The sequence below is a fragment of the Thamnophis sirtalis genome, unplaced genomic scaffold (genome assembly GCF_051295495.1).
Source record: "Thamnophis sirtalis isolate CommonGarterSnake01/CBP01778 unplaced genomic scaffold, rThaSir2_p1.2 scaffold_4, whole genome shotgun sequence".
NCBI classification, from domain to species: Eukaryota; Metazoa; Chordata; class Lepidosauria; order Squamata; family Natricidae; genus Thamnophis; species Thamnophis sirtalis.
This window is the reverse complement of record NW_028261384.1, coordinates 105,634,313-105,844,149: the sequence shown is the minus strand read 5'-3', so window position 1 is coordinate 105,844,149 and position 209,837 is coordinate 105,634,313. Positions and strand designations below refer to the sequence as shown.

At 40.3% G+C, this 209,837-nt stretch overlaps 5 protein-coding genes across 8 annotated transcripts; 2 read left to right on the top strand and 3 right to left on the bottom strand.

Annotated features, from left to right (window-relative positions):
• Nucleotides 1–11,738: 11,738 nt before the first annotated feature.
• On the bottom strand, nucleotides 11,739–22,059 carry CUNH19orf81 (chromosome unknown C19orf81 homolog). Its single transcript, XM_087713686.1, has 5 exons — nucleotides 21,996–22,059; nucleotides 18,772–18,850; nucleotides 17,460–17,580; nucleotides 14,202–14,341; nucleotides 11,739–12,001 (listed from the first exon to the last, which is right to left on the bottom strand). The coding sequence occupies exons 1-5, from the start codon at nucleotides 22,057–22,059 to the stop codon at nucleotides 11,794–11,796; spliced, it is 612 nt and encodes a 203-aa protein (XP_087569812.1). The 3' UTR covers nucleotides 11,739–11,793.
• Nucleotides 22,060–45,709: 23,650 nt separating this feature from the next.
• On the top strand, nucleotides 45,710–100,989 carry SYT3 (synaptotagmin 3). Of its 2 annotated transcripts, XM_087713684.1 has the most exons (11): nucleotides 45,711–45,953; nucleotides 73,272–73,726; nucleotides 76,123–76,302; nucleotides 78,022–78,162; nucleotides 79,317–79,698; nucleotides 81,162–81,717; nucleotides 92,543–92,663; nucleotides 95,092–95,263; nucleotides 97,034–97,163; nucleotides 98,115–98,235; nucleotides 98,936–100,989. In XM_087713684.1, exons 4-10 carry the CDS (start codon nucleotides 78,027–78,029, stop codon nucleotides 98,199–98,201), a joined length of 1,584 nt encoding a protein of 527 aa, XP_087569810.1. In that variant the 5' UTR covers nucleotides 45,711–45,953; nucleotides 73,272–73,726; nucleotides 76,123–76,302; nucleotides 78,022–78,026; the 3' UTR covers nucleotides 98,202–98,235; nucleotides 98,936–100,989. The 2 variants fall into 2 exon arrangements, with proteins under 2 accessions (XP_087569811.1, XP_087569810.1); XM_087713685.1 differs by lacking the exon at nucleotides 76,123–76,302 and having other exon boundaries at nucleotides 45,710–45,953.
• Nucleotides 100,990–108,237: 7,248 nt separating this feature from the next.
• On the bottom strand, nucleotides 108,238–115,814 carry EMC10 (ER membrane protein complex subunit 10). 2 transcript variants are annotated; one of them, XM_087713682.1, is made up of 7 exons: nucleotides 115,652–115,814; nucleotides 113,771–113,852; nucleotides 112,977–113,089; nucleotides 112,258–112,362; nucleotides 110,665–110,846; nucleotides 109,466–109,559; nucleotides 108,238–108,367 (listed from the first exon to the last, which is right to left on the bottom strand). In XM_087713682.1, exons 1-7 carry the CDS (start codon nucleotides 115,772–115,774, stop codon nucleotides 108,260–108,262), a joined length of 807 nt encoding a protein of 268 aa, XP_087569808.1. In that variant the 5' UTR covers nucleotides 115,775–115,814; the 3' UTR covers nucleotides 108,238–108,259. The 2 variants fall into 2 exon arrangements, with proteins under 2 accessions (XP_087569808.1, XP_013912340.2); XM_014056865.2 differs by having other exon boundaries at nucleotides 113,771–113,837; nucleotides 115,652–115,813.
• Nucleotides 115,815–118,538: 2,724 nt separating this feature from the next.
• GARIN5A (golgi associated RAB2 interactor 5A) lies at nucleotides 118,539–123,955 on the top strand. The gene is made up of 3 exons (XM_087714447.1): nucleotides 118,539–118,622; nucleotides 123,075–123,253; nucleotides 123,721–123,955. Exons 1-3 carry the CDS (start codon nucleotides 118,539–118,541, stop codon nucleotides 123,953–123,955), a joined length of 498 nt encoding a protein of 165 aa, XP_087570573.1.
• Nucleotides 123,956–125,152: 1,197 nt separating this feature from the next.
• MYBPC2 (myosin binding protein C2) lies at nucleotides 125,153–194,961 on the bottom strand. Of its 2 annotated transcripts, XM_087713681.1 has the most exons (30): nucleotides 194,854–194,961; nucleotides 169,554–169,616; nucleotides 166,051–166,080; nucleotides 164,276–164,353; nucleotides 162,557–162,705; nucleotides 161,210–161,327; nucleotides 160,101–160,149; nucleotides 159,714–159,773; nucleotides 158,845–159,056; nucleotides 158,544–158,676; nucleotides 158,268–158,392; nucleotides 158,024–158,129; nucleotides 157,307–157,473; nucleotides 157,044–157,209; nucleotides 155,310–155,416; nucleotides 154,347–154,376; nucleotides 152,112–152,254; nucleotides 148,348–148,507; nucleotides 147,610–147,714; nucleotides 144,726–144,914; nucleotides 143,820–143,954; nucleotides 142,935–143,102; nucleotides 142,033–142,121; nucleotides 140,200–140,395; nucleotides 137,185–137,324; nucleotides 135,521–135,680; nucleotides 134,235–134,371; nucleotides 132,400–132,586; nucleotides 125,962–126,005; nucleotides 125,153–125,373 (listed from the first exon to the last, which is right to left on the bottom strand). In XM_087713681.1, exons 1-29 carry the CDS (start codon nucleotides 194,873–194,875, stop codon nucleotides 125,995–125,997), a joined length of 3,435 nt encoding a protein of 1,144 aa, XP_087569807.1. In that variant the 5' UTR covers nucleotides 194,876–194,961; the 3' UTR covers nucleotides 125,153–125,373; nucleotides 125,962–125,994. The 2 variants fall into 2 exon arrangements, with proteins under 2 accessions (XP_087569807.1, XP_013920550.2); XM_014065075.2 differs by lacking the exons at nucleotides 125,153–125,373; nucleotides 125,962–126,005 and adding an exon at nucleotides 131,341–131,394.
• Between the last annotated feature and the right edge of the window lie 14,876 nt (nucleotides 194,962–209,837).

Here is a 209,837-nt window from a genome sequence, read left to right as displayed (position 1 = left end):
GTGCACTTTTCTCTGTTGCGTTGCCATGTAGCAATTTATCCATTTCATATATCCAGCCCAACAGCACTGACATGAGTGTATGAACCCTTAACCTGTGTATCATCACTTCCCAGGTGTGTATGTATGTGTTTATAGTTGTACACATAGACCTGCTCTTCATTCTCCATTAGCATATCCTCCACTTTGCCAATCAGATGGCTGGTACTAGCCATCCAGTAGTGCAACAGCTTCTACCTGCGCCCATTCCTCATCCTTTCTGTTGTTGCTGATGGCCCTTACGTAGCAACTGCTATTTGCACATCTATTCATTCAGCCATGTAACAGCTTGCTCTGTACATCTCCACAATTACCAGGATTGTTAAGTACTCTGCCCTTAAAAAGGGGGGGGGGGATACTTACGAGAAAATGAAATTTGCATATATTTCCTTACTTTGCAAAACATTCTCTGGGGAGGACCTCAGATCATTCAAGTGCCATACTTACTTGGTAGGAAGATTGGGTTCCTCCTCCTCCCAATAATTACCTGTGAATTGGAATGGGCTTTTCATATTAGCTAAAAAGAATTTCTAGAAATAGCTACTGAAAAGCATGGGTGCCTTGGAAGATAAGCCATCACTTGTGTTCATCGGGTGAGCTTCAACCTTATTAGTGATGCCTAAACTGGGCTTTTCTCTCTTTTCACCTTTGTTCAGTTATCTCATTGCCTTATTTTCATTTGCTTTTGTTCCTACTTTTCTCTTTTCCTACTTTTTTCTGGTTCAGTTATCTCTTCCTCTTTTGCCTTCTCCATCGAATTTATTCTTATCATCTTCTGTGTTACTTTTACTTTTGTTTTGGCTGTTTCGGCTGGAAGAAGGAAAAGGAATCTGTGTTTCTGTGTGAGAATAGTTGGTTTATGCAAATTGAGTGTAAGTTAAGAGACAGTGTTGTGTCCTGTGCTAGCCATTTTGGGGGTGTGGCTTCTGTAGATATTTATGTAAGCTCTACCTTCATACATGCATATGCAAATTTGTCATATGCAAACATTTATTGGTGGATAGGGAGAACAGCCTAGATTGACAAGAAGGGGAAGGTGGGCATTACACAGGATTTTCTCTCTCTCCCTCTCCCTTCCTGTCTACCTAACTACCTTTTGTCCAGAAAGAATGTCTTAAATTTAATGGCTTCTTTTTTTTGATAAATACTATAATTATTAACTGCTAGAAACTTGTTTTCTGAATTTTCAGTGGAAATAGAGAATGGATGCAGGATTGTAAGCTTTAATAGCAACACCTAGCTGACTTTGGAGTAGGAAGATAAGTCACATTAGTATATAGATAGGGCTCCTTCAGGAGATATCAAGATAGTAGGCTGCACTGGGATATCACCCATCCCAGAAAAAAGCCATTTCACAATGCTACTCTTGCCAAGAAAATGGCATAGACATGTCCATAAAGTCACCAAAAATCAAGCTTGATTTTTTTAAAAAATGATACACTTGTTCAAAGTGGCCCCACTGCTGTGACTCTAATCCAGGCCTGTTAAACTGATGGCCCACGGACTGTATCTGGCCTGCACAGGCCACCCCAGCCTTGTTCCTCAAAGGCAAAAAATATGATATGGCCCACAACGCGGTCAGGTTTTGACATCCATGCGTCTGACCCATGGCATGTCTTGCACTCCACGGTCACACAATTCTGACTCCCATTGCATATGACGTTTTTAGGAAGACAGGAGACATTTTTGATAGTACTAAACCCAGGCATAACTGCTGGGGATGCATTGTCTATAAATTAAGGCTATCACTGTGTTGACAAAAGAATCTGGGTTTTTTGTTTTTTTTTGAGAGGCTGCACCCTAGGTCAGTACTGATGAAATTCTATAGCTAGAATTGTTTAAAATTGACAGCATTGCAGGGACTGATGCCAGCATTATTGTGAAGGAAGGATCCAAGCAACACTAGTGCATGGGGTAATCCCTATGATCCACCTGATCTGTTCCAAGTTATTTCAGTAGGATAAGAAAATCAATCAGGAAACAGCACATGTTAATATTCCACAAACACAGCAATTTGCAAGGCACTTAAAATGGGTGTTGTGGTCCTTTATGTTCTGATGGGAAGAGATTGAATGTGATGATCCTACGAAAAAGTTTGTGGGTAAAAGCTACACAAAAGGAAATGGCACATGGCTCTGCTAATGTGGCCAAAACCTTGTGAAATTATATTTTTACTGTAGTAATTGATTTTGATTAGACAACCAACTTAAGGAATGGATTGTGCATAGCTTAATCCTATAGTTGGACCGAAGAAAGTGGGCTGGTTCCCATAAAATGTTGTGTATTTAAATGGCCTTGCTCAATAGTAGTAACTGTGAGAGGGATCTTGGAATCCTAGTGGACAGCCATTTAAATATGAGCCAGCAGTGTGCAGCAGCTGCCAAAAAAGCCAACACAGTTCTAGGCTGCATAAACAGAGGGATAGAATCAAGATCACGTGAAGTGTTAATACCACTTTAAAATGCCTTGGTAAGGCCACACTTGGAACACGGCATCCAGTTTTGGTCACCACAATGTAGAAAAGATGTGGAGACTCCCGAAAGAGTGCAGAGAGTGAGCAACAAAGATGATTAGGGAACTGGAGACTAAAACATGAAGAACAGTTGCAGGAACTGGGTATGTCTAGATTAATGAAAAGAAGGACTAGGGGAGACATGATAGCATGAAAGGCTGCCACAAAGAAGAGGGAGTCAAACTATTCTCCAAGGCACCTGAAAGAAGAACAAGAAGCAATGGGTGGAAACTAATGAAGGAGAGAAGCAACTTAGCACTAAGGAGAAATTTCCTGACAGAACTAAGATGATGTTGGATATCCATTTGTCTGAAGTGTTGTGAGTTTCCTGCCTAAGCAGGGGCTTGGACTAGAAGACCTTCAAGGTCCCTTCCAACTCTGTTATTCTATATTCTACATGTAGATCAAGCTATGTTTCAGCTGAAGGACAATATCCTAGATCTTCACTACAGTAGAAAGATTGAGTATAGTCTGCCTTTCAAGCCATTCTTGATATTTGGTGTGGTGATGACTATTGAGAGGCGCTGGCTTTCCTATAATAATCTCAGACACTACCAATCACTTCCTGTTAATATGACTAATACTTTTCACAAAGACCACTTGAATCTCAAGTCTTTATCCTTAGGCAAGTTGATTGTATTTGATGCTTGTGTGTTGTAGGGCTCTTACTGGACAAATCTAGGACACTCAGTACATAATATTGAACTAAGTAAATGGCTCTTCCTTGCCCCATCTCTTTCTATCACAGAGTACACACAATCCTGACCATAGCAGTGTGCAAATACTGTTCCTTCATATATCTTGTGGCTTGGTCCATGCATGTTGTACTTCCATGCTCTTGTGCTCCTGCTTCACTCCTTGCATTCTCAGGTTCAGCAACAGGCTTCATATTACTTTCATTTCAGAATCGCTTCCATTTGCACATGACTCATGTTTCTCTACTTCCAAATACGGAGATGTGCATTTGAGTATTTCCCCAGCAAAGTTTGAAGGGGAACATCTCTTATGCTCTTCTACCTATGGAGTATCTGTGGCAACATTCTAGCTCCAGATTGTAGCAAAGACAAAAGAAGCTGGAAAGGGACAGAATGTAGGATAGGGATAAATTCTCCCACTCTGGTCTCCTTCCGTATTATCATGTTTTTCCTACTACCAGCCCAAACTTGGAGTGGGAGTGGGGCGGGAATCTTAGATATTGACCACGTATGTGCTGTGGTAGGAATATCCCTTCCCCCTCCCATATGCTGAGCTGCCAAAGAAAAAGACTCCAATGTGTGGGGGGAGGGGAGCTGCTCCATAATTGTCATCCCCCTCTCCATGCACAGAGGGCCAATGCCAGGACCCAGCAATGGGCAGCTTTTTTGAAATGTATGGTTCAGATAAGGGGAGCTCCTGCTCTTTGCTGGGATCCTTAGTAGGTTGCTTAGTGGGAGCAGGTGTACCTCTTCACTTGCTTATCTTCCCAATCTTTATACCAGATATTGTGAGCTATGGAGAAGTCTGCAGGACTCATCCCATGGCTATAGGCCTTGTGGTGGCCCCATTTCAGCACCTCAATAATGCTATGACTCTTATCACTAGTTGCCACCACCACTCTCACATCTGGGCCATGTAGCTGGCCTATTCTTGCTCCTTAAAAACTATTTTTGTGTCAGACAGCAAAGTCCTCTTTCCACAATCATTAAGATCATGGCGTAGCCACGCCATATTTGTGTAACGTGGATCTTGGCACATACATACCCATTTCCATCATGTTGGGTAACTTGCACATCTGACACCTGTTGAGACCAGCAGTGTACCCTTTTCTGTTCATGATCACACAATTAACCCAGGCATGCAAAAAAAAAAAAAATCAACTGGTGGTAGGCCCCCTCTGCAAATAAACTTTTACATGGGCAGCCAGGATATTCACCAAACCTTAAAAGTTTCAGCTTTGCTTTTATTAAACAAGGGGAACCTGTGGCCCTTGTTGGAAAATGCAGGGCAAGGATGATACTCAAAAGGTGCGGCCAAGTTTTCAAGTGCTTGTATCTCCAGGAGGAAGTGCCTGTTTTCAGCAAGCACTCTTGCCCTGTGCCTAGCTTGGAGAAAATACAAGATCACGAAATCTTATATGAGCAATTTTTCTGAGATACTGTGTGGCTCCCTGCGGCCTAAAAAGGAGAAGGAGGCTGGGCCTGGACTCTGAAAGCCTCAAATGTATTTGGGGGAGGGGGGGCAGAAATCCCTAGAAAGACTAGAAATCGCCAATAGGAATAGCTAGACCATGGAATGAGGTGGGAAGGAGCCAGCCACCATGTTGATATGAGAGACAAGATGAAAGGGGTGAAACTCATACCGACAAAATAATGGCTTTGTCTATTTAGGCAAAGATATACAACAATACTGAGTGATGTTGGATTGGTCTGCAGGATATTTTGAATGGAGGCATCAACCAATTTGCATGGCTGGGTTAACCCTTCTGATGCCAGGGCACTGCCCTGTAGCTCTTTGTGCCTCCTTCTCAGGATGCCTCTTGCCACATCACTGTCCCACCCACATGCACCTCCTGTGGGTCACCCTTTTGCTGCCACATTTTGAACATGCCATGTGGCTATTTCTATTGTGCCTCCAAAAGCCACAGCTCCATATCTTGTGGCCTCATCGCTTGGGTCCAGGCATGTGGTTGCCTGCCCCTTCACAGTCCAGCAGCCACTGATGCCACACTTTAGTGCCACGTGGTGATAGCTCCCTCTCCCCTCCCTCACTGTGTGGCTAATGACGTGCTGCCGGCATTGCACCTTTATGCGGCCATCTTTTCTTCTTACTCTTCTCAAAAGTAAAGGGCTCTTGTCTTGTCGGACTGGTCGCACCGGCCCTTCTCATCCACAGGCCCCAGCGAGGGAGCAAAATGAAACAAACCTTAGAATGTCTTCCATAAATGATGCTATTGAGAGGCAGGAAAGCACTGGTCTCTTCAACTTCAGGCGAGGAGTCTTATGCTGCGTTTCTCAGCTTCTTGCATGGGCAGCCCTCATGGGCTCACAGTCCAGCTCTGTGAAGGGGAGGAGTTAGACTTTGGAAGGGGTGGAATTATGGGGAGGTGGTTTAGGGACAAGGTTCTGGGGTTTGCTAAGAGTGGGAAAGGGATGAGGAATCTGAGGAAGGGTCAAACTTCTCAGATCCTTGGAAAAGAGCTGGTAACAAAATGTGGAGCAGGTGGTTTGGTAGAAAAATGAATGCTGGGTGATATGGGGGAATAGATGTCTAGTGAACAAGAATTCTCAAGATGGGGAGAAGCCAGAGAAAGGCATCTACTCTGGAGTATTTGAATGGGCTAAACTTGGGATCAGAGGACTCCTGTTTCAGAAGGATGAAGTAGCCAGCCTTGTCTTCTTGGGAAATGAGGAATTTTCTGCATTGCCTAAAAAGGGCAAAAAGAATTGCAGGCCCAGCTTATTTGTAACTTCCACAGGGGCATCTTTGGCCAAAGTTTAAGAATGTTCACCACAAATTCCTGGGTTTATTTTCCCTCTAGAATCACTGGAACTTCATAAAAGATGCCTCTCATCTACCATACTATGTTCTTATGGAGGCAGTAGCTTAAAACAAGAAATATTCCATAAAGTGGGAGATGGGGTTCCTTTAAGAGCACAGATCAAGCTTCCCCAGATTTTGAAAAGTCTGGCTATTTCATTAAGATAAAATACTAGTCAAGATTCTAGTCCTCATATGAATACCAAGTGAGGCCTCACACCTTTGAAAAACTTGGTTGAGGAACTGCCTAGAGAAATTTTATTTCCTCCGAATGTTACTTGGATTTGGCTGTGGGGTGTGTGGGGGCAGCAGGACTTCTGGTTCTTTGAGATGGAGGGAAGAAGGGGCTGGTGGACTGATCCTAGAAGCATTGAGAACTACAGCATTGAGTCCTTTTGCCTTAATGTATTGAAATGAAGTATGTGATGTTGACTTTGTGATTCAGGGATCCATTCCCTGGGATGATTATTGGGAATGGGGGTGGGGGTGGGAGTGGTGGTAATGCCTGCATTTGACAGGGTTGTGTTTTGAATTTTATTGTGATTGCTGGGTGGAGATAGATGCTGTGGAGAAGAGAGTCGGTACGTTCCCCTCCATCTCTTTTAATCTTCTCCTGTAAATCTCCAAGGTGATCATTCTGTCCTCCCCACAAACCAACACCTGGCCCTGTAGCATCCAGGTGTAATGTATAATAGATTCCACCAACATACAGTCCATCCCCCCCCCCCCACATGCAAATATATATAAATATATATACATATACATAATACATCTTCATTTTTTGTTATTGCTGGAGAGAGGCCACATAATCCAGAGTCAATGATTCAACTTCAGCCTACAAGAACATTGGTGAGAACCAGTTTTGGCTCCTGAGTGCAGAGGGGTGGCTTCCAATTCTACTAGAATTCTACTGCATACTTGAGATTCCTGCTGGATTCTACTTTGCAAGGTTCAGCTCGGTTCCCAAGTCTCGAGGCTATAGAAGTGGTTGTGAGCGGGGGCACCCATGGCCAACATCTATTCTAAAGGTTCCTCATCTCCATTGAACCTGTTCACTACTCTTCCAATGCTGGGAGGATGAGTTCCTATCCTGCTAGATGCTTCTCTTGGCTCCTCCATCACCATCGTATTAGATTCATACTTATAGAATCTAGCTTGGGTTGACATTTGATGTTTGTTTTGACTTAATTCCACCCATTCTGAGAAAACTGGCATTTTGTGCCATCTTCGTTCTATCTCCAGATGTTTTTTTAACCCAGGATTCCTAGACTTTCTTCCTCTTTGGTACCTTCCTCCCCCAAAGGAACTGTACCTCATGTGAGCAGAATCTTTTGAAATGAATGTATTAAATCCTGTGTTGCCTAAGATTACCTTATGGCATTCAGGCAGATCTGCCCCACATGTTCTCTCTCTGTCGCTCTCTTTCTCTGTCTCTCTCTCTCTCTCTCACACACACACAACACAACACACTTCCTTTACACCTTCCTCTACCAAATCTGTTACCCTGGGCTGGAGGTCTTGACTCTGCCTTCAATGCCTGTGCAGAGTAACTAATGTAATTTACTGGTTTTATTTGCAAATATAAACTTTATGGGATACAGAGGTTCTCTGTAGGTGTCTTTGCATCCATTAATGTGTTTTAAGACAACAGGAAGACCCTTGGCTATAACCAAGTATTTGCAATGTTCTTCACTATCGATACTTGGAACAGTAACACAGAAAACCAGGCAGAGATCAAAAGCAATGCCCTGAATTGGGAATTTGGGAAGGCAATGGCAGAGTTTTGCCAACTGGTTCTCCTGGTAGTTTGGTTACAGCTTCTGAATGCTGCAGTGAAGAAGAGGAGCAGTGGGGTTAGTTTTGCTCACGCTTTGAACTGTATTTCACTTTTAGTGCTGGCAACTCATTTATCAGTTTAGTTCAGTAGCAGCACTAATACGGGCCTTGAAAGCAAAACTCACCTTATTTAACAAAGCCACATTGTAAACTTTCTCAAAACCTAAGTATCTTGATAGAATTCCTCTTGTTCAAAGATGGGTCTTCTCTCACTCATGAAAAAAGAGGTAGAAGACTTTCTCTCTGTCTAAAAGAGTAGAGTTATTCTCTTTGTGTCTTTTTTCAACCTTTCAGGCCTGTTTGCAGGGGAGTAAAAAGAAAAGTCAAAATGCCATAATCATGTGATCAATGCCCTGACCTTTTTAAACACATCTGTAAAAAATGGGGAGGGGTTCTGATTGCATGGATATTGCCACTATTTTGATTTTTTTTTTAAATAATACCACCCCAGCCATTGCCCATAGACAACCCTGCCTAAAACACAACTTAAAATTTAGTGCTAACCAAATGGTGGAAACAAATTAGCGTGCAATTTGAGAAAATAAAATAACTTCATTAAAACCCAGGATCCCCAGATTCTGGCAATGCTGCCTTGAGTGGAGGGGAAGGGGATAGAGTAGGCAGACCAGGTCCCTGGGGATAAGTAAATGGTTTGCTGTATGGTGAGCTTTAATACTACATTCTCTTTAGTGATTCACAGTGTTCATTGCCTTGATGTTTGACTCTTATTTCTGGCTTGCAGTCATAATTTTCTATTTCCCTCCATTCTCCAACTTTTCTGAGTTGGGGATCACTACAGACCGTTGCAGAAAACTGGAAAAAGCACCTTACAGGTTTTTTGCCACTGCTAAGTCAGTGTAGGGGAAAAGAAACCAGTGGCCAATTTGGTCAGGCTATTTTTAAATATGAACCCACCCATAAGTCTTTGATGCCCCGGGTTATTTGCAGCAGATTGACAACAACATCTAGTTTAGAATATTAGACCAAGCAAAGAGAGAGTGGGGTGGTCTCCCCCTCCCCCCAATTAAGTGGTTCTGCACAATTGAGATGAAGCTTTCAATTGTGTACACACAAATTATTCTAGTTTATTTAGTGAAGTTGTTAATTGGTTTTGTTGCCATGCCAGTATTTTACACTAAGTTACTGAACCTCTGGGTTGTACTAGTAACAAATAAGCTCCTTTCTGCCAGAAATTTGGTTATGCTTGATTTAAGGTACTCATAAGATGTCCTCCCAATGGCCTGCTTAGGCACCAGGCAGAAGAGATGATTAGAACATTATTCAAAGAACACTTGTTAAGGAATTAGATTGCAGAGCTTAGAGTTTCTTCCCCAAATGTTTTGACTCGGATAGGCCAGTTCTATCAAAGCCTCTATCAATCCTTGCCATATCTTCCTGTTCAAAGTCTCCACCACCCCCATTAGTAATGTCCCTTATTAACACTGGAAGTCATTAGATGTGCAGGTAGTCCTTGACTTACAACCACAATTGAGCCCAAAATTTCCATTGCTAATCAAGATAGTTGTTAAGTGACACTTGCCACATTTTATTATCTTTCTTGCCACAGTTGTTAAAGAGAATCATTGCAATTGGTAAGTAGTAATACGGTTGTTAAGTGAATCTGACTTCCCTATTGACTTTGCTTTCAGAAGGTTGCAAAATGTGATCTAATGACTCCAGGATACTGCAACCATCATAAATACATATCGGGTCCCAAGGGTCCAATTTTGATCACATGACTATGGGGTTGCTACAGCAGTTGTATGTGTGAAAAACAGTCCTACGTCTCTCTTTTAGTGCTACTGCAACTTTGGTCACTAAACAAATGTTTGTAAGTCGAAGACTACCTGTAGTAACCTGTTCACATTAAGCATTAGGAACTGTCTAGTGTTCTGAATGAGAATTACTGAAATACAATATAGACTGAATTTGAATACAGAAGAAAAGATTGGGTGGAACAGTGAATGAAATATCTTTTATAACAAATCCCATGCAGATAATATCACTGCAGAAGAGTTCATGGCTGGGGATTACTGTTCTTCAGACTCTCAGAAATTTAGCCCAGGAGCAAGAAGACAAGCCACAAGAATCACCTAGCTTGGTAAGATGGACAACATGCCTACAATAGGTGAGCTAGTAGTTCTGAGCAGTGCGGCCCTGTGGTAATTTTTGTATGATCCTTGGACTATTTTTGCCTAATACAAAGCTAATAAAATAGGGCATTTGGAAGAATCCCAAGAGCAGAAGTATCCCACTGTCCTGTTACACTAATTACTTGATTACTTTGGGGGTGCTATTTCCCATTGCCAAAATAGTAGGCTTGGAGGCACCCAGAGAGGACTCTATTTCCATTGTCCAGTTCTAGGTTAGAGACTACCTTATAGCTCACCCCCTTTCAATTAACCAGAACATAACTATTCTGATATAGAAGGAACATGCAATCATGACTCCAGTGGGAAAGCATTATTTTTAATAACATTTTGGAAAAGAAGCAGCAGAATACAGGGCCAAGTATTTCAGCTCAGTCTGATTTCCCCAGTTACAACTCTGTAGAAGGTATAAATGTGTTGGACTATTGCTCCCATAGCCGTTAATTATATTATGCTGAATGTAGCTCTGGGAACTCTGAAGCAGGTGAACATCAAGGTTGAAGTTGTTGGCTCCATTGCCAACGGCAAGGGTGGGGGGCATTCAGAATATAGCAGATGACCAGGATGCCAGAGGCCAATACAACATCCATATCATTATTGACTATAGTTTATTATAGCATTTTAAATTTATTATACATAGTACACAGTTGTACAGTTAAGACACTTGTGTTGTAATTTTTACTTTAAAATGTAATTTATTACTTTCTGGAACCAAATGGTGCTTATTCTGAAGTAAGATATATGATTGCCTAAAGCAATCTACTATTAACATTATAATTACATTTGTGTCTAAAATTATTTAGCTGCCTGTGTTGCAGCCATGAACTTCTTGCCCAGTAATAGCTGAACCATACAACTGGATAAGGAGAGTTGGGGGGAGGGGGCACACACTACTTGGGGAAGCTATATGCAAATTGTAAATCAGAACATTCAGCAATATAACTTTCTATGAAGATTCTAAAATTAAGGATCCTCTGATAAATTTCAGATGTTAACATTTACTCAGAATAGGTCAGGCACCAGGGGGTGGATGGGAGGGAGAAAACATAACCTGTTTCAATTTTTCCAGCAATTTGCATGCATGAAAGGATTGGGTGGTTTTTTTTTTAAATTAAAAATAAATAAAAACTATATCAAACAAGCAGAAATGAAGCAATGATGTTTCAATCTATACAAATTCGCCATTACAGAAAAGAAAGGGGACTAACACAAACTTGGCAACAATTGGAAATTTAAGCTGCAAGAAATCAATTACCACAACTGTATGGTCTTTCTAGAGCAGTATTTCTTAACCTTGATGACTCTTAAGATACATAGATTTCCAACTCCCAGCTGAAATCCAAACATCTTAAATTGGCAAAGTTGAGAAACATTGTCCTAAACTTTTCTGCTTTTCACACAATTAAAAAGACTGTCTTGTTCCACAGTTTCATTGTGAAATAGTAACAGCATTTTGGAAAATAAATCTTCCCACAGACTCACCCACAAAGGTGTGACAGTTCCTTCCAAGGTTGTGTACTTTGGAGACAGGCAGGCAAAGCAGAAAATATATATTTCAGAGGTCCTCTAGGGGGCACTCTCTTTCCAAATGTGTGATTAGAAAGACCAAGAATAAAAGCCAGGAATGTAAGCTTTCAGGGGAAACATTCTCCTAACTTAAAAAAAAGAAAAAGTAGATAAATCCAAAAGCAGGACATCATCATCATGTTTTGCTTGGCTTTGGATTCATATCCTTCCTAGGAGTCAGATGCCATCCAAGTGACTGGCTTCCCAGGAATCACTGAGTGTGTCCAGCAGACGCTGGCGGGCTAAGGACCTTCGAAGGTGCATGCGATAGTCCTCCATTACCAGGTTATCCCAGCGTCGCAGCACAAAATGGTTTTCACCCAAGGTTAATCCAGAACATAACAGCTGATTCCGAGTTCGGAAATCTGATACCGTGATCAGCCACCTGCATAGGAAGACAAGAAAAGGGAGATGGCTGACGGACATGGTTTCATCAAGCTTCATTAAGATGGGGGGAGTTCCGCTGCTTCTTCCCCAGGACCCCATGGCTCAACAAGTTTAGAACAATCCATTTAAAAGTTCAGAATGACCCCTTTCACTGGGCCAGTGCAATAAGCAAAAATGGCATAGATGGCACAGAGACAAACAATTGAGTGTGTCTGAAGCAGAGCTGGCTATTCTCAAAAGCAGGGCCGAACAAAACTCCCCAATTATCGAAGGCTAACTTCCCCAGTTAAGCAAAAGCATTCAGGTCTGTTTTCAGAAACTTGGTATGCTACTAGGTTGAATATTCAGTTTTTATAGTATACAATTTTACACCCCCTCCCAAGGGTTGCCTGTTGGAGACAAAGGCTGTATATCCAGGAGGCCTCCTGTATCCTTTGTCTAGATTAGAATTTCTCTTCTTTTATGACAAGGCTGAATAATTTATACCAACCTGCCAAAAGTTGCCACTCAACTGATATGTTTAATGCAAAAGAAAAGAGAAACTCTTAAATACATCGAGAAAAATGGTGCCTGGCCTGGCCTAGATTATGCATTATTCATCTGCTAGATCAGTATTTTTTAAAATTTGGCAACATTAATGGGTGTGGGCTTCAACTCTCAGAAATCCCCAGTGCTGGCTAGGGAATTCTGGGAGTTGAAGTCCACACCTCTGAAAGTTGTAAAGTTTGCAGAATACTGAGCTAGATTGTGTCCTCAACTTTCATGCCTTTAATTGAATGCATAATTGTAAAGAGCATAAATGAACATATATTAACATTTACTCAACTAAAATAACTCCGTTCAAGAACCCAAGGCTGGGTTGGTATAACATATTTAGTTTTGTTACTGAATTAACTTGTTTTTCCAATTTGCACAATATATTGGGTTATAACCAAACAGTATGGGTTCATCAATGCAGTATTTTTTTTAAAAAAGGACTAAAGCTAAGCAAGCTTACTATGTTTTCTAAATGCATTCACCCAAGCTTTTGCTGGTCTGCCCAGACAGGTTGTGCAAACACAGATAAAATGGAGCTCTAAACGTTAGTGCAGTGATGGCGAACCTTTTTTGGCTCACATGCCATAAGTGGGGGAGTGCAGGGGGGGTCGTGTGCAGGTGTGCCACACCCATAATGCAATGCGCGACCCCCCCAGTGCTCATGCGTGCATTACAGGCGCTCCCTCCATTTTTTGCATGCTTTTTTCGCCCTCCCCAGGCTCCAGAGGCTTTATAGGATCCTGGGGAGGGTGAAAACAGCCTCCCCCACCCCCAGAAGCCCCCTGGAGGCTTCAGGGACCTTCAGGAGGCTTCCCTGAAGCCTCCGGAGCAGTCAAAACGAACCTCCGAGCAAACTGGAAGTCATTTCCGGTTTGCTCGGAGGGTCATTTTGAGTGCTCCGGAGGCTTCAGGGACCTCCAGGAGGCTTCCCTGAAGCCTCAGGAGCAGTCAAAATGAACCTCTGAGCAAACCGGAAGTCTATTCCGGAACTTCTGGTTTGCCCATATGGCTGGTTTTTTTTTGCTCTCTGGAAGCTTCAGGGAACCTCATAAAGCTTCTGGAGCCTGGGGAGGGCGAAAAATGGCTTTTAAAAAGGGTGAACTCAGCTGGCCAGTGTGTGCTGGCCAGCTGGCAAGGCAGCACCTCGCGTGCCCTGACAAATGGCTCTGCGTGCCACTTGTGGCACGTGTGCCATAGGTTCGCCATCACTGCGTTAGTGTGTCTCATAAGAGTCAGGACTAAAGTAGATCAAATGATCAATCCCAAATTTTATGCAGTTAGCTGTTCAGAATCACTAGACTAGAGATGGATGACCATATGACTGACTGATTGGTTGATTGACTGACAGTCTGTGACTGACTGACTGATTGATTAGATAGGTGATAGGTTAGATTAGGTGATTAGATTAGATTAGATTGAAGAGAGAAAGGGGAAGAGGAAAGAGGAGAATTCTGAGAGTTGAAGTCTATACATCTTAACGTTATCAAAAATGAGAAACACTGATCAGACTGCTTAGTCAGTGAAGGAAATTACACATTGTCTCAACTAAGCATTTTTTAATGATGCCATGAGCCAAGCAAGCCAAGTAAATCTGGGTGACCAAACTGATTTCCCTTAGTCCAGAGGATTAGAGGATAGAGTAGTTGAATATCTATACCAACCTGTTCTTCCGCCCAGCAGTTCCACAGATTACATTGATGTTTTCAAATTGGATGCTGTGTAGCAGACCTGCTTCAAAGGCATTGGGGATGACAGCTTCTATGGCTGCCAGGATTTCAGCATGCGTCATCTCCTTTTCAGGCTAAAAGTCAGAAGGGATGCTCAACCATTGAAACCCATCTCCTCTCCCCCATCAGACACACCTGCTAAGAGCCTTTTAAGTTGTTATGGCTTGTGTATTATAGTTCTACCCTATCTTTGTTCTTGGACCTCTGATTTTCTGCTATTCCCTTATTTTTCCTTCACAACATCTTATCAGGTAGGTCAAGCTGAGAGATTGGGATCACTCAAGATCACAGAGTCAGAATCATGGCTAGTGTTTTTCAATCATGTGAAACTATAATACCGCTCAGGATTCCCAGAAAACATGGCTAACTGCTTTGCCATCCTCTATTTCATACTACAGGTAGTCCTTGACTTACAACCATTCATTTAACAATGGTTAGAAGTTACAACAACCTAAAAAAAATCTTACAATGTGTCCTCAAAGTTATGACTGTCACACAACTTCCACTGTCAATTAGATGGTTGGCAACTGGCTAGCATATATGATTGGGCAGCATCTTGCAGTCACATGATCATGATTTATGGATCGTCCTAACTTGCTTCTGACAAGCAAAACCAATTGGGGAAGTCAGATTTACTTAACCATAGTAAAACCGGTTATAAGATTGGGTCCAGTCAATTTTACAAACGCAGTAATTTATTATTCAGTTTTGGGACAGAAACAGCATTGGTCACACTTTATGATCTCTGGTGAGAGAAGGATAGAAGGATAGTGCAACCATCTTTGCTCTTCTTGATCTCTCAGCAGCCTTCAATACCATCAACCATGGTATCCTTTTGTGCCAGCTGCAGGGTTTGAGGCTGGGTGGCACAGTTTTGTGTTGCTTTGGCTCCATTCTCTGAGGGTGATCCTAATCAGTGTTTATAGGGAGTGAGAAGTTCAGCCCACAACCACTCCTGTGGCATACCATAGGGCTCTGCACTCTGTCAACTCTTTTTTAACATCTATATGAAGAGCTGGTTGAGATCATTTGCAAACAAGTTGAGGTGTCATCAATATGCTAATGATACTCAACTTTATATATCTACCCCTGGTGATCCAAGTGATGCCATTGCCACTCTCTTGCAGTTCCTGGAGGCTGGATGGGGAATAATAGACTACAACTGAACCCTAGCAAAACTGAATGGCTTTGGGTGCATAGATTCCGGGCTTTACCCAATTTAGTTCTGGATGTGGTTGCACTACTCCAGACAGACTCAGTTCACAACTTGACAGCTCTCCTGGTCTGCGACTCCTGCTCGAAGAGCATTTGGCAGTCGTGGCTAGGACAGCCTTTCCACAACTTTGGTTGGTGCGCCAGTAGTGGCCTTTCCTGAATCAGGAGTCTCTGAGATCAATCAATCAAGCCCTGGTCATCTCATGTCTGGATTACTGCAATGCATTCTATATGGGACTACTCTTGGAAGAATATTTGGAGGCTTCAACTAGTGCAGAGTGCGGCAACATAAGCAGTTCCTGAGGTCCCTAGGATGACCTATGTTACACCACTTGCTCTGCAAACTGCACTGGCTGCCAGTCTTCTTCCGGATGCAATTTAAAGTGTTGGTTATTATCTTTAAAGCCCTGCATGGCATGGGTCCAGGTTACTTGAGGAACAGCCTCACCCCACTGGGACTGCTCTGCCCCACCTGCATCAGCAGAGGAGGCAAGTTGCAGGCTCCATTGCTCAAAGAATTCCAGCTGGCGGGATGCAGGGGAAAAGCCTTCTTTGCCATGGCTCCTGCCGTATGGAACATCTTATCTCCTGAGGTGAGATTGGCTCCCACCCTTCTGTACATCCGCAAGAGCCTGAGGACCTGGTTATGGCAGATGGTTTGGGGCCCTAATGGGGGAACATCACATGGAGGTGGTTGTTGAATTAAGAGCCAATCCCACCTCCCACCACTCCACCATACATTCTATTCTCTCCTCGTTGTCCTTTGCCAATATCTTGATTGGGATATCTATTTTTACTCTTTTAAATATATTTATTTGTTAGATTTTTAATATTTGAATGCTGGAAGCCACCCAGAGTTGTTTGCTATGAGATGGGCGATGAATAAATACAATAAATAAAATAAAAATGGAAACAATAAAATAAATAAAAATGATGGAAACTGGAAATGTAAGTGGAGGACTACCTGTTTGTTTGAATATGGAAATTTCATTAATTTCTCCATTGGGTTGTTCAGACTTCTTCCCACAAAGTCTACTTCCTCCTTTCCCACCCTATCTCCTTTTTCTTTTCTAAGCCAGCCAAGCTCTCAACATCATAGTGAATATCTCAATATGAGCCATAGTGGCACAGTGGTTAGAATGCAGTATTGCAGACTGACTCGGCCCAAAGTCAGGAGTTCAATCCTGACTGGCTCATGGTTGATTCAGCCTTCCAAGGTCAATAAAATTGTTATTTTTATTGTTAGGGGCAATAGGCTGACATTTTAAAACCCCTTAGTGCTGTATAAAAGTGCTACTGCTACTGCTATTTTTATTTTTTATTGTTATTATTTGTTTATTATTTTGAAAAATATCCAAAGTTAAGCTTAAATTGTCCACAAGTGAATTATGGACAGCTAATAAATTCCATTCACTCCGAAGAAATGCATTTTCTGGGCGTACAACTCTGATATCCACAAATATTGTCCTTTGTAAAATCTTTTAGTTGGTATAGCTGAGCCATAACATAGTTTTGCCCAGATAGGTTATCACTTAAACTGCCAAAGTTTCTAATGTACCTTCAGACAGTATTGACTGACATGGTTGTTGTGATCACAATTATACTTTCACAAACACATGTTATGGATGTGAATAGTTGTCGTGAATTAAGTATACAAGTGAATGGGAGGAAATTGATCATTTTTTAAATTACAGCATTTCTAGGTGGGCCTATGTGTTCCTCTCAGGCCTCATGCACAGCTGTGCACAACAATGACATCTGCCTGGGCTTTCTCTTATTTTTTAAAAAATAAATTAATCTGCCTCAGCAAGCCCACAAAAGATAAATTCCCTACAATGCCACCATATTTAACTTCTCTCTGGGACATGGGGGGGGGGGGGGATTAAATAGCAACTGGTTTTGCCTCTCAGAGCTCAGCTCTTCTCAGACAACTTAAAAGGGCCCTGACTCCGTTTCCCCCACTAAATTTAGACTAACCGGGTTCTCCAAACAAAGGCAAAGGGGTCGGGCAGCAGGCGGCCGAGGAAACTTGCGGATGCAAGGCATTTCCATATCCAAGGCTTCATATTCGGCAATGATCTTCTTCAGATACTGGCGCCTAAGTGGAGAGAAAGAAAGCTGAAGGCCCCGTTTTTAGTACAGAGTGTTAGGCTGCAGAGTCATCTGTTTTGATCCGGCTTCTCTCACCAGGAGAAGCTGAGAAAGTACTTCCTGACCAAGCAGAAGGACTCATTCCTATGTCATAGGCAGTTTGGCATAGAAATGCAGCTCTTGTTCTCACTGTCCGCTTGTGCTCTTTCCAGAAGCCTCCGGTTGGCCATTGCAGAGCCAAGATGGTGGTCTGGATAGGACTTGGCCTGCCCCATCAGACTTCCTAAATCTAGGATAATGGACAATATTATATAGTGAACAAGTACGGATATTGTTTTTTTCATGCTCACCTACAGCCTCTCTTTTGATTAAGAGGCATATTGGAGGCCTCAATCCAATAACTGTGGCCACTGCCAAAATGGCCCCCGCTTCCAGAATAGAACCATAAGGCCCCTCCCTAAAGGAAAGCCATGTGGTGGATCAGTTACTTCTTTTTCCCAAAGGCAATCTTTAGAAAAGATATGGGAGAGTAAAAGCCCAAGACTGTGGGGTCCAGTGGGATGGGAAATGGGGCATGGGATGCCCCAGACTGGGGGAGACCTTCAGGAGTCAGCAGCAGACCAGTTGTGAACTGGAGAGGTGCTGCCATATGGCCTTGGACCTGCACCAGGCCTCCCAGGGTCTCCCCACCCCAAGGCACTCACTCCATCTTGCACTTAACAACTGGAACTGGGAGGAGTTGTGGTTGTTAAGCGAGGCAATCACTCATGTGATTGCCTCACTTAACAACCACCACTATTTATGACTGTAATGGGCAGCCTTTATTGCAGTCATAGATGACCTGTATTTAATTTTTTTCCCCTGTCCCATTAAAGATTAGAATTTAGTGGCAACTTTCAGAAATACTCCCTCTGAAGACTTTGGAGGAAATATGAGATCCTACTCCAATATCTTAGTATCACTACTAATATCCTGTCATACTGAGACATTGCTCTCTTGATAATGCCGTTGCTCAGGAAATTACATTCTAATTTACAGACCAATGATAAATCTTCAGGGGCTCTGAAGGACTGCGGCAGGATAAAGAATATTCCCTTCCTAGCAGAAGGAACAAGGGATATTGTGCTGCAATTCTGCCTCTGATAATCTCCTGTTTCTCCCTAATGTTGACTCCTTATCATTTCAAAGTCATACTCACGAAGTTTTTCGTGGAGGTGGGCAAGGTTGTTCCAACTCAAGAAAAAGGGATGAAACCCCTTCACTCTCAGTTTCTGGAACTGAAAGCAAAATGGTTAGTGTTTACAATGTAATCTATAGTTGTTCTTCCACACATACAAAAAATTCAAAACATGAGAAGTATCTCCTGAACCCAGTCAAAAGCTCTCCATGTCCAGCATGCTTTTTTTCATACTGGTGAACCAGATACCCTGGGAAACACAGAAAATAAAGACCATTCAGGAGTTCTTATGGTTCACACTTTCATTTTACACACACACAGACACAAATGCTGGGCCACTTTCAGAGTTACATTTTGGGGGGTAAGTGGAAGTAGAAATCACTAAATATACAGTATTACCTAAGTTCTTGGACAAAAAGTGGGATATAAATCTAATAAATAAAACATAACATGCTACAGTATTTCTGGATAGAATTATCTAAACAGTTGCACAAATATTCCTGAAAAGGTTCTGAATTTGAATCAAAGTTTTGTCTCTTGTGTGAGACTTCTAGCTTAGTTGACCTAATCAAAAAATTGCAGTAAAGTAATAAACTTCAGATCTTGAACCACAAGGATAGGATTCATCTAACATGCTAAGCCAAATCACATTCAGGTTTGACAACATGTACAAACCCCACATATATTTATTTGCCCATATTTAACCGGTTATAGGATGGGGTAGAAAGATCCAGTCAGTTGTAAGATTAGAAAGAGTTTAATTTAATTTTTCACAACCCTGAATTGACTAGGCCAGCTGATTATTTTATATATTTATATCCCTCCTTTATTATTTTTTATAAATAACTCGGCAGCAAACAAATCTAACACTCCTTTCTCATATTTTCCTCCATAACATCAACCTTGTGAGAGAATTTGGACTGAGAGAGAGTGACTGGCCCAAGTCGGCCAGACAGCTTTCATGAGCAAGGCAGGACTAGAAATGACAGTTTCCTGATTTCTAGCCTGGTATCTTAACCACTGAACCAAACTGGCTTTGGGGAAGAGTTTGGGATTAACCCTTTCATATGAATCTCGGGACAGAAATGAAGTCCTTAGCAAACCTACAAAAACAGGCTTGCATTAGGAACTCCCATTGTTTAAAATGTCACCCCTTTTCTTCCCAAGCAGTAGTAAGCCTATCCCAGCTCCATGTGCATCAATCAGAGTCAGGTAGATTTTAAATAAAAAAAACTGATTTGAAAAATAAAGATATAGGAAATGACAGCTACACAGCTGCCCTGCAGGGACTGGCAATTTAGAGTTTAGAAAGTGGATTCCTTGTCTCCCTGGTGGGAATCTGTCATGTTATGCTCCTGGTATACAAGGATAAATATTTTCCGTGGGCACTATGTTACAACATAGAGTTGGAAGGGTATTCAGAAGTGTCAAGCTCAATCCTAAATTCTGTATCTTATCTTCAATACTTAATACTCTACAACTACAGCAATCCTGACAGGCAGAATGTATAAGTAATTCCAATAAGAAATAGCCTATTGCTTCTGTGACCAATTTGATTTGTTATGAATCTTACTTCGAAGACCTATTTCATAATAAATAACTTACCCTGTAATTTCTACCCCTTTGGATTTGCTCCAGTCTCCTTGAGCAATAGAGAATTCATCTTTTCCATCGCAGAAGATGGGTCAACTCCAATTTCTACATGGGAGCCCTTCTTATATCTGTTTTCTCCCTTTAATGCAAGGCTGAATAACCTGCCACTTTTTAATAGTCCCAGAACCCTTTCTAACAAACTGCTGAACATTAGGCAAATGAAAAATATAGTTAAATGGAAATGTCAGTCTTAGAGGGAAAAAAGCAACCTTTTAACCTTTTTAAAAAAGGCTCCGTTTTTAACCATTTTGAATGCAAAACAGCTACACATATATTTAGCTTAGTTATTAAATTTACCCATTTTAAAAGTTATATAATATGTACTAACTACGTGATCTGGCAGCTAATTAAAAATTTAAACAAGTTTAAAGTACAATTAGGGCTGCTGGTCAACTGAATCTTGTCAAGCAGAGTGTGGCAGAGAAAGGGGTAAATCAAGTCAGCCTGACATCAGTCCCTCGGTTTCCCAGCCTATTTAGCATACTTCGTTCCAAATAAATGGCTACAATATTCTTGGTTACTAAATGAAACCATTTGAGGGATACAGTTTATGAAACATTCACAAGAAAAGTAAGCCATAAAACATAGTAAAAATCAACTATAATTATACTTCACATCTTGCATGAATATGTCTATTAGGTCACTATCAATCCTGGTTTAAATGTATGATGTTAACATAGCCAATGAGTTGTCTATCATGATGGAAGTATGATTAAACTGAATCTAAATAATAATAACAGCATGTGCATTGGTTTATTTATTTTGTGCAATCCCTTGTGAGTTCCTCATTGGTTGATTCCAGTTATTAAAAACTATAAGCACCAATGACAGGGTTGTCCTCAGGACACATAAAAAGTAGCAGTACTTCCATTCCATCGAGACACATCTGAACTGTTCGTACACCTTGTAGATATCCCTGACCTTTAGAAAGGTGATTAGAGAACAAGAACACCATTCACCTGCCTTCATTTGGGGTCCAGCATACCAAGACATGAATCTAGAACCACATTTGGCTATCATTAGAGAATCAGGTAACTTGGCATTTTCAAGGGGGAGCTCTAGAAGGCTCTTTAGCCATAACCTTAATGATCTAGCAACACCATCTGTAAGCATCAGCTTGATGTGCCTCCTGCCTTCTTGGTTAGGCCTTAGTTCCCTGCTTTCGAGTCATGGTTTTCCTCCACCTAATTCTTTGATTGCCTTTCTCCTATTCTAAGTTTAAGAGCAGTGGTGAAATTCAATTTTTTTTACTACCGGTTCTGTGGGCGTGGCTTTGTAGGTGTGGCAGGGGAAGGATATTGCAAAATCCCCATTCTCTCCCCACTCCTGGTGGAAGGATATTGCAAAATCTCCATTCCCATCCCACTCTGGGGCCAGACAGAGTGGTATTTGCCGGTTCTCCGAACTACTCAAAATTTCCGCTATTGGTTCTCCAGAAACTGCTGAATTTCACCCCTGTTTAAGAGGGAATAAATCATTATGTTATTAGCTGTTCTAGCACAATAAAAGATGGAGTTGGAAGTGAGGAGGAGCTGGCCAGCTGCAGCTCCTTCCAGGTCCTCAAGAATCAGAGAGCTATTTTATATTCTCACCACATTCTCCTTGGCTGCTAGAACGGGATTGGCACCTGGGTCCTTCATTCTCTTCTTCCTGCATTCTTGAATAGAAAAAAGAAGAACAGTAAAAATGAACCTTGACTTCTGTCTACTCCTTTCCCCTTGCAACATGATGCATTGTTGCCTGGCACCCCTCCTGATCCAAACTTCAGATATCTCCCCCAAGTGGGAAGACTCAGAGGAATAATACTTTTCAGATTCTATCAGAAGTAAAGCTGCTCATTTCTTCTAACGAACTATATTCATTTCATGAGAGTAATAGTTATTCATGAACTTCCCTGCCAACAAGGGTCATTAGACGAATTCAGGAAGGAGGTGAAGATCCCTTCAAGGGTCATTAGACGAATTCAGGAAGGAGGTGGTGGTAGCTGATAGCTACCATACCTGATAGAAATATTGCATTTTCATGATCAAAAGACCCCAAATAAAAAATGCTATTGAACAATAGCAGGAGAATGCTAGTGCCCTCAATATCTTGTGAGTTTCCCCTGGAATTTGGTTAATCCTCTTGAAACAGGTGACTAGGTAGGACCTTTCCATGTTCTTCATATTCCTTGAGATGGGAATTAATTTCCCTCAACTACCACTGAGGAAGGGAGATAAAAGGCAGTTATCTGAAGTCTTCCTTGAAAGTCATTTTAGTTGCAGATCAGCCCCACATCAGTTGGCAATTGACAGAATCAACTCTCATATGAAATGAATACATACCACCATATATTGTCCTTGCCATGAAAATATTTTCCCACTTCCTAATAATGTAATTTTCACATCATTTTTCCCCCAAGATCTGGATCCAAAGTCATCACACTGTACATACAGTGTAGCGACTTGCAAGGGGACAGCCCTGATTCACTTAATTAATACTTCCAACAACTACAACTGATTGTCCAGAAAAGCCATTTATGGCACAGAAAGAAAACAGATGCATAAAATATTCTTTATTCTAGACACATTTCCATTTGACTGGAAAGAAAACAAAAGACACCTTTTTCAGCAGGAATAATGTTGGACATACTATTTCTATTCATTCCTAAAACAAAGTATTCAGAAATCCTTCATAGTTGCAGCTTACCAACACAGTCACTTTCAGCCCCTTGTCTCTTTCTTGAAAATATATTTCTAGCCTGAACCTTCCATTGAGAAGAGCAATCACACCACAGTGTTGAGCACATGATTTGCACACAGATAGTGCCAGATTCAATCCCCGACAGCCCCAGTTAAAGTAACTTTGGACAGCAGATTGTAGAGAAGAAAATAAGTCCCTGCCTGATAAGCCAGAAATCCATTCTGAGCCAGTCTGAGTGTCTGGGCAGGCAGACACTTGCTCTCTTGCTCCTGTTCTTTATTTTTGGCACTGACTCTCTTTCACTCCCACAGCTCTTTCTCTTATTCAATATTCCCGTTTCCAAAAGCAACTCAGATTTGATGGCACACATTTTAATCTGGTAAAAAACATTCTTATGGAATGAGGTATAAATTCCTGGGAAATAAAATAATCAGGAAACTGTATACATTAATATATCATTTTCACCCAATTTCATCTCCAAGATCTCCGAAATCTATTAGTTTGGACATCACAGTGTATCAATCATTCAGCACAGTTACTATAAATACTGATCTCTGTTCCTGATCTCTTCCCTCTGATTCCAATCCAAAGTTTACCCAAAACTAATGATGTTTTGCCAGCTGATCTTACCTAATGCCGGTTTCAAGAGATTCAGCTTCTAAAGAAGACAACTGTGGATATTCAAATTCCAGGATTCCAGAATTCTGAACCACCTTCTTGGGAGAAGTTTCATTTTGATGGACTTTGGTGGCCATGACTCCTACCTTATAAATGATAGTCCTCCGGGGTGTAAGTTACAATGGTACACATGCCATGCTGTCAAGTAGCAATAACACACATTGTATAATCATTTACATAATGATGTCATGATACCTGTGACATTTGTTGTGCATACTTGACAAATGGGTGATAAGAAGGAAGTGCCCCAACACATGGCACCACATAGCCTATCTTGAAAACAAGGTCAAAGCTGGTTAGTATTTGAATGAGAAATCTTCAAGAAATCCTAGTTCTAGGAAACTTGAAAATGCAGAGAATGGTCAACTACATCTGTCTGACCATCAAGAAAACTACATGTAAGTATCCATGAATTCAGCAAGAACTGATTAAAAAAAAAGACCTTTTAAGGAGGAAAATAACCTTGTGGTCCACCAATAGGTAAGCACAAATCAACAGACAGAATAGACCACAGACTGCCTTCCCATAATTTTTAACATCAGAGTAAGACATCTTATGTGCCTCTTTTGACCAGATACCGTGTTTTCCCGAAAATACAACCTGTCCTGAAACTAACGCCTTGCCACATTTTTGTGTGGGCAAAAACATAAGCCCACCCCTGAAAATAAGCCCCCTGGATAACTCCCCCCTCCGGCCAGGCAGAGCACCGCTCACCGACCTAGCAGTATCTCGAAGGCACAAAGCCGCGGGAGCCGGGGGGGGGGAAGGCACTCACGTTGCTTGCTGCCTTCGGGATAATACTAGGTTGTGAGTGGCGTTCTGCCTAGCTGGAGGGGGGAGTTAGGGTACAGGATGATGGAATGAAATGTCACAATAAAATTTGGTTAAATGTAGTTAAACTTTGAGTACTATGTATAAGATAAAGTAATAATAGCTATAGTCAAATAAATGATCAATAATGATAATAAAGCATTTATATATACTAGATTGATAATATAAAATTTTATATAAACTGTAAGTGAGGATGATGTTGAAAATCCTTTTTATAAAAAGATAAATAATTCTATATAGAATAAAATATAAAGATGTAATATCATTGGATGATTTCAGGATGATGCAATGAAACACCAAAATATAAATTTACTTCAAATTTAATATGCCATGTAAAAAGGATGTAATAATAGTTATGCTTAATGGATGTTTAACAATTATAATAATTTATATAAATGTATATTATATTGATGATACTAATAATGGAAAAAACATGGAATTGAAAAGTATAAGAGAATGTTATTAATGCTAAAATATTAGAATGATTTAGAATAGGATACCAAAAAATGCTTTATTATTGGATATATTGAAGATGATATAATGAATCATTATAATATAAATGGATACATATTTAGAATACCTTGTTTAAAATGGTGAAACAATAGTGATAATTAAACAAATGAAGTACAATAATAATGTATACAAAGATATTTGATTGACAATATGTGATTTTTTATAAAGCTCAAATGATGACTATGGAAAGGACGCAGAAAGATCTTATAACCAATTGACACACTGTATGTAGTTGAAGAGGTTTTTATGTTATATGTTTTGTGTGTTTGTGTTTGTTTGAAAATAAAAATTTTATTAAAAAAATAAAAATAAAATGTGTTGTCTGAGAGTGGCTTAACATAGTTTATAAATAATTAGCATATGTGTGAACATAACTTAATAATTTTCAAATTGCTATAAATTTTAAATCAGCTACAGTAGAGATTTAAGATTTTTTTCAGAATTGGACAGCCAAATTCAAGCCCATTTTCCTCCATTAAAACATGCACGTAAGAAATAAAACTGTAGGGACATTGTGAGCTTCTGGAAAAAAGAAGGGATATAAAGGTAGCACATAAAAATATTACTTGATTTGCTGTCACTGTTTATGGTTGCATAAATCACCATCCCATTCATTTTGAAAACATGAAGATCAAATAAATTCCAGGCAGCACCACAGCCAAGACAATAACTGCTCCCCTGCCCCACTATGAACTAAGACTGCAGATGTTTTAATTAAGTCGGCTTAAAAAAAAAAAGCTCTGGCTTAGCAACACCTTTCATTGCTGAGTTATTAAATACTTAGAGATTCATTTGGAGATCCCTTTAACATTTATGTCTGGGTTTGCCAGTCATTCTCACTTATCTGGGCTCAAAAAATTAGTAGTGCCAAAACCTGCTAAAAATGACCACATCAAAAAGGCATTAAAACATTACAGATTTCAAAATGGCACTTGGAACAACTCATTAATTAAACTGAGATGAAAAACTTTATGGTAGCTGGAAGTGACAATTCCCTTTTATTGTTGTTATTACTGTGAAAGTTGCTGAAGACCACAGTATGACGATACTATAAGGAAATATTTTCTCTGTTCTTCCTGCAACTAGCGATAAATGCATAACTATTTGAGTTGAATGGAGATGTCTATTCAGACGTAATAGATTGGTTTTCTTTAAATGCTTACTAAAATCTACCAGTTTGCACCTGAAATTAAAGTTACAATACAGGCTTGAGTTGAGAATAACAGCCTTTGAAACCTACAGAATCGGAGGAAGCCTATACAGTGCAGATTGGCTATCTCTGGTTTAAAATAAAAGTGACTGATAATTTATACCACATCAAAATATAGGGATCAAAATGCCAACCAACCAACAAAAATGAGTCCTTCAAAATGGCTTCTGAATTGCACTGAGGTGGCTGCGAAACAGAATGATTACCTGGGTGAGACACCAGCAGCCTATCAATCAAACCCAGCCATCCGTAAGTAGTGAGCCCATCCTAAATATATTTGCTCTGACATAAACTCTATTGATCTTGGATTAAACTTTCGGTCAAGGATATCTCAGACTGCAGGCTCGTTTTCATTTCATGTCTGTGATTTAGTTATTAGATCTTCAAGGAGACAGAACCGGCTCTTGTCTAGCCTCACTTCTGATTTCACCTTTAACTAAGCAAGCATTCTATTTTGAACTATAAAAAAATTGAAATTCAGTATAAACTTTCCTTTTGGACAAAACTCAGCAGCACTCTTTTATGCGGCTATTGACAAAAATGGGATTGCCAACATGATTGCCAACGTCTAATGATGGACTTGGCACAAGAAGAAAGAAGAAGAAGAAGAAGAAGAAGAAGAAGAAGAAGAAGAAGAAGAAGAAGAAGAAGAAGAAGAAGAAGAAGAAGAAGAAGAAGAAGAAGAAGAAGAAGAAACTATCCTCAGTTTAAAATCATTTGTTTTCTAATCATTCAAAGTTACATTGGCACTAAAAAAAATAGTATATGACTGGTCCTCATATTTAAGATTGTTGCAAATGTCTTCCTCAAGGCCATATGATCAAAATTTGGGCACTTGACAACTTGCATATATTTACAACAATTGCAGGATCTCAGGGGCATGTAACTTCCATGTGCAATCTTCCCACCCAATGCTTGACAAACAAAGTCAACAGAAGCCAAATTAACAACCACGTGATTCACTTAACAATTGCAAAGATTCGCTTAACAACCATGGGGAAAAAGTCATTAAATCAGACATAATTCACTTAACAACTATCTTGTGTAATGGAAATTCTGTTTCCATTTATGGTTGTAAGTTGAGGACTACCTTATAATAGATCACATATTTAATCTGAGTAAAATCTTGATTTGAACATCTGGCACTAGTAGGAGGCTACTACACTTAATGGCAAATGGGGGGGGGGGCACTGAGAAGAAACAGAATGAAAGGATTCTGGATCTATTCAGCACTGGACTTTTATAGCCTGATACAGTAGCCCTGCTCAAGGTATACCAAAGACATGGACTAGAATCAGGCAGGACAGACAGCTCCTGGGCTATAACAGCCTCCACACTCGCTTGCACCCCCAAATGGGATGGGATCAATCTGCTCAATCCAAGAGTCAAAATGTTTTAAGCTTTGTTTAGTGGATTTCCAGGAATTTTCAAACCTGAAAACTCCAAAGCTGCCCCTAGCAAGAAAAGCCCAATAGAGGGGTGAAAAGTTCGCCCCTGCCTATTTTAACCATATCATGGCATCAGTAGTTATGGCATATGCTGCACTTGGAAAAAAATTAATTTTAATGTTATGGTTGTTGAATTTTTTTAGTTTAATTCAAAAGAGTGCAGCTGCTAGCCAAAAATAGCTTTTTCCTTATGGTATAAAGCAACCAGTTATAGCTCATTAGGTATTTTTATTAATTCATATGTAGGGTTTAAAAATCATGCCTTCTCCCTGTTATTATTCATCTCCAGCATCTGATATTTGCAAGGGAGTTGCTGCACAGAGCAAGCCTACTCTCTCAACCAGGCGTGTCTTCTTTTAGGATACTCCATCCCATTCCTTCTCTCAACAAACAGCATTTAATAACCACAGAACATGCTTATTTCTCTCTGGGCTATTTTTTAAGCTTTTCCTACTTGAAATTCTTCACACACCAGTCCAATAATTTTTTCCTGAAAAAAATAGGATGGATATATAATGATTGACACCGGAAAGTTTAGTTTGCTTTTACTATTGCAGAAGTGGAAGGGTCTATTAAGCGAGCTTATCTAACGGACTGATCCCATTCCTCCACAAATCCTTTTGAAAATCCATCAAAGCAAATGACTTCCTTCACATCTCATCCCAGTTTATCCCCTGTGGGAAACATCTAACTAAGTCAGTCTTGGATGTTTACGATCGTTGGCTTTTTTAGAAAGTATTATGAGACAGGAAAATTAGAAGATCTTCTCTCTCTGATGTTTGGGTGGGAACTAACTAAAGTTCTTGCTATTTCCTCAAGTTGAGTGGAAAGTATTTAGGAATTCAGCCTTGAGCAGACCTAACTATACATTGAAACACAAGAATACTGATAGGGAATGTGGTAGCAAAAAGAGCCCATTTCAGTCAGAGAGATCTGAGTTGAAAAAATATTTTTCTGGATCGATGAGATATACCACTACTATTCTTCCTTCCATAAAACTGTTTCTTTCATCCTCCAAAAAGCAATAGTTTGTCTGTTGGAGGAGCATTATTTCCTGTAATTGAATGTTTTTCCTGCTGCCAAGTTTTGTCTCTCACCCTTCTATTTCTGAGCCAACTCACATATCCAGCCTGCGCTCCTGTGGATTTCTAGAGCTGTACAGTAGATCACATGAGATTGAAATCAATGGTGTACCATGCTTTCTTCTTGTCCAGCTACAGCTCAGCTTGCCTGGCATAATAAGTGGTAGCTTTGCTGCAATGCAAGAGAAACCAGAAGCATTCTCAGAATGACAATGGTGTGTGAATAATCCATTCTCCTGTTTCTTGCCATTTATTATCAGGTTAGATCAAGGGCCAGCCTTAATAAATAAGCAACTTTAAACTGGTTTCGGGGGACCACATCATAGGAATAGTTGCCTCAATCTTTTGCAGCGAAGACCTCTAAGAGTCTTTCTTAGGACATCTAAGAAAACTAATGGATAAGCTTTGCATTTCATTTCTGAGTACACTGGTTCATGATTACCAGCTGCCAGGTTTACAGACTATCCTACCCCTGAACAAATAAATCATATTACAGATTAACAAGATGGCCTGGTTCATATCAGATGCAAGAAAGGAAGTGAGAATATAACATTTCCTCAACAAAGACCCCCTGATCATTCTGCTTTGCAGATTACTTCTGCTTCAATATTCAGTAATCTTGGATTGAGTTAGCGATACAAAACATGTATTACTTCTATACCTTGCAACTTTAAAATGTGTGGACTTCAACTCCCAAGATTCCCCAGCCAGCATGAGGGAATTAAGCTTGGCAGCTTTAAGAAATATAGGCTTCTGGGAGTTGAAGTTCTCACATCTTGAAGTTGCTAAATTTAGAAACACTGCTCTACAGCCTCAATTCATTCCAGCTGTCACTAGGGTACCTTTTATGGCATAAAAGAATTATCTAGGCCTAGGAGTGGAGCAATTAAAAGTTACCATTGCCCTCTTCCACTACCCATCTCTCACTTAGAGGGAGAGCAAACACTTCTATCTTAGTCACTTCTAGTCCAAAATCATTCACCAAAATCTACTTAGTCATTTCTCTTCCACAACCAATATCTTTGATGCAGTAGATGGAAATCATTGCCAATAGCTAGCACACATGGCATGTTCTCCTTTTTTCTGAGTTCTACTTCCATATCTAGGAGACAAAATGGTTGCTGCCTAGAGCAGTGGGCTCTGTGATAATTGCACAAAATCCGTGTGGATATTTGATTGCAAAAACCTTGCCTTATTATTATTTTTTGAAGGATACCCTGTAGGTAAGAAAACTGCTTTAAACAATTAAAGCATGCTTTGTTTCTGAAGTCCTGGATTTTTTGAGCAATTCAGAAATTATCTAGTAGTAAAATCTACATTCCTAACAATGCTTGGTGGAATAGCATTTGGCAGAGTCTAGTTTTCATCACCTGATATTTTCTTGAAACAAGGTTGAAGAAAAGCTCATTTTCAGAAACCAAGGTTCAATTCAATTCGTGGTTACTTGAGAGAATACAGAGGTATCTGCCAGGGCTAACACTTTTGTCAAAAAATAGGTTTAACATTGCCATCACTTCCGGCTTCTCATATGTACAGGCAATGTCATCGAACATTGTTGTGCCAAAACTAAGGTGTTGTCACACACCCAAACATGTGTGGGAAGAAATATCCATCTGGTGCAGTTCCAAGCTGGGAGGAAGACACTGGAAACATGATGACTGATTGGAAAGATAGTTTATTGATGAAGCAGAACCACATGGGTTTGTGGTTTGGGGCAGCTGACCAAATGGAGTTGAAAGGGGGTGGTTTCTATACTTTCTTTGGGCTTTGTATTTGTGCTTCCTGTTCCTATGCAAGAACATGTGTTCTATTGGCTGTTGTCAGATTCCTATGGGGTCATGTAGGGATCATATAGGCAAAAGTGAAAATGCAAATCCTAGATGCTTGTCTGAGCTAATTTTGTCAACCTTTTGTTTCTTGCTTAGCTGAGTTTCTGTCTTCGCCCAGCCTTTCTGAATGGATTACCCAATCTGCATTTCCAAAAGTTAGCCTCCTTAATTTCTGCTTGAGGCAGGGAAGCTGGGACTAGTTTCTGAATAGGCTGGCCCAATCTTTCTTAATGGGCACAAAATATCCGCTGGGGGTCATTAAGAAAGACTGAGTCTACTTTCTGTCTTTAAAAACATGTTTCTCTATTAGGAAAATATAATATTCTGCCTTTTTAATATTTTCCAAAACATTTCATTCTTCGTGTGGGGAGGCAGTGTTGCTGACTTTATATACATGCATACCTGCACTCACACATGCATCCTTTCATGGTCCTTTTCCTCTACCAGACAGATGAACATGTTTCTGAAAGTTCTGAGAAGTATCAGGTAACTATGATGATAGATCACATAATTTCCAGACACCATAATATTATAGGATAAGTACTGGACAAAGTTTACCTTACTAACCTTAGCTAGGCCAGGCAAGTGTCTCCTTGGTATCAGGTAAGACAGAATCTATATGTTACCATGGAAACTAAGTAGACTGGTGGGTTGCTGCTAAGAGCCAGTGGTGGCTTACAAATCATTATAATAAAAGGCTGAAGTCTCAAGTGCTGAATCAGGAAGAACTAAAAACTGGGTCGTTGGATTCTGATGAGCCCATTACATTTTTTGGGGTGTTCTCTGTCCCCATGAAGAAGTGGGAACTGGGGATTTTGATTTATTGTTGAAGCAGTCATGTCAATGCTCCACCCCTCTTAACCTATGTCATTGTTTATAAAATGTATATGTAAGCAAAATGCATTTCTATACATGTATGCAAGGGAAATCAAACCTGCCTAAGTGCTGCTGTGTTGGGATGTTTTCATGCTCAGAGAACTGAGAAAAGGACATGCAGGTGAAACTGCGCTCCATAGTCAACTTTGTCAGTACCCAACTTTATTTGGCTGCGAAGCAAATCCTCTGATCCCAGTTATGCTTTAAGCATTGTTTACTGTCTGGCCTGACTATCTAAGGAAAAGCTTCCTTCTCCATTGCAAATCGGAGACCTATATATTGGTAGCCAGCTTCCCTTTTCTTTTCTGTTTCCATCCAAAGAGCTACCCAAAGTGGAGGGGAAGTGACTGATTGGCTGGCCTGTTGCCATGGTTATGGTTGCTGTGGAAATAAGGGTTGTACTCCTGCCCTTCTTCTTAATTCTGAATTCTTCCAAGCAAGGACTTGGTCTCCCAAGGGTGGGAGATGGGCAAATGAGAGATTGTGTGTCGAGAGGACTAAGAAAGTACTTCCTGTTCCTAATGGTGCCTTGGGTCATTAGAAGAATGGAAAAAATAAGCCACCCTAAGTTTTCTCTTGAGAAAGGCAGGTACCCTTGGGACATGAAACTAGATAAGTGGATTGGAGGATGGAGGAAGGCAGACAGATGATGAAAACTACAAGAAAAAGAGCCAGTTTGGTCTAGTGGTTAAAGTACCAAGCTAGAAACCTAGAAATGATGAGTTCTAGTCTGCCTTAGGCATGAAAGCTGATTGGGCCAGTCACTCTCAGCCCAACGTTCTTTTTTTGGAGGGGGGGAATAGAAGGAGAAAAAATATGTTTGCCATGTTGAATTATTTATAATAATAAATGGGATATCTATATATATATATAAAAGCCAACTACCACTCACTCATCACGAAATCTCCAGAACGGCAAAGCTTACATAGTTGAAATATGGCACTTATGTTCCTTCTAGGTGCTCATTAAGAAAGGATTTTTTCGAAATGACCATCAGAACATCAGTATTCCTTATACAGTATTATATTAACAAACGTCAATGCTAAGGAGTTAGACGTTCTACTCCCCTCCCCCTGTGTGCGTGGCTAGCACGTGACTCATCCGGCTTTACCTGTCAATTTATTAAGCCCGATCACATAGTTTCATAGCAAAGCATTTGTTATCCAGCTAGTAAATAAATAAATATAAAAGGGGGTCAGAATTCCTACAGTGGGATAGATAGCCCAGATATGGCCCCCATATTCCATTTATGTAGCTCTCAACAGGATTAAAAATTGCCAGACCTCAACAGCATTACTTCCCACTGAATGGGACGTACAATTGTTTTTCTGCCCAATTCCAATCTTTCCTCAAGAGTTAAATCAGGGATGGGGGGAACCTATAGCTTCCTTTTCTGAAAACAACCAGTTTGGTTCAACTGTCCTCCTTATGCCTCTCCTGGATTTCCCCTCCATGCCCTGAATAATTGCCCTTTCTGATGGCAGCCTCACCTTCAGGCCTGACTGTCAGTCTGGATTAGCCTATTACGTACTGATGCCATGTCAGACAGCAGCATATCAGAGGAATGACAGAGAAGTGCCTCTAGAAAGAAAAAAAAACCCAACCTCTCCTCTTGTGCTTCTATTGAAAAAAGTACAACTAAACATTTGGAAGGAAGCATCCATATGCTCTTTATGGACTGAATTATCTGCACCCAGTTTGCATATTAAAATGGATTGTCTTTACTATGTACACAGGGAAGTGAGCCCCGTGTCCTTCAAGAGTTACAATCTTTAGCATTTGATTGCATTTTGGAAGGTTCAAAGCATTTTACTGAGTTCTGCAGAAATTCTCAAACTTTTTTGATATCGTTATCCACTAAATGATAAGTACACTTGGTGGCCCCCATTTAGATATAAAATTAAACAAATAATGGAGTCATAAATAACGGAACGGCTATGTTTGGCAAATGGTTTTGACAAATAACTATACTTGGGGGCTTACCCACTTTTCAATTTTTGCTGGGACTCTTTGCCTGAGGAAGTTCCCTGAAAGCTTGGCCAGACAAACCTATGACAAGTTTTAACAATGTTCCTGTTTTGTTGTGTATGTATGTCTGTAAAGTAGTAATACACAATAGTCAAATCTCCTTTGTAGAGATTAATCAATTTGCTTCACTACTTACTTCACTACTTATTTTATCATGGGCAAGTTTAACCTTCCCTTAATGGGGCTTTGCTTACCATTTTGCTTGGGTGAACCAGTTATCAATTTATCCAGGTAAATCAGGGAGCAAGGTGGCTTTGACTTCTGGCAGCCCTTCAGTTTTATGTAGACAGCCTTGTACCAGTTTCTCTAAAACCTTTTTAAGCATGATGTGCAAGATTAAAGGTGATTTCATCTTATTTTGCTTAACCAGTGGCTGTAAATAAACAATTTGACAATGAAATCATTGAGATTTAACAATAATGCCAAAACCTTTGAGACCCAGGAAAAAGTATCTGACTTCCTTATCTCCTTAACCCCAACTCCTCTCTCCTCTCTCTCTCTCTCTCTTTCTCTCTCTCCCTCTCTCTCTCTCTCTCTCTTTCCTGATGCTATTTTTCGATACCAATTGCACACAAGAAATTTGCTGCTCTTTATGCTGTAGAAGGTCCTCTGGATCAGTGTGTACACCAGCATGCTGACTGGGAATTCTGGGTATTGAAGTCCACACATCTTAGAGTGGCCAAGGTAGAGAAAAACACTACTTTAGATCTTGACTTGTAGCTACACAGAGGAGTTCCCAACATACTGATGGGGCATAAATGGGGGGGGGGGGAGTTGCCTGACCTTACAATTGTCTGTTCCAGGAGGCAAAGATGAATTACCAGGAAAAAACAGATACTGGCCTATCAGCTCTCTTCACCAGTGGCTCTCCTGACAGGTTGGGGCAATTCATCTTCCCTAACAAAAGCCTCCCTTAAGAAGTGAGGTGATGTCAGTGATCCAGAGGGTGACTTACAAATCACAGGAGCAGAACGGCTGCTGCAAAGGGGAGCTGGAGGTCCCCTTGGTTAATATTCCTCTGACATCAACGGCATTTCCAGGGCTGCTTCTGGTCAAATAAAATACCAGGCTGTGCACATTTTTACTACCTCTACCAAGAGCTCACTGGTAGACATGGTGCTCACACTGTCCTGGGCTCTAAAAGAAATGGCACTGACAGAATTTACTTTGGACATTATTTCCCATTTAGTCTGGACATGCTGAACTTCCCAGGCAAAGCTGGAATAAGTTTTGCCAATGCTCCAGCTCTGAATGCACAAGCTCCAAAACACACAAAGATGTTTACAACTCCCCAGGGGCATGACCCAGTTTGAAAGCCTTTGCTATAAAGTAGCTCAAACCATTATCAGTTCTTCCATACTACAGATGGTATAATGAGGCCAAAAGAGAATGGCTTGCCTATCATTGGCCAGAGAAAGCCTAGCAGGAGTTAAGGAATTATTGGTTGTAGCCTAGTCCCTTTGTTACTATTGTATAATTGGTTAGGAATATAAACATTTTCATGCATTTGCTATAAGCTGACTGTTTCCAAATTTGTGTCCTTGTTAGTATTATGATTGTGCAAGTTAGAAGTTTTGCAAGTTGTAATTCTAGCAGAATCCCACCTCCCATATGAGAAGTTCACCTAGGCCAGGGCTGTCAAACCTCCAGCCCATGGGCAGGATATGCATCACACCCTGGCCGGTTTACCGAAGGGGGAAAAAGTCCTGATAGAGAATGTGACGCCGACGTGATGACATGAGTTTGATACCCCTGATCTAGGCAATGAACTTCAAGACATTGCAGAAGTCACATCTTTACTCAGCTAAGAAATTTACAAGGGGCCCTTCAAGCAGTCACTTACTGGGTTTGTCCAACTTGTTTAACCAGGTTTTGCTTTAATCAGGTTTATTGAATACTGTAAATTTACTGAGTTTACTAAATTTACACATTATGTTCAACCAGACATCATGCTTTACAAATCATGATAGCTGATTATATTTGATAAATGTAAAGTAAAAGATATCAAGCCATGCTTAATACCGGTAATAATAAAGTATAAAGCCTGGAACATTGCATAATGCAATGTGCAAAATCAGCCAATAGGTGATTTCATTAATCAGTGCTTTGATAAAATAGCCATAATAAGCGTCTCTCTCTCTCTCTCTCTCTCTCTCTCTCTCTCTCTCTCTCTCTCTCTCTCTCTCTCTCTCTCTCTCTCTCACACACACACACACACACACACACACACACACGCACGTATACAAAGTGGTTGCCCTATGGGGATGTAACTGATCACAGTGCCGCCTTTCCCAGTCACCCTGCTTTCTATTAATTGCTGTCCTCTGGGTGTCATAAAGCACAGGGCTTTGGGAAATGGTGAAATAAAAGTAAGACCTTATGCTGTAAATCAGCAGAAAGCTCAAGGGCAGTTGCTGTACTCAGCAAATCACACAAAAAGGGACAGCAAAATGGGAATCAGGATAAATATCTCTGATGAGGCCCAACATGCTGACAAATGATGGAATGCATGCCTGTGTCTTTAACGTCTGATTCTCCACAAAAGTATATTGTGTTGTGTATACTGAAAAGACCCAAAAAGTTGAAAACCCATTCAGGTCAGGCAGGATGGGATTGCTGCAGGTTCTATCAGTCAAGGATGGCAGGAAGCAGAAGACATGCTTTCTCTGTCGTAGCCCCTGCCCTCTGGAATAGCCTCCCTTCAGATATCATGATGACCTCAAGCCTCTCAACCATTAGTAAGCCTGTGAAGACTTGGTTGTATGCCCAGGTCTTAGTCTCTGTGTGCGTTAAGTGCCCCTTTTCCTGGCTTTATGAACACCCACAGTAACAGCTTTACTTGGTGCCATATATATTTACTTTTTACTCTATGAATTGTTTTAATAATTGTAATTGTTTTTATGTCTTGTTCAAGAAACCAACCAACAACTGAAATCAACTATTTTTTCTAAAATACCACCAATCCAGGTGGGATTCTACAAAAGAATCCCACCCCAAAGCGTGATTTCTTTTTTTTTGATGATTTCTTTAAAAGGATAATTCTCACCCCAATGAACACAGGGCATAGATCAGATGTTACTGGGATCCAAGGACAAGAGAGGCTGGAGTTGCAGTTCAATACACTGAATGTCTGTCTGTTCCCAGTTTTGTGGAATAAGAAAGCAGGGAAGAAGAAATAACTAAAGAGGGCAACAAGATATGATGCCAATGAATGCAAAATAAGTAACGTGTAAAACAAGCACAGGCTCTGGCTTCTTGAGTTCATTAAAAAAAAGGATGTTTCTTTCAAAAGTCACTTTGGGTATCATCAAGTATATATTTAATATTTATTTTGTCTGTGACAACTGCTTGCCTGAAAACTATAGAGAAGGCTGATTACAATCTGGTTGCAAAGATTGTGTGCAAAGCCATAAAGGGATTTGCCTGATTTTTAACCTATTTAACCTGGTTTTTAACAATAGGTTAAATAATCCACTAATAATCCAAGGTCTTTATAGCTTATTATGATGTGTGAGCTTATCTTTTCTCATGGATGGATGGATGGATGGATGGATGGATGGATGGATGGATGGATGGATGGATGGACGGAGACAGACAGACAGACAGACAGACGGTAGATAGATTGACTATAGGTATATGAACATTCACATGACTGTTTATGCACTTATGTATGATGGTGAGCCATTTTGCATCAAATTCAGATATGTGAATTAATAGCATGCTCTTCTGAATTGGGATTTTTTTACCGCATCATGGGAATGGGGGGACTTAACATTATGAATATTAAAGAAGTATATATTTTCTGGAAGTTTGGAAATAATACAATTTATTAAACAACATTGCAGTCCAATGGTATATAGAATAATCAAATAATAGTTTAAAAGTTCAGGATTGCAGCACAAAGAGAAGTTGAGGTTAGCTGCAAGGCAATCAAATAAGCAGCATTTAATCAATAGTGAATTTAATTATCTAATTCAAGGAGAAAAAGTCAAGGTGTATAGAGAATAATGCATTCAGCTCAATAAGATAACAATGAAGCAAGACTTTTTCAAAAGATTCATTTTACACAGGGTTCACTACAGAAGCTGAAAGTAATATAGAGACTCTTACTGAAAGACAGAAGGTCACAATTTTGCCTGCCATAGTGAAGAGGCAGAGAAATTTACATGAGGTAGCATTCACATAGGTTCACACTTGTATAAACGTTAACACATGGCATAGACATTGCTTTACTTGTAAATGGTGATTAAAATAGAAGATATAAGGGATTCCTATCAACCACTACTTTTCTGGTACAGTTGTCCTCAACTTACAACCACGATTAGAACTGAAACTTCTATCACTAAACATTGCAGTCATTAAGTGAGTAGATCCCGATTTTATGATGTTTTTGACTGGGTCTGTCCGTAATAGTTCACCTAGACTGGCAAGTCAGATAATCTAGATTCTAGAAGATGAGTATTGATAAGTACATTGCTCTTTTGTCTGATTCTGAATCCAGCTAGTCAGATCAAGCTGGCTGATCCCTCCAGTTTGTGATACTCCTATTTAGCAGGGTTGAGTGGGGGACCTAGAAATATTGTTTTCAAAGTCTAAGTAGCCAACTGGAACCCATATTGGAAGGTTTAAGTTAAACTCCGGTAAGCACTCAAATTTTAATTCCATGCCTATCATTCATGAATCTAGTTTGCATCCAAGGCATGCCAATCACCTCTATAGGGTTTGGTTCCTTGGCCCTGATTTTTTTCCCATCCAATACCACAGTGGCTTCCTCCACCTTTCCAGTTTCAGTTTCAGTTACTGTTTTTTTCTTCCTCATCCAATACCACAGTGGCTTCTTCCACCTTTTCAGTTTCACCTACGAATCTATTTTCCAAAGCTTTCAGTAATGATAGCATTGGACCTGCCACTGGAGGAACGCAACGGGGCCTACATTTAACCAGCCCATATACTCTAAAAATCATTACCAGATTCAGATAGTTGAAGAGATTCAGTTGCTAGTGGAGACAGCCCTTCCCTACAGCCAAAGGTTGTGGGCTATACACCTTATGGTGATCGGGTAAAGGAGGCACACAAAGGCTTTAGTAACAACAATTCTTTATTGCACGCCAAGTAAACATCCGGCTGAGGAATGGTCGGGCAGCATCCCCTTTTAAAGGGATCTGTCAAGCCTCTTGACCAATGGGATTCAACCTCTGTTCCTGCTGGAACAGAGTACCTTGGTGGAAACCTCTGTCAGTCTGTCAGTGGGGGAGGGATATCTAACACCTCTCCCCTCTAGGATGGAACAATCTAACTGGTGACGTAGTCACGCAGGTAGGCGAGCTTTTGCGTAGCTCTGTCTGACCTGCGCAATTCAGTCTTGGTGTTTCCTTCGAACAAGTCGGACGGACCTGTTGCTTCTGCAGACCCGCCTGATGGAATCTCCTGGAACTTTTCACAGGCCGTGGCTGGAGCTTCTGGCATTGACTCACTCAGAGCTCACTGCGGGCCTGCATCGAAGTCAGATAAATCTTCCAATAAATCTTTCGATATTCTCGGGCTTGATTTGGTCTTGGAGGGACTGTTATTTTTTGTGAAGTCTCTTTCGGTTTGTGCAGGAGTTACATTTGGTTGTCTAAACCCCGAGTTGGACATGCAGCTTTGGAGTTGGTCTATATGCCTTCTCCAGTTTCTACTGTCCTCAAGTTTTACTGTGTTCGATCGAGGGCCGGTAATTTCAATTACAGTTGCAGGAATCCACAACGTTCCCCCGGTCTTGTTGTGTGCATATACTGAGTCTCCTATGGTGAAAGACCTAACTTTGCTCGTGGAGTCAGGGGGTGTTGAGGTGGAATAATCTGGATGTAGCCGGTCTAGGTGAGACCTTAGGTGGCGGCCCATGAGGAGTTCAGCGGGGCTTCTTCCAGTGGTGGCACTGAGTATGATGTGTTGTATGAGTAAGTAGTGATCAATTTGTGTCCGCCAATCATCGGGGCCCATCCTATTGAGGACCTCCTTTGTGGATCTTACCATTTGTTCCGCCTGGCCATTGGAGACTGGGTGCAATGGCGCGACCAGGGCATGTCTGATTCCCTAAGCTGCCAGGAAGGTTTCGAATGGCATGGCCATGAATTGAGGCCTGTGGTCAGAGACTAGGACATCGGGGAGACCATGCGTGGAGAATAGTCTCCATAGTACCTTGATGACCGATTCCACTGTAGTGGAACTCATCAGTACTACTTCTAACCATTTTGAATAAGCATCCACAACTATGAAGAACGTTTGGCCATGGACTGGTCCAGCGAAATCAATGTGTATTCTGGACCATGGTGCTTGTGGGTGCTCCCACTCCTTGGCGGGCACTTCCGTGGGAGCCGGTCTGGTCTCCTGACAGGGCGTGCATGTAGCCACCCATTCTTGTATCTCCATGTCCATGTAGGGCCACCACACATAACTCCTAGCTAGAGACAATGCTTCAAGGACTGGGCCTGAGCCCGAGGAACTCCTACAGTTCGGTCTGATTGTGAGGTGTGGGGGCTTTCTTAATGGCTTTAATTTTTTGTGAGGTCGGGTGGATCCCAGACCCATCGATCATGTACCCTAGGAATTTGACTTTTGGTACATTAATTTGACATTTTTCTTTTTTGAGGTGGAGGCCCTTGTCTCTGATTCTAGACAAAACTGTTCGTACGTGTTTTAAAAGTTGTGCTTCATTTGCAGCTGATACCAAGATGTTGTCAAAATAGGGGATGACTCCTGGAATCCTCTGCAAAAGTCGTTCCATGATGCTTTGGAACAGTCCGGGGGTGATACTAACACCGAATTGCAGGAGGTTGTATAGGGTAAGCACTTTGTTGTGGCGCTTTATTAATTGTACATTTATAGTCCATGCAGCGTGCATGATCAACTGGCTCTAAGATGCCCTGGCTCATGAGCTTATCGATTTCTTTGTCAATTTTTGGGCAGAGAGCGAATGGCACTCTCCTGGGTTTTAGCCTAATTGGGGCTATTGTGGGGTCTAAACTAAAGGAAATGGGGGTTCCTTTGTACTCACCCAGACCGGTGCTGAAGACGTCCTTGAACTCTTTAAAGATGGCTTCAGCGGCATCCTCCCCCACGGAGTTGACTCCGGTCACTTCTATCCCTAGAGCTTGGAACCAATCAAGCACCAGCAGGCTCTGAAGGTCCTCTCTGACCACCATCATGGGGAATTTTTTGCAGAATGGCTTGTAGTTTACCTGGAAGGTGCCTTGGCCCACAATGCGGACCTTGTTCCCCTGGTAGTTGCGTAGGCAAACGTCAGGGCCTCTGAGGTGTCTCTTTTGTAGCTTGGGATTGCTTGCTTCAGGACTGACCATGGGATTATGGTCAGTGACGACCCAGTGTTGATCTCCATTTCGCATGGAGAGTCCTCGAATAGGACAGTGGCTTTCAGCTTTTTGGGGTGAATGGTACGGATTTGTCTAATCAGAACAGTGACATTTAGCTTTTTTGGGTGCCCTGGGCGGCTTCGTGTGGCAGAAGTGAGGTTGGTGATTCTATCGTCCCCCTCTGACTCCCGTGGGTACTTCTGCCAAGCCCCTGATTTGGGTTGTTGTTTGCAGTTTTGGCCTCCCTTGGCCTCCCTTACGGCCGTAGGGAAATCACTACGGCATACCTTGGTGATGTGCCCTTTCCGCTCGCATCACTGGAAAATTGCTTTGCAGAAACAGCAGGATGATTGGACATGGTCTCCTCTGCAGCTGGCGCAGGGCAGAACTTGTGAGTTGAATTTTCACGCCGGCTTTGTGCCGTTACTGCGCATGCGGTAGCTGTCTTCCTCCACGCTTTCAAATCTCTCGGGCTCTGTGGTCTTGCGGTGGACACGGGTGCTTTTCCATGCATCCGGAGGTGCACTGTGGCACTGGAGGGTTTCCATCGATTGGGCGGCTGATTCGGATGCTCTAACTTTGTCTAGTGTGATCTGCAGAGAGAGATTGGATTTGGCCAGAAGCCTCCTCTGCAGAGTGATGTCCGGCACACCACAAATTATGTGATCCAGAATCAGCTCGCCCAGTTCACGGAACTCACAGTAGCCTGCGGCTTTTCGGAGCGCTGCCATGTACTCGTTGATCGATTCTCCCGCCTTCTGGTTCTGAATGTTGAACTGGTACCGGCGAACGCACTTGGATGGCTTCAGCGCATAATGGGTCTTCAGCGTTTGTTGTAGTGCAGACCAGGACACTGCTTGTAGAGGGGTCGGTTCCGAGAGGTTTTTCGCCATCTCGAACACTTCCCGGCCACAGTAACCGGGGAACAAGTTCTTTTGGGGGGCTTCTGGAACGCCCGTGAGATCATTGTATGCTTAGTCTTCCAGCTTGACTGGGAAAAAGCACATCATCTTTTCATCACCAAAAAATGCACATAGGGCTACACAAATGTCACAAGGATTAGATGAGCCAACAATGCCTCTCACAGGAGGAGAGATCTATTCGCTTAGAGGCTTTGCAGGAGTCAGGAAGATTACACAGAAATCAGGCCTTCCACAAAAAAATTGCAAATTCCCAGATTCTTTTCCCAGTTCTTAAATATGCCCTAAGTAATCAAATCTGCTCAAATGATTTTGACCTCCAAGCCTATTTTATACCTTTCCTCTCTTTCTGAAAGTTACGAGGACAGTTTTGTTATTCAGGACTTACCTATTAGGAAATAAGTACATTTCTTCAGATGTAGCTTTCTGAAAGTGGGAGTGTAATAAGACTTCATGAGGGGATACCATTTCCTCTCAGTTCCATTTCTTCAAGTCCATCATTAGAGGATGGACCCAACAATCCTTTCCCTTTGCTATGTGGGCTGGTTGAGAAAACAGAGGTCAAATGTATGTAACCAAACATGCCATATCCAGCTTAATCTATTGAGTGTTTCTCAACCATTTGTGTGGGCTTCAATTCCCAGAATTTTCCAGCAAGAATTCATGTATCGTAAAATCGCCAAGGTTCAGAAACATTGGTTTAGTAGATTAACCCAATCACACTATATACCCATGATGGCAAGCCTATGGCACGTGTGCCACAGGTGGCATGCAGTGCCCTCTCTATGGACATGCAGGCCGTCAGCCCAGTTAAGCTCCACTATGCATGTGCGCATGCTTCCCACCAGTCAGCTGATTTTGTGCCTCTGTCACACATGCAGGGGGCAGGGTACATGCACGGGAGATGCTCATGCATGTGTGGGGGGCACAAGTGCAGGGGGAGGGGCAGTGCGGTGTGGCACTCCCGTGAGCTGTTTTTGCTCCCAGGAGGCTGCAGGGAGGCCTACTAAGCCCAAAATGGGTCATGGGGTTGCGCATGCATGTGCGGGGTAGCATAGGGGAACATGTGCACATGTGCGGGAGGTAGGTGCAGGGGTGTCACACTACATGCGCAGGAGGCAGAGAGTGCAGGGGTGTCACACACACATTGCATTATGGGTGCTGGCATGCGGGCACTTCTGCCACATGATGACAAAAAGGTCAGCCATCACTGCTATGTACTATAGAATGTATAGAACCAAGAGAAGATACCTCACTTAATCTATGCAATCTGTGTGCAAAGGCACAATAGATTTCTCCCATGATCAGTGCTATGAATTCTCGGAGTCTGTGTGTAGAGATACTGCATTTCCAGTTGTTGCTATTTTTCTCCTCCAATGTTTTCATCAGATAAATGAGAATACCTTCCATAGTGTGGTGTTAGCAATAGCTTGTTTCATAGAGCAAAGATACCCAGGTGGTATCCCAATGCACCATCAAACTGCAGCATGTGGTGCCAGCACAGATGGTTCTCTTTAGTGCAACAGACACACACACACACATTTACACGCACACACACACACACACAAACACCAATCAGAACTGTTATAGTAATTCTGGCCAATCTATTAGCAGGGAGTGTTTATTTTTCAGCAGGGGGAGGAAGGTGGAATACCAAATGCCATACTGAACATTTAATTCAGATCGCCGAGGATCCCAACGTCCTTTCTTTCAGAAATTGTCTAGCGTTACTTGACAGACAAGTGCATAAGTGCAGTTTATTGAAACTTCAAGTTTTAAACACCTGAATGAACAAAATATTACTATTAAGCAAAACCGCAATATTCTGCAGTGATCCACAATTTAATTCTTTATGCAATAAAATGAGGATTTTTAAATGCAGTATTTAAAAAATAACTTAAAGTATTTTAATTTGGTAAAGGGATTTACCAGCTTCTGGTAACCAGCTTCTCTTGATGTTTATTTGGATTTCCTAGTAAGCTTAGCTTTGGTTTTAGTAGAAGGGATTAGATTGACACAATGGCAAGTTATATACTACAGTTTACAAATAGTTAGGGTCAAAGCCTAAATCAAGGAAACAATGTTATAGATACTAGTGTGTATAAGCTTGATCCTCCTATACATATTAGCATGGGATATATTTCCTCTTGACTATAATAGGGCAACAAAGGAAACATGGTGAAATGTCGCAAACCTCACATCTTACACATATTGTGCTGATTTCTCTGGGTTGCAATAGTTTAGTCACCACTAGATGGCAACAAAGAGATATAGAAACTCAATTGCATATCTAGTGGAGGTCCAAATTTTTCTTCATATTGCAATTCTACCTCTGACCCAAGATGTGTAAAAAAAAAAAAATCCAGACAACCAGGAGATGGCAGCAAAAAGATACAGTTATGTGTCTTTTGCTGCCACTTGAATTTTTGCAGCCTCAATCCAGTATCCTAGAAAACCAGAATTTTTGTGAAAAAGGTAGTTTCAATAGGCAATAACTGCAGAACCAGAATCCTGATCACATAACTAAATACACTTCAAATGATTTAATTCTAATAAAAATAAATGGCATTTAATAACATTTTTTGTAAAAACAGCAATTGAGTGTTAAGCATCCCATTACAATTGGTCAGAATGCTAAATGATGTTTTATTACTTAGTTTGAGTTGTTAGTCATTGATAAGCCAGAATATAATTTATTTAGTTTGATTTAGCTATTAAATCATCCACTATCATTTGTAAGTCATGGGAAATAGATGATTACATGTGATCATCCCATTTATTAATTTTATTTTAAGCAAGCAGAGAGGGGGGGAGAGGCAAAATGAATTTCAGAAGAGTAAGCTATGCCTCATATAGAGAAGAACAATATATTTCCTCTTGAAAAATAGAGAATACTATACTGTATTTCATTTGTAACCATGCTGCCACGAGGCATACACTCCCAAAACCTAGTCCTTTTGATTTTTGTGGCAGTAAGTTTTAAGAAAAGGGTTTAAGAATTTTGATGCCTGTTTTAAACTCCCAACTTATGATTCTGTATAATTATAATTTGGGTTCAGACGATACAGCTTCTTTAAGAAATCATAGAGATCCACCAATAGGGATCAAGCCCAAGAGGGACATTGGCACAGCCAGTTCTTTTCAGACAATGCTAACCATTCCCATTTTGGCATCTCCATTATTCAACCACTCTTCCCACTGCCCAGTCAGTGGGAGCACTGGCAGGGGATTATGGGAGTTACCCCTCTAGATGGTGCCAAGTCGAGGAAGGCTGAGCTGGGTCTGACAAACTAGTTTTCCTACCATCACCTGATAGCAGAAAGAAGCAAGCTGCTGGGCTGCTCAAAGGCCGCCATTGGGGCATCGGGTAAGGGGTGCCTAGGGGCAAGGAAAGAGATCCCTTCTTCCCCAGGCCGAGGGGGCGGAAGATGCTCCATGTTCTTTTTGGGGTTGTGCTTTCCAGCAGAAGGAAGGTTGGGATGAAATACGGTCATTTTTGCTAAATCCTGCCCATGAAAGGACGCCGCCTTCCAGACAAGTTCGAAAGTTCGCCATCTGAACACATCGCGACAATACTGCACCCTTCTGGCTCCCGTCCTTCCGCCTGCGAGCCTCCCAGAATAGCCTTGGGCGAACGAGAGGTGCCCTTCTCCCCACCCCCCCAACCTGAAAGCCACGAAACTGCACGGGAGCCGCTGGGTGTGCCGGTGCACGCATCCTTTTATCCCTCTGCACACGGATTGTGCAGGGACCATATACTCTGCTGCCGCCGCCGCCGCCTTGCTGCTTTGCCTGGCTACCCTGGCTCTCTCTCTCTCCCCCATCCTTCCCTCCCTCCCTCCGCCAGCCCTTGCGGTGCCGCCCCCCGACCCACCGCATCTAGTCCGGCGAAGGGGCTGCCGCAGCTCCCTCGCTCGAGTCTCCACCGCCCCCTCCGCCCCTCCTCCATCCCTTCTTTCTGCGGGCGCCCTCTAGTGACCTGACTTCAGCTTCCAGCACCAGCTCCCGCGGCCAGCCGGCAAGGGAGGCAACAGTCGCGGAGCGCAACCAGCCGCTTGTCCTTCTCCCAGAGTCGGCTTCTTCGGCGTCTCTCTTCTTCAGGTAAGGAACGGGCAATATGGGCAGACAGAAGAGCGACCGCTGCTGCTGCGCCTTCCGGCTGAGCAGGGAGGCTGCTGCTGGATATGATCGGGGGCTGGAGGGGAAAAGGGAGGAAAAGTGGGGGCTTGGTTGCATATGGGTGGCGGGGTGACGGAGGGGGCTTCTCCGCCATGGAAAGAAAGGAGAAAAGGTGCAGGAGCAGACAAGCTATACGGGTTAGGTGGGTGGAAAGAGGAGATCCTGGGGGTGGCGGAGGAAAGAAGAATGGAGTTGGTGAAGGGGGCTGTTATGGCATGCAGGTGGACCGGGGAAGGAGGAGCTGAGGCATGCGATGGGGTGCAGCTGGAAGATCAGGGTAGAGGTCTGGATCCAGGCCGGGGAGGCAGGCACCGGTGGGGCCCTAATATGGATCCAGAGTGAGGTGGGGAAAATGAGAGGGGAAGGTCCCTGGGATAGAGAAGCAAAAGAAATCAAGGCGGAATAGAGAGATCGAGGACATGCATGGGATGCAGTAGGAGGAAGGGACCAAGTTTGGGGGGCAGCAGGTGTTTTAATTTGCATTTTGGAGGGAGAGGGTCATGCACAGCAGCTGCACTGGACTGGGGCCCTTCTGCTGGCAGGGGAAAAAAGGAGAGGCCAGGTATGGGGGCAGCACGTTTTTGACTCTATGGGGGTTCCCTCATCCACACACCCTTGCCTGGCGGAGGGTGTAATTAGGAGGCGGCTGGCAGGGCTCAGCACGTCAGGGCGCAGACAATGGGCCAGCCTCCCGGGGCGGCTGTTGTGCCAACACGCTGCTAATGTGATTAGGGGCACATATCGCAGCCAGCACCGGCCTCCTGTGTGCCAGTGAGCGTGCAAGAGGAGGGGAGGCAACAGCTTGGAAAGAGAGATGGCGGTGGGGAGGGGGAGCAACGCCAGAGAAGGCCGTGCCTCCTTTCTCAAACGAGAGCCTTGAGTACTTTGGAAAGAATGAGGTATCTTCCAAGGGGAATGAGTGAACCCCAAAGGGAAAGAGCTAGCTGTGTGCGCGCAGACTTGCCGATATGCCTCAGCATGGCATAAGCAGATGGGCTGATTCTGTAACAGACATAGAACAGTACAATACATATTAATATACTACACTTACCAGGAGATCACATTTCCTTCTGACATTGGGCATGAAATGTGTCTATCAACAGCCTTTCCAGTGGAAGGTTTGTAACACCATTGTGCTTCACATTTGGTTTGTGTACACATTAAAAGTGCAAGTGTGATAGAACAGCTGTTTGTCTGTGTGAAATAAATAGAATTCTAGTAGCACCCTTTGTGCTTGTATGTGTGTGAGGGTTACAGTGCCTCAGCTCAGCTCTGTCCCGCCTCAGCTTAAAGATATGCAAAAATTACATGTATGCAGATAAGTGAGTGCATTCCCGGTACTGTGTATTTGGGTACAGGCAGCAAAAAATAAAGTTTATTCCATAATAATTTTTTTATTCAACTTCAGTGAAAAAAATGGGCTGCGAATATGACAGTGATGCACCTACAGAACATAATTTATCATGCATTTCTCCTGCTGAGGAAATATAAGTTTCTTTACCAAACAATATCTTGTTGGAAATTTATCACATATTAATATAATATTACCATTATGTGTGGACTACTATCCTTTTTAGGTTGGTATGCAAATACTTTTTTTTCTCACTTTCAATTACGATGATTCTTAGAATAAGAATGCCTGGGTAAGTCTCTACAGTTTTCTCAGCAAGGTATTCAGAAATCGTTTGCCATTGTCTCCTTCCTAAAGCTGAGAGAAAGTGACTTGGCCCAAGGTGATCCAGCTGACTTCCTGTGCAAGGCGGTGTAGAACTCAGGCTCTCACAATTTTTAGCATGCCTTAGCCACTAAACCAAGTTAACTCTCTCAGACTATGCAAATATATCTTTGTATATGTTTGTGGATGAGTTGCGTGATGTGCCAGCCTGAGGAAAATAAGGCATGCCTTCTACTAACATTTCTTGATAGTGTATCTCATCTATACAAATGTGTGGAAGAGGATCAGGCCTAACTTGGGATAGATATTTTTGTTTAAAGGTAAAGGTAAAAGTTCCCCTCACACATATGTGCTAGTCGTTCCCGACTCTAGGGGGCGGTGCTCATCTCCGTTTCAAAGCCGAAGAGACAGTGCTGCCCTAAGATGTCTCTGTGGTGATGTGGCCACCAGGACTAAACGCCGAAGGCACACCGAACACTGTTATCTTCCCACCAAAGGTGGTTCCTGTTTTTCTACTTGCATTTTTATGTGCTTTTGAACTGCTAGGTTGGCAGCAGCTGGGACAAGTAACAGGAGCTCACTCCATTACGCGGTGCTAGGGATTCGAACCGCCGAACTGCCAACCTTTCTGATCAACAAGCTCAGCATCTTAGCCGCTGAGCCACCGTGTCCCATATTTTCCCATATTTCCCTCTTAAAAAACAAGGCTTTCTAAAGAAGTCAAGAAATGTTTTTCAGTCAAAAAAAATCTGTAATTACTTTCCCCCCATAATTTAATTTTTAATCTTAGCCACTTTAAGGAAGCCGCCTGCCAGGTTGAAGCCCATTGATGACACTCTGAAACCCAGTCAAATCCAATCCTATATTTGCTTACACCTAATAGACAAAATCTTGACAAAAACTAAAGCTATAGTCTTCTAATCTACTAGATATATCCTGAGAAATTCTAAACCAGTGGTCCCCAGCCTTTCCACTCTACAGACTACGGGCAGTGGTGGGTGGGTGTGCTTTGCATGTGCAGCATAATCCTGAACATGTGCAAATGAACCTTCGCATACTTGCCCACTGCTTGCACAGCCCGGTTCCACAAAGGGCCATGGCCCAGGAGTTTGGGACTCCTTTTCTAGAGCCCTCATCCAATTTGGGACTGCACAGTCCCTTAATTTAGGCCTCTCTCTGGGAGAGCATTGTGTTGCAAAAACGTCCCCGCTGATCCTGCAGGTGCCGATTCCCTCACACTTTCTGCAGTTTGGCCTCTGCAGTTGTTGAACTACTATTATCCTCATACCATGCGCCTTGCTGATTATGAGAGGTTAGGATCATCAGCTTCTCCCATCTTTAAACACTGAGCGTTTGTTTTACTTACTATTAAGCCTTGCTTCCACTTTCCCTTCTTTCTAAAAATTCTGAGATTCCTGGTTGAAATCTATTCATCTCTGAAAGTATTTAGTGTCTTAAAAATCTGCTCCCTCTCTCTCGGGCCCCCTGCAATTTTTATTAAATGATTTGAATGAGCACTCTGCAGAAATTAGAAGGACAGTTACAATGGTCCCATCATTTATCTCAAACTCTGCCCTAACTTTCAATTTGGTCTAGTGATTAAGGCCCCAGGCTAGAACATAGAAGCCTCTGAGTGCAAGTCTTGCCTTAGTCATAAAAGCCTCCTGGGTGATTTTGGGTCAGTAACTCATCTCAGCCCAACCCCCCCTAACAGAATTGTTTTGGGGAAAATAGGTAGAAATGTTGGATATATTCACTTCCTTATTTGTAAAAATAAACAATAAAGGAGAGATATAAAGACATAAAATAAAAACAAAGAGGCCAGTTAATAATTTTATTTTTTTTAAAAACCTTCCTTTAAGGTTATAGAAAAACTTTGCAGGATAGTATTCTTCATATTGGCAGCAACAAGACATCTTATCGACCCGACATGGCTGTGGATACAACAGGGCTGGGTCATGTTACTTGCAGATGGCAGCGCAGAAAGACAAGCAGGCAACTGCAAGTTGGGAGGGAAAAAGGCAGGAATTCCTAGTTACCTAGGTAGGATTGGGACCATGTGAGTTATTTATGGATTTATCAAACAGATTTATATGACTGCCTGTCTATCTAAAGGAACTCTGGGTAATGAACAAAAATAAGAACACAATACAATTGGTTTTTTTTTATTAAAAAAAAAAGAAAAAGAAAAATAGCATTGAGGCCTGATACAACTCATATTTGTAAATCAACTACCCCACGCCAGTTAGTTTTTGGCCTTGAGGAATGCAATATCCAGTTCAGTCACTGTGGTACCTACTCAGTTAAGACAGGGTATAACCATCATGGAGGAAATCTACACTTTGTACCCCAATGAGAGCCCATGATGTGACTGTGGTGCACTGGAACAAACTATAACATGTATAGTTCAAGAACGTCTCCTCAGGAAATTTCAAGGTACCTGGAATGATCTCCTCGCAGCCACACCAGAAGCAGTCAGATGGTTAGCTTCCTTAGATAACAAATGACAACATCGATCCCATTGCAATTGTATGGCTCCATATTATGGGGATTTTGTTATGGTTTTATCTTAATTTAATATTTCATCTCCTGCATTATATTGTCCACATATTATTCACATGTGTGTGTTTGCTGATGGTTTGTTTAAATAGTAATATGATAAACAAACAAACAAACAAACAAACATGACAGCTCTGTCAACATCATGGCCCTAGGGCCTCTAGGGGGGAGGGGGCACTGCCACAGAGTTATAGTGCAGGCTGTTCAGTGATGGAATTGCTGGTACTGAAAGAACAGCCAACAGGCCAGATGTTGGTCAATTTATGCCTGACATAACTTTGTAAAAAGAAGATGGTGCATGTGACATGCTGCAAAATTTGGCAATGGGGAGGTGGCTATTCAGCCCATCTTGCTGAATCAGACCCTGCATTTCTGCTTGAATTGCACCTTTAATGACAAGAATGATGGACCCCTGAGGCCTCAACATATGATTTTAGGTCTACATCAGGCTGCCCAAACCATTTTTTGTGGCTGGCAGAGATTTATGATCTCAGTTGTTGAAAGTGGATGGTGTTTTTTGCTGCCATTTTCAAATTAAAAACAAAATGTATCATACATTTAAAAATATACTTTAGTTAATTGTTAATTAACAAAAACCCCTCCCAAAGCAAGACCCTTGCAAAAATCCTGGTTAAACACACTTTGTGTTACTTTCCTACTCAATTCTACCATTACCCATTCCCTAATGTGCAAGTCTTAGCCATCCAAAAGTTTCCTGGTCTTGATCTACAATAGTGAAGGCTGGGTATCCAGGCCCACAGTGGAGAGTACAGCTCATTAAATATTAGAAATAGTGGTTGATTAATATATAGGCGAATCAAACTGGTCAGTCCTGAAGGAGATCAACCCTGACTGCTCTTTAGAAGACCAGATCCTGAAGATGAAACTCAAATACTTTGGCCACCTAATGAGAAGGAAGGACTCACTGGGGAAGAACCTAATGCTAGGAAAGATTGAGGGCAAAAGAAGAAGGAGACAACAGAGAATGAGGTGGCTGGATGGAGTCACCGAAGCAATAGGTACGAGCTTAAATGGACTCTGGGGGATGACAGAGGACAGGAAGGCCTGGAGGAACATTGTTCATAGGGTCATGATGGGTCGGACATGACTTGCCGACTAACAACAACAATAATATCTAGGAATAGGATTCAGCCATAGTATTTGGGTGGCACACATAGTTATAAAAGGTAGCCATCCTATTCCTCATCAGTGAAAGTAGGAGTGAAAGTGAAGGTCAAAGCTCTCCTTTCCACCCCCTATCTTCCTGCAATGCATATTTTACATGATGGGTTAGCAGGAAGAGGACGGAAGCGTTTTTTAGATCAGCCTTCCCCAATCAAGTGCTTTCCCAGATGTGTTGATTTGTAAGTCCCATCACTGCAGCCACAGATCATGCTTGCTGAAGAAGATGGGATGAGACAATTTATCTGAAGATTTCCCTGGGTGTGTGGTTGCCTTCAGTCAGCAACTTAGTCTAGATTTCCTGTGTGTGCTTTCAGATGTAGAACCTGCTTTATCAAATGTACTAACGGATTAATGGGATTCTCATGGCAGACAGGTAGAGAACAAGACCAATGCGATGTAATTTTTGTATGAATTCCTCTTGTCTGATTCTATTTGTATTTTCTAAACTATGGTTTGGTGCCTGCCTTTGCATTCTAGAAAGATAAAAACGGCCTCTTTCTTTTTTCTTTCTTTCCTTTTAACCTTTATATCCAGCTGATGGGTATCCACATGGCTAGGAGTTGAATTACGAGAGAGATAGTGACAAAACCTAGGGCTTCGCTCAATAAAAAGAGCAAGAGGACCTCCGAATGCACAAGGACTGGTTTATATGTTTCCTTACTGATCTTATTGAAAACCCACAATCAAAAAGAAGTAACCGGGATGACAGTTTGCCCAAAATGCAGTTACTACTGTCCTAGATACAATACAATACAGTGCCTATCAATCAGTAGTATAGAATAAACGGCCTAAGTGGGACACAACTCTGTTGGATAAATTGAACAATAACCCATGAAACAGAGAACAGGAGGAGGGCAGAGCAATCAGTCTCCAGACAATATCCTAAGGCAAAAGATGAGGTGGTGTTTCTGTAGGTCCCTATTGTAATTGGAAGAGCTTCTGGAAGTTTTGGGCTCAGGAACCAAAATATAATGAAATAATGTTTTGCAGTGAGTTCACACACACTCATTATCTTCAAGGTATTTCTTGGAGGGAAAAACTGCTCCAAGTAACAAATACTGCTTCTGCATCATATAGCTTTTAGTCATTAATTTACAGTTCCAGCAGGAAAAAAATATGGTAAATGGCATGATTGAAATTCTTACATCCTGAAAGCTTAAGTATAATGTTTGGGAAAGATTCCTTCAATGAAAAAGTGAGCTTTTTGTTTCTGTCTTGATGGAAGTCAGGTTCTTTGACATTAGTGGGAGGGGGGACTTAAATGTTTTTAAAAAGAAAACAATTTGTTTATTATCTAACTTGATTTATTTGAGGATTACATTTAGCTTTGAGAACTTTAACAAGGGTTAGTACTTGCTGAAAACTGAGTGAAGATATTTCATCGCAGGACATATGATTGGCCACCAGACTTGATGGCTATAAAAAGGAAGAGAGAGAAATCCAAGGGGGATCCATCTCTTGCTTTAAACCTGCAGCTGGGTAAAATTGTCATTTTTAGAGGAAATACATCTTAGTGCACCAATTGCTGGGAACTCTCTCTCTCTCGAGACACCTGGTTGCTTACTTGCAGGAAAATTTGAGAAGTTGGACCAATTTTGGTCTGCTCCAGCAAAACATCTCTTATGTGAGAAGCCATAAATGTTCTGGATTATAATGTACAAACATTATGGCTTGGTGAGAAAAATAAGAGATGAAAAAGAAGCAAGGTGATATCCTATTAATAAGCAGAATTCCTGACTTCTTTATAGTAGAACCCCAATGAGTCATGCTCTTCTCCTCCCCCACCCCCAGTATGCACAGCCAAATGGCCATCATGGTCAATGCAGCAGCAGTATATGGTACCTAGCTTCATTTTCAGTTGTTGCCTTGTGTAAACTACAAGGCCCTCAGACTTACAATATAATACAATACAGAATTGGAAGGGACCTTGGAGGTCTTCTACTCCAACCCCCTGCCTAGGCAGGAAACCCTATACCGTTTCAGACAGATGGCTATCCAACATCTTCTTAAAGACTTGCATAGTGCCTACAATTAGACCTACTGTTCAGTACACATTAAGTCATAGTGTGAGTTATAACTTTTTCTTCATTCTATGTTTGCAATGTTGCTTGCAGTATTGGAGAATATGCTCTTTTCATATAGAAATTGGAAATCGTCTTGATAATGTTTCAGGGTTTTCACATCACCCTCTGCTTTTCCTTCTTCCTTCAGGCATGGAGTTCCAGTGGGGTGGAGATCTCCCCCCCCACACACACACCATATGCTTCTCATCTACATAGGGGTAGCACTAATAGCTCAGATCCATCTTCCTGGAGGTTCCCTTCAAAATCCCTTTTCTCTTGTTCCTCCTCCTCATCTCCCTTACACAGCACAGTGACTCATTCCATGCGGGGGTGACAAATGGCAAGTGATTGAAGAGGCGGTATTGACATGATGCATGAGCCAGAGAACTGAAATCTCCCTTTCACTGACACAGATAAATGCACCTGCACATGCACACTTGGCTTAATGGTAGGGCTTCCTTTTTCATGCATAATATTCAACTGGAATCCTGGGCAGCCTCATCCAAAAGGATAGAGAACATTCCACAGGTGTGTCCAAAGCCAATGGTGGCTAATGCATTTGTAGCATATCCCATTTTAGCTGCACATCACTAGGAAGAAAGAGAGTCTTCTCTAAGAACAATGTGTGTTTCACACTCAATGCAAAAGTGTGTTGCTCCAACTCTGTTATCATGAGAGTTTGCTGAGTGAAGGTCAAAAAGACTACAAAATGAAAATGTTGTTTAGAAACTGAGCATTAAGTGTTTGTGGCAGCTGCTCAGGTTTGTCAAGAAAGCTTTTTATTAAGGTAATCCAAAGATACACTCAAGAGGAGCAGCACATAGCTGTACCCTGCCTATTTGTACTTTATGTACAAATAAAGTACAAACACTTAAGATAATTTGCAGTGCAATAAGCATGTCAAGAAACAGAAGTAAGGAAATATGCAACAGATTGACAAACTGAGCTAACAATTACAGGAGATGAATAAGAGAAAGTAAGCAGGAACAACTCAACTGTGTGTGAATTTGTACTCAACTACCACTGAAAACATACCAGTCTGCTAGATACCCTGATCTGAAAATCATTCTCTGATAGGTTGACTGGATTCTGTAACATGTATGGATACCCAATGCTGCTCTGTGTTTTGTCAAATACTGCATGCTTAGGATAGTGCCATTCTTCCTAATATGAATGCTATTGTTTGAATTATTTATAGCAGGCAGAGATATATATTAGACGTCGTTACCAAGATATTATGGGTAGTCCTCAACTTACAAAAGTTCATTTAGTGGCTGTTCAAAGTTACATTAGCACTGAAAAAGGTGGCCTTTGATTGTTTTCCACACAACCTTTGCAGCATGCCCATGATCATGTGATCAAAATTCAGATGCTTGGCAACTGACGCATACTTATAACCGTTGCTGTGTCATAAGATCAGGTGATCACCTTTTGCAATCTTTTGACAAGCAAAATCAACGGGAATGCTAGATTCACTTAAAACTCATGTCACTAACTTATCAACTGTAATGATTTACTTAACAAGTGTGGCAAGGAAGGTCGTAAAATGGGGGCAAAACTCACTTAACAAATGTCTTACTTAGCAACACAAATATGGAACTCAATTGTGGTCCTGTATATGTGCCAGTGAAAACAGTTCATATTTTCATGGACACAGAAAGTGTTGTGTGTGTGTGTAGGGGTGTGTGTGTCCACCGGACACCATCACTGATGTAATGGATATGGGAGAGACCTGTTTTAAAATTCTCATTCAGCTTTAAGTCTGACCCAGAAGAGTTCTTGCCCTCACTTCCTGTACCCTTGAAATGACAATACTGATGATTTTATTGAGTATTGCTGATAACAACAAGGCAAATCTTGTTGGGAGAAAACTAATACATCAGGTATTAGAAGCAATTTCAAAAGGGATGATTATAATAAAAGAGAACATCAGGATCCAAATGCCAAAAATTGTGCAATAAAAACCAGAACGGATATGGATGTTTGCCAACAACAACAGCTCTTATTATTCTGTCTATCTACCTTTGAAATTATCTTGCATCATTGAAAGAGGCGAATTCCAGGAAAATAGGTACATGCCTGTTTTGGTATAAAGAAGGAGATGGTTAAGTAAATACATTCTGTTCTCAGCAGAAACCTATTGCTTCTTCATTTAAAAAAATATGTTTATGTCATAACCTTTTATTATTTGTTCTGTTTGGTGAAGGTATATCCGTCTGTTGAATAAAAGGAACTCTGGAATTGAATAGGATAGCATTCTAATCATTGTGTGTTAACAACAAGAGAGTTATTTGATGCTGCTATTTGCCACCCATGTGTGTGCTACAATGAAGCTAGAATCTTTCACATAAGCCTCCTCAATGTGTTGCTTCTCTGATGTGATGCTGTACATAGTGCTACTTCAAAATTTAGAATTATTCATTAAATATATTGGTTTTAAGAAGTTTGCAAGTGTCCTTCCAATAGGCAATTTATCTTTTGGTCAGAAGATGAAATATAAAAAAGATTAGAATATTTTTAATTATTTTGTCCACTTTAATGGACAAACACAAATAAAAACATATGTTATCACTGCCATACTTAACCAATGCTATTGTGTACTGAGCAAAAGGCTACCTTGGTCCAAACTATGTATTCTTGCTAAAGCTCAGTAAAATTGGCACATAAACAGAAGAATTTGTAACAGAATGAAGTTGAGTTCTTTGTGTGTAACTTTGGTGCAAGACAACAGGCCAAGGGCCTAAGTCTGATGCACCAACAATTACAGTCGCAAAAATTCATGGAACCAGACCAAATTAAATGTAACTTAAATTAATTTGAATTTAATATTATTTTAATACAAGTGTACCTATATGCTTTTATTTTTCCATTTTGTTACATTAAATACTTAAATACTCATCAATAACTTTTGGTTATCTCAAAGCTTTGGTAGACCATATACAACCTTCAGCTGCGAGTTGGATGCATCTGCTTTCGCTCATGCATGTAATGCTGTTGGCCAACTAATAGGCTATTTGGAGAGCACACGGGCTGAACTCATCTTCTGTTGCATTCAGGAAACATTGCTGAGAAAGAGGAAATTAGAATAAGAGTAAGGTTGAAGAAAAGGAACAAAGGGAAATAGACAACTGCATGTAACTAGCTAATCTTTTCTGCGTTGTGTGGCTGATTTGGAGCTGGGAGGAATTTACTCTTGATTTTAAGGCTCCACAAGTGAGCCCTGCAACAAAATGTTGTCTATGTCCTTTCTAAGAGGCCTGCTCAAATTTTTTGAGAAGGCTGGTTGTGCTCTTCTTCCATATAGCCATTTATGTTTCATTGGTTTTATTGTAATTTCTTTGTTTTGATAATTGTGAGCTACCCAGAGTAATTGAGAGTTGGGCAGCATGCAAGTTTAATAAATTATTATTATGGTTCATTGCATAGTCAGTCAGCTGTTTCAACTGGATTTAGCTTTCTCCGTATTCCTTTTTCAGCAAATATGTAATATACTACTGAACAATCAAGTCTCAAGCTGGACAATTTTTTGTGAGGGGTGTGTGTGTGTGTTGCAGAAAATTAAGGGGCTCAGACTTCGGGATCAGGAGAAGTGGCTTTATTGATTGATATCAAGGTTCAGACCAAGCTATGCAAGACAGCCATTTGAACATATGAACAATAACTTATAGAAAAGACAGATCTTATATATCTTTCAAAAGCAGCAGAACACAGGAATGTAATATGTTTCTGTTACTAAATATCTTGCCTAAGCTTTTCCAGAAACTTTCTGTGGCTAGCTTGTACTCTTGTGGTTAGGCTTTTAACATTTCCTGTTCTTGTACATATCTTAAAAGCAAGTCTCTATTCCTTCTTTCTGTCACGTCTTACTTTTATATCCTGATTCACTTTATGTCCTGCCTCATTCCCCCCTTTAAGACTCTATTTTTAGATACAATTGAGTCTTACCTATTATAGTATCTTAGATTATGACATTTGGCATAACATAATCAGTTCAAGTTAATGATATATAACACCAATAATAAATAAATATATATATATTTATATTTATATTAGATTTTTACAACCCCTGGTAAGCCCCAATTATGGGAGGAAGCTAACTGCTTCCATCATCTGTCAATCGGCTCGTCACAAGAGTCCATCACGACAGAAACCCAATATTTTTACTGTTGCCTTTGTTATATTTGTGTTTTTTATTTATGCTGATAAATAAATAAAGGGAGACTAGTATAGATCTATTTCAAGCCATACCCTGGCTAGCTGATGAGAGCTAAATAGCTTGAAATAGATCTATACTAGTCTCCCTTTATTTATTTATCAGCATAAATAAAAAACATATATATATATATATATATGTTGTATTTGTGCTGATAAATAAATAAAGGGAGACTAGTATAGATCTATTTCAAGCTATTTAGCTCTCATCAGCTAGCCATACCCTTAACTGGGATTCGAACCTGGGCTATATTACATATTAGGCAGTTGTGTTAACCACTAAGCCACAAGGTTCTCCTCCTTTATCAGCTGAGCCAGGGAAATAGGTATGTATTTAGTGTCACAACCCCTGGTATGCCCAAATATAGGAGGAAGGCCACTGCTTCCTATCTGGATGGTCTCTTGTGATGAGCTGATAGACAGAGATAGGAAGCAGTGGCCTTCCTCCCATATTTGGTCATACCAGGGGTTGTGACACTAAATACATACATACATACATACATACATACATACATACATACATACATACATACATACATACATTCTCAGACCTCATCCTACCAGGATACATGTTCCAGTTCAGTTAGAAGGTAAGCATACATACGTATTTTTCCCACATAAGAACACTCCATTTTCTCCTACACACACCTATCTTCATGGAAAAGTCATGGGCCAGGAAGTTCTTTTCATTAGTCCAAACACCCAAGGTCCCTCCCATGAATATGCCAGTAAGCAGTTGTAATGGAGTTTCTTGCTTATGGTCCTTTTGCTTATCCCTTCAAAGTGATAATGGGAACTGGTATTTCCAGGGGAAAATAGATCACATAATCCTGTTGAGGATCGAATTGAGAGCCAAAATGGGAATCGGGCTGGCTGAAATGGCCTTGGGCACTTTTCATATGTCAAATTCCCTCCCAACGGGTAGTTCTTAGAGGGGGCAGAGGCGAGAAGGTGACCTTCTGTTGCAAGAGGTTGTGGGCAGAAGGAGAAATACTGCAGGTTAGTTTTACGTCCATAAGTGTCTGTCTAGGGCTAAGGTATAATTCTGATGGTCATTGCTTTTCTGCCAGTGACCCTACAGAAATGCCAGGTTCCTGATACTGTTTGATGCACAAGGAGGGTAGTCCTAGGATTTCCACACCAATGGCTATAGGGCCAACAATGGGGAGGAGGCTCATCCCCAGCCTTTTTACTGCATTGTAAAAGTCACCTTGTAACCCTGGTTTCTGCCGCTTTGGTTCTCCATCTACCACCCTTCTCAAGGACCACCGTGGCCCTGGTATTTACCCAAAGGCCTGGCTCTACTGGAACTGCATGGTAAGATGATGGAGCAGCAGACAAGCACAACCAGCATTTTTGACCTAGTGCAGGGTCAGATTGATTAATTAGACTGATCTAGTTCAAAGGGTTATGGAGTGCTAATTCTGTACCACTTTTTTGCAAGCAATTTTGTTCAGCCCATCATTTTTATAAGCCTTAATAAAACTCCTTGTATTTATATAGTTCCCTTCTCTTAATTGTCTCAGAGGCCCATTCTCGCTTTGTTCCATTCATGTTTTACCTGGATTGTTGGGCGTTTGTCCTTAGGGTTTGGGATTGGTTTAGGTTCATGGTACCATCCCCACCGAGAGATGAGACACCAGTGGTGGGAGCAAGCTGGCTCCAATCCCTCGTCCGTCGTCTCCAGGAACCCCATACCCCAGGCCCTGATCTTGTCCTGTTCTTTGGGATTCTCAACATCCTGGAGCCTCTCTCAAGGGCAAGAGGGGGTCACTCGGGCATTCTCACAACATTGGGAACTACTGTTCAGGATGTTATCACTCAGTAGGCCCTTTGCCAATAACAGCCAAACTCACAAAAAGTTCATAATTGTCCCTTACACAGAACCTATCCAATCACAATTCCCTTAATATACAAAATCACCATGTCAGGAAGAAGATTGGGATTGTATATGATCTGGGAAAGGGCAATATCAGTCTTAGATGTCCCACAGAACCATCTCTTATTTGTTAAATACAATGTCCACAATCCCAGGATGAGTACTACACTACAGAGAGCCCACTCCCAGATTTCCTCAAACATAAGTGTCTCCAGGAGTTTCGTACTACCCTTTGTCACAGTCAATGATTTTAGCCTCAGAACCTGTCTTTCTTGGGAGGGGACAATTCCAAAAGAATGAATATCCCATACAACAAATGACAATAAGGGCAAGCACACTCACTAAAGCAATAGATAGTGCAGTTATGGCTATGTATGCTTGACTTTCCATGCCCTGACAGGTGGCCAGGTTTCCTAACACATTTTACATCTAACAAATGGAACGTCGTCTTCTTCCTCCAAATCTTCGGCTGTATGTAGAGGATCAGCTTCCAGGGGGTGCCTACCAGTAAGGCCTCTTCTGCCCTGTATGTAGTTTGCCTGTTGCTGGTAGGACAGTTATAGGGGCGCTTCTTCAAGCATACCACTAAAGGACAGGCTTCATCCTGGTCTGCCTCCCAATACTCATCAGTAGCTGGCTTAACTCGAGTCCAGTGAATCCAAGACTTGGATTCCAACATTCTTATTGCAGGTGGAGAACACATGACCACAGTATATGGCCCGGTTCACCCACAAAACCGCGCCCGACTAAACCGCGCCCGACTAAACCGCATCGCTGATGTCATCAACAGGGCGACAACAGCGTGGAGACAGAAGCACGCTGTAAACCCTAAACCTAAAATTAACCCCTAAACCTAACCCCCCTAAACCTAATCCTAAACCTAACCCTTAACCTAACCCTAACCCTAAACCTAACCCTAAACCTAAACCTAAACCTAACCTTAATCCTAACCCTTAACCTAACCCTAAACCTAACCCTAACCCTTAACCTAACCCTAACCCTTAACCTAACCCTAAAGCTAACCCTTACCTTAAGTTGAATCGGCTTGCTTTCAAAGCGCTATTTAAAGCGCCCTTCTTTCTCCGCGCTGGCTGTTGTCGCCCTGTTGATGACGTGAGCGACGCGGTTTAATTGGGCACGGTTTAGTCTAACGCGGTTTTGACGGGTCACGATATAGCCCTTACACCTAAGTTTCCATTTCTCTTCTTTCCAGTGTTTTATCCATACTCTGTCTCCCACCCGGATATTATGACTAGAAGTGCTCAGAAATGGTGGACTGAGGGACACACAGTATTGTTGGATTTCTTGCATTTGCTTATTTAATTCTCCCACCATTTGATTCACCCATGAGGTCTCTATTTGACCTAGGTCCCTTACGTGATTTTTCAAGTTAGTAGTTATGACCGGGAGTCTTCCAAATATCATTTCAAAAGGAGATAACCAAATTCCCTTTCGTGGAGGCATCGCACAGACCAAAGTGCCAACGGCAATGCATTCACACATTTAAGGTGAGTTTCAAGACACACCTTTGTCCTTAAATAGGATTCTAGTCACTTCATGTGCCTGTTTTGTCTTGGTGGGAAACATTCAGGCCACCCAGTATAATTGCACACTATGACTACCATTGCCTTATATAGTCCACACTTGGGCATGTCTGTGAAATCAATAACTAATGAATCCATAGGGGAATATCCCTTGGGCTGACTTCCTAGCGGAAGTCTAAGTCCTTGTCTTGGATTAACTTGAGCACATAGTGAGTGAAGGCGATTAATGTAAGCAATGCGCTGAAGTGCTTCTGCTAATGCACTCTTGCCCATATGTGTTGTTGAGTGAGAGTCTTTTACTACTGGCCAGGTTAAGTTGGCTGGTACAAAAATTCTTCCATCTGGGAGTACATACCATTCTCCCTGTTTATGTCTCTTCAAATCTACAGTTGCCTGGAGTTCTTTTGCTTTAGAATATCTGGGGCTCAGTCCCCTTGGCATTTCCAATGCTACGTAAGCTGTCATGTCAGGGTAGCTCTGATCATCTCGGGTTGCTGACAGCCTTGCTTCTCTGTCAGCTGATTTTCCCTTTTCTGCTGGATCTGAGCATCCAGCTTGGAGATTGTGCAGATCCCCCATATGGAATCTTTAATTCCCTTGGGCAAGCACACTAGTTGCGCTTCTTTTCCTCTGCTGTTAAGAGTCCCCTCTCTCTATAAACTGTGGCATGGACATGTAATGTGAGGAATGCAATTTAGAATCAATCCAAATGTATATACTTTCATTCTGTGCCCTTTCTAGTGCTCGTATTAAAGCCCACAACTCTGCTACTTGAGCACTAGTGCTCTTTATTTCTAGTACTCCACGAATTGCATGACTAGTAAATATAGTAATTGGCTGCAAAAAGGACATGCTTCTAATCTGGATCTCTCTATAATTAGGAATTTGATTTTTCCAATTATATAAATCAGCCATTGAGAATGGAGCATATACCCACACCTTACAACTGGCAATAAAATTTCCGTTAGGGGCAATTGGAGTTATGTCTCAACTGCTCCCTTGGACCGGGTTTGTGGTCCAGTTGATCTGTGCCCTCGGGAACCTTTTTGGTTTTCTTCCTCCTGGCTCCACCTAATGTGACCGTTTGTTCTTTCTAATCAATATCTGATTCCACCTTTTGTCTCCTTGGGTCTCCTATCCCTTCAATATCAACCACTTCATGTCAAAGATACACAGGTGGAGGGCACTGATGCCAGACTCTCTCTGTCTCTCTGTCTCTCTCTCTCTGTCTCTCTCCCTCCCTCCCTCTCTCTCTCTCTCTCTCTCTAAACACTTAAACATATCAACAAAGACAAACGTGCAAGTTAAAACAATACAGGAACTAAATGTTCCATTGAGACTCTCCTTTTTCTTTTTCTTTTCTTCTTCTTTCTTTTCTTTCCTTTCCTCCTGGAGGCTTGTTACCCATCCTGGTAACTGGCTATATCTCAGGGTTTTCCTAAGAGTGTTGTATTCTGTCCTCCCAGGACTACACACCTTACAACTCTTTTTTCCCCCTGTCCTCCTTAAGTACTAGATTGTTAATACTTGTCTCTGCTCTGGGATATTTGGTGTCTTCTCTTTTCTAGTTTGGATCTCCCAGACAATGCTGGCATATTTTTAAAGATCCAAACTCTTCTATATCTATCTTTAGATCTCCCAGCGAGCGCTGGCATATTTTTAAAGATGTATAGAGACGTTTGTTCACACATTGTTTGCATTTGATCAGGTTTCTAGCTTGGATCACCCATTCAGGCTTTAACTTTTTATTACCTGCTCTTAAGCATTTGGTAATATGGTCTTGAATTGCTTGTGCAATGGGGTGAGGACTACACACCTTACAACTTTTTTTCCCTGATGGAGACGAATAGGCACTGCCAAAGACTTTATTTGAATGACTAATGGTGTATGGTGACCTGCAAGTTGTTAAGGATTATCTTCTGCCCATAATCACTCCACTTCAAACTCCTGCCAGGTATAGAGGACTCAAACTTCTTGGACCCCATTTTCACAGAATTGGCCTTAGGGTCTCCATATTATCACTAAAACCTTTCTTAAAATTTCTCAATATGCATTGAAGAGGTGTCTGAGGAACACTTCCTCCACCACTCATGTTCTAAGACAATGCCACTGACCTACGGTGCCGGATCTTCCAACGCTCACCAAGAGGAACTGCAATGGCTTAACCACCCACACAACTCTTGGGTCACGTTAGGATGCACCGATCCTGGACTCAGGGGGGGTTATCAGGCCCCCTCTTCCACTCTCAAACGAGTGGGGCTACAATTCCCACAATACTTGCCTGCAGGCATCTTCTCAGCCGGCATTGTTTATTGACTTGTCCTGATCCCGTTCGAGTTCTTGGATCGGTGTCCACTGAGTACCCCAGGGGGTCATCTGCCTCCTTCCAGAGAAATTCTCTGTGGCGCCTGAAGGTTGGGCAAGACAGCTTCGATTGGACACCGGTTGCTCCGTGCCGTCCTCAGTGAAATATCGCTCCAAGTCCCATCTGGGTCTCCACAAATGTTGCAGAAAATTAAGGGGCTCAGACTTCGGGATTAGGAGAAGTGGCTTTATTGATATCAAGGTTCAGACCAAGCTATGCAAGACAGCAATTTGAACATCTGAACAACTTGTACATGTCTTAAAGGCAAATCTTTATTCCTTCTTTCTGTCACGTCTTACTTTTATATCCTGATTCACTTTATGTCCAGCCTCATGTTAGTTCCACTCCAGGGCCAGATGGCAAGAATTGTCAGGGCCCTGGTCTCAGGCTGTTGTTGCTAAATGCCAGGTCTGTGGTTCATAAAGCTCCCCTCATCCGGGACCTAATAGTAGACGAGGGGGCAGACCTGGCATGTATTACTGAAACCTGGCTGGGCCCAGAGGGAGGGGTCCCCCTCACTGAAATGTGCCCAGAGGGATTTCAGGTGCTCCACCAGCTGCGACCCTAGGAAAGGGGTGGGAGTGGCTGTCATCGTCCGAAGGTCATTAGTTCCTCGTAGGATCCCTGCTCCAGAGCTTGTCGGGTATGAGTCCTTGTTGTTGAAGTTGGACCTTGGGGGTCAAGTGGGCTTGCTGTTAACGTACCTACCTCCCAACAGCATTGCAACAGCCCTCCCTTCGCTCCTCGAGTCAGTAGCCGAGCTGGCGGTAGAGTTCCCCAGGCTTATGGTGCTGGGAGACTTCAACCTGCCTACGCTTGGTGAGCGCTCTGATGGGGCGCAGGAGTTCATAGCTTCCATGACAGCCATGGACTTGACCCAAGTAATCCGGGGTTCGACTCATTCAGCGGGTCGCACACTTGACCTCGTATTCCTCTTGGAGCAGTGGAGGCGTGATCTAGAATTGAGGGGTATTAAGATCCTGCCCTTGTCATGGTCTGATCACTTCCTACTGAGGCTTGACTTTCGGAGACCAATCCCCCACTGTAGGGAGGAGGAACCAATTAGATGGTTCCACCCCAGATGCCTGATGGACCCTAATGGGATTTCAGACGGCGGTTGGAGTGATACCTGACACTCTCGTCCACAGTCCGGTCGAGTCCTTAGTCGCTGTCTGGAATGCAGCGGCTGGATCCAGATGATAATTAACACCTCTCTCCGGGAGGGATCCTTCCCGCTCCTCTTAAAGGATGCGGTGGTGAGACCCCTCCTGAAGAAACCGTCTCTGGACCCAGCCATTTTGAGCAACTATCATCTGGTCTCCAACCTCCCCTTTGTAGGGAAGGTTGTTGAGAAAGTGGTGGCCTCTCAACTCCGACGGTCCTTGGATGAAACCGATTATCTGGATCCCTTTCAGTCCGGTTTCAGGCCTGGCTATAGCACGGAAACTGCTTTGGTCATGCTGATCGATGATCTCTGGCGAGCCAGGGATAGGGGTCAGTCCTCTATCCTAGTGCTCCTTGACCTCTCAGCGGCCTTCGATACCATCGACCATGGTATTCTTCTGCACTGGTTACGAGAGGTGGGAGTGGGAGGCACCGTTCTTCGGTGGTTCTCCTCCTACCTCTCGGACAGGTCGTAGTCGGTGTTGGTCGGAGGACAGAGGTCGACCCCGAGGCCCCTCAATTATGGGGTGCCGCAGGGCTCGGTCCTGTCCCCCCTCCTATTTAACATCTACATGAAGCTGCTGGGTGAGATCATACGGCGGCATGGAATTAAATACCACCAATACGTGGACGGTACACAATTGTATCTGTCCACCCTGTGCCAACTCAGTGAAGCAGTAGAAGTGATGGGCCAGTGCCTGGAGGCTGTCAGGGTCTGGATGGGAACGAACAAGCTTGCACTCAATCCCAACAAGACCGAATGGCTATTGATGTTCCCTCCCAAAGATTGGCTAATTATTCCATCTCTCAGTCTGGGAGGTGAAATTATACGCCCCTCAGAGAGGGTTCGCAATTTGGGAGTCCTCCTGGATCCACAGCTGACTTTAGATCACCAATTATCAGCTGTGACCAGGGGGGTCTTTGCCCAGGTTCGCCTGGTGCACCAATTGCGACCCTATCTGGACCGGGAGGCACTTCAGATAGTCACTCACGCCCTCGTGACCTCAAGACTGGACTACTGTAATGCACTTTACATGGGGCTGCCCTTGAAAAGTGTTCGAAGACTTCAGCTAGTCCAGAATGCAGCCGCGCGAGTGATTGTGGGTGCACCTAGGTACACCTACATTACACCTATCCTCCACGAGCTGCACTGGCTGCCCATTGGTCTCTGGACTCGCTTCAAGGTGCTAGTTGTTACTTATAAAGCCCTACATAGCATTGGACCTGGGTACTGAGAGACCTCCTCCTGCCAATTACCTCCCAAAGACCAATTCAATCGCACAGGCTTGGCCTTCTCTGTTGCTGCTCCGGCCCTCTGGAACGAGCTCCCCGTGGAGATCCGGACCCTTACTACCCTCTCGGCCTTCCGTAAAGCTACTAAGTCCTGGCTGTTCCGGCAGGCTGGGGGCTGTTAAAGCACCCAGCCCCGTCTTAATTGTGACTGTTGTGGATTTTAAAATTGTTTGTATTGTCTTATTTATTCCCTCCCCTGTTTATTGTGAGCCACCCGAAGTCCTTCGGGAGTGGGCGGCATACAAAACCAATAAACTCTAACTCTAAACTCTATGTCTATGTATGTATATGAGGCTACTTCTGATTCTAGATATCCACAAATATAAAGTGATCATGTTTCAACTCTTTCTGTTTTGCTGTGATAAATATAAGTTCATGTGCCATCGTATTGGATACAAATTGGCCTTGCTATGCAAGTGTTATATACGTTTTTGATAGAAACTAAAGACATGTTCTATTAGTAAATGTAAATGAACCATTGTTTTTTACCCAATGCAACGTGACACTTTTATTCTGAAATGTCACAGATTGAATAGCTACAAGAATCATTCAACAACTCATGCATCAAATTGACGTATAATATTCAAGAACTATATAACAAATGCAACACACTAAAAGCTTTTAAATTATAGCTTAAGTATATAACAAAAAATATTTCTAAAACTTCTCTCTCAGCTTGAGAAATTGGGGTTGAAACTAAGATTTAAATTGAATTTTTACATTGCACCATGCCATAATTTCTTCAATCATGGGTGATTAAATAAATCACAATAAGAAAGGCTCAAATAATCTCAGGACACTGTATTGTGAGTGGGAACTTGTACCAATTTTTATGTTGTACATAAAAGCATGTACCGTATGTATACACACAAACACACACGTACACACACACACACACACACACACATGCACAGAGGGAGGGAGGGGGAGGGAAGGGAAGGGAGAGAAGTTTTTGTAGGGTCTAATTCAGGGATGAGCAACTATGACCCCTTTACAGTCGGCTGTCTCAGGAATTCTAGGAATGGAAGTCCACAGGTCATAAAGGGCCATAGTTGCCCATCTTTGGTCTATTTCATCTTTTCTTTTTACTGTACACTGATAACTTGTTGGTATTCCATTATGCCCTTAATAGAATTAGAGATGCATAGTTTTTATTGTTTCTACTTTGTATTTTTCTACATTATAATTTCCTTGATGATTGTTCATTTCCTGTCTACCTTTCTTATGCTACATGAATCTTCAGAGGCAGAATATTTTCTTATGTAAGAGAAAGGCTTTGGGAGGAAAATGTTATAGAATCTTCCTTGAAGCTGAACCTTTGCAACCTCAGGTGGGGGATCAGTTCTCATGATCCTCCAATCATCAAGGCTAATAAGGAGGATGGAAATCTGTTCAGACATACCTGGAGAATATTTGCTGCAAGTGGTACATTTGCTCCAGGATCAGAAAGAGCATTTATTGAGCAGTAATTGCTGTACAACTTCTCATGGCCTTCTTAGTTCCCTTGAGATCACTGATTAACCCCTTTGGGAATCGGGATGTTGGCCTCCAAAGGCGTTTAGTCTAATCAGCAGGGCTTTTATCAAATAGCCTATTAATCCGACCCCACCAGAGAATTCAATTCCTTTTATGTGAGTTTTGCCAGCCCATTTACTGTCTTCTTCAAATGACCGTAGTGTCATCCAGATCGGGGGCGGATCTTTCTTTTCAAAGAACCATGGAAGAGCTCCAGCTGACAACTGCATCATTTCTTTCTTTCGTTCAAGAATCAATGAACTGTCCTTCCACATCAGCTCTCGGGATAGCCTAAAGTGGGAACACACAAAGTTGGCATCACATAGAGGATGTGTGGAATGTGTCCCAAGCAGCACATGTGTGGGACGAGAGAAAAGCAGATGAGTTAAAATCACATTTTTCTTAAACCCCTTCTTTTTGTATAAATTCCATTCCTTTTTATTTTAGCCAAGGTAAAAGAATTATATTTAATTTTTTAACTTATTGAAAATTCCTTAGCAACTGAGGAAGGGGTAGAACGCCAAACTCAAACCTTGAGAGATCTGCCAGTTGTGCACCTGTGGCTTAAAAACTGGAGGTGAAGTGCCCTTGCTTGCTGGTATTGTACTGCAGGATGAAAAGAGCATCCATTGAAATTGGGGGGCACTGCTAATTACCATTGCCTCCATATTTCAAGAGTGTCACCCTCGCTCTTTGAAACAGCCTCCCCCTGAGAGCCTCTTGGCCCTGACTCTGCATGCCTGTTGAAAGGCACTAAGGCAGGGGTGAAATTCAGCAGGTTCTGACAGGTTCTGGAGAACTGGTAACGAAAATTTTCAGGAGTTTGGAGAAAATACTACCTCTGGCTGGCCCCAGAGTGGGTGGGAATGGAGATTTTGCAGTATCCTTGCCCTGCCACACCCACCAAGCCACACACAGAACTGGTAGTAAATATTTTTGAATTTCCCCACTGCGTTAAGGCCATGTTTCTCAACCTCAGCGACTTTAATATGTCTGAATTTAAGAACTGCCTTGCTTGACAATGGAAATTCTGGCCTCAATTGTGATTGTAAGTTGAGTACAAATGTGCAAATCATTAAAATCCCATTGGCTTCAACATGTTAAGACAGTTTTACCATTCAGTGGTTTTTCCCCCCCTTAAAAGTAACTTTCAAAATTATAGTCTTTTTTTTTAAAAAAGATGTTGTTAATTTTATATGCCTTCTTTATATGTTTCTAATATTTTCTCCTGAGAAGTAATTTTTAATCAGACTTACCTTATATATTGGTTTTATTTTTATCACATGAATTTTATGAGAATTAAAAATTCTCATAAAAATTTATACAATAAAATTTATTCCATGCAAATTCTCTTTTTAAATGTAACTGGTGTTGCCTGTGTACGATTTGTTTTAGTCACATTTTTGTGGATTTTTGATGGAGGTGAGAATAAAAGCTAGCAGATTTTATTTGATTTTAACATTTAATGTGAAATAAGATGAGGACAGAATGCTAAGATTCACCTTCAACAATATTTATGATTTTTAAAAAAATACTTAATGCAATACTTAACAAATTACTATTTCAGTTTGTCTATAATTTTAAATCTTATTTAAAATGTACAGCAGCTCAATAAAACATTGAGTGGCAATGTGTCAGGGGTAATTATTTCTGAATCCTTTTTCCTATACCCCTTTTAGCCATCATTTCCTAAGAATTAGCTTGCAAAGTTTAATAGTAACATTTCTGGCTAGGTTTTTTCAGAGTGGATTCTGTAGGTGCTACTCTACCCACTTCTTCACAACAGCCAAGGCAATGGCTATTTTATCACTGCCACAAACAGCCAAATAAGAATTTTCACCCATATCTCCTTAGTTTGCCTATAGTGTAGAACAACCCACAGCCCTTCCTTAGACGACTGTCTTGCATCCAACCCATGGATGTGGCTTATGAGGCAGGAGACACGTTCAACAAACCTCAACATGCTCTCTTTATAAAAATGTGCACTTTGATCCACACAAGCCTGTCAGAATTCATTTTCTCCTGTCAGATGCTTTATGAAGTAGATTTGGTGCTCTTCTGCATGACCTGTTAACTCTGGGCAGGCAGGATTTTTGTGATCTCAAAAAGAGGGCTAGAAAGATAGAGGCATTGATATGTTTTGGCATTTCCCAGTATGATATATTTGTGGCAATCTAGCTTGGTTTAGCAATATCATAGGATGCTGCTTTTAAGCTTATAATACTTGGCGGGGTCCACACATTTGCAAAGCCATAATGAAGTTATCATATACCAGCCTGGTACTCATCTGCCTAACTCAATATTGTTTACTCTAATTGGCAGTTGCTTTTGATAGGCTCATGCAGAGGACTTTCCAATCATGAGTATTATTGCAGTATTGCTTCCAGCAGTGTTAAACAAATTGCTTCTCATAATCGTCCTTTGATTTTGCTGAGTGGGGGAATTGTCCAAGATTGAACCCCAGATACTCAAGGAAAGTTGATATAGCAAGTAAAATAAATTCAGTTCCAGTGAATGATGATCAGTCCTCTGTGATGTTTTTGTTGTCATAAGGGGCCCATGAAGGTTTGAAGAAATATTATGGTTTAAATCTTGAGTTGAATCTTGAGGGTCCATGGCCATAGTCCTTGGTGTTTAAAGGGAATCCATGGTGAAGAAAAGGTTGGGAAACACTGGTTTAATGCTTTGAAAACAGCAGATGCTCAATTTGCTAATATGCACCTATACTTGCTTAAGCACCATGAGTGTGTAAATTAGGCCGCATAGGTTCTATTCTATCCCCCAAAGCAAGAAAGCATACATATTTGATGAGACTTTATTTGAATTTATATCTGCACAAGTACAATGTGACATCCTGAAATCACACATGAGTTTTCTTGGCTATATCAATTGGGAGAGATAGCTGTCTGTTTCACATACATATTTCTGTATTTTCTACCCTTCTGTTAAGCATTGTTCCTGAGCAGGTGAGCTGTTGTATGATTTGTATGATTTAGGCCTTGGACTGACAGCCATCCAATATGATTACAGTAGTGCTTTTTTCAACCTAGCCTGAGCACATGCAATATAATGTAATAGTTAAGGAACTGGAGCGGTACTAGAGACACCCAGGTTCTAATCCATCTTCAAATACAAAAGCTCCCTGAATAGGTTTGGGCCAGTGACCATCTCAGTCTACCTCACAGGGTTTTTATTGTGGAGAGGAGGAGGAGGAGGAGGAGGAAGAGGAAGAGGAAGAGGAGGAAAAGGAAGAAGAAGAAGGAAGAAAGAAGAAGGAAGGAGTGTTGTTTATGCTTCTTTAAGCCAGGATATAATAAATAACTATACCTTTCGCACTTTTCTGGCAGCTTCTTCGGACATATGGGGAATGACAACTGATGTCAATGTGTGTCTGAATGAAGATTTAATTCAGCAAGTAAACAAAAATTGTAAACCTAAACTTATTTCCAGAATACTGAGTCTTCAAGTAAAGAATAATAAATACAGTAGTTGGGATGTCCTAAAGAGCTGGTGAAGCATAAGTAAGTTCAGATAGTGGCAATGTTATGTTACTAGCCAGAATGAGGGGATAGACAGTGTTGTAATTAAAATAATTGTGTAAAGGTTAGCTGCTCTGCAAATTAATTAGCTACTCTATGAGGTCAGGTCCTATGATAACTGTGACATGATTTTGCTGACCAAAGAAAGTGCCTTGTAACCAACACTTCTACCTGATATTTCTCACATTTATTAAACACTACTCTTGAAGTAGTATTTAGCTGTGATGGCTAATCATTGTTGGCTATTATTCAAACAAACTATCAGAGAAGTCATCAGAATGATAACATCAACAAACTGGTCACTGTGGACAGCTTACATCAAGATTATTTTTAAAATAAGGATGAAACTGCTTCATTAGATCAGGAGCAGTTTGTTTCTTTTCATCTATGGATAACAAACGAAATGACATTTAGGCACTGTGAATTATCTCCATATCAGAATGTGATAATATATAATACTTGAATGTTTATTTCTTTAGGTGACAATGATGTAAAAATGGACAAAGAATGATCACTTTAGATGGACGGTATAGAACAATGGCAGTCAGGCATGAAAGATACAATTGATGGGGGGGAGGTGGAGGGAGAGAGAGGAGAGAGAGAGGAGTTACACTACTCAACCCTTAATACTTATTATTCTGAGCAGGAACACTGGTATCTCCAGCAAGGATGCAGCAATAACAGATGGAAGAAGCTGCAGCAGAATTCAGAGGAGGAGAGAATTGAGGAACTAAAGGTCCTCTTTTCTTTTCCCCTTTGGATGACTTGCTATTCTGTTAGGGAACAGGAGAATCCTATTATTAGCCATTCTTAGGCTGACTCCTGCCTTTCTAGAAGAAACTTTGAGGAAAGAGAAAAAGGAAGAAATATCCGTCATAGTCTCCATTCAGTCAGTCTCTAATTTGGTCTGATGCAAAATTAATTAATTAATTAATTAGAATTAAATTGCAAGTACTTTCCTTCTATGATCTGAAATACATGTAAAAGCAGTGTTCTGATGGCTATTCTATTTGAGAAAAGTTCAAGTGATTGCCCCAGATGCTGGGGGGAAAAGTAGGTGCAGAGTTTCATCTCTCCTCAAATTATCCCGATCCTACCCAGAATAATAAATGTTTTTCTTTCTATAGCCTAATCTACTAAAGTGTGTATTGGTTGTAGAGAATCTAAGAATCCTAGCCATAAGTTCCTATAGAAAGCCTTTGGGTTTCCAGAAGAATCTGAATTACAACCCCAAACAGGTTCAGGCTGTTTTCTAGGCCTTTATATTTTCCTCAAGGTTTTTTTTGGATTCTACTGTTTGTCTGTTCATCTTGTCCCTTTGTAAGACAAGTAGTAGAAACTATAAGCTCTGACCTCAAGATGACATGTGGCTCCTGAATTATTTTTGGGTTCCCCAAGAATTTCTCTGACACTACCTAATAAAGATGTATTTAAATTCACAGGAAACAAAACATAAACCTAGAACAGGCCTGATGTAAAAAATGCCATCCCTGCCAACACTACCACTTAGAAACTCCCGGCCCAAAGGCCGGATGGGTCATGTGCTGGCCACGCCCACACATGGTTTAGCGAGGGGAGGAAAGTCCCGATACATCATGTGATGCCGCTATGATGACGTGAGTTTGACACTCATGACCTAGAAAATTCTTGGAGGTCGCCCCCCATTTTATAGAACCTCTGGTATCCTCAACACTTTTAAGAAACAAATTAAATTCATACTATTTTAGCAGGCTTCTGGCTCTTAGGCTTTTTGGGGTAGGGGGGGATGACCAACATAATTAATTGAGTGTTAATTGCTTTAATTGGCAAAGTATTGTATTTTGACTAACACCCACTGCCCAGAGTCTGCATGGATGGGAGTGGATTATAATGATTGCTAAATAAATAATTAACATGCTTGCTTTGCTTAGTCTAATATAGAAACTTTAAGTGACCTAATTGACCCCCTAAAAACCATATTTGCCTTCTTTTGGCAAAGATGAATAACCCAGAGTCCCCGTAATGCTTCTGTCAACTGCAGAGCAAATCCAAAATGAGTAAGGAGAAAATATTCCTCCCTTTAATAGCATTTTGTGACGCTCTGAGGGCATAATAATTTTATTTTAAGTGCAACATGGTCCAGAGTTTAGATTTATATACCTTGTTCCCTCTGTTGGAATTACAGACTGGCTGAACCAGGACGATGAGAAATAGCAGAAGCAGAACAGGAGTCCATATCTGACACTTTTTTTTTTTAAATTCATGCAGCTGGCCACCTAACTGAAGAGACTGGCAGTAGCAGGGATCTAATTCGCAAGCAACCAATTTCATGGAGGATTTAGAAAATAATGAAGAACCCCCCAGAACTCAGTTGGAGATCTGGCATCTCGTTTAGACATTGTAAAGCAAGCCAGACACACTGAAACCTTCTCATAATCACATTTGATCTCAGCAACTGGTTCCATCCAGCATCTTGCACAGGGCACAGTCCACCACCACCACAACAACACATTGCAACTTGTGGACTTAGCAGTGCCCTGGATGGCAGATCCAGTGTCCTACTTCCAGCTTGCAGCCTCTCACATATGGACTCAGTTCACCAGAAACTTTGGATTGCTTTCTTGCTCCTCCACTGCCTGGCATTGACTGGGTCAGTTGGCATCCTGGATCCAGCAATACAGAAGCAACTTGACAGCCATCAACTGAGCCAGTTTGTTCACCAGGTGAGATTTTAAACAGGGGGCAGAGAATGTCAATGGGTTCACAAGATAGTTGACACTTGTCCTCATTACTAATTGTAAAGAAGTGCGGACAAAGTTGTTTATTATAGTTCTAGAAATCAAGGGAGAATTTGGGATAGGGGAGGTTTGGCTTATCAATATTTGTACAGTAATTAGTAGTGGTAATTCTGGAGTTAAAATGCATTTTGAAAATTTCTCCTTATTTGTTTAATAATCCACTCTTTCTAATTATTCTCTTTTCTCTCAAAAGAAATTTACATAGTATTCAGGGATAGGGTGGAGGTTAAATATTATTATTAATATTAATAATATTAATAATATTATTATTAATAATAATAATAATAATGACATTATTATTAGCATTGTTGTACAAACATCCCTTTGTTTATTGACTTTTATATTTTTTTATCTATGGGTCATTTGTGGTTGCTGTTTTATTGTTTCCAATCTGCACCATTTTTTCTTATCATTAAAAGAAAAAAGAAACAAAAGAATAAAAATAGATGCATTGTGGAATAAAATGCTGAAAAAGGCTTTATTCCTAAAATTAGAACTGTCAGGATTGAACAATAAGAATTGGAATGTATGGAGCAGCTCCCAAACCTATAACCTTTATCTTTTATAGCAATTTTGAACAATCCCCTCTCTGCATTTGAGTTATTGTATGTAGGGCAGCTGCCAGCACCGTTGTCCTCTGGGCCCAATCAAGGAGAGACAGTATGAGTAATGGGGGGAGAAAGAGAGGTCAGCATGTCTATGTTTCCCTATCAATCACCACACCTTCTCTTTCAAAAAGCTCAGGGTCCTGCATTTTAAAAACCTTAGCAGGTAGGCGTTAGCCTAGCTCCCTATTTGGCTGAGAAATACCCTGAAGCCTAAATGACCAGTAGCTGCAAGCTCCTTCAAAAAATACTCAACCTCTCTCCAGACACATACAAATCTTGTAGAATTTAAAGCAATGTTCTCAATGCTTGTGACATTCAGGTACATTGGAATTCAGCTCTCATAATGTTCTAGCTAGGAATGAGAGTTATCTATTTGTTTGTTTCCATGTTTCCTCCAACCCCTCAAAACAAGCTTGCTGTGAGATAAGCAAGGCTGAGAGTGACCTGGCCTGAAGTCACCCATTTATTTTTGTTGACCAAGCCTGCATTTATACCCGGTTCACCCTATTAACAACCCCTTAGCTACTGAAATCTAGAACAGGTGGAAGGCCTCTAGTAAACATAGACTGCCTTAGACAGCCTGACTAATGAATTTTTATGGCATAAATGTTCATGGACTCTGGAGCCCTTTTCATCACAGTAATGCTAGTAGTCTTTTGAAATGCTACTGCAGTATTAGCTGCCATGGGTTAATAAATCCCCCTTTCCAAACATAGTTCCTGTATGATGCGTAGAGAATGCTAATTAGATAGCTTCTCATAATGTATTATATAAACCATGTTTGATAGATCACAATAGATCGATATGCCTAGCAGACCAAATCAAACAAATCTCATTATGGTATGTATGAAACCTGCCCCTCTTTTACATTGGGTTGTGCAAGTAGGAAGAGTGAGAAGATCCCCATTTATTATCTTTCCTGTATACTTGATGGCCACATGTTCATTAGCTGGCATACAAACTGGCCATGAATCACTAATGCACCAAACCTATGACAGCCAAGGTCATCAGGTACATTGACATTGAAGATTGGGCCATGGTCTGTATGCTCAATCTCTTGCCCACTCCCATTAGGGAGAGCATTTATTTAACAATTCAAGTTCCATGGCTAATAAGCGGCTGAGGTAACTGGTAATATGGGCTGGGGGTCCTGAGAATCAGTGCTGCATTTAGATAATTTATCTTTCTGGTATTCATGACTGCTATTTCTTGGTGAAATATCTTCCTTCTTTGTGTGAGACAATGAATTTGAGCTGATACGTTGCCAGTCATGTTGCTGGTTCTTTTAGAGCATAGCTGAAACTGAGCCTAGCAACAGATGTTACATCTTTATATATGGGTAATGTTAAAGGAGAGAGTATCTTATCTCTGATAACCTTCCCTCCTATTGGAATTATTTGCATTTTATAAATGTCTATTGCTTTACTAGTAAGTCTGAAGTAATGTCTTGATACTGACATTCGCCAGGCTTATTTTATGATGTGGTCCTTGTGACTGGTCATCAGCCAAGGCTGATGTCTTCTGGTTTTAAGTTATCCAAAGTCCTTCCTTCTTTGGAATGCATCAACATGTATTTGTTGCCTCCAGTGATATTAGTTGGACATTATTTCACCAGGGATTTACTACATTTTACTTCCAGTTTTAATAAGCCAGCACTGATGCACCTGGCATCCCACTTCCTCATGCTCACATTCTCACATTCTGTCCCCAAAGCTCCACCACTTATGTGCTTCCTCTCCACCCTTGCCTGCCTGTTCCACCATTCAAGAACAACATCTGGGATGTTAGGCTGAAAGACCATCACAGACCTAAGCATACTGAGAGTCCCTTTTTAGCCAATTAAATCCGGATCTGCACTTAAACTTTGGTCTGCCTCTGATCAGCTAAGCTAAGGTAACTCCCAGGTAATTATTTTTGGGGGAGACATAATGCAATAGTGTTCGGCCTTGACTCAGTGCCACTATATTTCTCCCTTGCATTTGGTGGTGCTCAGTTGAGATCTGCCTTTGCCTAAATTGATAGATAGACATAGGTTGGTATTCAATCCCGGTTCACCCAAAGCTAGGTAAAGACATACCAAGCCTGCTTTGTAATTTCCATGCATTTTGCACATGCTACTTTAGCCTCTGGCAATATGAATCAGTTTCAACTGATATAAAGTACCATATTTTTTGGAGTATAAGATGCTCCGAAGTATAAGACTCACCTAGCTTTTGGGTAGGAAAATAAGAAAAAAAAAATCTACCTCAGCCTCTGCCTCCCAGCAATTTGCCTTCTTGCAGCAAACAGCAAAGAGCCTGTTTCAGTTTCAGTTTCAGCACAGCCTGATTCGCCAAGAAAAAAAAATCTGCCTCTGCCTCCCAGCAATTTGCTTCCTTGCAGCAAACAGCAAATAGTCTATTTCAGTTTCAGCACAGCTTGATTAGCAGAAGCAGCTGATTGTTACTTGGATCGGCTTCCCAATCAGCTGTTTCAGGCAGAAGGAATTGCCATTGCCTATTGCCGCCTCCGTGCGCTTCATTTTCAGCTTTTCTGCAACCCATTTTCGCCCATTCTGGTTAGAGGCTGATCCAACCAACAATCAGCTGCTTGTGCTAATCAGGCAGTGCTGAAACTGAAACAGTCTGTTGGCTGTTGGCTGCAAGGAAGCAAATTACTGGGAGGCAGAGGCCAAAGGGTGGGAGCCGGTGGGTGGACAGGGCTACATCCTCTTGTTCCTCCAGTTACTCCCTGATATTACTTTTGTGCCTACTTCAACCATCAAAACTCCAGTATTTCCCAGAGTAGACAGGGTTAGAGGATATGGAGGGTGGGTTTGATTTTGGTGTTTTTTTCCCCTAGGTGAGCTGTCCCCTAGATGAGTATTCCAATATATCAGAGGTTGCCACAAAGAAGAGGGAGTCAAACTGTTTTCCAAGGCACCTGAGGGTAAAACAAGAAGCAGTAGCTAGAAACTAATCAAGGAGAGAAGCAACTTAGAACTGAGGAGAAATTTCCTGACAGTCAGAACAATTAATCAGTGGAACAGCTTGCCTCCAGAAGTTGTGAATGCCCCAACTCTGGAAGTCTTTAAGGGATTGGGCGGCCTAGAAATTTAACAAACAAACAAATAAATAAATAAATGTTGGATAGCCATTTTTCTGAAACGGTATAGGGTTTCCTGCCTGGGCAGGGGGTTGGACTAGAAGACCTCCAAGGTCCCTTCCAACTCTGCTATTGTATTATATTGTTTCAGCTTTAGCATCAGTGGCTAAAATAATGCAGAAGATAGCACAATCTAAGTGGCACCCAGACATTTTTGAGCCCCTCAAATAAAGGATGCACTTACGCAACATTTAAAAAAAAATAAGGTTGGCATGTTTGATCATATAATTCAACATAGCCTCCTCTGCCTGACAGTGACTCACTTGGTCATTGAAGAGAGCAGAGACTGAATCTAAATTCTTTGGCATGTAATGTAAGGACACCCCAAAGTTCAGCCAGCAATAAGAATCAGTAGGGGACCTTACTGCTAGGACAGCCTGCATTGCTGATTTCACCATGGCCCAAAGTCATATATAATGACATTTTTAACATGCAATACAATGTCTACAATGTCTACTTGCTGTTTAGGCATCATGTCAGGAGATTATGATGAGGATAGGCATCGCAAGGCAATGGAGCTCCTTCATGTGCTGTGTTCCAACACATGTGCTGCCCAGGAACGTGAAAAGTGTCAGGAACTGACAGGGCATGTGGGTCCCATCAACACAGGTGAGAATCTTGATCTATAATATCCATAGAAGAAATTGGAGTAGAATGATGAAAAATTATGGTCTAATTCATGGATCTTGTTGGTATGTTGCTGGACTGAAGTGGCATAAAAGTCTCTCTTATAAATTATTATTTCATATGAACAAATAACTAAAATATGTCTGTATGTTGTTGTATAGTTCCACGTGACAGAAAGACATTCTAATGAGTGTCGTAGGGTCATTTGAAATCTTGAAATACTTTTGTATTTTAGAAAAATCAGGCTTCTAGTCCTTATCACATTTGCCAGGATGAAAATCCTGAATGCTCTCTGGAGTTTTCTTGGGTAATGCTTTGAATCAAGCAGTTTAAATATTGTGCAGTGGAAAGTACATTCAAATGGAAGAACCATTACATAATTTGATTACATATATATATTTATTGCAATTGTTATGGTATTTATTGAGAAGTCTATGTATGTCTGTGCCATTGGGTTTTAAATGGTCTTTAAATAGGATTTAATGGGAAATGGTTTTTCTATTCTTTTTTGCTGCATCTGTGAAAATTTATTAAAGACTATCAGAGATTTTTCTTATTTACTAACAACACTAGGAAACTTGAGTATAAATAATGAAAATATATATAATAGCAAGATAAGAATGAATGAATGTTGTGCATTTATTGAATGTAGATGGCACTCTTTTGGCGTGAAACTACAATACGACTATGCTTATATTTAGTACTGATCCCAAGGGACTGTGGTGAATTTATGGTGGGGGGATTTATTTCCCTTCAGTATAATGTTTTTTTTATAATTCCACACCTAATCAAGATTGTCCAATTAAATATTTATGGAACCAAATAACGAACGCCTATGGATGCCTCTTCCAGTGCTTGGCAGACCATAACATAGTGAGGTTGGGGCTACCTCTTCTAATGTGGGGCAGGGCTAAATTGGCAGTTATGGACAGTTTGATCGTACTATTCAAAGAAGAGCTGAGCTGTCGTGTGTTCTGCCCTTTGGCAGTTGGTGCTACTAGCCCAGGATTCTATGTTCTCTCTCAACAGCCAGTAAATGAGGACAGTTCAACTAGCCAAGATGACAGACGGCCATAAAAAACAACTTATCCCTGAGTTTTCATTATGGTATTTGCCTCTCCACTTTTCTCCTCTAGAGATCCTGGTTAGTCTTCTGTCAGTGATTGTGACTTTCTGTGGGATTGTGCTGCTGGGCGTCTCCCTTTTCGTCTCTTGGAAACTATGTTGGATCCCCTGGCGGGACAAAGGATCCTCATCACAAACCCAACGCAAGGAGCATCCCCTCCATGCTCATCTCCACCACTCGCCTTTTGGGGATCTCCTGGCTGAGCGGGTGGAACTGGGTCCTGAAATGCCTGAGAGATCATACCTCGATATGGATTCCTATCCCGAGGCCAACCTCAAGGTTAGCCAAACCTCCCCTGACCTCCCCGTGGAAAGTCAGACCGGTACCAAGGAAGGCAGCATTCCCAATGCTCACTCCCACCAGCAAGTAGCAAGCTTGGCACCCACTCCCAGGTGAGTTGTGAGGAGGGAAGGATGCAGAGGGAGAGCCCAAGTATTAAAGCTGAGACTATACAGTTGATGTTTATACGGAGGACATACGTTCAATACTACCTGTCTAACATTAATAATTGGTGTCTAAGAGTATTCTTGTTTTTCTTTCCTTGCCCCGTTTTTTTTCTTTTATGTCACATTTCTTTTTATGTCACATTATAAGAATGAGTGCACAAACTACCTGATCAGTAAGGTAAGAGCCTTTCAATCAATATCTTTTAGCCCAGATTCCCATTCCATAAATCAAAGCATTAAGAATAACTCCCAGAGATGCAGAAGACAATGAAAATAGTGCAAGTTGCCAGATGATAGCCTAGCTCTTCTGACTGCAACACCGACATCATGAGACCCACACATAAATACATAATTGATTCATTATGCCAGTCTTTCTCAACCTGTGCAATTTCAAGGTACCTGGATTCCAACTCCCCCAACCACCTGGCTGGGGATTTTGGGGAGTTGAACTCCATGGATCTTAGAGTTGCCAAGGTGGTGAAAAACACTGTATTATATACTATTCTGAAACACAGTGCTGCTTGAAAAGTTTTGGGTTGATCCTAACAGATGCAGTCCTTTAAAAAATAAGTTTTGGCTTCAGAATATAATCATAGACATGCTTCATGGATAAGTAGGCTGTTCATTTGTTCATTGCATTCAGCTTCCAAGATACTTAGAGTTAGAGGTTTTTAGTGGGTCTTTGGAAAAGGAGAAAGCACTGTAGCATAGGGGGCACACAGCTGTAATATAACAATGTTGCTGGTTCATAAACAAAGGAAGAAGAACTGATTATCTGCCAACTCAATAATCAGTTCTCCTCAACTGAACCTCCATCATATCACAGTTCATGGAGCTTTCTCCACATGTCTCCTGTTTCTTTTTCCATATTCAAAGAAGTGAAAAGTTAGTACTAATTAAAGATCTCACACTGAAACAGTTACAGTCACATTGAAGCAAATTATTAAATCAAGTGAATCTCCAATTTTGTTTCTAAAGAATAAAAGTGCACCTGCTATCTTTTGGGAAGGCTTGTTACGGCAGGTGCCATCAAGCTTTTGTATACTTTTTTCAAGATTTCATCTGTAAAATCTGTAAATCTGTTGCATCTTTTTATACACCTTATATATACAATAGATCCAGATTTAGTTATATTAAGAAAGTACCATCTGAATGCTGCGGCATTTAATGTAAGTTGCGGATAATGTAAATCTCAGTGATTTTAATGAGTTAACTAACTCTGATTCAAATTTTAAATTAATTTAAGTTAATAGACCAAAAGATATTTGTTACCCTTCTGAAAATTTAAAGCCAGGGTGTTGAAAGATGTAATTCTATCCTGGACAGAGGGGTATTGATTTGTAGGGTGAATTTAATGGACATGTGGTTATGTGTGGCTGTATTTTTTTTTTTGTTACTGTTCCATCCAGGTACAACACACTGCCACGTCCTGTGACCCAGCAATTGAGCAGCCCAGACACTGGAGTCCATGTTGGAGGAGAAGACAAGGTGGAACAAGTGACGAGCATTGGGCAGATAAAACCTGAACTGTATAAACAGCGCTCAGGTGAGGCAGACTCCAAGAAAGGGGAGGCTCCAAGCTGTGGACAATTAAGCTTTGCCCTCCGCTATGCCTATAGCACGGAGCAGCTGGTGGTCAGGATACTCCGAGCTTTGGACTTACCTGCCAAAGATGCAAATGGTTTCTCTGACCCCTATGTGAAAATGTACCTTCTGCCTGACCGTAAAAAGAAATTTCAGACAAAGGTGCATCGCAAAACCCTCAATCCTATTTTCAATGAGACCTTTAACTTCAATGTCCCCTTTGCTGAACTGCCCTCACGTAAGCTTCATTTTAGTGTCTATGATTTTGACCGTTTCTCCCGTCATGATCTGATTGGCCAAGTCGTCCTGGACAACCTGCTGGAGATTGCTGAGCGGGACAATGATGCTCCCCTCTGGCGGGACATCATGGAAGCCAGTTCGGTAAGTGGAGCTGTTAGTCCTTGACTTACAACCATTCATTTGGCCACCAATTGAAGTTACAATGGCACTGAAAACAGTGACTTAACAACCATTCCTTATAATTGTCACAATATCCACATGATTGTGTGATCCAAATTCAAGTCTCCATGTGATTATGTTGGTTGTAGTGTCCTGGGTTCATGTGATTGCGACTTTCTCAGTTGTCTTCTAACACAAAAAGTCAATTGGGGGAAAGCTAGATTTGCTTAACAACTGCATGATTCACTTAACAACTGGGGTGATTGCTTAACAACCATAGCAACAAAGATCATAAAAATCAGATGTAACTCTCTTATTTAGCAACAGAAAGCCTGCTTGATTTCGTGAGAAGTGACGTCCCCTTGAATGATGCATTCCAGGCTTTTGAGTTAAAAAGGTAAACTCTAACCAATAATGCAAATCGCTCAAGGGATTAAATTCATTGTAATTGAATTAGTCACAAAATTCAGCAGTCTCATTTGGTTAATCAAGCTCTTCAATACTTGAATGCGGCATTTTAGCTTGGTGCACTTCATCAATTCAGTCAATCAATGCAGCTGCATTGCTCAGCTATTGTATATTCATGAATCAATAACAATAGTTGCCTCAAAAGGAGGGGGGAAGGTTTTTTTATAAACATTTCCACACTATGAAAGTCAATTTTGTTCTTTGACTGAGGAGAGGCCAGATAGATGCACAAGAGAACACAGTAGCACAGCTGTGCTCCATTCGTCAATATCCCTCCTGAGCACCATTCAGGTTGTGGTGGTCCCATTGGAGTGAAAACGAAATGAGGAAGGGAGCATTGCATTCATTTGCTTCATTTCCTCCCAGTGGAGGTTACAATTTTGGTTACAATTCAGTGTTACCACGCTTAAGAAGATACAATTATTTTTTAATTATAATAAAAAAATCAAATGCCACTGAAGCAGCAGCTGATTGGGGCATGAAGACTATTTCAATCCCTGCTAGCTTTTAGGATGACAAGCAGGCAGGGGTGAAGTCTTCTCTGCTTATTTAAAAAAGCAATTGCTGATTAAGTTCACAGAAAATGGCAATCCCCACAAGAGGAGACATTCCCTTTTTTAGCACAACTACTGCTAAATTGAAATTATATTTTTCACCATTCTCAGATTCATTATTGGGTTAAAGTGATTACTAAGCCAAGTCTTCAATTTAAAAAGTCTTATTTTTTCCTATCACCCAGTTTATATTTATTTATATAGCTTCTAATTCTTACCTAACTCAAAAATATGAAGCAAATATTCAGGCACTGTTCTGACCAGCTAAAGTGTTTAATCAACAAGAGCACAATTCTAATCGGCAGATTGTAAGGAGTATGTAATTTACTTAAACCTCTGTGTCGACCTAACCACATCTACTCAGCCACAGCTCCCCTGGCAGAGCTCAGATAGCCACGCCTACCCAGACACGCCCACCTGCCTGCAGTGAGTCGTCCCATTCCGCACAGAAGAGATTTCCCATTAGTTAAATACGAAGTTTGGTTTGTACTCCTGAAATTGTCTGTGGTTAATGCCCATGGAAACATTACTATTTTACTCCTGAGAAAGCACAGAGGATATTTTGAGGCTAAGAAATGTAGTAGAAAGGATTCTGAATTATTGTTTCATATATAAGCACTTAGCTGCGTGTATATTCATAAATATTGAGTTTTGAACAAGATTAGCAGAGCAATATAACCTGCTGGACAAGACTTACAATGTGCTCTCACTGTGAAACACAAATTCTGTAGAAATTTGGTATAACTGCAGTCTTATCATTGTTGCTAGGCACATAAAAGTAGCATTAATGATCATTCGTAGGATGTGCAAGAATAGTTTCTTCTTTAATACATTCCTAATTAAGGTGAGCTTTCACAGCTCATGACCTTCCCTCTTGGCCTGTTCACTGCCAGCTCTGTAGATAATACAAGATTCAGAAAGCTTCTCCACCCAATTCCTTTGCTTTTTGCTTGCAAAAAAAATATGGTGGAAATGCACTCACGTATCTCTTCTGTGCTCTGGCCTCTGTCCTGCTTCCAAAATATAAGTGCAGGGAGGTTGTAAAATGTTTTGGATACTTAAAAATGTGCACAGTGTCTGAAGAATGGATGATATAAAAGGATTTGTGTGGGCAGAGGTGAAAAATGGGAAATGTCATGAACAAGGGAGGAGTTCCCTGGAGAGAATTGGTAAAACCAAAAGAGAATATGGGAGTGGGTGGTTTCAGTAGGTTTCTTACAGACATTCCACCTATTGGGTTCTCCCTCCTCCCATTCTTCCCTCTCCCCATTCCTTCTCCTTCATCTCTCTCAAAGAGCAACTCGTCTTTAATTTTCTTCTTCTCCCTCTCTGTGCGTATTTTTAGCTAGGCTCTTATTCATCAAACTGGTGGCTAATTAGGGCAGTCAGGTGTGCAGCAGCCATTTCTCCTGATCCTATCATCAAATGCCCTTTCCTCACAACTTCAGATTTCTCCTTCTTTCCTATCCTGCCCAACAATTGTCATGATAGTCAGTCAGTTTTCTTAGCTGCCTTCTATCTTTCTGCCTTTCTCCAAAAGCCTGAAATATCTTCCTCGTTGAATGTCATTCTTACTGATTGTATGATTTCCCCCCCCCCCCCCAGCTTTAGCAAATCAGTTGGTTACATGGTGGGGGAGAAAGCACTGGAATAAAGAAAGGGAGTAAAACCAAATAAACATTCCCGGTAGGATTAGAGAACAGATACCTTAGACAACTGAAGGAGGAGAGCAATCTTCACCAGCTTCTGGATGAAGACCAGAGCATGGTTGATAGACTTGTTCAATAGGCTGAGAATGCAAATTGTGGCCCAATGTATCTGGATGGGTTCCAGACTGAGGAAGGCTGTCTTCACATCCAATCTTATTGAAGATTCCTAGGATTCTCATTTGGAAAATTGAATTATGTTGCACCAAGGGTATCTGTTCAAAATACACCATTATTTGTTCTTTCATATAATTTCCAGTGTTGCTTGTTTCCCCTCCTGCAAATCAGAACATCCAATATGTTTAGTGACATGTGTGGCATAAACTATTTCTTAGGGATTCTTTCCGACCTACCCAACCCTTTAAAGTGTTTCCTCCCTGTGCCCACCAGATGCTCCCTCTTGTGTGTGAATGATGGTATTTTAGCTACATATGCAACTGTACTTCCGAATATTGCAGTTAGGGAATATGGCACTGTATTTGAGTTTTCCGGGAATTGGGTGTTTTTAGAAGCTGGATATGAACTGATATATAATAGGCTTCCCCACCCCACCCCACAATGTTTGCATCTCTAATGCCATAAGTGCAGAGCTTGAGGCTATAGGGCCATATGCTATCCAGAGATTTGATTGACTAGATTATAGTTTAAAGAAAAGAAGGACTAGGAGAGATATGATAGCAGAGTTCCAATATCTGAGAGGTTGCCACAAAGAAGATAGAGTCAAACTATTCTCCAAGGCACCTGAGTGTAGAACAAGAAGCAATGGGTGGAAACTAATCAAGGAGAGAAGCAACTTAGAACTGAGGAGAAATTTCATGACAGTTAAAACAATTAATCAGTGGAACAGCTTGACTCCAGAAGTTGTAAGTGCTCCAACACTGGAAGTTTTTAAGAAGAGGTTGGATAACTATTTGTCTGATATGGTGTAGGGTTTTCTGCCTAGGCAGAGGGTTGAACTAGAAGACCTCCAAGGTCCCTTCCAACTCTATTCTGTACTGGAGCTACATCAAAATTTTGAAATCAATGAGATTTGACTGAGAAATTATTTCAGTTTATTCAATATCACTAAATCTGCTTTTGTGAAAGCAGGGGTAAAAGTTGTGAAAGTTAGGCAGGGGTAATAGCAGGAAGAAGCAGTGAAAGCATTTATAAACTATACTTTAGGGATTTCCTCCCCTCTCCTCAAGATATTGTTACTAATGAACATCCAGTGCAGACAATGTTGGACATATCACAGTTTATTCAGCTTCTCAACAACTTTGTCACTTATAATAAATAAGAACCTTCTCCTCCTCACATCCCCAAGGATTTTTAAGCAGTGAATGTTGCGGCATAACAGTATTATGGTATCTATAGCTCCCCTAAGTGGGTTTGGATGAAAGAGCCATAGTTCACTGACAGAGCACTTGCTTTGCATACAAAAAAAATTATTGATCTTTGTCAATTCCTAGTTAGACTGGAAAGATGAAGCTCTCCCTGAAGCCTCAGGAGAGCTGTTGCTTGTCAGTGTAAAGGAAAGATGTAAAATCTGTTCTTTCCCTTTTGATTATTGTTCACCCCAATCAGCAAGCTAATATAGTCAGAAGACTGTAGTATTTATAGAGCTGCCATCCTTGTTGTAAGTATGGTATTATGGAGATAATTCTTCCAATGATGGAAGATTGACTTGTTTCAAGCACCTTTCTATATTTCCGTTTTTAAAAAGTATGTTGCAACTTGCCAATTTTGTGAAATTAGTGAGCAAAACCTGAGTCACTTTGAACAGCTTTTGGTGAATCTTCTTTGCTCTTCTGGGCAAATGTGTTTCCTAGAATGAATTATGGCTGATCTGATGCAATGCATCTGTGCTTCTTAGGAGCGCCTAGACTGCCTGTCAGGAATGGAATAGTGAAAGAAACAAACTATATTTATCAATTTCCTGGCTCTCCACCCACCTGATGCCCTTCATGTGTTAGCCTGCAATTCCTTTACTTGATAATTGTATCACATAACCGCCCCCTCTTGGCAATCCTCTGCTGGTTAGCATTTCCATGAACATATATAAATGTATATTTTATGGAAGTCATCCATCTCCTCCTAGGCTTGCTCAGGTTTGTTATCTTTGGTTTCAAGAAGGTACAGAATATGGTTCCTGAATCCCCATTTTATCTTCATAACTATTCAGTGGCCTAAACTGAGAGATAGCAACAAGTACTGAAACACTATGCAATATTAGTTCATATTCACTTGGGCAGTGAATTCACAGGCTCACACATCAAAAGGCAGCATGCAATGTCTCTTCTACAGCAAAAGAAAAGATGGAACAACCAATGAGAAAACAGGGGGGTTAAAAGTAGAAGGTGTTCACTTGGATTCCCCATAGAAATCTATAAATGAAACAAGGCAATTGCATAATCAGTCTTTTCTGGAAACACCTTAAGTCATGACTTGCATAAATGGAATAAATCATGGATGAATCATCAAAAGCTTTTTATATTAATCATGCCAGCTCACTTTCGTATATCTAAATTTGTCAGATCCAGAGGGTTGCTGTAGGTATGGACAATGGTATACTACTATCACAAGAGTGGAAGGGAGTAACATTTTCAGCTCAGGAGGGGACCAGGTTGTATAAAATTGATGTGTGCATCCAATGACTTAAATACCTGATTATTATCGAAGCTCAGTCAGCTATCTAACAGAGAATAACATTGTAAAGCTATCTACAGCTTCTGCAGCCATAATTTTAGCACATTGTCTGAATCAAATCATCACTCTAAATTTTATGTAGGCCAGTTGTTTAGGCCTAGCATAATAGGCAAATATAGGAATTTTATGCTGTGTTAATTTGGGATTCAGTTTAGTTTGCTCAGAATGACATAGGGGGAGTGGCCTACTAGAATGACAGTCTTCTCCATGACTTAGGTGTCCGAATAGGAAGTCAAAACCCCACCATTCTAATTAGAGCCTCAATGCACATACTTTTACCTGGCTTCAATCTGTGACTCTTTTACCTGTGGTTAGAGAAAGGCTGCTGTTTTCTCATCTTCCTCTCCTTTTCCTCCTCCCAGACACATCTCCCTGCTTTTAAGCCAGCAACGGTCCATCACACTGTGGCCTCCTGCTCTTAGCCTCACATTCCTCTGTAGGTTGGCTTGGATGAGGGCCAGTTGATACCCTTTGGACTCTGATGGTTTAGGAGTGCTGCCGAGGAAAAGGAAGGGGAAGAAAGAAAAGGAGAGAGATTAATTCATATTGATGAGGCTGCAAATGGGACTGAGCTGGTAAAAGATCATAAAATATTGAGAAGGAAGCAATGCCCTACTAGGTCATTGGGGGGAGGAGGGCTAAAATTCCTTTGCCTTCCCTTTCATTCTGAACTTTCATTATGGGTATCCTTTCTGGGCTAAGCTTTCATTATAGGTTCTGGACTGAAATTCCAGTGATTTGTCCATAGTATGACACTGAAATCTTAACTGGTAGAATTCCTTGTCCCATATTTTTTGTTTTGGAATTGGCTGGTTCTTTTATGTCAAAGCTGCTGTGTCTTTAACACTGATACCAGAAGAAGGAATACCACAGGTACATCTTGATATCCCTAAGGGAAGTAGAGTAGATTAATTTCCAACTGTGGGTGATGAATGACATGCAGCATTAAGCACTGTGGCATAATATTTTCCTTCTATACAGATTATATTTTTGATTAATATGTCCCTTTAAAAAAAAACTTTGCTGTCACTGGAATGGTAAACTCATACCATTGTGTTTTTTTTCTTCACCGAGGTGGGCTGTACCACCTCTAATCTCAAATATTTTTCTCCTCTCTCCATGCACCCAAACATCCTTTTTCCTCCCTACCTTCTTCCTCCAGGGGCCAAGAAAGATGTTTAGACAGTATGTATAGTTTTCTTTCAAAGTTTAATCATTTTTTGTTTTGGATTGTGGCTGTATCAAAAAAATTTCTTCCTGATATTTTATGTGTTTATTGTTCTAAAGCAACCCACTTTGGGAAGGATTTGGTCTGAAAGGCAATGTATCAATATTTTAAAAAGATAACAATTCTGTCTGTATTATTTATTAAGTTATCTGTAGATCGGCTATATAAGTGGACCCAGGTTGCCATGCTTAATGGGAGAGCCCAAGAAACAATGTGGATTTTCTCCAATCAAGAGTCTGATATATGCTTTGAATTCTTTGGTTATCTAAAATGGAAGTTGAAATCAAAACATCTGGAGAACACTTAGGGGATAGGCTGCATCTAATTTGGGAGGAAGATCAAAGCCTTGAATGGAGGCATTGGAATCTATTGTTCATTGTCTCCAGCTTCACCCCTTTATACTGCAGTCTTTCTATTCTTCCAAATGCAAGGTTATTTCTGATGTAATCTATTGCCAATTATTGCATGGAGTATATACCAGAAGGGGCTGAATCCCTTCCTCTCTTACATACATATTCACACACTATCCTTTCTCTCAAGAAGTAGGCTTTGGAGGCCAGCAGGATGGAAACAGTAGCTCTTATTAGGGGGCTCGGATTGTTCTCTGGTCAAGGATGTTTCAGATTAAGCAAAGGGCTACAGATGAGCCGCTTCTTATAGTGTCTGGTGTCAATAGACCTGAGTTCAGTGAATCAATAGCTGATTCATCATAAGACAACTTCCTATATTTCTGTAGGATACGACCTGTCTTACTACAATCATTGGGGGCTTTCTCAACTAAGCCCACCTTCACATTAGACTTAGATGTTATGGAGGAAAGTTGTGTACTTGTTAATATTTCAGAACGAGGAATGTGGATTTGTTAAATCAATGCGCTTTGCATAGCACAATGTGCTCTTTTTCTTCTTCAGTCTCTAATGCACATTCTTCTTTGAAACCCTAGAAAGATAATCTTCATGTAACTGCAACTGAACAAGACAAACAGGTCAGGATCATTTTAAATGTATTAAAATTACAAGGAAACACTGCAAGGAAGGGCAGATTGTTCTGACACTCAGTACACCCACCAGACAATCATTTGATTAAGTGCCCACAATGTGCTCCCTAAAGTCCAAACATGTCTATAGATCAGAAATAGCAGGGATAGTTAACCCTTTTCAGCCTAGGTTACAAGTCTTCTTTCTGAATTGCCTGGAGGCCTCAAGAGATGTGTCTGATGGTATTGAGATACCATTGAAAAGGAGGGGGCCAAATGTTTAGAACTTCTTTTATAGGTTTGCAGATTATAAGGTATCATTCCACTATACATGAACCATACTAAGGTAACATAACTGTGCACTGATAATCTAACTTTTATTTTATTAATTTCTATACATAATGGTTATTTCCCCAGTGATGATTATCACCAGCATGCTTTCAAGCCAACGTTTTCTTCCTATTAATACAAATAGCAACTGTGACTATGAAACTTCCAACTTTGAAAAAAAATCAAAATTATTTTGAGATGTTCATACCTTTCTTACCAGTTGTCTTGTTTAGCAACTGTTCAAAGTTGCAAACATTGAATAAAAAAGCAACTTTGTGATTAATACTCGCACTTACAACCGTGACAGAGTCCTGCAGATACATGGTCCCTTTTTGCAAGTTCCATAACCAAATATGCACAAGCAGAATTAATAGAGAATGTGGAAGAGAAATGGAAGACAGTCGCATGGTGTTCTGTTTAACGACACAATTGATTCACTTAATGACAGAAGTGATATCAGTCTGGGATAGTCGCATGGTGGGGTTTGGTTTTGGGGGGGGTTGCTTAGTGACTGTGGCACTTAGCAATGGAATTGCTGGTTCCAATTGTGGTCAGTAAGTAAGGACTACAGCTACATGAAAGATGGAGAAAATTCCTCAACAGGGTAGTCAGTCCTTTGTATTAAACTAACTTTTTTTTTAAAAAAAGTGGGTATAAGTAGTCCTTGACTTACAGCCTTTCATTTAGTAACCATTCAAAGTTATAACAGTACTGAAAAAAGTGATCTATGACCGTTTTTCACACTTGCAACCATTATAATATCTCCATGGTCACATGATCAAAATTTGGATGCTCGGCAACTGGTTCATATTTATGACTGTTGCAATGTCTTGGGGGTCATATGACTGCCTTTTTTGACTTTCTGACAAAACCAATAAGGAAGCCAGATTCATTAACAACCCTGTTACTAAACAATTGCAGTGATTCATTTAACAACTGTGGTAAGAAAGGTCATAGAATGGGACAAAACTCACTTAACTATTTTGCTTAGCAGTGGAAAATTTGGGCTAGATTGTGATTGTATCCTACCTGTGTGTGGACAATCTGTATATGGATTCTCCCTCCTAAATATTTTAACTTTCTGCTTATGACAGGCGGCCTTAATATTTTCCAATGAAGAGGTATGTTGGTGTATATGTGTGTGATCCAAACATGGGAAAATAACTGGTGATAAGCATTTATTATCAGTTAACGGTATTTCTTACTATTTAATGAGTGAATTGCTTTGTTTCTGGTCATGTTTATTTTCTATGGCATGTTTGTCTAGAAGTTGTTTGGTTGTTGTTGGGTTGGGGTTTTTTAGTTATAAAATGCTATACAGATTTTGAAAGCAAAAGAAAATTTTTAAGCATTCAGATCTCTGAAAGATTTGAGACTGCCTTTTTTTCTCAGAATTTTAAAACATGGCAAATCAGTGCATTACAGTCGGATTAAAAAGAGAACTTATGGTTCCCGGATATTTTTAGATTCCTATAAATTCCAGTCAGGAGGTAATATTTATCAAAGGTCGGAATTATAGTTCAACAATGTAGAAGACCATTTTTATGGCAATCACCTATTTTGCCAATCATATAAATATCACTGATTATCCTTTAAAACAGGGTTCTCCAACCTTGGCAACTTTAACACTTGTGGACTTCAGCTCCCAAAATCCTTCAAACTGGGGAATTCTGGGAGTTAATGTCCACAAGTTTTAAAGTTGCCACGGTTGGAGACCCCTGCTTTAAAAGAAAAGGGCTCTAACTGATGAGCCAAATGAAGGGAATACTGCGGACAGTTCCTGAGAATATTTTGGCAGGGAAAAAATGTTCTTAAATCAGACCACCAGCCAAAAATGCTCTTTTCCAGGAGCTTTGCAGAAGTGTCTAACAGAACTCTTGTCACAGATCTCAAATAGAGATATGTAATTTGGTGCTGGCCAGATGTTTTGAACTAAAATTTCCAAACTTTGAGCAACAATGCCTGATATAAAGGATCACAGAAGATATATAGCCAAAATACTGAAAATATGTAGAGAGAAAGAGAGATGACATTGGCAGAGAGAGGCCATATCTGTTACCAAAAAAAATGAAGGGAAATCATGATTTAAACAGGGAGAAGGAATACCTAACCTTCTTAACCCACATGAATATAATAGGAGAGTGGATGGAAAATAAAACACAATCAAACGTGTGAGATTCTGTTATTATAAAGTAGCCTATCTATTTCTTAATCTGGTTACATTGTGGGGTTAGCAAGAATAAAGACGAGGAGGGAGCCACATTCAGAGTTGTAAGATTCTGTTATTGTAACCCTATTAAAAAGTAGCTTTAATGTTCATGACTGCGCTCATGTTTGATCTACCTTGATGGACTGACATTCATCTTGCAACTCCCACCACCACTCACCACCACTTCCCTGCTTTTATTCTAAAGAGAACTAGGTAGGGTCATTGGGGGTCATTGCTTTCTCAAATTCAATCCCTGATTTGGGCTGAGATTTCTCTTACCTGACCATTGCCTTGGCTGTGTCTTTTTCTTCTCTTCTTCAAGGTTCTTCTCATAGTCCATTACACCTACCCTAATATCATACCTGATATAGCTGCTGTCAGAATTGAAAATAATGCAACACGTTGTATTGCCCGAATACAGCAAATCAGTAGCATCTTATCTAGCACTTATCTATGTATACATGTGTGGGTATGCATGAAGTGGGCATCTGTTTCAGGCCACTTCCCAATGTGAGATCTTCAATGCAAGATGTGATCCAGGCACAGCTGGCAGAAGGCTGTCCAGCCTCTAACTCAATCATTTCAGTGAAGGTTTTCTTTTAACTAAGGATCTGAAATCATTCCATTTCTTTTCCCATCTTCTCATAGGAAAAAGCGGACCTTGGCGAATTGAATTTTTCCCTCTGTTACCTACCCACTGCTGGTCGTCTCACGGTTACCATCATTAAGGCTACCAACCTCAAAGCCATGGACCTGACTGGATTTTCTGGTGAGCAGATCTGATGAAGTTTGGATCATGACCAGTAGTTCCTAGACTGTTGGCAGTAGAGCAGTAACTTTGACTTAGAGGGAGGCTACTCAGGGGAAAAGGACAGTAAAATGAAGAAAGCAAGCTAAATATCAGAATTCAAGTGTTGGCGAACTGTCAGGCACGGTGGGCAGGAGAAATCAGAAGAAAAATTAGAATGTACTGATATATGTTTACAGTTTGCTACAGATTAATAAAACATCCTGACTCCAGATTATTTTAAAGTAGTAAAAAAAACCTACAAAAATTTACTTCTCCCTGCTCTTTCCCCTTTTTTCTATCCTAAGTTGGATTGTGCAAAAAAAGGAACAAAAAAAGGTGCAATGGAATAGTCCGCTATGGGATATTATGTGAAAGAATTTGCACAATGGAAGAGTTTTTTTACGTTTAATGTTCTTGGTTTTGAAAAATGCAGACAACATGTATGTGGGGAAGCCTTAAGAGATTAATCTCATAACCAGGAGAGAAACTTTAACTTTTCCTACTACAGTCTGTCTGACTTCCCCTGCTTTGGATCATGTTAAAAGCAAAATCATGTTTTTAACATGACATGTCTTTGGGCCTCTATTCTCTTGCTAAAACAAATTCATGAGTGGAGTGTGTTTCTAAGGTGTGCTGCCCACCTGAAGCCCCTTTTTTTGCACTTAGGCCTGGTTTGTTTATTTTAAAGTTTTGGTAAATTGGAATCCTATTCTTTGTAAATGTGGAGGTAGAATGGCAGCAGGAAATGAAAGGAGGAGCTTCGGTGTGTGTGTGTTGACTTCACAGAAGCCTAGGATTTAACAAGGAGGAGATTCAAATGTAGGTAAGAATTTGAGGTCAGTCACAAATAAGAACATTGCCAGGTGTGGAGGGTGGCAATCTAATTACCTGCAGATCTTTGGGATGTATCTCCTAAAGCCTGATCCTTGCCACACTGTTTAGGGTGGTTGAAAGCTAAAACGTGAGACCTCTAGAGAGCATCAGGCTCCTTATTCCTGCCATCAGCAAAGGAGGCAGCATTTAGAATTAGGGCAGAGAAAGCAGCAAAAGGGGTTGCTGAGAAGGAAACAAGACAAGTGTAAGATGGGTCCTGTTATGCTTCATTGCTATTACAAGGACATAGTTCAGCTTCAGATGAGCAAATCTGTCAATTTTTGTTTTATTCAGCATCTCTTTTTTACCATGTTAATGATGTTTGGCCTGTTTTCACAGCAGTTTGTAAAGGCTGTTGTTTATTGCTCCTAATAAATACTTTCTTATCTGTGATTTTTCTAGAATGTTTTTGCATAGTTTTTTTTTCCCTAATAGGCTTTTTCTAACCTATGCTTTTTTCTATGCACATTGTTCCTCAAGCCGTGTCTTTTGCACATCTTTTTTAAAAAGTTGTAATTTGCATTCTGTGTGAGCTGGGGTTTATTTTTGGTTTGCTTGTACATTTGGGAAAGATGAACTCAATCAGTTTGCATAAACATACAGACAGAATGAATTTTTCTACTGCCTCTAGTTAGGGATATACATCTCAGTGACAGTTGTCATGGTTGTGACTCTGGAGGATGCATCTTAACAGAAAATGCCAAGTCAGTTTTGATAAATTGATCCTTGGTGCTTATGATGACAATCAGAGCTCAATCCTCTATGGAAGAGGGGGGGGGGGAGGAAGGACTTGCAGTTATAAATGACCAGGAGAGAGTGGGACTTTCTCAAAGCAAGTCTGGCTTTTAAGGATGCTTGTAGTGGAAAACTGAAGAGCAGATGATGTTCTATGGTGGTAACTTTCCTATATAATCTGGAATTGCAGATTAGGTTTGGTGGGCACAGCCCCACTTATATCTATGATATACCTTCTGCCAAAGAAAACAGCTTGGGTTTTGTCACAGGTCTATTGTGGGGGCAGGGCCAGCCTGAAACATTTTGCTATCCGGTATTTTGCTGATTACATGGAAAGTTTGTGAAATAGTAGGTCATTAGGGAAAAAAAGGTTATATATAGCCCAGCCTATTCCCTATAATGCTACTTTTCTTCTTGTGAAAATTGCATCCTAAAAAAGGGATTCTGAATTGTGATTAGCCTCCTTGCAAGTTCTGCCATGCCATTCTCCTGCATATGGTTTTGGACCTTATGATACGTTGTAGTGGACAGCATATGTCCTCACTAAGCACTTGCCGTTCTCACAACCATGAAAACCTCGTTCATTTGCCATTGGAAAAGATTCCTGTCAGTGCTCAATCTGGAAGTCTAAACTCCTTGAACTCAAAGGAATAAAAATTACAGATCAGAAATGGGGATGGGGCAAAATGTTAAAGACAGAGAGGCTACAGGTGAAGGCTCTTGGTATTCATTTGGCTTGGCTTCTTTCCCCTGTAAACCTGGACCACTTTTCTCTTATCTTTTGCCTGCATCTTTTCAGATCCCTATGTCAAGGCATCCCTCATGTGTGAAGAGAGACGCTTGAAGAAGCGTAAGACTTCCATCAAGAAAAACACTTTGAACCCCAGTTACAATGAAGCTCTTGTCTTTGACATTCCCCAGGACAGCATGGAGCATGTCAGCATTACCTTGGCAGTCATGGATTATGATTGGTAAGATATATCATATCCACCCAAATTCCGGTAAGTTAAACAGAAGACTTTGGAGAGAAGTCATTTCAGCCAGTGATGGGTCAGCACTTTCCTTGATTCTACTTTCAGCGAAAGAGTCCTGTCTTTAGGACATTGCAGAATTTGGGGCACAACGTGCAAGATGGCGACACAGAATAGGATGTTTTGGGGAGGGATATTGGCAATTCTTACCAGCTATGGATGCTGTTGCACAATTTCATAGAACAGCTTGAATTTATCCCCACCCCCCACCCCCAATCATTGTGACAACACATAAATTAACATTGCAATGTCAGAGCATTCAGGTTATTTTGTTTGGTACATCTTGTTAAGTCAGATGATGTGTTGCTAGTTCACAGGTTAGTGAAGAATAGTGCAAAAAAAGATATCTTCTGGAATTATATTAAAACTACTAAAGAATGATTACAGCCCATTAGGAGTTCATTTTACTTTTTTTAACAAAGATGCAGTAGGTGGAATTTAGAGCCAAGTTTGCTCCACGTTCTCTTACAAATGTAGAGTTATGCAGTGAGGACAGTGCATAGAGAGCCTAGTCTAGTCTAGTCTAGTCTAGTCTAGTCTAGTCTAGTCTAGTCTAGTCTACTCTACTCTACTCTACTCTACTCTACTCTACTCTACTCTATTCTGTCCTGGCAGGTGGGACCTTATGATGCAATACATACAAAGAGAAACAGATTAGCAGGATAGCGGTTCTTTGTTGTTATTAGTTGCGAAGTTGTATTCGATCATTGCGACCCCATGGACAACGTTCCTTCAGAACGTTCCTTCCTGTCCTTTATTATCCTCTGGAATCCATTTAAGCTCACGCCTACTGCTTTGGTGACTCCATCCAGCCACCTCATTCTCTATCGTCCCTTTCTTCTTTTGCCCTCAATCTTTCCCAGCATTAGGCTCTTCTCCAGTGAGATCTTCCTTCTCATTAGGTGGCCAAGTATTTTAGTTTCATCCTCAGGATCTGGCCTTCTAAAGAGCAGTCAAGATTGATCTCGTCTGGGACTGACCTGTTTGATCACCTTCCAGTTCAAGGGATTCACAGGAGTCTTCTCCAGCACCATAATTCAAAGGTCTCAATTCTTTGGCACTCAGCCTTTCTTATGGTCCAACCTTCACAGCTTCACCCTGCCAACAAAAGTGCATATAGTCAAGGCTATGGTTTTTTCCAGGGGTACTTAAATACTAGTATTTAAATATTCAACATATTATTTTGCTGCAGAAATAGAAAAAAAAAACCTGATACACTTTGTTAGAACAAAATCAGCTTTGTTTAAATATCCATTTCAAATCCCGTCCCCAGCTTTTGAAAATTATTTTAGACGCTAAAATGGAATATGACATAAATAAGCTTAAAACATAGCATTTTTAAACGGGGGGGGGGGGACTTAATATTTCAGTGTCTCTGCATCCCTAATATAGCATTTTGAAGTAAAGCATACAAATAATCCAATAGCTCACAGATAGGTTAGCACCTATCAGCCTTTGGCTGATACCAAAAAACTAATCAGACCTGATTAATGTTTGAGTGGGAGAGCTGCATAAAACCTAGGACCATTTGCTAGACTACACATTTTGTAAAAATCTAGAATATGGCAATGAAAGTGTTTTGGATCATGGCATCATAGACAATGAATTTAAGGGAGTCTTTGGTTTTTTTTTAATGCTAATCACATAAGGTTGACATTTTCCTCCATCTCTGTGAGAGGCTGTCTCTGAAATAAGTCTCTTCTTCCACAGCATTGGGCATAATGAAGTCATTGGCATGTGTCGAGTAGGCAATGATGCTGATGCACCCGGGAGAGATCATTGGGCTGAGATGCTGGCAAATCCACGTAAGCCCATTGAACATTGGCACCAGCTAGTAGAGGTGAGTGTGATATTATGAGACCACCAGGTCTGATCTGTGTCCAACCCATTGCTTCACTGGAAACTAAAAACTAAACTTAAGTGCCAGATCAGGAAGAAACAGGGGTAATGAACTAGTCATTCTGCAATTTCTCTGTTAAGCACTAAGCTATTCTAATCTGCTGCCTTGGGCATAGGATAGAGCAGTGTTTCTCAGCCTTAACAACCTGAAAATTTGTGGACTCCCAGAATTCCCCAGCTAGTCGTTTTAAAGTTGCCAAAGTTGAGAAACACTGGGATGGAAAGACAAAGAGAAAAATGGGGGAGCCTATGAAGTGGCAGGATAGAATGAAAAACATGCTTCTCTGTCTTAATTATGACACTATTTCACCCACATATTGCTTAATTCCCACCCACTATTGTCATTTAGCACCTTCCATGATTCCTTCCTTCCAAACAAATGTGGCCCTTGAAACAATAAAAGCTGCCCATTCCTATAACTAAGAATGCAATAAATTACTCAGTGTATTCCTTTTATGATCTGTCTTTCTCTCAGCTTTTACGGTAATGATGTAGCTCTAGACTGTTGGCTAAAATTGTTGTGCCTCTTATGTATTCTGGTATTGCAGCTGCACAGTACCGTTCCAAGAACTTAGTAGTGCGTCCTGAATACAAAGCATGGTTCATGAAGAATGCTGGAAGACTCACTGACACAGTGGAATAACATTCCAGAATAACTGAGAAACAACGGGCTAAAAGTTTTGGGAAACTGTCAGGATTTTATAAATTGGGACAGAATATGGAGTTGGGGTTTCTGGATCCTTTTTTGAGGGGAAGACATAGTTGGGAGGAATGGGGGCCAAGTTTGGGCCATCTCTTCAAATCTGAGTCCATAAGTCACGGTGCTCTGGCAGTGGCTGGAGAATCTTTTGTGTCTCTGACCTTTTTCTCTTTGCTGCCTCTGATTTTTCAGGAGAAGACTTTGAACAGCTATATCAACAAGAATCCTCCAGCTCGAGACAAACCTAGCATCATAGTAGAAAGTGTTCATTCAGACTAAAGCAACCACCAGCAGCCCTTTGCCACCAGGGACTGTAAGTGTCTTAGAGAGATAGAAATGGGATGATAAATGACATATACCTTCTCAATTTTGGTAGAAGCTGTAGCAAATCGGAGACACCTATCCTCCATGGGTGCCCTGGTTACTACATTGCTCTTTTATAAGATGAATGCCAGATAGTTCACCAAATTGATGCTATATGGGGCTTCCTAAATATGACCTTATTTAGGGGGCCTATGGCCAGTAAGTATTGGATCCCTTATGGCAGACCAAATCAAATAATACATGCACACACAAAATACTTTAAGATTGGCTATAACAACACCTTGCAGGTCCGGTTGTGCATTCCCTCCTCCCTCTTTTATATTCATATGAATTAGGGGAGTGTCTGTCTGAGACATTTTCATAATCACACACACACACACACCCCGGTCGTCTGGATTCAAATAAAGTTTCCCTCTTTATTGCTTTGGTAATAAATCTTCTCTTTCCCCATCAGGATCATCCTGTGTACTCTATTTACAGTCATCAACTTAAAACACAAAGAAGGCCCTCCAAAATTAATCAGTGTGCTTGAGTCCTACTAATGGGAGGAGATGTTCCTAAGATATTACGGGTCCAACTCATTTATAGATAAGCACTGTAATTTGAACTGGATCTAGTTCAATTTCTAGTTAATATAAAAGTTGGTTTTGAAAGAAGTGATAAATGGCCTTCATTCTTTTTTCTTTCAGGGTTCCAGTAATGTGCTCTCAGAACTTTCTGGAGTGTTAACGTTTCCTCAGATCCATCTGAGAGGAAGTGCCAATAGGAGATCATCTGAGGGAAGGACTGCAAGTTCCTGCTTCCCTCAATCCCCATCTTCCCCAGAAAGTTTGCTGCCTGATGCATTTTTCTTTTCAAAAGCCATAAGGGCAGCCATCAAAGAGCATTTTTCTTGTGGGAGGGATATATTGTATCCGGAATTAAAAATTAAAAAGACCCCTCCCCCTAGCTTATCTAAATGGGGGTGGGATCTTTTTTGACATGCATGCTATTGGAGTCTTTGTTATGGAAAGAGTCAAAATGGTAAACTAGAAACCTATGCTTTGTTTTTCAAAATTGCTCATTGGACAGGAATTCAAGAGGTTCCCCTTTCCCATGGAGCTACAGTGGGACCTCGGGTCATGACCACAATTTGTTCCACAACCTTGGTTGCAACCCGATTTGGTTGTGGTCTGAGCCGTTCATGACTTGAGGTCCCACTGTATTTAGTAGAGTCCTTCAGACTGTTAAACGTACAGTCTTATTCAGGAGGCATAATAGGGGACAGGCATGGCAGGCAACCATTCTTCCTTCTACATCCTATCCTGTGTACGGGCGTCAAATCTTCTCACGGCTGTGACCTTAGAGCCAGGTGACTGTTAACCCTTCCTCTCTTTCTTGTTTTCTTTTCACAACAGATCTTTTGAAGGCATGAAGGAATGTCTTTGTGGGTGCTTGGTCTGATAGGGGTGGGGGCAGAGTTTCTGCATAGTACCAGAAAGCATGCAGCACCCATTACCTCAGTCTTCATGAACCTCCAGCCCAAGAATAGGAGGGAGGGAGAAGAAAATTGCCATTCTTTCCTCATCACCCAACCTTGATAGACAACTGTGTAAGTGACCCAGGAGGACTCCCTGTGGACATCCCTGCCAATTTGCCCTGCTATGCCTTCTGCATCAAGGACCACCATGGAATTACCTTCCTACAGATTAACATCAGGCTTGTGACATCAAAATGGCTCCATAATGGACTAAATTAAGGCCTACTTTCTAACCTGGAATTAGATTTGGGCTCAGCTTAAGTCCAAATATCAACAGCCAGTTCTGGACTCTTTCATATATATGTGTAAATGTTTGGGGGTGAGATAATAGTGTGACTCCTTTCCTAAGTCTCATTAAGTTTGCTGCTTCTGGCTTTTGCATGGTCACCCTCCACTCAGTTTGAGTGTGTTGAGTGCTTCCCAGATTTAAGCTAGGACAGCCTCTTGGTCAGAGAATCAAGACGTCCTGGTTCTCACCACTCAAGTCTCCACTGTGTTATTTCATTATGTACCCCCCCACACTCCATTTGTTTTTAAATTTGGAATGTCTTTCTTTTTCTTGTTCTCCCCCTAAGTGCATCCATTTGTCATTTTGTCTTGGTCTCTGAAACTCAGTCCTGTTTATGGTTGTTTTTTTGTTCTAATTGTGTGAAATAAAGGGAGGGGGAGGGATAAAACAGGAGAATTAGCCCTGCTTCCTAAACTTCTGTCGCCCTTTTTTTTGGGAAAAGCCATATACTCTCCCAATTGCTTGGCTATAAATTTCTGGCATTAATGGGAGAGGGAGGGGGCCGGAAAGTGATCTCTCTTCACAATAGTTTGGAACTTGAAGTTGCTGCTAAAACCATGACATCAATAAAACTGGAAGAAAAACAAGAAAAAAAGTATCTCTGGAATTCAAGACTCTTTTGAACAAAGGTGGAATATAGCAGTGGAGATAAATGAAGGAGTTGAACCTGTATTCAGCATTCTACCAATATATTCTGATAAAGCGGAGATGTATATGCTCTTATTTCATCAGAAGAGAGAAATACGCTCTTTAGCTGGAGAGACTTGTATTTTCATCTGTTGTAGAGTAAGGCAACTTTATGTATCTCAACCACACCACGCCAGAAAAAGTGAAGCAAGCTGATAAATTCTACTGGCAGCCAAGAATCAAGCTTTTTTGTTACTGTGGTTGTATCCCATCATTCCTCTTGCAGATTAAAATAGCACATACAGGTAGTCCTTGCCTTATAATGTAATTGAACCCAACATTTCTCTGGCCAAGCAAGACACTTCAGTGAGTTTTGCTACATTTTATGATCTTTCTTGCCACAATTGTTAAGTGAATCGTTGCAGTTGTTAAGTTAGTCACATGGTTGTTAAGTGAATCTGGCTTTCCCATTGACTTTGCCTGTCAGAAGATTGCGAAAGGTGATCACAAAAGCCTGGGATACTGCAACTGTCATAAATACAAGTCAGTTGCCAAGCATCTGAATTTTTATCACATGATCATGGGGTTGCTGCATTGGCCCCAAGTGTGAAAAACAGTCGTAAGCCATTATTTTCTGTGCCATTGTAACTTTGAGCAGTCACTAAATGAATTGTAAGTTGAGGACTACTTGTATTTGAGAGTTGAGCGAGGTCACATTCTTAAATCCTCTAAGGAAGGTGCATTAAGAAAGTGACTGCCCTGAAGGCTCCCAGTGATCTCCCGAGTTTAACTAAAGATTGGGACCCCTATTTCCATCCTAGTCTTATTCCATAGTTACCTTCAATTGGCATAATAAGACAGAACAGATAGGTTACCTAATATTTTATATTGGAGATTCTACTTGGGTTGCCCAGATGGATTAGCATGCCTTGCCCATTCCCTCGCCTTGACAAATTTTCTGGGAGCACCAAAAGTCTGCATGCCACTTTGCTTTGGAGTACTCTAGATTCATAGTGCATTCGTATCTTATACAAGAATACAGGCTCAAGGGACAAAAAGTTAAACGAACGATAATATTTGTAGAGCCTCAGAGAATTTGGGAGAGTTGACTGGTTTCTAAATATTCCAGAACCACTTTTGCTTGAATCCTGTGTCAAAAATTTCCCTTGATCCAATCAGTGAGAAGGGTCCTAACTTATCTCCTTCCTGTCATGCTATGTTTCTATATAAGGAGGATGTTATAAAAATTCTATTAAAGATGTTCGCCAGAGTACAGCGTTTTCCCTGGAGATGTATGCCTATAAACAGGAGAGCACAAATATCAATATGGTAGAATAATGATGAGTCAAGTCTACAGGCAATCTTCCTCCTCAGTACAATTCCAGGCCTAAACAATACAACTCCCAAGCAGAGCTGAGATGGGTAACAACTGGGACTCTGCTGTTCAAGAACCCCAAAGCCAATGTTTCTTAAGGCTGCTTGAGGAGAGTGTCTCCAGAATGTAACATTGAGACTAGTTTGGAAATGGTAACTTTGTTTGATTAAAAAAAGTACCTGGGCCTCAAGTGAACAAAACAAGTAGTGTGTGGTTGTTATATAAGGCTTATCTGGGCAAAGTCTCACTTGGGTCTTAGAATTGTTAGGTATAGGTCCCAATATCCAAACCAACCACATGACTAGGCATAGCTGTGCTAAAACTCTTTTTTTTTTTTTACTGCCATAACATTCACCCTTCAGCTGGTTCTACTTATGCATCATTGGACTTCTCCCCCCGCCCCCCATTTTCATTATTTTACCCATAATTCAAAACTTCCTCAATATGATAGCTCAGCATCCTAAAGCAAGTATTTGGATTTTGACCATATAGCCACAAGGTCCACATTTTGCAATTTTCCCCCCACTGTGAGTAGGAACTCTCTCGACTTGATTTGTTTGAGAATCCATGTGTTTGTTTTATTGGCTGTTCATAGTATTCTCAGGAGTATTTCCAACACCCAACTTCAGAAAGGCCGATACCCTATCCTTATTCTTTTTTATTCCAAAATTCATCACCTATCTTAGTTATAATGGAGGCATCATAATCACACTGCCACTGTCAATATAATTCTGCACCTAAATTTGACACCTTGGCTGCAAATTCAACTGGGGAGAGCAGCTCCCTCCCTCTGCACTGCCATTTATTAAGCTTGAAGTTTATTTGTGGAAGAAAATATCCCATTTCTAATTCCTCTGCCAGGGAATAAGAGGTAAATATAAAAATAGTTTTTTCATACGGAAACATGACACTTTGCCAAAACAGGAATTATATATGGCTCATCATGCAGTTGATCCACAGCCAGAGTTACAGAATCTTCTATCATTCCACATCGCCATGCTTGGCTGTGCTCCATTGGATTGACAATGGAAGCTAAGACTAAAATTGAGGACCTTCTCTTCAATGAGGATGGATTGCTTAGCTGTAATACTGATGACACCCTGGACATAGTTCAAAAGGTTTGAAAAAGTTTCCTCAGGAAGAAATTCTTCGTCCTATTCACTTCTCAACCAAATGACACACCAGTGTTTCAAATTTAAAGAGCACACAATACTATATGCAGAAGTCCTAACTAGATGTTGATATTGCTTACATACTAAGTAGAGTCATGGGCTATGACTCTGTTTAGACTATATACAGCTGCTTTGATTTGATGCTCCCCATACATTTCAAAGTACATGGAATTTGAAATCCTATTGATCATTTCACAGATTCTACAGAATCCCAAAATAACCATTCCGACTCTCCCAAGAGAGTCCCAAAACTCTCCCAAGAACTCCAGAGGATGATGGTGATGAGTTGAATCTTTTATGATGGTCACAGACCAGAATAAAAATTAAAACATTAAAATAAAATGAGATGTAATCATGTATTATAATTACTGGTAATATCATTGAAGGGTGATCAAAGTATCCCTAATTTTACAAACAGTATAGCAGAATTTAGATGACTTCAAAGAAATTGTATCATACTGATCTCATAGTAACAGCTGTATCAAAGGGAGATTAGAATTTCTTGACTATTTTGTGAGGTAAGGAGTTATGAGTCTCTGAATCCTTATAAAGGACATGAGGTGTGGTTTCCATGGTCCCTTGTCCTGATCACCTGATACTGATGATAGGTTAGCTGTGTCATTATTAGAGGGAAGAAAAGCTGAAGAAAATAAAAGAGATAGTTTCAAAGTACAGCTTTATGAAAGAGAGCCAAGTCATGCTGTTTTACCTCACTGAAGTAGAGCATGATGTCTTTACAAAGATCTCTCTACCCAAATGGTTCCTTTTTTTTCAAAGTAGATCTTAACCTATTTGAATCAAGACATTGTATTGCCCATCTATTTTTCTCAGCCAATCAACACCATCAGAAACATCACTTCATTCTTTAGATATCCATCATGCTCTCCCATTTTTTACGGTTCCACCACAAAAGCGCGTAGGACAAAATCGCGCTCGACAAAAGCGCGCTGTGACGTCATCACAGCGCGACGAAAAAGATCGAAAAAATGTAAAAATAAAGCTAAAACCTTCCCCTAACCCCCCCAAACCTAACCCTAAACCTAACCCTAAACCTAACTCTTAACCTAACCCTAAACCTAACCCTAAACCTAACCGTTAAAGTAACGAAAAACGTAACGCTAACCCTTATCCTAACCCTAACGCTAACGCTAACGCTCTAAAGCTAACCCTAACCCTTAACCTAACCCTAACCCTAACCCTAACCCTTACCTTTATGTGAATCGGCTTGCTTTAATTTAATTTTTATTAATTTTTATTTGAATTTTTCGATCTTTTTCGTCGCGCTGTGATGACGTCAAAGGCGCGATTTTGTCGATCGCGCTTTTGCCGTCCGCGCTTTTGACGGGTCACGTTTTTTACTTGGATTTTTAAACACCTTTTAACCAAGACCAACAGACCAAAAGAAAGCCTTTCCTCCCAGCATTTCTGCAAATGGATATTGACAATTAAATTTTGATATGAATTGGTTGAACAACCATCCTCTCTTCCAATCTATACTCAGTGCACAAAAGTGGCACCAGCAGTCTTTATCGGAGGTATTTCCCTGATGTGTCCCTACCAGAACTATGCTGGGCAGCCATGTGGACTCACCTTTCCATTTTCATCTAGCACTATAAATTTGGCCTTTACCCCCAAAAAGGCGCAAGCTTGAACTTCTTTTTAGACAGGTTATTTATGCTAAAATGTATCAACTGGTTAATTTTCTAACTGCAGCTGGTTTAGGTGACCACCTGTGGATTCAACTTATCTTCTAATGCCACTTGGCCTTAGATCCAATGTCATCCTTAGCAGTTGAAGTAAATTGGCAAGTTATGAAGAGTCATAGGCAAGAAAATCTGTAAATTCTGGAAGATTTCAAATGTAGTTATATAACTTACATGTGAATTTCAGTGTTTTGCAAAGCATTTTGCGACTGTTCACATATTGTTTTGTTTTTGACCTTGCACCCCCTTCCCCTGTGGTTGTAAGCCGCCCTGAGTCCCCTCGGGGAAAAGGGCGGCATATAAATCCCAATAAACCTTCAAACCTTCAAACCTACCCCCCCCACTTTACCTATTTTCTCATTTTTCACTACAGACAATCCAAGCAACAGGATAGGGCCTTATTTTATTCCAGTTATGCAATTAGAGAAGTGTCTCACATGGAGTCCATCTCACTGAAAATCAGCAAGCAATCGACAGGTTGTTAACTATATAAACTATTTGCACAACAAGCAAAGCTTATAATTGACAGCCATGCAAACACATCTTAAATTGTACCATTTAACTCTCACATAAAATCCTCAGATAATTTACTGGATCGTCCCAGGCCACAATTCTGAATCCATGCAATACCCATCTTCTCCTGGTCTCAATTAAGAAGAAAGTGTTCTTTAATTTTCAAGAATTATCAAGAATATTTGAAGCTAGCATCACAACTAGCCTGATCTTCCTCCAGAAGCCAAAGAGCCTTACAACTCTGTGCCACATTCTAGAATTAAACTTCTCTACGTTCTGCTCCTTTGTGGTTTCTGTGGATACAATTATACGTAGCTACACTGAACCAAGTTGGGTCATAAGTAGGAAGAGTTTTACTCGTGTTCTGTGCATACCGATCAGGATTACCATTGTGGGAAGATTCATACAGCCAGATTCTCAGTTGCATCAGGTAAGTAAAGCCCACTTACCTAAAGGTAATCTTAAGTGCAAAAACTGATGAGAACCAGGAACTGCATGATTCTTTTAGTATTCAAAGGCCTGCTCACCATCCAGCTGCTCTTCAACAAAATGTAGAAATAATTTGCCCCACTATCTCAATATACCCTTCTCTTGCTATTAATGGATAACAGTATGGATGGCTAAATTTTCTTTACTGAAGCTAACTGCAGGAAGTCCCTGTCCACTCACATATAGTTATGGCTATCTTAGCTGCCACAGCCACTTCTTAAAAGCTTTTTCATAGATGTTTGCTACTCCTAGAAGGAACCAGAGCATGAAATGCTCAAATGAGATCTTTCTTATTATCGCCCATCCTTCTAGATTTAACAAGGCCTGAGAAGGGGGGAACAAGCCAGAGGTCCTGACAAGGCAATCAACTACTGTGCCCGATGAAACGTATTTTTCAATCATACCATCCCACCAAGTTCTGCCTTAAACTCAATGTTTACTGGGCTTTTGTGAAGTTGTTTTGTAGCTGGGGGAAAGCAGTTAGGTAGGTAGGTATCTGCATAGCTGGACTGTGGATGTGCGTGGAATCCAGTATCATATCTGCTCTGATATCCAGAAGTGGGAATGTCTTGTAGAGATCAAAACAGTCACAAGAGGCAAGGATTCATGAAGGTCATCAGAATTCTTAACAGCCACTAGTCAAAAACAGGCCGACTGGAACAGACAGGATAGTGCAAACCCCATGACCAAAATGAGGGAGTCAAACCCTAGTCAGGTGGATAGGGAGCCAAGTCCCCAAAGACTGTAAAATGGGTGCAACTCTATTTTGGGCTTATTACACTAGGTTTTGAGGGGGGGGGCAGTTCCAAAGGGGTTCAGGACCATAATCCAAAATGCAGTTATATAGGACACAGTATTAAGAGATACGTGTAAGGCTTAAGGCACCTATTTTGTTCAGATACCCTAATTCTCTCCAAACACTCCCTACAACCCTCTGGGCCTCACCCACTCGGGATTGCAAGTCAGGCACACATAGTCCACAGGCTGCACATTTTCCAACTTTGACCTCTGTACACTCAAAACCAGGAAGTCAGCAACAGGCATTCTTCCCTTGATTAAAGGTAAAAGGTAAGGGTTCCCCTCGCACATTTGTGTTAGTCGTTCCTAACTCTAGGAGACGGTGCTCATCTCCGTTTCTAAACACTGTCCAAAGACGTCTCCATGATCATGTGGCCGACATGACTAAACGCCAAAGGCGCACAAAACGCTGTTACCTTCCCATCAAAGGTGGTTCCTATTTTTCTACTTGCATTTTTTACGTGCTTTCGAACTGCTAGGTTGGCAGGAGCTGGGACAAGTAATGGGAACTCACTCCATTACACAGCACTAGGGATTCAGACCGCTGAACTGCCAATCTTTTTATGATCGACAAGCTCAGTGTGAGCCACCACGTCCTTTTTTCCTTGATTGATTGGTTAGAGCTGGGCATTGATTAGATGGCTGGTAATTCCCTTGATTACCAGCCATCTAACCAATGCCCAGCTCCAACCAACCAACCAGTTATATAAGACAAGATGGGTGGAAAAGAAACTCAAGCTCAAAAGTGATTATTTCCTTAGCCTATAAGAAATGTTTACATTTGTCTTTATACCATGTTCCACACAAAGTAGAAGTTAGATAATGCCTTCTTAGAACAATGTTCAAATGGGATTCTGGGGACTGAAGGGGGGGGGGAGGAGAGGTTTTCCAGATTCCACATACGTTGCCATGAACTTCTGTGGCACAGCAATAGCATTAGTAGGAAAGAGAATGTGCCTCCTGAATTGTTCTGAAGCGGCTCTTGTCTTTGTCTGCAGTGTGCGTGGGGCTAGGCAGCTTAATTGATTCTTATTTGATTTGATCAATGTAATATATTAACCCTTGCTCATTTCTCAAAGCATACCATTTGCATCATCTGTTTTTTAGCTTATAAATCCTCAGTGCTTTCAACCTCTTCCGGGTCAGAAATAGTCAAAGAAAATTTAAAGAAGAAAATTCTTAGTCTTATGTTTGGGGAAATAATACTTTAAATTTTTAGATTTTTTTTTTTAAAAGGATTTGAATATGTGGTTGTATATAATTTCCAATCCTGAAAACAGAATTTGAAATTACCTTATGGAAGACATGTACCTTGTGGAATCAATAGAGATATTTACAGCTTACTATAATCATTTAGGAAGGAAACTACCCTGGATTTAAAGTGAGATTAATGCATTCCCTCCCACATGTCACACAAGCATAAAAAATATTAGCTCTTTCGTTCTATAACCCAAAACTAGCCTTGCTCCCACAAATCAAAGAGAGTCCAATTATTTACTTCAATAATATTTATTTACTTTGTTGTCCTTTATCGCCCCCCTCCCCCAGCACTGCCTCCATTGCCCCCTCCTTGCCCCCCTGCATCAGGGGCTCCAGACATCATAAGGAAAAGCACGATAGGAATAATGTACATCCACTGTAGGAGAGAAAGAAATATATACATGTTATATTAAATATATATTATATTAAAAAACATATGGCTTTGTTGTGGGTAATAATCCATCTCATTCTTTTCCATCTTGGAAGTGGTCACAGCTTCTTACAGTTCCCAATCTTCCCCCTTAGCAGTACTTTCCAGTTTCTATTTTTGCTCTTGTCCCTCCCTGCATCCTGTTGCCACCCCTCTTTCAAATCCAAACACAAGAAACCCTTCACCAGATTTACAGCTGAGCTTATCTGTGTGCAGCCAATGAGGAAGAAGTGTCTGTGTCTACCGTGAAGGAGAAAGGACCTGCCACCAAAAAAGGGTGTCTCAATTCTATCATATCAGGAAATAAAGATCCAGAGAGTAGCAAACTGAAAATTAAGAAGAATGCCCTGAAAGGCACCCTCTTACTTTGAAAGTTCTCAGCCAATTAGCAGCGGAGGAGGTCGGGTCCAAGCTATCTCAGAGCAAGTAATCGCTAAAGTAACTTCAAGAAAGCCAGCTATTGAGCAATGTAATTTGGGAGGTTGCAGTTATTCTCAGAATGCATTGATCAAAAAAAAAAAGTAAAAAAAACGATAAATGCTACCCTCTGGACCAGTGAACACAAAGGTAACACCTGGGTGAATGCTGCAGTCACCTTACACACATACACACATTCTCCCCTCCCCAGTATCAAGGTTTGCTCCAAAAGAAGTGTAGCCTTTTTGTTTTCCAAGGTGACACAGGGAGGCACTGAAAGAGTTCAAGCTAAATGGAGCCAAGCAAAGAAGGTAAAAGTGAGTTGAGCCAGGTGCAGGATTACTTTTGCTCAGGGCCGTCGTCTGAACTTCTTAGGGAACGTTGCATAGATGGTCACTGGGAGAAGTGCAACTCCACCCAGAATTATATGCCACTGCAGGGATTGGGGATAAGAAATATCAAAGCAGGAAGCTGTCATTTCTCAGCAACAGTTGCCTGGCTCGATTCAGAAATGAGACAGCAGGCAGGCTGAGGAACTGAGAACATTGCGCTACAAGGGTGGAAAAAAGAACGGAGCCTGCTCTTTCTATCATCCCTCCCCCCCACCCCCCCAAGTACAACACTTACATATTTCGCAAAGAAGGACTTCTGCTCCTGGGGATTTTTGGCTTTCTGAGCCTGCTCTTGTTCCAAGCGTTCAATAAATGCTGCCGTTTCAGGGCTGGCAGAAGAAGGGGAGAGAAAAAAAAACTATTAGTAACAAAACTAGAAAGTATCCTTCAGTACTCAGGACTCACAGAAGGCTGCAGAAGCCCAGACAGGTATTAAAAAAAGTAAATGGAATATTTGGGCCCCAATGTATTTCAGCAGTGTTTCCAGTGTGAAAAACATTAACACACTACACTCCAAATGTTCTGCTGTTTCCTTCATTAAAACTAATCAATGAAATCATGCTTTGCCAGTAACATATATATTGAAATTCGCTGGATCCATCTTAATAAACTTCCCCATTTTGGAATATGTTCAAAACTCTGCTCCCTTCCTTTCCCCTAACTGGAGATATGATTCTGCCCTACTTCTTCCTGCTCTCAAAATTTACACCCAGTCTTCAAAAAAGGCAGACTGGTGAATATATCTAATGTTCAGTGCAAAGCTAAACCTGTATAGAAATAAACAAATTTAACGGACTTCAATGAAAGCTGCCTTTCTAATTTGCATGTTTAAAATCAGAGACAAGTCTCTAGATTCACACTTCTCTGCAAATAAACCACCTAGAAATCTTTCTGCCTATCCATCCAGAGGAGACCCCTGCCTTTTAGCCAAGCTCCTGCATCCCATTTTGGTGAAGAAGACTGGTCACTTTCTTATATTCCAATTGAGGAATCCTGCTCTTAACTCACAAATCTCTGCTTTCAAAAAAATCTTCCATAATCTAACTTTAGATGCTTTATACAAGGTACCCAGGTTATCTAACATTCTAGTTAGAAACCATCTCCTCCTCCATCTTTCAAATTCTTAAAAGTATATCTGAAATTGAATGAAGGAAACCAAGTCAAACTTCCTATATCCCCAGGGAGCAATCATGAGTCTTTGGGAAATCCAAACAGATCATACCTTGCCCCAAATAAAAGCTATTTAGTAGCATATCTCCCTTCCAAAATCCCTGGTAGGGATTCATGATTAAAAGCCACTCTTATATGTTTTATACATTTGCCTGATCTCATTTTAAACTAGCTGTTGTTAATACATCTTGCAGCAGTGAGTTCCACATATCACATATCAGCAGAGGCCCTGCGTTCTCATGTGATGAGTCAAAAAATACTCACACGGCTGCTGGTATGGGCTGCTGGAGGAGAATGGTAGTATTGAAGAGTTCCAGATCCACATCTTCCACTTCAGCTCCGTGGCAAGAGCTAGGAACAGTGACAGCAGAGAGGCCAATTATGTTGCCAGCGATGTCTGTGTGCACGAACAGCCTATCTGACAGATGAGACTCGACCAGTGAGCACTGCAAGGAAAGGAACACATATCAATATCGTTTCTCTGCCTTTCTTAGCATTTCCAAATCAATGCACGTGAGTTATGGAATAGTGAATGAATGGGACCATAAACACTTCAGGGGTGACTCTTTCTTGAATTTGGCTTCCTACATTCCACCTCAGCCTGTTAACAGCACATATGACATCTTCAGCAAAAAATATCCCAGACCGCAACTTCTCAGGAAAAGAGTTTAGTTTCAGAACCCTGAGATTCTGCAAGGTTGCTTTCCCTCTCAGGAGACACCAGTGTTGGACCAGAGAGAGAGACAGATTTCAAAAGAAGAATGCAATGCTTATTCTTATATTTATATCTTGATGGTCCTTTAAGCAAAGCCAGTAATTTCCTAAGCCTCACTTCTGCAAACCTGCACAGACTGCACTGCCAAAACGTTGGTGTCATATTTTTTTTCATATTTGTGGGGAGGAAAAGGCTTTCTAAAACACCAATGTGGACACATAAGCCCCCGCAATTCTCACAGGAAATGGTCAAACATTTATCTTTGGCCATTCTTGTCTTATCAATGCATTACTATTAATCTCTCCTTTGGCCCTCAAAGCTGGCTTTTCTTTCTGAAAAGTGTACCCTCAGACTGCAAAAAAACTTGATTGCGATCCAAGTACACAAGACATGAGGAAGACACAGTGACTGGCTCAGAACCTGAATCTGCCCAGCCACAATCCACCATAATATTGTCTTCCTATCAATCAGCATATTGTTGACCTTAGCTGGCAAAAAAAACAAGTTCTAGTTTCTATTACTTAGAAATCTCTAGGGACTGGGAAGAAAATAAAACTCAGAAGGCAATGGAATACTATTTCTGCATTGCTGCCAAGTAAAGATGCATGATTTTGCCAATGTATCCCAGAATTAAGCTAAAGTCAATTGGGAGAGGGTTATTCTATTATCTCCCCCTTCAATAATCTCAGAACAGCCTCATCAGGATTAGGAAGATGATCTCCTGATTAATACAGGATATGCCACAAGAGACTACCGTATTTAAGGCTGGGGGGGGGGGGATCATCTCCATGAACCTAAGCCCATATTCCCTTACCCCTCAACAAACCAAGAAAGAAAAAGCAGTTTCCCCCTTCCTACCTTTGCAGATGTTACATCTGGATATTTTACTAAAGAGGCAAGATCGGCTCACAAGAGTGTTTAGGAGTTAATTTTTTTTTAGCTGCTTTCAGTCTAGTGATGTGCAAGTGTCTCAGTAAGACACTGCTCTAACATTTTGTAAAGGTACTTTTAAGATAACATGGGTCCAGAATACTTGGCATATTTGGGGTTTGGCACATTGGATGGAGCACTTTCCATACCTCTGGATCTAGGCAAGTGTCCTTATAGAGGTGCAAGAATTCAAAAGCAATGAAGACACTTACCGCTTTAACAAAAGTGGTGACATATTCAGCAGCATTCTCTTCAATGCTCCCCAGAGGTTGTCGTGGGATTCTTAAGCGGTACAGACCACCCCTTGCAGCTACCTCCTGAGTTTGTGAAAAAAGAGGATACAGTCACTAAGAGACTCACTACCTCATCCTATTAGAAGGAGATAAAAATTACACTCTAGTTACATTGAGTATCTTTTGTAGTGTTTATTTTTGCTTCCGTTGTGAAGCAAATAATTATAATTTTAAAAACTCCAAAGCTTGCTAAATTTCTATGCTTCAATGCCTAATTATGATAGAAAACATCCAAGCATCCACAGCATCATGAATGAGATGCACGGAATTTCAAAATTAAATATATTTTTATATTCTTTAAAAATGGGGAGATTTTTAAATCACTTGACAAGATTTTTGGGATTTAAATTTTGTAAAACTATTTTTTATACCTAGCACCCATAACGTTTGTCAACTCCTAAGCTTACATCAGGGGAAAAGGTGTTGGCTAAGAAAACCTATCTGCCTAAGATCCCTTAGGCTTCCATGCAGGAAAGCAATGAAACACAAGATCTCTATATACTACTCCAACTCTATTAAATAAACTTGTTTCTTCCTTTCAGAAAGAAGCTACTTTTCTTCCAAAGTGCCCCCATTCTAATATGTTTCTCCTTAAAACAAGTAAAACAAAGCTGCTCTCCCTTGGCTTCCCCACTCACCCTAAGTTTGTTGCGCTCATCTTCAGTTAACTGCTTCTGGCTCAGGGAGAGATTAGGCTCAGGACCCACATTCCACAGAATTGTACCCCGTTTTTTGAAATGAATGCTGTCATCTTCAGCAGAAAGAAACACAAGTTAGTCTCAGGAGTCTTACTCTTATTCCTCTTAGATAAATGACCTTTAGCCACTTACAACATACAAAAGTGAGTGTGTCTCCAAAGTCCTCCCCTATTTTTTAGACTGCTGCCAATGCAATTCTTTTCCTGTTTAGCATATGCAGAACACATTAATACAATAAGGACAGAAGTGAGCATCTCATGGGCCCCACCCCGTCCAAAGGTTTTTGGTTTTTTTTGCTGCCTTTCAATAATTACACACAAAGTTAAACTTCAACATGAACTTGCACATGACTGTATAGATTTTTAAGATATTTAAGGCATCTATTTTGCTCCTTAAAGCCATTCTTAGAAGGAAAACCCAGGATCTATTTTCCCAAGTTTAGCATGTGTCTTAATCCTTCCCAATGTAAATAATAATAACCCTCAGTTCAGGAGTAATTTGAAAATAGTGAACCAGGCCTAAAAGAGGCGCTTACTACTCAAATATTGTCTACCTTTGCATATTTGCAATGGAGAACTCAAGGTTTCCGTAGTGTCTTAATATATGTATTTGTATGCATAAAGGGCCTATGAAAAGTAGAAACTAATGTGACTATGAAGTGGGCCTAATTACTGCTACTTAATATGGGCAAATTGTCCAATTCAAGCTTGCCCATGCTCGCTATATACACTCACCCAACTCAAATGAATGTTCCAGCTGCAGATTCAATCCACAAGTTTCAGAATCTCGGGCTTCACCAGACTGAAAGCAACAGAACTAAACATGAGTGTTGCAAAGCTCCTATAATTTGTTCCAAGCTTCAGTGACCCGAATTTTGCCCTATGTGTGCTAATGCTACATCCCTCATAATAGCAAAACTTTTCTGCCCATAATTTAAAACAGTATTTTGAGTTTTTGGTGATTGCACTGGCACCACCTGTAAAAAGAGACCACAGATTTACAGCATTAAATGTGACCCACACTCACTCACTCTCACTCGACGCCTCTTCACCCAACGTGGGTATAGGCGACTTCCATGGAAATTTATGGCGATCCATGGAAGCTGTTTCGGCTGGATATACCCAAGGGGACGCCAGTCCCAAGGTGACCCACAAAACTACGATGCATTCCAGTCTATATTTATTATGGAATAAGCTTTCCTAACTAGAATTTATATAATCAAATAAGATAATTTAAACTAGGCATAGGCAAAATTAGAAATGACTCAAATTCACATGTTCTTTTGACTGAATTTTTACATAAAATACCTTCCAATATTTTGAGAAGCTCCTTTCCATTATCCAAACCTGTAAGATTGTTGCCAGGAAATAGTTTTTCAAGCAGATAAGGAAGTTTCCATTAGCTGACAAATTCTCCAGTTGGAAATCCTGGAGAGTTGCTTCAGACAATTGAATATAACTCCGAGCTAGATAATATGTGCCATCAAGTTCTTTTTTATCCCTAGAAACCACATAGATATTCTCTATGACAGGGGTTTTCTACTTCCAGTCTGTGGCCTATACGGAACCAGGCTGGAGCTGGAGATGAGTGGCAAATGAGTGAGTAAAACAGAAACCATTTCTCCTGCCCATGGAAAAATTCTTTTCCATGAAACCAGTCCCTTGTACCAAAAAAGGTTGGGAACCACTGCTTTATAATGCTCAATCCCTAGCCTGGTCTTTCAAATCTCCCAATGCTGACTTGGATATATCAGCAATGATTTAGAATAAGGCAGCTATCCACCAACTTCTAAATCTCGGGGAAGCTTAACAATTAAAATGTTTTGAGAAAGATCATAGGGGCTCAGGATTCAGTCCATCTATAGTTATGGAAATCCTATGATGATTTTGGGCTAGTCACTCTCTCAGTTCAGCCTGGCTTCACAGAGTGGTAGTTGTGGGGATAAAATGAAGGAGATCCCATGTAATCCATCTTGAGCTCCCAAAGTAGCAGTTATTGTACATACAATTAATACATCTGTTCAATATTTTATGCCAAGATGGCACTTAAGCCCCAACCTCTTTTGCTAAGCTGCTTCCTTCCCCAAATCAGAATACTTTGATGCATTGTGATTTAGTCTTGAGTAATAAGTAGTTATACTCAGTTTATAAATATTAATGGCAGAACTCAGGAAGCTGCATCTCTTTTCTTATTAAATGAAAACACAGCCACAAAGAACGTTTTGTGAAGAATACATATATATATTTGTCACCTCTCATAACTCCAGGTCCCAATCCATTTAATGAAGCTGCATATTAGGAGATTCAAAACAGGCATCACTCGGTACATAGTTAAACTATGGGACTCACTGCCACAAGATGCAAAGGGAGCCACCAGCTGAAATAGTGCTGGTGGAGGGGGGGGGAACCTATCTGCAACCATTAATTATGGCTAAAATGAAGCATCCAGATTCAGAAGCAGCATTCCTGTGGATATTACAATTCCTTAGGCATCTATGAAAACACCAGTTTGGCGTTTGGTCCGGTCTTGCACAGCTTATGTCCTGGAGATAAAGGAGCTTGTCTTTCGACAACCCAGGTCAGCTCTGCACTCACCCATATTATCGTGAGACTTACCTTGACAACTGCCTCTCCCCGGCAGGCTGCAGAAGCCCGGACAAGAACCTGAGGCGAGGGGGAAAGAAGGAGGGCGAGGACAAGTAGGAGGCAGACGCAGAGCGATCGTTCGGCAGCCGCCATAGCTCCCTCCAGGGATCACGTGATCTGAAGAAGACGAAAGCGGGGGAGGACAGGCAGAGCACGCGCAAAGCACTCTGGGGCCGAAGTGCAGCGTTCAAGAGCTGCGCGAAAGCCAATCACCGGCGCTTTGAGTCTCTGTCTTAAGGGCTCGCTCGCCGATCGCGCCGCACGTGGCGCTGGTTCGTCTCGCAGCTGCTAGCGCTGAGAAGGAATGGATGACGTAGGGAACAGCGGACTCGAATGATGGGGAAGAAATTGCACAAGAAAACAATGGTGCCGAATGAATTTTCTTGCGCCTCTTCCTTTAATCTCCTGCAGAACGGTCGACCATTGTCTCCTCTTATTTTTTTGACGGCGGTGAAAGGATAATATAACAACCTGTAGTTTTTCTAGACCCGTCAGAAAAAGGGAAGGTTTAGCTTGGATTTGTATGAACTTAGCATAATGGATACTACAACTGTTTTTAAAGGAAGTAGAATATAATGGATGCCCCCAAGTAGAGCATCGGTTGTATCAAAAGGTGGGGACGGAGCGAACTAGAGTCTCCTGCTGTGCTCCCTTACTTAGTAAACAGAGTAACCATCAAAATTAATCGTGTGTGTTTGCAGGAAAAACCAACAGTTACCTGTAGGAAGTTAGCACTCAGCCCTCTCCTAGAAAAATGAAATATCCTAGTGTAGGAAGTTATCACCCAGCCCTCTCCCAGAAAAACGAAATATCCTAGGAAATATTGAAAAGGCAGAATATTTCTATGGATGTGAAAAGGAAGAAACATGTTTTAAAAGACAGAATAGCTGCCTGCAGCTTCCTGCCCATCCCCCTTTGTCAATGAGCCATTAAAGCCTGAGCTAGTCCACTTTACATAATAAAGAGTTCTCCCCTTCAGCTCCAGAGTAATGGGATTAAGGCATGATAATGAGAACTCGAATGGTATGACTGTTGTGTGTTTTTAAATTATGTATTGTTATGTTTCGTTTTTTATTTTTTGTCTGTACCCCCCCCCCTTCCCTGATTTGATTTGTTAGCCGCCCTGAGTCCCCTTCAGGGGGAAAGGGCGGCATATAAATATAATGAAATGAAATGAAATGAACTCAACCAAACGTGGATTCACGCAGCCTAAAGAGTTGCCCCTGTATGGGCCCATGGAAGTCTGACAACAATCAAAATACAAGATCAAGATCAAAGGCCAGAGAGGGCATAAAACCAGGGACTCAGCTTCTCTTCCTCCCTTTTTTCCCTTCTCTTCTTCTCCACCAACATTGAAGCATGTGATCATCTTTTCTGTTCAGGACTCAAGCCATATCAACCATTAAAACCATCTTTCCAAGCAGCCTCCATGTCTCCAGTGTCTTTTTCCCTACTTGGAGCCGAACCCAGAAGGACATTTCTTACAACACTAGGAAATATTGAAAAGACAGAATATTATATTTCTCTGGGTTAGAAATGGAGAAACATTTTTTAGGCAAAAAACAGACTTAATAGCCCCCAATTTCCTTAATGGCACATACATAATAAAGAGTTCTCCCCTTCAGCTCCAGGGTGATGGGATTAAGGCATGATAATATTAGCCTTCCATAGAAACTCACCACATGGCATCTGGAAACTCAAACTTGGCCCCATGGGAGTCTGACCACCAACCAGAATACATTTTCTTACACAGGAACAGGAAACAGAGGTGGGGCTGAACAGAGGGTATAAAGCCAGCAACTTTCAGCCCTTCCTTCTCTTTCTTCTTCACCCAACATTGAAGCATGTGATCACCTTTTCTGTTCAGGACTCAAGCCATATCAACCATTAAAACCATCTTTCCAAGCAGCCTCCATGTCTCCAGTGTCTTTTCCTCCACTTGGAGCTGAACCCAGAAGGACATTTCTTCCAACATACCTATCCCATTTTTCTTTCTAAGCAATGGTGGCAGCTGCTCTTTGGTTTTGCAGTAAGGTAGCAGAAATAACCCAGAAGGCATGTACAGAAAAATTAATAAACAGGCAGCCAGGAGCCATAGCCAGAGAAAGCCACACACGTAGCCAGGAAAAGGTTACATTCAGTCACAAAAGAAACATGAGATAATAGGATTAAGAAGTTGGGGAAAACCCCGAATCTAGCAATGACCAGTCAGAATAACAAAAACACAAAATCCAATTCCAAGATAACACAAACTTCATGACTATTTACATACAGCAGACACCTTTGTATAAGTGCCCAAACAGGAAAACACCCTCCTCGTGTCTTATGAGAGAATTAGCCCAAGGACAAGACACGGAGGAACGAAATCCAAAGACAAGAGAATCAAGATCAGAGCAATCATCAGGAATAAAAGAACTTTATAAAATCCGAATTTACACAATAGCCTGAAGCAAGAAAACCAAACTGTATATGGAGTGCTGCATACTTAGGAGCGAAGGAGCAGTGTCTCATCCTTCTCATTCATTCTTTCTTCAATAAAAAACTCATAACTTCCAGGCAGCTGTCTTCAGGAAACTTTCTTTTAGCTTCTGTGGTGACTCCCGGCTGGGAATGGACCGGAAACCTTTGCCTTCCAACAGTTTAATACATCATCACAAAAGTGAGTGATTATGTTGAGATATTGGAGATTGGTTGAAAATCTTCAATTTCAGTTTAGCAAGAATCCAAAGTTTTAACTTTATATTGTAGTAAAACCTTTCAGATCTTTCCCTTAAATTTCCTCTTCGTGTCCTCCCCACAGGGCCTCCATCACTGTAGTCCGGATCCTTCTGTGTCTTCTGGATATCTACATTTTGAGATGGGAGACCTGAGAAGATGCCTGGACAGCGGGGAATATGGAGCACTGAAAGATTGTTATCTGTATGAAAGCAATTTTTTACAGGTGAAGCAGAGTGGGAAGGAAATTAGGAAAATATCCCCCTTCTGAAAATTGAACCCTAAAGCCTCCTCCGATGCTCTTGAGGAATGAATAAGGACAAGTACAATCTGTGGATACTGGTATCCTTGAGATTGTTTACTTGGTGCCCTCTTCATACTCTTTTCAGCACCATGTATAGGCTACCTTCATTTACATCCATTCAACTCTTCAAGTTATGTACCGTACCGTACTGAAAAAAGTGGCTTACAGCCATGGCAGCATTCCCATGAATATATGATCAAAATTCTGGTGCTTGGTAACTGGCATGTAATTGCAATAGTCACAGCATCCTGGGATCATGTGATTGTCATTTGTGACCTCAGCCAGCTTTCGGCAAGCAAAACCAATAGGAGAAGCTGTATTTGCTTAACAATGATGCTTGCTTAACAACTGTGCCAAAAGTTATAACATCAGGCACGATTCATTTAACAACCATCTTGCTTAGCCATGGACATTGTGATTGTAAGACGATCCATGACTTCTTTTTCACAGGCATGTTAGATATGTGTGCATCTCTGCAATGTTATTTTATTGTTATAACTATTTTATTTTACTTTCTATATTGGCCATAACATTCTTTGAGAAACTTAAGAATGGAATAAATTAATCATTTCCAGCCAGTCAACCTAGCCCCCTAGCAGTCTTGCATTAGCTGAGGCTGAAGATTTTGAAACTCCACCAAAAAGCAGCAAGTTCTAACTTTCCTTAAGTCAGATAGGGCAAAAAAAAATCAATGTGTTAGGCTTACATTGCCAGATATAAAGCTAAAACAGTGTTTTTGAGTGGTAAGATATATCTAATTTGTTTGGGGGAGGAGTATCATTGCATTCGCTGAACATAATTAGTAGCCTGTACTATTTTTGAAAAGACACTCCAACTGTAAAAAAATCAGTGGGAAGGTATTTTTTTCTAGGATGGTATCTATTTTTCTGTTTTCATTTAAAAAAAAAAAGCAGGGGCACCTCATTTAGTTGTTCTGCTTCATGTGTGTAAATGCCTTCACCATGCCACTATTTATTTATTTATATTATTCTTCTTATTTTTCCCACAACAACAAACCTCTGAGGTGGGTTAGGCTGAGAAGGTGATTTGCTGAAGTCACCTAGTCAGCTTTCTTGCCTAAGATGAGACTAAAACTCACGGACTCTGGTTTCTAGGTCAGCACATTAACCTTATGTTGTCAGTTGTCTATTCTGTCTGATTGCATTTGGAAGTTAGAAGTCTTGTCAGAGATTCGTAATCTAATTTTTTTCCTGGAATTAACTGAACTTGGTCCTAACACACCTGGGGAGAAACATGTTAGAGAAGGCTGTCTTTTTCTTACCCACCTAGAGAAAAGACAGGGATCCTTACTACCAGTTTCTACTGACTAATCTTTTTTTTTAACTAAAGAAGCAAATCAAATGCTGAGTCAATCTGGAATCTGATACAGCATATAGAATTATAAGCAAAGCCATTTTTATATGCCATTAATATGTCTCCAGGGATAAAAAAAAATACTTGAGATATCTAATTAAGAAAAAATAAATAAAGCATAAGAATAAAATCATTTTAACTGATTATACTTCAATTATGCCCCAAGCTTTATTTTTAAATTCGATTTTACTGAAATATATGTGAACAGCTCAGTAGCATCTTAAGTCAGTGAATATGTTACTCGGGATAATGGGCGTTGCAGTACAACAGATCTACAGGGCACCAGGTTGCAAGAGGTTTCACTGTGGGAAGTTCAGCATTAGTGTACATTATTTCCTGCTGTCCCTAAAATGTCTCTCCTCTGTGCAGTGAGAATTGTGATTTTTCTCCTAAGTCAGCCTTATATAACCTGTTCTGCTGCAGGCAGTCTTTGAACTTTCATCAACGTAAGACAGTTATGAAGGAAGTTGTGGCATATACTGTATCTGTCTCCTCTTCATCCTTCTATTTCTTTGAATATTTGGAATGGATTTTTCCCCTGACATAATTTATAACAGGAATCTCAGGTCTGAATCATTTCAAGAGAGTGTTCTTTAGTCCAAGGCTCATAGCCCTGAAGCCCTATTGTATTTCAAATACAAGTCTATAGCAAGATTGGGGGGTGGAGGATCATGTCATTAAATATAAATTTATAAAATAAAAAAACTGTACTGCGAAACAGTATACCTCATTTTACTTTTATCACTTGTTTGGCAGCCTTTTTCATTAACCAGCACACACCAGTGTTTGTTTTAGAGATGGTTGCTTAACAATTAGCAAAACCTTTATGCTAATTAGCATAAGTTATCTATAACAGTAGAATTTTTCTCCTCAGAAGACAAGTATGCCTGAACATTATTTCTATTTTGCAAATAATAAAATATTTAGGTGTATTGCTTTAAGCTTCACCTACATTGTGAGGCTGTCATCTCAAATGGGATGAAAAGACTAACAGGTACTAGGAAGGGAAAAGACTTGAGACCCTTCCATCTGAGGGCAACTTCTGAGTGATTAGCAAGGAGAGCTTTGACGTGAATGAAGCCCTCTTTTTTTTTTTGCCTCAGTCCCTCATGGCAACGTGGCTGGCAAGGGCCTCAACAAGAGTGCATCCTTATTCTGTCACATAAATACTAGGTTCCAACTAGGTTTCCAACAGAAGTGGTATTCAGCAAGTTCTGAGCAGTTCTGGAGAACCAGTAACGGAAATTGTGAGTAGTTCAGAGAACTGGTAAATACCACCTCTGACTGCCCCGGCCGCCATCTTTTCTCTGCCTCCCAAGTCCCAGCTGATCAGGAGGGAATTGGGATTTTGCATTGGGATTTTTCCCCTGCCATGCCCACCAAGCCACTCCACACCCACCAAGTGACGCCCACAGAACCGGTAGTAAAAAAAAAATTGAATCCCACCACTGGTTTCCAAGGTTTGTACAGAGGCATCTTCACCATTATGTTTCCTTTCTCTGTTTTCCTTTCCTCAAATGCCCCACCTGCTGCAGATCCAAACAGATCCTTAGAAAACCACTGGCCCATCCTTTACTTTATTGGCTGGGGTGGGCACAGGCTATCAGCAGGGAGTTCAAAGACAGTTGACAGTAAGCAAGTAGAGATCCCTGCAACTATCCTACCGCAACTCATTACCATCAATGGCCAGCTTAGCCTGAGTTATAACAGGACTAGGAATGTAGCTATCTCTCAGCCAAGTCATGCTTTCTTCTTAAGCAGGGAGAATCTGTAGCACCTGGCAAAGAGCATCTGCTGTCTTAATATTCTCTCCTGCTTTATGTATCAGTAAAATGTGATGGAGAGCTGCATATGGACTGTGGGAGGCAAGTTTGAGATACCCAGTCTACATCAAAAATTCTGAAACTCATGGTCCACCAATTATATGTAAGAAGCATACAGAAACTGAGAAGAAGCCCAATGGTTCTATCAGTTAAATGTGGGATCAGATGTTCAGGGAGTTCATTGAATGACTTGAAGCCAGTTTTTTTTTCAATGTTAGAATTGTTACTGTATGGATATTGTTTTTTCTACACCATCCAAGTCTCCTTGCAAAAAGGTGGGATATTAATGTAATTGATTGATGTACTTAGCCTAATCAGAATAAATGCTAAACCTGATCCAAAGCTAAATCTGACAAAACGTATACCCGTTTCTAAACAAGCATATCCTTTGCACTGGATAGGCAAGACTACCACTGATTTTTAGAACCAAAATTATCTTTCTGCACCAATATACATGTGATCTGGGAAGAAAAATGTTTGAGAATTTCTATTGAATAAAGATGCTGAGCCAAGCTTGGCTTCTGCTGAATTCATGGACAAGTTTTGACAACAATACAGAAAACAATGGTTACCATTGCCTTGGATGACCATGTCATAAATCCTCAGTAGATGAATTCAGTTCATTCCTAAAATTACCATTGCTTGCTTTCATTGCTTGAAAACCTTCAGTTGTCCAGACATTGCTCATCTACATCTTGAAATAATTGTACGAAGCGAAGGCAATGAAAAGGAACACTGGGAGTTATAGTTCTACAATATCTGGAAGAGCAGAATATCTCTATCCCTGACTTAATCTTTTAAAGAGTCTTTAAAACTTGGCAAATTTTAGACAGCACTGGCTCTTCGGCTTTGAAATGGAGATAAGCACCACCCCCTAAAGTCAGGAATGACTAGCACATATGTGCAAGGAGAACCTTTGAATTTACTAAAACTTGGCAAATTTCCAGTGACTTTGATAAAGAGATGCCCTTTTTCTAACTCTATCTTGTTTTCTACAGATTTCTGGCCTGTAGTTAATTTGGCTTATTGTTTATTAATGTATCCCAGTTAGGTTTGTACAGAGCCATAGACTATTATCAATATTTTGATTTTAGCTTAATAGTTGTTATGTGAGGACCATTTCTCTTGTAATAGTGTAAAAGTGCAAAGAACCCTCAAAATGAATTTTCCCTTCCAGGTTACCAAGGCAGGAGATATTGCCACCAGAGTTACTATGGGCATCGCTGCCAGTAGCCCACATCTAGAGATGCCTGATCTTATGCTGCTGGCACGGCCAGTTCCATGCCTAACAGAACGGTGTGAATGTCAGTGTCCTGAGGCACTGCCTTTCCCAGATGAGGAGCTGCAGCTGTTTGCGTGAGTGCCTTTCACCGCACCACCATCGTACAGTGATATACCCCCAAGGCCTTGTCTGTGGTTCACTTCAAGAAATGCATCTAGATGCTAAATTTTAATGTGATAGAAGGGGGGAAATAATGAAATGTATGGGGAGCCCTTATATTACCTCACTTTAGTCTTTAAACAATATTTAACATTAAATTACATTTTGCCCTGGTTCATTGACTCTATCGCTACATGCTACACGCCATTTTGGAGATCAACGCTGATCACATCACCTAGAGGCTGAATAGAAATGTTTGTTTCTCTGGTTTTAAACAGGAGTGTTGGGAGAGGGATTATTCAAAAAGTCCAAGATGGCAGCTTTGATTCTGCTGTTGCAGTCAGCATCTTGATTTTTTTTTTAATCCTCCCATGGACAGATACGGCGTTCTCTCTCCACTTTCCTCCCATTCATGTACATCTTCCATCTCCTCCTTCTCCAGGCTTCTTCCCTTGAAGTTTGTCCGTCTCTATATTCATGATGAGTCACGGTTCCAGCTCAAAGTCCGCCTGGCTAATGGCCGCACTTTTTATCTGCAGCTTCTAACACACCCCCTCAAGCAGGATGAGGTCTTTGGGCACTGGGTACGGCTACTATACCGCTTGCGCTTTTACCGCTGTGATGCCCCCCTTACTTATGAAAAGGAGACTGCACTGCATCATCGTAAACATATTTAGGTGAGCCTCTGCTCCTTTCTCCAGCCCCTGTTCCCACTATAGCTGTGATGGCAAACCTATGGCAGGTGTGCCACAGGTGGCACACAAAGTCCTCTGTAGGCACGGCAGCCCAGCTCCACAGTGCATGCGCATGCACTCCCTCCGGCCAACTGCTCTTCGGGTCTCTGCCACATATGTGCAGGGGTTGGGAAGCATGTGGGAGATGTGCACGGGCATGCACAGAGGTGGGAGGCATGTATGAGTGTTTCTTGCATTGCATTTTGGGGCCTTGCAGGCTCACCGTGCCCCATTTTGGGCCTGGAAAGCCTCCTGCACAAATCTGAAAGCCAAAAATGGGAGGGGGTGGAGGAGCGCAGGGGTGGGGGAGCATGGAGTGGTCACACGTACATGCACGGGGGCGGAGGGCACACAGGGTGGTTGCATGTGAATGCGGGGGGGCATGCACACATTGCATTATAGGTGTGGGCGCATGCATATGCTGTCACACGCTTTTAGCATGCAAAGACCAAAAGGGTAGCCATCACTGCACTTCATTCCTCCAGTTGCCCAGATCTCCATGAAAGGGACTGATTCTTGGGATTCAGATAGAGGTTCAGACCCTGATAGTCAGAACTGGAGAAACAGCGAAAGCCTTATTGGAGAAGCAATGAGAGCCCAAGGCCTGCTGGAAAAAGCAGTTGGCGAAGCAGTTTCTGAAATTACTAGGCAATTGAGTTACGCTAGAAAAATGCTAAGAACATTTGGGATCATTTTGATATTGTGGATGACTGTTTTTTGGGGTCATCTCCCTCTGTGCCTTTGCCTGTCTGTCCCTATCTTTCTTTCTTTTTGCAACAGAAGGAAAAGGAGCATTTTTTCCTGGTAAGGAAGAAGGAGAAGAAGAAGATGACGCTGCTCAGGGGAACCAAGGATTTCTTTATCCCTTATACTCACACACAGTAATACAAAGTAAGGTTCTCCTCCCAGCACAAGCTCACTAGTGTTGGATACTGCCCTCCCCACATGAAGTTACTGCAAATTTCCCCCACCCACTTACCCCATCAATAAATAAATGGACAAAACTGCTTTGTACATAGCTGAATAATTGTAAGACATCTGCTCAGACCTGCCATCTCTAAACAAGAACATCACTTTCTCCACTGTCTTCCACCCCATCTTACATGTGGCTGATCTTTCCAACAGGAAGAGGGATCCAGATTAGTCAATCAATTCACTTTATTGACACAGGAACTGACTGAACAAACAGACAGATTAGGAGAAGATTAGCCGGATTGTTGTAATTCTGCTCCAAATATGATATGTGTGGCTTCTGTAATAGGGTTGGTGGTGAAAGAAGAGAGACTGGTCTTGATGCACTTCTGCCCAGCCTCTGCACAAGGCAGGAAAGGACACTGCAGCAAAAATGAGATGACTACATGCTGAGGAAAAAGCAGAGCAAGAATCACTGTTTGTGGAAATTGGGAGTAAATGGGTCATTTGACTCCCCCCTCAAGGCCCCCTTCAATGCTCCCCAGTCTTTACAATATTTCAGTGATCCCAGATAATTCAGGTACGACAGAGTTCTTCTGCAGGAGTCCAAACAGATCTACAGAATCATCTGGAGTCATCAAACTTTGTGCTACAATAACAGTAATGGATTCAGGCTTTATTTTACCTCAGAAATGGTTGGATGATACAGAAGATGCTCTAAACTTGAGTGTGGAGAATGGACTGATGTTAGAGACTCATCCAGATTTTTTGGCTCACCAGATCTTAAACAGTTTTTAGGATTCACATAGCTCACCTGAGTAAGACAGGCTGAATTTGCCTAAGTTCGTGGTGTAAAACTTACGTAAGCACCACCCTTTTAAAAAAGATGTACTCCTAAACATCAAGCCATTTTCTAACACACCCAAGTCACTGTCCTTTCTAGTGGAATGCACCAATGCTTTGTTGTCCTCTAGATTCCAAGCCTTGACTTATTCCCTCTTTAGATATATTGAAATATATATATTCATGTTACTCACCATTTGCCTGAATTGACAATTGTATCAACAAGGTTACTGAGGTGCTGTTGGGAAGGAAAGAAAGGAAGAAAAAAAAACAAGAATTAATGAGCTTAGGAGTTTTGTGTTAGTTTCATGAAAAGGCACATAAAGCTTTTTCCCTTTTTCACTTATTTGAACAACAAATTCCACATCCTGAGGACTTCCCCTACCTCTGTGGCTTGAGGACTTCCCCTACCTCTATGGCTGGTTGTGTACCATTTTCCATTGATTGCATGATGTTAACTACAAATTAATGCTGATAAATTGCAAGTGCCTAGAATCTCACTGTTACTGTTTGGAAATAAAGTCTGCCTGAAATTTAACTTGGTTCATGAGTGACAGAGGAACATGTCCATAGAATCAGAGTTAGAAAGTCCCCAATAAGAATATCAAATCCAGCCTTTCAGAAATGTACACGAAAGCATCTAAGACTAATAGTTGTTTATTATTTATTTACTAATTAATTTTATTTATTCTATATCACTAATAATATAAAATATTTTTACTATTTTATTTATTATTTATTTACTAATAGCTATCTATTCTGTGGTTTCTTTCCCAAACCCCCAAAATTTTAACATTAGACTGTGTGCTGTCAACCTGATCCCATTCCTAAGAGGTCTGTAGGGGGCATGCATAAGCCTGCCGTCCTTGTCCTAATATTCCTTTTTATTCGTATCTATATCATGTATTCAAAAACATGTTTATACTTATATATGTTATCTAATATATGCTTGACTAAATAAATAAAAAAATATCTTCTACTTGAACTCAGCTAGTCAAAGAAAACTAGTTCTCTGAGTGATCTGTTTTAGTATCCAACTGTCCTCTTGGAAACATTCAATCAGTATTTAGCTTTTAACATTCAATCAGTATTTAGCTTGTTGTAATTTAAATCTGTGTAGTTTTCTTGCCTGTAATATAGAAATAGTTTGCTAGTTACAATCTCTGGATTTTCTTTCAACTTTCTAAGAGTCTATTGCTTTGAAAGGTCTCCCTTAAAAGTATTATGGAGGCTTAACCCTGCCCAGTTTCTGAACACAGAATAAGTCAGCTGCTGCCATCTGCCGTTTTTCTTCTTCCCTTTCTCATTTTAGCAGCAGGTGCAACTTTTGCTCTAGCAAGCTCCTCTTGCGTTTGGAGGCATTGGTTTCAATTTATTTTCAATTCGTTTTTTTGTATTAAATTTCCCAGATAGTCTGAATGCCACACCTTTCAGAGGTGCCATACCAGCATGGAATTCTCACTTGGTTCATTACTACATAACACTTAGGCACTGTTGGGGTTAAAAAGACACACTTTATCTGGCACAAGGGAAACAGTAGGCCTTTTGGGCTTCTCAGTGCATTTGCTAATACTGTAATTTCAAAAATCAATCCTTTTTGCAGCCACCCATTAGCAGCCTTTTAGAAGGAATGTAAACTGCCAGACAAATGAACACAAATACATAGGAACAAATGCACAAACAAGTGAGGACAGCAGGCCAATAACCTAGCCGCTCCTGTTTCTTATGAAAGGAGAGAAGAAGGTTTGTTTAACTCATAAACATTGAAAGCGGAAGGAGAAAACTACAGGTACTCCTCGACTTACAACAATTCATTTAGTGACCGTTCAAAGTTACTATGGCACTGAAAAATGTGACATGACTATTTTTCAGTTATGACACTTGAAAACCCCCATTACTGTGTGATCAAAATTCAGCTGCTTGGGGAGAAGAAAGCTGACATCACGAAAGAACGACATGCAATCTTGGTAGTCCAAGATCGCAGTCGAATTCCTGCCACTGGATGGTCCATTTGGACCTAAACCATCCCGCTAAGACGGTGATTGAGAAGGGCACCTCCTGCTGATCTCAGGGACATCGCAAAGTCCCTGAAAGATTCAGGAATAGCCTTTTTTTCCGGCGACAGAAATGCAGCTAATGAAGCTGCTGTAGTTGGGACAGCTCTGGAACTGGAAGAAAGTGGAAAGAGAAAGTGTGTCAAATTGGTGAGGAAATTTTATTATTAGAGGAAGAGACTACCCAAGGAAAAAAAATTAAGATTAAAGACAAAAGACTGTAGGCGGTGAGATTGATCCGCATTAAACTCAGTGTGTTATCCAGTTTCTAATTATTATTTTTTTCACAGATGGAATTTTTGCAGGGGCTCCGTATTTTTTAAACTAAATTAAATGGATTAATTTTTTCTTCTTTTTTCACTTTTGCTTACACCTATGGATTAGAACAGTGTTTTTCAACCACTGTGCCACGGCACACTAGTGTGCCGTGACATAGTGTAAGGTGTGCCGTGGGAAAATTACTTTATATATAGTCAATATAGGCACAGAGTTAAAAAAAATTAACATTTTCTAATGGTAGTGTGCCTCGTGATTTTTTTCATGAAAAAAGTGTGCCTTTGCACAAAAAAGGTTGAAAAACACTGGATTAGAATTCTTTTTTTATAATGCTTGATTTGATTGATTGGATTGTTTTTTATCTCCATTTAAGGGTTTTTTCTTTCTTTCTTAAGCTTGGAATATAAAGAAGGAAATAAGAAGGATTAAAGAGGGTTGTAAAAACAGGAGGAAAAGCAGTTACGCTGCAACTTAGAGGCTGGAGGCTGGATACATTGTTTTTTCTTCTTTCTCTTTGGTCACTTGAGATTCAAGTTTCTTTCAGCTTGTTTACTGACAGTGATAGTAGAAAGTGCCCAAGTTGCTTATACAGGTGCCTTTTGGAAGTTCTATCACTAGCTTTTGGAGAGAAAACAACATTTTGACTTGAAAGATAATAAATGAACCTGTTTGAAGTTTATTAAATAGCCTCGAACAGCAGGAAAAAAAACCTAACATTGCAAATGATTATGTTTGAAATTCAAAATCTATTAGTTGTGACAGAGAGAATTGATAAGAATTTGGAGAATATGGAATACAAAACAGAAAAATCTGATAGAGAAACTAAGGATGTTTATCAAATGAAGAAAGTAGAGGACAGAGTTCAAAAGATGGAAGGAAAAAATGAGTAAAGAGATAAGAAAACTGTGGATACTGACAACAAAGTGAGCATGGTTGGTAATGGCAAGAGCGGAATATGGAAAGGGGAGATGGATGGATTGGAACTCTACCCCAGACTTCAAAGCACAGAAGAAGAAAAGAGAGAAAAATTGACGGAGATAAGGAGAGAAATCTTGATAGAAGCACTAGTGATAACCAAAGATAAGCTGATGGAAAGAGCAGATATTGGGCTTCAAGCTTTTATGAGATACAAAAGGAACAGCATGTTGCCAAGGAGGTTTATATAAGATTTATTAAGAATGTAACTAGAACATTAATGCTGCAAATGGCAAGATATATAAGATTGTACTATTGCTGGAGGGATACAGGTTGATGCAATGTAAATGTATAATAAAAATTAAGCTAAACTTAGTTTACTACGTTTGTGTATAAAATGAAGCGACAATAGCTATAGGTAAATAATGATTAATAATGATAACAATACATATAGATATATCAGTTTGATAATATGAAATTTTATATAAACAATAAATGGAGATTATGAGAGGAGGTTTAAAAGCTTTATCTAGAATATGTTATAAAGATGTATTGTGATTGGATGATTTTAGGATGATTTAATGGAATGTTATTATATAATCCTATTCTAGATTTTAAATATTATATATAAAAGAACATAAAAACAATTATAGTCAAATTAAGGTTGAGATATAATAATTGTGATATACAGAAGATAGGTGAATTTAAAATATGCACTTTGATATGAAAAGCAGGTAGTGACTATGGAAGAGATCTATAGAAATACTGTAAACAACTGACACACTTTCTACAATTTGTAATGGAAGATGGGTTTATTTTTATTTTTATGTTTGTTTGTCTTTGTTTAAAAACAAATAAAAATTGTTTAAAAAAAATTCAGATGCTTGGCAATGGTTCATACCAGGGGTGGGTTGCAGATTCTTTTACTGCCGGTTCGCTCAGGGATGTGCTTCGGGTACACGCGTGCTTTGCATGCGTGAGTGCATGCGCAGTAGTGAAAAAATTGCTTCGCCACTCATGCGCAGAAGCAAAAAACAAGATGGTGCCACCATAGGCACCGCTGATAGAACCGGTTCAGAGGCGTAGGTGGCCGAGTTACTACCTATTCAGCCAAATGGTCCAAACTGGTAGGAACACACCTCTGGTTCATACTTATAATTGTTGCTGTGTCCCAAGATTATGTGATCATCATTTGTAACCTGACAAAGTCAATGGGAAAGTGAGATTCACTTAACCAAGTTATTAATTATCAACTGAGTGGTTCACTTAACAACTATGGCAAGGAAGGTTGTAAAATTGGACAAAATTGGACAAAATCCAGTTAACAAATGTCTCACTTAACAACAGAAACTGACCACTTTGAAATTCTGTACTCGACTATTAATTAAGTTTTGGTGAAATGGCGATTGGTTGAATAAATTGTCTTTACGTTTTAGTTTTGCAAGTGTACAGATAACATCATGCTGAATGTGCTTTCAATCTAAGGGAGAAAGCACAAAAGTATTTTTAAGCATTGGGAATCACTGCCAATGGAGAAGATAGCAGAGTGGTAGACAGCTTAAATATGAATGCTCTTGCTTTCTGAAGCCTCAATTGAGCTGAAGAAGGCACCATCTTTGTGGCTGGGGTTTTAAATTATACGGTTTAGTTTTAAAATAATAGGATGTGGATTTACATGGGTACAATGTGTGACATAAATGATGATGTTTTCCTTCAGAAGTCCATTTTGTCCAATTCCTTTTACAACAGATCTTGCCGCCTTTACCACCTTTGCCGGCTTCAGTGTTTCATTTTTAGGATACAAACATACCTGCTACTTGTGCAGCATAAGCAGAATCTCAAGAATTTTAATCAGTTTTGGGAGCAGGGGAAGCACTGTGCAATTGGCTAGATTCAATCTGAACAGAGTCCCATTGTGAAATTGCCTAAACAAGGAACCAAAAGGGAGGTAGAGATATCCCTGATTTTTGCTTCCCTCAATAGACAGGTAAGAAAAAAGGGATTTATATCTCTCTTTTTTCCTAACTGTATCAAATGTGCAGGAGCACAAAAAAAACAAAAAACAAATGATCAACTCTTTGCATGTTTACAAGTTGAAAACAGGACTAGAACTAAGAGTATGACAGCAATTGGAATCTACAATTGGTGTGCTATTGATTGCTTAAAATGTCTCTTTGTTCTCTCACAGTTATGAGGTATAGCCAATAACCAAACCAGGAAGCATTGCATTCTTCTATCAGTCACTTATCTTCTTGGACAAAGCATGCCTTCAGAAGCAATGCAGCCATCATGCCTCACAAAAGCAAGGGGTAGTAATGTAGATCCTGCCCAAGTTGTTGACTCCTTGTCCCTATCTGTGGTGCATTGTGTTCCCAGAGGCTCCTTTTAAAAGACATAAAAAAGTGCACAAGGGAGAATACGAGGGAAAAGATTTTTCATTATCTAAAGATTCAAGTCTGTACTGGGGTAATTCTCTCCGTGAGCATGTCTGAAGTTTTACTAATGAATTATTAATCAGCTTCTGTTCTGCGCTTAGCAGCAAGAGCTGGCTATAATGTATTTCCTTGCATTATTTATTTCCTTTCCTTTTTGGTTAAAGAGCTACTTTGCTATAAAAGAAAAACGAGAAGAGAAAGTAAACCTGTAATTAACACACACACACATACAAGCAAAGAAATTGCTTCAAAAGTCTATCCATGACTAATGCCCATAAGGCTTGAATGGGAAGCAAAAGCCACAGAAGCAGCAGTCAAGACTGCCTTAATTAATGGTCCAATCATCTGTAAAAGATGTAATAATGCTCTACTTGCTCATGCTGAACAAAGCTGGGGTTAGTGCAGCAAAAGCTTTTTCTTGTTAAAAAAACATTTTAAAAAAGCAAGTACAAAGAAACGCCAGGAAGCAATTACAAAATCCAGAAATGTGATAAGAAGAGTGACATGCTCAATAAAAATGAGTTAGAAAAGGATGGCAATTCTAGAGAATGGTTAATAACAATGGTGGGATTAATTTTTTTTTACTATCGGTTCTATTGGCATGACTTGGTGGGCATGGCAGGGGAAGGATACTGTAAAATCTCCATTCCCACCCCACTCCAGGGGAGGGTTTCTGCAAAATCCCCAATTCCTCCTGATCAGCTTTGGCTTGGGAGGCAGAGAATAGATGGGGGCAGAGCCAGTCAGAGGTGGTATTTACCGATTTTCTGAACTACTCAAAATTTCCGCTACTGGTTCTCCAGAACTGGTCAGAACGTGCTGAATACCACCTCTGGTTAATATGTGAGCCAACATTGGGAAAAGTTAGAGGCTTAGCTGCAGCCGCTGCTTTGTGTCTTTTATAAGTGTCATTGATGCATTTTCAGACCATGTCATTTTCATTCCAAATCACCTTTAACATCCAGCCTGCACTCTACTATGCTCTCGCCAAGTTCATTGATGGCCTTGCAGGAGTAGATGGCACTGTCAAAAGGACTTGGTTTACGGATATTGAGGGTCAACACTCCTTGGTTGTTTTTCTGCAGAAATTTGGGGTCCCCACTGAGATCCATTTTGTTCTTCATCCAGATTATCTTGGGCTGGAATGCAATCAAGTGGAATAAAATAGAAAACAATCCAAATCAAATATCTTCACCATCACACTCTATTTTAACCCAGGGCCATACATTGCATCATAAAATTTCAGAACAAAAACTATTTTGATTTGAAGACTGTATAAAAGTCAAATCAAAGGTTTTGATATGTTGTGCATTCTAGCAAAGTTCTTAAAGCTGCATTTTAGCTGTCCTTCTAGTACTCAAACCCAGAATCATTCATATTATAATTTAATAGGAGACAATACATGACAATACATAAAAAGAAGAGCCAGGGCAGAAGAAATAATGTATATTGAATTTTAAGGAATCTATTGCCACAATTATGTGGTGCTGCTCATTAAAATTAGATTGGACAAATTCACGAAGAATAAGTCTACAGATACCAGTTAACACATGACCGTTATGCATTTATGAATGATGACAGATAGTGGCATTTCCTGATACCATTTTGAAGTGACCTTCCTGGAAGCATTTGACTGGTCAGTTTGAGAAGAATACTTAAAGAGTATAAGCCTTTGATCCAATGCAGCAGGGCCCCCTTTACTAAAGTTTCACAGAAACTCTTTCATTTCTAGCTGTTTCCTTCTACCTACTCCTTATCCTTCTTCCTTCCCTTTTCTTCATTAATTCTTTGTTCTTTTTCTCAGGCATCTATAGCCAACGGAATTACACATTAGATCAGCAAAATACATTCATGGCAAACAGGCTGGAGAGAAAGTCACTATGGGTTCTCTCACAAAATGGCCTGAATTTCTTTTCTTCAGCCTGGTTAATTTAGTTGGGAGTCTAGCTGTGTATGGGGGTGGGGGTGGGGGGGGAATTGATTGCAAGTACAAAAGGGAAGAATTTTGTTGGGAAGTATCAAGAAAGGGAAGGACTTAACAATCCCCATCTACCAATTCTCCCTAGATACATTTCTCTTTTTTCTTTCCCATAGTAATGACTGAACTTTCTAAAGTGGCCAGACATCTAAATTATGCTGAGCAATGGATTTTGAAACGTTGGCAGCTTTTTCTCACAATCCCAAATGGCTGGGCTGAGCCATTATATGGATATACACATCCCTAAGGCTATTGTACTTTATGTACTCCAATCAGACTCAATAGCAATACATAGCATTATACTAATTATTAAAATCCACCATGGTCATAGAATGGTGATCAGCAAAAGCTGATCTTGGCAGATTGGTCATAGAAAATTATTTCTCTTATAAAACTTTTGACTTTTAATTACTTGCCAAATGTAGCAGTTGTATCACATGAGTTGAAAGTCATTTAATGATTATTTGCAAAACACAAGGAAACAAATAAACATGAATGTATATAAGGGTTATTTTGATTAATTAAACATACCTTGAATTTTAAAAGATATCCTAATATCTTGCCTAATATTGGTTTCAATGTCCATTGTTTATTTATTAGAACAGCTCTTGCTTTCACTACCGATTATAAATTCTTGAATCGTAATATTTTCTCATTATTTATAATTTAATTTTATCTTTAAAATTATCTAATAAAGTAGAAACTATTATTTTTCTACATATCTGCTCTTTCCTATTCCCTTGCATCATTCAGTTGACTCATATGGTTTCTTCCAACAACTGGATGTTTCCTATTTATCTGGTACATACTTTAGGATGTCCCCTCACTGCGCAGTTCAGGGCGGTGGTATAGCCAGCCACAACTGTTCGGTCTACCAGTGGAGTCAAGAATATAGGGGCCATGCTGAAGTCATGCTCCTTATAGTTGTACTTTTTACTGATCAAGCCTAGAAGAATAAAAAGCCAAGATAATCATCAGTGGATTCAAGCTCCAATCTTATCGTCAAATTTCCTTGGTATCCTGTTGAATGGGATTGGACTTCATCAGGTGCACATAAGGACCATTCCTGGATCACTTTTGTGGATTTTGTTCTTTCACATAAACCTGATGCAGCCTATTTTAGCAGTTACATGTGATCTTAAGAAAAATCTACACAAATATTCCTGTAACTGACCCCTTAAAATACATATTAGTTTTTCATCCTCAGGATGAATTATTTTGCCAAGTGTGACTTAATTTTTTTAAAAAAATATTTTTCCTGACCCAAGAATATTAATTTAGTCTGCAAACATCAGGCTGGTATAAAGAAAATTAATTACTTATCTGTTCCATGGGTCAATTTCTCAAGCATCTACAAAAAGTTCTAGATAATCCAGGATTTTTAAACCATCTCTCCTTTGAGTGACTATTTAGCTTCTTCCTCTCTTAAACAAACATTCCCTTTTCTCAAAGTTGGCACTCTACCCCCTTGTACTCATGCTCTTACCATCCTTTGACAGCTGAGCCCATTAATAACTGATTCAAACATGTAGGAAGATTTTCTGTGAAGACAGTTTTGTAGCAGTAGTAATGGAGTTTGCAAGCAGATGGTTCCCCATTGACAGAAACTTTCAGCTTGCCCTGCTCCTTGGCTTTCTCTCATCACCTTGAGGGTTACGGTTGTGACTGCCACTCCTTTTCAATAAGCTACTTATGCTAAGTGAAGGGCAACTTTGCAGCTTTCCTTTCACAGTGACTGATTCATGATCTCTTTTTAAATCACCACAAATCAAGCACAGGATGAGTAAAAGTGGCAGGTGGACTACTGGCTCAATGCCATTTTTCCATGCTCCTGTTTTTCAACTGGAGAAACACCTGGACACCATATCTAGAGACTGTGGTGTGCTGTGATGGACATAATGGATTCATAAGAATTGATTTTTAGGGTGTCTTGGATGCAAAAATATGACTGTGTAAAAATTAACTGAATAATTCAAATGTTTGAAAGAGTGGATATATCTGTTCTTCCTGAGTTTGGAATAAACGACAGTCCCCTCTGCTAGATTTCTTTGGCCTCACTATTTTTTTCAAGCCATCTAGCTATACATGAGCTTACCGCTTTTCTGGATGTTTGCAGTGTTTTTGGAGACCCCAGGTTGCTCACTGAGTCCACAGATATTCTCGCTGTAGACCCGGAAGTAGTATTCATTGCCCATGATGAGATCAGACACTGTGCAACGGGTAAGCCGGTTGTGTTCATATACAGTGAACCATTCCTGAGGATAAAATCAGGGACAGAGAGAAAAAGGATGATAGGGAGGTAAGGATTAGGGTAAGTTTGGAGCTAAACATAGAAATATCTTATTGATCACTGCATTTAGACACCTTAATGTATTTATCATATGAAGTAGTAAAGATTTTACACAGATTTCATACATTTGCAAACTGATGACCTAATCCCAACTGGGTGGTTTTGATATGATGCTATACAACAATTTGCTGTTTAGAGAGGAGGAGGGGAATGGTACCCAGATTTTCCACAGCAGAAATTACAGGATGGCCCTCAAATCCAGCAGCATTGGAGTATCATGTTTTGAATAAGACATCAAATACTCATCCATTTAAATGGAGAGCATCATTGCTGTCCAGGTACTCAATTATGCACAGGACTACAAACTAACAGAGCATGTTGTCCTACATTATCAAAAGCTGTCATATGCAACTACATACACATAATGGACAGAGAAAGAGGTAGTTCTCAAAAAGCTTGTAATCCAGAGCTTCTTTTCATCTGCCCCCACAGACCTAATTTTTTGTCCTCAAAGTAAAATTGATGGAATGATTAATGTATTTGATCTTTCTTTATTCAAAAAAGGAAGGTTCCAAAAGTGAATCTTTTTTTCTGTCCATAGATTATCCCAGCAGAGAAATTTATTGTATCATATCCCCTTACTCAGAACCCTTTCTAGGATCCATAATACAGTGCCTAAAATAAATCAAGGGCATGAGTTGACACACCATGTCTGAAAAAGACACTCTTTCTTAAGATATCATTCTGGGCAGAAAGCAGCAATTACTCTAAATCCCCAAAGCACGTATTTTAGATCTTTTGGTGCTGTTCTCACAGCAGTCTTGGAATTACTGCCTGATCATCTAGCTGTAACTCAATTGGATTTTGACCATAAATTATTCTGGCAAGTGGAACCCCTGCAGTGATAGTGGGTACGTACTTTCTCTGATAATCTCAGCAGTAAACCTGTTGCAGCCCACATATGTTAACCAAGGATGTGCTAAGAATCTGTCTATAGATGCCTCTCTTTTATAATGTGTTCAGGCGACATTATGTCATCATCAGTTGAGGTGTGTGCATGAGAGAGAATGTGAGTGTGAAATGGTCAACAGTCTGGATAGATCTTGTCTTCTATTCATTCACTTCACTTTTGATAGTAAGGAGCTTAAAGGAGATTCTCCACAGAAGCTCTTAATTTATGAGTAGAAACATATGGACTCTGGTTTTAAGTCACAAAAGTCTTTAAAAACCAAAAGTTGCACTTTGATATGGATCTGGAAAGAGACCAGTAGTCAGTGTAGTCAACTAAGCATACACACAATATGATTATTAACACCCAAATCCATTCTAATGACTTCTTTCAAGAAATTGATTGCCTGATTATATGCCATCATGTCAATCACATAGTTAACACTTTCTTAATAAGGGTCAGAAAAAACCCCAAAATGTTAATAGGTTAGGAAAGGGAGCTATAAAGAAATTGACATTACCATGGTCTTCTTGTCAGCTTTTTGGATGGAGTAGCCAGTGATCTCTGAGTTCCCATCATCCTTGGGAGGCTCCCATTCTACTAAGGCATTGAAGCCCCATACTTCCTTCACCAGAACGTTGTGTGCTGGGCCTGGCTTTTCTGCAGAGGAAATGATGGACAAAGAGACACATTATTATAGAATTATTATAGAAACAGAAGAGCCCAGCTGTAAAGTTATTTAGTATACTCAAAATCATTAAGTGAACAGAAATTGAGTGGTTGGTGGCAGTAAAGGGAATATCTTTATTTTTCAAAAACATGTTTAAAATATATATAGTATAGATAGTTTTTTGAAGTCTCATAGTGGTTTACATTTCTAATTGTGCATTAGAGTGTATTAGTCATATGAATAGCTTGAAATTTATTTGCTATTCACCCATATACATTTTTGTTATGCAGGGGAATCTCTGTATATCTGTTGTAAATGAAGCTACCACCACCTCAGTCTCTGTCTGCCTGTCTGTCTGTTGTTGTAATATGGTTCCTTGTGTAGGTGTGTGTCCTCCATGGCCTAGTTCATACTAGGGCCTGCAGAGCCACGCTGAATCACACAGGAGACAACTGGCTCCGAGAAAGCCATAACATCCTGATAGTGAATAACATAACATTCTGAGATGTGCCCTACCAATGACGTCCAGGATTTGACCATATATAGAAAGAACTTTCCTGAAGCAGTAGATTAGAAATTGTACTTTTACAGGCTGTTTTTACTCACATGCTATTGCTCCTCCTGCCTTTGTTCTATCCCAATAAAAGGGGCTACCAGACCCCCAATCTGGGTCGCTCCATCTCGAGAAAGTTTGTCTCCTGTCTTTTCTCAACATTGGCCTCATGGACGACCCACGGGAACATCACATTTGGTAGCAGAGGATGGTAACTTCACAGTCTGTCTTCCTTCTTTTCCCGTCTTCTCCCTCACCCCCACCCCCTTCTCACCAAGCATGTTGCTAGGAAGATCTGAAGTGATTATTTGCAGAGCTTCAGCATTAAGTTGAGGGAGGCCATCCTTGCTCTGTAATGCCTTCACTGTCTGCTAGTCTGCGCCAGTCAATAGTTTAAGAAGTCAAAGTAATATTCAAACTAGATGCAGGAAGAGCTATTTCTTCACACTGTACAAATGCATGCAAAAGTGGCAGATTATAACTGGCAGGGAGGGAGAGCCAGCATAAGGACCGTAACATCTCACATCTATTCTTTGTCCAAAGAACACTCCAGAAAAATCGCTTGGGCGACACTAAATTTCACTTCAAATCTTCCGTGAGGCAAAAAGAGATTTGGATTGTGAAGGAGGGAGAGAGGGAGGTTTTTTTGGACTGTATTGGGAGGAGTGACATTTGGCTTACCCCATGAAGAATGCTTAAATATAGAGCGAAGGAATATGATCTCACCCTCTTGCAAGGGGGCAGGAAAAGAGCTGGTAAGGGAAGGTGACAGACAGGGGGAAGCATTCAGCAAAGGATAAAACATCCAGTGGAGAGTAAGTAGGTACACTGAAGAGATGTGATATGCCTCCAAATGAGATGAAGAAAGCCCAGAAGATCAGAGAGATCCAGACCACTCTGCACCTCTTACGTATTCCCACATGCTTACTGAACAAAGTCATGTAATGCTTTCTGTCTCTTGCAGACCAGAAAGCGCCAAGCATCTGGGTTTCCCACAGAGATAAGGAAACTAATGGAGTGGCCATGGATTAAGCCTTATTAACAGTTTAGCAGAAAGGAAGGGAAGGGGGAAAGAGTCTTCTCTCCTTGATTGCCAAACCCTTTCTGACTCTCCAATTCTTTGGAAGGTAGACGCCTGCAACAGGTTCTAAATGAACATTCCCAACTGCAATTCTCTTTTTTACTGTGGTTATCCTCTATGAACTGTATGCTCAAGAGCAACCACAGCAATAGGAAGGGCCAAGTAATCAATTGCAGAGCCCCTGCTTTACACACTGGTGGTCTCAGATTCCACCTACTGGCATTTCCTATTAAAAGATTAAGTAGCAGGTAATGGGAAAGACATTTTTCTGCCTGAGGTCTTGGAGAACTACTTTTGGTCTGAGTGGACAATCCTCGGCCAAAATAGAAGGCAGGTTCATATATCCCATGTCTGCACAAACTCTCCCCATGCTTCAGAGAGGAAGATACATGTTAGAAAGCAGAGATAATTTTACCTGCAAGGGGACAGGTGGTTTCTGTAAGAAACCGGTTCAAATTACAAGATAGTAAGAAGAAGTTGGAACGCTAAGTTTAGCTTTCTTTAATGACTGTCTTTAAACAGCTATTAAAGGATCTTGCACTGCTTGTGGATTTTAATAAGACAGTCTACTTATCATCTTCCCCATAATTCATGCAGCTCACCAAAAGAGACCCATTTCACTCCTCGAATTTCCTGGCACCCTCCCCAAAGTTGCCCTGGCCAACTCACTTTCAGTAAGCTGTTCACCAGCATACTGAAGTCCTCAAGCCCTCAAGTCAATTGAAGTTGCATATACCTGTTGTTCCCATAGCACTCAATGACAGATAATGCAGGTATTAATTATATGTTGAGAGAACAGATGGGAGTGATTTACATAGAGATAGGAAGGCTACATAGACAGGTATTAAGTACATGAGGATATAATACTAGATGTTCAAAGGGGCTGGATGTGAGAAATAATTAGCATTAAAGAAATTAAAGACAAATGTTTGCACAAAAATATTTGGGCAAACAGCAACTTGTATTCTTCAGCATCTACTGAAACTATGACTGATGTAAATATCTCAGTAATGAAAATTTGAGACTGTCCATCTTAAGCACACTCTTTCTCTTCTGACCCAAAAACAAACAACTTACCTACTTACTTACTTACTCCCTCCTTCCCTCTCTCCCCTTTTCTTTTTTCTTTCTTTCTTTCTTTTTCTTCCTTTCTTTCTTTCTTCTTTCCTCCCTTTCTTCCTTTTTTCTGTTAGTTTGCAGTTTTGTCTATGAAAAGCAAAGTGGTCCTTACCTACAACACGGATCTTGATATCAGCTTTGTCTTCCATGGTCTCAATATGCACTGTGAGGGTATAGATGCCTGAATGATGTCGCTCAGCCTTGCGGATGAAGAGGATGGTATCAAAATCAGAGTCACGGATGTTGATCTCCTTGGGATCAAGAGGATGCCCATCTTTTGACCAGGTGACCTTAGGACGAGGCTTACCCTGGAGTGGATAAAATATTTAGCATTAGCATTGAGGCCTTCCTCTTAGCAGCACTCCTTTCACTTTCCAAGAGAATGTCACTGACCCACAGAAAAAGTAAATTTGTACAACATTGAGAGTGGCTTGCTGATTCAGAATCAATAATAAGGCGGAATTACTGCCCAAAGTGGATGAGGTTTGCATTGCAACTTGGCATACTTCTTTCTGCCTTGCTACATTATTCACAGGTGTACTATGCTATATTTTTTTACCAATATACTCCAAAAGTCCAAAGAAGCAACCTGAAGAGTTCAAGGATAGCTACAGCCATGTTAATTAGAATGAAGGTTATATACTCCTCATTACAGTAACTAAATAATAGTTATAATGGAGATTGTGTATTAGTGAATCAGAGGCTACTTGATACTTTCTAATGGGAGCCAATGGTTGAGAACCTTTAAAAGATTTTTTGAATGTTAACAAACCTCACAGATATTATTAAAGGGAAGAGCTGATGAAAAACTCTACATCTTTTTGAAGGAGAGAAAGAGAATTGAGAAGAGAATTAACAATTTGAAAATGCTACCCAGCTTCTTGATTTTTGCTATTATTCAGCATGTCACACCTATGTTTATCCAAGAATGTCATGGCTAGAGAAGGCCTCCCTGCGAATCTATCTGATAAGGAGAAGGTGAAAATATGAGGCAATTTAGGAATATTTCTCAATAGAGGCAGTGCTGAGTTGACATGGGTGGACTCTAAAAAAAAAATTCTGGAAAGGAGAATGTCGATGGAGGAGAGAGTAGGACAGGCAACTGAAAATCGAGTTAAACAGGGTGAGCTATTGAACCTCTTTTAGAAAAGAAGAATGTTGGTGGGTTATCCCAAGATGGATTTAAAAACTGTGATGTATTCAGGCTTGTTGGGTCAAGAGAACGTTGAACAGTGTTCATCTGCAAGAATGGTCAAAGTCTGCAGAGTTCCAATATAGTATCAGAACTTTTTTAGTATAATATCAGCATCTAAAAGTAGTAGGGACTAAAATGACATGCCCATCCGATTTTCATCCACCCACCCACCCACCTACTCCACACACACACTGGACACTGCTGAACCTCAAGTATGCTGAAGAAAGATTGAGAAACGGGGAGGAAGACTGTATTCTACCAGCCAATACTGCATTTGCAGTAGCCAATCCGAGAGACAAAGAATGCTGGCCAAGACCTTTTAAAGGCTCTAAATAAACATAGTTACCACCTTTAGATATAAAGCAATATATGAGGATAATACACCAACATTATAGATTGCACAGCATGCCATTTGACACTGAATTAATAAAGCGGCAGTTGAGGAGTGAAAAACTTCCTCTGAGCTTTTTCCATTTGAAATCCCATCATGACTCCATTCCTTACTTGCTAATATCAGCGGGAGAAAGCAGGAGGGGCCAGGTTTGGCTTCTGGGCATAATGATTAACCTTGATAACACTTGCTAAGGAATGTTACTGAATCAGATGTAGATACTATTTGACTTAAGAGGATGGGGAAAACATTCTAAAGAATGTGTTAATCCATGTTTCACATCAAATCCAGAGACCTCATGAAAAGTTTACGATACTATGACTTTGTAAATTTCTCTCCTTTCTTAACCAGTTGCCTACCTGGAAGGGGATTACCAGGTTGATTTGCTCCCCAACTTTCTTGATGTATGTCTGTCGGAGATGGCGAGGGAGGCGGATCTTGGGTTGTTCTATATGAAGGCAAAAGAAAGTACATGGGGGAAAGAACTCAAAAAACATGCTGGAAGACACTTGATGGGAAGATTGGGAAAATGGCACTTTGGGGGATGTCTGGTATCATAGCCACACTTTATGAATTACTAACATAGAGCCAGAAGTATGAGTGGAATTCTAGCAACCCAGAATCATCTAGAGAAGGTCCAAAATCATCATGTCCAACTTTCTTCCCAACATGGCTGTGCTGGTTAAAGGAGATGCTAGATATATCTATCTAGAGTACCAGACAGAAATGTTCTGCTACTGTAGGTATTTAATTGATATCAAGCTTATGGAGGTGGGGCTGGAAAGGACCTATTGAGGGGCTTGTCGTGCTTTTTTGTTGTTGCTATATTTGGAAGAACAGAATAGAAAATCTGTGCCCCAATTATCCATTCCAAAATGAAAACAACTAAGATGACTTATAAAATTCCAAAACTATTAATAATTTTTTTTTAAAAAAATCAGTCAGGGGCTAAACTATTTGGAAATACCTGGATGCAATTAATAATTGCATGAAGCCTTAAAAAAAACCAGAATGACTGCTTTTAATCAAGATAGGAATGTACCTTTTGCTTGAAAATTTTAAGAGGAAATCATGGGCAACACTCTCAAATTGATTCAGGATCATAGTGGGGCAAACATTTTGAGAAACCTGATGTGTATTGGGTCACCCCATTGCCCCACAGGAGCTCAAAATCTCTTCTTATAAAATAATTTGATCCAGGAGACAAAACAAGCTACTATGTTTTTTTGGTTAACATCTCCAAATGCTCAAAGTGACTCACCAACAATCTCACGAATGGTGACAGGCTGTGGTAAAACGGCTGGCAGACTCTGGCCTGCAATATTTACTGCAATTACACGAAAGAAAAGCTTCTCGCCTGTTGGAAGTCCTTTGGCAGTAAAGCCACAGCGTTCTACAAGCTCTGTATTAGCAGGTATCCATTCATCACCTGGAAAGAGGGTGGAGTGCAAGATTAGGAGAGAAAGTATAAGTGGGAGGTCAGAAGCCTTTTTTCCCCTGAACTGTTTTGGCCAATGGTATGTTTGGGAGGGGTATTCCCCAGGGAGTTTCCAACCATGGTGTCATAAATATCAAGGGGGCAGAAAATAAAAGAAGAGAAATACTGTATATTCTGCTGAAGTTTGATCTGGTCCTTGATTTCCAATTGGCACTTGTGGATGCTGCTACAGGACTAGTGAAGGTTTGGCCCAGTTCAGACTACATCAGCCTTGTCAGGTAGACCAGGCAGGAGGCACAACCAGATGAGCTAACTCCATTTTATTGTAAAGTTGCATTAAGAGAACCTTGCAAATCATTTCTTTCCCTGCCCCCTTTATAGCCCAAGAAACTAGGAAGGGTCCCTTCTGAGATGTTTGCCACACCCACATTCTCTTTGGGGCTAAGTTGCCTTTTATCTGAATGTTCCTTTGGATGTGTCTCTTCTCCCTAACTTCCAAGGTTACTCCCACTGCCATTACAGACTATCTTGCCAGAGGTAAAAAGAAAAGAAAAGAAAAGGGGGGGGGGGACAAAATAAACTAAGGGAGCAGTTAATCTGGTCTCCATCACTCTGGAGAACTTCTTCAATTGTTTAAACCAGAGAGCTGTAAAAGGGCAATGCATGGCATACAAACTCAGAATTTCTTTTACTGGTAGAGAAACTCACTCCCTTCCTTGCAGTATTCAATGAGGTAGCCATCAATGCCTCCTGCACCGATTCGGTCTGGAGCACGCCATTTCAGGGTAGCTGTCGTATCTGTTACATCCTCCACAGTGAGATGAAGGGGCTCACTGGTGGGAGCTGAAGCAGAATTGAATGGGGAGCGATATTAGTAAAATGATAACGGTAAAAATATAACTACACGTACGCACACATAATTATCATTTCTTGGTGTATAATGAACAATAAGGAACAACCATCTGCCCATACTTTTGCCAGTTTTGTGCCTTTTTTCTAGGGTCATCCTTTTCTTGGTACTTTAGACAGCAAAATGCTTTAAAAAGCAAAACAAAAATATTGTTGAATGTTCATGCACATCTCTTAATCTATTCATTTTAACCCAATTGTCCTTAATGACTGAATCTTTTGCAGATGATTCTATAATACAAGCAATTTGTTGTTTATTTATCTATTAATTTTTTCTGCTGCCCATTTCACTGATAAGGTGACTCTGGGCATATTTCCCGATCATTACATATGTCCTGCTGGATTCAGAAAAATACAAATAATAACAGATTTGCAATTTGGGTGTATGTTCTCAGGAAATGGTTATGGTTATGGTTATTCAAAATGCATTTTCATGGAAACCTATATCATTATTATGAAAATGCAATCTGAATTCATTTCGCACATATCCAGAATTTTTTAAAAAAAAACCTCCAACAGAAATCTCTGGTGTTGACCTGGAATTCTCAACTCTTCTTCATGATCAGCTCTTTGGCTGCTAAGTCTAGCTCCATAGTGGTGTGTAAGGGAAAGGACAAGTCCACCTTTTCTACCTGTTTCAGTGTCTCATTCCGCTCCTGCCTTGCCCTTGCCAGTATTTTATCCCAAGCCAGCCCTTGTACTCACCAATTGGCATGAAAGGTTTGGTATTATGACTGGGTTGAGAGATTCCAATGGCATTGGTTGCAAAGACCCGCATCTCATAGAGACACCCTTCAATCATCTTGGTGGACTCATAAGTCAGCTCAGTGTATACTTCAAAATTCAGTTTCATCCAGCGCATGCTACCCTTCTTCTTGCGCTCCATCAGGTAACCTGGAGTGCAAAGAAGGTGTGGGGAGGGGGGAATGATGTATGGTGAAAGAAATTTCTATAATCAGTATTATCTAATCAATAGTTATCGGATGAATGGATGGGTGGGTGGATGGATGGATAGATAGATAGATAGATAAACAGACAGACAGATAGGCAGATACATATAATACATATACATATAGATAGATATAGATATATGCATGGAACTTATTATAGCCTAAAATTTTAACCACTTGCATTCTGTTGACCATTCAGAAATTTTCTATATTAATTCTTAACTTAGAGTTTAGAGTGATTTTTAGAATGTTAAAAAGATGCACAATGTATTCTGATATAGGTAGTCCTTGACTTACGACCAGTAACTTAAGAACCATTCAAAGCTATGATTGCCTAAAAAGAATCCTTACTTATGACCTGTTCTTGAAGTTATGACTGCCACACCACCCCTATAATCATATGATTGAATTTTAGGTGCTTTGTAACAGGCTCACATTTATGACTAGTTGCAGCATTTTACAGTCAGGTGATCACATTTTGGCATCTTTTTTGCTGTTTTCTGGCCAAAGACACCCATTAGACTTATGACCATGTCATTTGTTTAACAACATTTGATTTGCTTAACAAATACGGTGACCCACTTAACAATAGTTGTGACAATGGTCACAAAATTGAGTTCAGTCATGTGGCAACTTTACTTACAATTGCAATTAGACTCAGTTGTGATCATAAATTGAGGACAACTAGTATTTACTGGTTCTCCAGGAAAATTATGATCTCCAGATTATTTCTGAAAAGTAAGATCCCAATTACAGGTAGTCCTTGACTTACAACTACAATTGAGCCTAGAATTTCAATTGCTAAATGAGACAGATGTTAAGTAAGATTTTCCCCATTTTAGGATCTTTTCTGCCACAATTGTTAAGAGAATCAATGCATAGTTGTTAAGTGAATCTGACTTTCCTATTGAGTTTGCTTTTTTTAAAAAAAAATTTTTATTTTTTTTATTCTCTTGCATACCATTTTAAGTATACATTCACATAATTATTTTTCATATTTACATTTATCATTGTTATACATTTGTTATTCCATTTTATAGGTTATAATATAAATATACAGTTTGGGTTGCTTTGTTTACCATCCCTTCCTCCTGTTGTAACACCACCTTATTTTCCCTTTCTTTGCTCCCTCCCTCCCTTCTCTACTTTCCTCCTTCCTCCTCTCCTTTTCCTTCCTTCTTCCCTTACCTTTCTCCTACTCCTACTCTTCCTCTTCCCCTTCCTACCCTCTCTCCTTCTCTTCCTCTCCCTTCCATCCTCCTCTCCTTACCTCTTTCTTCTTTCCCCCATCTTCCTTTCATTCTCTCCTCCTCTCTCTCTTTCTTTTCTATTATTATAGGTGTCTCTTTTGGGTCTCAGTTTATATTTCCTTGGGATGGTATTTCGGCAAACCCAAATATAATTGGTATCTTTTTTTTGTTCCCTTACCTTCGCTAATCTATCCTATTTATATTTCCTCTCCTATTGGGTTTGCTTTTCAGAGGGTCACAAAAACTAATCATATCATCTTGGGACACTGCAACCATCATAAATATGACTTAAGTGTCTGAATTTTGATCACGGAACCATGGGGATGCTGCAATGGCTGTAAGTTTAAAAAATGGTCATTTTTTGGTCATACACAAAGAAAAGGGTTCCTAATTTTCTCCCACATCCCAATGTTGGATATATCCCACAGGGGGACCAAAACATGAAGCAATGCAGAGGTGGGTTGCCAATTTTTTTACTACTGGTTCGGGTGCACAGAAGCATCTGGGCGGGTGGGCAGAGCCTCCCACCACCATTACTACCGGTTCGGCCAATCCGTGCCGAACCGGCAGCAATCCACCTCTGAAGCAATGTCTGAACCTAGTCAAGACTAGGATTACAAAAGGTGGCAATGCTATTTTAGTTTTAGTTTCAGGGAAGCCAAATAATCAAAATATTATTCAATATGCTAGAATGGTGAAGGGCAGACCCTTTAAAAGAAAAATAACTGTCAGAGAAGAGCAAAGATGTTTTTGCAATTGTGAAGCTTTTTAATTGTGAGGATAGATTTGCATGGCTTTCTCCATGTTATATTAACCTTTAGCATTCAGAGGCATTAGGCCAGGGGATCTGGAACATTGAGTTCAGACTCCCTGGGGATGGCAAGCAATTCTTTTCTTAAACCTATTCAAACTTGCACACACAAAAAAAATCAGGTGCCCTGCTAAGCCTCATTCTGGGCTTTGCTCTTCGTTTAGCTTTGAATGAGCTCACAGCAGGTATCTCTTATACCACAAAATTTGAGACGTATGTATTAACACTAAATGTAAACAGCTGTAAATTTAAATTAATTTAAACTATGTATGTATGTTTAATAAACTACTAGATGAATGTATATCAAAATTGAGTGGAAAATGTATTTCTTGCCCAACATTAGAACAATTAATTTTATTTAGGAGAGACATCACATCAATTCATTTATCTTTTTAGGGTGATCTCCTAGAAAGTTACAGAATCTCTGTGTTAGGCAATGCTATAGGCTTCCTTAAAGACAGAGAGAGTCAAGGAGTAGGATGAGATTATCCTTATTCCATGGCCTAGGAAGACCACCATTCCCTAACTTTAGTTCCCATGTGTCTGAATAGCCACCCACATTAACTTAAAGTACTCACCAGTAATAGGCATACCACCATCATACTTGGGTGGTTCCCATACCAAAATGGCCCAGTCCTCTCCCACAGAAGTGACACGGACAGCTTCAGGAGGATCGGGAACATCTGCCAAAGACAAGGAGCAAGAATGTTCTTCTTGTGTTTTCCCCAAAATACGACCTACCCTGAAAGTTACCCCTAGCTTAATTTTTTACATGTGCACCCAATATAAGTCCTAACACCACCACCCAAATAAGCCTGTTAAGATCCCATCCACTCCGGGGTGCACGGGGTGGGGCAAGGCACACAGGTAAAAATTAAGCTAAGATTGGGATGGGGGAATTGAGTTGACCTACTTACCAGGCCTTGAACATCCCCACACCTTCCCTGCCTTGTTGGGCCACTTCTACAGCCACTTTCCACCACTTGCGTGGTGATCCAGGGACCATTTTTTTGGCTGCAGAGGCCTTTCCTGAAGGCCCCTGACAGCGAAACGGAGGCTGGGATGACGCATGCAAGCGGTGACAAATGGACACAGAAGAAGTGGGCTGGCAGCATGCTCCTGCTGACCAGGGCTGTTGGTGCCGCTGCCCTGAGGTGAGTCAGTGGAAGACGTCCCTCAAAAATAAGTTATGGTGCCTTTTTTGGTGGCAAAAAAATAAAATAAAACTGGATCTTATTTTCAGGACAACACGGGGCAGTGAAGAAATGCCAGGCAGAAAGAAGGCACCCTACATTCGCATTGATCTACTAACTCACCCACAACTTTGATGTTGAGAAAGGCAACGTCTTCGCCCACCGGATTAGTCACCTTGATAGTATATGTGTCTTCATCAGAGCGCTCAGCACTCTCTATCACAAAACTGCTCAGCTCTTGTCTCTCTTCTATACGGACCCGGCCTTCTTTTTCTGCAAAAACCTGAAGCAGAAACAATTAAGGGGATCTAGGAATTTGCAAACTGGAAATAAAATGTATGAAGAAGCCAAGATTTCTGAGAACAATGGAATGTTCAGCATTTCAGAAATATGGGCTGTTGCTTTAAAAACCAAAACAAATCTCAATGCTTCTCACAATAGGCCAAGCAGTTTTCAATAGGGTAAGGTGACCAGACGTCCCAATTTCAGCGGGATAATCACGCTTTATAACAATTTGTCCCGTGTCCCGGCCCGTTTTCAAAAAGTCCTGATTTTCTGGCTTCATGTTGAAAGCCCAGTGGATTGCCCCTAACCGGGGCAAGACAAAAGACACCCTGTCTAATCCCTCTCTGTTTCTGTCTCAGTACTTTCATTGAAGATATTAAAACATTAAAGCAACAAAATGGACCCCCCCGCCCCTTTTACTCACTTTTATAAGAAAAAATGACCAAGTACCATAGAGCTCCAGGAAACACGTGGCTAGAGAGGGAAGCGACTGTTACTTCCTGGATTTTCCAGAAGGGAGGGGCACGGAGGTTGGAGGTCTGCTCCAAAATGGTGGCAAAGTTTCTTTGAAAAATATTTCCCTGACTAATTTCACCATTTCAATTTTTTCAGTTCTTTGTATTAACATCTACATCATTCTGGGTTTACTTGGAGTGCAAGCCTGCTGGTAAGTGAGCTGGTTTTTTTTCTTTTATTTTTTAAATGTATTTTAAAATAATATTTTATTTATTGTGCATAGGATTTTTTAAAATCCTATGTGGATTCTTTTTTTAAATTGTCTTAGACTATTTTAAAAAAGATTCTATCCAAAATAAATTGAAGTGAAACCATGTTTAAAAATTCTATGCACAATACTTTGAAATATATTGTGCATAGAAAGAATAGTTTGAAATGTTTTACTTCAATTTATTCTGTGTGAATTCTTTTTTTAAATTGTCTTAGGCTATTTAAAAAAAGATTCTATTCAAAATACAAAATACCAGCTGCAGTTATTCACTTAAGAACTGTGGCAAGAAAGGTGGTATAATGGGCTTAATGACCAAAGTTACAATGGCATTGAAAAAAGTGACTGATGACCATTTTTCAAACTTAGCGACATTTTCACACTTAGCGACCATTGCAGCATCCTCATGGTCACATGATCAAAATTTTGATGTTTGGCAACAGATTCGTATCTATGATGGTTTCAGTGTCCTGGGGTCATATAATCACCTTTTGACAAAGTCAAATGGGGAAACCGGATTCACTTATGTTACTAACTTATCAGCTGCAGTTATTCACTTAAGAACTGTGGCAAGAAAGGTGGTATAGTGACCAAAGTTACAATGGCATTGAAAAAAGTGACTGATGACCATTTTTCACACTTAGCGACCATTTTCACACTTAGCGACCATTGCAGCATCCTCATGGTCATGTGATCAAAATTTTGATGTTTGGCAACAGTTACAATTTATATTTGTAAATTGTAGTTATGTTGAATATTACAATACTATTTTTGCATTGTATGAAAATTTTTGTTGCTCCCTATAAAATTTTTAATCAAACCCCCTCCCCCCCGGGTCAAAGGTGTCCCTCTTTACCAATCTGAAAATCTGGTCACCTTACAATAGGGTGGACCTGGAGCCTTACAAAATTATTGGTGTAATACATTATCCTTGCTGAGCCTGGAAAAAGGATTGGGTGGTTTGGCATGTTATATGAATCAGCTCAGCAATTTAAAAATATGTACATTTAATTATTTTAAACAAAGTGTATTCTTTTTTCTCTTGGCCTCAGCTATTAACAAGCTGCAATGTTAAAAAAAATATTTAAAATAAACTTTAAACAGAACAGGACTGATATGATTAGATTTGGAATATATATACCAGGGACTATAAGAATTTTTTTTAAATGATTAAAAGCTTTAAAACCACTTCATGGAACAATCAGCTAAATACTAATTATTGGCATTAATTGAATCTGACTTAGGAAGTGATGATTCTCACAGAATCATCAGAATGTTGTCATTGGAAACATTATTTTACTGACAATTTAATTGTGCTTACAATATTTTAAGAAAATGAGGACTTTTATTGTTAAGCTTGATTTACCAGACAGGTTTTAAAAAATAAAAGAAATAAAATCTCCTAAATAATAGTAAGTAATGTCTCTTTAGTCCTTTTCAGTTTAATTAGGATTGTGAAAAGCACTAATGAAGTACTTTGTAACAAATGGAAGCATGAAGAAAACCCTTCCCTATGAATCATTACAGAAATTGGAATAGGAATCATTCAGATATTTCCCGAAAGAGTACTCCACTTGTCTGCTCACAATAGGACACCTTATGCCACCAGGCTTCAAATATGGGGTTTGGACAACCTAGAACTATGCCGCCTATAGTCTGACCTAAGCATAGCGCACAAAATTGTCTGCTACTACATCCTACCTGTCAATGACTACTTCAATTTCAACCGCAATAATACATGGGCAAACAACAGATACAAACTCAAGGTAAACCGCTCCAACTTGATTGGAGAAAATATGACTTCAGCAACAGAGTGGTCAATGCCTGGAATGTACTACCTGACTCTGTTGTTGCATCCTCAAACCCCCATAACTTTAACCTTAAACTGTCTAGCATGGACCTCACTCCTTTCCTAAGAGGTCTGTCAGGGGGCATGAATAAGCGCACCAACGTGCCTACCATCCCTGTCCTTTTGTCCCCATTTATTTGTACCCATTTCCTGTGTTCATGTCCATGTTTATACTTATACCTGTTATCTCATACATGTTTGACAAACTAAATAAAAAATCATTTATTTGCCTAAGGATGCATGCCGGGTTCCAAGGTCACTTCCAGCTGTCTCCAAACTGTGTCCATAGCAGTGGTGGGTTGCAGGTGGTACATCCCCATACAAGCGTACCAGAGCCTGCCCGGAGCACTGGATACCATTCCCGTATGGTGCTCCAGAGGGCTCACCCTCTCACCCAAGCTCCTTACCGGTCTTTTAAGTCTTCAGCACTTCCACACAGGCACGTATAGTGCCTGCGCGATGCTCCACTGAGCAGCTGGAGTGTCACGAAGGTTCTCAGAGGTGCTAAGATGCATGGGCGTGCATGCGTGTGTGTGTGCGGTACATGCATGCTGAGCACGTCCATGTGGACAATGCCGGGCCCGTTCCAACCATATTGGTTGGAACGGGATCCGGAACCCACCACTGGTGCAGAGACAGCCCGAAGAACCTTCCAAAGCAACCTCAGAAGCTTGTTCTAATCTTACAAAAGAGAGATATGGTTTCTGCTCTATAATTATGATCCCCCTCCATTTAAATGCTTTGCATGGCCTTATTAATTTAGATTTAATTTGCTACATAATTTTCTATTGGGAAATTATGACTTAAGACCTGGGATGGGCAAAGCAGGTCCCACCTTGAGCATTTAAAGTTACTAATTGTGATGCTATCATGGACCTGCTATTTCCATCAGTAGCCTCCCAGATTCCATAATCTGGAAGAAGTTAATTTCGAAAAAGGGGCAGTGTTGCAAATTAGTTACCATTCTTTGCTTTACCCAGCCTAAACGGAAGCTTTAATATGTTTTACTTGGAGCCAACAAATACTTACTTCATTACCCTTTATCCAAGTTGCTGTTGGTGCAGGTTCTCCAGTGATGTTCACGTCTAGCCGCAATTTGTTCCCAGCAACAACGACAATTGTGTTTTCATTTGTTTTCCCTGATCCACAGTCTAAATGGATCTTGGGGGGTTCTGGGAAAACCAGAAGGGACAGTGAAACAATTTCTCCTCCACGATAGAAATGCAATTACCTGGTATTTCGAGAAATGATACCAATAGCTACTAACAACTCTTGAGAGAGCAAACATGGAGTGGCTGGTTTGAGTTCCTTCCTTCCTTTCTTTTTTATTTGGAGCCTCTTTGTTGGGGGTTCAGTTCAGTTCAGTTCAGTTTATTGTATTTATATGCTGCCCTTTTCCCCCGAAGGGGGACTCAGGGCGGCTCACAACTCGAACCGGGGAAGGGGGATACAGACAAAAATTTAAAAAACAAGCATAACAATATATAATTTAAAACTCACAACAGTCATACCATTCGAGACGGGGGCAACAGCTCTTTAGCCCCAGGCCTGTCGGAACAGCCAGGTTTTGAGGGCTTTGTGGAAGGCCTGGAGGGTGGTGAGGGTTCGAATCTCCACGGGGAGTTCGTTCCAGAGGGTCGGAGCAGCCACAGAGAAGGCTCTCCTCCGGGTAGTCGCCAGTCGACACTGGCCAGCGGATGGAATTCGGAGGAGGCCTAATCTGTGGGATCTAATCGGTCTAGTGGAGGTAATTGGCAGCAGCTGCGTATCGTCCGCATACTGATGGTATTTTATCCCGTGCCGTCGAATGATCTCACCCAGCGGCTTCATGTAGATATTAAACAGGAGGGGGGACAGGACCGAACCCTGCGGCACCCCATAATTCAGGGGCCTAGGGGTCAATCTCTGCCCTCCGACAAACACCGACTGCAACCTGTCCAAGAGGTAAGAGGAGAACCACCGTAGGACAGTGCCTCCCACCCCCACCTCCCGCAGTCGTCGCAGAAGGATACCATGGTTGATGGTATCGAAGGCCACTGAGAGGTCAAGGAGCACTAGGACGGAGGCATGACCTCCATCCCTGGCTCTCCAGAGATCATCAATCAATGCGACCAAAGCGGTTTCCGTGCTGTAGCCAGGCCTAAATCCCGACTGGAAGGGATCTAGATAATCGGTTTCCTCCAAGGACCACCGGAGCTGAAAGGCTACCACTTTCTCAACAACCTTCCCCACAAAGGGGAGGTTGGAGACTGGACGATAGTTGTTTAGGACGGCTGGATCCAAAGATGGCTTCTTCAGAAGGGGTCTCACCACCGCCGTCTTTAAAGGGGTTGTCATTATAACCTTTCTCTTGACAATTAGTTGCCTACCTATGCTCTCATACAGAGATGACTTTTTAGGGAGAACTGCTTGTAACCCCGGATCTACCTCAGCTGGAGCATTGCTTAGTTTGTGTCAACAGCTCATAGCCAAACAAGAAAAAAGAAGAGCTATTCCTTAATGAAGATAATTATTTCCATTTCATGAATAGGAAATGTACTTATTATCTATTAGAAGAGTAGAAAAGAAATGCATTTAATCCAGCATCCTTGGGCCAATCAGATGCCTCTGGAAGGGCCACAAGGAAGACTTGAAGCTGATAGTTCCCTCCTATTTAGGAGAGGCTCAGTTGTCATGACAAATATGGGTAGACCTCAACTTACAGCAGTTTGTTTAGTGACCAGTCAAAGTTACAACGGCACTGAAAAATCTTACTTATGACCATTTTTCATCGTTACAATCTTTGCAGCACCCCCATGGTCTTCATGATAAAAATTCAGATTTTTAGCAACTGGTTCCCATTTATGATGGTTGCAGGATCCTGGGATCATGTGATTACCTTTTGCAATTTTCCCTTCTGACAAGCAAATTCAATAGGTAACATGTGATTTGCTTAACAACCATGTCAAAAAGGTCATTAAATCAGTCACTATTATGATTAGAAATCAAGGACTATCTGTAATTGTTTGCTATGTGATGAAATATTTTATTCTGACTACCCTGAAGCTTCCACCATTCATGGGATCATGTTCTCCCTTGGTTTCTTTTATTTTCTAAATTAAAACTCCCCAGGCGCTGTAACCTATCCAAATATGGGGGATGCCTCAATCTCTGAATATTTGCTTCCAGCAATTCAGGTGAGATTCTTGGGCTCAGCAAAAACTTTAGGCTGGATTCCCTCTCATGCAGCCACTGAATACCATTGGGTTAAAAGATTCCACCCACCTTGCTTGGGGACATATTCAATCTTGATCTCTAGAAAGGGAAAGAGGAAAAAGAGGAAAAAAAACCAACAGTGAAACCTCTGGGCAATGCTTTGAAGTTATAAATCTATATTGTAACTTTTTGTGCCACTATACAATTAACGCATGGTTTCATCCCCCCAAATAGTGTCCCCTGTGAAATAAGAGCACCATAAATTTCCTTACAAACTGTCAATCATATCCAAAAGATTATATTCATGAGTAAGTCAGAGAATAGGCAATGTGGCTTCTGTAGTTAGCATAAAAGTTTTGCAACTGAAGCATTCATTTAAACACATGGATACACACAAAGTACCCAGGTTGATAGTCCATCGGACCCGAATCAATAGAACCCTGAACCCCTTTTTTAAGCTCCTAAAGTCTACCCCCCCCCCAAAAAAATCACAACAATAGGCATAACTTTCCTTTTTATAAATTGAAAAATGAAGCAGGTACTATAATCTAAAAGTCAAAAGGGAAAAAAATCCTCGAAAAATTAACTCCATACATTTGAGTGACTTCACAATTTAACTGTTAGTGGTCTTTGCTACAACAATAGCAACAAAAATAATTGTTTCCCTTTTATGCAAAAATGCGGTCTCCTCCTAGTTTAGACTAATGAGTTTTGGTGCATTTCTTACAGACTTGGAATAAAATTTGCTTCAGGATTTTAGCGACAGTTCATTTCTCCTTGCAATATTCACGCACTTTGTCATTAGTTGCTTTGGGAAAATCCCTGTTAACAAGATTGGGAGGGAGGGGTTCTGTTTTTTTAGCCCCTCATAAATTTGTGGCACAGGTCATTGTTTTGGCTCATAGCAATTCCAATTTAGTTTGGCAAACTGAGCACCTGGACTATATAACTGTGATGATCATGAGTATCTCAAGGAATTTGCACTTAGTGGAGGATCTTAAGCCTCCTACCCAAGTCCCTCCCTACACTGACCCAAGAAGTTGAGTTTAGCAGAAAGTGAAAGAGCGTATCCATCAGGGACGAAGGTGTAATCTCCCTCATCTTCAGGTCTCACATCATCAATGACCAGCTTGTGGACCCTGCAAAAAAAAATGAAATTATGAAGAAAGGGTCAGAATGGATGGATCATCACCAGCTAATTTGCAGGGTTGGGGTTCTAATTAAGATCACTTCTCACAGATGGCCCAATACCTTGATTTTTCTTCACAGTTAAAACAGATCATTTAAAGTCTATTTCTCATCCAAATGAACAAGCTGGCTGTTTAGAGGTGAAACAGCATACATTGCATCAAATTGCTGTTTTTCATGCAGTATTTAAACTCTAGGCTCCAAAGCAAAGCAAACAACACCAGTATAACCGTCAGTTCATTGAGTGTAATGCATTTAGCACTTAAACGTATAAGAAACTGGTGGATCAGCGTGTATCAATGTGTATGCACATGATTGCATTAAAAAAAAAAATCAGGAACCATTCCTTTAAAATAAATATTGGTTTTGCCTGTATTACCTTGTTTATTCTTCCCTTCCTTCAGAAATTAGATCACCCATATAAATTGAATGAATGAATGAATGAATGTAGTATATTGAATAGAGAGATGATACTCTGCCCGAGCCTTTACAGTGAGATTTATATCCAAGCAAAAATATAAAGCTGAATTTCATATGCTTGAGGCAAATGTTTAATCTGTAATATCAGAACAGATTCAGTTGAACTAAAAAAAAAATGGCAGGCACAAATGGAGTCATAATGAATGGCAAAAATAAGAACTTCACCTACATTCTGGATTGTAGGTGGGTTTATTGTGGCAAGATACGGAAACATCTTCTCTCTGGTTATATCTGCCCATCCCACCATGCCAGGCAGGGGGAGTATGTTACATAGCCCATCAATTAAAGAATTTGGACTGGTGGGGCCCAGGAAGATACCACTGTCTGCTGTCTCCCCCACTCTGTGGAATATCTCCCCTCCCCAGTAGTGAGGTGGACCTCCAGTCTCCTGGCCTTTCTGAAATGTTTGAAGACCTGGCTGTGCCAAACTTTCTTGGGGCATGCAGAAAGCATGCCAGCTTGAAGTTGATTAGCACCCTTGAAGGCCTTCTGCCAGCTTTTTAACTTTAATAATTTTATACTTGTTTTAACTGCCACCAATTGTATTATAATGCTTATCTGGTTGTTATGTTTTAAATATGCACCCCCCCAGAGCCCCCTGGTAAGATGAGATGGGCTATCTCCAAATTTGATAAATGCATAAATAAAAGACTAATATTGCATTATTCGAAAGATAAAATGTATGGTCCCAGTTATTGAAAGGATTGAAAATCTGATTGCACTTGGCATCCATGAGCAGAATACCTATAGACTTTGTATGGACAAATAAAATGAATTACAGAACTCATTTCCACTTAATATGGTAGGGTATAAAAGAATGCTAGTTGTATAAGTGTATTAAAATAAATTTATTAATTAAAATTTACTTTAGATAAGGATATATAAAACTGTAACTACACACACTTGATCTTAGCCAATAGGCCGAGAAGTGATACTGTAACTGTTAATTGTTATAACAATATATGGTACTTTGGACATTTCCTCATTTTATTTTCTTGAGAATACATCTATTTGCATCATAATTTTCTTTTTCTGTTACTAATTAATTTTTTGATAAAACCCACTCTGCCTATTTTCTAGTTTTCTCCAAATGCTCACCTGCCCTTGTGAGTCATTGTGATACGTTTACTGGGCCGGATCTCAACTCCATTCTTGTACCATTTGCCAGTAACTTTTTCATCAGACACTTCACACTTGAAGACGGCTTGTTCGGTGGCTTTGACCGTCAGATCAGCAATACCTTGAATTACCTCGAGCGGTTTGTCTGGATGATAAGATTTGAACACATAAATTTCACTGGCAAAAACTTCCAAATTCCCTACATAGCCTTTCCACTGATGGACCCATTGGCCCACACGGACCTTCAACTGCAAGATATGCTTCTGATTGGCCCCCGTTGGTTACAATCTGGAAGCGGCCAGCATCTTCTTTGTTAGCCTCATTGATGATGAGCATGTGCTTTTTGCCATCCTTTCTGATGCGGTACTTGAAGGTGTCTTCACGAGTCAGTTCCACACCGTCCTTCGACCTGGAGATGAAGAGAGGGAAAAGGGGAAAAGATGGAGAAAGGACATGACTGGAAAGACATGGCAATGTGTATGATGCAAGTAAAACAAGAGGGGAGGGTCTTGCCAGCATCATAATGGGCAGAAAATGTAGCTTTTCCCAAATATTAGCCATATTTTCAAGCAATTTGATTACATTTCCTAAGATTGTTCTTTTTATAATTCTATATATCCAGGCAACATTTCCTTTTTCAACTATGTATTACCTATAAATTTATCATTATTATTCTGCTAATCTAAAACTCTTGCTTCCTAAATTTTAAATCATAAAATTGTATAACATTTGAAAAGAACTGGCATTTTAATTTTTTATCACATTATTATTCTGTTATTGTTTTTTGCTGAGTTAAAGAAAGAAAGATGAAAACAAATCAACATGAAACATATGTTGGTAAATTTAAGAGATAATTCTGTGGTCAACATCAGAGATTGGGATTATTTAGAAGACAGTTGATTGGCTAGAAGAGGAAAAAAAAGAAGAGAAAAATTGGAAAAGTTGAACTGGAAACTTACCACATTACCTGGGCTCCTTCCTCAGATACCTCTACTTCCAGCACTACCTTGTCTCCCACATATACTTGTTGGTCATCCAGACCACTCACGACCAGGACAGGTGGTTCTAGGTACATAAAGATGGAATGTATAATAGGGATATTGCTCACACATGGATACGCCTTTCAACTTTATTTTGCAAATCATCACCATCTTTGTTATTTTCTCCAATTGTATTATATTTGCATGCATCCTCCATCCCCACCTTTTACAAAGACCTCTGTGAAACTCTTCTCATCTCCAGCCACACATTCGTAGGCTGCATCATCCGCCAGCGTTGTCTTGGTGATTGTCATGATACGTTTCTTACCCACATTCTCAAAGATGTATCTATGCGCAAGAAGAAGAAGAAAAAAACCATTCACCTGCACCGAGAGAACCTTAATATGTTTTCCTTGTCACCCAATATATTTTCTCATTTCCTATCCACTAGAACAATAAATCAGCATCCTGGCTTTACCACCTTATTGCTCAGACTTACTTGCCACTGGGCTTGATCACTTGCCCATTTTTCATCCATTTGATAGTTAAGTCAGGGTCACTCAACTCCACCCACATCTTGATCTTGTGGCCTTTGTCAACTTGATAGGCTGGGTCCAGTTTCTTAATAAATGCTACAGAAGAGATTGAGAATAGACACCCTTTTGCACTCTTGGTTAAGAGAAGGCTAATAAGACAATATCATTTATATGTGATGCTAAAATGCTAAAACATGCCACATAATTATTGACATTGAACAGAAGCGATATTTCAGTCTCCACCAGTCTAGTCCCTTCTGATACCTGCACTTTTCTTGATCTCCACCTTGGCTTTCTTGAGCCTTTTCAACATGCCACGTAGATCAGTGATGCCATACTCAAAGGCAATTCGCTCATACTCGCTTTTCTTGGTCACACCCTTAAGCAGTTCCCAAATCTCTGGTGGAATCCCCAAATCATCATCGTCATCCTTCTTTTTCTTCTTTTTCTTCTCTTCTTCTTGAACTTGCACTTCTCTACAAAGAGGGGTAGAGGAAGATGAAGCTTTTGAACCTGTCCTCTAGAATCCCAACCTTTGTGGCTTGGCAGCCTGGCTTGGGGGGGGGGGGATGGAAAGGTGAGAGGGGAACTGGGCTGTACAAGTTGAGCTGCAATTCCATGCATGTACGTGCCTGTCTGCCCCTCATGTGAGTCAAGCTGTGCACACATGCACCGGCCCACAGCCCATTTGCGAATACGCCATGGCCTAGTAGTAGGCCACAGCCTAGGGGTTGGGGACTAGAGCAGCCAATTCTTGTCCTATATTGCATTATACAAAACTCCCAAATTTCTCCAAAAGAAAGCTTGTCCTAAATTTGACCATCGAGGAGCTGAAAAGAAATTACATAAAAGCCCTCTCCCCTCATCTATCTTTGTTATCATATCTTCAGGAAATCTAAGACCTTCCATTTTAAAGGAAAATTACTTGACAAAAAATGCAGGTGAAGGCAATATGCTATATACCTAAATAGGCATTTTTCTGCCTAATGCTGGCTGGGAAATTCTACACCTTAAAATTACCAAACTTCAGAAATATTGCCCTAGACTGATTGCCACTGCTGGTTATCTATTTTCAGGCAAAGAGAAGATTGCTGTTATGCTCCCTTCATTGCTAATATCTTTATTTACTGTACCTTTTCTTAAGCAAGCCAGTGAAATCCAGCTCTCCAGCAACATCGTTTTTGGCATCTCCACTGCAAGAAAAAGAACAGCGAACTTCTCATCCCAAAGTACCATTTAACTTTTTGCTTTCTTTCATCTTCTGATTTTTGCAATATTTTGTCTGAAGAAAGTTCTGAAGATGGCTAAGCATGCACATTCCTTTGTCTCATTGTGGTTTGATTTTGGAATTGTTTTCATGATCCTTACCAGCCACCATCACCCCCATATTTGTCAAGTTCAGCAGCAGAACTATAGACACAGGACTATGGAAGCTGTAGTCCAACAGAACTAGAATGATTAAATGGAGGTGGGCTTTTCCAAGTAAGGGATTCATCTGTGCTGAAACCATGGATACTTACGAACGTTTGAATGTTTCTAAAATATTGCCAGTTTCTTCTGTTCTTGGTGCTGGAGGAGAAGATAACAATGCTTTAATTTTTTTTATATTTATGCTTTTATGCTATTGTAATCTGCAGAGTCTCTCTAGATAGTGAGATAGGCAGCACATAAATTTAATTAATAAATAAATAAAAATAAACAAAGATTTAAAGGATTAAGGGAATTCATGAAGATAAGTATGAGAAAACAAGCAATTAGGAAGGAAATTAGGAAGGAAAAAATTGTCCTCTAAAGCAAAAACATATTTTTGCTCAGAATAACTATGCTTACTAATGTTAGCTAAGGATTAATAACCAAACAAACACATGTTATCCACAGATATAAGTAAAGGAATGATAAAATATCCTGAAGACTAAAATTCTAGACAGGGATATCAGCCACAGAAAAAATTGCCATTATTAATATTAATCTGGCAAATTAATCTTGACCAGTATGAAAACCTATTTGCTGGGATATAGATTCCAAAGTGTGACATTAGATGTGAAGACATTTAGGCTGAATTTGTACAACATGGGTCTTGGCTAAACTTCATTTAGGTAGTCTGAGATTCAGTAAAATCTATGGAGATTCTCAGTTGTCCATGTCATGGTTGTCCCAAAAGTGCTTTTTTTCAAATCTCCATAGACATTTAGCTATACGCTTTGGGATGAACAGCCTTCAAAAGGTGCAGGGGTGACCCTTAGAATCTCTATAGATATTCACCGAGCCACAGACTACCCAACTGAACTTTAGCCAAGATCATGTTGTACAAACTCAACCTAAATGTTTTCACATCAGAAAGAGGACTAATGAGCACTTGAATCCTCCCATTCTCCACCATTCAGTCAGAACGGAATAAGCTTCTTGGATGAGAATGAAGTGTCTTCTAGCAAAGCTAGAAAATCCAGTTGCCTTTTGAAAGAAAATATCTGTGGATCAGTGAGGTTTGGGAAACCCACTTACTGACTTAAAGAGTTGTATGAACAATGTCATTTATCTCAGTGAGCAAAGAATGTTATGCAAACATTGTAGGTTTTTTAAAAAAAAAATTAGGTCTGGAGATTAGCAAACAGTGTAAACATGGTGGTACCTTCTATATCAATATTGAAGACACAGCTGTCAAAAAAGTCCTTGGCTGACACCTCAATGCGATAGTCACCTCGGTCTCCAATTACTACTTTCTCAATTTTCAGCTCATAGGAGTAAATCTTTGAAAATAAACAAAACATAAGCACAAAGTTTATTAGGTAGCTATTTTTATTGCCACTATATGACTGGCACATAATAGTTCTGAACTAGAAACAAGCATCGCTATATTTTCTATATTCCATTGGTGTTAATGGGAGTTATGGAGATTTTATAGGATGTGAAAAATGTAGTTCAAAGAGAAAGAAAATAGCAGCAAAAAATGAAGTACTAGAATTAAGATACCTAATTTGCAATTCTCCAACCAAAGTCCCAGAGGTAGCTTTATTTATTTGTTTTACAATTCAGGGTTTGATTAGTAAAAAAAAAAAGGATGTTCAGTAGGTAGTAAAATAGTTTAGGGGGCAAAATTTGCAACAGACACAAAAGGATTAATCACACCTACATTATCGATATCTTACCCCAATTTTTTTTCCCTTCACTGTGCTAGTTCCTGTTAGTTTGACAAATATTTGAGATTAGATGTTTACCAAGACTGGTCTATTTTTGCTCTCAGTGTCTTTAAACAGTTAAATCTCAAAATAGTTAAATCAGCTTAAAATGTCTTGTTCAGTTTGAAATTAAGGATATTTTCAGATATGTTTAGATTTCTACTTCACCCATTTTAGAAGTCTCAAGCTCAAGATATTCCCAAGCACTTAAGAAGCTGTTTCTGAAGAGCTGATTACTCTTTAATTCAATAAATCTAATTCAATAAATTCAGATAAATCTGTTGTGTGAATACCTTCATAAGGTCAACAAGTGTAATCCAGAAAATTTCTCCAACAGTCACCCAGCAGTATTGTATATGGCAAGTTTCTCCAACCTGATGCTCCCTCCCTCCTCCTAGCTTGTTCTTAAAAGCAGCAGAGTAGCATTTTTCTACTCTGGGAATGCTGTGATGACATTCATAAATGTTATGACCAGTTACAGCTGGTTTCAACAGCTTTGTAACACTGAAATGTCACTAAGCAAATTGTTGTAAGACGTGAACTTAATGTATACAAAACATCAAACTGAAAATTTAGAGAGTGATGAGTTTGGGGAAAGGACACATATTTATGAGCCAAATCAGACTTAGCCTGGGAATTGTGCTTTGGCAGAATTCTTAACTGCTATTGAAAAACATATTTCACAGTATCCTTTTGAAATAAGTCATGGTAGTTAGAGTAAAGTACTTTTAACAGTGCAATATATTTTGAGAGAACAGACATCAGTATCTCTTATAGCCTCCTTTTCTACAGGGGCTCACATTTTTATCCTTGTCAAAGTCCTCTTTGAACTGGAACCGTAGTCCGCTCTTAATGCCCAACTCCAGCCATTTCCCCTTGAACCACTTGATGGAAGGTTTGCAAGGGAGTTGAGCCCCATCCAACTGTACACGGATAGACACATCACTGCCTATAGAAAGGAGATATCAAAGTCAGAATACCTGTTTCCCTATCTAAATAGGCACTTTGTTGTCCTAACAATGGAACTCAGGGGAATTAAACTTCTAGGGAAAGGTGGACTGTCTCTGAAACCCCAAGGAAATGAAATTACCGGTATTCTAAATGTGCTGGACTACAAATCTCAGAATTTTTAGACTTCACAGCTATTAGCTGTGGTGGCTGGGGATGGTGAGGTTCCAGGTCAACCTTGCTGAAGGTCGTTAGCTTCAGGGAGATGTTCTAGTTCAGTGATGGCAAACCTTTTAGGCACCGAGTGCCCAAAGTGCATGTGCGTGCCTTGCGCATGTGCCTATGCCCTGCCCAAACTGCAAGATGTGGGCCATGCACACGCACAAACCACGCATGTGTGCAGAACTCACGCATGCACAGCAGAGACCCAAAGATCAGCTGGTCGGCGGAAGGCACACATGCATGCGCAGCAGAGACCCGAAACAGAGCTGGGGTGATGGCACGCATGTTCACAGGTATGTTCACCACCACTGCTCAAGTTTTTCTTGTTTTTCTAACCTAGAAAAACCAACAGTTGCTTTACACTAATTGAAAGAGAGCCATGTCTCCTCTAAGAGAGGATTCTTAGAAGTGTCCTGATTATTGCTGATATGCAAAATGACCATATAACATTGATCCATAGCTTAAGGCATATGATAGAAGTCTATCTGTAGTTATGCAGCTAGTTGCTTTAATCTGGCAAGATTTCTGTCTGCCGGTGAAGAACAACAAAGGAAACTATTCATATTTAACACCATATGTTGTTCTTAGTTCCTGGACCCTCTCAAGGCAAGGCACACCTAACCCTAAAGCTTTACTGTACTAAATTAGCAAGAATTAGAAAGAAGTTTCTAGGTTCTCTTCTTCTTTAAAAGCAAGCAACTTTTGGCTCTGTAACATCCTATCAGTAATAGTCAGAGGGAGGGAGGGAGGCAGGGAGAGAAGGAGAAAGAGAGAGAGAGAGAGCGCGAAAGGATGAATGAAAAAAAATTAAAAGACCATTCAACCAGGTCTAATAAGAGACAGCTACCTTTTCCTCCTATCCTTTGAAATGCCCTTAGCGGCTTCTTTTGAAACTGTTTGATCTCAACTGAATGCTGGAACTGTAAATTTTCAAACTAATGTCTGACTTAACTGCTTTGGTTTTCCCTCTTCTTCATCCTTACTTTTTAGTAAAGACACTATTTAGTGTCTTAAATTGCAAATGTCTTTTTTATTTATCTGTATCAATGTTTAGATAAGAAAGAAAGAAAGAAAGAAAGGAAGGAAGGAAGGAAGGAAGGAAGGAAGAGGGAGGAAAGAAAAAAGAGAAAGAAAAAAAGAAAGAAAGAGGGAGGGAGGAAAGAAAGAAAGAAAGAAAGAAAGAAAGAAAGAAAGAAAGAAAGAGGGAGAGAGAGAGGAAGGAAGGAAGGAAAGGTCTCCAAGTAAAGTATGATGCACAACAAAATGATAAGATGTTTTTTTAAAGTTCATGTAAATTTCGCTAGAATTGGATATGCATGGATCTTCTGCCTTTCTACTTTGCCATTTACCACAATGTATTAGCACATTTTCTGGCTTCTGGATGAAGACTCCTTCTGACTGTTTAGAGGGATCCCCTTTGTCTTCCACTAGAGAGGAAAAGAGTAGAGTAATTAATGAAGGACAAAAAGTGTTAGAGTGATTAGAAGTTCTAGGATATAGCAAAGCAGGAGAAAGTATTATCATTGCATTTAAGTTCTACAAAGGAAGAACAGATTATCAAGAGCATGATTTAAGAGAGCCCTCAGTATTTCATGTTCTGCTTACAGATAATATGATTTTCTCTCTAAAAGATTTTACTTCAAAATTAGGGGTGGATGAGGGAGCCAAGTTTATTATAGGTAATAAACTTTTAAGATTTAACAAATCTTACCTATAGGTATTATAGGTAAGATTTGATAAAAAATAGAGGTAACAGCAGAATGTTAAGCATCAGTTATTCTTTGACTTCCGTATAGTTTTAATTATGGAATCCTTCTGGACCAACTCAAGGTATAGAAAGTAGGAGGCATGATATTGTGGTTTGCCTTTCTCCAAGTCCTGGTGGTAGCAAAGAAGACATTGAAGTGTCAGACCCTATTTTACAAGGTTCATCAAGACTTCAGTCTCCCCCCACTTATATTTGACATCTATATGGACCTGCTGGATGAAGTCATCCATAAACATCAACTATATGTCTCTGCCATGAATCAGCAAATGATGCCATTGAGGTTCCCCAGTGTGGGGGCTTGTGGAGGCCTGAATGGACAAGAACTGACACTGGTCAACTCTGTCAAAAGCAAATAGCTGTGGGTTCTGAAACCTCTGAATTGATATATTTTTATCTTTATTTCTAAATGTAGTAGCACTTGCAGTAATTCATCCCCTAGTGTAATGGCATGTAGGATAGAATGAATAAAGAGACACTGCCAAGGGGATAAGAAACAGCATAGTCCATAGCTACTTTAGATAGTAGGTAGGACAAGAAACTTGGAACAGACCTTCATTAATTTGCTAAGGGTGTGTAAGAGATGAGGGGAATTTGTACTGTTAGACCTACTGGATTGATATCAACCTTGCAAAGTAGACTAGGTAGGAATCACAACCGGATGAGTTAATTTACTACATTGACAGCCTTGCATGTCTAAAAATACAATTCTCCCCACATTTATCCAGAAACTAAGAAGCCTTCTAAGCCTCTTATTCCATCCTTTCTATAGATATTGGCAATGCTGTCTCTCCCTTGGCAGTGTCTCTTGAAGATTACTTGAAGATTTCCATTATGCCTGTGTACTTAGTTATCTTCCAGTTGAATTACTATAATAGATTCTATATAGTGCTCAACTTAAATAGCATCTAGAAACTGCAACTTGTCCAGAATACATTTTTTTTAAACTTGTGTGGGCATTTTTGAAACTTCACAATGTGCCCATATAACACTCCTTCTATGTGAGGTGCACTGTCTTCTTATGAGCTTCGGGGTGCAATTCGCAGTGTTTGTTATTACCCATAAAGTCCTGCGTGGCTCAAAACTAGATTACAGTACTTGTAAGACTGCCTAATGTCCAATGATTTCTGCTTGGACTGAGTGACCAAGAAATGACAGGTTTGGGCATGGTCCAGTTCTCTCTATTAAGCAGAGTCATCATGTTTTCTCTGTTCCAGCACCTGCCCTGAGGAACAGCATTCATCCAGGTGTCCTTTTGGCTGTTTGCAAAACATTAGAGAATTGGTTGCTCCATAGGATATTTGAACGAGGATGCTAACTGATTTCTTTTGCTATTTTTCTGGAAGGAAATATTCTTACCTTCTGGAACCTGCTCTGCTGGAGCTTCAGCTAGAAAAAATAAAAGAGAGGGGAAATATTAGGTGTGGTCTCATAATCACAGTTTGAGACCTTTTCAACCAGTTTTTGACAAGCAAAATCAATTGGGAAAATCCTGATTTGCTTAACAACCATGCGATTCACTTAATGACCACAGTGATTTGCTTAATGGCTGCAATAAAAAGTGTTGTAAAATTGAGTTCAGTCACAATGTGATTTCCTGCAAGAATGAGAACGGCCTTGCTTAGTAACTGAATTGTGGTTTTAGGTTGAGGACTGGCTGTATAAATTCTTGTTGCAACACAGCTTTTCTCAGGCCTGTAAATATATTTGGATATTTAAATTTTACCCACATTCTTAATGCATATAGGATAGCCTTACAAAAAAAAATGACGAAAAAACAGCTGGGCCTTATGTTTGAATGAAATAAAATTCCTATAACAAAGAAATGTTTGGCGAGGACTAGGACTTAAGTGCAACTTTTCTTGACTAAGTTTGAACGTAACAACTAAATGATTTCTGCTAAGTGAATAATGTTTGGATGTAGGAGTTTATATCCTTATCCCCATCCTTTGTTCCTCCACCATGGCAGCAAAAAGATTCAGTTAAAAAAGTACTGTCTAGTCAGTTGAAAGTTTCAGTTTCTCAAACCATGCCACAGCACTTATTGTATCTGTCAGAGTATGTTCATAGACTGGAATACACATGGCAACGTGTCAGTCAGCGGGGACTGTTTGAATAGACATGTTAACAGGTCAGCCAATGGGGATTGTTTGGAAACTGAAACATAATATTTGTTTGTATGGGGCCATAAGAGACAATCTGAAGTCTGGGTGTGGCTTACACTTGGTTTGGCCTCTTTAACTTCCCAGCTTCTGTACAATGTAGGCCTCTGTATCTCTCTACTCTGTAATGACTTGCTTCTATAAATATTGTATCTGTGTTCCTGATATTGTATGCTGAATTCTGCTATTTAGTATTGTATGTAAAAAAGTTTCTTATATATAATTGAATCCTGCTGAAGTTCATTTGTTTGTGTGCTTGCTGGATGTGCTGCTGCAACGAAAACTCTTGACAATATCATCTCCAGAAGAAACAATGCATGGTTCAATGCAATACTTCAGTGTTCTGCTGTACTATGATTAGACTGAAACTGAAGCAAAAGCTTTCAAGGGATGTGGTGGTGGTGTTTTTTTCTGCCAGAATCTAGAATCCATAAAACCAGCCTAAACATTTTGCTAAGAAGATGACAAGGAATTGAAACTTGTGGCAGCTTAGCTCACCTTGAAAATCTGAGGTTCAAAACTGTTTTCTATGACTGGATGTTTTAAACATGCATACTGTATGTAGACTGTGATTTTTGGCTTTTATATTTTATTAAGCAGAGATGTCCTTTTCAATTAGGTACCAATGCCATACTGAATCCCACAAAGGAAAGATATCAAAGTAAAGGAGTCATTTTTCCCCCCTGGACCAATAAAGATATTATCTTACTTGTTTGTCATTCCTTTAATTAAAATGGTCTGTCAGGGATCAGCAGACTATGAGTTGGGAGCCAGTTTTTCTAGGTCAACATGCCAGCATGTGCAACACTAATGCAGAGGTCAGCAAGCAGCAGGTCTCTGCTTAAATTTTAGATTATGAGATACGGAAAATCTTTCCCCTGTTTCTTTATTTCTGAGAATCCAGGACCAAATAAGATCCAAAGTTTGTTTGTTTGTTTGTCTGTCTGTTTGTTTGTTTGTTTAATTCCATACTTCTCAATGCTCATCTTCCTCATACAGGGGCTCTGGGTGGTGTATAATTTAAATAATTTAATAAATCAAATTAATCATTAAAACATTAAAATTAAATATCTCTACATATAAACGCAAAAACACTCATGCAGGAATCAAGAAATCTCCAGAACCGTAAAACCTACAAACTTGAAATTTGGCACGTATGTTTCTCTTGGCTTCTAGGTGCTCGATAACAAAGGATTTTTAGAAATGACCACTAGAGCATTAGTATTTCGTATATTATTATTAATACTGCTAAGGAGTTCTACTCCCCCTCTCAACCTGAAAACGTGGATGTGGGCATGGCCAACGCTTGACTCATCCAGCTTGCTGGCTGAGAGTGTAGAGAGGAGCCTGAGGGAGAAAAGGTGATAGGATAGGTGGGGTTTCTGTGGGGCAAGGCTGAGGGAGTGAAGGGGAAGGGATAGGTGGGGTTTCTGTGGGGCAAGGCTGAGGGAGTGAAGGGGATAGGATAGGGGAGGCTTCTGTGGGACAAGGGCTGGGGGAAAGAAAGGGATAGGAGAGGGGAGTATTTGGTGGGGCAAGGCTGAGGTGAGAGAAGGGGATAGGATAAGGGAGGCTTCTGTGGGGTAAGCCTGAGGGAGAGGAGAGGTCGATGGTAGCTACTCATTAATTTAAGTGTCGATTTATCAAGCCTGATCACATAGTTTCGTTGCAAAGCAGGGGTATTCAGCTAGTGTGTGTGTGTGTGTGTGTGCGCACATGCAAGTGTGTGTGTGCGTGTGTGTGCATTAGATTTGCTGAATCTGAAGATTTTCTAAATATATATCTCTCTCTCTCTCACACACACACACACACACACACACAGACATACACATATACACACACACAGCTTTCCTGAGCCTTTTCACTGAATTGACATAGAGTAGTATATCTATTATTTCTAGGGAATCTAATGCATGGTTCAATCAAAGTAGACACATTATGCCTGTATTTTTCTGCTATAACTGACATGCAAGAAGCCATAAAGAGAAAATTATTCAAAGCAGCCTAATTAGTCCTAAACATCTTCCGGTTATGGTCCAGTTGTCTACTAAATTTCATGGCATCCAGATAAGCTGTCCTCTCATCTTCCTCCACCCACCCAGACTCATAATTTGACATGGTTTCTTATCAGAAAATGTTTTCTTCAGTAGAAAAAGACAGAATAACTGTATAATGTATTTTGGTTGATAGTGGTAGCAGTATCCTTTGATTCTGGCATCCATTCTGACTCTGCCTTGGATGGATTATTTTTAATTCTTTCTTTTCAACAGGGACATAATCCTACCATCAAGGTATTCTTGGGGAGAACAACTGCCCTAAGCACCATTTGTAGAGGGGCATCAAAGGCTAATACAATATTTGCAAATTGATTAAATTAATTTTATTCAGTTAGCAAATAATCTCAACGTCTTTGACTTTGGGGCTCCTCCACAAATAGAGGTTTATTGGGATACTGACTTCAAAGGGTGATGGGAAAACATTCTCAGATGAATATTCTGCCCTTGGCCTTTCAAGAGTCTTGAAAAGGCTTTGCATACCATTTTATTTCCATTCCCTTGATGAGGCTATTCATAATCACCAGGGAACGGAAAGGCAAACAGTATGTTCTCTACAGCCCTTCATTCTTCCAATCTAAAAAAAAAATGAGCGATTGACTTTCTGTTATGCATGATCAAGTCAATATATGACTCATATTCTTACTTTTGGGCTCTTCTTTCTTCACATCTTTTGGCTCTGCTTTCTTCACTTCTTTCTTCTTTGCTGCTGTAGAGGAATGAAAAGACAGCAGATCAGGAAAAGTGGGCACAGCAAGGCAACCCATGTCCTCCAATCACATGCAACTATGGCAAGCGACTAGTTGGCCTTCAGAGGCTATTCTGTTCCTGTGATCATGCCCAAAATTTGGGACCAAGTACCCATTTTGGATGGCACTTTTTTCCCTCCCCTCCCCTTGACAGTTTAACAAGTTGATCAGTAAAATATCTGAAGTGCTGTAAGCAAAGGGGAGATGAGACATGACTTGGCAAGAAGAAACAGAATTTTCTCTAGCCTCTTTGTAAGCCGCATGAATCAGCTTTAAAATCCAGATTTCTTATGTCTTATACTAGGGGTGTCAAACTCAAGGCTCAGGGGCAGGATGCTTAGACCTGGCCCATGGGGCCATCCTGGAAACAGTGAAGGACCAGCTCGCAGGGCCTTGCCAGTGAAAATGGAGCTCCATTTTTTCACTGGGAGAGCACTCAAGCCACCACAGACACCCCCAACATGAATGATGTTAAACTGAACATGCCCCCCTGGCCACGCCCCCCCCAAGGTCAAACACAACTGTGATGCAAACCCTCAATGAAATCGAGTTTGACATCCCTGTCTTATCCAGATCTTGTACGTAGCTACAAGTTATGAGCAGCTGTATGTGGCCTGGTAAAGTGGAACATTGCAGCATGATGGTCATTGTTCTGGATTTCTACTGAACTCTACACTCTTCATTTTTATTGTTTATGATTGTATTAATTATCATTTTATGGCCACTGCATGCACTCAGTCTTGGATAAGCTATATATAGGAATTATCCTTTCTTCTTTTTTAATAATTCTGCAAATCTAATGCAAAGAGTTGCTCTAAACATACTAATGCATGATTCTCCTCTGTAGGTGATGCATTTTGGCTATATAAATAACAATACTATCTGAAGACTAAAAATGACATGAATTTTATTATCAGAGGATGTTCATTAAAACATTATTTTGAGAAGGAAGATAAAGGAATAATATTCTAGGAAGAAATCTCGCTCATTAAGAGAAAGTTTGGAGAGAATAAGGTAAGGTAAACCTGTGGAAAATCTGCCATCCTGTTTTTTCAATAAACCTGAAATCACACATTTGCATTGTGAATTCAAGACGAGCTCTTCATCATTTATCTTGATGGAGTTATTTGTACAAACTGTCTTTTAAAAATTTTAAATGAAGGATAAAGTACAGCCTCCCAACTCTGTTGTCTTTAAATTAACATTTTAAACATAAACTATTCAATGCAGCAGCAGTAATATTATTAACCATAATAATTAACTAAGAATGAAAACTATCGTAAACCTGTTCATTCGCTTAGTTAAAATAATGAATATTATTCTTTAGTTTATTTTTGTGGATATATTATTCACAAAATAATGATAGGTATTTCTCTGGAAGCTTGGGGAGAGGGATTATTTAGAGATCTCTCTGCATTTTATGCCAATAGCAACCATGTGAAGAGAAAAAGCTTGGCCCAAAATCACTTAGTGTGACTTTCAAGGGCTGAGAGATGTAATGTTGGATCTTTCTGTTCCTATTCCAGCACCATAATCCTTATGTGAGTATTAATATTTAATCAAACTATGCTTTTCTTGGGGCCCAATAATTTATCAGAATGCTACTCTGGATCATATGGTCCTTTGGGGAAAATTGTATTTATCTGAGTATTTTAAAGGATGGACAAGCATAATGGAAGGCAATATTATTAGCTATCTCCATTGATAATGATGAAAATTTTAATGCAATACCAAGTGTAAGATAACCAAATGGAGAAAAATGGGATTAGAACAACCACAACAAAATAGCTATCACCCTGTGCATCCAAGCATACTCCATCTATGTGATAATCAGCCTTTTGATTGCTAATCTAATCTTGAATTGGACAACACAAAGACCTATTCCCACTGCTGATCCTTCCATCCATCTTTGAGCCAATAGAAAAGTATATTTTGCTTTATTGTTATTTATTAGATTTTTGTATCCTGCCTTTATATCATTATGACATTAGCTGTTCCCACTGTTGATTCCTATCCTGCCTCTAATGTTTTAACTGCATTAACTGTGACTGCAGTAATCTCGGTTCTTTCTACTGAAAGGAGGGGAATTTTTTATGTTATTTGAGGGTGTCCTTGGATAGTGTTTGTATAGGACTGAAATAATTACTTAAATACTACTGTGGCTAAGGAGAATTTAAGAGTTTTTCACTCTTGGCCTGGGGACAAGATGAAGGCTTTGTTATGGAAATGTGGTTAAAAAAACATTATTGAGGCTTGTTTGTGCCATGGTTACCTGTAAATGTATAAAGGCTCAAAGACAAATATGAATTTAGAAAGGCAGGAACTTTAGAACAGTGCAAACATTTTAGCTGCCAATAATAGTACAACACACAGAGTAAAGCATGTTTAGATGAATTCAACAATTAAATTTAATAGCATGCCTCAGTACAGTTGCCTTTTATTCTTTTATCTCAGCTGGCGTTTGATTAATCCCTCCTAAGGGAAATATGCTTTTCTTTCTTTCACACATAAGAATTGCTTTTGGCTAGATTATTTCTTTATTTCTGATTCTTTGATGTCTAAAATTAAAGCATATAACATTATAATTTCAAATCATGCTTCTCTGAAGCTTATTGTGTTATCTGGAGAAAATTGCAAATACTCTTTAAGTGGTTTCTTTGCTGCAAAGATCTCTAAAGCAAATGGAACAAAAAATGGCAGATATTTTTCTAAAAAGAGACTTTCACTCATTGTTGTCTTTGGCATAGGACAGTACCATGGGAACCCATGGGGCGGAGTCAAAAAACCTCAAGCTAGTAGTTGTGATTATGCAAACAAACCACAGCTTGTTTTTTTACACACATCAAGTAATGTATTTAAAAACAGACCACGGTTTTAACTGTACTGTTAAACCTATCACCTTGTCTTTTTTTGACCTTGAGTATTGCTAAAATATTTATTCAAATCATTTACTTGTTTATTTTATTTGTTTGTTTATTATTTATTTATAAAATTTATTGTCTGCCCATCTTACCATAGGGTAATTCTGGACAGCTGACACACATATAAACTAAAACATAAAAAGTTTAAATCAAACATTAAAACCAAGGACACATGGGGAGTGTGGAGGCGGAAGGGGGTGCAGGGGGGTCTCTTTTTACCCGATCAATCACTTTTATTGTGCTGCTCCCCTTCTGAGGTCCCAAGCTGACTGGTAAAATCATGTCTTTAGGCCCTTACAAAAAGATAGGGCATTTGGGGCCAACCTCAAATGGGAAACAAGAGAGCAGGGGAAACAGCAGAGGCCTTCCATCTGGACCTTGCCAAGCAGAATAATTAGACTGAGAGGACCCCCATCATGCCTCCTCTGCCAGCACAAGTGGTACGGGCCAATCCCAGTGGACTGAATATCATGCTATTTAAATTGATTAAACCAGTGGTTCCCAACTTGTGGTCTGCAGACCCCTGGGCAATTGCAATGTCATCACAAGGGATCTGTGAAGGCTTGAAGAAATGTTATGATTTAAATCTTAAGTCTTGGTGGTCCAAAACCAAAAGGATATTCAATAGGAGATCGTGGTGAAGAAAAGACTGAGAACCAATGGGTTAAATTTATATTTTTAAAGAACAAAATAAATTATTTTTATTGCGGGTTTTTTCATCCCAGCTATCTCTGGAAGGATGTAAATCTAAGCACAAACTTAACAAGCTCTATATTTCCAAGACAGAAATTTACTATCTTGAACAAAGCAATGATATTAGGAAAAGGGAGAGAAATCTTGCAAGTTATTGTTTTATAGACTTAAAAAGAAAATCCCTGAGCAATGAAATATTGTACCATCTGTTATAACATCATTAATCAATTTTTGTTTAAAATGTATTCTGAATTGTAACATATTTGTTTTTGCAGATAAGATAAATTCCTTTATACAGAAATGTGTTTTGTCACATTTACCAGAGATTCAAGCTACTAATTTTATTTCACCTCTTTTGCTTTAAAAAATGTCACTACAATTAGATCTATTAAACTGAAAATATCCTGCTTCTGATAGTTTTCCAATTGAGTGATATAAAAAGTATATTGGGTTTCAGCCTCTTTTTATTCGAGATCTATACTGAAGCGTTTTCGAATAAATTATTTCTAAAGAGGGAACAATTCCAGATTTTTCTAAATCAGGAAATTATATTACTAATTATATGTTCTAACAACTGAGAAATGCGGATGCTGAGATTTTTAGTTATTTTATCCCTCAAAACAGAGGGTACCTTTCTAACTATGATGATCCAGATCAAGCTCCATTTATAGAGGACTGTCAAGTTTCAGGCTGTATCAGATTTTTATTGTTTTTATTTTAATTCAAAATAAATAAGATCTAACAGCCGTAATTTCTAAGGGTGCTCAGAAAACTTTTGTTATATTCATTTACAGACAGTGCAGTCAGTTTGATTTTTTTTTTGTTTCTATAAAGTTTTATTTTTGGAGTTGATAGATTTATTCAATGTCCAAATCATTGAAGATTTACTAACAGTATATCCTTACTGTAGATAAATTTATGTTGAGGAACACCTCATGGTTGCCCTCCTTTTCTTTTAATTTAGTTTAGGACTTCTTGCTATTCACTCAAATCCACCCAATGGGGCAGCTTTCAACCCACAAAAGATCCACTAACTTTTGAAGGCAAATTCTTCCAATCTCTGTTGGTCAACGTCATACCAGAAATTCTGAATATATCAGTGGAATTATAATAGGCTGAATAGAGTATACATTTTGTTTCACCTTGGTGATATTTTAGATATTTTAAACTAGATTTTTTTGTTCCTAATCTTAATCTCATTATTTAGGAATTTGAGGTCCTTTCTAGTTACTCTGTGTACTGAAGAAAATCAGACTAGATGTCATTGGCTCCCAATAATAAAATATAATGGTTTCAATACAATAGTTGTCCATGATATTGAAGGAAGAAAGCTCCATTTGTGTATGATGATAAAAAAATTGGAGTCTACTAGCACTTTTCCAGCTAATCTTTTTTTAAGACATAAGCTTTCACAAGTTGTATCTCACTTCATGAACGCCCATGACACTCCATAATAAATCTAAAAGTGATTATTTAAGGAAAATAAAACATTAACAGCATTACTCAGTGAAAAATTGTTGAATAGATATGTACTGTATGAGAAGGTTTAAGGAATCTCAGAAAATGCTTACAAACACAATCGGTTTTTAATATAGTACCATGATTAATTCATAAGTTATTGATAATTTTCCATGAAACCTATGTTATCAATTCTTCTTGCCCTCCCGCTGTCCCCAACATTTCCCCTTCACCTTACACCAATTTATATCCAGTCCAGCGAAACTACACATGACAAAGTGAGCCGGAACACAAGAAAGCTTATTCTGTTTAATTAAAATCATTAGTTGGAAAAAAATGCTAGCAGAGTTGTGGTTTATTGTCTATTTATCTTGATATAAGAATACCGAGGAACCCATCTCAATTTATAAAAAAAAATTAACTTCTATTTTGATACAAATGAATAAAAAAACTAGACAAATTATCTAGAATTCTCTGGAGTATTTGGGATAACTAATGGATTCAGCACTGAATGTGGGATATTTGCTATATGTTTATTTCATTGCATATTTACGTGATATTTTACATATATATTCCTTTGGCAAACTTTTACTTTTATAAATTACAATGGTCTATTAAAAGAGATACCTTAAACTTTCCACACTTATACGTTTATAACTGGGCATCTATCCTATCTTTGGTTACTGACTGGAGTAAGCAACTTTAGAATTTAGCTCCTCTTGGACTCAGCTTGAGAGTTATTATCTGACCCCACTGAAACCCTGGCAGGTATTGTGCAGGTATCAATTTCAACACCTCTACTTAATACTGCAAGACATATATAAAAATATTACCGCTCAGCTTTGACCCATTTAGCTGAGAAGGCTGCATTATAAGCCTAGTTTTATTTCTTTATTTTATTTTATTTTTTTATTAACAAACATGTAAAATACACACACACAAAACTTAGATGTACACCATATTTACACAATACAATATGAACAGGAGCTTCCTGTTCTTTCTAATAGCAATTATCAATTGATACCGCTCACCTTATATTATTTCCCCTTCTGTTGTATTTCATTTGGATTTCACTATTCTTAACCTTCTTATTTTACTCATAACTATTATTTTTTTTGAGTTTTGTTATATTCCTTTATTGATTCTTGTTTCTTTCCTCCATCCACCTATACCATTTATCCCATATCTGGTAGAATTCTGATTCTTCTTTTCCCTGGATTTCTTTAGTTAGTTTGTCCATTTCAGCACAATCCATAACCTTTCTTATTATTTCATCTTCGCTTGGAATTAATTTGTTTTTTTCATTTCTGGGCAAAGGCAATCCTTGCCGCCATAATTTTATGTAGTATTAAATACTGGATTTCTTTTTTGTATTTTGCAGACATTATTCCTAATAAAAAAACTAAAGGTTTCCATTCTATTTTAACCCCTGTTATTGCCTCCAGCCTTTTTTTAAAAAAAAGAATAGCCTCCTCACAGGTCCACCATAAATGGTAATATGTTCCGTGTATTGATTCGCATTTCCAACATTTTGGGGAGGTATTTGTTACGATTTTAGCTAACCTTGTTGGTGCCAGGTGCCATCTGTAAAACATATTGTACTGGTTTTCCTTGTCCCATAAGGCTAGTTTTAAAATAGCTTCCAAATCTGTTTTTTCCGATGAACTGGGCCACTAATTATGTTATTACTTTTCATCAACACAACTTTGAATAAGCTGTTTTTAAAACTTCATGGAATTAAAAATGTGTTTGAGTTAAATCTCAGTATATTCAACTTGCTCTGAACTACACTATCTGCTCAAGATATATATATATATTCCTGACTGAGTTACAAGTATTTGGAATCTATCAAGATTTCAAGAACTATGGATAACTTTTGCAGGAATTGGACAAAGGAACTATGCAACCCTGGAAGGTGAATTATATATTGAACTGAGGAATATTGTTGATAGCATAGCTTCCAATGGTCCTTGTGGGGCTGGCCTCAGAAGAAACTCAGAAGCTGCAACTGATCATATCATACCAAATATGCCTGCTATATTAGGAGGGCAAATCTACCACTAAAGAATAACCTCAATATTACAATTAGTTCTAACTGGTTTCTAGGCTTATTGTACAGCTCTACATGGAATTCTCCTGGAGATATCAGGAACAGATATCAGAGCTGACTCTGACTGACTATTTTCACCCGCTCTGAACAACTCTTCAGAAGTGCAGCAGCATAAAAATCAAAGCACTAAAATAAACTGATTAAAACCATCAAAAACCAATGAGACTTTGACCTTGACTCTAGTGCAGCTGACTTTGAATGACAGGAGGTGTTAGCTACTAATATAATTTTATATTTGTCCTTTGTTTGTTACGTGGTTTGCTCTGCTTCATTGAAACCTACCCCAAATCTCAATTACTCAGTGCAATTCACAAGTAAATGAAATTTTTGAAATAGTGATTTTTCAACAAAGGGAGCAAAAAAAAAAAACAAGTTCTTTAAGTAATGCGGGCAACTTCTTTAGAGTTCTGTTTTCAACATTATTTGAAGACCTTTCCCTCCAATTTTTATTGCTTTAGTTATTAATTTCGTGGTTGTGTGCATCTTTTAATGCAGTTGCATGCATTGATGCTTTTCAATACATGTGGATAATAGAATAAAACAGACAATATACAAAGTTTAAATTCTTTAAGCATTCTTGCTTCAAAGGAGTGAATAAAAGCATTAGTATTCCTCACATAACCTATAGTAAAGCTATCTTCCTTCCCCTCCTATTATGTAGCTGAATACTAAGCAAAATTTTAAATGGAGCAATACACAAATGCTAAAAAGGTGTTTTAAGCAAGTCTAGATATTGTAGGGTTTGTTTTTTTTTACAAAGTTTGATGAGTGCTACAACACAGCGCACAAATCCCCAAACTTGACTTAATATCACACAACTGTTGTACTCACATTGCTCTAGTGAAAATACTTATAGATGCTAAAATATAAACAAAGTAAAAATAAATTCCTTGTTGAGTCATTTCCTGGTGACTTGGAGACAAGTCCATATAGTTTTCATGGCAACACTACAAAAATAGTTTTCCATTGCCTTCTTCTGTAAACTACTCAAATCCACTTTTAGCCTGGTCTCACATCATGTGCATGTTGACATGAATCACATAGGCAACAGTATTTAGGATGATCAAAAGACAAGATTTGATCTTGCACCTAAATATTTTCCCACATTAAGATCATCCATGTCCCAGATATGTGAATGCTCTCAAATGCCAAGTGTCTCTTATCTATTGCTCCCTTGCTGAATCCCTTTATTCCCTTGCTGAAATTTTCCACAGTATTCCATGCTCTTCATTCGTAAGGACCTCCCTTCCAAATGATCAAATTTGGAAAAACTCTGTTTGATCTCAAAAATCCCTACTTCAATTGTTCCTTCTAGATTTTGTCCTATCAAGGAACAAAATCTAGAAGGAATAATTGAGATATGAATTTTTGAGACCAAAGAGGATATTTGTAGGACAATAGGGTTTGAATCAGGGGTGGGTTTCAACCGGTTCGCGGCGGTCCCTGCGAACCGGTTGGTCGCCGAACCCGGAAGTAAGTAACTTCTGGGAACGGTGAAGGGCGCGCCCGCCCGCCCGCAGTCCTTACCCGGTTTTGACGAGTTCTGCGCTTCCACGCATGCGCAGGACGCATACAGCGCCTGCGCGATCATCCAGGAGCAGCTGGAGCGTCATGCAGACGCTAGTATGCATGCGTGCATCGCACGCGTGCACGAGGACGCCGCTGGCCCCATTCCAACCAAACCGGTTGGAACGGGGCGAGAAACCCACCCCTGGTTTGAATGATGGTGAGATGAACAGGTGAAACCATTCTTGTCTGGGATTAAGTGTCACATAACAGCCAATGATTGACTAGCTGTAACCTAGGAACCATTTTTTGCTTATTTGTTTATTCAATTTATATGGCCATCCATCTCACACAACCTATGATGAACAATCATAAAATCAGTTAAAACCAATGACTGAACAAAAGCTGTTATTCCAACTCCAAGCGGTTACAAGCAAAAGCAGACAAACAAATGCAAATTAGAGTAATTATAAAACGTAGTTTGCTTATTCCTTAGGAATTACAATGTGATTTTGAGATTCAAGGCAGCTTAAAATATTTTAGCCATATTTGTGTCCAAACAATTTAAACCCAGAAAATTGGATTAAAGTTAACCAAGAATCCATTAATTGCGAGTTTGTACTTCTTGACCTTGTCTTTGGGTCAAGAGGTGTCTACTAAATTCAGTTACTGTAAAATATACTGTAAAATATCTTAAAATAAATGCATCAGCTGAAGTGACAGGATGGGATACTTTTTCTATTAAGACCATAATGCTCCTATATTTTAAACAGGAACCCCAGCTGGTTCCTTTCTTTCCCATGTAAACAAACCCCTTATTATTGCTACTTGTTCTGAGTTATTATATTTTTGAGGATTATACTCAAAGGATAAACTGAGGTTTTTAAACTGCAGATTGTGGTCTTAAATTAGCTAGCAGACACACATATCTTGTTTTAGCTTTATTGCTGCAAACAACACATTGAAATAGCACCTAATTGCATAACAAATTATTTCCCAGGTAGGATCCTTTAAGAAATGTTGAGCTAAAATTCTCATTATTTCAATGGTAACCCTGTTGGATCTAATGTGAGATTTTGTCTAAAACATGTGAATTGGACTACATTGTTTTAATGTCAGTCAAAAACGTTAAAAAACATTGCTTTTCTAATTAACATAAAATAACTTTCTACATATGGAAAATTACTATACAGTCTCCTACTGATCTTAATGCAAAGATATTCATTTTTCCATGTGGTATATGTGGTACATTTTCCTGTGTGATATTTTAAAAAGCTCTGTTCAAAATCAATCTCTTAAGAAAATAAAATATAATGAGCAATTTGCCATTTCCAGGTAATTTATGGAATAAAAAAGATCAACAGCCATTTTTAACAGGTTTATTAAATATGAAGGCTAACTATTAATTGCATGATTTATTTTAGATTTACATATACATACATACATACATACATACATACATACATACATACATACATACATACATACATACTGGAACCAAATTCTCCAGCTCCAATCTCTCTACCAAGAGATTTATTATTCCATCTATAGAGCACCCACATTTTTTTAAAAAATATTTTTTTCTTCACAATGCTTCCCTCCTCAGGCCATTTTGTGCAATATCAACTTAAACTAGTTGGCTAAATTAGGAAAAAATGGATTGTGATGTTTAATCACAAATCACCAAGATCTGTTTTGACTTAAGAACCTGAGATATGAGTAAACGTCATCGTCAGGCAAGTATCTCTCTCTCTCTCTCTCTCTCTCTCTCTCTCCCTCCCTCCCTCCCTCCCTCCCTCCCTCCCTCTCTCTCTCTCTCTCTCTCTCTCTCTCTCACACACACACACACACACACACACGTATATAACTATGATGGTTGCAATTACAAGGATCAGTCATATGTCTCCTTGTTCACCATGACTGTAATTCTGAATGGTCGCTGAATGAGCGGCTGTTAAATGAGGATTACCTGTAAAGATGCCTCCAATTCACCAAGCAACATATTTTTAAAAAAAATAAGCATTACTTTAATATAGGATAATTGTTAATTTTATTAATACTAGTATTTTAATAGAATTTGGAAAAGAAGCAACTGGCTGACAGTCATTTATAATATTGTTGCGCAGATTAATTCATTGATTGAGTGATTGATTCATCAAGCACACTATGGTTTATCTAACAAGGCAGCAACCCTTTCAATGGGAGAACATTTATCTGAACTTCTCTACTGGATTTACTTATTAAATGTATTATAATCCACGCAGAGAAGGTAGAACCTGGAGATTACATAAACCTCTAGAAGTTCATGAACATATATTGCAGCCCGTTTTGGATCATTTTGTTTTAAAACAATGGCTCTTTAATTTCTTATCCTCCTACAAAAAGCAAAGAACTAATCTCTTCCCTCAAGTCAGGATTCATAAGATTTCCCCATGTGCTGTTCTGGTGCATGGACAAAGTGCAGATCATCAAGCAATTGCAAGCCATCTCAACAGATGGGGATTAGGAGATGAAGACCATTCAGAGATGTTTGAGCCCAAGCACCTCTCATTTTAGAAAGCACAGTCTCTTGCATTACCCCGGGGCCCAGTCTACTTCCTTTTAAGCTCTACATCTGCCCTCTATGCCTCCCAATAAAGCTACTAGGATGAGTCCTTTCTCACAGCTTGTCTGACCCCTAATATAGCCTGGTGTCAGAGTGCTGAGCCATCACCCAAAGTGATCACTAATAACACAGCAGGAGCAATGTCCCCGCCTCCACCCCCATCCCACCGGAAGGTTGGTCCAGCTGTCGCATGGGCTTTGCCAGGTCGTGCCTGTTCAGCTCTGACGGAGATGCTTTGCATAGTTCAGGAGGCTGATGAGAGACTTGGAACTCACACAGAAGTCCCTGGGAGAAAGCTTCTCTTCTCTCTACCTATCCACTCATTAAATCCGGTTCGTTCTTTATTTCAATTCACTGCCCTGAATGCCTCTGAGACATTACACAGAGGGGAATGATTTGATAGGACTCAGATCCCCATTTCTTTTGGCCAGAGAAACTAAAACTCAATACGCTACAGCTTTTCCCTCTGAACCTCTAAACTTTGGTTTTTTGGGGCGACATGGCCAGCTGATTTCCTGTAACCAAATCACAGGGGTCCAATTTTATGAAGACAGTAGTCCGTCCTGTCTTAAAGGGCTGTCTATTTCAACTCTTGTTTAAAAATAAAAAATATATATAAGAAGGGAAGGCAGCCATCAGGTCCAGAGTTGCCCATCAGCAGTTAGCATCTGGTCACTGCCTCATGCCATTCATGCCTTTATTTATTTAAATACATTTCAATTACAGTACTTCTGTTCTACACGTACATCTCTGTATATAGAATAGCAGAGCTGCATTTTATGCAACTCTGTAGCCTATTGGGTGGCAATGACCATTCTAATGGACTGCTCTCAATGAGTCACTGCTCTCAAAGCTGTATAAGAATAATGGAAAAAAAATATTTCCATAAAGCCATTAAGTGTATCTGAATGGTACTTGTGTGAGTCAGAATTTGGAAGAGGAGGAAGAAGTGCTTCCAGTGAATTGTCCGTCTATGTAAAACATATTTATTTGGCATGTTTTATGGGGAAAAGAGGCTTATTATCAGTCCAGCCAGAAAAGACATATACTAGGTACTTATACATACTCCAGCCTGACCATTTTCCTTTTAGCTACTCAAAATGATGATTATGTAATTTTTAAAAAAATGTTGTTTGATTGCGGGAAAATAAAACCCTTCTGATTTTTTTTTTTTAAATGGACTTGAATACTCAACAGGCCAATTGTGCTCAGAAAATAAGAAGGTAGTTAGTTTGATAGGTTATTAGTAACCTTGACTATCACTAAGTGTTGTACCTTTTTATTCTCGATGAATGTATTTTTATTCTCCTTATGTACTCTGAGAGCATATGCACCAAAGACAAATCCTTTGTGTGTCCAATCACACTTGGACAATAAAAAATTCTATTCTATTCTAGTCTGGTCTACTTGGATGGGAAATTATCAAAGAAATATTAGGCTTTAACCTAGAATAAGAAATTTTTAAAAAAATGATCCAGAGAAGACAATGACATCAAGAAAGTTTGCAAGGATGTGAGAGTTAAATCACTTGTCTCTCATTTTATTGGGACTGATCCCTTGTGATAGCTCTGGATAGGTAGGCAAAATTCAGAAATGTTACTGTAGAATACAATCATTTGTATTTTGACAAAGGGCAAAGACAATTAGAGAAGGTTGGTGGGTGGGTGGGTTGGTTGGTTGGCTGGCTGGCTTTTTAACAGTTTCTAAAGAGGAAGAAGAAAAGTGTTAAGGTCATGATTTCTAACTGTAAGTTCTCCCAATTTAATCATTTGCTTCCTAATATAAATATCTGTGTCCCCTCACTCCGATTTAAAGGGTTCACTTAACTCAGTGGTTCCCAATGTGGGCCCACACCCCAAAGGTGGCAATTTGATTTTTAATGGGGACAATGTGAACCTTGTTTAAACCAGCTTAATGGTCTTTTAGGTTTCCTCTACATGAGTAGAGTTCACTTTTTAAGTAAAGTAAGAATTATAGGTCATGGGGTGGGGGGGGCATCAGGATTTTAGAGATGCTTAGATGGGGCATGGCCAAAAAAAGGTTGGGAACCACTGCCCTAAACGTACCCTGCAAACATGAAGCAGTAAGCAGAAGTAATATCTATGGCAGTGTTTCTGAATTTTAGCAACTTTAAAATGAATGGACTTCAACTGGCTGGCTGGGGGATTCTGGGAGTCCACACGTCTTAAAGATTCTCAACAACTGCCCATTAATTAGAAAGAAAAAACCCATCACCTTAATGGTAATTTCATTCCTTCATTTGCAATTGGAAGCCTCGGCAGATATAAAATGAGGCTCTTGAATCCTGGAGGAATATAGTGGTTTCTTTTGAACTGTTAATCATCCCCTCTTTTTAGCTTTAAAGGATCACAGTTTAGGATCTTCCATTGAATTTGGAGCTGGAATCATCAATGAAATACTTATGTTCTCGTGGGCTTTTTTGGGAGACCTTAACTTAGAATGGTTCACTAATAGTTGCAGTGATCATATTTTCCCGGGGGAGGGGGGGTAAAGGACAAACCTGAAAAGGGACATATCTCAACATTGTAATTGTAATTACAATAATTACATTGTAATTATTTATATTTATGTCTTTGCTTTACAAAGAATATATATATAAATGTATTGTTAAAAGATAATTCAATTTCCATACTTTTCACATGCATGTGAAATACTGCATTGTAGTACCATTTTTACAGCAAACATTAAATGACCCAATTAAAGGACAAAAGTGAGTGTGAACAATAAATCAATCTAAAGGCAAATTTCCTGAAAGAAATAACTGTTCTTTATAATACTGGACATATCGTCACTGTATCTGTATCTCTTTCTCCTCTTCCCATTAGTGCTTCTTTGACCTTTCGTGAGCTCCATGTCACTTTGCCTTTTGGGGGACCTTCTGCCCTATTAGGGGCACAGAAGGAGTAGGGTTTTCTGCCCAAGAAAGCAGACATGGCCAAGTTTATAATTAGCCCGCCCGGCTTTAGGCTGCTTTCGCTGAGCCCCTAAAGTAATTCAACCCACAAGCTGAAGATGAATCCCTTGGCATCAGCACTCTGATCAAGCTAGGCCTCTCAGTTTACTTTACTTGCTTCTTACCAAGGAGTTCACTTTCACCATTGCAAAATCCAGACATGGTTGCTTCAAATCCAGAAATGCAAATTATCCACTATGCAAGGTTTAAAGGGGAAGGATGCCACTCCAAATGTACAGATAAACCCCAGCAGCAAGTAATAAATTCAATAAAAATATACAAATAACTAAAAATATGCAGTGGTTCTCTATACTCTCTAAGCATGGATTCTCAATGCACACTCTGTCCTTACACAGACATCCAACTATGTGTGAATCCACGGAACTGAGATGAAACATGCAGATTATACACCTTTAGATTCATTTTCTTAGAATCTGAGTCTAATGCACGTTTCAAAATAAAGGTAAAGGTTCCCCTAGGACATATATGCTCATCTCCATTTCAAAGCCAAAGAGCCAGTGCTGTCCAAAGACGCCCTCAGGGTCATGTGTCTGGCATGGTGCATGCTTTCGAACTGCTAGGTTGACAGGAGCTGGGACAAGTAACGGGAGCTCACTACTTTACGCAGTGCTAGGGATTCGAACCGCTGAACTGCTGACCTTTCTGATCGACAAGTTCAGCATCTTAGCACTGAACCACCACATCCCTCATCTTACAATATAGATATTTCAATATGTTTCATTATTAACAGCATTGATCCTAGGCAACATCATTATGTACCTATACCCAGAATGCTTATCATAATAATCTCAAAGAAGTAAAATCAAAAAGTAGGCTCTCCTGTGTTTAAAACATAAAGCTCAAAACAAGAAAATTTGTATTTTCTTGTTTTTGTATTAAAAATCTCATGGTGATATATAATTCAACTAAGAGGTACCGTGTTTTCCCGAAAATAAGACAGGGTCTTATTTTCTTTTTACCCACAAAATATGGCTTGGGCCTTATTATGAGGGGAGGGTTTATTGTTTTGGGATTGCCGGGCGGCTGCTCTCTTGCGAGTGGGCTCCCAAAGAGGCGGGCACAGCCTCATGGGTGCATGGCTGTGTTGCGCTGTCACAGAAGCTCAACACAACAGCCATGAAGCAACCATGCTCATAAGCAGCCAACCCCCTATCCAACCGAGTACAGCACCATTCACTGGCCTAGGGGTATCGCCAAGCTGTGTGAACGCTTGTTCGCCATCGCCCAGCTCCCGCAGCTTGGTGCCTTCGAAATGCCAGTGAATGGTGCTCTGCACAGCTGGAGAGGGAGGTTGTGCGAGCGGCTGTTCCGCTCTCACTGATGCGCCTCCCAGCCTCACAATGCCCTGGCCCAGCTCTCCCTGCAGAGCCTGGGCACCTCCGCTGCCGCCGCCGCTACCACCACCATCCCAGCATGGCTTTTTCGGCAGCTTCCAAACCGAGTCTTCCAGCAGTGGCAGCTCTGGGCGTATGCTCTATGCTTGTGGGCCAGCTGCCGGCAGAGCCAAGCAATGCGATCAACTTTGCCCTCCCCCCTGGTTCCTTCAGCTTGGCACCTTTGGGATACTCCTAGGTTGGTGAGCGGGAGGTGGGGGGTTGTCCAGGGGGCTTATTTATGGGGGGCTTATATTTTTGGCCACCAGAAAAATGTGGCATGGCCTTATTATCAGGACATGTCGTATTTTCCGGGAAATATGGTAGAATGGACTGCTATAGATTCAAATGTGCAAGTATTCCAGTTCTTATTACATTTTAACTCAGAATTGGATTTTGATTTTAAAACTTTATATGATCTTGGTTCCAATAACTATATGAAATAAAATTGGGCATCTACTCCAGCAGTTATCTAAATCACATCAGTCATATAAACACCATTCTTCACACTGTTCCAGTTTGTATTACACAATTAATATGCAGTTACCAACTTGACTTTCTCTCCATATTAAGAATGGGATTATCAAATGTTCCAAGCACACACACTAGCCTCAGCCTACACATCAACAGAGAATTACACTTGAGATTTAGCAATACTTTTATTACTTTATTGTAATATCTAAGTTACTACCTTTGAAAATAGAATGGGAGTATATATAAATATATAAGCAAGTGTAAAGCTCAAATATATTTCCAATTCAGTTTTCCCCAAATAGAATGGGAGTGCCACAATGAACAGGTATTCTAGGAAATAAAATTTTAACACACCAAGTGGGAGATACCATGTGACCCTCGAAATAAGCTCTTGGCCTTATTTTCGGGGAGGTCTTATTATTTTTGAAGTACAGGAGGTGGCGAGTGTGGTCACCTCATGGCTGCTGCTGTGTTGTAATATTTTTGGGGAGGGCTTATTTTCAGGGGAGGCTTATTTTAGCACATGCGCTCAAAAGCCAAATTGGGCTTATTATCTGGGGAGGTCTTATTTTCAGGGAAACATGTTATTAGGGAAAGTGTCTCTGCCATTGCCAAAACTCATTCCCTGTGCATAATGAATACATTGAATAGTAGCAATAGCAATAGCAATAGAAATAGCAGTTAGACTTATATACTGCTTCATAGGGCTTTCAGCCCTCTCTAAGCGGTTTACAGAGTCAGCATATCGCCCCCACAGTCTGGGTCCTCATTTCACCCACCTCGGAAGGATGGAAGGCTGAGTCAACCTTGAGCCGGTGAGATTAGAACCGCTGAACTGCAGATAACAGTCAGCGGAAGTGGCCTGCAGTACTGCACCCCAACCACTGCGCTACCTTGGTATAGCCCAGTATTAAGGTTCTATATAATATTGTTCCATAAATTTCATAAAATAGACACAGAATAGATAGGGTTCCTACCTTAATAACTGAATATATGCTTTATCAACACTGCTTAACTATGATTCATTTATTACTCATGGAATAATTGAATAAACCACAATATATGGGGTCCCCACAACATATTGTAATGAGGATAATTAAGTATCATAGGTGATTTCACATAGCCACCTAAGCTGCCATCAAACAAGGTGGTAATAGTTTAACAAGATTATTAAATGCATTCCAGTCTAATCCAAAAATCTTTATTCATACATAGTGAATACATACATAGACTATAGACATAGTTTATATTTACATAAGATCTACCTCCATACCTCAGGAGCATCCGAGGAGGAATCAGAAAAGGTCAAGGTGGCAGACATGGTCATATAATTTCAGCCTCTTCTCTTTTTATGTATGTGCTATTCATTTCAAAATGGAGATGGTTAACAGGATATAAGCATACCTACATATACCTACATATAATGCTGAGCAGAATCCATTGTGAAGTAGCAGATATGGTGTCCAACTGCAACTAGAGGATGAAATTAGCAGTTCCCCAACCAATTAAAATTCAAGAGGCTCCGTGCAAGCTTCTTTATTGTCAGTAAATAAACCTACTAATTTGTCAATTTCACAAAGTGGCAGGAAAAAAAAGATCTTATACCATCTTTATGTACTCTACTGGTAGTCAAAGGGAAATTATTTACTTGCTGGAATTTTTGAGCCCTCCACCATTCTTCTTAACAGATGTTGCTGAAAAGACTTGATGAGAATCTCATTTGGATAAATGAATACTTTTGAGTTTTAGACAGATGCTGGCAAAAGCTTAAGTGAACCAACTTTCATGCACAATGGCAGATATAAACGCTTTGTGATGCACACAACTTTGCAAACATGATGGTTTTATATCAGCTCATTTTTAAAAAGCACATCTATCTCAGTACATGTAATATTACAATCAGCATTCCTAAAATAGATAAATCTGTGTGCAAAATAAATATCTTCAGTCAATCCTACACTGCAGCACTAATACATTTCAGCACATGATATGGAGACGATCCAAAATATTTGGAGAATCAAAGTCTAAATAAATTGAGTTAAACAATTAGCTCTGAAATTGGGATTGAAACTGATATCGTGGCAAGACAAAAAGTCTGGTTGGAGTGTCTGGCATGACAATAGGAGACCCAAGTCTGTGCTCCTTTCATGTAGTTCTTAGGTGGCCTCAGAAAAAAAATATCTATGAGCCTAATATTGCTTCCAAAGCGCTACCAGATAACAGTATGTAATAAACTGCACAAGAATACATTTACGGGGGTATAAATCCAGGAAAAATAAGCATAACTTAGGAAAATACATTAACAAGGTAATCACATGGATGCCTATTTAGAAATAAATCCACTGAGTTAATGGGATTCTCTTCTAGTAACTGCGTTCAGGATTATAGCTAAAAAAAAAATCAATGAATAATTTCCAGAAACAGCTTTTGAGCTGTGTATTGGAGGAATATATCTGGGGCAATTACTGAAAATGAGTAAGAAAGACAAGAGAAATGGGAAAGATCAAAGGAGTTCATGGATTTGCCTTAAATTTCCATTCAGTTTATCTGTAAAAATAGGACTTCTTCAAAATAACCTACAAATAGTTTTCTATGCTACACTATGGAGACAGTTTTCTTCTTTCAAGCTGCTTATTTAAAAAAAAACTCAGTCCACCTTATAGCCCTAGACTTTTCTGGTAATCTCCCATCTAAGTACTAATCAGATCCAACCATACTTAGCTCTTTTTGAGATCAGCCAATTGGGCAGATATATATTTAGAAATAGTTGCTACCACCTTAATAATAAAATGAGTGCCAACTCTTGAAGGACAACTTCAAGGCCCTGCTTTTCCTCTATCAATCTTCATCGAGAACTAGACAATCATTCAAACAGAACCCTGTGGAGCAGGAATAGCCAGTCCAACTTCCTTGATTTGCTGAGTTTTTCCAGAGTTTGACTTTTTTCAGAGGATTGTGCAAAAATTATTTAGTTTTAGGGTGGGGAGGAAGATAATCTATTTATGGTAGATGGTAAATTTGTCTTCCCGCACCATTCGATATTCTGTACCAAATCTATTCTCACAAGGCGTCTTTGGTTCAAATCAATCTTTCAAACCCATTTTACTATGTTCAGTTTCCTTTGCAATTCATATTCATATCTTTACCAACATATTTATCCAACATATTTTCTTACAAAAAACTGTGTATCCTTTGATGGGATACACAGAACTTCATCATCAGCTGAAAAGTTTTTTCTCTGACAAGTTGTCCTGAAAGCAGGAAGAAATGCTTGTTCTAAGTTTAGTATTCATGTATCTTACAGCAATACGTGTTCTTTCTCAGTTGGCTAACACTTCAGGTTATATATTCATCCTCAGTCCTTGTGGGTCCATAACTGAAGTATGATCTAAACATATGACTGAAATTCCTACCTCAAAGTTCATAATTTTAGCCTGTTGTCGCAACTCCAAATTTTTCATCCCTCAACAAGCCACTTAGGACTCTTTTTTCCTTTGCAGATACTTGAGGGTTTAGTCAAAGTTCCTAGATCATAAGTGGATGTCTGATGATAGACATAAACCCTCATAAACATAAACACATGTGTACCCACCCACACTAGTCCTCCTATCTCAAATCAGCTGACTGTAGTCCCATCTCTCCATAGCAACACAATGCATCCTCTCTGTATTCATACACTTCTCACCTTCTTATTTCTTTATGCTGGGTTGATGACACCTGTTAGGTGACAGTGATGTGCAATGCAACTAAGAACTTGGCAGTGAGATATGGAAAAAATTGGCTCATCACCTTTCTTGGCATCACAAACTGGTACCATATTTCCATAGTCTCCATGTTCTTTGCACTACTTCTTTGATATGCCACACCCCCTAGCAGAAGTTAAAAGGTTAAAAACACTCTAAACACCTCCCGAAATCCAGCTCCAAGGCCATCCTAATATGAGGCAAAATGAGGCAATGGCTCTGGTTGAGAGATTCGGAGGCAGAAGCTACAGCTGGAGGATGTGCCACATGTTGGGTCCTAAGATCCTTAATCTGGTTTGATGCCCAGTGGAGTTGATTATTATTAGGATGGAAATACTTAATGGTCAGTCCATTTGGCTTTTTTCAAAGGATCATTATGTACTACTTCCAAAGCAAATATACAGGTTTAACTTTGGTTAAATCAATCTGATCCTAGAATTTTGTTCTGTTCTGCGTTAGCGTTGGTTAAGGGCCTCACCTCAAAGCTAATTACCACAATTGTTTGTGATTTCAGCAGAATTATTTGGGAGAGGCAGTGCAGGTATTGCTAGAATTTTGCTCTCCCGGATTCTGGCAGTTATTATATCTGGAGAGTTCCAGATTGGAGAACTTGTATTCTTGAAGAAAGGAAAGAAAGATTCCTGAGAGAGACCTACCAGATCCCATCCCATGGCCTTGTAATGTCAAGGAAATTTTTGTTGGGTGGGAGGATGGGATAATTTTTGATACATTAAGCAACCAGAGGACAAGAGGAGACTTGTGCATTACACAAAATCCTTGTTGCAAGATGTTTCAAGTATGAAACATAACTGATGTCACAACATACATTTCCTCAATTTGGCAACACTGTGCTTAAGAACAGATATAAGTCCTCTGCTTATGACTGGTTGCTTAATGACTGTTGATTCAGTGCCTAGAAGGAAATTTACAAACTCTACTTTATACTAAGTAGCCAGATCATTCTAGCATCTCTGTGAGTGGTACAGTGGCCTAGAGGAGCTCTTGCCTCATAATCAGAAGGCTGTGAGTTCATGAATCTCCCCAGAATTACTTACAACCTCTTTTCCAAATTATGATGTCCCCATACAACACTTGGCAATCAGCTCACTTTTTTGGCCATTTGCAGTATCCTGTGGTCACATTATATATATTTTTTGTTTGTTTCTGGCAAAAACACCAATCAGGGAAAATGTATTTGCACAATGACCGTGGTGTTCTTTTAACAACTGCCATATTCACTTAATAACGCTAGTTATTGGCTTCATAATTGTAGGGGGGAAACAGATAAAATTTAAAATTTAGATATGTGAGGCCTCCGTTTAGAACCACAACAACTTACAACCTTAATTCTGGACTTTATTACAGTTGTAAGTTGAGGATTACCTCATATGTTTATAACCAAACTAGAACATCAGGTGCGCAAGTAGCAGGCATGAAGGTAGTATAAGGTGGGGCCTGGTCTTACTCCATTTCACTCAATTGTTTTAATTTACCAAATTTTGCTTTACTAGTCCTCATCTTACAACAGTTCATTTAGTGACTATTCAAAGTTATAACGGCACTGAAAATAGTGACTTATGACCATATTTTAGAATTACAACCTTTGCAGCATTCCCATGACCATGTGATCAAATTTCAGATGCTTGGCAAACGGTTCATACTTGAGAAAGTTGCTGTGTCCCAAGGTCATGTGATCGTTTTTTGCGACCTTCTGACAAGCAATGTCAATGGGGAAGCCAGATTCACTTAACAACCGTGTTACTAGCTTAACAATTGTGGCGATCCACTTAACAAATGTGGCAAGAAAGTTCGTAAAATGGTTCAAAACAAATGCCTCACTTAACAACAGAAATTTTGGGCTCAATTGTGGTAGTAACTCAAGGAGTACCTGTACTTTATTTGATTGCTTACCACTACCCCTCACTTTACTCAACTGCTGTATGCTGTAGTCTCCATAAATAGGAAAGCTGATGTTTAATAATGTGTAATGTGTTGAAGTGCACTTGTGGTAGTCAGTCCAATTTAGTTCTTTCCCCATGGCAAATATTTTCTTAATCTGAGAATAGTTAAAACGAACAAAGAAAACATTCCAGTGGGTTGGATTGCAGGAATTCCACTTTCTACCAACAAAATACTGGGCTTCTTTTGCCTTAGCACAGTGTTTCTCAACCTTGGCAACTTGAAGATGTCCGGACTTCAACTCCCAGAATTCCCCAGCCAGCGAATGCATTCGCTGGCTGGGGAATTCTGGGAGTTGAAGTCCGGACATCTTCAAGTTGCCAAGGTTGAGAAACACTGCCTTAGCATCTTATCTCAGCACAGGAACCTTTGGTTCCCTCGGGCAATCCACAATACAATCTCTATCCTTTTATACTACAATTTCTTCAATTTTTGTATTATTTTTGTATTTTTTTTTGTGTTATTCCCCCCCCCACACACACACAATTTTAATTGGGTTACTATATAGGTCTTTCTAATTATTGCAACCACTGTAGTAACCACTCTAAATATATAAAAATCACTATTTTATATATTTTGGCTCGATATTCCTTTGATCTAAGCATGACTTCCATTGTTTATCCACAAAAGGAATGATAAGGGATTTTGAAACAGGATGCTTATATATGATTTGTGTTTGTGAATGTCTTTTTATTATGTAAATGCTTAGCTACAGTCACCCAATTGTTTTTTAAAGTGTTTTTAAAAAGGTATGCATATGTTCAGTGTACCCAGTTACAGTTTTAAAAACAAACAAATCTAAAACCACAGCAGGACTTCCCACTTGTAATGTCCCAGTGCTGGGAGAGTAATTTATGGCATTTGCTTGTGCTATAAAAACCAAGTCTATTTCTCCCACTACTGTAATTTCATGCATTGGTATACAGCACTTGAATATGTTATACAGCAAATATAAGACTGCATTTATTAATACATACCCACAAAGCTACAGTTCTATTTGGAGAAATATCTTACCAAATATACTTCTGCCTCCAGAAATTAGAAGCTCTCCACTGCAAATTCTGCTCAAAATTTCTTAAGCAAAGAGACTTTGCTTTACATATTTAAAGCCTTAAATTATTTTTTTCCTGCAGTTGACTTTTATAGTAAGCACGGTGTCAGCCAATTAATGACATCTAAACAATTTTGCTGCTTCATTCACAACTAATAAATCATCTCTGATATCTGTATACAGCTATTAGAAAGGATTAACTAGCTGTGGAAGGGATAAGTATATACATCCAGGCAAATAAGTATAAGTTATCTTAAATGATGTAGCCATCTGGTGACAAGATGAGACAGCAAAGGGAAAGTAAACCCTTGCCTAGTCTTGTTCGTTTTATAGATGATTCAAGGTGTGGCTGTATTAAAATATGACTGTTTATCTATTAATCAAGATATTTATATTGCCATCAATATTTTTACTTTTCCAAAAAAGTCTAGGAGAAAAAGAAGAAGAAAATGAAAGAAGCAAAGAACTTTTCAAGTATGGTGAGAGGGAGAAACATTAGATCCTTCAGTTATTTTTGGTCTTCAGCTCCTGTCATACCCAGCAGGGGTCAGTGTTGATGATGGAAACCGGAATCCTACAACACCTGAAACATCATAAGTTCTCTACATTCCTACCCTAAGTTGCACTAAATTCTAATTCAGCTTTCATCAATCAGCTGCCTTCTGTACTGGCCAAAAATATTGGGAACTGTACTCATTCACGTTCTGAAGATCAACCCATTGTGGAAAATGATTATTGTACAACTGTATTTGGCTGAAAAAGGTATGTTTCAAATCTACATCAACAAATGTCCTCTATATCAGGAGGTTTCATTAAATGGTTCTGAAGACAGAGGGAGGGAGGGAGCAGGAGGGAGGGAGAGAGGGGGGGAATATACACATTAAGGTAAACTTCTTCTATTGTGCTGTTTGTTTCTTTTAATTTCTTGTGTAAAACCAGCCAATGTACTTTATGTCCCACTGTGTAATATATGAACCAAATAAATTATGCTTTGTGCAGTGTGTTAATTCAGCTCAAATGTCAAGAGTACATGACACAAAACGAAACGAAAGGGTAGGTAACAAATGAATGCAATTACATACATGTAGTAAACATTTTTACTAAATTTTGAGAATGAGGGTTCACAGTTGCTAGTAATTATGGAATTTGTCCCTGATCTGGAAGCAAAATTAAAGACTACTGAACCGAGATGGGTGCTGTAGAAATTGTGACATGTATACTTGGTTAAATGTTTATGGAGATTCTCAGTCATCCAGGTCAGAGTCATCCCAAAGGTACTTTTTCAAGACGCAACTGGACTTTCTGTTTTTCTTTGAAGACATTTCACTTCTCATCCAAGAAGCTTCTTCAAAAGGAGCAGAAGCAACTTCTTGGATGAGCAGCAAAACGTCTTCAAAGAAAAACAAGAAAGTTCAGTTGCCTCTTGAAAAAGCACCTTGTATACTTGGTTAGTTTTTTTTTTCATTACTCTGCTAAGAAAGCCCAAATTTGCATAAGAGTTTCAATCTGCCATTTTATTCCCATAAAAACCTGGGAGATAGCTTAGACTAAGAGAAATTGAATCCAATTAACCCCTAAATCAGTTTAATCTCCATAGTTGGCTCATGGTCTCTCTTTACATCACTCTTAGAGGACCAAGAAGAGTTTCTGCCTGAAATAAATGATCCATTATTTTTATTTTCTCCTTACTTTCTGTTATTTTAAAACATACCGGAAACTTTCTGCTTGTCTGTGAACATAACAGACTATAATAGAATATCACATATTATAGAATGTAATGAAATCTATATAATCATAGAATATAACACCCATACATTGGGAAGTTTTACGCCTACTTTTTCACCCTCATACTCGGCATTCAATCAATGCTCTCAACCCATTATATTTTTATGCCCCCCAGTTTCCCCTTCACTTCTTACAATATTTCCACTGGGGTGGTAGGCCTAAACTATTGTCTCCTACCATTTCCTGTGGCAGATAGAAGCAAATTCTGCCTGAATGTCCCTGTCAGATTTCAGAGTCCTCTTTCAGTTCCACCTTAGCAACCATTCACAACACAAGCAAAGCACCAATCAATGGCACATTCCTATCCATCAATTAGCAAAATTCAAAGGAAGAGTGATGGGGAGATCAGGAGCCAAACACATCATTCAGATTCAAAACAGAGCAACCTGGATAGGGGACAAGCCCCTATCAATTATTATTAACCCTGGCTCAATATTCCACGTTATCTTTTTAAAAGAAAAGAAAAAGAGAGGGATTGTTCTCTTCTGTGTCCAGATGGGTTTGATGATAATTAGCTCCCTTACCAGGTTTTGCAGGCTCAGGCATGGTTCAAACCACAGGACAGATAAATGCTGGGTCTGTTCGAGGTTAGGTTTTCCCTGGAGAATGCACTCAGGCTAGTGGCTTTAAAGACCCAGCAAAGGGGACACGGAAGGTGTCACCTGACCCCCAGGGCCTGTTGCCAAATTCCAGAGCTGTGGCATAAACATCTTCAAATCCCCAGCTTGGCTTTACCAAAAGAGAGAGAGAAAGAGGGGGAGGAGGGAGGGAGAAGAAAGAAGAGAGAGAAAGAGAGGGAGCCCATATATGGGAAACAGAGGAAAAAGAGAGCTAAACAGCCAGGAATGGGTTCATATTTGAGAAAAGAGGGACCAATTAACACAGTAGCATCTCCGTTAAATTACATATTATGAAAGATATTGGAATCATGAAGGTAGTAATTCTTAGACCAAAGTCATGTATTTGGCTGGTTTCAAAAATAGACATCCTGCCTTTCTATCAGCTACAGGATGGGTGGGAGGGGGGACACTAAGAGGTACATTTTGAAATCTGTGGACCATACCATTCATTAAAAAAAATAAATGTTCTACACCTTAAAATAAATAAACGAACTAGGAGACTCTATCACTGGCAGAGATTGTAAAGGGCATTCACTTTTATGACATGAAAATACATCTCCTAATACTAGAACATATTTCTGTTCCTTACCGTGTGTGTGTGTGTGTGTGTGTGTGTGTGTGTGTGTTTAACTAAAGTTGTCTTTTATATCTGAGTGAAAATGCAAACAGTTATCTATCACGACTTCGTTAAAATTTGAGAACCCTGTCAAAGATCTGGCAAAATTATTACAAGGACTGGAACTAAAAGTTATTTAATAGTTATAATTATACACTTTTAAAAACCCTGATCTAGTCTTATATTATCCTCCTTTTTAGTCCAGTAATTCTTGGATTCCTATTAACCTGTTCAAGCTAGGAGGGGGAGGGATCTGTCACATAAATCAGTATAGACTATCGTTCCACCTTGCTTAAAATTTTCCAGTCCAGTCTTTCATTCCCTGACTTGGTACTTTCCAAATATGTTGACATTAGATCTTCTAGGTTTCCTAGTTAGTAGGTTAACTATGTCTAGCTTGGATTTGAAGGACTGAAACCAAGGGATCGAGTCAGCAGGATGAACAAGACTATTCCTGACATGGAAGGAGGCTAGTCAATGGTGGAACACATGTTACCATTGGAGTGGGTAGTTTGAAATAGTTATACTGCTGCTATGTCTAGCCCACAAATCCCTGAGAAATTAATAGTGGGATTCTAAAAAATATTAGCCTTTTTCTGATTGCCCAGGGTTCCTCTCTGTTGTTATCACTTACAGAGACAAGCCCAGGGGACTGTTGCTTGTCTTTTTGCAAAGATCCTAAAGCATTACTGCCAATCATAGCACACAGCATACCATTATTATTATTATTATTATTATTATTATTATTATTATTATTATTATTATTATTATTATTATTATTATTATAGAATTGTATCACAGCGGCCAGTTGTTTCACCGGATTTGGCATTGGTTACTAGTCGGGCCCCACCCAGGGGCCTAGGACGTCGTAACGTATTTTCGTAATATGCGTGCAGATCCAAGCAGTGCGGCTTTTTGCATTTGACTGATGGTGATTTTGTCAATTTTTAACTGTTTTAAATGTAATTCCAGTGCTTTTGGAATAGCACCCAGTGTGCCAATTACCACTGGAATTACCACTGCTGGTTTGTGCCATAGTCGTTGAATTTCGATTTTTAAGTCCTGGTATCTTGCGATTTTTTCATGTTCCTTCTCGGCGACCCTGCTATCACCTGGTATTGCGATGTCTATGATTGTGACCTTATTTTTCTCAACCAGTGTGATGTCTGGTGTATTATGCGCCAGTATTTTGTCGGTTTGTATACGGAAATCCCACAAGATCTTGACCATCTGATTTTCGGTGACTTTTTCAGGCTGATGTTCCCACCAGTTTGTTGCTGTTTTAATATTATAATTTTTGCATAAATTCCAATGGATCATTTGTGCTACTGAATTGTGCCGCAATTTATAATCAGTCTGCGCGATTTTTTTACAACAGCTGAGTATGTGATCAACAGTTTCATCAGCTTCTTTGCAAAGTCTGCATTTGGCATCATCAGAGGATTTTTCGATTTTGGCCTTAATGGCATTTGTGCGGATAGCTTGTTCTTGCGCAGCCAGGATTAGTGACTCTGTTTCTTTCTTTAATGTACCTGTTTTTAACCATAACCAAGTTTGTTCACTGTCCACTTTATCTTTTATTTTTTCCAGAAATTGACCATGCAGTGCTTTGTTCTGCCAACTCTCCATTCTTGATTTTATCACATCTTTTCTGTATTCTTGTTTTGTCTGTTGGGCCTTCAGTAGATTTTTGTTCTTTACTTCGATTAATAGATGTTCTTGACTTTCTTTTAAATAATCAGCCAGTGCATGTTTTTCTTCTTCAACTGTTTGCTTCACTTGTAATAATCCTCTGCCACCTGATTTTCGGGGCAGATATAGTCTATCAGTATCACCACGTGGATGTAAACTGTAGTGCATTGTCATTAGTTTCCTGGTTTTTCGGTCCAAAAGGTCCAAATCAGCTTGTGTCCAGTTAACTATGCCAGCTGTGTATCTTATAACTGGTATTGCCCAGGTATTTATGGCCTTGATTGTATTTCCACCATTCAATTTAGATTTCAGAATTTTCCTAACTCTGTTGGTGTACTCTCGCCTGACAATAGTTTTTACTTCTCCATGCTTGATGTTATCCAACTGCAGAATGCCTAAGTATTTGTAGGCTTCATTTTCTTTGCATTTAATTAGTTGGCCATTGGGCATTTCAATTCCCTCAGATGCAGTGATTTTGCCCCTTTTTATGGATACAGTGGCGCATTTTTCCATGCCAAACTGCATTGAAATATCGGTGCTGAATACTCGGACTGTATTTGTCAATGATTGGATTTCTATTTCTGACTTTCCATAGAGTTTCAAATCATCCATATATAGTAAATGCGAAATTTTTTCAGCTTTTTTGGCTGTTTGGTAGCCTAATTTCATTTTTTTTAAGATTACTGATAGTGGGATCATTGCGATGATGAAGAGAAGAGGTGAAAGTGAATCACCCTGGAAAATTCCTCGCTTGATATTAACCATTCCGTAGCTCTCATTCCCTACTGCCAACTCAGTTCTCCATTGTTTCATTGCCTTTTCAGTAAAGGATGTAATATTTTTGCTAATGCCAGTTGTTTCTAAGCATTTTATGATCCAACTATGTGGCAGTGAGTCAAATGCCTTTTTGTAATCAATCCAGACCATATTCAAGTTCGTTTTTCTGTTCTTACAATTTTCTAATATCATTTTATCAATTAGAAGCTGATCTTTGGTGCCCCTGCTCCTTCTTTTGTTGCCTTTTTGCTCTACTGGCAAGATGTTGTTTGTTTCCAAATAATCCATCATGTTATCTGCAATAATGCCTGTGAGTAATTTGAAGGTTGTTGGCAAGCATGTTATTGGTCTATAGTTTTCAGGTGTTGTTCCTTTAGTTGGATCTTTCTGAATCAAGTATGTTTTTCCAGTTGTCAACCATTCATCAATTTGGCCCTTTTGTAAAATTTCATTCAGTTGCCTGGCCAATATTGCATGTAAACTGGTCAGATATTTGAGCCAGAAACCATGTAATTGGTCCTTTCCAGGTGATGTCCAATTCTTTACCTTTTTAACTCGATTTTTGATCATCTCAGTTGTTATTTCTAATACTTGCATTTGTTTGTTGCCAATGCTTTTCTCAAAGTCATGTATCCACTTTGCTTCCTTGTTGTAGTCCTTTGCATTTTCCCACAATTCTTTCCAGAATTCAACTGTGGCCTGCTTTTCTGGTTTTTCACTTTTGGTGTCACTATTCACATTAAGACTTTGATAAAAACGTTGTTGGTCTGATCGAAATTGCTGATTTTGTTTATATTGGATGATTCGTGCCTCATATCTTTCAATTTTTCTAGCTGTTGCTGTTATCTGCTGTTTTACAATCTCTACAGCTTCATTGATGTTTCTTGTATCCAATCTATATCTTCTGATTAGCCGATCTATGATTTTGTTGTTTTTAAGCCGTTGCTCATGCATGTTCTTTAAGTTACTAGCATCTGCCCTTAATTTTTTTATTTTTTGTTCTAAACGGATTTTCCACTTTGGCTTTGATGCTTTTTCTGTTGTGTGACTAGGTACTTTAATTTTAATGCCTAGTTCATTAGTGACTATTACAGCTGCACTGTACATTAACTGGTTTGTTTCCAAGATGGATCCCGGTTCAATTGTTGAAAACATTGCATTAACCATTTTCATGATAGGGGCCAAAATTTTCTTAGGCACAGTTTTTAGTGATGGTAAACGTTGCCTTTCCTCATTAAGCAGAAAATGCTCCATGATCTTATCCTTTAATTCTTTTTGTTTTTGAGTTAGTTCATCAGTTGGTTCAGTGATAACTGGTTCTAGTGGTGGTGATGTTATTTCCTCCCCGAGAGCTTCTTCTGGGAGTTCTACTATAGTGTCTTTAGTTGTGTCTTGAATATCAGTTATTTCCGCTTGTGATATTGTTTTTTGGGTTTTGCAATTTGCCTGAATTTCCTCATGTTCAACTTCACTAAACACTTTATTCCGTATAATAAATCGCCTTTGATCTGCTAGTCGTTGTTCACTAACATTTGAATCTGGATATTGTTGTTTCCATAATTCATACATTCGCTTTAAATATCCTCTTTTTTCTGGCTCTGAGTTGTAGTAACAGGCCATTATGGCACGGTTTTATTATTATTATTATTATTATTATTTTAACAAGCCATCCTGGGGGGAGTGAAAAGAGGTCCCTGCACTTGCAGGAAAAATGCTAAGAAGAAGAAAAAAAATGCAACATAATCAACAAATTGATAGGGTATTAATTTATGGTTCAGGACATGGTGCCCGACCTGAAAATCAGGATAGATAAACCATATATATGTTTTCGTATTTTCACAGGTGTAGGAATGCTGGTCTTGTTGTATTCAGGTCTTTTCCCGTGTAAGATTGAGATTGGCAACATTTCGGTGAGATCTCACTCACCATCCTCAAAATGAAAAAACTTCCTCCCTTTTCCAGCACCTTAAAGCTACAGGACATGAAATTAATTTTGAAGGAACCAGGTTAATCTCCAAAACTGAACACTTCAACAAGAGAATAATTATGGAAGCTATCAAAATAGAGAAACACCCCCACAACTTGAATAAACATGATGATACCTCCCGCCTACCAGACATCTGGAAACCAGCCCTGGTAAACAAATGAGCCCCACCCACCAACACAAAACAACAGCGGACCCACAGCCAGCACCAATCAGCACCAATCTACCAATCATGATACAGCCACACATCCAATCAATCCACTTACTGAAACAAGCCAGCATTCCACATACCCGCACCAAAATTTATAGAAAGACGGCAGCTCCAACCACACTTTAAGCCAAAAACACCAGCCTGAGGATAGCGAGTGAGACCTCACCGAAATGTTATATATCATATATATGTTATAAATGTTAAATATATATCAGGGGTGGGTTCCTGCCAGTTCTATAGAAGAGGTTCCACAAATCTTACAGTGCCTTTTAGAACCGGTTCCAGCTCCCTCCCTCCACCTGTCTGCATATCATCAAGATGAAGAGCGAGAAGAGGAATTCTGGGACTTGAAATCCACAAGTCTTAAAGTTATCAAGTTTGAACACCCGTGGTGGTTTTTTCCTAAAGGGTTAGGGGTGCAAGGGTCTTGTAACTTGACAGCTTTAAAACTTGTGTGCTTCAAATTCCAGAGTTTCTGAGCCAACATTTTGGTTGGTAAGCAAGAGCGTTGTTAAGTGAGTTTCACCACATTTTACAAGTTGGCCACGCCCACCCAGCCACATGACTGCCAAGCCACTCCCACTCGGTCACGTCTGACAAGCCACTCCCACCTGGTCCCATGGCCAACAAGCCACTCCCACCTGGTCACATGGCCAGCAAACCACTCCCACAAAGCAGGTCACACCACAGTATGTGTATGTTTGTGGGGTGTGTATGTGTGTGTATAAAACCAATTACAGTTAAGGCAAGAATCTAAGGCACTCTTTTGATGAAAATCAAAAACTTATAATAAAATAAATAGAGGTTATGTTTGGATTCAAACCTTCCTGGTTGTGTAAATGGGGTGCAGGGGTGGGCTGCTATGGGTTCGACCAGGTTCGGGAGAACCTGTAGCTTATACTATGGCCAGTTCGGAGAACCTCCAAATCCCATCCCTGGCTGGCCCCACCCACCCCGCCTCTCCCTTCCCAGGAGTCTCCAAGTGGCCCATTTTGGATGAGAGGTAAGTGCAGGGCCTGGGTGGAGGCTCAGGGAGGGGGAAAATGGGTCTCCTGGAAGCTCCTGTGGGCTTCTGGACCCCAAGGGAGGCAGTTTTTGCCCTCCCAGAGGCTCGGGGAAAGCCTCCGGAACCTGGGGAAGGCAAAAATATGTCCCCCCACCATGGTACAGGAGGCAGACTAGGCCACACCCACCATGGACAGGCCCACCCAGCAACTGGGCAGAGAAACTGTTGCTGAATTTTTTGAATTCCACCCCTGATTGGGTGGTGTGGGGCAAGAGACAGCAAAAGTAGAGGGCAGATGTAGCATATCCTGCCAGAATCTATCTCCTTGCCTTTGAAAGAAGGGACACTGACTGACTGACTGACTGACTGAACACTGCCGCCTCTTTCCAGCCTTCCTGAAAGATAGTTGGATTCTAGATTTCTAAGAAAGATCCTGTCTACTTAGGCATTAGTGCCCCTATGTGGCCATAGGAGGTAAAACATCACTTTGGGACCATCAGTGAGTAGAATTCACCAGACATATGTGCAAAGCTCTATCACTCCTGTAATAATTATTTATTCATTTCATTTCTTTCTTCCTGTCTTGCAGGAGCTCAAGGTAATATGGATGGGGTTCCATTATCCTATTTTCCCCCAACCAGAGCCTTGTAGGTAGGTTGCACTGTGAGAAAGCGACTGACACAAAGTTATCAGGAAGCCTGATATGGTTGAGGGTGCAATAGAACCTGGTGTCATCACTCAAAATCCAGAAATTTGCCCACTACATCCTAGAACAGTATTTCTCAAGAAATATATCTTGAGAAACGCTGCCTTACATGCTGCCAATATGTTAATCCAAGTGAATATGCTTCAACTGATAGCATTTATCAGAGATAATACACTGCTTCAATTTTTCATTTGGGGAAAAAAAGGAAAAACAATTGCTATTATACACAGATAAAGACCAGACGTCAGTAATGATACAAAAAGCTCAAACATTGCTGCCATCTCATATTTGCCAAGGTTTTTTCAACTTGAACATTTCCCCCCCCCGCATTTTATTGACATTTATAGGCCGCCCTTTTCCCTAAGGGGACTCAGGGCGGCTTACATTTCATAGGAGGGGAGTGTAAGACAGGACACAAAAGAAATGTGAATAAAGAAAAATAACCAATAAAACACAACATTCATTCGTCATTCGGGCGGGGCGAGATTAGGATCTTATCCCCAGGCCTGACGGGATAGCCAGATCTTGAGGGCTGTGCGGAAGGTCTGGACGGTGGTGAGGGTGCGAATCTCCATGGGGAGATCGTTCCAAAGCGTCGGAGCTGCAACCGAGAAGGCTCTCCTTCGCGTAGTCGCCAGTCGGCACTGACTGGCGGATGGAATTCGAAGGAGGCCTACTCTATGCGATCTGATGGGACGAAGGGAGGTAATTGGCAGAAGGCGGTCTCTCAAATAGTCAGATCCACTACCATGAAGGGCTTTATGAATGGTGAGTAGCACCTTGAAGCGCACCCGGAGATCAACAGGTAGCCAGCGCAGCTCATGGAGGATCGGTGTTATGTGGGTGAACCGCGGTGCCCCACAATCACTCGCGCGGCTGCATTCTGGACTAGCTGAAGTCGCCAGATGCTCTTCAAGGGCAGCCCCATGCAGTATTCCAGCCTAGAGATCACAAGGGCTCGAGTGACTGTTGTGAGAGCCTCCCGGTTCAGGTAGGGCCGCAACTGTCGTACCAGGCGAACCTGGGCAAATGCCCCCCTGGTCACAGCTGACAAATGGTGGTCAAAAGTCAGCTGTGGGTCCAGGAGGACTCCCAAGTTGCGGACCCTGTCTGAGGGGTATAAATTTTGACCCCCCAGCCTGATTGATGGAACGTTGGCCAAATTGTTGGGAGGGAAACACAACAGCCACTCGGTCTTGTCTGGGTTGAGTACCAGTTTGTTAGCTCTCATCCAGTCCTTAACGGCCTCAAGACCCCGGTTCATCACGTCCACCGCTTCATTGAGTTGGCACGGGGCGGACAGATACAGCTGTGTATCGTCTGCGTATTGATGGTATTTTATCCCGTGCCTCCGAATGATCTCGCCCAGCGGTTTCATGTATATGTTGAATAGTAGGGGGGATAAGACCGAACCCTGTGGCACCCCATAAGTTAGGGGCCTCGGGGACGATCTCTGCCCCCCCACCAACACCGACTGCGACCTGTCCGAGAGGTAGGAGGAGAACCACCGCAGAACAGTGCCTCCCACTCCCACCTCCTGCAGTCGTCGCAGAAGGATACCATGGTCGATGGTATCGAAAGCCGCTGAGAGGTCAAGGAGAACCAGGATGGACGCATGGCCTCCATCTCTGGCTCTCCAGAGATCATCAGTCAATGCGACCAAAGCGGTTTCTGTGCTGTAACCGGGCCTGAAGCCGGACTGGAAGGGGTCAAGATAGTTAGCTTCCTCCAAGGTACGCTGAAGCTGGAAGGCCACCACCTTCTCAACAACCTTCCCAACAAAGGGAAGGTTGGAGACTGGACGATAGTTATTAAGAACGGCTGGATCCAAGGATGGTTTCTTCAGGAGGGGTCTCACCACCGCCGCTTTAAGTGCCCCTCCCGAAGGGAAGCGGTAACAACCGCGTGGATCCAGCCTCGTGTCACCTCACTGCTGTTGGCAACCAGCCAGGAGGGACACGGGTCCAGTATACAGGTGGAGGCGCTCACAGCTCGCATAGCCTTGTCCACATCCCCAGAGGCAACATCCTGAAACTCAACCCAGAGATGGTCTGCCAAGCTATTCCCTTGTGTCTCGGCTGGATCTGCGGGAGTGGAGTCCAGGTCCGACCGAAACCAAGCAACTTTGTCCGCCAAGAACTGGACATACTCCTCAGCCTTACCCTGTAAGGGGTCCCCCGCCTCCCTCCTATTTAGGAGGGAGCGGGTTATCCTAAACAGGGCGGCTGGGCGGGACTCGGCGGACGCAACCAAGGTGGCAATGTGTGTTTTTTTAGTTGTCCTTAATGCCCTGATGTATTCCTTGGTGCAAGCTGTCAAAAGTGCTCGGTTCGATTCGGACCTATCGGACCTCCACAGGTGCTCTAGGCGTCTCCTCCGGCGCTTCATCTCCCGGAGTTCCTCGGTAAACCAAGGGGGTCTCCGGGATCCGCTGACCCGGAGGGGCCGTAGTGGCGCAATCCGGTCAAGAGACTCTGATGCTGCCGAGTGCCAGGCAGCAACAAGGGTCTCCGCCGAACTGTGGGCGAGAGTATCAGGAATAACCCCAAGCTCCGTCTGGAACCTTAAAGGGTCCATGAGTCGCCCGGGGCGGAACCACCTGGTCGGTTCCTCCTCCCCACGGTGGGGGTTTGGCCTCCGGAAGTCTAGCCTCAGTAGGCAGTGGTCTGACCACGACAGGGGTATGATCTCGTTACCCCTCAGACCAAGATCACAAATCCACCGAGAGGAATACGAGGTCGAGTGTGTGACCCGCTGAGTGGGTTGGGCCTCGAATTACTTGGGTCAAGCCCATGGCTGTCATGGAGGCCATGAACTCCTGCGCTCCATCAGAGTGTTCGCCGAGCGAAGGCAAATTGAAGTCCCCCAGAACCATAAGCCTAGGGAACTCAATTGCTAGCTCGGCTACCGACTCGAGGAGCGAGGGGAGGGCTGCTGCAACGCAGTTGGGAGGCAGGTACGTTAAGCTTCCTTTCTAACGCAAACCGATCATAAGTTTAGAATTTGAGAATAGTTGCTGATTAAATTTAGGAGCAGCAGAGTTGACTCAGTTCATACATCTCAGTAAGCCGTAATTCATTAATTTTGATGAATGAATCATAGTTGCAGAATCACACCATGCAGGTGTTGGAATAAAAATCTGGTCCGGTTCCAAACCAGGAAAAGGCACTGGAAATAAAGTGGAAGCTGATTGGAAAGAAGGACTGTGTTTATTGAAGAGCAGAACCAACAGCATGTAGTTTTGGGACAGCTGACAAATTGGTTTGATGAGTATATAGATTCTTATAGGGTTCTGAGATGCTGCAGGGGGTTGTGCAATGTAGCGAACCTGTTGTCTTTTGCTATTCTAATGCTGGTTATGTCCTAAAGGTCATGTCCTATTCTTAGAATTTGGGTGGTGGGGATGTAAATTCCTAATCCCATCATCTGGATCTGAAGGTGTTTTGTTTGCGAACAGGATGACCTGGATTTCTTCATGGGCACAAAATATGCACCTCTAAAGACTTCAGACATCTGCTGGAGGCTGTTGAGGATACTTTCTGCCTTTGTTAAGATTTTTTTCCCCCAATTTCTCCTTTGGGAAAATATAATAGTCTGCCTCTTTTAATATTCCCCAAAATATTTCATTCTTGGGAGGGAGGGGCTTCCTACACAGGCTTTATCAACCCCAGTGGCTGGATAAATTCCTTCTGAATTCTAAATTTTAAAAAAGTCATGGTAGGATACGTGAACCAAGCAAAATCCAAACAGATCCGCTGTAATATGAAGCCTTCCACTGACTGTTTCTAAATGTAAAGGAACAGTTTCAGACGGAAATGCCAGTTTGATGTATTGTTTAGGGCGCTAGAGTAGAAGAAAGCAGAGTTCTACATCTCACTTTAGGCATGAAGCCAGCCGGATGAATGATCTTGGCCCAGATACAGGAAGGAGGGCCAAAAGAAGGACCAGCAGCTGTGAAACAAAAAAAGTATAATAGTTTTTCATTCCTAATAAGAAGGCAATGGCAAATCACCTGTAAAATCTTACCAAGAAAACTTCAGGGACTTACCTGGGGAGTTACTGGGAATCAAGACCGACGCAAAAGAATAGCAAATAAAAGAGTCTCACTTGGAGCCCAATTAGCAGTAATTGCAGATTTGACTGAGCAAGGTAGCACCCAGTTTGCCTCACCGTCATAAATCTGTGCTTATCTATTCAATGAAACAGAAGAAAAGCATCCCATCCTCCCACCAAACCAGGACCCCAGAATTTTGTTTCTGCATGAAATGTCCACATGCCAATTCATAAGCATATAATGCCAGTTTACGTGTGCCTCTGTTTGAGGTTATACATAGCACATGGCCTGGTTATTTAAGAAGCCTCCTCTTTCCCTTGTTTGGATGATCTAGCAGGGTTGGCACTTTCCAGATTCCTTCAGTTAAATAATGCCATCTATAGGGAACGCGGTGGCTCTGTGGCTAAGATGCTGAGCTTGTCGATCAGAATGGTCTGCAGTTTGGCAGTTCAAATCACTAGCACTACATAATGGAGTGAGCTCCCGTTACTTGTCCCAGCTTCTTCCAACCTAACAGTTTGAAAGCATGTAAAAATGCAAGTAGAAAAATAGGGACCACCTTTGGTGGGAAGGTAACAGCATTCCGGGTACCTTCAGCATCAAGTAATGCCAGCCACAAGATCACGGAGATGTCTTCAGACAGTGCTGGCTCTTTGACTTTGAAATTGAGATAAGCAGCACCTCCCCCTAGAGTTGGGAACGTCTAGCACATTTGTACGAGGGGAACCTTTAGTGTTACTTATAGGGAACACCATTTGTGTAGCAGTGCCAACCCTTTGAAGGAATCCAGACAGGAAAAGAAAACCTTGAGTATTAATATGCCTTTATTGTGGGTTACTTTAATAGAGTCTTGAAAATCTCTCCCCGCCCCCCTCCACCTTTACTTTCCAGAAAACTAGAGAAGGTCCATTCTTAGATGCTTTCTCCATCCCAATCCCTCCTTTGGACTCAGATTTCTCTTATATACATTGTCTTGGGGTTTCAGCTCTGCTTCTTGTCTCCTCAGATTGTGGAGAGATTCTCAATCATCCAAGTCATGGTTGTCCCAAAGGTGCTTTTTCAGAAGGCAACTGGACTTTCTTGTTTTTTTCTTTTGAAGATGTTTCATCGAAGAAGCTTCTTCAGCTCTGACAGGATAGTGGGGAATGGAAGGATTTATATTCCTTGCAGACAGCTGGTAATCTGCATCCTTTTAGAGGGTCATTTAGATACTCCAAGTGCTTCAGTGATCTTCTAAAAAGATGCAAATGACCAGCTGTTTTCAAGGAATATAAATCTTTCCATTTCCCACTATACTATCAGAGCTAAAGAAGCTTCTTGGAAGAGAAGCAAAACGTCTTCAAATAAAAATCAAGAAAGTCCAGTTGCCTCTTGAAAAAGCACCTTTTGGTCTCTTGAGATTATTCTTGTAGCCTACTACAAGCCACACCTGCCTTCTGGAATGAGGACCCTTCAAAAATTGAGATGGCCCCCCACCCTACTGATGTTTGGAAAGGCCCTGAAGAGATGGTGTTTTACCCATGGGTAGGCATGGTTGAACCTCCTTTTCTTCTTTTTCTTTTTTTCTGAGTTATTTTTCTTTCTGCCATCTTTGTTCTTTTTTTGTTTTGTGTGAGGTTTTTTTCCCTAGTTTATAAACTGTCCAGAGTCACTAAATTCAGGCAGCATATATATTCTAATAAATTACTATCATCACATGTAAACTTATGCAGAAATATATCCCTTATCAAGGATTGTAAGAGTGCATCCTAGTCACATGATCACTTAAATCTGAGTGCTCAGTGTTAATGATCAAATTTTGACCTCCTCTCTGGCTTATCTTGATACCAGCTTTTGTCCTTAGACGTGAGTGACATGGGCATCCAAGGGGCAGGGGCCAAAAAGGTTAAAATGGCAACTTCAATTCTGTAAATAAAGTTATGTCCCTTTTATTAACCAGGTCACACTAAGACCTGGTTATCCGAAGATGGTGCTTTCCTGAGAAGTTGAGGCTGTAGCTTCCAGAATTCTCAGCCAGCATGGGATTTGTAGTTTAAACTCATTTGGTTTTGAAGGATGCTATTTATTAAAATCAAAAATATTTTCCTTAGATACCAAAAGTATAGATGGAGCAATCTCGGACAGATTCTGGGATTTACAGAGGTAGACTAAATAGAACAGGGGCAAGGTAAAATGAATTGTTCAAATTTTCCATCCAAGAGGATCTTCAAGGCAGGATCAAGAAAGACAACATGGTAGTCAGAATAACATGATGAATATCCTGACACTATCCTTGCAACAAAGATGATTAGGGGACTGGAGGCTAAAACATATAAAGATCGGCAGCTGGAATTGAGTTTGTCTAGTCTTATGAAAAGAAGGACTAGGGGAGACATGATAGCAGTGTTTTGATACCTCAGGGGTTGCCACAAAGAAGAGGGAGTCAAGCTATTCTCCAAAGCACCTGAAGGTGGGACAAGAAGCAATGGGTGGAAAATGATCGAGAGAACCAACCTAGAACTAAAGAGAAATTTCCTGATAGAACAATTAATCAATGGAACAACTTGCCTCCAGAAGTTGTGAATGCTCCAACACAGGAAGTTTTTAAGAAGAGATTGGATAACCATTTGTCTGAAATAATATAGGGTTTCGTGCCTAAACAGTGGGTTGGACTAGAAGACCTCCAAGGTACCTTCCAGCTCTTCTCTTCTCTTCTGACTCCTTTTAACACACTGTGATGTGCATAAACAAGAAATTACATGATTTCTGCCACCACCCTGATTATTCCCCCGACCTCACATACACAGATGCCCCGGTCTGCCCATTCTTCCATGCTCTTCCTTCTGTCTGGCTGAGATGAGTTGATATGGAGAAAGGCTACTTCAAAGGGCAAAGAGCTTCACCCACCAGCATCCTTCCTTTCCCAGTGTTTGAATGATTAAAAAACAATTCAGCTGTAACTAAATTCACTGTTGTTGTAAACATTTATTAGCAATTTCCAAAATATGTACAAAAGATATCCATTTTAAAAATAATCAGATTTTAACCAAAAACTTTCCACTCTGTAGTATTAAATAAACATTTGAATATATTACACACTCAAGTCCTGGGCCAGAGATTTGAATCCCCCTCCCCAATCTGCTGCTGCCCCACCCCATCAATACTATCTCTTTTTCTACTATTTGAAGATCTATTATATATCCCTCCCTCATGAAAGCTCCCTCATGTTTATCCTGCCTGTTCTTAGATCCAAGCCCTATGGGCCTCATCTTGTGTTTCCTCCAGTTACAAAAGGTCAGCCCACAAAACTGGGGTTGCACAACATGATTAGCTGTAACTCAACAAACCACAGTGATTTGGTTACACAACCAATTCTAGTTAAGACAGAAAACTGTGGCTAAACAAAACATGACTTATCAAAAGTGGTGAATCTGTCTTGGCTCCCAAGGGGAGAGACTAGTAGAAAGTCTCACCGACATGAATAATCTGCTTCCTTCCCACCATGATGCTCAAATGATGCTAATTCAGGCCATTTCCACATCCCCCTTTTTCATTTCCCAGGCTTTAGAAGCAATTTGTAAGTGACTGCTTCTACCAACAGATGAAACAGAAGTAAACCTGACTGGCCTGATCCAAAATTTGATGATCCTGGAGCACTAATTTTCAACATTGGCAATTTTAAGGTGCAGGGACTTCAACACTCAGAGAGAAGTAACTTCCTCCAAGCAACAAATATCATTTTACTGCATTTCCAGTACAGAGAGGGAAACTGGCAACCCATAAATTAAGATTTCTTGCTGAAAGAAGAAATTGAAAAAAATGAGAATGGGGTACAAAGTTATCAAAGTCAAAGTTCAGATGTT

What these genes read in the sequence shown, in the direction of transcription:
- CUNH19orf81 (XM_087713686.1), bottom strand. Translation starts at nt 22,059, where the DNA reads ATGCAGGAAGAAGAGAATGAAGGACCCAGGTGCCAATCCCGTTCTAGC. An exon ending in CCACCTCCACGAAAAACTTC is followed by an intron (nt 17,581 to 18,771) that starts GTGAGTATGACT and finishes CTCTCCACTTAG; the next exon opens with GCGCCAGTATCTGAAGAAGA. An exon ending in GCCTTTGTTTGGAGAACCCG is followed by an intron (nt 14,342 to 17,459) that starts GTTAGTCTAAAT and finishes TCTGACTTTTAG; the next exon opens with CCTGAAAAGGAGATGACGCA.
- SYT3 (XM_087713685.1), top strand. Translation starts at nt 78,027, where the DNA reads ATGTCAGGAGATTATGATGAGGATAGGCATCGCAAGGCAATGGAGCTC. An exon ending in GGACCTGACTGGATTTTCTG is followed by an intron (nt 92,664 to 95,091) that starts GTGAGCAGATCT and finishes GCATCTTTTCAG; the next exon opens with ATCCCTATGTCAAGGCATCC. An exon ending in ATTGGCACCAGCTAGTAGAG is followed by an intron (nt 97,164 to 98,114) that starts GTGAGTGTGATA and finishes CTGATTTTTCAG; the next exon opens with GAGAAGACTTTGAACAGCTA.
- EMC10 (XM_087713682.1), bottom strand. Translation starts at nt 115,774, where the DNA reads ATGGCGGCTGCCGAACGATCGCTCTGCGTCTGCCTCCTACTTGTCCTC. An exon ending in GGAACATTCATTTGAGTTGG is followed by an intron (nt 113,090 to 113,770) that starts GTGAGTGTATAT and finishes TTTCTGCTGAAG; the next exon opens with ATGACAGCATTCATTTCAAA. An exon ending in TCACCACTTTTGTTAAAGCG is followed by an intron (nt 110,847 to 112,257) that starts GTAAGTGTCTTC and finishes CTTTCCTTGCAG; the next exon opens with TGCTCACTGGTCGAGTCTCA.
- GARIN5A (XM_087714447.1), top strand. Translation starts at nt 118,539, where the DNA reads ATGGGAGACCTGAGAAGATGCCTGGACAGCGGGGAATATGGAGCACTG. An exon ending in ATGAAAGCAATTTTTTACAG is followed by an intron (nt 118,623 to 123,074) that starts GTGAAGCAGAGT and finishes TTTCCCTTCCAG; the next exon opens with GTTACCAAGGCAGGAGATAT. An exon ending in GAGGAGCTGCAGCTGTTTGC is followed by an intron (nt 123,254 to 123,720) that starts GTGAGTGCCTTT and finishes CTCCTTCTCCAG; the next exon opens with GCTTCTTCCCTTGAAGTTTG.
- MYBPC2 (XM_014065075.2), bottom strand. Translation starts at nt 194,875, where the DNA reads ATGCCTGAGCCTGCAAAACCTG. An exon ending in GAAGGAGCCCAGGTAATGTG is followed by an intron (nt 157,474 to 158,023) that starts GTAAGTTTCCAG and finishes CTTCATCTCCAG; the next exon opens with GTCGAAGGACGGTGTGGAAC. An exon ending in CACCATTCGTGAGATTGTTG is followed by an intron (nt 142,122 to 142,934) that starts GTGAGTCACTTT and finishes GCCTTCATATAG; the next exon opens with AACAACCCAAGATCCGCCTC.